The sequence below is a fragment of the Pinus tabuliformis genome, chromosome 3_2, assembly GCF_031772625.1.
Source record: "Pinus tabuliformis cultivar Carrire ecotype Pingquan chromosome 3_2, CPIR1, whole genome shotgun sequence".
Lineage (NCBI taxonomy): Eukaryota > Viridiplantae > Streptophyta > Pinopsida > Pinales > Pinaceae > Pinus > Pinus tabuliformis.
This window is the reverse complement of record NC_142302.1, coordinates 1,076,209,568-1,076,497,925: the sequence shown is the minus strand read 5'-3', so window position 1 is coordinate 1,076,497,925 and position 288,358 is coordinate 1,076,209,568. Positions and strand designations below refer to the sequence as shown.

At 37.1% G+C, this 288,358-nt stretch overlaps 2 protein-coding genes across 2 annotated transcripts; one reads left to right on the top strand and one right to left on the bottom strand.

Moving 5' to 3' along the window:
• Positions 1-8,583: 8,583 nt before the first annotated feature.
• On the bottom strand, positions 8,584-9,636 carry LOC149184399 (uncharacterized). The gene has a single exon (XM_089415323.1). The coding sequence runs from the start codon at positions 9,634-9,636 to the stop codon at positions 8,584-8,586; it is 1,053 nt and encodes a 350-aa protein (XP_089271449.1).
• Positions 9,637-59,459: 49,823 nt separating this feature from the next.
• Positions 59,460-159,342, top strand: LOC149184398 (uncharacterized). The gene is made up of 3 exons (XM_089417461.1): positions 59,460-60,543; positions 154,524-158,245; positions 158,349-159,342. The coding sequence occupies exons 1-3, from the start codon at positions 59,896-59,898 to the stop codon at positions 159,139-159,141; spliced, it is 5,163 nt and encodes a 1,720-aa protein (XP_089273587.1). The 5' UTR covers positions 59,460-59,895; the 3' UTR covers positions 159,142-159,342.
• The last annotated feature ends 129,016 nt before the right edge of the window (positions 159,343-288,358 follow it).

The window sequence follows — 288,358 nt, the reverse complement described above, 5'->3', positions numbered from 1 at the left end:
GCTTCGATGCGAAAGGGGAGAAAAGCCCAAGGCCGTTCCCCCGTGTTGCGATTGCAGGTTACGCATTATATTGATTTTGAAATGCCAGTTATGACGCAGAACCAACCCATTGTTGCTTTCAGTGCACGGAGAGAGGGCTTTCTGTCTGCAAATTTTCAAGAGATTATTGAGTGTTTGGTAGCGTTACTTTTACAAGCCATGCCGCGCAGTCGAGGGGTTCCTAGGCGTGGAGGAAGGTCCAGTACCCGCGTGGTTCTGGAAGACCTATACCCAATTGAGCCAATTGCTGCAGAGCCACCTTCGTCTCCCAGTTCGGAGCAGGAATGTCTTCTTCCTCAGGGCACCTACCAGACTTTTAGATTCAGATTTCCAAGCCGCCTTGTTAGACCTGAAGTGGTAGTCACTTTCACCGTCTTCATCTCTGAAGAAGAGCCTGGCCGGTCAAATTCTAGTTCCCCTGCAGCTGAAATTGTCCAAGACAGCAATATCCTCCTGGGTGATATGGAAGGCTTGGTGTATCGAACTCGTCGACACGCGGTAGCTCCAATTCAACCTGCTCCGGCCCAGCAAGCTATACAGGAAACTTCCGGTTATAAAGCCTCTGTGCAAGAGGTCCTGCTGCCGCCCAATTCCAACGTGGAGATGGAAGTCTTCAGCTCCTGTGCTCCGATACAGGGCAACTCTGGTTACGCTACCTCTGTACAAGAGGTCCTGCCGCCACCCAATTCAAACATGGAGGTGGAGGTCTTCAGCGCACGTGCTCCGCCAGATCAAGGAGATCCGATTCAGAATGAGGACGAGATGGTGATTTGGCTCGACTCGCCAAGCCCAGACAAAGGAAAGCAGGAGGCCTCATCCGACCAGCCAGTCTAGTTCTCGGGTGCTCTGTTTTGTTTTTTTCTTACTGTCATGGTATTGCTAATCGTGTTGTGTCTTTGGGTCCTTTTTTGTGTCCAACTCAGTCCTAGGGCTCGGTTAGGCCACTGCTGCAAGTCTCAGGCTTCAGCAGTTTGTTATTTTTGTTTAATGGTTAATGATGTAAACTGGCTCTGTCTTGCCAGTAGATATGGAGTTTTTGTCAGTTTGAGTCCAGACTATATGACGTCCAGGAACTATAATGGACTGTGTTTTATGAATCACTTAAAGCTTCTTCAGCTTGAGGACTAGCTTCGGTCTCCTCACGGGATGTAAACCTCTGCACATATTTTCTTTTCTTTAATATAGCAGTAGTCTTTACTTAGAAAAAAAAAAAAATTGCCAAATTAATTATATAAATAAAATATGATATGAAATTTATTTTATAATAGAGAAAGTGATCAATATTAAAATGTAATTTGTATACTGTATTCAATTGTGTGCCTGGCATAAAAAAATATTAAAGTTAAAACATTAATTATCAACTTTATTATTATTATTATTTATTATTATTATTAATATATATATATATATATATATATATTATATAAATATATATATATATATATATTAATTATTTAAAATTAAATTTTTAAATTTATAAAATTAAAATAAATAATAGATAAGTAGATTTTCAAAATAAAATAAAAAATAAATATATATTTATAAAATAATTTAGAACATAATAATTCTTTTAATGAGGTTATGTGTTAAAAAGTAATAAAAATGTTAATTTTATATAACATAAACTATTTAAATCACAAATTATTATTTTTCTCATTTGAGATGAATTTGCATCTATGCCATATTCCCATTTTATGAATTGAATATTGATAAAATTCATAAATCTCATTTCAAATGATACAATACATAAAATCATATTTAATTATAAAAATGTTTAATAATTTTATAAATGGAAAGAAAATTCTCAATCTAGAACTCCATACACTCTTCAATGTAAACATGCCAAAATACAATTTTAATTACGGGGTCCATGCCTTCCCTGGACTAAGCAGGCTCTTTTTTGGCAGCACTATCTCTCTGATAGATCAATAAGTTTTATGTTCAAGCTCTATACAGATCATGTAGATCCACAGCTTCTTATGTGCCCCCTACTGGGGTCCCATAATGTGTTTTCTTCCTTATGTTATAGACTATCTGCTATATTACATTCTGATGGCTACATCTGAACTCAATTCGCTCATTTGGGGAACTATGTGTCTTCCCCATTCACAATGATCTGTCTATTTCGGCTGAGGCTTTTGAATCCTTAATATAATCTATATCGCTTTTTCTCTCTGAAAAAAAAAAAAAAACATGCCAAAACACAAAACAATTTTATAAATTTTTATATAATGCTAATTACATTATAATTTTAATGTAAATCTGCCAAAACACAAAAACAATTTTATAATTTTTTATATAATGCTAATTACATTATAATATTATGAATTACAAATAATTAGATTTTTGCGTTAAGGGTTTTGAGAATGAAATATTGTTTTTGAGATTATTAGTATAGGGTAAGACATTAATTTATAATCTATATTTTATAAAGGAGTAGCCTAATTTATATATGAAATGGCTTGGCCTTTTCACCCGTTATGGTTTTTTTGTTGTTTATAATACATTTTTGAATGCATAAATGGATTCAACATCCTTAAAAACTGTGGGGACACTCAAATTCTACAAATTAAACAACTTAAACTCAAATTGTTAAAAATATGTCGGATTTTGATTAAACTTGACTAGAAAATACTCTGAAGAAAAGTATCATTCTGTTTATAAGTTAAACTATACCTTTTATAAGTATTAGTAGCAATTAACCAATTTTTCATGATTTTGAATAGTCCATTTAACAATCATTGCATCAGGTGATGTTCTCAATGTGAAGAAGTGAGATTGACACCAATAATGTGAAGTGCATATAAACAATCATCAAGTCATCCTATAACTAAGACTTTATAGGAGGTTACCTTAACTATGGAGCTTTTCACACAGTCAAGCCTAGTTAACTTGCTACCTCATTTGCAAGACCTCAACAAGCATTGTGCCTTTTGTGCTATTCAAGTAGAGCTCTCTTCACAATTTTTTGAAGTATTGAAGGGTACTCAAAGTCCAACATATAAGGTACATTTTGAGATTATATGCTATTAATATATAACCCATATCCCATGAGTATTAGTTCCAATTAACCAATTTCTCATGTTTCGAATTAGTGAGTGAAATTCATAAACGCCAATAAACAATATTAATATTAACTAAATATAGCATGAGTCGTCCCTTAGAAGCTTACCCCTTGCACTTGATAACCAAAACTTCCCAAATGAATTATTTTATGTAAGTGTAATTTAATTTATTTTCAATTCTTACTTCTTAAACTTATAGAGAAGACTTTCCCACCAACTTTTTACATGCATTCAATAATTAGTTTAATAATTCAAAGAAGATAAACGACTTCATTTAAAACACATAATAAAAAAAATATATATAAAATCTAAACTTAACACTCAACCATAAAAAACTTTCTTTTCCATTGACTCTCTAAAAATCATAACCCCTTTCCTAATTTATATAAACATTTTTTATCTTTATATATTAAATTATGTAAATTAACATTTACATAATTTTCACTACACAACAAACCTACTACAATTTTATATAAATATATTTACATCATTTACATACCTATCTATTTATTAACAAAGTCTTTAAGTCTTAACATTAAACTGTAAAATAAAAATTTATGCTCACATATTTATACATTTACTAAAAGTCCATCTATTTATTAACAGAGTTTTAACATTAAACTGTAAACTAAAAATTTATGCTAACATATTTATACATTTACTAAGAATCCATCTTATTATGTGTATACATTCCATCATTTATTTAAAAATAGTAGAGCTAGATTTCCATTATTATAATGAGATATTCGCCATTTTTATATAATTTAATTTAATATATTTTAAAGAATCATCATTTTGATTACCTAAATATTTACTTAAAAACTATCCATCCACTGACTTGGACTAGAAAACTTTGAACCGCCAAAATCACGTAGAATCCGTGTCGTAAAAGTAATGTACGGAAGCCACCATCTTATAGGTCATGTTCTTCACAGAGAAACAACGGATAACTTTCCGGCATTGCGGAAACAGCTACGAAGGAAGCAACGAATAACTTTCCAGCACTGCTGAAACAAAGAATATACGGGTCTCAATATCTGTGGGGCTACTTTAAATGATTTTAAATAAAATAATATTAAATTTAAATAAAAATATTGTTTAAAATATTTTATTTTTAAAGTTGATTTGTGACCACAATTTTAAACTATGCTATTTGTAGTTTTTTAATTCTATTTAATTCAAAATTAACAGAGTATTGTAATTTTATTATTAGTTTTGTTTAATTCACATAATTATATTATATTTTTCATATGTTTTTTTAAATATATTTTGCTATACAACATTTCAAAGTTTTACCCAAGAAAATATAAAAAATATTTATAACTGGAGTTACTTTTTCTCGAGTTCATTTAAGCTAAGACATAATGAGAATTTTTTCACTTATTCATTTACAAAATGTATATCATTTTAGATATGACTTTAATATCTAGAAATAAAATAACTAGTATAATTATAACGATTAAAAATTAAATTTTGATTAAAAAGTTAGAAGGAAGAAAATAACTCACACCATGACTTCAAAAAAAAAAGTGATAATATCCCAAAATGACAGCGTTTCTATTTTATGTTATTATCCAAGTAATACGTTGCATCTGAATTTTAACTTTAAATAAACCATCATCTTTTTATTTCTATAGTGTGTATAGGCTAAAGAACAAGATGGTTAAGAAACATTCTCAAACCTAGTTTCTTGAAAAAAACTCTCAAACTTTTGGCGTCTTCAAAGAGAACCTAGAAACACATTTTAACATTTTTGTTCATCTTTTATTCATATGAAAACAATGTAAGAATCAACAAACACTTATAAATTATTAAATCTTTTTACATTTTTCAACAACAATATTATTTTTAATGCTATCAATTCTACATAATTATTTGACATATTTCTCTAGTGTGTATAGGCTAAAGAACAAGATGGTTAAGAAACACTCTCAAACCATTATCTTCTTGAAAAAAACTCCCAAACTTTTGGCCTCTTCAAAGATAACTTAGAAACACATTTTAACATTTTTGTTCATTTTTTATTCATATGATAATAATGTAAGAATCAACAAACACTTATAAATTATTAAATCCTTTACCTTTGTTAACAACAATAATATTTTTAGCGCCATCCATTTTACATAATTATTTAACCTTTCTCCAAATCATGCTTTAAACTAATAATGATTATCTTTAAAGAATAGAATAATTCCCCACAAAAAAATTCTTCCCCTTGTCATGCCCCTTCAAAAAAAGTTCTTATTGATTTGTTTTAGAGCCACTATTCTTATGTTGATGCTATACACTTTATCTTTTTTTTCCAAAAATTAAAAGATTCCAAGCCAACCATTTCTTTTAAAATATTATTAATAAAACAATTTTAAAATATTTATTTATAAATTATTTACCTAATACTAAAAATAAATAAATAAATTATATACTACATCTTTAAATTTGCTCACAACTAAACCAACCTTAACATTAGTATTTTCCCTTCCTCTTCCTAAAGCAAATGGGATTTTCCAAACCAAACCATTTTAGATAAACCCTGTCCTTACCATGCCTTTATCTGGTTTTATAAACTGTTCAAGCAGCAACACAGTTTATCTTCGGCCTCTTAAATTTGTCACACTCATTACTGTGAGTGTGCATGAGTGTTTTTTTAGTTTTTTCTAATCCCAAAACAAATAATATTTTTCCAAACCGTCTGAGACAAACTTCGTGCTCTACCCTTTAAATGTTGTCCCACCCGTACTCACAGTTGTAAGGGGCCAGGCTTGAGTGAGACCTGCTTTCATAAACTATTCAAGTAGCAATACAGACTACACACTACAGTTGGTCTGTGTTTTGTTATATATTTAAACTAATTAGGGAGGAGAAACAGTTTATCAGAATGTTCAGCTTTTTAGAAATTCTCAATTGAATTCAGGGATAGATTCGGCTCTGTAAAATCCTAGAGAGTCAATTCCAGGGGAATTTCCATGTCTCAGAAAGGGTATCCACGCAATCCTCATCCAAGGGGCCGAGGCAACAATAGAAACCCCCATGCACCTTCAGGGAGGAATTCCTCAGGCATTTATGGACCTTCACATGGAAATCGTTTCTCCTAGGATTGCGATCTGCAAAAGAAATCGAGAGATGGTTGGAAAATCAGGTTACAATTCCTACAAAATTATGTTGTTCCTCCATTTCCATGCACACCATAAGACAATGATAATTATTGGTCTCCATGACTCTCTCTGCCCACTCCACCATTCAAAAGTTGCGTGCGTAGAAGGATGATAAACAAGAGGAAACCCATATGAAATTGCCAGATCGTGCCATAATTTCTGAAAAGATTGGTATTGGAAGAACATATGATAATTTGTTTCCTCGGCTGCTTCACACATTAAGCATTTGCTCGGCCCATGCCAATTCCTTTTCTTTAGATTTTCCTAGGACAGATTTTTATTGTGGAACACCAGCCATGAAAAGTATATTAATTTGGGAGAGCACCCTGTTTTCCAAAAAACTGATGGAAACATGGGACTAGAGTTCATGGTCCTTTGTCCAATCATATATAAATAAATGTCCTTTACACATACCTGAACATTTACTTTTGGCACCTTCCAGATTAGATAATCTTCCAGCCTAGACCGATGAAAACCGCAGCTTCTCAAAACATCCCTGACAGTGTTCCATAGCCTTGCCAAGAACTCTGACATACCTAGATCAATGGCCTATTTCCATAGAGGAAGTGGGCCTTGCCATGTTGCAATGAGCTTATCCCATGTAAAAAAACCTTTTCAATGGAAGAAAATTAAAAGCCTTTTGGGAATGATTATACTCTCTTGTCCGCACATGATGGGGTCTATTCCAATGAGGATTCTGCTGCCAGATTGTAAGCTCCATTTAGATTCTTTAGAAAATATTGCTCTATTTTGCGAAAACTAAGCCATATAGCTGACCCATACATGGCTCCGATCCTTCCTATTCTGAACCAGTGTTCCATGTCTTTGCCTTTCATATATTTCTTTTTTATAGTAATGCTCCAAGGCCCTTCCCCAAATATTCCTCTCCACAGAGATTTGCACAGGAGTGCTTTCCCAAAAGTCTTCAAATCCAGTAATCCCCAACCTCCTGAAATCTTCGGCATTGAGATCTTCTCCAAACTAATAAGATGATATTTTCTCTGTTCAGATTTGCCTCCCCAAATAAAATTTGCAGTTATCTTGTTCATTTTCTGGATTATACTTGCAGGGAGAAAAAAATGTGTGCCCAATATACGGCAAGTTGCGTTAATACAGCTTGTGTTAGAACAATCCTTCTTGCCAATGATAGACACTTTGTTCCCAAGAAGATATCTTTTTATAGTATCTATCAATTAGCCATTGCCACTCCATTTTAGAGTAACCCTTTGCCTTTAGCTAAAAGCCCAAATATTTTAAACCATCCTTGATAGACCTCATCTCTACCCCAAACAACCCAGAAATCCATACCACTGTTTCCATATTGACGTCATTGTGGAAGAGGATGGATTTAGACTTGTTTATTTGTAATCCAGTAGCACTTTGGAACCTATTTAGAATGTCATTGAGACATATCCACGAGACCCTGCAAAGCATTGCAAAAATGAGCACATCGTCGACAAATAAATTGTGTGAGATGTAGTTGTTCCTGCAGATTTTCACGGGCCTGCACCTGTTTTCAAAAACTGCCCTATTAATATGAATGCTCAAAGAGTTCATTGCCAGGATAAACAGAAGAGGAGAGAGGGGGCATCCTTGGCGCAGCCCCCTTTCCGCCTGAAAAAAAGGAGAAGGAATCCCATTTATGATGACAGCATAGTTTGCGTTCTCTACACATGCCATGATCCAGCTTATGGAATTTGATTTCAGGCCAATCTTAGCTAATAAACATCTAATGAATCCCCAATCTAAGCAATCATATGCTTTTTGTAAATCAATTTTCAGAATGGCAGCTTCAGATTTTTTTGAGAGCATAGTAAACAGGCTTTCTTGAGTATTAGCGACTGCATCCAAAATATTCCTTCCCTTTAAAAAAGCATGCTGATCCTTTGTTAGAAAACAGGCTAAGGTCTCTTTAATCCTCTCCGCAATAATTTTTGTGATGATTTTGAAAGTTATATTGCACAAGGAAATCGGCCTAAAATCTTGAAAGGATTCCGCTTCCATTTTCTTTGGGATAAGAGCTATCTGAGTGGAAGTTATAATTTGGTGTATGCAGCCTGAGATTCTTGCTGCTTCAACCATCCTCAACAAATCTTGTTTAATGATATCAAAGAAGTGAATGAAGAATTCTATTGTCCAGTCGTCTGGGCCAGGACATTTATCCTTCTTAAAAGCCTTCATAACTCCTAAAAGTTCTTCCTCTGTTATGGGCTGGAAAAGGCGTTCATTTTTTCCATCATCAAACATTTGTGGGACCAAATCAATACCCCATAAGATATCCTAAAACCTGCCCTCCTCCCTTCTTTTATATTGGTTTTTAAAATGCCTCACAGCTTCCTTTGTGATTTCTTGTTGTGAGAAGAGAAAGCCCCCCTGACCGTCACTGATTTTCCATATGGAATTTTCTCATGCCTGGAATTTGCATACTTGTGGAAAATTTTTGTGTTCCTGTCACCTTCCTTGAGCCAAATCGCCCTGCTCTTGAGTCTCCATGAAGCTTCTTCCTGCTTCAAAAAATGTTGTTTTTTCCTTTCTAGCTCTTTTATGCGACATCTCATGCTAAAAGGAAGTGAGTTGGTGTCCAAAGCCTTTGATACACTGTTCAACTCTTTCTGAATTTCTTGAAGGGCCAATCTATCCACCTGTCTTTTTTTAATTTTCCATTCTTTGACTACCTTTCTCATGGAGGACAACTTGTATCTGAAAGTCATAAACGGGGGCATCGTATCTTTTGCAGATAAATCCTTCCATGTATTTGTTATGACTTCATTGAAGTCTGGATCTTCTAGCCATAATCTATTGAATTTAAATGGATACCCATTCTTAAAACCCTTTTCCCTCTGGCTGAGATAAATCGGTCTATGGTCGGATATGAATACATTCTCAATGGATGAGTAAGGCATGCCCATTTTATCAATAATGTTGACATGAACAATAAACCGATCAATCCTCTTTGAAATGTACGCCTCTTCTATTCTTCCATTGTCCCATGTAGGCATCATTTTGGATGGAATATCTACCAGATTCTGGTGCAAGAGTTCATATTTAATGCGATCAGCGAGCGGGTCTCTCTTCCTGCGATTCCCCCATCGTTCCTCTAAGCTTAGAGTTACGTTTAGATCGCCTGCAATCATCAATGAATCATTATCAAAATTTTCTGAGGCAAATAATTTTTCCCAGAAAGGAATCATGTTCTTATAAGGGGTGTAGATATTCAAGATGTTAATGGGACAGTATTTTCCTCTAATAGATGCTGAGATGAGAATGCTCGCAAAGCATTTATAAGCTTTGGCTCTAATCCATGTAGTATCCCATAAAACCGCCAGCCCTCCCGAAAGAACCTTTGCTTCCGAAGCTACCAGATGCCATGAGGGAAACATCTTTCTAAAATAGGAAATATACACATGTTTGCTATGCATGGTTTCTTGTATTAAAATAATTTTTGGCTGAGCTGAGTGGAATAGATTCTTTAGCGCCAAAAATTTGAGGTCTGCTCCCAAACCTCTTATATTCATAGATATGACGAAGGTCATTGGAGAGATTTTTCAGCCACGCTTGCTCTAAGAGGCTGTATCTCTGACATATCAATGATGGGAACGTTTACAAGAGACAAGTTTCTCACCCCATTGTCTGCATCATTTGTCCTCCCCCTAAAATGTCTACTACCTCCTTTGATTTTCTTTCTCACCGTTATATTTTTTGCAGAACTCGGGATAATGAGAGGAGGCGTAGGTTTTCTTGGTTTATGGATGGTTAAGGGTTCCAACTCCAAAGATTTCTTGCTTAAAAGAAAATCTAAGTCGCTGTCATACAAATTAGTTGGAGGTGAGACAGGGGAATTTAGAGGGGTGGCAGATACCATCGTTTCTTTGCCTTTTGAGGGTGGGATTTTTCTGGGCGTCGGCGAAGATGATGAAATGAAGATGGTTTGGGAACCCACAGTATAGTCCTTGAAAGGCTGGATGATCTGTGGGGGAGGAGGTATTGGTTTTTCGTCATTCGGTTCCAGGGGAGGCGTACATAGAATAGTTTGAATCTTATTATCAACATTGCATCCAGTCCTAGACGAACTTTCAGGCCTGTTATCGAGGCCTTGAGAAAGGTCTTGAGAGAAATATTGGGGAGATTAATTGAAACTATTTTCCAGTTTTTTAAAATCTTGCATAGCATCAAATTCCGTCGGAGACAAACTCGCTGTGGGAGATAACTTCTCCTTTTCAGAAGACAGGGGAGAGTTCACCCAGAGATTTTCATGAAACAATCTTCTTTTTAGAGACTAGCGCCGAGAGAAATTTTTAATTAGGTGTCCTGTCCTGTGACATGTAGAACATCTGAAGGGGATGCCCCCAAAAATCCAGTGTTTGTTTTATTTTTAAGTCCTGCCATGCAATCTCTATGTGGTCAGGAAACCCTCCCCTATATGCCTTTTCTATAAGAATCCACGCTATTCGCTTGTCTTTCTCCCCAAGACACCTTGGGTCAACATAGACGAATCTTCCAATGGAATTACCTATCTCAGTTAGAGTCTCCTTAGACCACATTTCCAGGGGAAGGTTGGGGAGCTTGACCCAAATTAAATTATTCGATGGGGTGTTTTTCAAAGGGTTGTACCCGATATACCATCTGTGGAGAGCAAGGAAGCTCCTTCTATGAACCCAGGGGTGCATCAGAATGGTTTCTACATCACTGACACTTAAGAAATGAAAGTAGTACCACTCCTTCATGAGATTTGAAACAATGGGAATATATCCAATCAATGGTTTCCACTGAACCTCAAGCCATTTTCTCATTGTGGCATCATCCATATCTGGGAAATGCCATCTGCCCACTAAAGCTAGTTCCTGTAGGCTTTCTATACGCTCAGTCAAGTGGATTTTAATGCAGCAGGTGGTGGGGTGGTTTTGAAAATATTGTGAGCCTTGTTGTAGCGGCTTGTATGTTCATGCATAACCTTATCCTTATGTTGAAAACCACTTTTCTTTTTGCCCCCTCGTAAAGGTTGCTCTCTTTGTAACCCTTCCCTATCCTTGTCAGCATTAGGCATTGATGGCAGGACCACCACGTCGTCCAGAGTAGATTTCCATCCTCCAAATAACGTGGCACCTCCCCATTCCTTCTCAGCCTGTATTGCTGCTAGTACCATGGCCTCCGTGGCCGATGCATCAGACCCACCCTCCATACGCCTCCAAAATCTTCCCCCTGGCTAAACTATAGTACCTTTTGTCCAAGATAGATTTCCGAATCTGTACTTTTTGCCAGAAACTAAATGAGCAGTTGACAGGATTCTGAACATAAAATGCGAATGAGAAAATCCAAATGAGGGCACTTAAGACTCTTCTGACAAAAGGTTCTGGCAACAGGAAGACTCAGGAAGGAAAAAAGCCAGCTGTCTAGGGATAATTGACTAAGGGGTAGATTTACGAATTGGGATTTAGTACCAGAAATAAATAAGCATCGGACCGGTCTCTGAGCATAAGACCTGGGTGATGTAGTGCCAAATGAGGGAAGTTAAGACTCTTCTGACAAAGGATCATGCGACAGGAAGACTCGAGAAGGATGGTCTCACTTTCCGAGAGGGGCGCGGAAACATATAAAGCCAGTTGTCCAGGAATAATAACTAAGGCTTATGACACCTATATAGGCAAGATGACAGAAATGGGATAAGCTTATATTCTTTATTCCGCAGGTACAAAACACGTCACCTTAGGTACCTTCCGCAAATCCCTATGAATTTTGAATAACCATGCTCAACGATTTTTTAGATGCCGATTTTGGACTTTTAGTTTCCGGTCTCGTAAAATGGGTTTCCGGCCTAGAAACACCAGGGATATTGTTTTGGTGGAAAAAAGTTTAGTAGGAAGCTCATGACCTAAGGCAAGAACCAGACCCTATCAAGTATTCTACCAAGGCTTGCAGATAGACTTTCTGCTCCTTGCATGTTGTTAACTAGATGTTTGGTCTTGGCAAACTATGCAGCAACATTAAATTTCAAAGATACACCACCAGGCTCCTATCTTAATTCGAAGATCTGAATAGGGTTTATAAATCACTACGAAACTCTTCAATTTTTGTATGATTACCCACAACATTGCTAAATAAAAACCACACCCTGAACAGAGAAAAACTTAAAACATGCTGAGTAAACCAAACCTTGAGCAAAAGAACTTAAGAAGGCCTATTCATAATTCAGACTCTCTTCCCATTTTAAATTTTTAAGGCAACAGAGCAAAAAGCTTTCAACTTGAAAAATCACTGTGACTGTGCAAACTCTTGTGATTCACCAAAAATAACTACATCCCACAAGCTAAATAGAGACAGAAGATAAACTGAGAAACAGAGAGTCTAACCTTTCTACCGAGCGCATGTCGAGGGGAGAGCGTCTTTTATCCTCCAGCAAAACCGAGACTAACCGAACGAGCCAGAGTAAAAAAACACCAAAAGGAAGAGCGGAAAAGTGAAAACGATAAACAACCAGCTTATGAGTGAAAAACTCAGCCCTGCGCCAGGGCGCGCAGGGGAGAAATGAGAAACTTTTCTCCCCTACTGCAAAAATGGTTTTATAATGGCTTCAAAAGGATGAGAGGCCAGTGAAAAATGGATAGAGCATGTTAGCATAAGGATAGCTTGAATGGTTCTAGACTCAGCTGCTGATAGGTGGCAGTGGAAAGAAGCACGTCGAGTAGTGAAACATGCATGGTCGCTCAGAGAAGGACAACTTTCAACTGGGGTAAAAACGTGGTGTTAATAATGGGCAAGCAAGACATGCATTGGCTTCTGAACATGCTTGCTTAGCATTGATAGGCTATGAAATGGATGTGGCGACCTGGTTGGTTGCTTTCGGCTCGCATCCCCACTCAGCACCTTCAGTCGCTCATTACACCCCTTCTTAAGTTTTCAATCCAGTGAACTGTTTACCACCCATAGACTAAACAATTCTGTAAGAAAAACGACACATAGTTTATAAATGCGACCTTCTCTCTCATATACGGTTTTAAATAATCGTGTTTGATTGGTAAGCTTCTATAATTTATAATTTGCGGTTACAAAGTATGATCCAGTATCTAAGCGCACATTGTGTCTAAATTTTTTCATAATATTGATTGTAAATTTCATGTACGCACTTATCTTTTAAATTTTATTTTGTTATTATTATACATTAAAATGGGGTCTATTTTTGTTATGGATATTATGTGTTTTTTTTTAAGTGTATATGTTTTAGAATTGAATTAATTATATTTAATTTTTTTTTTCAAAATTATTTTTTATTTTAAAAAGAAATTTTTAAAACATTATTTGTTTAGGCAATTTTTCTAAGTTTATGGTATTAGAGTATTATGTTGAGTTTAAGTTTTGATTTAGTTTATGTATTTGTGTAGCACTTAAGTGTATTAAATGACTATGTTGTAGCTACTATGTTAGATGTTCGAACAATTTTAATGTTTGTATATTTTCCACTTTGCACATTATTGCAATTAAGGTTATTTATAAGGTAAGTTTGGTGAAGCTTCATATCACTTCTAGAAATTATTAAGTGATGGTTTATTAACAATTGCAACGTTCACTAAGAATTACCCCAAGATTCTTCTATTCTTAATTTCAAGGATCATGGGTCGATTGTAAAGTTGTCATGACTTTTCCATCATCAACCATTTCTTGGAAGATCGTGAAGATGGATTTATTTACAAGTGAATCACACCGTATTTTAAGAAATATAACATTCATATTAGCATAGCTCTTTAACTCATAGCTAGTGAACATAAATAGGCAATAACTATGGGTTGGGTTAACAAACATGAGGAAATTGTAGGGGCACTTGTGAGAGTGGTGCTGCACTTAAGTGGTGGTGGGAGACTTGAGTGATAAGTCTTAGTTTACATGGAGATTGGATGGTCAAGGTTAAAGGGAGGCACAATAATTGAACTTAGCTTAATTATCTAGTGCTCGACCCTATAGCCAATTTAAGGATGCTTATATATGTAACTATCTTCAATGTTATTACGAATCATTTTTCAAGAAAGTATGATACTATATTCACACCTAATGAACTCAAGAATATGTGAAAAGAAGGTAATTCCATTCATAATTTTGGCTATAATTATAAAACCATACGTAGAATCATGTATGGAATCAAAGCAAATAATGTTAATTAAGTATCTTTTCTTCATTATCATCATATAGAATTTGATCCAAGAAAGGTTGGTCTATTTATTCAATCATTAAACAAAGGATTTTATTTTGTAACTACTTTTCCTAACTTTCTTATGAGCCTCTTTGAACCATGGTTCTCCAAAGCTTGGAAGATTTTAGTTAGAGTTACTAGTATTAACATATGTGATATGTTTAAGTATTTTTTTATAAAAATATGTTCTATATTTAGCATATCCAACAATCTAAGGTGCCTATCATGTATGCTAGATATAGCTTAGTAGAATCATTTAATGACCAATTTGACTCCCAAGGTCCAATCATCTAAGAATTGCATATACTTGAGTAGTAGGAGAAGCCCACGACATCTCCACTAAGTCAACCTTTGTCATAGTTCCGGTATTTGTGGGATATTAAATAATTCCCCTATTATCGCTAGATATTGATAAAAACTTCCCAAAATCTTATTCTTGAACCCCCTTTCCAATTCATATTTCTAATAAAAATAACCCCTATTTTTATGAAATGCCCCTTTTTATATTCCCCAATATGTATAAACCTCTCACCCCCCATACACCCCACATCAACCCCTCCAATACCTATAATAAATTGACTCTATTTTTCACAGTTTTAAAGCCCCCTTTATGAATGAACGTGATAAGATATTAGTTAATGGGGTGAAGCCTACATGGAGAGGCCTAAAGATTGGCAATGAATTTCCTCCATCTTGAAATTGTGGAAATCCTTTAGATAAGTTTCTTTCATGAATAATTTCATTGACGACATCTTGAAGGGTATGAAGAAGTCAATTATAAAGGATAACGAGTCTAGCAGGTGTTGGTTCAATAACATATTATCAATTTATAGTTTACTACAATGGTAAAATAAATCATTTTTATGTTCTTGTTGTCATTATTATTTTTAGGGTGCTTTTAGGTTTATTTCCGTTAAAACCACTAGGGATACAGAGATGACTATCATATTAACTTCTTTTAAACAAAATTTTAATACATAGGCCATCCAAATTTGGATTGTGCATAGAATTCAACAATTGACTTTATAATGTGTGCACCAAATCATGGAATACACAATCAGAATAGGTTTGATGATTTCGGTAAGAACCTTGAAAAGCATTTTACATTACATCATGGTAGTGATAAGATTATATGCTCACATGCAAATAGATTTATATCATATATATGATTCTTGGAACATAAATGACCAGGATCATATTCAAGGATGTAGATGCCCCACTAAAAATAATTCCTCTATAACAAGTCCAAATTCCTAAGGAAAAAATCAGGTGGTGTGCTAACCACATTCATATTGTTGAGACATTTGTAGCCAATGAAAGAGAACAAGATGTCACTATAAGATAAAAAATGGAGTAGGATAATTTTGTAGCAAGCTTCTCTGCCATATCTAAATTTAGAAACTCAACAAGTCAAAGTTCCAATCAGTCCAAAATTATAAATGGTTTTCTAAGCATACAAATCAACTTACAATTGAGAAAAACACTAGGGAAAAGATTTTTCTTGCATGGAACTTGGATAGAGTTGACCATGGCTGAAAATTTGGCCATGTTCAACTTCGTTTTTCCTGAAATTGGGGTCCCTTTTCTACAAGATTAGCTTACTCATAAAATAACTATCTCATCATTCGAATAGACTATGCTAAAATTAATATGGATAATATGAGATATTAGTCAGATGATAATGAAAAGAATCTACAAGTAATTGTTATCTTTGAAGTATCCCATATGAAGACAAAGGAACATTAACAACATAAAAAGAAAAAGGAAAATAAAATTTTGGTTGGAAAATAAGTTCATCTAATTTTCCAAGTGAAGAGCTTGAAGAATGAAAGGAAGCAAAGGTGTAGAATACACTTCCTATACTAATTATTGAAATAATAATGTGTAGAGAGCTAAATAAACACATTTGCAATAAAAAACAATGCATAAAAATTAATGTAAAGGATATGGAGAAATTTTAGTAGTGTAACAAGTTAAAAAACTCTTGCATTATTTTCAAACTAATCACTCAATAAATAGGCATAACAAATCCATAAAACATTTAATATTATTTTTGAAATCTGCACGGTAGAAACCACTAGTAGCTACAAGAAATAACTTTTGAAATAGAATTTGGGAGATTGTTTTAGACCATATAAACACACTTTCATTTTGCAAAACAATTACACTTTACATTTTTTAATATAGGGTTTTGGCCATGTCATACAAATCTCCTCCATTATGTCACCATGTAGAAATGTTGTTTTCACATCCATATGTTCATCTCTAAATGAAAAGTTGTTCCAATGGATAATAGAAACTTGATAGATGCTAAATTAACAACTATGGAAAAAATATCATGAAAGTTTATCCCCTCATCATGGGAAAATCATTTTACAACCAACCTTCCCTTATACTTTTAACACTACGGATATGAACCCATCTTATTTTTGAGCTCCAATTTACATGCAATGGGTTTTTGTTTAAGATGCTAGAAAAAAACACTCCCTCATACTAGTCAAGTTTCTGTATTGAAATGTTGAAACATGATTGAAATGTGTTGAAATGTGGCAACAAGAATATTCCAATTTTAATTTGTCCTTGAATTAAAATTGATAATTAAAATTCGAATTTAGTCTCACCAGTTGCTTGAAAAATAGTTAATTAATTCATCTTGAGTTAATTAGTTGGAGAAATTCAAGCTAGAAGTCTTTGTGAAGTCATGCAACAGTTATCCCTTTGATTGAGGAAGTTATGCCTTAGTTAAGGAGATAAGGATGAGTTGTATTTGAGTTGTAATTAGTTAGCTCAGTTAACTGAGTTAAGTCCAGTTAAATTAGTTCCAAACAGTTTGAGGAGCTAATTGTGAGTTCAGTCAGTTAATGCATGCATGCATGAAACTAGTGCACTCCAGATAACTGAATATTCTCTCATAAATAACTCATGCATGTTAATTCAGACAAAGACCTAGTTGAGATTAAAGGCAGTGACAATGTACTATCAGTTGCAAGAATTTTCCTATAAGAAAATCTCTTGCATGCAGAAGGAATTCATTCCTTGAGATTTGCGTAGTTTTACAGTGTGTTGGAGCAGTGTGTGAGATCAGTGTCACACAAGGTTACAACTGGAGCAGCCAGGGAAAACTGCGCAAGGAAATAGGAGGCTTGGAGGATAGAGGAGAAGGCATATGAGTTGTCTATTATGTTTATGAGCAGCAGTGAGGGATTGTACTAAGAGCTGGATAACTGTGAGAGCTAAAGCTTTGTGTAATCCTTCCAAATTTAACATATGAATTTTAATAAAGTAACACTTGTTTTTAACTATTAAATCCATTTACTATATACTCTAATTTATTTTTACCCACTTAATATGCAAGAACACCTAAATGTTTTCAATACAACTAGGTTAAAAGCACTTGTTTCCTTCCAACATCTCACATTTTGCCTTCATAAACTTTAATAACAAAATCATTACCTAAAAACATAACTTTAAAATTAAAATATTTTTATTTTTATTATTATAATAGATACCACCTAATATCTCAAACAAAAACATTAATCCTATTAATTTCTCAAATACAACTAAAATATGTAAAAGTGTAAATAATTTAAATAAATTATTGTATCTATTCTTTGAACATTGGAAAATTCAACACTTTTAAAAATTTAAACTTTAATTTTACTTTGCAATATCCCTCCCAACTCCAAACCCCCTCTCAACCCCAAACTTTTCACAGTGCGGGAAAATGACATGCCAGAGTTGTGAATCATGGTTTTACTACCATCGGACCCAATATCGAATATTCAGTCCATTGATGGCTACAGACCCAATATCAAATGCTACCTAATCTTTAGTCCATTGATCACCATCGAAAGCCAATATCGAATCTTCGATCCATTGATGGTTGTCGAGCAGATTTAGTTCGAGAAGGAGCGACGGGAGCCATACAAAGGAGACAAAGTGAAAGTGAAAGATAACAAGTAGCTCCCTTGTCTTATTTATCTTCTATAGAAAAAGGATAAACTCTTTAATTTTGTTGTTCTTGGTGTAGCTACCCACCTAGGAAATTGTATTTATCCGTAGATGCAAAATTCCACATAACAAGGGTGTACTTTCATCCTTATGCTCACAGTAGGTTTCCCACCAGTCCTTGACGTGGGGGGCGATTTTGAGAAGATAAAAAGTAATACTTTTCCGACTGGAAAAATCATGAACATAAAAATATCCTTCTAGCAAATTTAACCATTTATCTACGACATCTACATCTATTTGGCCCTCAAATATGGGAATGTCAAAGTTTACTTGTACCTGAAAAGGAGTGGTGCCTCCATAGTGGCTGCTGGATGTGGATGTGCTACCGATGGGCAACTGTTGAAGGATCTGGGAAACATTATCCATCATCACGTTCCTTTGTTTCGCGAGGGCCTCCTCCCATCTCCCATGTAGCTTCTTCAGGCCCAAAGTGCTTCCACTTCACTTTAACTTTCTTTATGGCTTTGTTCCTGAGCATGAGATGTTTCCGATGTAGTATGCACTGAGGCTCTGGCTAGAACTCTCCTTCTTGCTCGACCTGTAATATAGACCAATCAATAACATGATCAACGTCCCTTATATACTTCTTAAGCAATGAAATATGGAAAACATCGTGGACTTTCACTGTTGGAGGTAGTGCAAGTCGATATGCCACTGGTACAATCCTCTAAAGGATCTCAAAAGGCCCACAATACCATGGTGCCAACTTGGCACATGAACCAATCCGCAAAGACCTTTTCTTGGGCTTGATGCACAAATACACATGCTCCCCAACCTGAAACTCTTTGAACACCCTGTGCTAATATGCATAACTCTTCTGTCTATCCTGTGTTGCCTTGAGATTCTTCTTTATAAGTTGCATTTACTGCTCCATGTCCGCCAACATGTCCGATCCAATAAGTACCCTGTTCACTAGATCACTCTAACTAATGGGAGTTTTACAACTTCTTCCATACAATGCCTCGAAAGGACTCATCTCCAAGGACTCCTGATAACCATTATTGTATGTGAACTCAACGAATGGAAGATACTCCTCTCATTTCCTTTGATGGTGCATCATGTACATCCTTAACATATCCTCCAAAGACCTGTTGACCCTCTCTGTCTAACCATCTGTCTATAGGTGATAAGTTGTTCTAAAGGCCAAATCTGTACCCAAGCCTGCAAATAGCTCCTTCCAAAACTTGGAAGTGAACTTTGCATCCCTGTCTGACACAATCTTCTTTGGAACACCATGTAGTCTCGCTCTCTCTCTGATGAACACGTGAGCTACCTCACTAGCTGAATACGTAGTCTTTACCATATTGAAGTGAGATACCTTGCTCAACCTGCTACCCATGACCATAATAAAATCATGCTGCTTCACTGTCCTCAGAAGACCTGTCATGAAATCCATGGAAATGACCTCCCATTTCCATTTTGGAATCACAATAGGTTGTAGTAGACCACCTAGATGCTTGCATTCCACCTTTACCTGTTGACAATCCAAACATCTAGCCACGATCTCAACCACTTCCTTCTTCATATTCGACTAATAGTAAAACTTCTTCACTGCCGTCAATGTCTTCTGATATCCTGGATGACCCAAATATAGTTTCACATGAAATTGCCTTAAGATAAGCTTCTTGGGCTCATTGCAATTTGGCACATAGATCCTGTCTCAAAACCTCACCAAGCCATCTGCCATGAGACGATAGTTTGCATCCTGATCCCCTGTTCTTGTACATGTACCTATACCTGCACCTGTACATGTACCTGCACCTGTACTTGTACCTTCACCTATACCTGTTCTCTGATGTAAGCTATGCATGATCTCCATGTATTTTTCATCCCATTGACTTGCTTGCAAAATCATATCCTGTAACTTTGTCCCATAAGAGCTTATAACTGTTATATGATTTACCTCTACCTTCCTACTAAGAGCATCTGCAGCATGGTTCTACTTCCCTTTGATGTATCTGATCTCGAAGTCAAACTCACTAAGGGTGGCCAACCATCTAGCTTGCCTGACATTTAGATTTGGTTGGTCAAACAAATACCTCAACCCACTATGATTGATCATCAATGTGAACCTAATGCCAAGAAGATAATTTCTCCACATCTTCAATACATGTATAATCGTTGCTAGCTCAAGCTCATGCATTGGATAGTTCTGCTCATGCTCATTCAGTTTTCGTGACTCATAGCACACTACCTGTCCTTCTTGCATGAGAACTCCACCTAGTCCCCTTTTGTAAGAATCTTCACACACAAAAAAATCCCACTCCAGATCCGCAATCTTTAGCATTGGTGCATGTGTCAGCAACTGCTTAAGCTGCTAAAAACTATTTTCACATTCCATCGTCCATTCAAACTTCTTACCTTTCCGCTGCAATGACGTGATAGGATTTGAAATGCGTGAGAAGTTCCTAATGAACCTCCTGTAGTAACCCGCCAATCCCATAAATGATCTCACCTCATCTACATTCTTAGTAGCTTCCCATTCCATGATGGTCCTTATCTTTTCCAGATCTACTGCTTTGCCTTCCTTGGAGACAACATGTCCCAAGTAGGAACTACATTATCTTTCTCACATGCATCCTGAGGTATCCCTCTCTTTGGTGGCCATTTTCCTTTAGCTTTTTCGTTTCTTTTCAAGTCATGTTTAGGCTCAACTTGGCGCTTCGACTGCTCATAACAATGCTTCAACTTTCAAATCGCCTCCTCCAACGATCTAGGATCATCGAACTAAATCTGGTCTCTGTATGCAACTGTAAATCCACTGATGAATCTCTGAACCTTGTCCTTCTCCTCTTTGAGGTAAGGCACATATCTCACCAACTCCAAAAATCTGCTAGTATACTCCTCATTTGTCATAGAACTCATCTGCAACTCATAAAACTCCTTAGCTCTGTCATCATAATACCTCTCAAACAAGTACTTCTTCTTGAATATCCTTTCGAACGCATGCCAAGTCACATCATCCTCATGTATGTCCTTGATATTCTTCACGTCTTCCCACCGAATATTTGCTTTACCTTTGAGATTGAAAAGAGCTATCCTTGCTTTCATGTTTTTTGAGTAATCATGCAATCTAAAGAATTTTCGCATGCCAAGAAACCAAGCCTCGGCATCATGTGATTTCTTCATCTCTCCATCAAAGGTATGTGTATTTTCATTCTTGAACTCATCTGGCAAGTATCCCTTATCATTCCTCCTCTACGAATGATAATAATGATGATCTTGATGTCTGTCAGAACCAGAACTAGAGTAATACCTGTGTCTAGTACCTCTCCTATCGAGAGTGTCCAACAACCTGCCATCTTTGATAGTGTCAGATCTATCTGACCTGTGTCTACTATGATACCTACTACCATATGCCCCATTATTTATATCCTCATGTCCATGGCTAATCTGAAGAGGTCCCTGTTGCTGTAAATATGACAAACTCTGAAGTAATATCATATTCACCTCTGCTTGTTTCTCTTGTGCCTGCATGATTTTTTCATTGTCTGCTTTGCAACTCCTTATTTATTCCTTCAGGCTTCTCAAGGTGTCTTTTAAGTCAGAAGAGTGCCCCACACCACGCTGCCCATTTGATTCATAGGGAGATTCTATGCAGTCTACCACTTTGCTGGTCATATGATCTCTTTCCTGCAAGGCATACTATGTCAGCTAAACCAAATCACCATAAATCAACGTACCTTAGCATAATTCAAGAAGGATACCTTGTCTGCAAGATCATCAAATCAGTGTGATGCATGTACAACATAACCATAATAATGTATAGACATATATCAATAAGTGCATCAACGCATACCCATCATACTAGCTAGATCCAATCATATATGTAAAGCCATATCAACAATGCATGTTATGACCTCATGCATGACAACAACCATTACTCCAGTATACACATTGCCTCATGCAACGATCAACCTGCATAAGAAACTTCTAATCAACTATACATATGCATAACCACATGTAGTCGAGCATAAGCGATCATTTCTTGTAATCAACCTACAAGACTGATGCATGTAATCAAATAACCAAGAATACAACCCAACATACAATAATGTAATCAAGCTGCATATAATTGTATAACCAGCCATATACTCATGACGATGCATTCCATAAAATTGACATCAAGTTACTCATGATAACCTTACTTCTACCATGCTCAATATGATGCAATGCAATAAGCACATGGAACGTCAGTGTAAGAGCCACATACGCAACAGACGTGCATACATGACCAAAACATTCACCATATCTCTAGCACCAAATATGACCCAAAGAGAGTGTAACCATGCTCTGATACCAATCTGTAACACCCCCTCCCAGGTCTACCCAAATTAACCATGCCAACCAGGGTAAACATGCGAAGAGAGGCTACTATGATCCAATTCGACCTCCTATGTCACTTTAAGGAAGTGGAATCGACGAAACATCACATACAATCATCCACCATCATCAACAGATCCCTCAGGAGACAAGTCAGTCACTCAGATAGCCTGTCCCTGGGTCCCACTACTATTCTGCAGTTTTTTGGTCATATTCGCTCTCATGCTATGGCCAAGGGAGCAACCAACAACCCAAAGTCGCTCTCACGGGCCTGCCTGCCAGCGACCCCGAGATTTAAGCCACTTTTCTAGCCCAGAATCCTAGCCTTCTGCCCGGAACTTGTTGTAACTTTCAGAAATCATTAAAAAAATGATAAACTTGCCAATCAATCAAAAATCACCCTTAGGACTAGGCTTGATCATCCCCAACTGGGATTGACATTCTGTAAAACACTTGGCATCAATGAAACCTACAGGTCTAAGATACAAGACAAAGCATAAATGACTGAAACAACTTATGAAACATCATTAGAAGGATCACCTCCTTCTCCATTGAACTACTAGATCATCAATTAAGTCTTGCATCCATCCATTTAATAGTTATAAGTAAATACATGAAATAACCATGACATAAACTAGTCATACAACCATGGTTATAACCATAATTAAACCATGTAAATATCAGAGATATGACAACCATTAAATCCACATGTAAATCAATGCAAAAGTAAGATAACTTAGCTTTATTAATCATAGGCAAATCCAACCAGGTTTGGGAATTCCACGTACCACCCGACCATAGACATGGCTGAACCAAATCTCTCTTTCAGCTAGTCACCCCCATGCCATATTCCAAGCATGAATGTGGGATCTCATAGAACAACTAATCCAAGAAAAACCAAGGGAATCCAAAGGTTAAACCACATCCACCCTCATCAAACCGTGATCACACCAAGACCGGTGCTCTGATCACCACTGAACAGAACTTGGAATGCCATCTGGAATACATCACTATCCTTGAAGAATTTTCCGTCTCCTTGTCTCTCAAGATTTATCGCAATCCAAACCCAGATCAGTAGGCCCTAAACCGAGACTTCTCCCTCAGGCTTTACCATGTATCCCACCAAAACCGGTAAGGGATTCCTAGGCCTTTGGGAATGAACCTTGAGATCACCTCTGCCCTGGATTTCGAAATCCATCCGACAAACCAAAGCTCAAAAACCGAAATAAACATCCCAACATACCATGGAATCCGGAAAAAGGCAAGGCTAGGCTGAAAACCACTGTCATAACCCGGCAAAACCATGCCACTGACAACAATAGAACCATACACCAACATGCAAGGCCATGCATGTCCAAACCAGCTAGGAAAGCACACATGCAAAAGGTCACCTGCAAGTATTCCTCCTGAAGCTGCTTGATCCTGCTTTCCTTTCCTTGATCCTTGCTTGCTTTTCCTTTCCTTGCTCCAAAATAGATTTCTCCCAGAAAACTCTAAGTGACCAAGAGAGTGAGAGAGAGAGAGAATAATGAGAGAGCTCCAAACTTGAACTTGACAAAAAGCTATGAACTAATCCTCAAAAGCCTTTTTATGCATGAGGCCTCTAATTTCTTCATTTTCCATTATTTTCCTTCAATTTCCTCCTCACATGCAACCAGTGACCTTTTACCTCCATTTTCTCTTAAGTTCCTTTATTTTCATAAATAAATGTGCCAAAAATGCCTTTTTTCCTTTTAATATCTTTGCCTTAGCCTGTTCCAATTTTCCTTAGCCAAAACACACATCTAGTGATACCAACTAGGATATCTTTGCCCAACATTCAGATTGGAATAAGTGTCCCTTAACCGTGGTCTTATTTTACCTTTATTAACTTTTATTACATGAAGTTTTCACCAGGGCTGTTACACATGTTGCCTACAAAAAGGAAGAAATTGCATTGCCATTGAAAAAGACCCAGTACAATGCAAATTTATTCAGCAAAGAATTGATGCTCTTCAATTTCTTCCACATGCAATGCAAGAAATTGGGTTGAGAAAAGGGGATTTTAATGAATCACGCGTGGCAAAAAAGGCAAAGGAACCTCAACCACCATTAGATGGAATGATTGGAAAGGCATACATTGGGAGATTCGCAGACATTAAAGATCCATCAGAAGAAGAAAATGAGTAAACTGAAGCAGAAAATATTGTGGAAGAAGACAATGATGAAACTCTAGAAGATGAAGAGTATGGATTACGTGATATTATTGATTAAATTTATGTTATTCTTGGAAATCAAGCTCATTTTTTGTAACTATTAATTAGTTATACTTGTAATGCTTTGACTTTGACATTTTATGAGAAGAATAAATATTCAATTAATGTTGTTATATGTTCAATATTTGTATTATGTGATTTTCAATTTAATTTTTATGTGAATAATTATTTTTTGAAAAAAGAACTGTGATTATTATTATTATTTGACATGAAATTCATAAAAAAAACTATTATTTAACCATTTTTATTAAAATTTTCCAATAAAAATTGTGATTTTGACATGTCATTTCTAGCAAAAAAGCCTCAAAATGTGCAATTTTTTTTGTTATATTTATGTTCAAAATGTTTATTTTTATGTCAATTGTTAAAAATTATTGTTTTTTAGAGACAATTACTTGATGTTCATTGAAAAATTAATTAACGATATATAAATATCTAGAATATCGAAACTTTATCGCCCTTTTTCTTTAACTATGCAAAAAAATAAAGATCTCACTACAAAAAAAAAAGGAAAACAAAAAAATATGAAGAAGAAAACTACTTCAAAAATGGTTAAATTCAGAAAATAATTATTCCCATTTAATATATTAGAATATTTAAAGTCAAAAAATAAGTTTTCTTAAAAAAGGGCTTGAGGCTACATCAACACTTTTTAAAATCAGTCTGCAAATCACTAACATTTTAAAAATAATGTACATAGAAAAATTTAAAGTGTCAAAAACTATGTTCTATATATATATGCTGAATCAACACTTTTCAAAATCGGTTGATTTTTTTGCTACCTCAAAAAAACGGGTAATCGTATCAGTTCCCATTTGAAAGTTTACGTTGTTATTCTTATAATGTTAGTAGAAGATAATATGGATTTGAGTTGATTCTTAGGTTTTGTGAAGTTGTTTTGTGAAGTTGTTTAATGAAAAATAAAATTGCAAATTACAAAACATGTTACATTTTGCATTCATGAATCTTATAATGTTGTAGATGTCTAAAATAACCATAACTTAAAATTGCATTATAAAACATGTTGCATATACATTTTGCATTCATGAATAGATCATCATATTGTACAGAAGAGCTACTATGGATGTGAGTTGATACTTAACTTTTAATATAAAGTTGTTCAAAGAAAACATACTATAAAATTGCATTATAAAACATACATTCTAAAGTACCTTATTTGTCTTAAAGTCTCTTGCTATTATTTTTTCAAGAAATTTGAGAAAGCTTAGAGATTGAGAATTCAAAATTGCAATGTTGAATCAACTGAAGTTGTATTAATCTCAAAAGTTGCATTAATCTCAATGTGGGTCTAATTTTTATCTTAAAGTAAATGAATTTTTCAAATATTAAACACTGTGTGTGGAGCATGCATTGTTAGTTTTAATAGGTTTTGTATGCACTGCATGTATAGGACAAACACAATAAAATGCATTTTTTTGAGCTATCAAGATGTACAAGTGTCATGCGGAAAGAGTCAATTTTGCGGACAAAACCGACCTCCCTAGAAACTAAGGCTTTTCTAGTGACAAACAAAACAATCAAGCACTATCTTTCCCTAAATGTGCATTTAAAATAAAAGCAACCAGGTGTTTAAGTCTTACCTTTAGTCCAACGTTGTTTGTAGCAGCCAAGCCTCTTGGATCCAGATGAGCTCCTCTCCTTGAAGCCTGCATACACAAACAAGCAAACGATTACATAGCACCTGAATAACTCATATAATAAAACATATTCATCATAAAGACCAAGGAGTTTATGAAACAAATTATATATAACAACTTGTTGAGAAAAATGAACTTAATTGTATTAATTGGAAACAAAAGAAACCTTACAACCAATGCCTTGGTGTTGTGCAGGTCCCTCCCAGGGTCCAGCAAGAGTTCTCCTCTACTTTGATCAGCTCACCCACTTCCAAATGAAGCTAAGAAAGGAATGTGATCTCTCCTCTCAAGCTCTATAAGGGAGTCCTAATTTCAGCAGCATCTACCCTTATGAATGTTCAGCTTTCAACCTCCCTTGCCTCTGGCCTAATGCCTGTATTTATAATGCTTTGGAGGAAGTTAAACAGGTCCACCATCAATGGGATAAGCCCCTCTCTCAAAGGGATAGCTCCCCTCTTCATGGGATAAGTTCCTCTTTCATTGGGATGCATGAACCAGGGAAAATTTTAAGAACCCCCCCTAAATTTATAAATATAATAAATGGGCGAATCTCCATGGTATATAGGAAAAATGGAAGGCGATTTTATCAATAATATAATATGTATATATAATTTTTTGGCGAATCTCTCACCAAGCATGGCGAATATTTTACTCAATTATAAAATCTTGTAAGATCTTGGCGAGTCTTTCACTAAATAATAAAACTTTGTATGGATCTAAAATGATAGAATTTCCCCTTTAAATAGACTATGCTCACATGAATACCATGGTATTACCGTGGGTCAATACCATGGGTTATCATAAACCTGGAGCTTAAAAATTACTATTAGTAACTTATAAAAATTAATAAAATTAATAGTTGATTTTTATTTTAACCAAGCTAAAATGTTTAACCTACATTAAATTACAACATCCATTTTTACTCTTGACCAAGCCCCAAGAGGATCAAATATTTTTTCACTCTATGCTAGTTTGCATATCACGATATTTGATACCTCTCGGGGATTAGTAGATCCAGAGTAAAGATGGATGTATGCTAGTTTAATTTCCGCATTTAAATATGCTACATTCCAGGTGAAAACCATGGGTCAATACCATGTGCCATTTTGGTGAATACCATGGGTCAATACCATGTGCCATTTTTATTTTTATTAATTCTAATATTAGGGTTAATAATGGTTTTTTGCATGGTATTAATAACAATCTAGTCCATGGTATTTGTCCCATAGTATTTTGCCCATAGGTTTCACCTAAATATAACCCATTTTTTGAGTGTTTGTAAATATAAGGTGACTTATGGAGTAAATATAAAAAAATGTTTTATTTGTTTACCATACCTCTCGTTTATTTATATTTTTATTAATTTACCATACCTCTGTTACAAATATGGTATTTGGCCCATAGGATTCACTTAAATAAAACCTCTTTCTTGAACCTTCATAAATAGAACGTGGGTTATGGACTAAATATAAAAAGAGGTTTTATTTATTTACCATACGTCTACTTTATTTATATTTTTATTTATTTACCATACCTTTTTGAGTAAGTATAAAAAGATGTTTTATTTATTTACCATACCTCCACTTTACTTATATTTTTATTTGTTTACACCGGGTGACTTATGGAGTAAATATAAAAAATGTTTTATTTATTTACCATACCTCTCATTTATTTATATTTTTATTAATTTACCATACCTCTTTTATAAATATGGTATTTGGCCCATAGGATTCACTTAAATAAAACCTATTCTTGAAAATGGGCGAATGGATTCACTTAAGTAAAACCTATTCTTGAAAATGGGTGAACGGAAGGTTGTAACTCCTAATTTCAAGGGCTAAATTTACCTTTTTTACCCTCTCCCTTAAAATAAGGTGGGCTATTTGAGGTGATTTGTAAAAATGTACTATGATACAAAATATTCGCCCACTAAAAATTTAAAGCCCCTTAATTTCGCCAAAGGGCGAACATTCGCCCCTAAAATTATCCTTGGCATGAACCATCTGGAGGCGCTCAATCCACGTCAAACCTTCTTCTAGAATGCTCTAGAATCGACCGCAAGTAAGTTTTTTGAAGTAAAACTTGCGCCTTTTGACTTTTATAGGGGTATGCACCCACCCCTTTACAGACAGAGCGTACAAGTACGCAGGTATTATGTACTTGAGGTGCGTGCTTGCAGGTAAGAGTAAGAGAAAGTGCGGAACCAGAGTTATATTGATTTTTTAAAGGCTTTCTCTCTTTTTTGGAGTTTGACATGAAGAGCAGAGGTATAAGACTTGCCAAGGAGGATAGTATGGTTATTGATGGAGCCATACTGACTGCAAATAGTCATGATGACAAATTTTAGTGTAACAGTTTGCCCCTTAAAGTGCGAGGTCTGTAGTAGATTAGGGTTTTATATCATCTAGGAAGGGTGAAACACTTTATCATTTCGAGGATTATCTTGTGGAGAGCCCAGTCGGAACCTGCAAATATTCAACACAAAATACATATATGAGATCATATCATCATTGAGGTAGGCATTCCCATACTCAGATCAAAAACTTAACTAACAAACTAACTACTGCTCTGATATAGGAATGATTTCGCAATACATCATAATTATAGACACATGTAGACACAGTATGGACGCAACCATCTGTTTATAATTAGTCTACTGTATAATGAATACAAAACTCCTCGCAGCCTGGATGGCGGAAACTAGATCCAGGGTCTTCATTTCTGCTTCCCGAAATAGTACGATTCTATCCATGCGAATAAATGAGTTGATGTCGAACATGATAGAAACCACTTGATTACCAGTCAATGATGTAAACTGTTAACATGTGTGAGAGAGACCATCAGTGATGTCAATGGTTCTCAAAGTACCCAGTACAATCCATGAGATGTGAATGAACGTGTTGATGTCGAACATGTCACAGAATCCCTTGAGCGAAGGTCATTGATGTAACCTGTCGTCAAAGGCGAGAAACCTGCCATTGAGGCATGCAGATTTCAAGGTACTGATGATTCCTAGATCATCTTTCTAGATAATGTGCTGATGTCGATAGAAAGCGATCCGTCGTAGGCAAGCCCACAACACGAAATCATAGATCAAGTCGAAGAAATGTAGGTGTAAGGACTGACTCAGGGATGGTCAAGATGGATGACAGATATTTTGCAGATGAATGGCTTATTTGCAAGTCTCCTCTTGAACACATAACGACACTACAGATGGTTTGGTGACAATTGACCCAAAGTTAATACCCGAAAACCGGCTGAAGACTTTCAATGTGGTTTGATCAACTGTTAGGCAAAGGATTTCCCAACCCAGGTGAATGAAAAGTGTCGTGTTCAAGAGTGGTGATAAGGTTTTTCCGAGATAGAGTATAACAAATAGGCTCATTTTCCTCTCTTTTCCCCCACCATTTCTGGCAAGTACCTCTTTATTTTTTACAAGCTTGAGGAGGATAACATTTGCTTGATTATAAGCTCATCCTTCGGATGAGTCCAACTTAGTTTAGATTCGAACCCTAAGAAGGAGTGGTTCGTTCCTGTTTGTAATCGAACAGGTCCTTTACTGTGAAATTTTAACAAGTCCACTATAGGAGAAACTCAGCGTTTTTCAATTTTAGAGAGTCTGAAAAACTTAAGAAGACTCCAGGGTTGACCTTTTTCGTAAATTTGTGTCTCCCAAGCCCGAAAAAGTATAAAATAATACTTGAGAGAACCGCTTGATCTTTACGACCAAGGAGTACTTTCATGATTATTGTCTCTGATCTTAAAAGTAGAAAGTGATCAAGGACACGTCATTTTATAACCAATATCGAATTTAAAACGACAAAAATCCGGCAATCTTTTCATGTTTTTACGGTCGGAAAAGCGCTGTAAGTGGACCGTCTTTTTAGTTCCGTTTTAACGAGTTTAAAAAGAAAAACTCGGCAATCTTTTCATATTTTGAGAGTCTGAAAAGGGCTTAAAAGAGAACTCCAAGGATTCATTTTTTCGTAAGTTTTAACGAGTTCGAAAAAATGACAAAAATGTACTCATGGTTTTCACTTTTTCGTAAGTTTTAATGAGTTCGAAAAAATGATAAAAATGTACTCATATGGCTGACTTTCAATTTAATTTACGAGCAGGAAAAGACGGAAAGAACTCGGCATTTTCATTTGTTTTACGAGAATGAAAGATAGCAAAATAATCTCGGTATTTTCATGAGTTTAACGAGTCTTGAAAATAACTGAAATTGACTCGAAATAGGTTTCATTTTTACAAAAGCTTGAAACAGAGAAAAACTATGCTTCAAAGTAGTTTCATTTTTACGCAAGCTTGAAACGGAGAGGAAACTGTGCTTGGAAATAGTTTCATTTTTACACAAGCTTGAAACAGAGATAAAACTGTGCTTGATGCCCCCTAAGCATAACTGCTAGAGCGCATGCCCCCTAGCTTCATTTCATTCAACCAGTTGGATGAAATGAAGGTTGAGTTACGAGATCATTTGAAAGACTCGACCTAAAACTGTAAGAAAATTATGCAAAAAACTGAAATAAATAACCTAAATATACAACTTAACATTTATGAGATCTAGTCAAACTTTCGACTCAATTAGAGGAGGATTTGTTTCATTTTTTAATGAGCTTGACACAGGAAAAGAACTATGCTCAGATTCGGTTTCATGTTTATGCAAGCTTGAAACGAAAAACTATGCTTGTTATAAGTTCGCATGCCCCCAGCATAATGATGCAAATCAAGGTACATGCCCCCCAAGCTTCATTGCATTCAACTAGGTGGATGAAATGAACGTTTACTTTCGAAATATTGGAAATACTAGTGGGAGTTGTTTCATTTTTTAGTGAGGTTGACACAGGAAAAGAACTATCCTCAAAACCCTTGTTTCATTTTTTAAAGGAGCTTGACACAAGATAAGGAACTATGCTCATAACTACTCTCTACAATCTACCTAACAAAAAACTCTACTCTAAAAACCTTGATTCATTTTTTAACGAGCTTGACACAAGACAAGGAACTATGCTCTAACCAACTGATTCATTTTTTTAACGAGGTCGACATAGTAAAAGGAACTTTCCTCGATTAACTGATTCATTTTTTAACGAGGTTGACACAGGAAAAGAACTGTCCTCATACTCACTGATTCATTTTTTAACGAGGTCGACACAGTAAAAGGAACTTTCCTCGTACAACTGATTCATTTTTTAACGAGGTTGACACAGGAAAAGAACTATCCTCATACTCACTGATTCATTTTTTAACGAGGTCGACACAGTAAAAGGAACTTTGCTCGTACAACTGATTCATTTTTTAACGAGGTTGACACAAGAAAAGAACTGTCCTCATACTCACTGATTCATTTTTTAACGAGGTCGACACAGTAAAAGGAACTTTCCTCGTACAACTGATTCATTTTTTAACGAGGTTGACACAGGAAAAGAACTGTCCTCATACTCACTGATTCATTTTTTAACGAGGTCGACACAGTAAAAGGAACTTTCCTCGTACAACTGATTCATTTTTTAACGAGGTTGACACAGGAAAAGGAACTTTCCTCGTAACATTGATCATGGCTTCCAACTGGAAGAAAGACATGTCAATGGACATACCTTGATCATGGCTTCCAAGAGGTCTTCATCAGAAGGAAGAATACTTCTCTGGAAGGAACACATGTCAAGGGACTCAAAAGGGATAAGAACATCGTGTTCAAGTAATCCCATAGAGTTTTCCATGTCAATTACCAGATCTAAATCAAAGGAAGATGAGCAAACAGTGAGAGGCTCACTTACATCGGTAACTGAAAACATGGGACCAGTTGCCACATAATTAACCTGTGGCAGGGTAGATACCACTTTAGAATCAGGAAAATTTAGGGGTGTCATATTATTGGTAGTTGAAACAAGACTAGGGAACGAAAGCTGATCTACAGTCACAATACTGCCATTGTGAGGGAAAGACATCACGCGAAAGAGTGTCGATACGACAGCTTTCATTGCATAAACATAGTCTCGCCCAAGGAGTAAATTGAAATCCAAGGGACCTCGAACTACCATAAGATCAATACAAACAGTTTTACCTTCCAAGGTAATGGAAAAATTAGGAAGGATCCCTAAAGGTTCACTAATGGTTCTGTTAAAAGCTTTCAGATTCTGCGTAATAGGCGCAAGCTGAGGGGAACCCAAAGCTTTCCAAGCAATTGAGGATAAAACACTAACAGAAGCACCTTCATCTACCTGAGTACGATGTATGTCCCTACCACCAGCCTTGACAATGATTTGGAAAGGGATGGAGGAAGGAAGACGAGGTTCTGTCAGTCTATTCCAATCAAAGGAAAAGACCTCAGTACTTGGAGGGGGTTCTGTAGAAACAGGTGAAATGCCCCCTGGCGTAGAAGAATCTGATGTAACAAAAAGAACCTGAGCGGTATGAAGTTCACTCTCTAAAGGGAAAGTGGGATCGACCGAATGTGAAATTGAATCGACCACTTGATCAACTAATGGATCATCAACCTGAGTGATATGAGTTTCACTCTCCAATGGAAGAGTGTGATCGACTGTACTTGAAACTAGATCAATCACTCCATCAGTTGACGGTAGGTTGGGAGAAAGTTTACGGTAACCAGTTGGAAATTCTTGCTGTGGAATAGTAAGGTTTTCCAACAATTTCGAGGCTTCATCCATGTGAGGGCAAATGTGAGTTTGATGACTCCCTTTGCATAACTTACAAGGAAACCTAACTTTACCCTTTTTCCCAGGAACCTGACTATCACTGGTTGATGGATCAATGGAAAGTTGATGTGATTTTTCTGACCATACTTCTACGACCTTTGGAATACCAAGACAATTGATAAGGAAGTGGTCACCCTTACAAAGCCTGCAAGGGTATTTGGGTTTATGATGCATGTCGGAGTTTTCCTCAACACAACTAACACTTACAACCACGGTTGGTTGGTTGACTTCTTTCTTATCTTGCTTCTTCTTCTTCTTCATCTTCTTCCCTTTCTTCTTCTTCTTAGACACCTGGTTACTAGCATCAAGGCTTTTACCAAGCGAAGAGGAAGAAATGGAGGAAGAAAAATTAGGCGAAGAAGGTAAAGGGTCAACAGAAGGTTGGTGATGTTGAGATGGTGAACTCTGTTGAGGTGAAGCATTCGGTTGAGGTGGAACAATTGGAGCATTTGGGGCCATCGAAGTTGAAAATAACCATATCGGTAAACCTATTGTAAATCCAGGTAATGAAAAAGTAGCCATATAAGGAGGACCAACATTTCTAAAGAAAGGAAAAGTACTAGGATCCTCGTTAAGAGGGGTTCCTTGGTCGGTAAATTCTGGAACATTTGCCATTTTATTCAACTTCAGTGAATTTTATTAACAATTTAAAACTAAAATTAACAATTCACAATTCACACCTATGGTCTCTAAAAGTAAAAACCAACAAATTAACACGCGCTATCAAATCTAGGAGTCAAACCACACACAAACAGTAACTTTCCGTATCGAAAACACTAGTTGGTGATGAAATCCAACCTCGCAGAATTCAATACAGAAATGGCGGTTGGAACAGTTACCCCGGCAACCTGCTTAATGAATAGACTAGACCAAGTTCCTCCACTTAACCGTCTCGAGTGAAGTGAACCCCCCAGAAAATCCAAGTGAGTCTAGCCGATGTCTGCTCCAGGTACAGTGGGATCTTCCCACCACTGTCACCTCAGGAAGAGTCCTAAAGAATATGGCCACTAAGGTTACCAACTAAAACAAATATACCTGGGGGAACAGTTTACGATCTGATACGCACGCAAGGGCAGAGTAGCAAGCTCAATCCCCTTGAAGGCTCCTTGACATAATCCAAGGTTTACCAACAAGTGACCCCAGGCTCCTCAACAATGGTTAATCCGAGGTTTACCATTTTTAATACGTGAATATCTGGCGTAGTTCCCAATGAGGAAGGATTGATTCCCACACTGGTTCGGACACGATCTCATGCTTCTCCTTTAAGAGGAGCTTTCCCAGAGCATAAATGCAACAATTGGATTTCTTCCCTACCACAAGATACAACTACTTGTTCGTTTTACTGTCTTGGAGAGTTAATTACTCTCCTACTCCAAGACACTAGCCTAAGCTATGTTGGTGTATCAGAGCCCTAGAAAAGTAAAAATTACTAGATGAATTTTAATTAAGCGTTGTGTTATTTAGGCTGTTATTACTCAAAGGGGTAAATGGATACGAAACAAATGGTGTTATGACCCGACTCAAAACTGAATGCAATCGAATATGATAATGTAACCCTTTCAATTCGATGAATCCTAACTAAAGTAAGGAGAGAGTTTCCATTCACTTCCAACAATGCAAAAAATTGATCACTAAGAGAAAATATAACAAATTCTCTAATGCACTAATTTCATCAAGAAAAACTAATGCAAATCAATTCCAAAATAGTTTTTATTTTTATTTTTATTTTTTATTTATTTTTGTGTAAATTCAAATCAAAGAAAACTGATCTAAATCTACGATTGATTTTTCATAATGTAAACTATGCAATTGTAATCTATGCACAATTCACTTGAAAAGTATGCAAATGTAATCTATGCACATTTTTCATTCATATTCTGAAAATGAGAATTCTAATTATGCAAATGTGATCTATGCAAGAGAATTCTCAAACACAAGATGATTCTAATGTAATCTAAGAACCAATCAAGTGCAAGTCGAGAAAATTGGGCGAGAATTCCAAAGATCAAAAATAAAAACACTCAAAGGCGATTAACACTCATACAAAATTTATCCCCCCCTGGCGAATGAGGGGGAAATTTTTTTGCAAAAACAAAAGCAAAAAGATGCAAAATTGTGAAAAGACTGAGACAAACCTCCAAGTAATGACCAAAGGAAATCAAATTAAGAATTTCTCAAAAAAGAGACTCAAAACACCCAATTGATAAAAGCTTAAAGTAGGAATGCCAATGAAATTAACCAAGGAAAGTTTTTTGACAGGGAATAAGCAGGTCTGGGCAATGGCTAAAACTTATAAACAAATTCTAAACTGATAAAAAAGAGAAAATTTTCAAATTTTCAAATTTTTGACAGGGTACGCAGGCAACCTATTTACACAGGTGCGTCCACGCTCTGTGCATAAAGCAAAAGTGCGTACAGGTACGCACTGTGCTTAACTCAGAGGGTGCGTACCTCTCCCAAAACTATGAAAAATAAAAACTAACTCAAAATTAACTAAATTCACCCAATCCCACAATCATCAAGTCAAAAACAGAAACAGAAAATACAGTTTCTCTGGTCAAAGTATCAATCAAAAGAGAAATCAATCAAATCCATGGATTCCCCAGTATGGTCGCCATTTTGTCATGCGGAAAGAGTCAATTTTGCGGACAAAACCGACCTCCCTAGAAACTAAGGCTTTTCTAGTGACAAACAAAACAATCAAGCACTATCTTTCCCTAAATATGCATTTAAAATAAAAGCAACCAAGTGTTTAAGGCTTACCTTTAGTCCAACGCTGTTTGTAGCAGCCAAGCCTCTTGGATCCAGATGAACTCCTCTCCTTGAAGCCTGCATACACAAACAAGCAAACGATTACATAGCACCTGAATAACTCATATGATAAAACATATTCATCATAAAGACCAAGGAGTTTATGAAACAAATTATATATAACAACTTGTTGAGAAAAAATGAACTTAATTGTATTAATTGGAAACAAAAGAAACCTTACAACCAATGCCTTGGTGTTGTGCAGGTCCCTCCCAGGGTCCAGCAAGAGTTCTCCTCTACTTTGATCAGCTCACCCACTTCCAAATGAAGCTAAGAAAGGAATGTGATCTCTCCTCTCAAGCTCTATAAGGGAGTACTAATTTCAGCAGCATCTACCCTTAGGAATGTTCAGCTTTCAACCTCCCTTGCCTCTAGCCCAATGCCTGTATTTATAATGCTTTGGAGGAAGTTAAACAGGTCCACCATCAATGGGATAAGCCCCTCTCTCAAAGGGATAGCTCCCCTCTTCACGGGATAAGTTCCTCTTTCATTGGGATGCATGAACCATCTGGAGGCGCTCAATCCACGTCAAACCATCTTCTAGAATGCTCTAGAATCGACCGCAAGTAAGTTTTTTGAAGTAAAACTTGCGCCTTTTGACTTTTACAGGGGTACGCACCCACCCCTTTACAGACAGAGCGTACAAGTACGCAGGTATTATGTACTTGAGGTGCGTGCCCGCAGGTAAGAGTAAGAGAAAGTGCGGAACCAGAGTTATATTGATTTTTTAAAGGCTTTCTCTCTTTTTTGGAGTTTGACATGAAGAGCAGAGGTATAAGACTTGCCAAGGAGGACAATATGGTTATTGATGGAGCCATACTGACTGCAAATAGTCATGTTGACAAATTCTAGTGTAACAACAAGAGATACAAAACATTTGAAATTAATGTTAATGCGATTTTAATAAAGTAAATAATGTTACTAAGATAGCGCTAAAAATATTTGAAAAGATAAAATGATGACATAAAAAAGAAAAATGCAGTGCAAATATGATAGGTGTATAATAAAAAACAAAAAAGAAGATTGTGATATGCTACATCCTTACATTATATTAATATTTTGGATCTTTGAATTTCCTTTAACTTAACAACAAATCCACCATATTAATGAAAACAATTTTGTAATACCTAGTACTAGCTAAAATGGACAACTTAAGAGTGCAAAAAGAGAAAGGCTAACAATCGACTTGAACTCTTTCTCAAAGAAGAATACAAGGAGAAGGTATTGTTGGTTAGTTCAATTAAAAAAATTCTAATGGATTTCCATCCTCAATGATCCGCTCATGGTTAGCTTTTGACATTCTCCATTTTTTAAATTTTGATTTTTTTCTTGATTGAATTTTTATCAACTTTATCTGTGCTGCAGACACCAAGTGACTATATTGACAACTTATGGCATCTGGTTGATAGTCTTGAAAGTAAACATGACTCTTGGTTTGATGATTTTCTTGGAAAAAATATCCTTTCAGTATAATAGGCCCTCTTTCATATATAAAATTGTTATCATCATAGTCCTCCAAGAACTTCATCTTTCGTTTAGTGCACCACATCAAATAATAGCTGACATTTTATATATTGTTAATGACTGCAACTACAACAAAAACATCTCCTACACAATAAAAAAATAGTGTAAATTCATATCATATTTAACAAGAAATTAGTTATCAACATGTACTTGATTTTATTAGATTTAGATCTATATTTTAACTATTATCTAGATACTTATACACAATGATTTAAAAAACATAACACACACATCCTTTGAAAGCAATTGAAATGTTACATTCTTTAACAAGATCAAAAATTCGATCACCTTCAGATGACAATATAGTCTCCTCTCATTCCATCTCTTCGAAGCTTGCAAGTGACATTATCCCCTTTGTATTAAGTTTTGTATGTTGCCAAGGTTTCACATACATATCTTTTTCACAAACATCATTGAATTGTGTGTCCTCTATGAAAACAAGACAAAAACACGGTTCTTTTCTTCTACCAAATGCAAATGTATTTCAATACTCTTTTGTTTTAATTGAATGCAATTTTCAAGTCCCTTTTACTGTTTCAGCTTCATATGTAATCGATCTATCTACATCTTGGACTCCAATATGCCAAAAAAACTTGTAGTAAATTAAAACAAGAATTTAAATATGTTATTTAAAATACAATGTATATATCAAAGATAATCATCGATGAGTTATTTAAACTATATAATTTATAAATTTTAAATTTTAAAAATTAATAAAAATTATCATATATATATCAAAAATATATAAAAGTTAATATATATGTACATACATGCGTACCTCCCTTGATGGGTTAGTCTCATGTATTAGTGCAACAATGCACCATTGAACAAATTGTTCAACTGAGACAAGTCGGTTTCTATAGTGGTCCATTTGGTATCTTCGAAGTGCTCGTTTTATACATGCCCATGTGCCATCATGTTCTCCTTTTCCATGACGAGTCTCAAAGAAATTCAAGCAATGTTTAATGTTGGTTTTCATATGAAGACTACACAACCAAAAGAATGATCGTTAATATTTGAATTGACATGCACATCCATCTGACCATATCCAATGTTCATTGAATTTTATTCCACGACCTTTCAATGAGTCATAAATCTTATCAAAGCAATGTTTTGTACAAAATGTGTATCGTGTGTACAATTATCACTGATATAAAAATGATATTCTTTAATAACATATCGATTCTCACTGGTGCTTTCTATATGATCAAAGTTTTGTTCAGCATGTCTCTATAAAACATGGACAAGCGTAGAGACCTGGTCAAAATGATAATATTCACTCGGTATTTCATTTTGTGCAACAAATGTGTAATTTTATGCAAAATCAACTATCGACAAAATGGTCCCTAGTGGAAAAAAATCACAGTGTTTTTTGAATTGCGGTTCTTGCCATCGAACTCTATGAGAATGCTTGGTGTATTTATAAATTTTTGTCTCAAACTTCTTCAAAAACTCTATCACAGAAATTTCTTCTTCTTGTAAATCAATACTTCTAGCACTTGTACTACTACTTGAACCAATCAATGTATGGATATATTCATATCTCTTCCATTCCACTTTTATGTTGGACAATGGTTGCTCATTCATATCAATAGGATTTTTGTTGTGAAACAAAGTCAAATTTCCACAATGATCACATTTTTTACCACCAACACATTTCTTTTGTTAAAATAATTCATGATTTTCTCTTCCACAAAATTTAGGATATGAAATCATGGATAGTGGAAGGAGGAGGTGATTTTTTCCAAAATGTTTTACCAAAATTAAGGAAGGTGTCACAATATAATTGAAATTCCACATGATAACGACAACAAAAAGTGTCACGTACAGTGATAGGTTTAACATACCATGGATTTTGTTGCACAAAAGTACTAATTGAGGCATTAATTCCATGATTCTCTTCTTTGAACTTTTTGAACAACTCTATCTAAGTGGTGTCCAAGATATGCTTTGCATGTTCTTCATATTGATTCCGTGTTATTCTTCGTTGCATCACATCCCTTTCTTTTGGTGAAATACATGAATTTTTGATCCAATATTCATATATCATTTTTTTCACATTTTCTCCAAGTCTCTCTTTGTATGGTTGCCTACAAATAACTGTCCAGCAAGCAAGCTCATCATTTGCACTCTATTTTCAATTGATTTTTCCTATGCCTATGCAATGTTTTCCATGAGGTCCCTAATGATTTTTCTATAGATTTTATCAAACAAATTTCTTTAGTAGTTGATGAAACCACTGTTGTTTGTATTGCTCTACGTGCATCTAGATCACTTTTCTTTCTAGATCTTCCAATTGATTTTTTTTTAATATGTATTATTATTATATTTATATTTGTTAAAAAATCTTCACAAGATTAGGAGTTTCAAGTATAAAAAAAATAAATTAAACAATCTTTAGCTTTTCCGAATGTTCAATTTTTTTTCTTACTTTTTCTATTTCAATTTATTGCCTTTTAATTTTGACTTTTTAAGTTTTTTTTTGAATTTTGAATTTTGAATTTAGTTCTACACTAAACTTCAATTCTATAAATGTTACAAAAATAAAATTTTAATATATAACAAAACAATTTTATCTAATGTTTTACATTAACAAATAAATGAATATTTATGACAACATAATTAATACAAAATCAATACTATAATGTTTACTTTGAACTAATAATAACAATTGAATATTTATTTTTATAAATGAAAATTAAATATATCAAAATATTATCTTATTTAATATTTAGTTACTGTCAGACCTGGTATTGGTAACTCAGATTAATTTCTCTTACGAAGAGTCATTAATATACATTGGAGAGTGAGACTCTTGGAATTCATATTCCAATGTCTCTTCGTCTTCTTATTTTTATCTTTACAATATTTTTCAATCCCTAAAGATTAGGCGTCAACATGTCCCCCCTTTTAATCTGAAGGGATGTTGGTGAGTCCAAGCATCATTTTGAATCTTTTAAACTTTTCTCTTCCAAGTGCTTTGGTGAAGATGTTTGCAATCTTCTCATTTGTGGAACAATGGTGTAGGTGAATAGTCTTGGCCTCAACATGATATCAAATCAAATGATACTTTGTATTGATATGCTTGGTTCGATCATGGGACTTTGGGTTCTTGACCAATTTTATTGCATAAGTATTGTCAATCAAAAGAGGAGTAGAATGCACTTGTTTCTCATGCAAATATTCAAGAATTTTCCCGAGCCATGCAATTTCCTTTGTTGCTTCTACAACTGCCACATATTCTACCTTTGTTGTGGAATCTATTAGAACTAATTGTTTGCATGACTTCTAGGTGATAACTCCTGATCCTAGACTCATAAGAGAACCTAAAGTAGATACTCCATTTTCTTTATCTCCATCAAAATCTGAATCAGAGTATTCAATCAAGCTGAAGTCATCCACCTGTCTATACTTGAGTCCAAATTCTTTAGTTCCCTTCAAGTACCTTAGAACTGTTTTTGCAACAGACTCATGACCCTCAAAAGGTTTTTCATAAATCTGGAAAGGATTCCAACAACAAATGAAATGCTTGGACTGGTAGTAATGAGGTAGTTAATACTTGCTACGAGTTGTCTGTACTTTGTTGCATCCTCAAATTCATTTCCTTATTTGGATGTGAGCTTTAAATTTTGTTCCATTGGAGTGGTCAAAGGATTGCATTCAACCATGCCAAATTTGTTCAACAAATCTCCAATGTACTTCTTTTGAGAGAGGAATATAAACTTCTGCTATTTGGTTACCTCAATACCCAGATAGTAGTGAACATATCCCAAATATGTCATCTCAAAACCTTTCTTTAATTCATTATTTATGGATGCAATATAATTTTGATTGTTCCCTGTCATCAATAGATCATCTACATATACCACAAGATATACAACAATTTTTCCAACTTTCTTGACAAATAATGTTGCATCATCAAGATCATAGTGTTTGAAATTTAGTTTTAGGAGATGCTCAACCAATTTTTCGTACCAGGCTCATGGTGCTTGTTTGAGGCCATACAAGGATTTAATAAGCTTATATACCTTTTTATCCTATCCCTTCACAACAAATCCTTCTGATTGAGACATAAAAACATTTTCTTTCAGATCTCCATTCAAGGAGGTTTTTACATCCATTTCATGGACTTTCCATCCATTCTGAGCTACCAAGGAAAAGAGAATCTAGATGGTAGCCCATTTTTTTGTGGGGGAAAAAGTCTCCTCATAATTGACCCCTTCTTTCTGTGAAAAATCTTTTTCCACGAGCCTTGCTTTATGATTTTCAAGCCATTTGCTTTATACTTGTTCTTGAAGACCCACTTGCAACGAATCGGTTTTGTTCCAAATGGAGGTTCCACCAACTTCCAGGTTGCATTCTTTATAAGAGCATCATACTCTTTCTGCATTGCTTCTTTCCATTCATCATGAGAAGCAACTTATTTAAAGGAAGTTGGTTAACAAATTTAATTCACAATCATAAGAAGCATCCATATCAACAGTTGAATTAGAATCTTCTACATCACCTCCATTATGTCTAGTAGAAATTCTCATTTTTGCCTTTCCAACCTCAATAGTTTCAATTATCTTAGTGAGCCATTTTGGAAGACCTTTCTGAGATGGCCAAGGATGTTCATTTGACTAAGATGAGGCTGAATCAAGATTTAGCCTTCCAATTCTGTCAATCACATCACTCAAAGTGTCTTCTTAATCAATGGTTGGAGCTTCATGAGGGGGAGAGAATGCTTTAGAAGGAGATTCCACAAAGTAATCCATGATAGGGATCCCCCCTTCAAGATATGGAATCTCATTATCAAATTCCTGAAAATATTTTGCATGCCTGAATCTGTCTAAGCGATCAAGTAGTCGCTCAACAACATTGTTAGTCTTGGAAGATTCAAGAAAAAATACATCTCTAGACAGTATAAACTTTGTATTTACTTCATCTTAGAGACGATATGCTTTGGAGATATCTAAGTACCCCAAGAAGATATATTTTCGACTCCTTGAACCAAGTTTGTTTCTATGTTCCTTACGAATCAAGGCACAACGGGTGGAACCAAAAACCCTGAGATGCCTCACCGAAGGAATGGGGGTCATACCACATTTCATAGGGAGTCTTGTTTTTTAGAGCATGGGATTGACATATATTTTTAATATAAACAACACAAAGAACTACATCAACCCAGAAGATCAACGTAACATTTTTGAAAAACATCACTGAATGTACCATATTTAAGATTGTCATGTTCATTCTTTCAGATACACCATTTTGTTGGAGATTATAAGGCACATTTGTTTGATGTTGAATCCCATGTCAGGGAAGATAGTTTTCAAATTCATTTGAAGTGTATTCTTTCCATTATCATTATGAATATAGCCACTATGAGGTTGTGTATTATTTTCAATCCATGCATGAAAGTTTTTGAAAGTTTCAAAAGCTTCAAATTTGTTCTTCAATAGATATACCCAACACATTCTGGTGTAGTCATTAATAAAAGTCATCATGTATTTATTTCCATTTGCAGAAGGAACAAGTATAGGGCCACACAAGTCAGAATGAATCAGTTCAAGCTTTTTATGTGCTATAGAATGAGAATCATGAAATGACTAATTGTTATGTTTTCCTAAGATACAATCATCACATTGCTTAAGTTTCCTAGGAATGGTTGGCAAACCAATAACACCATTTCTCTTCAATAAATGAAGATTGCCATAGTTCAGATGTCCAAATCTAGCATGTCATAAGAGACTGGATGGTAGTGTACCTTCATCATACTGAGAACTGTGTGCAAAGTTTTGTGCATGAGCAGAGGTTCCTTGCAGCTTCAAGAGTCTTTCGTCTTCAATCCTAGTCCTAACAAGTGAGTTGTCTGATGATTTTGTCACCTCAACTTTGCCATCAAACATGTGAATGGAGTGTCCTTGTTGGAATATGTGAACTAAAGACAAAAAGTTTCTCCACAACTCTGGGACGTAGAGAACGTCATGTAGAAGAAAGTAGTGCAGACCAGGTAGTTTGAGCCTTGACGGTGCTAAGTCTGGATGGCTTGAGTTTTAAATTGTCTGCAAAGTGGACTACTCCATCTACATTGTCGCTGAAATCTTCAAATAAATCCTTTTGAAAGGTCATGTGGTAGGTTGCTCCTAGATCAAGCAAACATGCATCTTTCAACGAAGCAAGTGAAGCATTAAAAAAGTCTTTAGTTACTCCAATATTGCAATATGCCACAATATAATTATCAGATTTATGTGTTTTACCTTTTCTTGGGTCTGGTGATTTTCCTTTCTCTTCATCTCTTTCTTGTTTGATTTTGTCCCAAGAGAGCTTGCATGTGGAAGCATCATGTCCATTTATGTTGCAACATATACAATGCATATTAGGTATTCCTCCTTGGTAATGTTTCCCCCCTTGCCTTTGTTATTCTTCTTTCCACGTCCTCTTCTGCCACCTCTTCCTCTAGAAGAATCTTGTGCTTGATCCTTCTCTTTCTATGCAAGACACACAAATTCTTTAGAAGATTGAGCAACTGCCTTCTTATTCCCAAAATCTCTCTCTTTTGTGCAAACTTCTCCATAAGAGATTCAAAGGAAATCTCCTTTAGTTTACCGTTGGCGTGTAATGATTCAAGATAATGAGAATAAGTAGGATATAATGCCTTGGCGAAAGATATGAGATGAACATCCATTTTAACACTGGTGGCTTCTACATAATGTATAATAGCTCTGATTTCAGAGGGTGGGGTAAGGGGATCATCATTTTTCAATTCTAGATTGAAGAGTTTGATCATTAATTGGACTACTTCAAGCTCTAAGTGTGTCATATATGTATTTTAGCTTCTTTAAAGCACTCAAAGCATTTGCGAATGGTGCAATCTGATGACTCACCTCTTCATTTATTGATGTAGCAATCAAGGCATAGGCCTTGTTGATATTGTTCTCCCGTGTGGTGAGCTCTTTCTCTGATGTGGGATTTTCAAGAGGATTGCCACTTTCTCCTTCACAAACACCTTTCCAAAGTTCATTGAAAATGAGGGTATGATTTCTCTTTCTGGACCATTCATGGTAGTTCTCTTTGCTAGAGAGAACTACTCCAACTATAGAGATGAGTCAATGCATTTGAAAAAAGGAAATATTTGCTGACAATTCTTGTAAATGGTAATGGTTTCAAAGAACTTTCAATTTCCAAAGCAATCAAAAACTTACTCTCTTACATTTTGTTTTTGTAATTATTTAAACAACATTCTTGATACCCTTCTATTACAAACTTATTTAATATAATATGTGCAGATCCCAATACTTCAATACAAAATGTGCAAATAACCAATGCATATGAATAGAAACCAACAAATCATATAGTAAGCACAAACCAACACATATAGTATGAGAGTTTCAATACATTGACAGATTGTTCAACGCAGAAATATGCTTCGACATACCAATGCCAATGCATATGACATACCTACCATGAGCAACAAAGATAAAGACAAATAACATCAAAGAGCATGAACCAACACCAATGCATGACATATAACATCAAGCAACATATAATAGGCAACACATCCACAACGTAATCAACGAACCAACACCTGCCTCAATTATATACCAACGCACTTGATATAAGCATCAATTCTATTTAAAGAAGTTTTACGAGAAATTCAAGACTCCATTCCCAATAAATGATGCTCCATTGGCAATCAATGCTTCAAACACTTTGTATTCCTTGACCAATGTATGTTAAGAGCATAGAGAAACAACACATAACTCAATGCAACGCACATATAATCCAGGGTTAAAGTCACTATTCAATATGCAATGCACTCATCCAAGGGACCATCGTACGCACTATGTATCACTGTTTAAAAGCAAATATTGTTCAATGCAAAGAATAATAGTGCAAATATAATATTTTAATGGAAATGAGCGCACAACTTCTGTTGGTTTGCAGAGACATGTTTGAGCGGGTGCAAAGAAAATGGCAGTAGAGAAATGTTAAAATGGGAACTATGCTTTGATACCATGTCAGACAAAATATTGGTAACTCCACGAAATTAATTAATTTCTATTAAAAAAAGTTTCTATTAGAAAAAGTCATTGTATAGAGAAAAACTCTCTGGAATTCATATTCCAATATCTCTTTATCTTTTTATTTTCATATTTACAATATTTCCTTATCCCTAAAAATTTAGTATACACCATTACCATTTTTATTAATAATTACAAAATTTATATTTATTTAATCCTCACCATTTTCATTAATATTTCAACCTATCTGATCATTATACCACCACTACTATTGTTTATAAATCAATGGTTTGTACGTATACAATAAGTCAATATGTCATACATAGAACTACAACACTTATTTGTTCCTTCTCGAGAATCTTAACAAACATTTGATACGTATTCATATTGACAAACTTCTTACATGAAAAACACATTGCTCAAAACATTTTATTGTAAGCAATATAATTACAATGTTTTGTATATAGACACTCAAAGCTTGCTATATAAATGTCATTTTTTTCTTTTCACTTGTATGTTTTCGCGCTAGACCCTTCTTAGCAATGGGGCAGGTAGTCATTGTATAGGGTTTGTAAATTCTAACTTTTAGAGGTTATATCTCCACAATACACCATACCAACTATATAAGTTTGCCTTCAACCTTTTGAGAAGGATCAACATTAAATAAAATGCTTGCATGTGTGACCATTAAAATTAAATGAGTATGGATTCATAAGAATTTGTAGCAATCAAGGTTTATGAATAGATTTAAGCAAATATACAAATTTCCATAACATAAGTTAATAGCTTTGTATATTTTTAAATAATGGTAGTGATTTATTTTTTAAGTAACAGTTATTTCAAGAAATTTATTGTATATGTGTATTTTTCCACTCAATTATAAGTATTTAGTTTAAATGTCCCCCAAAATAGGGTATCTGTGTTTTCTCATGCTCAGTTAATGTGCTTATTTTAGAGCATTCAAGGCATCTCATCTAACTATCAAGGAACCATAACACTTTCTTACAACGTTTCACACAGCACAAGGAAGCTATTCTTATTCTTTAATCAATAGTTCCTAGGGGATATTCTTCCCATTAGTGTTTTTTAATGTGGTAGAAAGAGTTCAATCAAATATATACTTTACTTTCTAGGAATCACTTGTAAGAATAATAATTGGTTCTTAAACACCTTAAGAGTAACAACTACATAATGGATTATGGATTCCTCATTAGCCAAACCTCTATGTTTATCTATACCCCTATATCTTTTGTTCAAGGTTTCCAATTTTAGCTTCATAATATTGATTTGGTCAATTTTCATGTTGGTTCACCGTTATTAATGGAGAATAATGCATGAGCAATTTAAAGCATGAGCGTGAGAATGATAGAATTAATGGAATGAATGGCGGTGAATGGATTAAAGGGAATCATGACTAACATTACTTATGATAAGGAGGAATATGAGACTTTTACACTTAGGTTGTACTTAGGCCAGGTCATGCCCCAATGTTGGATGGAAGAATGATTGGATTAAAGGGAATCATGACTAACATTACTTATGATAAGGAGAAATATGAGACTTTTACACTTAGGTTGTACTTATGTCAGGCCAAACCCCAATGTTGGATGGAAGAATGATTTACCCACTAGTAGGACACTATCACCACGATTGTGTGAAGCTCAATCAAGCTTGGACACCTCTTAAGATAGTTTAATTTCCCCAAAAATGACCCTCAAACCTGTGACCTAATAAACCTAATAATAACTAAACCCCACACAAACTAATTAATTTATACCTCATAAATACTTTTGATTTTAAAATACAAATAAAATAAATAACTTCATTTAAAAAACAAATAATGCCGAAAAAATAAAATCTAACCTTAACACTTAATAATAAAATATTTAGTTGTGCCATGCGAGCCTATGGCACCATCTTATGGTCCCGTATATAGAGTCGCTTCACAACGAAGAAACGAATAACTTTTGTTTAGTACAGGAACGGATGGGAAAGATGAAAGTTAATTATTTCTTAAATACATTTAAAACAATAAAAATTTAAAATATTCTTTTCCAGGCCAGATAGAAAATTGGGTGCTCGGTGTAGATTAAAATTTGGAAAAAATATTAACCCATGTAAGAGGCCATTGCAACAACTGATTTTATATATATATAAATATAATATTTGTTATATAATTTAAGTATTAAAATAATAAAAAACAAATTATAATATAATAAAAACGTGTAATACAAATTAAAATTAATTAATAATTATATATAATTATAGTTATTTTTTATATAACAGATTTGATTAAAATTCATATATTTTTTAAAGAATTAATATTACACATAATTAATTAATCGGTAAGATCAATCCTATCTTTATAAGATCGTGAAACTAAAAGTCTTTTACTACAAAATTGGTCAGCAATATGGGATTTATAAATAATTGAGAGCCTCTGGTCAACGAGAGCGGGTATGCTCCTTTCTGTCTATTATTAGGTCTATACATCAAAAGTGTCACGGGAAGTCGACAAGTGGTATAAATAATTAGGTGGATCTAGTTAATCAAAGTAGTTTCCATATTTTTTCCTTAAGTAAATAAAGAAGAAATATAAGGAAAAGTTGATAAAGAAATGAAGTGGAAAAATGAAAATTAATGGTATGAAAATAAAATAATAATAATTAAATAATTAAATAAAAAATATTTGGTATTAATTATTCTATTTAAATTGATGAGAGTATTGAATAAAGTATACATCAAAATAATTATTTTAAAAGATTAATGTTATTTTTTATTAAATTTAAAATATTTAGCTAATTAAATTAATTTGGCAAAATAATTATATAAATAAAACACGATATGAAATTTATTTTATAATAGAGAAAGTGATCAATATTAAAATGTAATCTGTATATTGTATTCAATTGTGTGCGAGGCACTAAAACTGTTCTTTTTTAAATATTTTTAAATATTTAAAGTTAAAACATTAACTATCAACTTTATTATTTTATAATTAATTTTATATCTATATATATTAATTATTTAAAATTAAATTTATAAAATTTATAAAATTTAAATAAATAATAGATAGTTAGATTTTCAAAATAAAATAAAAAATAAATATATATTTATAAAATAATTTAGAACATAATAATTCTTTTAATGAGGTTTTATGTTAAAAAATAATAAAAAATGTTAATTTATATAACATAAAAATTTAAATTACAAATTATAATTTTTCTCATTTGAGATGAAATTGCATTTATGACATATTTGCATTTCATGAATTGAATATTGATAAAATTCATAAATCTCGTTTTAAATGATACGATACATACAATTATATTTAATTGTAAAAATGTTGGTAAAAATGTTTAATAATTTTATAAATGGAAAGAAAATTCTCAATCTAGAACTCCATACACTCTTCAATGTAAACATGCCAAAACACTACACTAAAACAATTTTATAAGTTTTTATATAATGCTAATTACATTATAATTTTAATGTAAAAGAACAATTTTATAATTTTTTTATATAATGTTAATTACATTATAATATTATGAATTACAAATAATTAGATTTTTGTGTTAGGGGTTTTGGTAATGAAATATTATTTTTGAGATTATTAGTATAGGGTAAGACATTAATTTATAATCTATATTTTTTAACGGAGTAGCCTAACTTATATATGAAATGGCCTGGCCTTTTCACCCATTATGATTTTTTTGTTGTTTATAATACATTTAACTAGAAAATACTCTGAAGAAAAATGTCATTCCGTTTATAAGTTAAATTATACCTTTTATAAGTATTAGTAGCAATTAACCAATTTTTCATGATTTTGAATAGTCCATTTAACAATCATTGCATCAAGTGATGTTCTCAAGGTGAAGAAGTGAGATTGACACCAACAAAGTGAATTGCATATAAACAATCATCAAGTCATCCTATAACTAGGACTTTCTAGGAGGTTACCTTAACTATGGAGCTTTTCACACAGTCAAACCTAGTTAACTTGCTACCTCATTTGCAAGACCTCAACAAGCATTGTGCCTTTTGTGCTATTCAAATAGAGCTCTCTTCACAATTTTTTAAAGTATTGAAAGGTACTCAAAGTCTAACATATAAAGTACATTTTGAGATTATATACTATTAATATATAACCCACATCCCATGAGTATTATTTCCAATTAACCAATTTCTCATGTTTCTAATTAGTCCATTTAACACTCATAAGAGTGAAATTCATAAACGTGAATAAACAATATTGATATTAACTAAATATAGCATGAGTCATCCCTTAGAAGCTTACCCTTTGCACTTGATAACCAAAACTTCCCAAACGAATTATTTTATGTAAGTGTAATTTAATTTATTTTCAATTCTTACTTCTTAAACTTCTATAGAAAACTTTCCCACCAACTTTTTACATGCATTCAATGATTAGTTTAATAATTCAAAGAAGATAAATAACTTCATTTAAGACACATAGTGAAAAAAATTCTAAAATCTAAACTTAACACTCAACAATAAAGAAACTTTCTTTTCCATTGGCTCGCTAAAAATCATAACCTTTTTCCTAATTTTTTTTTTCTCAAAAGGTGGAAAAACCTATCAAACTCAGTTGTCAAACCAACATTGAGGACAACCATCTCTCGCTGCTATCCGCGAGTTGAGGCATCACTGTTATCAAGGAAAACCACGCCACTTGGAATAACCTGTCCGTAAGGGAGCAGGCTTTCACTCCTGCCAGATGTCTCTGGGTCTTGGGCCGTTAACCTGTTTCCTTACCTCCGAGGAAGACCAACTCTTAGCCAAACAGAGGCAGTTTTAAAACACATACTCCAGACCCGAACCTCTTTCCTAATTTATATGATCATTTTTTATCTTTATATATTATATTACCAAATTAATATTTACATAATTTTCACTCACAACAAACTTACTACACTTTTATATAAATATATTTACATCATTGACATACCTATCTATTTATTAACAAAGTCTTAACATTAAACTGTAAACTAAAAATTTATGCTAACATATTTATACATTTACTAAGAATCCATCTTATTATGTGTATACATTCCATCATTTATTTAAAAATAGTAGAGCTAGATTTCCATTATTATAATGAGATATTCACCATTTTATATAATTTAATTTAATATATTTTAAAGAATCATCGTACGAAATTTTGATTTCCTAATTTTTTTTTTTTTTAACTTTATCACACAAGGAAACAAAATTTAGAAAGCAACTAAAAAACTATCTATCAAAGGAGACTTCCACTGACTTGGACTAGAAAACTTTGAACTGTCAAAATCACGTAGAATCCGTGTTGTAAAAGTAATGTACGGAAGCCACCATCTTATAGGGTCATGTTCTTCACAGAGAAACAACGGATAACTTTCCGGCATTGCGGAAACAGCTACGAAGGAAGCAACGAATAACTTTCCAGCACTGCTGAAACAGAGAATATACGGGTCTCAATATCTGTGGGGCTACTTTTAAATTGATTTTAAATAAAATAATATTAAATTTACATAAAATTAAAATATTTTATTTTTAATAATATTTTTTTGGTGTAAATTTTGAGAATTAATTTAGTTGGTAGAGTCAGTATTGTATTGTTACAGTGGATTTGGGACCACATTTCAAACTATGTTATTTGTAGATTTTTAATTCTATTTAATTCAAAATTAAATGAGTACTGTAATTTTATCATTATTTTTGTTTGATTCACAGAATTATATTATATTTTTCATATGTTTTTTTTTAAATATATTTTGTTATACAACATTTCAAAGTTTTATAAAAAAATAAAAAAATATTTATAAGTGGAGTTACTTTTTCTCAAGTATCATTTAAGCTAAGACATAATAAGAATTTTTTCACTTATTCATTTATAAAATGTCTATCATTTTATATGGTAGATATGACTTTAATATCTAGAAATAAAATAATTAGTATAATCATAATGATTTTGATTAAAACGTTAGAAGGAAGAAAATAACTCACACCATGACTTCAAAAAAGAAGTGATAATATCCCAAAATGACCGTGTTTCTATTTTATGTTATTATCCAAGTACTAAGTTGTATCTATTTTATGTTATTATCCAAGTACTACTACGTTGCATCTGAATTTTAACTTTAAATAAACCATCATCGTTCATATTTCTATAGTGTGTATAGGCTAAAGAACAAGATGGTTAAGAAACATTCTCAAACCATTAGCTTCTTGAAAAAAGCTCTCAAACTTTTGGCTTCTTCAAAGAGAACCTAGAAACACATTTTAACATTTTTGTTCATCTTTTATTCATATGATAACAATGTAAGAATCAACAAACACTTATAAATTATTAAATCCTTTTACATTTTTCAACAACAATATTATTTTTAGTGCTATCAATTCTACATAATTATTTGACATATTTCTCTAGTGTGTATAGGCTAAAGAACAAGATGGTTAAGAAACACTCTCAAACCATTAGCTTGTTGAAAAAAACTCCCAAACTTTTAGCCTCTTCAAAGATAACTTAGAAACACATTTTAACATTTTTGTTCATTTTTTATTCATATGATATTAATGTAAGAATCTATCCTTTACCTTTGTCAACAACAATATTATTTTTAGCGCCATTCATTTTACATAATTATTTGACCCTTCCCCAAATCATGCTTTAAACTAATAATGATTATCTTTAAAGAATAGAATACTTCCCCACAATAAAATTCTTCCCCTTGTAATGCCCCGTCAAAAAAAATTCTTATCATTTTGTTTTAGAGCCATTATTCTTATTCTTATGCTGATGCTATAGGCTTTATCTTTTTTTTTTCAAAATTTAAAAAATTCCAAACCAACCATCTCCTTTAAAATATTATTAATAAAACAATTTTAAAATATTTATTTATAAATTATTTACCTAATACTAAAAATAACTAAATAAATTATATACTGCATCTTTAAATTTGTCTCACAACTAAACTAACATTAACATCAGTATTTTCCCTTACTCTTCTCAAAGCAAATGGGATTTTGCAAACCAAACCATTTTAGATAAACCCTGTCCTTACCATGCCTTTATCTGCTTTTATAAACTGTTCAAGCAGCAACACAGTTTATCTTAAGCCTTTTAAATGTGTCACACTCATTACTGTGAGTGTGCATGAGTATTTTTTAGCTTTTTCTAATCCCAAAACAAATAATATTTTTCCAAACCGTATGAGATAAAATTGGTACTCTACCCTTTAAATGTTTCCCACCCGTACTCAAAATTAAAAATTAAAAATTGCTTAAAAAAAATATTTGGTATTAATTATTTATTTAAATGGATGAGAATATTGAATAAAGTATATAAGAAAAATAACTATTTTAAAAAATTAATGTTATTTTTTTGTTAAATTTAAAATATTTAACTAATTAAATTAATTTGCCAAATTAATTATATAAATAAAATATGATATGAAATTTATTTTATTTAAATTGATGAGAATATTGAATAAAGTATATAAAAAAATAATTGTTTTAAAAGATTAATGTTATTTTTTATTAAATTTAAAATATTTAACTAATTAAATTAATTTGCCAAATTAATTATATAAATAAAATATGATATGTAATTTATTTTATAATAGAGAAAGTGATCAATATATTAGAATGTAATGTATTCAATTGTGTGCTAGGCACTAAAATTGATTTCTTTTAAATATTTCATAATATTTAAAGTTAAAATATTAACTATCAATTTTATTATTTCATATTTTTTTTTAATATATATATATATATATAATACTACCTAAGTACTCACGGGGATTTGAACTAGTGACCTATCACAAGGAGTGCTTTAACAATGTACCCATTCACCGTCAATCCAAAGCCCCATGGGATATATATATATATATATATATATATATATATATATATATATATATAACTTAAAATTAAATTTATTAAATTTATAAGATTAAAATAAATAAAAAATTAAATAAATATTAGAGAGTAAGATTCTCAAAATAAAATAAAAAATAAATATATATTTATAAAATAATTTAGAGCTTAATAATTTTTTTAATGAAGTTTTGTGTTAAAAAATAATAAAAAATATTAATTCATATAACATAAACTATTTAAATCACAAATTATTATTTTTCTCATTTGAGATGAAATTGTATTTATGACATATTTATATTTTATGAATTCAATATTGATAAAATTCATAAATCTTGTTTTAAATAATACGATACATGAAATTATATTTAATTAAAAAAAGATTTAATAATTTTATAAATTGAAAAAAAACTCTTCATCTAGAACTACATACACTGTTCAATGTAAACATGACAAAACAAAAAAACAATTTTATAAATTTTTACGAATGCTAATTAATGTAAATCTGCCAAAACACAAAAACATTTTTATAATTTTTTATATAATGCTAATTACATTATAATATTATGAATTACAAATAATTAAATTTTTGTGTTAGGGGTTTTGACAATGAAATATTGTTTTTGAGATTATTAGTATAGGGTAAGACATTAATTTATAATCTATATTTTATAATGGAGTAGCTTAATTTATATATGAAATGGTCTGGCCTTTTCACCCACTATGGTTTTTTTGTTGTTGTTTATAATACATTTTTGAATGCATATATGGATTCAACATCCTTAAAAACTGCGGAGACACTCAAATTCTACAATTAAACAACTTAAATTCAAATTGTTAAAAATATGTCGGATTTTAATTAAACTTAACTAGAAAATACTCTGACCAGGATGCAGGTGATCACAACCGCATTCAATGACAGATCATACCAAGCAGACACCTGGCCTGACGGATGGCAGGCGGAAGGTCTACAAGGTACGCGGCGTAGGAGGTTACTTCAGGTTCAGGGCAAGTGAATTAATGCCTGTTCAGTCTCGAAGCGAGCTTGACTTCAATGCGAGCATGGCTACTCTGCTCACAATTCGGCTCATTAACGTGGAATGGCTCAACACCGCTGTTGCAGTTAATGCTTCCGCTCTTTATGAAGCGATGTCGCCTCAATGCCCTTGTCTGGTCTTTCCTGTCCGCTTAATTGCCCGGCTCTGGAATAGGCAGGATTTTATCAATTCTCCCACCATCTCAGGTTCACTCTGTCTCACTCGTTCCCTCAGGTCTCTTGCTGCTGTTACAATGCCTCGCAGTCGAGGCATTCCGCGTCGTGGAGGTCGGTCAGGGATCAGGGGTCGCTCTCCACCAGCTCCCCAGCAGGTTGCCCCCATTGCCTTAGTCCCTCCCTCATCTCCGCCTTTAGACCAAGATAGGATTATCCCTAATAACTCTTACCAGACCTCCAGGTTCATATTCCAGAGTCGGCTCAACAGGCCTGTGGTGACGGTGAATTTTACAGTTTTTGTCTCAGAGGAGGAAAGCAACCAGCTCAGTTCAACCCCACCCGCTTCCTCACCTTCTCAGGATGACAGCATTCTTCTTGGGGATATGACTGGGTTGGTGTTTCATGCTGACCGCATGCAGGAGGACGCCCCTGTCTCGGCTGCGCCTCAGCAGCCTGTCCCAGCTCAGGAAAATGACATTATTTGCGAGCCATCTCAAAGAGCAGCTGGTTTTTTACATTTGGTTACTGATTCTGATGGAGCACCGGTTCTGGACGAAGAAGGGCTCGTGACCTGGGTCGCTTCACCAAGCCAGGCAAAGAAGGACCTGCCAGCTACTTCAAGTCATGCGGATTAATCTCTGCTCCTTTCTGTCGGTTCGCCTTCTGGTTCACATGCTATGCAATTTTGGTCCTGTGTCTCTGTTTTTGCAGTTAAATGTTCTTGTCTGTTTCATTCTCATGCTTCAGGTAGCAACTTCAGACAACAAAGATTTCAATTTTTGTTTTAAAGATAGCCATGCTAGTTGCTACAGCATTTTTGAGGTCACTGAAGGTTATGTTAATTGTAGTCCTGGTAAATTTTGTCAATCTGTCGGGGATCGAAATCAAATCTCTGAGGTCTGTATTGTAAATCTGGTTGACAGTTTAAACTGTAAAGTCCCTGAATTTTTGGTTGAGGAATGGCCTCGGCCTCCTCTGAGGTCTTGACCTCATTGTACATATTTTTTCACCTTTTTTAATAGAATTAGTATTTACCGAGAAAAAAAAAAAAAACTAGAAAATACTCTGAAGAAAAATATCATTCCGTTTATAAGTTAAACTATACCTTTTATAAGTATTAGTAGCAATTAACAAATTTTTCATGATTCTGAATAGTCCATTTAACAATCATTGCATCAAGTGATATTCTCAAGGTGAAGAAGTGAGATTGACACCAACAAAGTGAACTGCATATAAACAATCATCAAATCGTCCTATAACTAGGACTTTATAGGAGGTTACCTTAACTATGGAGCTTTTCACACAGTCAAGCCTAGTTAACTTGCTACCTCATTTGCAAGAACTCAACAAGCATTGTGCCTTTAGTGCTATTCAAATAGAGATCTCTTCACATTTTTTTGAAGTATTGAAAGGTACTCAAAGTCCAACGTATAAAGTACATTTTGAGATTATATACTATTAATATATAACCCACATCCCATGAATATTAGTTCCAATTAACCAATTTCTCATGTTTCTAATTAATCCATTTAACACTAACAAGAGTGAAATTCATAAATGCGAATAAACAATATTGATATTAACTAAACATAGCATAAGTCATCCCTTAGAAGCTTACCCCTTGCACTGATAACTAAAATTTCCCAAATGATTTTTTTTTTTTTTTTGTAAGCTTGGTAGGAACTCTCCTATTTTCATGTCCATTACATACCCCGCTACGGGAAGGGTAGCCCAAGATTTGAACCCAAGACTTCCGGTTCGGTGAGACTATATTTCACGACCACTGCCACTTGAGCTACTCCATGCGGACTCCCAAATAAATTATTTTATTTAAGTGTAATTTAATTTATTTTTACATGCATTTAATGATTAATTTAGTAATTCAAAAAGAATAAATGACTTCATCGAAGGCACATAATGTAAAAGATATAAAATCTAATCCTAACACTTAGTAATAGGAGACTTTCTTTTCTATTAATCTATATAAACATTTTTATCATTGCATATTATATCATAATACTAATATTTAGATAAGTTTCACTCCACAACAAACCTACTGCAATTTTATATAAATATATTTACATCATTTACATACCTATCTATTTATTTATTTATTAACAAAGTCTCGACATTAAACTGTAAACTAAAAATTTATGCTAACCTATTTATACATTTACTAAGAATCCATCTTATTATGTGTATACATTCCATCATTTATTTAAAAATAATAGACCTAGATTTCCATTATTATGATGAGATATTCACAATTTTTATATAATTTAATTTAATATATTTTAAAGAATCATCGTACGAAATTTTGATTTCCTAAATTTTTTTATATAACTTTATCACACAGGGAAACAAAATTTAAAAAGCAACTAAAAAACTATCCATGAAAGGAGACTTCCACTGAGTTGGGCATAGAAAACTTTGCGCCGTCAAAATCACGTAGAATCCGTGTCGGAAAAGTAAGGTACGGAAACCACCATCTTATGCGCTCATGTTCTTCACAGAGAAGCAACGAATAACTTTCCTGCATTGCGGAAACAGATAGGAAGGAAGCAACGAATAACTTTCCAGCAGTGCGGAAACAAGAGAGGATGTAAGTTAATTATTATTTAAATAAAATAATATTGTTTAAAATATTTTACTTTTATTAATATTTTTTGCGGTAGTTTAATTAGCTGGAGTAATTTTTTGGAAAGTTATTGAAATTCTGGTCATATTTAGAGAAAATCTCGCAAGGATTTTTGTAAATCCAAGTTATAGTTGTTAAATTTCAAAATTTTAGGTGTCCTAAGCATTTTTGGTGGTGCTAAATCCATTTCCACCATCAAAAACACGAATCAAACACTGGCTCTACAAGATTTTTTGAATTTTTTTTGGCCCGAATTCAGGGAACTTTTGGCTGTTCAGGCAATTTATCCGCTTGGGTAGACGACTCTATATTTTTTTGGTGTGAATTTTGAGTGTTAGTTTAGTTGATGGAGTCTTTGTTGTTAAAGCATTTTTTCTATTGAAAGATTATTGGTTCAATTCTCTTCTTTCTTGTAAATTTAATTGACAAACACTGCTCCAGTAGATTTGGGACCACAACTTTAAACTATGTTATTTGTAGATTTTTAATTCTATTTAATTCAAAAATAAATGAGTATTGTAATTTTATTATTATTTTTTTAAATTCACAAAATTATATTGTATTTTTCATATATTTTTTTTTAATATATTTTGCTATACAACGTTTCAAAGTTAAAAAAAATAAAAAGAAATATTTATAAGTGGAGTTACTCTTTCTCAAGCTCATTGAAGCTAATACATAAAGATAATTTTTTCACTTACTCATTTACAAAATGGATATCATTTTATATTGTAGATATGACTTTAATCTTTAGAAATAAAATAACTCACACCATGACTTCAAAACAATTAGTATAATCATAGCGATTAAAGATTAAATTTTGATTAAAATTGTGGATATGACTTTAATCTCTAGAAATAAAATAACTCACACCATGACTTCAAAATGATTAGTATAATCATAATGATTAAAGATTAAATTTTGATTAAAAAGTTAGAAGGAAGAAAATAACTCACACCATGACTTCAAAAAAAAAGTGATAATATCCCAAAATGACCGCATCTCTATTTTATGTTATTATCCAAGTACTAAGTTGCATTTATTTTATGTTATTATCCCAGTACTACGTTACATCTGAATTTTAACTTTAAATAAACCACGATTGCTCATATTTCTATGGTGTGTATAGGCTTAAAAACAAGATGGTTAAGAAACACTCTCAAACCATTAATTTCTTGAAAAAAACTCTCAAACTTTTGACCTCTTCAAAGAGAACCTAGAAACCCGTTTTAACATTTTTGTTTATTTTTTATTCATATGATAACAATGTAAGAATCAACAAACACTGATCAATTATTAAATCCGTTTACATTTTTCAAGAACAATATTATTTTTAGTGCTATCCATTCTACATAATTATTTGACATATTTCTCTAGTGCGTATAGGCTAAAGAACAAGATGGTTAAGAAACACTCTCAAACCATTAGCTTCTTGAAAAAAACTCCTAAACTTTTGGTCTCTTCAAAGATAACTTACAAACACATTTTAACATTTTTGTCATTTTTTATTCATATGATAATAATGTAAGAATCAACAAACACTTGTAAATTATTAAATCCTTTACCTTTGTCAACAACAATATTATTTTTAGCGCCATCCATTTTACATAATTATTTAACGCTTCCCCACCCCACATTATGCTTTAAACTAATAATGATTATCTTTAAAGAATAGAATACTTCCCCACAATAAAATTATTCCCCTTGTAATGCCCGGTCAAAAAAATTCTTATCAATTTGTTTTAAAACACTTTATCTTTGTTTTCAAAAAAATTGAAAGATTCCAAATCAATGATCTCCTTTAAAATATTATTAATAAAACAATTTTAAAATATTTATTTATAAATTATTTACCAACACTAAAAATAAATAAATAAATTATATACTACATCTTTAAATTTGTCTCACAGCAAAACCAACATTAAGATTAGTATTTTCCCTTCCTCTTCTCAAAGCAAATGGGATTTTCCAAACCAAACCATTTTAGATAACCCATGTCCTTACCATGCCTTTATCTGCTTTTATAAACGGTTCAAGCAGCAACACAGTTTATCTTAATCCTTTTAAATTTGTCACACTCATTACTGTGAGTGCGCATGAGTTTTTTTAGCTTTTTCTAATCCCAAAACAAATAATATTTTTCCAAACCGTCTGAGACAAACTTAGTACTCTACCCTTTAAATGTTGTCCCACCCGTACTCACAGCTGTAAGGGCCAGGCTTGAGTGAGACCTTCTTTCATAAGCTATTCAAGCAGCAATACAGACTACACAATACTGTTGGTCTGTGTTCTGTTATAAATTTAAACTAATCAGGGAGGAGAAACAGTTTATCAGAATGTTCAGCTTTTTAGAAATTCTCAATTGAATTGAGGGATAGATTCGGCTCTGTAAAATCCTAGAGAGTCAATTCCAGGGGAATTTCCATGTCTCAGAGAGGGTATCCACGCAATCGTCATCCAAGGGGCCGAGGCAACAACAGAAACCCCCCTGCACCTTCAGGTAGGAATTCCTCAGGCATTTCTGGACCTTCACATGGAAATCGTTTCTCCAGGCTTGGATTTCGATCTGCAGCAGAAATCGAGAGATGGTTGGAAAGTCAGGTTACAATTCCTGCAACCCATCTCATTACTTATCTCAGTTCCCCTGAAGGGATGCATGTTCTGAGGCAGATAGCAGATAACCGTTCTCTGTCGTCTGAAAGTGTCATAAAATTAGCCCAACTTGTGACCCAGGAGGGTATAAGATCCAGCACAGAAAGGTATGATACCAATAAAATATATGGAGTGTTTATGGGGTCGGCTTTTCTCACGCAGATTCAAGCCTATATCGGAGACATGATCGAGGCGAAGCCCAAGGATTTATGGCCGGCCCTTCATTTTTTCGAAGAGATGCAGAATCGAAATTCGGACGGATGGAGGTTCGTTCCAACTGAGGCTCTCAGAGAAGCCATTGATGGGATTCCTGAGAGCGCCGAAAAGATTGAGCTGTCTCAACAGTTCTCGAAGCTCGTTGAATATCGAACTAAAATGAAAAGGCTGCAACAACTTTCAAAGTCTGAAGGGCAATTTCAGGTAGGTAACACTGGATTTGCTCAGATGTTGATTACAGTTCTATGAGAAGATTTACTGAAATTAGATTTATTTTAATTTATAATCTGATTAGAAATATCTTAACTGGTTAGATATTGAGATGAATGGGGGTATTTATTTATTTATTATAATAGAATCATAGTCTGTTTTTTTCTCTCAATAAAACAGTATTAGTGTATGTTTTTAATTTTAATTTAATAGTTAACTGTAACTTACATAAAATACCCAGTTGTACTATAGGCTTGTTTTTGTTTATTTGATTATTTAGTGTTTAATGTGGTTACGGTGGTATTTTAAGGTTATTTAGTGTTTAATGTTGTGGTGGATGGTATATATATATTTTTATTTGAAAGTAATTTTAAGTTGTAATTTAATTATTTGAAACAATTTAACTAATTATATTTTACTAGGCATGACTTCCCAGCCTCCTAGTGTTGGTAGTGGTTGTCTCTTTATGTTGGTGTCTGACTTCAATAGAGTGGTTGTCCCTTTATGTTGGTGTCTGACTTCAATATAGTGGTTGGTGTATGACTTCAATATTGCGGTTGTACTTTTCAGGCACTGTGTTAGGGAGCCAAGGTGATTCTCTGCTTGCCTCAAGCGAATGGTACCACTAGTTGTTACGGACTAGTGGACCTGAGGGGCAGACATGACTCTCAACCTCACTGCTGCATTAGAGGCTGTCCATCATTTGGTTAGGGAGCAAGGCAGCTTACTGAAGCAATAGGTTACCACTGGCTGTAGTGAGCCTATAGGGCTACCAGGCATGACCTCCCAACCTCCTAGTGTTGGTAGTGGTTGTCCCTCTATTTATCCGCTTATCGATCCTGCCTATGTATCTGGCCTACCATCCTCCATTGGTGCCACTAACTTGTTGGTTGTCTAGCTTTATGTTGGTGTCTGACCTCCCAGTGTTGGTAGTCTAGCTTTATTTTGGTGTCTGACCTTCTATCAATTTTATCTCTAAAGGGTGTCTGACCTTCTATCGATTTTATCTCTAAAGGGTGGCCACCACCTTTATATACTTTTTTATGTTTTGGATATTTTTTTTTTAATTGAAGAAGTCCTGGCTAGGGCATATATAGTCTTGTCCAAGTAGCTCTCATACCCATATAGTCCCGCCCAGAATTGGAAGACAAGACTCGTGGGTACCAAACCTCTATACTAAGAGTAAAACCACAACCTTGAACTAAGAATATCTTGGAATTTGACAAAGTCAATTATTTAACTTCACTATTTTCCATCCGATTTTAAAAATACCCTAAAATCTACCATTAAAATAAGTTCAACTTGTCAATCCACTCAATTATCCAATACTCAATATTACAAATGATATACAAACTTTCAAATTTAAAAATAATTTAAATCCGATAAACTATATATCACACGTATACCAAACAAATCTACCATTTATTTATTATATAAAAAACAATACCTAAATATAATTTAAATCCGGTGAACTGTTTACCACCCATAGACTAAACAATTCTATAAGAAAAACGACACATAGTTTATAAATGCGACCTTCTCTCTCATATACGGTTTTAAATAATTGTGTTTGATTGGTAAGCATCTATAATATATAATTTGCGGTCACAAAGTATGATCCAGTATCTAAGCGCACATTGTGTCTAAATTTTTTCATAATATTGATTGTAAATTTCATGTAAGCACTTATCTTTTAAATTTTATTTTGTTATTATTATACATTAAAATGCGGTCTATTTTCGTTATGGATATTTATGTGTTTTTTTTAAGTGTATATGTTTTAGAATTGAATTAATTATATCTAATTTTTTTTTCAAAATTATTGTTTATTTTAAAAAGAAATTTTTGAAACATTATTTGTTTAGGAAATTTTTTTAAGTTTATGGTATTAGAGTATTATGTTGAGTTTAAGTTTTGATTTAGTTTATGTATTTGTGTAGCACTTAAGTGTATTAAATGACTATGTTGTAGCTATTATGTTAGATGTTTGAACAATTTTAATGTTTGTATATTTTCCACTTGCATATATTATTGCAATTAAGGTTATTTATAAAGTAAGTTTGGTGAAGTTTCATATCATTTTTGAAATTATTAAATGATGGTTTACTAACAATTGCAACGTTCACTAAGAATTACCCCAAGATTCCTCTATTCTTAATTTCAAGGTTCATGGGTCAGTTGTGAAGTTGTCATGACTTTTCCATCATCAACCATTTCTTGGAAGATCGTGAAGATGGATTTATTTCTAAGTGAATCACACTGTATTTTAAGAAATATAACATTTATATTAGCATAGCTCTTTAACTCATAGCTAGTGAACATAAATAGGCAATGACTATGGGTTAGCAAACATGAGGAAATTGTAAGGGCACTTGTGAGAGTGGTGCTACACTTAAGTGGTGGTGGGAGACTTGAGTGATAAGTCTTAATTTACATGGAGATTGGATGGTCAAGGTTAAAGGGAGGCACAAAAATTGAACTTAGCTTAATTATCTAGTGCTCGACCCTATAGCCAATTTAAGGATGCTTATATATGTAACTATCTTCAATGTTATTACGAATCATTTTTCAAAAAAGTATGATACTATATTCACACCTAATGAACTCAAGAATATGTGAAAAGAAGGTAATTCCATTCATAATTTTGGCTATAATTATAAAACCATACGTAGAATCATGTATGGAATCAAAGCAAATAATGTTAATTAAGTATCTTTTCTTCATTATCATCATATAGAATTTGATCCAAGAAAGGTTGGTCTATTTATTCAATCATTAAACAAAGGATTTTATTTTGGAACTACTTTTCCTAACTTTCCTATGAGCCTCATTGAACCATGGTTCTCCAAAGCTTGGAAGATTTTAGTTAGAGTCACTAGTATTAACATATGTGATATGTTTAAGCATTTTTTTTTATAAAAATATGTTCTATATTTAGCATATCCAACAATCTAAGGTGCCTATCATGTATGCTAGATATAGTTTAGTAGAATCATTTAATGACCAATTTGACTCCCAAGGTCCAATCATCTAAGAATTGCATATACTTGAGTAGTAGGAGAAGCCCACAATGTCTCCACTAAGTCAACCTTTTTCATAGTGTCTGTATTTGTGGGATATTAAATAATTCCCCTATTCTTGATAGATATTGATAAAAACTTCCCAAAATCTTATTCTTGAGCCCCCTTTCCAATTCATATTTCTAATAAAAATAACCCCTATTTTTATGAAATTCCCCTTTTTATATTCCCCAATATATATAAACCTCTCACCCCCCATACACCCCACATCAATCCCTCCAATACCTATAATATATTGACTCTATTTTTCACAGTTTTAAAACCCCCTTTATGAATGAACATGATAAGATATTAGTTAATGGGGTGAAGCCCACATGGGGAGGCCTAAAGATTGGCAATGAATTTCCTCCATCTTGAAATTGTGGAAATCCTTTAGATAATTTTCTTTCATGAATAATTTCATTGACGACATCTTGAAGGGTATGAAGAAGTCAATTATAAAGGATAATGAGTCTAGGTAGGTGTTGGTTCAACAACATATTATCAATTTCTAGGTTACTACAATGGTAAAATAAATCATTTTTATGTTCTTGTTGTCATTATTATTTTTAGGGTGCTTTTAGGTTTATTTCCATTAAAACCACTAGGGATAGAGAGATGACTATCATATTAACTTCTTTTAAACAAAATTTTAATACATAGGCCATCCAAATTTGGATTGTGCATAGAATTCAACAATTGACTTTATAATGTGTGCACCAAATCATGGAATACACAATCAAAATAGGCTTGATGATTTTGGTAAGAACCTTGAAAAGCCTTTTACATTACATCATGGTAGTGATAAGATTATATGCTCACATGCAAATAGATTCATATCATATATAGGATTCTTGGAACATAAATGACCAGGATCATATTCAAGGATGTAGATGCCCCACTAAAAATAATTCCTCTATAACAAGTCCAAATTCCTAAGGAAAAATTAGGTGGTGTGCTAAGCACATTCATATTGTTGAGACATTTGTAGCCCCAATGAAAGAGAACAAGATGGCACTATAAGATAAAAAATGGAGTAGGACAATTTTGTAGCAAGCTTCTCTGCCATATCTAAATTCAGAAACTCAACAAGTCAAAGTTCGAATCAGTCCAAAATTATAAATGGTTTTTTAAGCATATAGATCAAGTTACAATTGAGAAAAACACTAGTGAAAAGATTTTCCTTGCATGGAACTTGGATAGAGTTGACCATGGCTAAAAATTTGGCCATGTTCAACTTCGTTTTTCCTGAAATTGGGGTCCCTTTTCTACAAGATTAGCTTACTCAAAAAATCACTATCTCGTCATTCGAATAGACTATGCTAAAATTAATATGGATATTATGAGATCTTAGTCAGATGATAATGAAAAGAATCTACAAGTAATTGTTATCTTTGAAGTATCCCATATGAAGACAAAGGAACATTAACAACATAAAAAGAAAAAGGAAAATAAAATTTTGGTTGGAAAATAAGTTCATCTAATTTTCCAAGTGAAGAGCTTGAAGAATGAAAGGAAGCAAAGGTGTAGAATACACTTCCTACACTAATGATTGAAATAATAATGTGTAGAGAGCTAAATAAACACATTTGCAATAAAAACAATGCAAACATTAATGTAAAGGATATCGAGAAATTTTAGTAGTGTAACAAGTTAAAAAACTCTTGCATTATTTTCAACCTAATCACTCAATGAATAGGCATAACAAATCCATAAAACACTTAATATTATTTTTGAAATATGCACGGTAGAAACCACTAGTAGTTACAAGAAATAACTTTTGAAATTAAAATTTGGGAGATTGTTTTAGACCATATAAACACACTTTCATTTTGCAAACCAATTACACTTTACATTTTATAATATAGGGTTTTGGCCATGTCATACAAATCTCCTCCATTATGTCCATGTAGAAATGTTGTTTTCATATCCATATGTTCATCTCTAAATGAAAAGTTGTTCCAATGGATAATAGAAACTTGATAGATGCTAAATTAACAACTAGGGAAAAAATATCATGAAATTTTATCACCTCATCATGGGAAAATCCTTTTACAACCAACCTTCCCTTATACTTTTAACACTACGGATATGAACCCATCCTATTTTTGAGCTCCAATTTACATGCAATGGGTTTTTGTTTAAGTTGCAAGAAAAAAACACTACCTCATAGTAGTCAAGTTTCTGTATTGAAATATTGAAACATGATTGAAACATGTTGAAATGTGGCAACAAGAATATTCAAATTTTAATTTGTCCTTGAATTAAAATTCGAATTTAGTCTCTATTATGAAACCAGCTCACAAAAAGGTAGAAAAGATAGTTGAACGCCTTAGAATTCAACCTCTTCGAGGGGGCAACCTCCTTTACATTACACAAATGAACAATTCTTGGATGATTCAAATGACAAAACCTCCTTTCTATATATAGGAGTTTAAGTGGTCACAATATAACCAAGCCGACCTAACAATAATAATATAAAGGCACAAAAATAACAATAGAGAGATTCTATGGGGCACAGTAATAACAATATGGGGACAATAGGGGCACAACAATATTAATAAAGGATACAACTACAATATTAATGGGGGCATCACTAGTATTATAGGAACTTAACATGCCCCTCTCCTTCAAAAAAGTGTTGTCCTCAATGCTTGAGTAGTTCTAGATGCTTCTGTATAAATTTTTCATCCTCCCATGTGTAATCTTCAGTGGATAAGTTCTTCCACTTGATGAGATACTCTGAAATGGATCGATTTCGTAGTTGTCGAGTTTTTGTTTCTATGACTGTTTCAGGTTCCAATATAATTTTTCCTTCCTCGTCAAGTTCTGGCAATATTGTTTGAACTGGGAGCTTGTCAGTTATAACCTTCTTTAAACATGAAACATGGAAAACTGGGTGCACTCGAGAAGCTACAGGAAGCTCCAATTTGTATGCCATAGTACCAATCTTTTGCAACACCTTGTACGGACCATAATACTTTGGTGACAATTTGTTATCCTTCTTAGCTTGCTTGAGGGACATTTGTTTATATGGTTGTAGCCGTAGGAATACCCAATCACCTACATCAAAACTTCTTTCACTGCGATGTTGATCTGCCTGTTGTTTCATTCTATTTTGCGCCAACACGAGGTTATCCTTTAAGAGTTGGAGAACTTGTTGTTGATGCTCGATGTGATGTTCCACTGCTTGAACCTTAGAATTTTCTCTTAAATATGATGTGATGGATGGTGGTTGATATCCATAAAGTGCCATAAATGGGGTCATTTTTGTTGCAGTATGGAAGGAAGTGTTATACCACCATTCAGCCAGAGGCAACCATTTGACCCATTGTGTCTGTTTATCAAATACAAAGCAACGAAGATATCCTTCCAAACATTTGTTTACTATCTCTGTTTGCCCATCAGATTGCGGATGATAAGATGAGCTATGAGATAACTGAGTACCAAGACAAGAAAATAATTCTGTCCAAAAATTTCCTGTAAAAATGGGATCTTTGTCACTTACAATAATCTTTGGGTTTCCATGTAGCTTTTGAATTGTTTCCATAAATGCCGTAGAAACTGTACTGGCTTTAAATGGATGTGATAATGCACAAAAGTGTGCATACTTGGTAAGTCTGTCAACTACCACCATGATGACATTCTTTCCCTCAGACTTGGGTAAACCTGTGATAAAATCCTTTGAAACCTCCTCCCAATGTTGGCTTGGAATGGATAAAGGTTGTAATAGACCTGGTGTCTTAATTGTTTTAGCTTTATTTGTTGGCATACCAAACATTCCGCCACAAACTTTTGAATATCTGATTTAAGGCCATCCCAAAAAAAATTCCTTCTTAACCCTGTGGTAAGTTTTTAAAAATCCTGAGTTCCCTCCTAAGGGAGAAGCGTGGAATTCTAGAAGAATCTTTTGTTTGAGTTGGGAGTTCTTACAGAGGTATAAGCGATCTTTGTACCATAACGAATCATTTTTCTAGCTAAATGTATCAGATGTACTGGAATCTTGTTGTAACTTTCGAATAAGTTCCCACACTTCTTCGTCATTCTTCCATTCCTCCCTTGCTTCGTTTATCCAATCTGGTTGGATAATAGAAATGGCGCACAACAATGCTTCCACATCCTCATCCTTTCTTGAGAGTGCATCTGCCACAACATTTTGCTTCCCTTTTTTGTATATGATTTCAAAGTCATAACCCAACATCTTTGTGACCCATTTTTGTTGTTCTTCAGAGGATAATCTTTGTTCTAAAAAGTATTTAAGGCTATCATGATCCGTTTTTACCTTGAAGTGTCTTCCCATTAGGTAGTGTCGCCATTTCTTAAGTGCATGTAGTATTGCCAACATTTCCTTCTCATAAATAGCTTTGTGTAAATACTTTCCCTTGATTGGACGACTTTCGAAAGCAATGGGTCTTTCATTTTGCATTAAAACAGCACCAATTCCATTTCCGGAAGCATCACATTCCACAATAAAGGTTTTTGTGAAGTCTGGTGTAGCTAAGACCGGTGCTTGGCACATTGCCTCTTTAAGATATTCGAAGGCCTTTGTTGCTTCTGGAGTCCATGAAAATGCATCTTTCTTCAACAATGTTGTTAGAGGTGCTGCTATTTCCCATAATTCTTAACAAACTTGCGATAATACCCTGTCAACCCGAGAAATCCTCGCAAATGCTTTGTGGATGTGGGGATTTCCCATTCCTTAATGGCTTTAATTTTGCTAGGGTCTACCTTAACTCCTTCATGAGATACAATATGACCCAGATATTCCACCTCTTGTACTCCAAAGAAACATTTGGATCTTTTTGCATATAATTGTTTCTCCTCCAATAGTTGTAGCACCCTGTCAACATGTTCAACATGATCCTTCCAAGACTTGCTGTAGATTAGTATATCATCAAAGAACACCAACACAAATTTTCTAAGGAAGGGTTTGAAAATGGAATTCATCAAACCTTGAAATGTAGAAGATGCATTGGTAAGGCCAAAAGGCATAACCAAAAACTCATAGTGACCCTCATGAGTTCTCAATGCTCTTTTCGGAATGTCTTGAGTCTTCATTCTGATTTGATGATATCCTGAATGAAGATCTAACTTGGTGAAGTAAATTGATCCATGCAATTCATCCAATAATTCATCAAGGACAGGAATGGGAAACTTATCTTTAATAGTGAGCTTGTTGAGCTCCCTATAATCCGGACACATGCGCCATGATCCATCCTTCTTGTGCACCAATACTACTGGAGCAGAGAAAGAACTTTGGCTAGGTTGAATTATACCAGACTCAAGCATTTATGCGACCATACGTTCAATTTCACTCTTTTGGGCATAGGGATATCTGTACGGCCTGATGTTTGGAGGAACACTTCCTGTAGTCAAATGAATAGCATGATCATGATCATGAATAGGTGGGAGACCTTTGGGAGTCTCAAATACCTTGGAATGATTATCCAAGACTTTTTGGAGATCTGGAGAAATAGATGATTTCAATGTGGAAACATCTAGCGAATATAATTGTGCAATTACACCTCGTTGTTCCTTTTTTAGAAGCTTTGTCATACCATTAGAGCCTATTATCTTTCCCGGTTTCCCTGCAATACCTCTTAATTCAACTTCCTTTCCTTCCGCATAAAATTTCATGAAAAGTTCTTGAAAGTTAAAAGGTATTGTACCCAAGGATTGTAGCCATTGGACTCCTAGTACCACATCAGCACCTCCCATTGGAATGGAAAGCATTGGGCTTTTCAATACATATTCTCCCATGGATAGCTTGATATTATGGCACTTTCCAGAGCAATTTATCATTCCTCCATTTGCAACCATCACTTGACACTCTGGTGCTGGATATAGAAAGCAATTCAATTCTTTTGCTATCTTACAATGACTAAAATTGTGGGTACTTCCTGAATCAAACAACACTATTACCTTTTTCTTCTTGATTTGTCCTTCTATCTTGATGGTTTGAGGAGTGGTAATTCCAGCCAATGCATTACAAGATATGGTCGGATTCATTTCTTCTTTATCTAGGCTTTATTCCTGTACTATATCCTCTTCTTTTGACCTTTCTTACTCCTTTTCTTCTTCCTCTTCACAATCATGTAGAATAATTTCTTTTCAACACACTTATGACCTTTAGTGTATTTGCTATCACAACTGTAACAAAGCTCTTTTGCTTTTTTTCTTCCAATTGTTGTGGTGTCAACCTTATAGGTTGTGGAATGGTAGGGGCAACAACACTTCCATCCTTATAGTTGTGAGTGGTATGCTTCTTTGTTGCCATAATTTTGCTTTCCATTTTTCTTGCTAACCTGAATGCCTTCTCTAATGAATCAGGTTCCCAAAGGCAAACATCATGTTGGATATTATCCTTTAAAGTCCCTATGAACACATCAATCCTATGCTCCTCTGGAATATTTTTTACCCTTATGTTCAATTTTTGGAACTCCTCAATGTGCTCCATTATTGACCCCTTTTGTTTGAGACTTATCAATTGGCTAAAAAAAGTGTTGCTTTTTGTATCCTCATAATGTGCTGTCAATTCTTCTATAAAAATTGCCCAAGTGATAATTTGTTTACTAGAGCAAAGTCATTGATACCATACAAACTGATTTGGTTCCAAATATAAAGTTGCAATACGTACCTTTTGTGTGTTTTGCACATTATTGAAATCGAAAAATTGCTCCATCTGTAATATCCATGTTGCGGGATTCTTGCCATCAAACTTCCTCATATCGATTTTTGGAATATGGTGAGTCTTCAATCCAACATTAGAGTCTATGGAATCATGATTAACATTTCTTTTGTTCTCATCATGAGTTTCCTTTACTACCTTTCACCATTAGTGACCATTTCTTGTAGCAACTTATTCAATTTTATCTTCAATTCTTCCATCTTATCATCCATGCCATCTATTTTAGCGTCCATGCCATTCATCTTAGCTTCCATGCCTTTCTTTAAACTATCCATCTTAGCTTCTACACCTTTTTGTGCAAGTGACACTTGCACTTGGTCTCGTAATTTTGATATATCATGTTGCATTTCTTCCTCTTCTTCATAAGTCATGCTAGAGCTTTCAGGTTGCTTACTAGGTGTTTGCATTTTCTTTCCTCAGGGCATCAATTACCGATAATAATGCTTTACTATGCCCTTTGAATTCCTTCAAACTAATTTTTCAAACCAAGCTTATGCAAAAATTAAAAAAAATTACACACCTTTTTTCACTTTGTAGGAGCTTGATATTGAATCTAATGTATCTCTGTAATTTCGGATCATATAGTTATGAAATTGCGACCTGTAGTAGCCTTCTATGTCTTATTTCCAATGCCACTAGTCTGATCCAAATTGGATTCTCCAAGGAAGAGTTATGCACAATCTCCCAAGATGACCTGATTATAGACCTTTCAAGAAGATCGAACTTGTATGAAGTGCCACGTGTCACTGTTTCGACCTTTGGCTCTGAAAAATATATACAAGAAACTACATTCCGTCCTCTTTTTGTACCTTCTTACAGAATTTCAATCTGATGCTCAGAGAGAAATTTATGATGATTTTCCCCAGGTCACTTGTTTGGAATGTAATTCAGGAGTCTACAAAAAGACCAACTTCCTCAGATCATATCTCCGAAAATATAGCGCGAAAAGCTTTGAAAATTGGACCAGAGGTTCAGTGCGATTTTATCTCAAATGGGTTTTTTTTCTCTTTTGAAATGTCGCAGAAAAAAGTTATAGCGAAAATGCCACGATGACCTATTTGGAGCAGCGAAACCCTAGAATCCAAAGCTCTGATACCAAATGTTATGAAACCAGCTCACGAAAAGATAGAAAAGATAGTTGAACGCCTTAGAATTCAGCCTCTTCGAGGGGGCAACCTCCTTTACATTACACAAATGAACAATTCTTGGATGATTCAAATGACAAAACCTCCTTTCTATATATAGGAGTCTAAGTGGTCACAATATAACCAAGCCGACCTAACAATAATAATATAAAGACACAAAAATAACAATAGAGAGATTCTATGGGGCACAGTAATAACAATATGGGGACAATAGGGGCACAACAATATTAATAAGGAATACAACTACAATATTAATGGGGGCATCACTAGTATTATAGGGACCTAACAGTCTCACCAGCTGCTTGAAAAATGGTTAATTAATTCATCTTGAGTTAATTAGTTGGAGAAATTCAAGCTAGAAGTCTTTGTGAAGTCATGCAACAGTTATTCCTTTGATTGAGGAAGTTATCCCTTAATTAAGGAGATAAGGATGAGTTGTATTTGAGATGTAATTAGTTAGCTCAGTTAACTGAGTTAAGTCCAGTTAAATTAGTTCCAAACAGTTTGAGGAACTAATTGTGAGTTCAGTCAGTTAATGCATGCATGCATGAAACTAGTGTACTCGAGATAACTGAATATTCTCTCATAAATAACTCATGCATGTCAGTTCAGACAAAGACCCAGTTGAAATTAAAGGCAGGGACAATGTACTATCAGTTGCAAGAATTTTCCTATAAGAAAATCTCTTGCATGCAGAAGGAATTCATTCTTTGAGATTTGCGTAGTTTTACAGTGTGTTGGAGTAGTGTGTGAGATCAGTGTCACACAAGGTTACAGATGGAGCACCCAAGGAAAACTGCACAAAGAAATAGGAGGCTTGGAGGACATAGGAGAAGGCATATGAGTTGTCTATTCTGTCTATGAGAAGTAGTGAGGGATTGTACTAAGAGCTGGATAGCTGTTAGAGCTAAATCTTTGTGTAATCCTGAGATATTTCCACTTGTATGATAATACAGATAACAGGGTTTTTAGTTGAGGCTTTCCCCAAAGTATTCTTCTATGTTTCATGTGTATTAATTCTTCTTCTCTGTTATATGTGTTATGTTTGATCTTGGTCAAATTGATTAAGCTTCTGCAAGTTTGATTGTAGAAGTAGATTAAGTATTTTGTTTTAGTTATATTGCATAATCAGGTTAATCTACAGTGAGAATTTCTACATGGTATCGGAGCAAAGGTGATCAGAGCTGTGAACAGTATACTGAGAAGGGAAATTCGAAGTTTGAAGTTCTTGATTGCAGGTACAAAATCGAATTCTTATCACACCTCAAAGTTCACCAATGGCGTTCAATGGCTTGAGACTCGAGTATGCTCTGGATGGCAGCTCAAATTACATAGCATGGAAGGATCGCATGGAAGCGGTATTAGAAGACAATGGTTTGAAGGATTTCATTGATCAAGAAATCCCCAAGCCAGCTGTAGCTAATGCACAAGAATTGGCTGAATGGAAGAAGTGTGTGGCGAAGGCGAGAAGGATTCTTCTGGAGGGAGTTCGAGACCATATTGTCTCGAGTCTCCATGGGAAGGAGACTCCATTTTCAATGTGGAAGACATTGAAGGACCTATATCAGAACAATAGCGACCAGAGGAAATTGGCGCTCAAGGATAAGCTTTGGAAAATCAAGTGTGAGAAGGGCGACACTATTTCTACATATTTGAACAAGCTCACCACCTGCAGAGATGAGCTTGGTAGTGTGGGAATAACGACAACCAATGATGATATGGTGAGCCTTGCTCTCCTCGGTCTTCCAAAGAGCTGGAATAACTACCAGGACTCAGTGAATGGAAGAGAGAAACTATCAGATTGGGAACGACTGTGGTCAAATCTGATGCAGGAGGAGATCAGGAGGAGCACTAGAGATGGTTCTTCATCTAAGCATGATGATGAAGAAAATCTAGCCTTAGCAAGTAAGGTAAGGAAAGGGAAAGGGAAGGCTTCCCATTCTAAATCAAATTCTTCTCATAGTGGGAAAAAGATTGACAAATCTAAAGTGAGATGCTTTAATTGTCATGAGGTGGGCCATTATGCAACTAATTGTCCATTGAAGAAATCCAAGAAGGGATCCTCGAAAGGATCAGAAGGTGAGGCACTAGCCTCTCAGTTCGAATTGGATTTTACCCTCATCGCATGCATGGTTTCATCGATGGTGGGTTGTGTTTGGTATCTGGATAGTGGAGCCTCATTCCACATGATCGACGATAAAAGTTTATTCAGTACCTTGGAGGAGAAAGACCTCAGGATGTGCATAGAGATGGGCGATGATGGAAAGTACTGTGTTTCAAGAGAAAGCACGGTTGCTTTTTCAGAGGGAGCATGGAGCTCCTCTCACCCTGACTGATGTAAAGTATGTGCGTGGACTGAAGAAGAATTTGGTATCGGTCGTGATGTTGGAGGACAAAGGCTACGATGTTGTCTTCAGTAAAGGAAAGGCATTCCTGAGACACATAGCCATGAGTCAAACCAAAAGGATTTGGATTCGAGTGAAGAATTTCTATAAGCTAGAGGTAGATGATTGTGCTGCATTGAGTTCAAAAGCATAATTGGTGCAAAGCCAAGACATTGGCTAGTTATGGCATAGGCGGTTGGGCCACTTGCATCATGGGGCCTTGAAGATAATGTAGTAGATTTCTACCGGACTTCCCAAAGGTAACTTGAGCAAGTGGACACATGCAAAGGTTGCACCTTGGGAAAGTACGCCAAGTCTTCCTTTCATGATCGAGACAATCGAGCTGAAGCAATCTTGGAGTGAGTTCATACTAATGTGTGTGGACCATTCTCGACAACATCCACCGTGAAACAAAGGTATTATGTGATTTTCATTGATGATTTTTCTCGTAAATGCTGGATCTATTTCATACAGAAGAAGGATCAAACCTTCTCAAAGTTTTGTGAGTTTAAAGCTTTGGTTGAGAAAGAATCAAGGAAGAAGATCAAGGCCTTGAGAAGCAACAATTTTGGAGAGTATGTCTCTCAAGAGTTTAACGACTTCTATGCAGCGGAAGGAATGAAACGGGAGTTGACGGCACCTCATAACCCACAATAGAATGGGGTGGTCGAGAGGAAGAACAAAACGATTGTGGGGGTAGCTTGGGCAATGCTGCATGACCAAGGCCTACCACTTCATTTGTGGGCTGAGGCATGCAACACAACGGTCTATTTGCAGAATAGAAGCCCACATCACATTCTTGGGATGAAGACACCAGAGGAAGCTTTCTCTGGGAAGAAACCATATGTGGGTCACTTCAAGATCTTTGTCTCATTGGTATATTTCCATGTGACCAAGGATCCCCGGAAGGAACTTGAGTCGACAACTGAGTTGGGAATACTTGTGGGGTACACTGATACACCTCACAACTATCGAGTGTACTTTCCTACCAGTCGGAGGATAGTGGTTCGCAGAGATCTCAAGTTTGATGAGCCATGCATGTTTCCCTTGAGAGGGAGCTCCAACTACAGGCTGTGGAGGAACTTTTGGTTCCTAAGGAGGAGGAGCCTCAGATTGATGCAGAGTAGCCGCATGCAGAGGTTCCAAGAGTGGATACATCCACTCAAGTAGAGTCTTCCAGAGCGGGATAGAAGCGCATAAGAGAAACTGACAGATTGTTGTCGGATGCGAGAGAGAATGTGGGAGAACCATCTTCTTAGCGCAGACAGAGGAGGTTACTTGATAAGTACACTAGATACATGGCCCTTGTTGGGGAATGTGTTGAGATGGAGCCATCTTCCTTTGAGGAAGCAGTGCAACAATCGATTTGGGTTGATGCTATGGTGGAGGAGTATGATTCCATAGTTCGAAGCAGTGTTTGGGATGTGGTTCCAAGACTGGAGAATAAGTCAGTTGTGAGTTCCCGTTGGCTTTACAAGGTAAAGAAAGTTGCTAATGGTAGTGTGGAGAAACATAAGGAAAGATTTGTTGCCTGTGGTTTCTCACAGGTCGAGGGGATCGACTATGATGAGAATTTTGCTCCTGTAGCAAGGTACTCATCTATCAGATCGATGTTGGCACTATCAACACAGATGGGTTGGAAGATCCATTAGATGGATGTGAAGACTGCATTCCTCAATGGCAAGATTGAGGAAGAGGTGTACATAGAGCAGCCGGAAGGTTTTGAGACCTTCGATCGTGAGTCACATGTGTGCTGACTCAAGAGAGCTTTGTACGGGCTGAAGCAAGCACCTCATGCTTGGTACACCAGGATCGACAACTATTTCACTGGGTTGGGCTTCACAAAGAGTGAAGCGGATGCGAACTTGTACCACATCATGGTAGAAGGTAAGCAATTGATCATTTTTCTTTATGTTGATGATCTCATTTTGACAGGTGATGATCAGTTGATCATGTCTTGCAAGGAGGACCTTGCAAAAGAATTTGAGATGAAAGACATGGGTCTCATGCACTACTTCCTTGGCATGGAAATGTGGCAGAAGGATGGGGAGTTGTTTGTGTCTCAAGGCAAGTATGCCAATGAGATACTCAAGAGATTCCACATGGAGAAGTGCAAGCCCATGCAGACTCCTCTAACAGGTAACTAGAGGAAGGAGGATGCTAATTCAGGAGAAGTAGTAGAGGCTACTGTGTATCGACAACTTGTGGGTTCACTGATGTACTTAGTGAACACACGACTAGATTTGTGCTATGCGGTGAACCAGCTGAGTCAAGCTATGGTTCAGCCTACCAAGATGTTTTGGAAGGCAGCTAAGCATGTTTTGAGATACCTCAGAGGCACATCTCAGTATGGATTATGGTACAGATGGACAGAGGGAGTGAAGCTACAAGGCTTCACAGATGCAGATTGGGCAAGGAGTCCATCAGATTGGAAGAGCACATCAGGAGGAATTTTCAACCTTGGGTCAGCTGCAGTTTCTTGGTATAGCAGGAAACAGAGGTCGGTTGCACTCAGCTCAGTAGAGGCTGAATACATGGCTGCAAGTTAGGCAGCATGTGAGGTCATTTGGATGCGGAAAATTCTAGTTGGTTTGTTTGATCAAAGGATGGATCCAACTGTGATCTATTGTGATAATCAGAGTTGTATCAAACTCTCTGAGAATCTAGTATTTCATGACAGGTCCAAGCATATTGACATTCGGTATCATCATCTCAAAGATTGTGTGGTGAGGCGGATCATGTTGTTGCAATATATTTTGACCGAGGAGCAAGATGCTGAGATTTTGACTAAGGCATTGTCAAAGTGTAAATTCGAGTTCCATAGAGACAGGATCGGGGTGGCAGATAATCCCTTTCTTGTTGAGAGGGAGCGTTGAAATGTGGCAACAAGAATATTCCAATTTTAATTTGTCCTTGAATTAAAATTGAGAATTAAAATTTGAATTTAGTCTCATCAGCTGCTTGAAAAATAATTAATTAATTCATCTTGAGTTAAGTAGTTGGAGAAATTCAAGCTAGAAGTCTTTGTGAAGTCATGCAACAGTTATCCCTTTGATTGAGGAAGTTATCCCTTAATTAAGGAGATAAGGATGAGTTGTAATTAGTTAGCTCAGTTAACTGAGTTAAGTCTAGTTAAATTAGTTCCAAACAGTTTGAGGAACTAATTGTGAGTTCAGTCAGTTAATGCATGCATGCATGAAACTAGTGTACTCCAGATAACTGAATATTCTCTCATAAATAACTCATGCATGTCAGTTCAGACAAAGACCCAGTTGAGATTAAAGGCAGGGACAATGTACTATCAGTTGCAAGAATTTTTCTATAAGAAAATCTCTTTCATGCAGAAGGAATTCATTCCTTGAGATTTGTGCAGTTTTACAGTGTGTTGGAGCAATGTGTGAGATCAGTGTCACACAAGGTTACAGCTGGAGCACCCAAGGAAAACTGTGCAAGGAAATAGGAGGCTTGGAGGACAGAGGAGAAGGCATATGAGTTGTCTATTCTATCTATGAGCAGTAGTGAGGGATTGTACTGAGAGCTGGATAGCTATGAGAGCTAAAGCTTTGTGTAATCCTGAGATATTTCCACTTGTATAATAATACAGATAGCGGGGTTTTTAGCTGAGGCTTACCCTAGAGTATTCTTCTGTGTTCCATGTGTATTAATTCTTCTTCTTTGTTATATGTGTTCTGTTTGATCTTGCTCAAATCAATTAAGCTTCCGCAAGTTTGATTGTAGAAGTAGATTAAGTAATTTGCTTTAGTTATATTGCATAATCAGGTTAATCTACAGTGAGAATTTCTACAAAACGTTCTTGAAACACATTTTAATCCATACAAAACACATTTCATATGTAGGAAACATGTTTCATACAAACTGAAATGAAATGCATTTCAACATTCATATAGCATGTTTACAAAACACACTTGTCCAATTTTTCCTTAATTTGATCAGTGGGATCCACAATTTCGGTGTTAATGCCTAATTAGAGGTTAATTATGAATTAATGAGACTTATAGAAATCTATAAGACAAAAAAAATTGTCTCTATCCCCTTAACACGGGAATATCCTTTCACAATCATCCTTGTCTTATACTTTTAACACTACCATAGGAATACATCTTCTTTTTGAACACCCATGTACATGTAATGGGATTTCATATAGTTCCAGGAAGCATTCCTTACACGCTAACCTCCCCCCACTAATGCATGTTTTGTTTCTATATTGAAAAACTACAACACAATTGAAACATGCTTGAAACACATTTCAATTTGTACAAAACACATTTAATGAATGGGAAACATGTTTCATAAGTGCATTTCAACGTTTGTGTAGTGTGTTTCCAAAAAAACTTGTTCACTTTTTACCTTAATTTGAATGTTGTGGCCCACAATTTTGGGTGTAATACATAATTGAAGGTTAACTATGAACTAATGAGACTTCTAGAAGCCTATAAGACTATAATTTTTTTTTCTTTAGAAGAGTGTTTCACTCTTAATTTGCACCAAAATTGTTGGAAATTAATGGTAATGTTAAATTCTTTTTATCTTTCTTTTTCATCCTTTTACTTAAAATTTCAGCATTACCAATTGTTTTATGATGTTTGAGAGTGTTTCTAATCTCATCAAACTTCATATGGAGAAAGTAAAATTTCATATCCCATTCAAAATTCAATAGACTTAACAATTTTAAGGATCGGTAAGATTATAACATTTTCATTAGATTTTATCATGTATGAGGGTATGGGTTGGATTGACATATAGAGCCCCAAGCATGTGACATGTTGAAATCATAATGAGTATTTCTTATAATGGATTCAAGCCTTGTTGTTTGAGCAATCCCTCAAGTACCAAAACATGTGTATTCCTCATATGGAATACAAAGATATTTCTCATGGAATATATATCACCATGGATAAGAGAGAAAAACAACATTTGTATTCCCTGAACAAAGCTTTCTTGTGATTAATGAGTATGAATAAGGCATACCACTTGTAATGTGGGCACCATCAGTATCTTTTAAACAATAAGAATGGGTATTCATGCTCAATGACCATGAGGAAGGCCTTCGACGAGTAACATGGGCGCCCTTAGTAAGTTTTACACAGTATGATTAGATATCAAGACCCCAACCAATGTTATGGAATAAAGGGCCTTAGACTCTAAACAAATCTCCTTAGGTTAGATGGGCATGAACAATGTGCCAAACCACCACATAGATCCACTTTAAGGGATCTATAGCTTTTATGGGATATGTAGTGCCATTAGTATGTTTTGGGTCTAAATGGGGGATCTATGATGTCATTAGTGTGTTTATACAATAAGAATCAGACTCAAGGCCTATTCCATGGATAAGGGAGGAAAACAAGGGCCTTAGATGCAAAACATTGCTTTTGCATGCTGATGGTCATGAACAAAGCCACAAACCATCACATGTATCCTCTTTAAGGGGTATTTGGAAACATTAATACATTTTGGGCCTTATAGAGGACCTTTGGCACCGATAATATGTTTTGCACAAGAAAATTGGGCCTTAGGGCCTTAAGTCCAAAATGAAGCTCCCAAAGCTCAGTGACCATGAACATAGTCTCAAACCACCACATAAGTTCCTCTCTAAGGGATTTATGGCCTCTAGGTGGGATATGAGCACATTTAGGAGTTTTTTCACAACATATATGTGAAAGAAGGCCTATAACATGGCCATGAAAGAAAAAGAACCTTAAGCCCTAGAAAAAGCTTTCTCATTCTCAATGGCCATGAACAATACCTAAAATTAGGTATATAGGAACCATTGGTATTTTTGGCACAATAAGAATGGTCCTAAGGACCTTTATTGATATAGGGCATATGGCCTACAAATCGAAATCATACACTAGAAAATAATGTAGAAACGATAAATCAACAAGTGCATTGATTTGAACTTTAATTCCATACAAATCCTACTACCAAATCAACAATCACATGAAAGTTCATAGAAAATACTTATTAGAACTATCCTTACAACTTTATTTGTGTAATAAGAAATGTTCTTGGATCTCTTTGCATTCACATCGAAAATGCATGTCTTAAGAATCACACATAGCGAAAAACAACAGAAAGCACAAACCATGGAAAACCAAAATGGCCTTTGTTCATTTACAAATTTTATATTTATGCTTGAGGCCATAATTACTCATTTCAAATATATTTCCAATTTATTGGGTATCTTAAACATTTTTCTAATTAATAAAAGGGTAATATTGAATATTTAGCTTCCAAATATAACTCAATTATCAGAGCTTGAATATTGAAAGAGTAAAAATAAACACCAAGAATAAATTTTGCTATGTTTTGTTATACTCTGTAATTGAATCATGTGGATCTATTAAAATATTCAATTTATGATTTTTTTTTGGAAGTTAGAGGAATATGTCCTCTAGATACTATAAAAATTTCATATTGTAATTCCAAGCATTGGCCATGAATAAGACAACTACATTGAACTCCTATTTCTGGAAAATTCTACAGTCTCTAAACTTGGTGCAGTTTGGGAGTGATACTTAAACTCAATATTCATTTTATGTAATTTAGTTATTATGTATATAAATGTGTTTGATACAACATATCCAATTTCATGCCTTAAGTCTAAAGTGTGAGAGCATGTCGACGAAAATATCATGCTTCCATAAATGGCGAAATGAAATATGAAAATGACTTATAGTTGGTTTGGGGCACCTGTATGGGCTCAATTTTTCCAAAAAAATTTAACATGTATATAAATGTGTCTTTGATATTCTCTTCAAACATCAAACCTTGATTCTAAAATATGAGTGTGTGCTAATCAAAATCCCGGGCTATTGTTTGGACATGAATTTCTTGGAATGTTGGTTTTAGAATTGGGCATGGGGTTTAAACACTATATATTATTTTGAAATTTGGTGTAAAGGTAAAGTAATGTATCGTCTAAAACATATTCGTAACTTACCCTTTAATTCCAAAGTATAAGAAAGAACCATTTAAAACACAAGATCATTATTTATGCCCTAAAAGTTTGGAAAAGCTTGAAAAAAATAGCTAGAGATACTTTTGAGTAATGCAAGAGTACCAAAACCCTAAGAATGTTCCTATTTTCCACTCCCTTGGTTGGAAAATTTTGAACATATTTCTCAAAAGGTGATGGATGTCTATTTTTCTTCTTTTCTTGTTTCTTCTAGTGCACACTCATACCATAAATCCTCCCACTTTCTTCACTCATTCTTTTTATTTTTCCTCTTTGTAATCATCACCTATGTAATCTACCACTATAGGTAATTCTTCACATCCACATTCAAAATTTCCATTCTCCTCACTCTTGTGGCTACTTTATACAATTTTTCAAAATAATCCTCTACACATCTATCCTCTTGCTCCAAATTTTCTAATCTACTAAGAATTTCCAAAACATACCCATAAGTTACAAATCAAACTTTTGATTTTTCAACCATCTTCTCCCATTGTTAAATATTGAATTTTCCTCCTTTGTCCATCTTCAACTATCCCCACCATCTATATGCATAACCTTTCAATATTTCACAAACAATCTTCATTTTCTTAAGGTATTCAATCTTATTGCAATCAAAGTATTGGTGCATTTCGTCAATCCATTTCATCAAATATTTTGGTTCTATACTTGCAGAGAATGAAAGCATCTTCATCTTTTGCACTTCCTCTACTTCTTCTCTGGGAACAAACCATTCCTCCTCATCTTCATCATTCTTTTTTTCATGCACTATTCCTTTCTTTGTTAAATTTATGGAATTCATCCTTTCCATAAATTGTCTCACCGTGGATATAAGGTCATCAACATTATCTTCATTTTTTCTTCCATCAATTGTGGAACAGTGTCTTCTTCTTGCCATGTTAGCTTCTTCAAAATTTCCACTATCAACAATACTCTTTTTTTCATATGTTGATTTCTTTAATCACAAATTAATCTAAACATTCATCTCTATTTCCAAATATGATCTTTCCTTGAGGAAAAATTCCTTGGTAATCCTCACTAGTTACCAAATCTTGTTCTATTTTCTACATAACTACTTACTCTGGCAATCCCTTTTACTAGACTCCTTTTTAGAAAGGCCACATGTGACCACTCTTAAATGACATGCCAATACTCCAATAAGAACACAATCGTGCTTTGATACCACTTGATGCATGCAGTTATTGTCAGACAATGGAAGATTTGCTCCACTTGCTGCAAGGATTAATGCATGTATCTCAAAGTCACACAACGGAAAATAATGCAACAATAAGAAATATGTAAATGATTAATTTGAATAGATATTTCACACATAATTTAGTAACCAAGTTAACAATCATGTGAAAATTTACATAAAATAATTTCCAAAACAATATCTACAATTTCATTGATTCAATGGCCAATGTTATGAGGCTTCTTCACATTCACAAATATATGCATAGGTCTTTGGAATGACACACAACCAAAAACAGTAGTAATCCAAAACCATGGAGAGCCAAATGGTCATTTGTTCATTTACAAATCTCATATTTATGCTTGCTACCATAGATGTTTAGTTCCAAGTATTTTCAAAACACCGAGCCATTGTCTTCACTAAAAAATCTTTAGATGCTAGTTCTGGACTCGGGTATAGGATCTAAACTCAATATATTCTTCTAAAAATTGATGTGAAGGTATAATAAGGTATCCTATATAACATATTCAAGATTAATCTCTTGATTTGAAAGTATGAGAAATCACTAATTATAACAGTAGACCACTCCCTCCATGTTGAAAGTTTGGAAAAACATGAAAGAAAATTGGAATTATTTTTGGGTGGTGCAAGATTTGGAAAACCTCGGGGAAGTTCTTACTTTTTCACCATGGTGGTGGTAGGAAAACAAGGTCATTAGGCTCTAAAAACATAATTTAAAGCTTAATGGCCAACAACAATGCCTCAGAACACCACATAGATACTCCCTAAGGGCTCTCTAGCCTTCGAGTGAGATATGGGTGTCATTTTTAGGTTTTGAGAAACACATTTGGATCTTAAGGGCTCTACATCAGCCTACCATTATGAGGTCTTGAGCAACATGAAATGTGCTTATGGCCTTGAACATGTTTAGGAAAGAAACATAATGTGCTAAGGCCATATTTAAATCTTCTTCAAATCAAGCTTCACGTTGTGGTCCTCAAATAGCCACACTAGACCTCTATGGTGAATCTTTGACCCCTATGGGGATGCATGGTGCTATTAGTATATTTTTCACAATGAAAATGGTCTTGGGGATCAAGGTAATTTAGGCACCATTGACACAATTTTCACAATAAAAAATGGTCTTGAGACCTCTACAAACAAATGCCTTTGGCCATAAAAAAGTCTTCCCAAACTCAATGGCTATGCATAATGCCTTGAACCACCACAAATATTCTCTGTAAAGGATATTTGGATTCTAGGAAGGATATGAGTTTCATTCATAGGTTTGAGCACCATAGTTAGGTATTAGGGCCTTTAGGTTGGACCTCGGTGCTCTTAGAAGGTTTTAAAAACCATGTAATGCACTCAAGCCCTTGAATAACATAAGGAAGAAACATATGGTACTAAGGCCCTATTTAAATAGTCTTAAGCTCAAGCTTCATGTAGCAGTCCTCCAATAACCATACAAGACATTTATATGGATCTTTGGCCTCTCTAGGAGATATTTGGCACCATTATTATATTTCACATAATAAAAATGGTTCTAGAGGCCTATACCATGGTTAGGGGAGGAAATAAGGGCCTTAAGATCAAAATAAAGCTTCTTGAGCTCAATAACCATGAATATGTGCTTGAAAGACCACATGGATCCTATTTAAGGGACCTATAATGGGTAGGATATGGGTGCAATTAGGGATTATTTCATAACACATGGAAGTCAAGGGCATTAGGAATTGTTGGCAACACATGGAAGTCATGGCCATTAGGAAATTTTCATAGCCCATGGAAGTCCATGCCTATACCATGGATGTGGAAGGAAAAGAAGGGCCTCAAGTATTAATTAAGATTTCTCATGCTCAATGGCCATGAATAATGCCATTGACGAAGAATATGGGTACCATTAGTATTTTTTGGATAACATTAACGGGTCTTAGGACCCCTGCCATGGTTGTGGGGGGGGGGGGGGGGGAGGGGGGTGATAGAATAAGGGCCTTAAGTGCTAAACAAATCTTCTCAATCTCAATGGCCACGTAAAATGCTTTAAACTACCACACATATCCTCTTTAAGGGATTTCTAGCCTCCAAGTAAGATATGAGCACATCATTCATAGGTTTTGAGCAATATAGCTGAGTCTTAAGGCCTCCAACTTGGACCTCAGTTCCACTATTAGGTTTTGTGCTCTACCCAATGCAATAGAGGTGTTAAACATGATTAGATAAAGAACACAAGGTGCTAAGGATGCATTTGCATCTTCTAGAGATCAAGCTTCATGTAGAAGTGTTCGAACAAGCACATAAGACCTCTATAAGGGATATTTGGCCCTTGTGGTGGTTATAGTATGTTTTTGACAATGAAAATGATTCTTAGGGCCTATAACATGGCCAAGGGAGGAAAACAAGCAACTTAGTCCCAGAAAAAAGCTTCTCAAGCTCAAGGACCATGAAGTAGGACTTAAATAACCATGCAAATAATTTCTAAGGGATCTTCAATTTCCAAGTGGGATATGGGAACCAATAGTAGTTTTCCATAACACATATAGGAAAAAAGGAATATATCATAGCTAAGGGAGGAAAACAACTGCATCATACCATAAACAAAACTTTCTTATGCTCAATAGCCATGGACATGGCCCACATTCATGAATATTGGCAATATTATTATGTTTTGCATAATAAGAATTGATTTCATGAGCCTTGCCATGGCTGGGGAGTAAAACGTGAGTAAAGAAAAGGCCTTAGGTCCTCAAAAAAACTTTTTTAGCTTATTGGAAATAAACAATGTTGTCACATGTATTGAGAATAAAACATATGTTCTATGATACCATGGGAATTTGGAAAAGGGGAAAGAATAATATGATTCTCTATTTCAACATATTCTAAGCTCATCAAAGGTTTTCCCAATTGCGAGACTGTCGAGGCATTTAACGTTATATAGGGGTAGATTATGCAAGAAGGTCGAATGTTCTTACTATTATCAAGATCTAATTATTTCAACATCGTTACAAATCAAATCCAAGGATATTACCAATGATACTCTATGGAAGGATAAGTTACACCTCCCCGCAAGGTTATGGCTTAATTTCACCATTTTAATCAAGAGTTCCACACTTGCTCTTAGACTTGATTGAGCATTGATGTATCTTTAGATAATAAGAAACAAGATGATCACAAAAATATCACATTGAACATTACAAACTAAAATTAAACATCTTGTAATATGCTTCTCATTTTTCTTCTTCGATGACTCAATTTGTTTATTCAAATACATTATCTTTTAAACAACATGATCAAGGTCGATTTCATGATACTTTTTCTAGCATCTAAGTAGAATTAGATTTCAGAGAGAAAGAGACATTATGTAATATAGTTTAGGAGTTATCAACATTCAAAGTTTTTCATGTTCAACCAAGGTGTTAGTGTTGTGATTAAAATGACATATTTATTCCTTTTCTGAAGTTTCACTCATACTAGCATGTGCACATTATATGAATGTGCACATGCCTTAAAAACCACATGTGTTCTTATCTTAGGTGGTTGGGAGAAATGTTGATATCCTCCCCACCTAGGTTCAATTCCCACATGTGACATATTGAGATCATAATGAGTATTTCTTGTAATTGCTTTGAGCCTATTGTCTGAGGAGCCCTCAAGGACCAAATCATATATATTCACCATATGAAATATAAAGATATTTTTCATATAAAAATAAATGCTTGTTGTGTTCTTTAAATTCAAAGTTTCTTCAGTGGGATTGAGAATTCCAAATTTCTTTGGCTTGGTTGGTTTAGATTTAGGTTCAATATTACAATTTTTTGAACAATTGGTTGCTTGAAATTTAGATCCAAAATGATAAACTTGATGACTAGTATTGTAAAAACTACAAAACTTCTATTTTTTGAAAGGCCTTATCTTTTTTTTCATGCTATTTGTAAATAGAATACATAAATACATCATCGATGAAAGACCACACACATATAGAACCCAATTACGTCGAGGTCCTAATGTATAATTTTCTAAAATAATATTGTTTACTATTTTTATTATATATATATATATATATATATATATATATATAGTACAATATATATTTTTGATATATATTGGAATCATACAATATATATTTTGGTCCTTCCATAACTTTAAAATAAATTATTGCACATTGAGATTAACAATTAAAAAAGATTGATTTATATGAAGACCCTCAAAAACTTATCTCATAATTTCAGAGCTTTAATGAATAGTTTGTCACAACATACTTTGCAATATTTTCAAATATTTTAATATGTCGGTTATTTCTTTATATCTTGGATTTATTATTAATAGCTAAGTGCTCAAATTTATGGAAAGTAACTGAAATATGAAAATGAAAGAACAAGAAAATAAACACAATATTTGATTTTGTAAACTTTGTATGGGGGAAAATCCAACTAGAAGTTCAAGCCTATGCTCTGCTCTCTTTTCTACAGTTACGAAATCAAGTAGAAAGAAAGGGGAACTCAATATGGAGTACCCTTCAACATCGTGGCTTGAATGGATTTTGCAAAATACTATATCTCCTCCATTATGCTCAAATCCCATTCCTATATTATTTTCTCAAGTATGAAACAAATACAATGCTAAAAGAATGGAACTCATATTCCTAGTTGCTCATAATTTAACATAGCTTGATACTTGACTAGGATGAGGATTAGGGTTTTTGCATGCATTGAACCTTAATTAATATTCAGGTTTTGGAATTTATAGAATCTTCTTGAAAATCCACATGTTGGTAGCCCCACATATGTGAGTATTGGGGTTGATATGAAATTCACTTGGTACATGGTAGTCATAAAGTAGGTCAACTTGTAGGAGGAATAACTTCCACATACAAACCCTTTTTTGGGTGAGTTTTGAACCACCACTAGAAAGCTCTCAATGTGTATAACAATGTTGAGGGGTTAGGAGGCATTTGTGCAAAACTTTTACCCCCAAAAGTGTTGTTTGATGCCTCAAATTTTCCCTATAAGGTTCTAAACCCCAAATTTCCAAACCAATACAAGCCAACAAAATGGGCCCTACAAGTCATTTCCTTCAAATTTTCCACCCAAAAAATACCAAGATAGCTAACAAATTATATATCTCCATTCTATATCACACCTCCAAATATAAGGGGGATTTTGGCCCCCAAACACTTTATTAAATGAGGTGAGGAAACTATTCCTCCACCTTCTCCCTTGAGTACCATTTCTCCTTTCCTGTAAGTTTTTCTTTGAACCCAATTTGATAGAAGTTATTCTACCCCTATTTAGTAGTTATAGATTAATTCTACAAAAAAATATCTTCTACCAAATTTGTATGAGATTTTGGTGCTAAGACCTCTATTATATGTTGAACTCCTGCTTAGTTTCTTGATCCAACATTAATGGCTCAAAGAGTTTTAGATTTTCCACATTCACTATTTTGAGTAAATGCACATATATGGAGGTGAACTGTTATAGGAATTATCAACCATTTTCTCCAATACTTGAAGAGGATCATAATGCAAATCATTGATCTTCTTACTGAGACCTTCTAGCCTTTCTTTGTTTAAATGCAACCACACTTTATGTCCCTCCTAGAATGTTTCCTTATTTCAATGCTAATCATATTAGGCATTGTAGTTTTCATATGGCTTCTTTGATGTCTCCTATACTTTCAAATGGATTTTCCTGATATTGTCAACAAATTTATCTACTTTCAATGCTTCTCTTGTGATGTCTTCCCTCACTCTTCCTTCTTGTCTACACCAAAGGATATTAAGCAAAATCACATTTCTTAAGGTTAGATGGAGGCTGGTGCTTTTTTAGAGTCTTTAATACCAACATGAGATGTTATATCTCCTCTTCCTAGGTAGCGATATAAACTAATATCTCATCTAAATACACTATTATAAATGAATTTATATAGGGACAGAATAAATTATTCATCAATAAGAACAACTATGATTGGTGCATTACATAAATCGAAAGACATTGCCATCCATTTATGTAGACCTTTCCTTGCATTGAAAGCAACGTTTTAGGTATGTTTTTCCTTAACTCACACCCAGTGGTATTCTAATTTGATATCCAACTCGATGAAGTACTTGACATGCTAAAATGGCTCTAATAAATCATTGATCCTCGACATAGAGTATCAATTCTTGAGGGTTATCTTATTCAAAGCTTTGTAGTTGATATACATTTTCAAATTCCCATCCTTCGTGGGTACTATGATAATGGCCCACAAGGAGAAGTAATTGATTAAATTACTCTTTTTTATAGTAGCTATTGCCACTATTTCTTCACTTCATCTACTTCAAGGAAAAATTGTTTATGCAACCCAATATTTGGTAATGGAGATTCAAGTAATTATTGTGCCTCATGCTCAACCTGATCCAAGATCTTTTGCTTATAGATGTATTAAAGAATTACATGCATAAATTGTAGCTTAAACATAGAAATTTAATGTGCACATGAGAGAAGAGGAGAAACACATAAAGCATGAAAGAAGACAAGAAGCTTGATAACAGAGTTTGTCTGACTTGGACTACATCTCCGGGCCCTGCTTGATCAGTGGGGAGGCATTCATTCATTAAGTGGCACGAGAAAGAAGAGTACAAGCATCAGTTACAAAAAGGAGTCTTATACCTCCATACTGAAAAATGGCCGAAAAATGTAGAACTCTGTTGGATAAATGGACAGTGCCATTGCGTTCGTGGTGTCGAGAAATGATTAAACCATATAAATTTTGTCAAAATCTAACAAAATGAAAATTTGGCCCCCTGGAGAAAATGCTCAAATCATGGTTTTGCCCCTCTCTCTGCACTACTCATGGTTCCGCCTCCTGCAAAATAGCCTGCCTCGAACTATGTGTGTGCTCCCCTCTGCCTGGGCACACTGATGAACTGAGTTTAAATATGAAAAGGTGGGCGGAGTTTACAAACACACCATTTGACAATTTGGTTATGGATCCATTTGTTGTGGAGGAGGTCGGGCGGTCAAACCTCTCCCCCTCCCTTTTTTTACATAACAAAGTTATTAAATGGGAAGGGAGGTCGGGCTGGGCCTGCCTTGGGCGGCCCTCCCACCTCACCTGTCCCTTCTCCTTATGGCGCCGTATCCTTTTAATGGGCGGTGGTTGGAGGTTGGGTCCGTGCCCTAAGGGTCGGCCCACTTAGTACGCTGCGTGTGCACGGTCTTTTCCAAGTACGGGGGGGAGGGGCCGGGGGTAGTGGCCCACCCCTCCATTAACATATATGTTGATAAGTGTTGGGGTGGCGGGGTTGGTGGCCCACCACCCTTTTTTTAATAATTTCTGTTATTAAAAACAATGTGGCCATTTTTGAAAATCCCGATTTTAGGCCAAAGGAGACATTTTAACAAGGTGACAATTTCGCCCAGAATCCGGCTGGAGTTGGCAGGATTCTGTCCACCGGAAAATTCCAAATTGTGTCTCCATTAATCCTGCCCAATCAGCAAAAGTCAACCAGAACTTTGACTACCTCTATCTTCCTCACCCAAACTCGAATTGGAGTGTGTCGTTCGCACCATTGGAATCAGGGTGACGAACACTTCGATCTGATGCCAAGTTAATCGTCTTTCCGCCACTTTGAATTTTGAGCCTTTTCCATGCCACTGGTGTTTGGAGATCCACCTGGATTCCGCATTGAGGAGATTTTGGACTGGCAGAAGCTTTATCAGTCAATTGGCAAGTGAGGGAATTGTTCCCTCACTCTTTCTTTTTCCAACCATTTTGCCTTGCTAGGGTGCATCCCCTTGAAACCAACTCGAAGGTATTCCACATCTCCCCGTCGTGAAGTCCTGGTTCTCCTGTCAAGGATGATGTCTTCAGGTAACTCATCGAGATACTCTAGCGCAAAATCATTAACTGTAGGCATTGTGCCCACCTCTTCGGTGTCCATAATCAATGGTGGCTCATACAGCTTTAAGTTTTCCACATTCACTATGGAGTACATTTGCATATATGCCGGCAAATCAAGACGAAAGGCATTGTTTCCAATCTTCTCCAAGATGGTGAATGGACCATACCGGATTGGTCGCAACTTCTTCCCTTCTCCCTTCATCCTGTCCTTGCTGATATGGAACCACACTTTGTCGCCCATGTGAAATTGATGGTCGACTCGGTGTTTGTCATATCGAGCCTTGTACCGGGCTTGACTTTTCTCCAACTGCTCTTGTACTGCTTGGTGAATCAATGGGATCTGCTGAATGAACCGCTACACTTTTTTCCTGTCATCACGTCCACTAAGTCATCTTCCCTTCCAAAGACCATATCAAAAGGATCTTTTGGTAGCCAAAACATGTATCAAATGGTGAATGATGTGTAGATGAGTGCACTACTTGGTTATAGGAATGATGCACATATGGAAGATGCTCATCCCACAACTTAGGATGTTTCCCACAATAGCCTCGCAGCATGTGTACCACGGTGCGGTTGACAACCTCTGTCTGTCCGTTAGTCTGTGGATGAAATGTCGTGCTTCTTTTCAACTTGGTGTCCATCATTTTCCACAAGCTGGTCCAAAACTCTCCAAGAAAGCGAGAGTCCCGATATGACACAATTGATGTGGGTACCCAAAATGGACCCAAACATGCTAAAAGAAAAGATAAGCAGTCTACTCTGCAGTGATCTGCTTTTTACAAGGCATTAAAATACACATCTTACTAAAACGGTCAACAAAGACATACAAATAGTCGTGAATTTTTCTAGACAAAGGCAAACCTCCTACAAAATCCATCGACACACTTTCCCATGGACGACTCAGAATAGGGAGTGGTGTGTAGAGACCGAGTTTTCTATTAGAGGGCTTTGAAATAGAACACATCACACATCCCTTTACATATCGAGTCACAATGTTCTTCATATGAGGCCAAAAACAAATCTTTATACATGACACGAAGTTTTTTCAACACCAAAATGACCAGACACAAGGGAGGTGTGGGCCTCTCGGATTACATGTACCCTTTCCCCTGTGGGTATGCACAATTTGCCAAGGTGATACAACAATTTCCCCTGCAAGTGATAGTTGTCCACCTGTGAACCATGGGTTAGTTTTGCATAAATCTCTTTAAAGTCATCATCGTTAGCATATTTTTCAGCATAACTTTCAAAAGATAACGAAGCATTATGCAAAATAACAGAAGCAGAAATAGGAGGGCAAGATAGCATATCGACCACTTTGTTGCTAGTTCCATTCTTATACTTTATTACCAGATGAAATTGCTGAAGAAAACCCATCCACCTAAAATGATGAGATTGTTGCAACTTGGTTTGTGACTGAAGATACTACAAGGGCTGATGATCCGTATGGATGATGGTCTCCTTGCCGATCAGGTGTTGTTTCCACTTTTTCACACTCTGGACCAAGGCATATAACTCCTTGTCATAAGTGGGAAAGTTTATCATAGCTTGAGAGAATTTCTCTGAATGGTAACATATCGACTTCTTTTGCTGCACCAGTATAGCTCCCATGGCATATCCGCTGGTGCTTGTCTCGATCTCGAATGGCTGTTGGAGATCTGGTAAGGCCAAGACCGATGCGGTGCTGATCTTTGATTTCAATGTCTTGAAGGACTTCTGCTGCTTTCCTCCCCATTGAAAGACTTGCTTTACACTTGTCAATGTGTGTAAAGGTGCTGCAATAATAGAGAAATTGGCAATAAATCTCCTCCAATACTATACTGCACCCAAAAAGCTGCGAACCTCAGTTACACTAGTAGGCTTAGGCTAATTTACATTTGCTTGAACTTTAGAAGGATCAAATTTTAGCTGACCATGACCAACAATATGACCTAGGTAAACCAAAGAGGTTTTCCCAAACTCACACTTTGACAATTTTACATAGAGTTTTTCTTTTTTTCAATACATCAAGCACTTTCTTCACATGGCATACATGTTCATTCCAACTTTTACTAAAGATAAGAATATCATCTAGATATACAAGAACAAATTCATCAATGAAAGGCCTAAATAGATCATTCATGACCCTCATGAAAGTAGTTGGAGCGTTGCAAAGTCCGAATGGCATCACCATCCATTCGAACAACCCCTGTTTGGTCTTGAAGGTGGCTTTTCACACATCCTGCTCTGCGATTCGGACCTGGTGATAACCACTATGCAAATCCAATTTGGTGAAATAGATAGCATTCTTTAACTGATCTAGTAAGTCATCAATGTGGGGAAGAGGGTAACGATTTTTCACCATGATTTTGTTTAGTGCTCGGTAATCCACGCACATCCTCCATGTGCCATCCTTCTTCGGCACTAAGACAATCGGTGAGCCGCATGGAGAAGTGCTTGGTCTGATGACCCCTTGGTTCAATAGTTTTTGCAACTTCTTTTTGATCTCCTCCATCTCAATGGTCGACATCCTATACATGCCAATATTTGGTAAAGGAGCGTCATGCTGCAAATGGATCTCATGTTGGACTTCCCTCTTTGAAGGTAATCCCCTTGGTTCCTAAAACATCTCATCATAGTTAGAAATTAATTCACATAATTCCTTTTTATGCACATGATCACAACCTAGAAAGCATCGGATAATTCTACATCTTTCCCCCTTACAACCATAAGCATGAAACCCTTACTGGAATTCACCAACCTCTTCATTTGTCCTGCACTTACAAGGCTGGCATTGATTTTAGTTTGATGAGCCCTTACGATATATTCTACCCCATCTTTTGTGATTTGGTATTTGTTTTCATGATAGAAAAAGATTGATTTTCTATCATATAGATATGGACTTCCTAACACCATGCCACAGATATCCAATGGTATCACATCAAGTTTTACCTCATCCACTAACTTAGAAGCGATCACGAATTTAACCTTGCACTACTTAGTTACATTCAATTTTGCTTTATCATGTATCCATCCAAGTGGGTAAGGTTTTCGATGTGGTTTGGCTTCCAAGCCTAGCTTCTTTACCAAGGACTTTGAAATTAAGTTTGCTTGGGATTTGGTATTAAACAGAGTTTCCACTTTTGTATGATTTATGATAACTCTAATATGAAATAGCTCAATTCTCTTTCATTCATTAGGAAGAGACTCATCTATTGAACTAGTGCCTTCATGTGATTCAGAATTAACATGAGGTGTAAGAGTACCTTTTGTTCTTGCTGCTGTGACCAATGCTTCATCTTCGAAATTGGATCCAAGGTCTTGCTGCATAGTTGCCACTGTCTTCTACTTGCCTTTTCCTCCATACTTCTTTGGTCTCTTTTCCGGGTACAGTTTCCAACAATGATCGTCGTCATGACCTTCCTTTTTGCAATGAGTGCAATAAGGCCTTTCTCCTTCATCTTTCTTGATTGATGCCGTCCACTTCTCCTTTCCTTTTCCTTTCACTTTGGGTTTTCCTTTTGGAGGTTTGAAAGGTGGTTTCCTGAAATGATCATTTCTTTCATTTTTGCCCCTGTTCTCACGATGGATGGCCTTTACACTTGCCGAATCAATAGTAGTTGGTTCAAACAATAGTAATGAATGTCTAAGGTAACTATGTAATGATCAATATACTTAGTTACTACTTCAGGTGAGTCAAGTGCAATGCCCAAATTAAGTGCTTGTTTTCTAAACTCCTCTATAAAGCTTTGAACATCCTAACCTCTGCCTTGCCTTAAGTATTGCCAATCCATTAAGGCTTTTTGCTTATAACCCAAGTGATAAAATTATTCCTTTAATGTATAAATGAAACTAGGCTATGAGGAAAGAAGATTACCCACACTCTTACTGCTTCGCAATTTGCTCTCCCACCAGACAAGAGCGGTGCTACTCAACCGAAGAGAGGCTAGCTGAATCTTTGCCTCGTCCTCTTCGATCTGCTGAATCCTGCAATAGATTTCAATATGCCTAATCCAGTTATTAAGCTTTTCTGCATTACTTTCACCATTAAACATGGGAAGATCAAATTTGACATCTAATTTAAAGAAAGGTTTCTTAGATGCATCCCTTGAATTTCTATGATGATGGTGATGAGAGGAAGAAGAACTTTCACTCGTGGAGGGAGAAGGAGGGGGTTCTTCTCCACCATTTCCATGCACTGAACCTTGTTCTTCTAGATTTCTCTCTTTTGCTTTCTCCAGCCTTGAAAGCAACTAACCGACATTTTCTACCATTATATATAAGGTTTTGTGGAAATTGCGCTCCTCTTCATGACGAGCCTCTTCATCTGCCATGTTTCTCCTTCGATGTGCACACCCCGCTTCGGGATCGAAAGACTTTAGTTTCCCTTTGCCTCTTCGGAGCCTGTTTCTTGTTAGCATACAAACATGCAATTCACATCTACAAAGACCCTCTTTGATACCACTTGATCCAAGATCATTTGCTTATAGATGTATTAAAGAATTATATGCATAAATTGTAGCTTAAACATAGAAATTTAATGTGCACATGAGAGAAGAGGAGAAACACATAAAGCATGAAAGAAGACAAGAAACTTGATAACGGAGTTCGTCCAACTTGGACTACGTCTCTGGGCCCTACTCGATCAATGGGGAGGCTTTCATTCATTAAGTGGCATGAGAAAGAAGAGTACAAGCATCAGTAACAAAAAGGAGTCTTATACCTCAATACTGAAAAATGGCCGAAAAATATAGAACTCTGTTGGAGAAACGAACAACTGCATTGCGTTCGTGGCATTGAGAAATGCTGAAACCATATAAAATTTGTCAAAATCTGACAAAATGAAAATCTGGCCCCATGGAGAAAATGCTCAGATCATGGTTCCGCCACCTGCAAAATAGCCTGCCTCGAACTACGTGCACACTCCCCTCTGCCTGGGCGCATTGATGAACTGAGTTTAAATATGAAAAGGTGGGTGGAGTTTACAAACACACCGTTTGGCAAATTGGTTATGGATCCATTTGTTATGGAGGAGGTCAGGCGGTCAAACCCCGCCCCTTACCTTTTTTTACATAACAAAATTATTAAATGGGAAGGGAGGTCGGGCTAGGCCCGCCTTGGGTGGCCCGCCCACCTCACCTATCCCTTCTCCTTATGGCACCGTATCCTTTTAATGGGCGGTGGTTGGAGGTTGGGTCCGTGCCCCAAGGGCTGGCCCACTTAGTATGCCGCGTGTGCACGGTCTTTGCCATGTACGGGGGGGGAGGGGCCGGGGGTAGTGGCCCGCCCCTACATTAACGTATATGTTGATAAGTATTGGGGTGGCAGGGTTGGTGGCCCGCCACCCTTTTTTTAATAATTTCTGTTATTAAAAACAATATGGCCATTTTTGAAAATCCCGATTTTAGGCTGAAGGAGACATTTTAACAAGGCGACATTTTCGCCCAGAACCTAGCCGGAGTTGGCCGGATTCCGTTCGCCGGAAAATTCCAAATTGTGTCTCCATTAATCTGCCCAGTGAGCAAAAGTCAACCAGAACTTTGACTACCTCTATGTTCCTCATTCGGACTCAGTTTGGAGTGCCATTCACACCGTTGGAATCAGGGTGATGAGCACTTCAATATGATGTCAAGTTAATCATATTTCCGCCACTTTGAATTTTGAGCCTTTTCCATGCCAGTGGTGTCTGGAGATCCACTTGGATCACAACCTCCCCCTTAGGTGGTAACCCTTCAGGCTCCTAAAACACTCTTTTGTATGTTTGCAACAGCTCCTCCAACTAACATTTCTACTCTTTAGTACATCCCTATAAGGATGCCTTTACTCTTACTGATTCATCCCTTGTTTGAATTTCTATTAAGAAAAGCATTACAAACTTTCTACCAAAATTGATCAATTTTTTGGCTCAGTTAGCACTTAAAAAAGAAATCTTGGATTTACCTTTGCATTCATTGATGATGAAAGTATTCCCATTCTTGATCAAATGGTACTAGTTTTCTCTCCTCGTGAATATTGTATCCCTTGTATACATGTAGGGGTGTTTCCAAACACTACACCACACACATCAAGGGGCACTATATCTACTTCTACTTCATCAATAAAATATGCACGTAAATAAAATTTTAATTGACATTCTTTAATGACCTTGATGTTTGCATCCTTATTTACCCATACCAATGGATATGGACTAGGATTACAATGCACTTCTAATCAAAGCTTGATGACCAAATTGTTCAATATAGGGTTCTCCTATGAACCAGAATTGAATAGAGCATCCACCTTGGCCTTTTTGACTTAGATCTATATGTGGAAGAGTTTAGTCATATCCATTTCTTCCTCGTGATGGAGGCCACTCAAATTCACCACCTCTTATACTATAGTGCAAACAAACGTTTCATCCACATTTGAGTTTCCCTCTACTAGGTTTCCTAAATCCATTACTAGCATGTTATTCTTCTTTGCATCCTTCTTATAGTTCTTAGGATTCAATTTTGATGTAGCTTCCAACACTTATCTTTAATGTGACCATTGATATTATAATGGTTGTAGTGGTTGTTCAAATCCTTACACTTATGTGCAATGGATGCCACTTTTTTTTCTTCTCCTTTCCACTTCTTCTTCCTTTATTTTGAAGCATATTGGTGGTATTTCTATTTGGAATCACTTGGTTTTCCTTTCTTATGGATTTGATTCTCTAAGTGTTGTGCTTTTGCAAAGGCTTCATCAATAGTCCTAGGTTTGAATAACATTACTTGATTCCATAAATGGTTATGTAGATCCCTTAGATTCTTGAGGATTATTTAAGGGTTCTTGTGAGATATACCCAACATAATTGACAGTTTTCTTAACTAAATGGTGTACTCTTGTACACTTTTCCCTTTCCTTTTCTTGATGTGATGCTAACATATCCATTGATCCTTTGCATAAATCGTAGGATAAAAGTAGGACTTGATGATGATTTAGACACCTCCCACATAGTTACTAGTGGATCACCTTTCATCCTAAGTGCCTTTGTGTGCCTTTCTCACCAAGTTAGTGTATGGCCTTCTAGTCTTATTTGAGAAATAAAACATTATACTTTTAATATATATTATGGACATTGAAATACTCTTCTAGCTATTGTGACCAATAATTTAATTTAATAACATCAGTATCACCTTGGTAGGGTTCGATTCACACTTTTACTTCCATTTTAAATAAAAATACTATGAAGGAGTGGTGGAATTATAACTTGGTTATACTTTCATGAGCTCCTTTTTCAACTATTTTTTTGGGTCTTCATTATCTCCTAATTTGTCATCCAACTCAATTTCTAAGTTAGAGCCTGTTGTCGCTGCGACAAAGACCCTCCAAAATTTTGTCTACACTTGAATTTTGGAGCCTACTGTGGATCTTACAATCAATTGTTCTATAGTCACTTCTTGGTCGGTTGATGCTTTATTAATTCTTTGAGTTCCCTTCTTGGATTGTAAGTGTCAAAGACACCTACTCACACATGCTCGATTTGCAACAAGTTCATGAGCACATCCTTTTACGCAATCTTGAACAGACCAAGCACAGTCCATCAAGACAGTGCATGTGAAATGTTCAACCTATGTCGACATTCAGTGAGCACTCTTAATTCACTGTCTCCCACTTTTGTTTGTGATCGTACTTCTATTTCGATGAGTTTCTCCAACTATTGCTTTTTATGCACTTTCACCCTCGCAAGTGTCGTTTTCATGTTTACGACTGTCGCTTTGTCTTTCTTTTACCTTAATGAGTGTCATTTTCATGTTATCTTCGCTCTAATGTGTATTGCCTTCATCGTCGTTCGCATATCACAAGTGACATTCACACTTTTCTCTTCATATAGAAAATTTCTTCTTTTGGCATGGGAAGTGTTACTTATCATGTAAAGTGGAGTTTTGTCTTGTTTCAAGGGGTAAATTTAATGTTGATGAGTCCTAGTTTTCATGTAAACATGTTTTACACTCATTCCCAGAGTTTCATGCTCTATCGCATAAGTGTCATCACTTTCGTCGCAAAGTGTATCTTTTGTGTCGCACTTGGAGAGGTTTGTTGCACTGTTGTCACATTAAGGGTATCGTGTTGTTCTTGTTTTTTGAGTGATCAATGTTGTTTCATCAACTGTTTTGAGTTTGTGATCATGATATAGTTTTGTATCTGCTCACTTTAGCCTCGTTGACCCCACACTTAGCCTTATCCGGAAAAATTCGTTCCAGGGAAACTTGACTTCACTCAACCTTCCTGAATTGCGCACTGCGCAATATCAACCCTCAAGCCCTAACCTTGCCTTTTGGAACAACGCACTGCGCAGTTTCAGTTCTCAGTCCTAGTCCTTCAGCTCCATAATTGTGCAATCCTTGCCTCCAACCAGCCTTCTGCACACTGCACAGTTTCAAGCATCAAGCCTTAGCCTTGAGCTCTTAAACTGCGCAACAGCACAATCACTTGGCCTCTCTCCCTCCAAAACTATACATTGGGAAAATCCAAGCCTCAAACCTCAAGATTGAGGCCTTGAACCCCTCAACTGTGCAATCTCCCAGCCAGTTATCCTGTCTGGATTGCGCATTGGGAAACTTCAGGCATCAAGATTGACCTCTTGAGTTCCTCAACTGCGCGGTCACTCAACCCAGGCCTTTAGAACTATGAATTGTGAAATCTCAAGCCTCAAGCATCCAACTTGAGCCCTTGAGTCCCTCAACTGCGCAGTCTCTCTGCCCAAGCCTCTAGAACTGCACATTACATAGTCTCAAGGTCCAATCCTTCAGCTTGATCTCTTGAATCCCTCAACTGCACAATCCTTTGACCTTGGCCATCTTGAATTGCGCATTACACAGTATTAAGCCTCAGTCCCAGACCTTGGCCTTTGGAACTTTGCAATCCGTAAGTCAGTCACTCAACCAGTCACTAGTTCCAACCCTAATAAGTGATTTCCTAAAGCATCTTAGGCTAGGAGTTTAGTGGACTGATGTCGTCTTGTCATGGGTGGATTGCAGTGGTAGGTATTCTATTATGTCACGACATGATGATAATGAAGGAGATGGAGAAGGAAACCATGCTAGAAGAAATCTAAGGAGCTGAGGAGATAAGATGATCATCAGGCAAGAAGATGACGGAACACTGGATTATAATAGAAGACCAAAGATCAGGACTGCATGAAGACTCCATTTAATTCACAACCCTTTGGAGGGAAGATATGAAGAACAAAACATGTCTCTCATGAAGACAAAGTATTGGATACATATCTTATTCAAGACAAAGCAACAAGAAGGACAACTTCAAGACAAAGCAACAAGAAGGACAACTTGTCACCTCCACATCATCGTGCAATCCATGTCATCAGTGTCATGTCATGTCTCGTCACAAGTCATGGATTATGTAAATTATATATTGGAAAAATGTAATGTAAAGTGGAAGTCCAAGAGACATCTATGTAATGTGAAAATTCATGTAGGAAGTCGAAAGGTCACAAGAAGTCAAACAATTGTGAGGGTAGTCAAAGAGTCACAAGGAAGGTGATGGATCACCCCATTTGTTATATATACACCCTCATTGTACAAGCAATGGACTTTTACCTTGGTTCATCCTACCAAGCATTGGAGAGGAAGATAGTTGTTTTGGAGGAGCAAGTGACTGCTCTAATGCTCCACTATTGGGGCTAGTGGTGTTCACTGTCTTGATGTATCTTGGAACTTTTACTTAATTCAGAAGCTCATTGAGCCAACATGTGTTCATGCATATGTCATGAATATTGTAAGACTATTTTATGAATGTTTGCAATGTATGTTGTTTTCATCTGTACTAAGCAAATTGAACTATTTTGGTGGTTTTGGTACTTATCTTGTTGAAGGTGTGTTGTATTTGATTTAACAATCATTGCTTCCTTGTGAACTGTTTAACTAGTTGATCATTGATTCATGCATATGTATATGCTCGTGTGCATTTCTAGATTAGTACTATTACTTTTCTTTAAAGGGCCCACTTTTCTCTTCCCTTCGGTAGAAGGACCTTGATATTATCCGTAACTAAACATTTCACAAGGCATATTCACTTGTTGATTTGAGATTACCTATTCATTACTCTCTTGCGCTGAACTTTCTAGCCAAGGGAAATCTATAAGAATATATGGTAGTCGAGCCGATACCTCGGATGGGGCTCCTATTCCAAATGGTGTGAGGTCTAATTGGGACTTCACATCGAGAGACCCCTTGGTTGACAGATTTCCAGCATTCGTTAACAAATCCTCTAGCCTTTGCAAAAGGTCCAAACTATTTTGCTAAATATGAGATGACGAGGATCATGTTGTGATGGATATAAACAACTTGTTGTTCCATCCTCTCAAGTCTCTTTTCTACTATGCCCCAAGAGTTTTTATGACTGCACTCATTCGCCATAGCTAGGGTTCTATGACCTTCTTAAGATAATTTCCAAATCCTAAACTTGCCATAAAAACCTCAAAGAAACCCGCTCTAATACAAATATGATCTATAAATTTTCATGGTTATTCAATTGGAATAGCTCATCACAAAAGATCTTCCAATATTTTGAAATATTTTATTATTCAAGTTATTTCCTTAAATCTCATGTTTATTATTACTGGCTAAGTTCTCAAATTTATGGAAAATAACTAAAATCTAAAAATGAAAGAACAAGAAAATGAACACACCATCCACACAAATGAATACAAGTTGTGAGTTGGTAAACATAACAAGGGAGAAAAACCAGATAGAAAGTAAGGCATATATTGTGCTCTCTTTTCTTTAGTTATGAAATACAATTACAATGAAATGGGCACTCACTATGGAGTTGCATTTGGTACTATAGCTTGAATGGATGCTATATAATTTTCTACCTTATATGTTATGCCCTCAAATCCCATTCATAAACTTTGCTTAACTAAAGTGCAATGTTAAAAGAATGGAATCCGTTCTCTTCCTAGTGCAAAAACATTTGACATACTTTGATAGTAATTCAGGGTTCGGACTATGGGTTTTTCATGTGTTGAACCTCAATTAATGTGAGGTTTTTGGACCTTCTAGAATCTTCTTGAGAGTCTACTCATGGTTAGCCCTACATTTGTGAGTAATGGGGGTTGATGTGACATCCACTTGGTACCATGTTGATCAATAGGGTAGGTTGATTTGTGGGAGGCATAAATTCTACATATGAACTCTAATTGAGGTGATTTTCAAAATTTTGGAAGGTTCCCAATGTGAAAAACAACATTAAGGAGTTGAAAACTAGTTCTGGAAGGTTTTAGGTTACAAATTCTAAGTTGGACCTACCACTAAAATGGTACTCAAAAGAAAGACATACATTATATTTCTATAGTATATTTTGCAATAAAAATAAATTACTTTTCCATGTTTACAAAGCACATCATGAGAGATCATTAACTTGCACTCCCATCTCTCACATAAAGATAAAGGATTTCCAAAATCACCTCAGAGACATCGAATGGAATTATGTCCACCTTGCATTTACATTATTTTCTCACTATCATATCCATACCCTATATCACCCATTCCAAGAGATATGGTTGATGATTATCATGTATATCCAAACAAAGCTTCTTGACTAACTATAGTGGGATTAAGTTTGATTGTGATCCTAGGTAAAATAAGGACTGAAGATTATCATTTGTATCCAAGAGAACATTCTTGACCAAATATCATGAGATTTAGTTTCACTGTGATCCTAGATAGGAACTCAACTTTTCTTTATTTCATTTGGATCTTGATGTGAAATAATTCAGTTATTTCCTTCTCTTCCATAGGGCCACCTCTTTCTATATATAAGTACAATTTACCTTTCTATCAACATCCTAGTTAATGTCCACCTTTCTTTGCATCTATAGCCAACAAATTTTCTTTCTCTTACACTCAATGATTTCCTTCTCTTCCACAAGGCCACTTCCTTCTACACAAAATCAGAATTGACCTTTTTATCAAGAACCTGGTTGATGCCCACAATCTGCTTTACATCTACATTGAACAATTTTTTTTGTCCCATCGGATTTTAAACTATTTAGGTCACTTCTCTAGATTCATTTTCCAACAGTGTTACCATTCCTATCGCAACATTGATAGGGTTTTCTAGGAGGTTTGACTTTCTAAGTAGTTTTAGTGATCTTATTACCATTACACCGCCTCATATATTCCCCTCGTTTTGTTGTCATTAACTCTCTATTTGTTTGGTAATATCTAATGATTGCTTTGACTTGTTTTTTTTCCATGCACTAAGCTTGCATGCAAGCATCATCAATGAATTGTTAGTAAATTATATATTACGGAGCAATGGAACACATAAAATATTGCAAAAATATAAACACAGAAAATGCACAAAACAAGAGAGACACAGATATACGTGGTTCACCCAGTTTGGGCTACGTCCACCCCGAACAGCCAGTCCTTCCTTTCTATTATCCAGCAAAATGAAGAGACACAACCTACAGCAAATCCGCTGTAATATCCTCTGTTTTCTCTCACAGTCTCACCTTTCTGTTTCTCGCTCACACAATACACATCTATTTTACAGCCTCAAATACAATACCCTCATACAAAGAGAGGGGTTGCCTTCTAGGGCAGAAAACCTTAAACTAAACATAATTTCTACCGTCAGATCATCCGCCTAATGAATGGCCTAGATTGACTAGAAATTACTATACTTTTACAAGGCAATTTTACAACTGTTTTTAGCTTCGGGGGCACTGCCCCCAAAACCCCCTACCAGGGGGGGCTCCCAAAGGTCACAGCGGCCCCCCCTGGACCCCCCTGCAGCGAATATTTTACGGGCGGCGTTGCCGCCCCCATTTCGAACTGGGATCCTATGTGGCGACACCTTTGAATATAGAAGATAATCAGGCTCCACACCCAACAATCTCCCACTTGGAGACTGATTGTAGCAACTCCACCGCTGCTCCATTTGCTGGACAATGACTCCTCTTTGGACCTGGCTGTTTCTCATCTTCATCGTCATCCTTGAAGACCAATTGAAACTGAGCATATTCTCAGTTTCTCCCTGGTTACAACTTTTGTTAGCATATCTGCAGGATTCTGGCTAGTGTGTATCTTTTCCAGCTTCAACTCTCCATCTTCCAACACTGATCGTATGAAATGGTACTTGAGCTGTATGTGTTTAGTCCTGGAATGAAATGCTGAGTTCTTTGCAAGATGAATGGCACTTTGGCTATCACTGTATAACGTGCCCATATCATGCTCCTTACCCAATTCACCCATAAACCTTTGTAACCAAATCATTTCTTTACTAGCCTCTGTAGCAGCAACATACTCTGCTTCTGTTGTTGAAAGTGCAACAACACTTTGGATTTTAGAAACCCAACTGACAGCTGTTCCTCCAACAGTAAATACATATCCTGTAGTGCTCCTCCTGTTATCTCTGTCACCTGCCATATCTGCATCAACATATCCTTGTAGGGAGATGTTTGAACCACCAAAGCATAATGCTTGATTTGTGGTACCTTTCAAATATTTGAGAATCCATTTCACTGCCATCCAATGTTCCTTTCCTGGATTGTTCATGTACCTGCTTACAACTCCCACTGCATGTGCAATATCAGGCCTTGTGCAGACCATTGCATACATTAAGCTTCCAACTGCTGATGCATATGGAACTTTAGACATATAATCCATGTCTTCTTGGGTCTTTGGGCACATTTCCTTGCTAAGTTTGAAATGGCTAGCAAAAGGTGTACTAACTGGTTTTGCATTGTGCATGTTAAATCTTTTCAACACCTTTTGTATGTACTCATTCTGAGACAATGTTAATTTACGATTTTTTCTGTCTCTAGTTATTCTCATACCAAGGATTTGTTTTGCAGCTCCCAAATCCTTCATTGCAAATGAATTTGCCAATTTTCTTTTGAGCACATTTATTTCCTGCATGTTAGATCCTGCAACAAGCATGTCATCTACATACAATAACAATATAATATAGCTGCCATCATTTTGCTTTTTCAAATAAACACAATGATCAGAGTGACATCTAGTATAACCTTGTTCAGACATAAACTTGTCAAATTTTAGATACCACTGCCTTGGAGCCTGTTTTAAGCCATACAAGCTCTTCTTCAACCTGCACACTAGTTTCTCCTTCCCTTTCACCTCATATCCTTGTGGCTGTTGCATATATATCTCTTCCTCCAAATCCCCATGGAGAAAGGTTGTCTTTACATCTAACTGCTCAAGATGCAAATCTTCAGCTGCTACAAGACTTAAAATGGTTCTGATTGAAGTCATTTTAACAACAGGAGAAAATATTTCATCAAAATCAATACCTTTCTTCTGTGCAAACCCCTTCACCACAAGTCTAGCTTTATACCTCTGTTTTCCTCCATCTTCTTCCTTCAGCCTGTAAACCCATTTATTCTTCAATGTAGTTTTTCCTACAGGCAACCTGACTAAATCCCAAGTCTGGTTATGCATTAAGGAGTCCATCTCTTCTTCTATGGCTACCTCCCACTTCTTCCTGCTTTCAACCTGCATTGCTTCTTCATAACATTCGGGTTCACCAGAATCAGTCAACAATAAATAATATAATGAAGGAGAGTATCGTTCAGGGGGTCTACTTATCCTGGTAGATCTTCTAACACCACTTTCAGGTGTTTGGGGTGCCTGTTGTTGTTGTGGTGGTTGCTGTTGTTGTGGTTGTTGATTATTATTATTTTCAGGCACCTTTCCTTTTTCAGTGATTTCATCAAGAACTGCGTATTCCTTGTTTTCCTTTTCCTGTTTCTTTTCCTGCAACTGATTCTTATACAAGACCTTTTCATTGAATATTACATCTCTGCTCCTAATGATTTTGTGATTTTCGTAATCATATAAGCGATAACCAAAATCATTAACACCATATCCAATAAAGGTACATTTCTTTGACTTTGCCTCAAGCTTTGTTCTATTTTCTTTATCAATATGGACAAAGGCCTCACAACCAAAAGGCTTTAAAATAGAGTAGTTTACCTTTTTACCTGTCCATGCTTCCTCTGGAACACCACCATCCAAGGAACTTGAAGGCCCTCTGTTTATTAGATAAACAGCAGTATCTACAGCATCTGCCCAAAACTGTAAAGGCAATCCTGCATGCAATCTCATGCACCTTGCACGCTCCATGATTGTTCTGTTCATCCTTTCTGACACACCATTTTCTTGTGGTGTTCTTGGAACTGTCTTCTCTCTGCGAATTCCATGCTCTGAACAGTACCTATCAAACTCTTTGCTGCAATATTCACCTCCATTGTCTAATCTAAGACATTTCAATTTCTTTCCTGTCTCAATCTCAACCAAAGCTTTCCATTTCTTGAAAGTATCAAATACATCAGATTTATTCTTAATACAATAAATCCAAGTTTTTCTAGTTGCATCATCAATAAAAGTAACATAATAACGAGAGCCACCGAGAGATGATACCTGAGCAGGTCCCCATACATCTGTATGCACAAGCTCTAATTTTTCATTCTTCTTTTCTTTCCCAACTCTGAGAAATCTGACTCTCTTCTGTTTTCCATAAATGCAATTCTCACAGAAGTCCAAATCAACATTCTTCAAACCCGGCAACAAATTCCTTGAGTGAAGAATCTTCATCCCCTTTTCACTCATGTGTCCGAGCCTATGATGCCATAATGCTGCATCTGCTCCTTTGGAAGTTAAAGCATTAATAGAGTTAGAAATACCATTGCATAAATACAATGTACCAACCTTTTCGCCTTTTGCTATTACCAGGGCTCCTTTGGTGACCTTCCAAGCTTTATCTGTGAAAGTTGTCACACAACCTTCACCACCTAACTGCCCTGTTGAAATCAGATTTTTCTTTAGATCTGGAACATGCCTTACCTCTTTTAATAGCCATTGGTTTCCGTTCTGTTGTTTTACAAGAACCTTACCCATTCCAACGATTTTACAGGGTTTATCATCACCCAGACGAACTTGTCCAAAATCTCCTTGAACATAGTCATGAAAGTATTTCTTATCAAGTGTGGCATGGAATGAAGCCCCTGAATCTACCACCCAGGAATCAGTAATATTTTCGAAAGAAAGAATCAAAGCATCTTGTAACACCTCACCTGTCACATTTGCTTCATGATTGTTTTCTTGCTGTGCATCTCCTTCTTTTCCCTTCCGAGATCTACAGTCTTTCTTTAGGTGTCCTTTCTTTCCACATTTCCAGCACACTATCCCCGATCTGGACTTGGATCTGCCTTTCCTTGATTTACTGCGATATCCTGAGCTCTTTCCTCTTTCCATTTTTCTTCCTCTAGACTCTGCACTCAAAGCATTTCCTGATGTCTCACTGGAGCTTTTCTGTCGCATTTCCTCACTTGTTTGAGGCCGAGGGTTTTTCATATAGTTTCGAAAACGTCTGCATCAAACCCTCTGTCGTGGTTTCCTTCGAAATGTTGAAGGCGACTGACGCAGCAAGGCACAACCGTATTGTTCCGAGTGCCTTTCTATCGAGAAGGTTCCATTCTTCGTCTTTCATACCCGTCGGCATCTTTGTTTTTCCACCCAATGGTAGGTATAGATCTTTTTGATACAAATAATCTTCCATCTGCATCTTCCACAGCGAGAAGTTTTGGCCGTTAAATTTCTCGACCCTAAACTTACCATCTTCCGCCATTGCTCCCACTCGAACCAGGAACCCTTCTTTCCTGCGAGTTTATCAGCCAAATAGACCTTCGGCTCTGATACCAGTTGTTAGTAAATTATATATTATGGAGCAATGGAACACATAAAATATTGCAGAAATATAAACACAGAAAACGCACAAAACAAGAGAGACACAGATATACGTGGTTCACCCAGTTTGGGCTACGTCCACCCCGAACAGCCAGTCCTTCCTTTCTATTATCCACCAAAATGAAGAGACACAACCTACAGCAAATCCGATGTAATATCCTCTGTTTTCTCTCACAGCCTCATCTCTCTGTTTCTCGCTCACACAATACACATCTATTTTACAGCCTCAAATACAATACCCTCATACAAAGAGAGGGGTTGCCTTCTAGGGCAGAAAACCCTAAACTAAACTTAAGTTCTACCGTCAGATCATCCGCCTAATGAACGGCCCAGATTGACTAGAAATTACTATACTTTTACAAGGCAATTTTACAGCTGTTTTTAGCTTCGGGGCGCTGCCCCCGAAACCCCCTGCCAAGGGGGGGCTCCCAAAGGTCGCAACCGCCCCCCCCTGGACCCCCCCTGCAGCGAATATTTTACGGGCGGCAACGTTCGAACTGGGATCCTATGTGGCGACACCTTTGAATATAGAAGATAATCAGGCTCCACACCCAACATGAATTTGGGTTTGAAAAGAGTTATTATATACTGGTTGAACTATTAAAATATCCTAAGTACTTATTTAGAATATTGGGACCTTTGAAAGAGATCCCAAGCCATATGTCTTTCTTCCAGGTTTGGAACTCGTGTACCCTCTACCCTAGCTTCATTTAAAACAGAGCTACTTAAATTACTAATCCTCCTCACAACCAATTAGATTAACTAATCTTTGATCATGCTCTTGAACATTTAATAATTAGTTACCAATCGTTCATTTTCAAGTCTTCTTTTAGCAACATCACATTCCTACCATGTCAAAGCATGGCCTTTTAGCTTCAAGATAAAAAAAAATACTTTCTTTTCTATAGACTTCATGTACAATAGAGTACATTTCCATCTACTGCAATATTTGGCTCAACTTAAGAGTGTTCTCTTCTCCTACATGAGGCATTATGCCATTTTTTGCCTCCACACAGGTTGCCACTTGTGTCTAGATAGAGTTTCATAATTCTCTAAACTCCATCTTAGTCTTGTTTTCCTTTGTTTTGATTTGTTCCTTATCATCAATGTCCCCTCATGAGCTTGCACCAAAACTATGAGTCTATTGCTTCCCTTTACTCTTCTTCCTGAATCCATTTAGTGATTAAAATTTCCACCTTTTGATTTATTCTATCCGAGGTCTTAATCATGTTTGCTAATTCGAATTTCTTCTCGACAAAGCAATTCTCCAATTAGGATGGTCAAGATTCTCAATTAATTTTTTTGGGAAAATCACCCATGGTTTGGTTTGTAAGCTATGTTTTCTTGCTTCTTGTGCCAATCTTAGGGATGATAGCTACCAACTCTCTATTGTCTAGCATTTATTTCCAATGTATAAACAATCACTATGTAATTCCCTCTAAAATAGGAATCAATGAATTTGATACCAAATGTTCCATAAAATGGTAGGCCTATGTTTTTCTCCTTAGTAGTGAACCATTTTTATTTGTAGAATATTTGTTGGTCCTCAATTATCCCATCAAATTGCATTTTACTATTTTTTCCCAAGTGTGTGCTAGATTAATAATATTTATTATGTGCTTACTTCTAATATCAACAAAATAGCAACAAATCATACATAAAATTCAAGGCCATAGATCAATATCACATAATACAACAATATTTACCATGTAGAATCCCAATGAGAAATATGGCATATAATGGTCATGTGCAACCTCTTATTGATAAGTTTATGCATATTTACAGTGACAATTTCATTCTCAATGCCTAGAAAAAATTTAATCGACTTCAATGGGGCTTACCTCCACGATTCCTCCTCTGGCCACTTGATTAGTGGTGATGCACTCTATTGATCAAATTGATGTCTAATATTTCTTTTTTTATCATTATCAAACCAAGCACTTTGAGGATTAAAATTCCCACAAATTATACAACCCCTTTCTCATTTATTGTGGTTCCCTTTATAAATGGAAATTAGGTTTGTTAATGATAATTAAAAGCTTAGGTGGGAGCGACGACGACTGTGGGGGAAACGCACAGAACTAGGGTTTGCAACAGGGTATCAGTGCTGGTTACCATGGAGGGGCGAGAAGGGGGGAGTTCCACTCCCTCCTACAGTCATGCAGTTTCAAACCGCTTCAAGAAACCAATGGAGGCAAAAACTGGGAGTATCAACATAGAAAAATAGAAAAACATCAGATCACAGGAACAGGAAGAGAATCATGAGGAAGTCAGAAGAGAGAAGAGAATAGGAGGAGGCAGTCAGAGAGTTGAGCACAAGAATATGACAGGACTCTGTAAACCTAGGTCAACCATCACACCCCGGGTTGTATTAAGTGATCCAACGCTATAGGTGCATAGGGATCACATGGCAGCTTATGCAGTAATATGCAAATTTATGGGGATATGGCCAATGGAGAAGGCTTTGCATGCATGGATAAAGAACCACTGGAAACCTAAGGGAGAAATAAATCTTCACCTTGGGTCCAAGGGTTTCTTCACAGTAGTGTTCACAAACTTAGAGGACAAAGACAGAGTGTTCGAAGGAGGACCATATTTTTATGTTGCTGCAGGCCTCTACATGCGACCATGGGTGATGAATTTTGTCCTGGAACGAGAGACATTCACATCAGTGCCGGTATGGATAAGACTCTACTCCCTACCTTTAGATTATTGGCTGCCAGAATCCTTAAAAGCCATAAGCAATAAACTAGGTCATTTTAAAAAAATATCAAATGTGACTCTACGAGGAAAATACACCTCATTTGCCCGAATATGCGTAGAAATGGACCTATCTGGAGCACTTTTGGACGAAATCATTCTAGAAGTATATGATGAAGAATGGGTGCAGGCGGTGGACTATGAACATGTCCCATTCAGATGTCACAAATGTCATGAACATGGGAACCTCTTCAGAGACTGCCCATTAAACAAAATGGAGAGCAATATTAAAACCAACACAGGCAAAGATACTGAAGGCTTTACCAAGGTGGGAGGCAGAGGGAAAGGAGGGAAAAAGAACCAGAAGAAAATCAACGAGGAGAAGCAACCAAGTCATAACAGATTCAAGATATTAGAAGAAGAAGATGGGAACAATGGAACGAACCAGGTATTGGAGGATGTTGGTCACTTTAAATTTTTAATGATAAAACAATCGAGTGCCACATTAATTATCAACCCGGGAAAGTCTGATTATTCCAAAGGTGACTATGTACTGTATGTACTCAATCTTAATGGTATTAAAAGCTGTAGTATAAACAATCTACTATCTTATGAAATCCCTACTCTGTGTTACAGCAGTTACAGCCTATTGCAAAAAATGAAGTAAGAGCAAATAACTTAAAAGAAACAAGTCTGCAAAAAGAAGTGATGGCTGTCCTGCAACAAAGGATCAGGACCCTATCCTCAGAGTAAGGATTTTCAGCACCTGCCTCTGTTGTCCAGTTCACACATACACTCTGTGAATCCTAATCACCGGTGAGGTACTCATATGCAACATCAGTCAGCTAAAAGGAAAACAGAGTTTCAGCAAAAGTAAATATCATTAGAAGCAGTAACTGTAAATTAAATAGAAATCACACACACACACCACACAACAGAAAGTAGATGGGTGAATCTTGTGATGAAGGTGGGCCCTGTCCTTCTCACAAGATTCCCTAGAACACAGGAATTAAAATAAAATACTCAGAACATAATTGTATTCATCTGCCACTAAACCATATTACAGAAAGAGATTCAGTCTCATCACTTCACTACAAGCTCTGTGTTACAAGTTGTTACCCCCTTCTCTAATGTAGATGTCTCCTCTTTATAGAGGAGACATCTATTACAACAGATTTTCATACATTCGGTTTCAACCTTTTTGTACCAAAAATAAGACAGTCAGTTCTTGATAAAAAAATATTGTTACAGCCATGAGGATCATGATCATTACGACCAATATAGTAATCGGTCAGACTCTTTTGCCGATGCAGATTTGTTATGCAAATCCCAACTGTTCCTCAAAGTGCACATGCTGTTCGTGGTGTTTCAACATCGAGGTTCATGTTGTTCTTGCTGTTTCAGCTTCACAGTTTGCGCTGTTTCCATTGTTTCAGCAACGGCAAAATGTGATCCTGCCAGTTAGGCAGTTTCAGCAATTAGTCAACACTTTAATCAACTTCAGGGAATAATTATAAAGATAGCATGATTACGTGTTAAATAATTAAACATGTAGTAATGAGGAAAGTTATTCTGTACCTTTTGGAGTGATTAAACCAAAACACTTAGCAAAGGTTTTCACTTAAGGGTTGAAGAGGGTAATACAATGGCAAAATATACAGTAAAAAATAGACAAAATGGGAACCTAACATCCCCCCCAACTGAAAATGTTGCATGTCCGCATGCAACGCCTAATCTGAATCAGAATCAGAATACTGGGCTGAACAGTGTAGATTGCTTATACAGTAAGTGTAGAAAGTGTTGTCAGCCATGTCTCTGAACCCTTGGGCATTCTGAATGCTTTTCCATGCTGCCAATTCTTCCTTTTTAGTCAATGAAAATTGAGCCTTGTATTGTTCTCCAGGAAGCCATAAGAGAGGGAAATGAAAACGGTACCCAATCCACCGTTCAGCACATTGTCTCATGCATTTTACATAAGCAGGTATCCTTGAGATTGCTGCCTGCAGATTGAGGGGATTGTAGGGATGGTATTCCCTTCTTTCTTTGGGACACTGTTCCCAGAAAAATTCATTTGCTTTTATGGCCAAAGGTCCTTTAGCTTTGACATAATGCTGGCAGTCTTCCAAGACTGCTGCTTGCAGATTCCTAATGTGATTGGTCATGCCTGTCTCTCTTAGATTCCGTTGATGTTCCATGAGGAAGATGGCTGCATTCTGTGGTTCCGGGCGAATCTAGAGAAGACAATTCTCCTCATTGTGTTGTGCAGACATGAAAGCATTCTGCCAAGTGAATTGGTTGGCCAAAAAGAAAATAAAATCTCTTATTTGAATATCACCACAAATAGGAAGTAAATTAATCTTTCTATCTTCAGGCATAGCCTCGTTATGAAGATAGAGTTCGCACAACAAATTCTGATCATTGTTTGGTGCTTCTGCAAAAGTTTCAATGAATTGTTGTGGTGTAGAGACCTGGTGTGGTCTGCCATCCTTTATTGCTTTCAATTGGAGGAACGCCAAGCGTTCTCTCAAGAATACAGAGTAATTAAAAGAAGGCTTTCTTGAAGCCAGTAAGCGCTGGACCAAATCAAGGATAAGGGACAGTCTGGCTTTTAATTGCTTATTTTCTTTGTGCTGTGCACGAGACTGTTCCATTGCTTCCCAATTCCTATAGGCATAGTTAAACCATAATGATTTCTGCTGTTGAAATGCCTTTCCTTGGGAAAGCTCATATTCTGCTTTCCATGTGTAGCTTAATTCTTGAAAAGTAGAAGTCTGTGCATGAGCATCACTAACACAGGGAGGTTCAGTTTGTATATGCACAGTTGTAAAAGATTTTGATTCTGGTTCCTGCTCATCAAAAACTTGGGTAGGCCGGGGTGGTTCCATTTCTTCCTCTGATTTCTGCTCATCAATAACTTGGGTAGGCCGGAGTGGTTCTGCTTCCTCTTCAGATTTCTGCTCATCAATAATTTGGGTAGGCCGGAGTGGTTCTGCTTCCTCCTCTGAAATCCTTGAAGACCCTGCTGGTTCTTGTGGAACAGCAGGGTGTTCCTTTTTAAATATAACAGGGCTGGCTCCAGTCAATGGGACTGCAATTATTTTATATCCTGCTTGAGTATAGATATCCCCACATTCACTGCACATGTATTCACTGTATTGTTCTTTCTCTACACTCTTTTCAGCTTGAGATGCTACTTGAGCTAACATGTACAGGTTGAGTTCTTCTTTATAGGCTTCCCTAGCCATTGCTAATTCTTTCTGATAGGCCTTAATTTCTAATTTTAAAAACTCATTTTCTTCTTGTAGGGAGGCTAGAGTGACTGGGGCTTCTACAGTTACAGATTCCAAAGGAAAAGAAAATTGTTGTTCAGCATTATCTTCCTCATGTGCGTCCCCAACAGGTGGTTCTTGTATTTCCTATTGGGTCTATTTGTGTATCAATTTCACCTAGGGCATCTTCTTCTTGCTCCCCAACAGGTGGTTCTTGTGTTTCACCTATTGGGTCTATGGCTGGTTCTTGTGTAACAGCCACATACAGGTCGTCTTCTTTTTGCTCCCCAATAGGTGGTTCTTGTGTTTCACCTATTGGGTCTGTGGCTGGTTCTTGTGTAACAGCCACATACAGGTCGTCTTCTTTTTGCTCCCCAATAGGTGGTTCTTGTGTTTCAACTATTGGGCCTGTGGCTGGTTCTTGTGTAACAGCCACATGTCCTATATCAGCTTGGATGTCTGGTTTGAATTTGTCGGCAGCTGGTTCTTGTGGAGTAGCTGCCTCTGTTGAGAAAAATGATGTTACAAAATCGTGAACACTTTGAATTTCAGCATCTGAGGGTGAAGGAGGTGAAGGTTCAGGCTATGGGAAATACGGGGTTTTAAAATAATAGGAGGAATAGCCTCGGTTGCTGCAAACAACCTTGTTCATTGCTGAGGTAGGGAACCAGGAGAGACAGTAGTTTTCCTCTTGCGAGGACTTTTACCTAGGGAATCATCAAGAATAGTGCCTGCCTTTACTGAGGCCCTGGTTCTTCTTTTTGACGGGGTTGCAGTTTTCTGTTGCTTTTTCCTTTTTAGGAAAGTGATGAGGGTATCCTCATCTGAATCATCGGTAGGGATGTGAACTATGGGAGTGGACGGTTCGGCTTCATCATGGGGTGAGGAGTGCAACGGATTTTCAGTGCTTAATTGAGGTGTTCCTGCTGCTGGTTGCTGAGTTTCAGCTTCTTGCTGGGAATTTTCTTCATTTTGCTGAGGATTTTCCTCAGCTTGCTGGGGAGGGTTAATGGGGGGAGGCGGGTTATGCAGAGCGAAGCCTCTATTTATCAAGAGTTGGACCAAACGATGGTGTGTGAGACAGAGGAGTTGATGCCTAGCGTTCGCAGTGTAATGTGCCATATTTTTCAGACATCCAAGGAGATAATAAGGCATATTTACTAGACGACCATGCCGCAAATGATTTAATAAGACAAAGTCATGTTGGTAGACTACCTGGTAGCGGCCCTCGCAAGTGAAGTAGTGCTTGACGAATTCTGCAACTTTTGGCCAAGGCGGTGGTAATGACCGAAGCACAACACCCCTGCCTTTTGCTTCCACCTGCTCCCCAGGTAGCAGGAAATCTTGCTGCGCATTGAGGATAAGATGCTTCCTGCTGAACCAGCGAATGCCGTTGGTTGGAAGCCCCGAAACTTGTGCTATGTCTTCTTCTGTTACTGGGATTCTGACCCCTTGGACAGTAGAATACCCCTCCCTCAAGTTGCATGCAAATTCGAGAACTTGCTGCAAATCAAATTCCGGAAGTCTTCTAAAATAGTCCACCCATCCTGCCTGAAGGAAGATTTGGTATGCGTCTGGGTAAAGTTCCAGTAATGCCGTCGAGCCCAGTTCATGTCTAACAGCATCTCCACCCATGGTTACTGTTTTAGGCAGAATACAGAGTGCAGAGCCGAGTTGCCGAAGTCGAAACAGAGCAGAACGTTGCAAAATAAAATTATGACGTGGTCAGGCATAAGCGAGGTGGATTAGACACAACCGGGAGGAATAGGGATGGCGGTGATAGGCGTGTCCTATAATGATTACAATATTTCGGTAATCCCCCCCAACTGCGGCTGAATGATATGGTTGGCAGTACGACGCTTTTAGCGGTCATGTCAACTATCTCCTCATTATCTACAATTTAATATTCACACATAACATGCATACCTTTACAATTACCTTTGGTTGTTGCGCCGAAAAGTGTTACCTCGTCCTTAATAGGTTAATGATCAAAAGTAAGGTGTGAGGGTTTTTATTCACGAGGTTTTTATTATTCACGAGAAGCAGTAGTGAAGGGGTATTATTAACAGGATAAATGGCTGATTTGAATAAAGAATGATATATTTCTTTTTGAAATAATAGTTCATTCTCGAGAGTAAGAATGGGGATATTTAGGAAAAATAGAAAAGATTGGTGTTTAAGCAGTGGGATTTGGTGTATCAGCAACGGAAAATGATGTATCAGTAACAGGAAAATGGTGTATCAGCAACGGGAAATGGTGTATCAGCAATGGGAAATGATGTATCAGCAACGGGAAATGATGTATCAGTAACAGGAAAATGGTGTATCAGCAACGGGAAATGGTGTATCAACAACGGGAAATGATGTATCAGTAACAGGAAAATGGTGTATCAGCAACGGGAAATGGTGTATCAGCAACGGGAAATGGATTATGATCTGGAATGACAATGCTTTTCCAATCTGCAGATTAATTCCTCCTATCCTGGAATCTTTCTTTTTCAGCCACCATCCAAAGCTAAGATCTGCAAAATAATTAATTGTAACATGGCAACCCTTGACAGGGATTATTAGTTAAGAAATCTAATCTAAAAATAAATACATAAACAGGAAATTAAGTGCATTGAGGGATAGCAGATTCCCCCAAAAAGGTATAGTGTATGTCTGTCATGCAAGTAGCTTTGAAATCCTCTTTAGAAATAGGCCGTTGATACAAACGGAGTCGATACCCATTCACTAATAATGGTGTTCTGCTATCATCAATCGTTAGGAGTTTGACTGTTCCATTTGGAAAAACAACATCTACTTCATAAGGTCCTAGCCACCTTGTTCTTAATTTCCCCTAAAAATTTTCAAAATGAGAGTCATACAGTAAGGCCCAATTACCTTTTTGGAACTGCTTGTGCTTAATAGTTTTGTCATGCCACCTGGTTCTTTGTTGTTGTATCATGGTTGTTTGATGGATGGCATCCAACCTTTTTTCATCCAATTCCTGAAGCTGCTGCAACCTAGCTGTCTGTGCATCAGTCAAATCAAGGTTAACAGCTAAAGCAGTCCTTAAGGTTTTGATCTCAAATTCCACAGGAAAAACAACATTTTTACCATAGACTAATTCATAAGGTGAAAAACCCGTAGTGTTCCTCCAAGTAGTTCTGTAAGCCCATAATGCTTCAGGCAACCTTTGAAACCAGTCCCTTCTATTCTCCTTGACTGTCTTTGTTAAAATGGCTTCTATGACTTTATTTGTACTTTCCACTTGCCCATTTGCTTGGGGGTGATAAGGTGTAGTCATCTTATGCTTAATGTGATATTTCTGGAGTATATCTTTGAAGCCATGAGAATTAAAAGGAGGTCCTCCATCTGTGACTAGTTCTCTAGGCAAACCAAACCTAACAAAGATTTCTTCAAATAGAAAAGTTAACACTGATTCTTCATTAGCTTTGATGAGTGCCTTAGCTTCTACCCACTTAGTCATATAATTTGTGCAAACTAGTATATAAACTCTTTGATTGGATGGAGGATTGATGGGACCTATAAAATCTAGTGCCCATCTTTCAAAAGGTTCAAGTATTACCTGGGGGTTAAGTGGCATTTCATCCCTGTGATTAGGCTGGCCCATTCTCTGACAACTATCACAGGCCCTAACATATTTCTTTGCATCCTTAAAAAGTGAGGGCCAATAGTAACCCATTCTGAGAACTTTGTGTGCTGTTCTTTTATCTGCAAAATGCCCTCCACAAGGGCCATCATGGCAAGCCTTCAATATATCATAAACTTCATCTTCTCTGATGCATCTTTGAATTTCCTGATCGAGTCCTGTGTGAAAGAGACACCCACTTATCCAGCTGTACCTAGCACTTTGCTGAACGATCTTTCTTTTCTCTCTGTGCGATAGGTGTGATGGTAGTTTCCCTGCAACTAAGTAATTGGCAATGTCTGCATACCAAGGTGAGTGAGCAGATACTGCAAATAAATATTCATCAGGAAAAGAATCATCTACTGGAATATTTTCATCAGTCTTTAACCGAGAAAGAAAATCAGCAACTACATTTTCTTTACCTGGTCGATCTACAATTGTGATATCAAATTCTTGTAATAATAATAACCATCTGGTAACTCGAGCATTTGTAACTGATTTGTTCATTAAATATTTAATGGCCGAGTGATCAGTATGCACAAAAGTAGTGTAACCAGTAATATAATGCCGAAACTTGTTAATAGCATAAATAACTGCTAAGAATTCTTTCTCGGTGACTGTATAATTAAGTTCAGCAGGGGTCATATTTTTACTAATAAAATAGATAGCATAGGGAAGATTGTTTTCTTCTTGACCCAAGACAGCTCCTATTGCAGTGTCTGAAGCATCAGAGGATATATGAAAGGGGAGTGCCCAATCAGGTCCTCTTAAAATGGGAGCTGTAGACAATTGATGTTTAAGTTCATTAAATGCTTTTTGACAACCATCAGTCCACTTAAATTCAACATTTTTCATAAGTAACACAAACAAAGGAGAAGCTATTTTAGAAAAATCCTTGATAAATCTTCTATAATATCCAGCATGTCCTAAAAAACTTCTTACATCAGTTTGTGTTTTCGGGATAGGCAGAGTCTGAATTACTTGTACCTTAGCTGGATCAACTTGAATTCCTAGGAATGAAATGAAGTGTCCCAAAACAATACCTTGATTCATCATCATATGACATTTTTCAGTACTTAAGGCAAGATGTGCTTCTATACACCGTTTAAGTACTTTTTCAAGATTTTGTAAAGCATCTTCAAAAGTCACACCATAAGGAGTAAAGTCATCCATAAATATTTCTAAGGAATCATTAAGCATATCAGAAAAGATTCCTATCACCCCCTTTGAAATGTTGTTGGGGCATTACTAGTCCAAATGGAAGAACTTTATAGGCAAAAGTCCCCCATGGACTAGTAAAAGTGGTCTTGTCTTGATCTTGGGGTGCAATCTTGATCTGATTATAACCACTAAATCCATCCAAAAAGGAAAAGAATCTCTTACCTGCCAAATTATCTAGCACCTGATCAATAAATGGTAAGGGAAAATGATCTTTCTGAGTAGCCTTATTCAGAGCTCTATAATCCACACACACTCTCCATTTTCCATTTTTCTTAGGTACTATTACTAATGGTGAAACCCATTCACTATCAGATATAGGATATATGAATCCTGCATTCAACAGTTTTTGAAGTTCTTCTTTCACAATTTCCCTTAAATTGGGATTCATTCGTCGTTGGGGTTGGCAGACTGGGCGGGATCCTTCTTTAATATAAATTCGGTGAGTACATAATTCAGAAGAAATTCCCTTCATATCTGTGTAATCCCATGTGAATGCTTGTTTATTCTCGTGGAGTAACTTCATTAACTGTTGTGTTTCAGCATCTGTTAAGTTAGGGTTTATATTTAATGTTTTGCCAGGCTCGATTTCGACTGCTATACTTTTGGAGGGGGTGTCAGCTGATGTCTGAGATAAGTCTTCAGTTTTAAGATTCTGCTGTGATTCAGATTCCAAGATTGAAGTCAAGTGATCATGTATTTCAGAGTTAACCGAAGAAGGTTCAGAAATAAAGCTACTAATTAATTCATCTTCGGTTGAATCTTTAAAAGTTAGGGCTTGTCCGACAGTCAAAATGGGTTGAGTCTCATCATCCTCATAATCTAACCACACTGAATTATCATTGTTAATCATAGGTGTGGCATGAGGGTACAGAGTAAGCTGTTTGGTTTCACATCCATTAGAGATCGTCATTGAACCTGACCTACAGCTAATGAAGACATCTGCTGTAGCCAGCCAAGGTCTCCTTAAAATCAATGGATGACCCCCCAACTTATTTTTGGTCTGTAACACCACAAAATCAGCTGGGTAGTTCCAAGATTCGACTGAAATTATCAGGTCTTCAATGACTCCTTCAGGTTTGATTGTGGAGCGGTCAACCAGCTCTAGTATGGTTGGGGTTTCCCTAATAAAATTTTTTAACTGCAGTAACTGTGCTGTTTCAAGTGTCATGATGTTTATTGCAGCACCCACATCTACCAGAACTCTAGAAACAAAGGTTTTACCAACCTGGACTGTGACTGTAGGGTGACCAGGGTCACCATATTTCACAGGGGGATTTTTTTCTGACATTAGAGCAGCTAGATCACCCATCACATGAACTGTGAGGGGGTCTTTAGCTTTTCTCCCAGGTTTCTTAATACAAATATCTCTAACAGTTCTAGCATAAATCGGTACATCTCTTAGTGCTTGTAAGAGTGGAATTTTAACATATAAATTCTGCAGCTCTCCTAACAGATTAAAAGCAGGTGGCTCAAGTGTTTTGGTAAGAGCCAAACGTTCAGGGAATGGTGGCTCTGCTGCTTCAGCAGTCTTTTTAGAGGATGTTTCAACTGTTTCAGCATTGTTATTAGAAGATGATCCAACTGTTTCAGCATTAGGTGACTTTTCTTTTCTGATTTCTTCTTTATCAGAATCGGAAGTGATGTCATCAATAATGGGTTCAAGTATTCTTCCAGAGCATAAATGAATGTCATTGCATTGCATAGGGGAAACTAGTTGGTTTTGAACATCAATTACTTGCAGAGCTTTATTATTATTCGGGTTGGGGTTAGGTTGTACAGGCAGCTGAGGTCTTATTGTCTGATTATTAGGTGGGGCATTTGATGGTAGGGAGAGAGATTGCTGATACTGAGGTAATTGGTTTGGAAATGGGATCTGTGGAGCTGTCCAATTCGGGTTCCATTGATTAAAATAGGTTTGCTGTAAAGCCCAGGGATTCCACATCGTAGGATCAACAAAAGGAGGGCTTGGTTGCTGCATGGGTGGAAAATTCATTTGATTAAGGTGTGGGTACTGCATTTGGTTGAAGGGTGGGTAATTTGTTTGAAAAGGAGGATGATTATTCCAACGATTAAACGACATGTTAGAATTCGTACCTGGTCCTCGTGGTTGCCATTGTCTTCTTTGTGTGAGGAGGTACATTGCTTCAACTTCTTCTTCAGTTGGCTGCAGTGCTGCCTTTATTCCTGGCAAAGAAGGGCATTGTTGAGTCTCATGGTCCTTTTCACAGATAGTGTAGATTGGTACCTTGTCCAGGGGGCATTCCCTTAGTGGGTGTTTTTCCCTGCATTTAGAGCAGAAAATAGCCAGAGCAGCTTCTGCTTCTGCCTGCTTCTTTTTAACCTGCAAGGTATCAATTTGTGAAGCAAAAGAGCTTAACATTTCAGTTTTAAATTCTTCAAGTAAGTTACCTATTTCGGCCTGTGTTGCTCCTCCACTTGCTGATTTCTGGACTCTTGAGTATGTACTGTCTTTGCTCTTTGGTCTGCTTGCTGCTCCTCTCGAACATCTTTTACAGAGATTGATAATCTCATCATAGGATTCCTTAGATATGTCTCCTTTTCCAAGCATATTTAACATATCTAAACAATCATCTCGTACCCCTCTTAGCAGTATTGACTTGAGAATATCCTTACTCATATCAGGATGATCAGATCGCTGTAAGTTATATTGTAGCCTTTCCACGAAGTCTTCTAGACTTTCGTCCTCCTTCTGAGTCATCTTGAATAATTCCTCCTTCCTTTCTCTTGTTCGACAATAATCTTGGTATTTAGCCAAAAATTTCTCCTTCATCTGGTCCCATGTTGTAATCACATGAGCTCCCAAGCTCATGAACCATCTTAATGCGTTCCCTTTTAATGTGGCTGGAAACAATTTTAATTTCTGAGCAGAATTAACATAGTCATAGCTTCTACACAGTATATCAAATTCAAAAAGAAATTCATCAGGATCTTTTGTGGATAACCCATGGAAATTGGGTAATGCCGAAAGTGGGATATTCTTCATAGGAGTTGCTCCTCTGGGGAGATCTCCAATGGGGAATTCCAGGGTGGAGAGAGAATTTTCTCCCCTTCCCTCTATTCTGCGACCTCCACTGAAAAGTCCTTCATTATTATCCTCCATTGGTTGTTTTCTTGATGCGCTTGCCCGGTCTTCAGAATTTTCTGTTGGAATTTCAATGTCCTGCACTGGTTCCTCCACCTTAACTTCCTCTATTGGTTCTTCCACTGATCGTTCATCTTCTTCCACCGGTTCCTCAGTATATTCTGATGATTCTATAACCCTCTCTGGCCCCACTACTTCCTCTGTCTGAAAATCTGTCTGGGAAGAGTGTTGGGTCTGTGGCCTCCGAGAGCTTAACCTCTGGGATGTCTCAGCTTTTGAAATAATATCGTCAATAAAAGTTTTTCTTCCTCCTCCCTTGCCTTTGCCGCCTGAATGGTTAACCTTCTTGCGTCCTCTCATGCATCCTGCATTTCTAAAGAAAAATGTTAATACCCTTAAAATCTTTAGTCGCCTTCCCCGGCAACGGCGCCAAAATGTTGGTCACTTTAATTGTTTAATGATAAAACAGTCGAGTGCCACATTAATTATCAACCCGGGAAAGTCTGATTATTCCAAAGGTGACTACGTACTGTATGTACTCAATCTTAATGGTATTAAAAGCTGTAGTATAAACAGTCTACTATCTTATGAAATCCCTACTCTGTGTTACAGCAGTTACAGCCTATTGCAGAAAATGAAGTAAGAACAAATAACTTAAAAGAAACAAGTCTGCAAAAGGAAGTGATGGCTGTCCTGCAACAAAGGATCAGGACCCTATCCTCAGAGTAAGGACTTTCAGCACCTGCCTCTGTTGTCCAGTTCACACATACACTCTGTGAATCCTAATCACCGGTGAAGTACTCATATGCAACATCAATCAGCTAAAAGGAAAACATAGTTTCAGCAAAAGTAAATATCATTAGAAGCAATAACTGTAAATTAAATAGAAATCACACACACACACCACACAACAGAAAGAAGATGGGTGAATCTTGTGATGAAGGTGGGCCCTATCCTTCTCACAAGATTCCCCAGAACACAGGAATTAAAATAAAATACTCAAAACAGAATTGTATTCATCTGCCACTAAACCATATTACAGAAAGAGATTCAATCTCATCACTTCACTACAAGCTCTGTGTTACAAGTTGTTACCCCCTTCTCTAATGTAGATGTCTCCTCTTTATAGAGGAGACATCTATTACAACAGATTTTCATACATTCGGTTTCAACCTTTTTGTACCAAAAATAAGACAGTCAGTTCTTGATAACAAAATATTGTTACAGCCATGAGGATCATGATCATTACGACCAATATAGTAATCGGTCAGACTCTTTTGCCGATGCAGATTTGTTACGCAAATCCCAACTGTTCCTCAAAGTGCGCATGCTGTTCGTGGTGTTTCAGCATCGAGGTTCATTCTGTTCTTACTGTTTCAGCTTCATAGTTTGCTTTGTTTCCGTTGTTTCAGCAACGACAAAATGTGATCCTGCCAGTTAGGCAGTTTCAACAATTAGTCAACACTTTAATCAACTTCAGGGAATAATTATAAAGATAGCATGATTATGTGTTAAATAATTAAACATGTAGTAATGAGGAAAGTTATTCTGTACCTTTTGGAGTGATTAAGCCAAAACACTTAGCAAAGGTTTTCACTTAAGGGTTGAAGAGGGTAATACAATGGCAAAATATACAGTCAAAAATAGACAAAATGGGAACCTAACAGAGGATAGTCCTACAGAGAAGGAAAATGATGATAGCATGGAGGATATACCTGAAAACAACAAACTAAAGGAGGATCTGCCAAGCACTATGGAACTTGACAGGGACCATGAGATGACCCCAAGCGAGGTTGGAATGGAGGACCATGATCTGCAAGAAATTCTTGAAAGGGAGAATCTCCATCTAGAAAAGTTCTTGGAGCAGGGAACCGCCAAAGGGGTTGATTCTCTACCACAAGAGGAGTTTGACAGAGTACAACAACTCTTCCTTTGGATATCTCAAGCAAAGGGTTCTGGAGTCAAAAGAAACCATGATAGCCAGGAAAACAGAGGGGTAAAAACGATGGAGGCAACATCGGGACATGCTCCCAAGAACCCAGGCAGGAAAAGAGGAAGAAAAAGACAGAATGAGCTGCTGATAGAGTGTGGGAAACTCATGATCAACTCAAGTAAGATGAAAGACCTTACTAGTTACTCATTTACAAACCTTTCTTAATGAAGCTTACAACCTGGAATATTAGGGGTCTAGGAAGTAAAAGGAAACAAAGAAATCTTAGCAATAGAATAAAAGAAGAAAAACCAGATATGGTGTTTATCCAGGAAACAAAATGTTCAATAGATAAAATAAGAGAGATACATAGCAAATGGCTCATCAAGTATGAATATCTAGAAGTTAAAGCAGACAACACAGCAGGAGGGATTCTCACACTTTGGAACCCCTAGAAACTTGGAATCCTAGATGTTGAAGCATCTAGGAACTACCTATCGATGGTGATCCAACCTTTGGGTGATAAGGAAGTCTATTTGATCACAAATGTCTATGGTCCTCAAAAACTTGAAGACAAACTCAAGCTTCTTATCTCACTGGAGGAGCTAAGAGAAAGATATCCTGTTATCCCCTGGATTCTGGGAGGGGACTTTAATATGATCAGATCTCTTTCAAAAAAAAGGTGGGACCAGAACACTAGGCAGAGACTCCATAGCCTTTCAAAACAGGAATGGGAAGACAAATGCAAGCAAGAGGAGATCTTTTGGAGATAGAAATCGAGAGTGCAATGGATAAAAGAAGGAGAAAGAAACACAAAGTTTTTTCACAAGTCAACCATGGATCACAGGTCTCATAACAGGATTTCAAAACTTAGAGATACTCAAGGAAAACAACTCAGCACCCACAAAGAAATAGAATCTGCTCTGGTACAACATTTCCAAAGCATAGTAGAGGAGCCTCTCATAGACAGATCACAATTTATCAATAACTTCACAAAGCACATTCCTAAGCTTGTAACAAGAGAAGACAATTACAATCTTAACAAGCCAGTGACTAAAGAGGAGGTCAGCGAAGTCATCAAAGAGATGCAAAATGGGAAAGCTCCAGGCCCGGATGGGTTCAATGTAGACTTCTTCAAAGCATGTTGGGAAATAGTCAAACAAGATATCCTTGATGTGGTGGAGGACTCAAGGAAAAACAAAACTGTTTTGAGGGCGCTTAATGCCTCTTTCATAACTTTGATTCCAAAGCAGGAAAAAGCTATGACACCAGATAGATTTAGACCCATAGCTTTATGCAATGTGGTGTACAAAATTATATCCAAAGTAATTGCAAACAAGCTCAAGCCCCTTCTTCCAACTCTTGTGTCTGAGGAGCAAACTGGATATGTGGAAGGAAGGCAAATTCTAAATAACATCATTCAAGCTCACGAGGTGGTACATTCTCTCAAGAGCAATAAGCAAGCAGGTATGATCATACAACTTGACCTAGCGAAAGCTTATGATAAGCTAAGCTGGGCATACATCAGGGAAGTACTAAAAGCGTATGGCTTTGACCACAACTGGATAAGATGGGTAATGGCCCTTGTCACCACAGCTAGTTTTTCAATCCTGCTTAATGGCTCACCATCCAGAACCTTTAGGCCTTTGATAGGCCTGAAACATGGAGATCCGCTCTCCCCCTTCCTCTTCATTCTCATGATGGAAGGTTTAGGCAATGTGATCAAATCAACCAAAGTAGAAGGAAAAATCCAGGGTCTCAAACTCACCCTGAATGGGGATGCCTTGACTCATCAACAATTTGTGGATGACACTATGTTGCAGGGTACACCCACGGTCAAGGAAGCTAAAGCTTTCAAGCAAATCCTGAACAACTTTGCTATGGCTGCTGGTATAGAGGTAAGCCTTACCAAATCAAAGATTTTCTTTTTTAATACTGACATTGCTATTCAGAGAAACCTCACCAGAATTCTCGGCTTTCAAAGAGAACAACTACCCTCCAAATATCTGGGAATACCTCTAACGGACAAACCTCTGAGCAAGGCAGTTTGGGAGCCAGTCACTAATAAACTCCAGGACAAAGTCCGGAAATGGACAAGCAGGTCTTTGAATTTAGCAGGACGACTAGTGCTAACAAAAGCTGTCCTACAAACTGTTCCCATCTTCATGTTTTCAACCCTTCCTGCTCCTAAAGGAGTTGTGCAACACATCAGAAATATCCAAAGAGACTTTCTTTGGGGAAAAGGGGAAAAGAAAAAAGAAATGGGCTTTGGTAGCATGGGATAAGATCTATAAACCTAAGACACATGGATGTTTGGGACTTCATGACCCTGAAACCCTAAGAAAGGTTTTGGGGGCAAAACTATGGTGGAGATGGCTAAAGGAATCGGTAACCCCTTGGGCCAAGGTATGGAAATAGAAGTATGCAAATAATTGGCAAGAAAGGGATCACATTCGAATGTCTGGGCTCATCAAAGGCTCCCACATTTGGAACAAAGCATGGGAGAATAGAGCCATTGTTCAAAAACACAGTTTCTGGGAGATCAAAGATGGAAACCTAGCTTGGTTTTGGGAGGAAAATTGGCAATAGGAACCTAACCTGTTAAGAGAAGAACTAGCCAATCTCAAGAATGACACTGACAACAAAGGTTTACTCAGGGTAAATGACTTCTGGGATCAGGCTAGGAACAAGGGAAAATGGAGAATATGGAAGGACCTGGTATATAGTGAAGAAACCCCTTTGAAGGCCCAGGTAGAAGCTCTTGCAGTGATCTTGGAACAGAGAAAGATTTTGACATCAACATCGTCAGACCAACTGAGATGGGGAAGAAACAACGAAGGCAACTTCAACCTCAAAGAAGCCAAGAGAATGGCCTTAGGGCTTGACTTTCCAAACCTTGATAAGGTATGGAAGGACCTATGGCAGAACCAACACTGGATGAAAATCAAACTATTCATGTGGTTGGTGCAACATAAAATTTTTTTGACTTGGGAAAACCTTCAGAAAAGAGGTGTAGCCGGTCCATCTAGATGCCAGTTATGTGAATTACAAGAAGAAACAATGGAACACCTACTCAACCTCTACCCATTCACCTCCACCTTGTGGAATTGGGTGGCTTCAATCTTTAGACAAACGGATAGGGACAATTTCAGCATTACTGGCACTTTGAAGAATTGGAGGAGAAACTTCTCTGAAAATGAAATAATCAACAAAGCTTGGACTCTGGTTCCAAGCTTTCTAATCTGGGATGTCTGGAAAGAACGCAACAATAGGATTTTCAAGAATAGAATTGGCTCATCCCAGAGCATCATAGCTCAGATCATTAGACAGCTCAAAGAGATTGTAGGCACCCTTCTAAAGAAACCCCCGAGAACCCACCTCAAGACCAGGATGCACAAATACTATTACATTTGGGTCTACAGGTGCCTTTCCCCTAGGGCATAAGCAAGACTGTAAGTCATATAACAACAGATAAGGACTTTTGGCAACCTCCTCCTCATGGTTTTTTGAAATTCAATATAGATGGAGCCTCTAAAGGAAACCCTGGGGTGGCTGGTTATGGCAGAGTCATAAGAGATGAGCATGGATACATAAAATTCATCTTTCTTAGTCATTTGGGGAAGGCCACTAATAATATGGTGGAACTCATGGCCCTAGAGAAATGCCTAGAAATCTTGATTGAATCAAATTTACATAATACCATCATTGAAGTTGACTCTGAATTGATAATTAATTCGGTCAAGAAAATATGCAATGGCACAGCACCAGAAAGAGTGTCGAAACATTGGCGGTTATTACAGGTCTATCAATGTATACAATCCCACCTGAGAGCCCTGAGAACCCTCAATTTTGTTCATGTGCGCAGAACAACCAACAAGTTAGCGGATCGTTTGGTGAATGAAGGAGTACTCTGTTCAAAAAGTAATAGAAGATATGATTGGATGTCGACTCCCCCAGGGAGATTGCACGAAGACTATCACAGACAGGCTACCAAAGACAGGGAGTACTTTCAAAGCATGAGAAATAAGCAGAGAGAAGACTAATGGAAATAGAAGAAAGTGGACCAATCACAAGGAAGTAGCAAGTGGTAAACAGCGGGCAAGATGACAGGCACCTGACTAAAGATTGCCTTGAACTCCATCATCCTATGGATTTCGGGCTGGAAACTGCACGTAGGTTAATTCTACGAATGGACCCGAAAAATATAGAATGGTGGCCTATTTACTCTTCGGGTCCATATGAAAAGATAAAGTGTGGGCAAGTTGCCGAGATCACTTTCATCCTATGGATTTCGGGCGGAAAACTGCATGATCGTTAATTCTCCAAATGGACCCGAAAAACTATAGAGCGGTGGCTTATTTATTCTTTGGGTCCATAAGGGAAGTTAAAGAGCGGGCAAGTTGCCGAGACCTCTATGGATCTCCTTCATCCTGTGGATTTTGGGCGGAAAAACTGCACGATTGTTATTTCTTCAATCGGACCCGAAATAGTTTAGAGAGGTGGCCTATGTTTCTTTTCGGGTCTGTAAGAAGAGATAAAGTGTGGGCAAGGTGTCGGCCTGAAATCACCTCATGACTGTTGGATCAATGAAGGCTGGATCACACGGTCTTCAGGTTAATAAGATTACCGAAGGTTAAGGTTGGTCATTTGATGTAGTTTTGTGGGCCTTTGGAACTGTGGGCCCCGTCATCAAAGGCGTTCATGTTTTTTGATGCATGATAGTTATTTGATGCACAACAGGTTATTTGATGCTTGGCAGTTCGGATAGTAGGTTTCCAGTTCACTGGTTGTCCAGAGTGACGCCTTGAGGGCGGACTGTTCATGGGTGTTCCTTGGTTTCTCTGCACTCTAGGTTGGGCGGATGTTTTGTTTACAACTCCTTTGTAGTCTTGTTCGGGCTTTTCACAGATTTTGGAGTTAGGTTCAGGTTTTTGCCAGGCCAGCTTCCTGTTGAATTTTCATAGAGCTGGTGCTACTCTATGTACATTATGTATATTTTCTAGATTAATAGAAGGTCCCACTCTTACTTGATAAAAAAAAGATAATTAAAAGCTTAGGTGTCCCCTCCTGTGTGTGTGTGTATGTGTGTGTGTGTGTGTGAAGGGCACAATAGAGATTCCAGATGGTTATAAAAATGTTTTAAAATAATATTAGAGATCTTGATATTGACTTCACCTCATGAAATTATCTCACTTGAAGTTGATATACAAGAAGTTCTCTGCTTATGTTTTCATCCAAGTGTCAATTACTTAATGCTAGCTTTCTTCACATTTTTAGCAAGCCCGAAGAAGATTTCATCATTCAAACTTCTCTATCGTAACCGACTTTGCAAGCATAGGGTACAATATTCACATTACTATTAATTTTCTCTAATAGGATCCTACCTTCTTCAACCACCCCTTTTTATAAATTGGTACTTAATAATAATATGTTTCATGTGATCATAAAATTTTGGATTCTTCAATAAGAAAATAGCACTTTGACTATCACGCCGCAAAGTAATATTCCCTTGCATTATCTTGAAGTCAACCAACAATCATTCTATCCAAAATGCCTCTTTGTTAGACTTGGTTCCTGCCACATATTTTGCTTCAGTGGTTGATAAATCCACTATTTGCCGCAAATTAGATATCTAACTTACAACTCTACAAACAAGAGTGGAAGCATATCATACAATGCACATTTTTCCATCTCTGCCCCCACCAAAATAAAAATCTATAAAAACCTTTAATTTGCAAATATATATACCTATTGCAAATAGTAGCATATCAAATGCCCCTTCAATATCTAAATATGTGCTTTGCTATAGTGCAATGCTCCTTACTAGGATTTACCATGAACTAGCTAACAATTCTCACTACTTGGGAAACATCTAGTTTCATGCTCACCATGTTGAACATGAATCTCCCTACTGCTAATGAGTATGGTGCATGAGCCATGTTTTTCTTCTCTACTCTATGTCTTAGGACACTATACATAAGACAAATTGAAGTGTGTAGGAAGGTGGGTACTAACTAGTTTGGATTTTTCATATTAAAGTGCTACAATTTTATTTTATTATTATTATTATTTTTTTTTTTTTTTTTGTGTTTGACTTTGGGCATCTTCATATCTTCCTACCTATTATGTCCATGTCTATATTTATCCCTATAATTTAAAGTTGATGCTCCTATGTCCTTCATTTCAAATTCCCTAGCTAATTAAGCCTCAACACTAGTGATTTTCTTCATGTTAGGGCATCAACTGACATATCATTAATATATAATAGAAATATAATAAGACCTCCATAATCAAACCTCTTATTTCAATCTCAATGGTTAGGTTTACTCCTATTGAAACCTTGGCTTTTCATGAAGGTGCCAATTTTTTTGTACCACATTCTTGGCTCCTATTTCTCCATACAGAGATTTCATGAGTCTACAAACCAAATCGTCTTTACCTTTTTCTTTATATCCCTATGGCTAATCCATGTAAGTATCTTCCTCGAGATCACCATGTAGGAAAACTTTTTTTACATCAAGTTTCTCTAGCTCTAAATCCTACATTGCTACAAGTGTACGTAAAATTATATAGTGGTTAGCTTCACAATTGGAGAGAATATTTCATTGAAGTATATACCTAACTTCTACACATAACCCTTTTCCATCAAGAGAGATTTATATAATTCCAATAACCCACCATTATTTTATTTATTTTATACACCCACTTGTACCAATGACCTTTCTTCTAAGTGATATATCCATAAACTCCCACATGTTATTCATATGTAGTTCTTTTATTTTTTTGTCCATGGATTTCCTACATTTATTTAATATTTCCATTTGTAGATTCTCTAGCTTCCTGGAATAAATTGGGTTCACCGTCATTAGTTAACAAAGCAAAAGAGGACTAGATATTAAGAGAAAAATACCTTTTTGGATACTTTTTAGGATATGTAGACCTTCTAAGTTGAGGTTGTTGAACCTGCTACTTTGCATGCTAATTAGAATCTTCAACATACTTATTTTTATTTTCATCTTTGTTCATTCCTATTTCAATAGGTACAACACTAGTTTTTTGTTGTACCTCCTTCCTTTGAATGGATTTGCATTAAAAATAACATCCCAACTAACACTTACCTTATGGTCAATAAGATCCCATACCATATACCCCTTTTCATATTTCCAAACATATTTCCTTGATTTTGGGTGAAGTTTGGACCTTTTTTTATTTAGGAACATGGGTAAAATGCATTGCAACCAAAGGTATGCAAATGAGAGAAATCAATTGGCTTAGTACATCAAACCTCCTCTAGAATCTATGCATCCAATGTAGCTATGGGTGAATAGTTAATAAGATAAACAACTTTATTTTAAAAAAAATCCCAAAATCCATTATTTAATACATATATGTTGAGTATGCTTCTTGCACATTCCATCAATGAATGATTCATCTGTGTAACTACACCATTTCATTGTGGAGTATCTGGAACAATTTTCTAGTGTTTAGTTCCACACTACATATCAAATTTATCAAACTACTCAGAGCAATATTATACCCATTATCTGACCTAAGACATAAAACAAACTTGCCCAAGGTATTATCTATTCATGCCTTGAAATCATATTTCTCACATACTTCCCCCTCATTTTTGAAAAAAATAACCCACAATCTTCTCGAATAATCATTTATAAAAGTTAAAAATTACCTAGTTCTATTTATAGACTAAGTGGGGATTGTTGCAAATATATAAAAATGAGTAAGTTGCAAAAATCAAACTTTTACTTGACCTTGCAACTACCCAAAATCTCTTATGTTTACCAAAATTATAATGCTCACACAAGTCTAAATTACAAGAGTTAATCCCAAAAGGCTTCCCTTAGTTTTGTAAAATTTTCAAACTTTTTTAACTCATATATCTAAGGCATTGAAGCCATAACATTATTGCATCTTGATAATTTCTTGAATTTTCTACAGTTGCATCATTTGTCACCATATCACTACATGAAGGATATAAGGTCCCTTAAGATTCTCCTTCTCCTACTACTAGGGATCCTTTGGTAAATCTGAAATGATCATTACCAAAGTAGAATACCCTAACTTATCCATCATATTGATAGAGTAAATTCTTTTGTAAATTAGATACGTGTCATACATCACACAAATTCCTTTCTTTACTAAACTAATTATAATGTCACCTCTTCTCGTGATTTCTAAAGGATGATCATCACTCAAGTAGACCAACCTACCACTATAGGGATAGTAATTGAAAAATTGGTTTCTATGTGGAGACATGTGGAAATGTGCCCTTGAGTACAAAAACCAAGTGTATAAAAGAGATCCATTGTTCTTTTGACAGAAGGCCTCACATGTTATCATCTCTACTGAATCTAATTTACTAGCCTCAATGGATCACACATTTTTCTTTTCATTTTTTAGATACAAACATTCTTTCTTTGAATACCTTGGCTTTTGACAATGCCAACACTTCTCTTTTATCTTGCATCCTCTTGACTTGTAGTTGGAGTGTGATCTACCATGTTGTCTCCTCTTGCTAATTGATATCTCACAAATAAGGCTTCATTTCTGGAAGGTTCTCAAGATGTTTTTGTCTCATTTATTCTCCCAACAAAGCAATGACTACATCATCACATTTTAGATTTCCTAATGATGCATTGGTGATGACCATCACCAAATAATACGGGGTATCTAGGAGGGAAGAAAGTAAGGTGATTGTTTTGTCCTCATCCTATATCTTTACATTAATCTAGAAAATTTTATTGATTAGGGTATTATATACCATAGTTGAACCATTTTTCATCCTCGAGCTATAAAGTAATTTATTTAAATTTTAGAAAACCTTATTTGTTGTCGACTTAGTTTGAGTTTTCCCTAAGGTCTTCCATGGTCATTTTTTCAACATCATTGAACAATATAGAAGCTGCTAGGCAAATAAGAATTGTAGAAATTGTCTTCTTACCTAACTTTTTTCTTACTCCTTATCTATCATGTTGTTAGGTCTATGCACAATCCCTTTCTTGGTCATTTAAACTAGCAAATTCTCCATGAGAGAAATTCTTTCTATCAAACTTTTCAATTTCAAGTTTCCCTACATCTTCTATCATTAAAGCCTAAACCAATGAGTTTTTTTAAAGAGCCATAATTTGATCCCAAAATTAGAAAAGTATATATGAAAAACACAAATAAAAAACGATAAATATGTTAGTTACTATTTCCATTTCCATAGAGGAATTCCTATAGGGAAGGTTCTTAGCTGTGGTAATTACTATATCCATCAGTTTATACATGCTCCCATCTACTGTAAAGTCTTAAGATGTCTATGTGATTCCTTCTGTAAAATTTTCATGCATATATTTTATGTGGTTTGTTAATCACTCCGACAACCAAAAATTATTGAAGCAATTAAATATTACATATGGAAACGAATACTTATGACAATGCGTGGATTAGCAAGTATAGGTAACAACACTGCTTTCTCAATGTTGGCTCACCTCTCATCAAAGATCGACCATTGGAATCTTTGGCATGGGTTCTTTTAAAAATTTCTTAGAATATGTTTCTACCTCTCCTCTAGCTTTCTACCCGGAAAAAGGCCCTCATCTCTTCAACTATTTGAATAGTAGAGCCAAAAACTTTATGCACTGATTTTTGAAATGTTCCAGCTGACAAGGAATGAAGAGGCATAAATACACAAAGAAAGAACTCGAAACTGGAATGGAACGAACAACTCCTCTTATCATTCAAAATTAGTTAAATAAAACTACATAGGAGACAAGGAAACAAACAACAATAAATGACTGGAGAAAGTTCCAACTAAACTCAACTAAACTCAAGTGAATCAAAACCGACTATGACACCTAGCAGACAATGAGATTAATTATCTCAACACCCCCTCCTAATCTCAATTGTTACAAGTATTGACACTTACAATGCCCAATTGCTCTCTTTGAAATTAAAATACATTTTTTCCCAATGGCTTTGTGAAAATATATGCAAGTTGATATCTTGAACCACAAAAAGCAAGTAAGATATCTCCATCATTGACAAGATCACAAATGAAATGAAAATGTGTGTCAATATGATTTCTCTTTTTATGAAAGACATGATTTTTTGATAAAGAAATTGCAGAACTGTTATCACAGTAAATAGGAGTTGGCTCCTTTTGAACATTTGAAATATCCTTCAATAGTCTTCTCAACCACACTGCTTGACAAGTTACTGAAGTGGAAGCTACATACTCTACCTCTACAGAATATATTGAAATGATGGGTTGTTTCTTGGATGCCCATGAGATCAGATTGGTTCCAAGGTGAAAAACATACCTTGAGGTGATTTTGTGATCATCTAAACTGCCTGCATAATCACTGTCTATATAACCTGAAAGTGACAAATTTTTTAATGTGTGTAGAACAAGCCATAGTCAATTGTTCCTGCAACATATCTTAAGATCCTTTTTGCGACCTTCCAATGAGAAATCTTGGGTGATTGCATAAACCTGGAGACAAAACTAGCTGCAAACATGATATCAGGTCTAGTTGCTGTGAGATACAATAGAATAGCAATGAAACTTTTATACAATGTGGAATCAACTAGTAGTGCTTCATCTTGTTTACTCAGCTTGGTGCCCAGAGAAATTGGAGTATCAACTGGTTTTCAATTGGTCATTCTAAACTTTTGGAGGATGTCAGTGGCATATTTTTTTTGACAAACAAAAATGCCATTAACAGATTGTTGAATTGCAATGCCTAAGAAGTATTTCATGATCCCTAGATCAGTCATATCAAACTTTGTTTGCATTACTTCTTTGAATTATTCTAACATCATATTGTCTATATAAAGCAAATCGTCAACATAAAGGAAAACAATGAGAATTTTACCTTCATGAGTTTACAAATTTGGCTCATGGTTGCTTCTACAAAAACCACTTTTGATGAGATAAGTGTCAATGCGACTGTACCAAGCTCAAGGAGCTTGTTTCAAGACATACAAGGCTTTCTTCAACCTGTACACCTTATGATTATGTCCTGGAACTTCAAAACTAGGAGGCTTCTCTACATAAACGTTTTCCTAAAATATGCCATTTAAAAAGGAAAATTTTACATCAAGTTGAAAAGCTTTCTATTTGTGTTGAGTTGTTGTGGCCACAATAGTTCTGATAGTGTCTAACCTTGCTACTAGACTAAAGGTTTCACTATAGTCAACCCAAAACTGTTGTGAGAATCCTTTCACAACCAACATTGCCTTATGTTTCTCAATTTCCCCTTTTTCATTCATTTTGGTCTTGTATACCCACTTTACATCGATTATGGTTTTGTCTCTTGGGATATCAACCAATTCCCAAGTCTGGTTCTTATTTATGGAAACAATTTCTTGATTCATTGCATCAACCCAATGTTTTTCTTTTACTGCCTCTTCAAAATGGGTTGGTTGAGATGAAAGAAATGAAAACATATTATGTTGATCAAACTCATGCTCCTGCTCATATATTTCTTTGAGGATTCTAGTTTTCTGATTGTCTTCTAAAGATGATGAATCATTGCTAGAAGATGTACGATTTTCAGAGTGGTATGGATCTTCCTGAACCTGTAATATTGGCAGTTGTGGTGGATGAATAGGTTGATTTAAAGCTTCATCAATTTGATCAGACCAAGATTTATTTTCAAAAAATTTAACATCTTTGCTTAAAACAAACTTCTTGGTGATTGGATTGTAAAGTCTATAGGACTTTTATTGTTCACTATAACCTACAAAGATACATCTTTCACTCATATCATCAAGCTTCTTTCTTAGCTTCTCAGGAACATGTGTAAATGCTTCAAATCCAAAAATTATAAAGTGAGATACATTCACCTTCTTACCTTGAGGTACTGCATCTTGGACACTTGTTGTCGGAGATCTGTTGAGAACATATACTACAGTTGAAACTGCTTCAGCCCAATAGTCATTGGACAACTTCTTCTCACGAAGCATACATCTGGCCATATTCATGATTGATTGGTTTTTCCTTTCTGCTACTCCATTCTGTTGTGGAGTATATCTTGTTGTGTTTTGCATGATGATTCCTTGTTGTTGACAAAAAGATTTGAAGTCATTGGAATTGTATTCTCCTCCTCTATTGGACCTAAGTACTTTCAAAGGCTTTCCACTTTGCTTTTTTGCTTATTATTTGAACTCTTTGAACCTTGAGAAAATATCTGATTTATTTTTAAGAAAATAAACCTGTATCTTCCTGCTAGAATCATCAATGAAGGTCAAAAAATAAAGACTACCACTAATGGATTGTGTTTGCATTGGGCCACATGTATCTATATGGACTAGTTCTAAAGGCTTGTTTTCTCTAGAGGAATATGTGGGAAAGCTATCTCTTTTATGCTTGGATAGAATACAAATTTCACAGCTACAATATTTTTCATTCATAATAGGGAGACCAATGACCATAGAATGTTACTGAAGAAGACTTAGACTCTTTAGGGGAATGTGCCCATACCTAGAATGCCATAATTGTGACTCATCTATTCTTTACACATTGTGTGCAAAAGACTATGAAAGATTTTGACTTCTAAGATTCAATGGAAACATCCTATTCTTGGTTTTTTTAACCTTTGCTTTTAGTCTTCTATTGTGAGGTTTGTCATAGATATAATATGTGTTCCTTGGAATATTACATCATAACCATGTTCCATAAATTGACCTACACTAATGATGTTATGCTGCAGATGTGGAACATAATAAACATCAGGTATGCATTTTTGTTGATTTTGTTTGGTAAGAACATGGAAGGTACCTTTCCCTTCAACATTAATACAAGAACGATTTCCCAGAGTAATTTTAGATGTTATGGAAGCATTAATGTAAGATAGTAGATTTTTGTCACATGTCATATGATTGCTACAACCACTGCCCAACAACCAAAGGTCCTCGCTGTGATTATTTTAAGAAAGATTATAGGAAACAAACATTGTTTCAGAGGATTCTCCTTCATTGTTGGAGAGATGGACACTGCCTCATTGCTGATCAAACTGTTTTTTTCTGCATTCTTGTTCATAATGCCCAAATTTCTTGCACTGATAACATTGGACATTACATTTTCTTAATGTTTTGCTTCTCTATGTTTGGTTTTGTGTAGGTCTTGACTTCTTTGCTGCATGATGATGTTATGATCTACCTCTGCCTCACTTGTTGCTACCTCTATATCCTCTACCTCTGCCTCTGCCAAGAGAGAGTTGTGCTTTGAAAGCTTGCTCCATTGGAATCTTCCACTAGGTTAAGTCTTGTTTCATGTGCTAGAAGTGATCCTGTCCACTGTTCTACTGAGAAAGTTATAAAATCTTTGGATTCCAAAATGGTTGTTACAACCATGTCATATTTATTTGGCAAGCTCCAAAGGACTTTTTAAACTATCTTCTGATCTGTAATGGTTTCACCAATAAGTTTAATCTGATTGACTATGCCCATGACTCTACCCATGAAGTGATCCACATTCTCTATGTCAATCATCTTCAGGGTTTCAAACTAAGCTCTCAATGTTTACAATTTAACATTCTTCACTATATCATTACCCTGGTATGCAGCTTTCAAAATATCCCAAACTTCTTTAGTTGTTGATGCGCCAATTATCTTGTCAAAGATAGAGTCATCGACTGAGTTTTGTATCCAACATTTGGCTCTGTGTTCTTTCTTTCTGAGTTAAATAGTTGTATTTCTCTAATTATTGGTAATGGTTGCCCATACTCTACATAGGCGTTCAAGAGTGTATCCCGACACTCTTGGGCTTGCAAAAATGTCTTCATTTGTAAATACTAGAATTCATAGTTTTTTCCAAACAAAGTGGGCGTTTTATTAAAAATTATATACTATAGAGCAATGACACACATAAAATATTGCAGAAATATAAACATAGAAAACGCATAAAACAAGAGAGACACACATATACGTGGTTCACCTAATTTGGGCTACGTCCACAGAGAAACAGCCAGTCCTTCCTTTTATATTATCCAACAAACTGAAGAGATACAACCTACAACAGATTCGTTGTAATTCCCTCTTCTCTCTCACTCAATCTCCTCTCACTTATCGCTTAGAATACAGATCTACATAGACGCAATACAATTCCCTCATATATAGCAAGGGGTTGCCTTCTAGGGCAAAAAACCCTAAATTAAATATAATTTCTACCATCAGATCTCCGCCTAATGAACGACCCAAATTGACTACAAAATTGCAGCGTATATTTTACGGGCAGCAACGAACTAGGGTCCAATGTGGCGATACCTCTAAATAAAGAATATAATCAGGCTCTACACCCAACAATCTCCCACTTGGAGATTGATTATAGCAACTCCACTGTTGCTTCATTTGTTGGACAATGACTCGACTTTGGACCTCACTGTTTCTCATCTTCTTCATCATACTTGAATACCAATTGAAACTGAGCAAATTCTCAGTTTCACCATTGTTACAACTTTTGTTAACATATTTGCAGGATTTTGGCTAGTGTGTATCTTTTCCAGCTTCAATTGTCCATCTTCCAACGCTGACCGTATGAAATGGTACTTGAGCTGTATATGTTTAGTCTTGGAATGAAATGCAGATTTCTTTACAAGATGTATGGCACTTTGGCTGTCACTGTATAACCTCCCCAACTCCTACTTCTTACCCAATTCATCCAGAAACCTTTGTAACCAAATAATTTGTTTACTAGCCTCTGTAGCAGCAACATACTCTGCTTCCGTTGTTGAGAGTGCAACATCACTTTGCAGTTTTGAGACCCAACTAACAGTTGTTCCGCCTACAGTAAACACATACCTTGTTGTGTTCCTCTTGTTATCTCTATCACCCGCCATATCTGCATCAACATATACCTGTAGAGCAATGTTTGAACCACCGAAGCATAATGCTTGATTTGTGGTACCTCTCAAATACCTGAGAATCCACTTCACCGCATCCAATGTTTTTTTCCTGGATTGTTCATGTACCTGCTTACAACTCCCACAGCATGTGTAATATCAAGCCTTGTGCAGACCATTTCATACATTAAGCTTCCAACTGCTGATGCATATGGAACTTTAGACATATGAGCCATTTCTTCTTGAGTCTTGGGACACTTCTCCTTACTTAATTTGAAATGGCTAGCCAAAGGTATACTAACTGGTTTTGCATTCTCCATATTAAACCTTTTCAACACCTTCTCTATGTACTCACTTTGAGACAATGTTAGTTTGCGATTCTTCCTGTCTATATTTATTCTCATACCAAGGATTTGTTTTGCAGCACCCAAATCCTTCATTGCAAATGAGTTCACCAATTTTCTTTTGAGCACATTTATTTCCTACATGTTAGAACCTGCAACAAGCATATCATCTACATACAATAAAAATATAATATAGTTGCCATAATTTTGCCTTTTGAGATAAACATAATAAGCAGAGTGACATCTAGTATAACTTTGTTCAAACATAAACCTGTCAAATTTTAGATACTATTGCCTTGGAGCCTGTTTTAAGCCATACAAGCTCTTCTTCAACCTGCACACTAATTTTTCCTTCCCTTTTACCTCATATCCATGTGGCTACTGTATATATATCTCTTCCTCCAAATCCCCATGGAGAAAGGCTGTCTTTACATCTAATTGCTCAAGATGCAAATATTCCGCTGCTACTAGACTTAAAATATTTCTAATTGAAGTCATTTTAACAACAGAAAAAAATATCTCATCAAAATCTATACCCTTTTTCTGTGCAAACCCTTTCACCACAAGTCTAGCTTTATACATTTTTCTACCCCCATCTTCTTCCTTCAACTTGTAAACCCATTTATTCTGCAATGCTGTTTTACCTGCAGGTAACCTGACTAAGTCCCAAGTCTGATTATGTGCTAAGGAGTCCATCTCTTCTTTCATGGCTTGCTCCTACTTCTTCCTGATTTCTACCTGCACTGCTTCTTCATAACATTCTAGTTCACTAGAATAATCAACAATACATAATATAATGAAGAAGAGTATCGTTCAGGGGGTTTACTTATCCGGGTAGATCTTCTAACACCACTTTAAGGTGTTTGAGGTGCTTGTTGCTGTTGTGGTTGTTGTTCTGGCCATTGATCATTATGATTTTCAGGCACCATCACTTTTTCTATGATCTCATCAAGCACTTTGTATTGTCTATTTTCTTTTTCTTGTTTCTTTTCCTGCCGCTGATTCTTATACAAAACCTTTTCATGGAATATGACATCTTTGCTCCTAATGATTTTGTGTTTTTCATAATCATAAAATCGATAACCAAAATCATTAACACCATATCCAATAAAAATACATCTCTTTGATTTTCCTCAAGCTTTGTTCTATTTTCTTTATTAATGTGGACAAAGTCTTCACAACCAAAAGTTTTTTAAAATGAGTAGTTTATCTTTTTACTTGTCCATGCCTCATCTGGAATACCACTATCCAAGGACTTGAAGGCCCTTTGTTTATTAGATAAACAGTAATATCTACACTGTACATCTGCCCAAAATTGTAAAGGCAATTCTGCATGCAATCTCATGCACCTTCCACGTTCCATGGTTGTCGTGTTCATCCTTTCTGACACACCATTTTCTTGTAGTGTTCTTAGAACTGTCTTCTCTCTACGAATTCCATTATTCACCTCCATTGTCTGATCTGAGACACTTTAACCTTTTCCTGTCTCATTTTCAACCAAAGCTTTCCATTTCTTGAAAGTATCAAATACATCAGATTTATTTCTAATACAATAAATCCAGGTTTTTCTGGTTGCATCATCAATAAAAGTAACATAATAACGAGAGCCACCAAGAGATGATACCTAAGCAGGTCCCCATACATCTGTATGCACAAGCTCTAATTTTTCGCTCTTCTTTTCTTTTCCAACTCTGAGGAATCTGACTCTCTTCCGTTTTCCATAAACACAATTCTCACAGAATTTTAAATCAATATGCTTCAAACCTGGCAACAAATTTCTTGAGTGAAGAATATGCATCCCCTTCCCACTCATGTGCCCGAGCCTATGATGCCACAATTCCGTATCTTCTCCTGTAGAGGTTAAAGCATTAACATAATTAGAAATACCATTGATAAATACAATGTACCAACCTTTTCTCCTTTTTCTATTACCAGGGATCCTTTAGTGACCTTCCAAGTTTTATCTGTAAAAGTAGTCACACAGCCTTCACCTCCCAACTACCCTATTGAAATAAATTTTTTCTTCAGATATGGAGCATGCCTTACTTCCTTCAATAGCCATTGATTCCCATTCTACTATTTTATGAAAACTGTACCCATTCTAATGATTTTACAGGGTTTATCATCACCCAATCGAAGCTGTCCAAAATCTCCTTGAACATAATCATGAAAATGTTTCCTATCAGGTGTGGCATGGAATGAGGCCCCTGAATCTACCACTCAGGCGTCAATAATATTTTCTAAAGAAAGAATCAAAGCATCTTTCAATACATCACCTGTCACATTCGCTTCATGATTGTTTTCTTGCTGCGCGTCTCCTTCTCTTCCCTTCCGAGACTTGCAGTCTTTCTTTAGGTGTCCTTTCTTCCACATTTCCAGCACACTATCCCTGATCTGGACTTGGATCTGCCTTTCCTTGACTTACTGTGATATACTGGGCACTTTTTTCTTTCCATTTTTCTTCCCCTAGTCTTTGCAATCAAAGCATTACCTGATGTCTCACTGGAGCTTTTCCATCGCATTTCCTCGCTAAGAATTGCACGACAACATCATCAAACTTTAAAGTACTAGATAAAAAAACAGAGTTACTAATGGCAATAACTAAACCATTTTAACTTTTTGGCGATGAGCTCAGAAATAACAGAGCCCTAACTTCATCATCAAAAGTTACCCCTACGGAACTTAACTGACTGGTAACTGTATTAAATTCATTTAAATGATCAGCAACAGATCCACCTTTTGACATTTTCATATTAAATAAACGCTTCATAAGAAATACATTATTTGAGGCTGAGGGTTTTTATATAGTTTGGCAAGTGTCGACATTAAACCCTCTATTGTCGTTTCCTTTGAAATATTAAACGCTACTGACACTGCTAGGCACAACGGTATTGTTCCAAGTGCCTTTCTGTCGAGAATATCCCATTCTGTGTCTGTCATATTCGTGGCTTCTTTGCCTTTCCGCTCAATGGTTGGTACAGATCTCTCTGATACAGATAATCTTCCATCTGCATCTTCCGTAGCTGATAGTTTTGGCTGTTAAATTTTTCGACACTAAACCTACCATCTTCCGCCATTTCTCCCACTCAAACCAGAAACCCTTTTCTCCTACGAATTTATCAACCAAATAGACCTTCGAATCTGATACGAGTTGTTAAAAAATATGTATTACAGAGCAATGGCACACATAAAATATTGCAGAAATATAAATACAGAAAATGCATAAAACAAGATAGACAGATATACGTGGTTCAACCAATTTGGTCTACGTCCACAGAGAAACAGCCAGTCCTCCTTTTTATATTATCCAGCAAACTGAAGAGATACAACCTACAACAGATTCGCTGTAATTTCTTCTTCTCTCTCGCTGAATCTCCTCTCTCTTATCGCTCAGAATATAGATCTACATAGACGCAATACAATTTCCTCATATATAGTGAGAGGTTGCTTTCTAGGGCAAAAAACCCTAAATTAAACATAACTTCTACCGTCAGATCTCCACCTAATGAACAACCATATTGACTATGAAATTGTAGCGTTTATTTTACGGGCGGCAACGAAATGGAGTCCAATGTGACGGTACCTCTAAATAAAGAAGATAATCAGACTCCACACCCAAAACGTTTGTAGCAAAGAGTTAGAAAAAACCATTTCTTCAAATACAAAATTGCACCTCTTTGTTTTTTTTTTTAAATCTCTTTTTTTATGTTTTTTTTTTTTTTTAATAAAACACTACCTCCTTTTTATAATAAAGAATCTCTTTTCTCAATATAGCAAGATATTTTTTTAAAAAACCTTTGAAGATCCTTAAACAAACATATTTTTTAAATCCTTAAAATCCTTTTTTTTCAATAAAATACCTCTCCTTAACAAGCCCTTTCTTTTAAACTCATTTTTTTCTTAAAGAATCCCTTTTTAAAGAATCATTGACCTTTCCTTAACAAAAGAACGACCTTCCTTGTCTTAAAAAAGATGGCTATTTATATTCGAGGTTCGCTTGGAATTTATATTTGAAAGTTTTTCGAATGCCAAAAGGTTTCACGATTCACGGTGATACCTTGAACGAATAGCCGAGACTGCGGTTATCTTGACTTTTCGTTCTTTCAGTCGGCGTGCTGTCATGGAAGTCAGCCAACGCTTATATTGAAACGACTTCAGATTTCAAATACAGTAGTCTTTGACGGTTGAAACATTGTCATAGCATTTGTTAACGCTGGTAGCTGCCCTGGTTTGCAGAAAGTGGCAGTTTCACAAGTCCCCTTTGTTCATCGCATTCATGTAGAGAGAGTGCAATGGTCACTTAATTTGTTTTTAAAACACTGGCTAGCTTGCAATGGATTCTTCACGACTTAGACATTCAGTCCTCGAGCTCCTCTCATCCTCGCTTGTGTTCACAAAAAAAATTCCAATGTTGCTCTCCTTGGAATCTTATGCAACTTTGCGCTCTGATGCCATGATAAGGAATGAAGAGGTCGAAATACACAGAGAGAACTTGAGACTAGAATAGAGGTGGAAATACACAGAGAAAGAACTTGAAACTGGAATGGAGTGAACAAATCTTCTCATCATTCAAAATCAATTAAATAAAATTATATAGGAGACAAGGAAATAAACAACAATAAATGACTAGAGAAAGTTCCAACTAAACTTTTAAAATGATTAGAGTTCAGATACGGATCTAGCTGAAGAATAATGACACAAACTTATAAGAATTGGAAAAGAAAATTGTACTAGAGAATGTATTTGATTATTGAATATTGATTTGAGAATCAATACATAAAGCAACTAAGTTAAGCTTAATTGTATATGCAAATTTGCAATAACTAAGGCTAATTAAAGCTAACTAAAACTAAATGTGCTTTATGTTATGTTAATTTGCACATGCACCACATGCAAGAACTAGAGTTAACTAACTAATGCCAAGTGTACACCACATGTAAGCACTAGATTTAACTAACACTAACTAAGTGCACATCACATGCAAGAACTAGAGTTGAACTGAAGCTAATTATGGCTAACTAGGTGCATGTACAACAACACTCCCCCTTAAGCATAACTTAGGTGAGTATGATGCAAAAATGAATGAGTCCCGCCAACAAGGCCATTTTAGGTACCCATGTACAGTGCATGAAAAGAAGAAAGAGGGCAAACCCAGTGGGAAGAAAACCCCCCCTCAAAATATAATGCAAAAAGTAGAGAAAAAACTGCTAGGCCTCGTGTACTTTACCTCGAGACGATCTCGTAGGAATTAAAACTTCTACTCAGTGAATATCTTGGTGAAGATGTCGGCATTCTGCTCAGAACTTGGACAATACTGCAAATTGATGATACCATCATGAATAATTTATCTAATGAAGTGAATGTGGATCTTGATATGTTTGGTTTGTTGTCGTTGCACTGGATCTTTGTAAAACTTTAGTGTACTTTGATTATCACACTATATGATAGTTGAACGATAGACAATGATACCAAGCTCAAAAAGGAAATGTCATATCCAAATGGTCTGAATAGTGGCATTGATTGCTCCTCTGTACTCGGCCTCTACTGATGAAAAAACAATGGCAACCTGCTTCTTACTTGATCAACAAATTGGGCTAGCTCTCAAACTAAGTACATAATCAGAGGTGGACTTGCAATCAATGTTATCGTCGACCCAATTTGAATCTGTGAACCCATTGAGATCCAAAGAAAAATTTGTTGCATAATTAATCCCATAGGTGATTGTCCCCTAGACATATTGAAGGATGGAATTTGTAGTGTTCCAGTGCAACGCCTATGACATATGAGAGATCAGGATGGGAGTGAGTGAGATAAAGAATAATCCCCACAAGCCGACGATACAATGTGCAATCAACCAATGGCGTGTCTTTGCCATTCTCAAGCTTTATCCCATGTAAGAAAGGTGTGGCTACTCGCTTGTAGTCACTCATGTGAAATCGTGCCAAAATATATCTAGCATACTTTGGTTGATAAATGGTAATCCTAGAACCATTATGATTGATCTCTAGACTAAGGAAGAAATTTAGCAAGCCCATATCTATCATGGAACACTGCTTATGCAATGTAGTTTTGATATCAGCAATGGAAGAAGTTGAACTACCTGTTATCAAAAGATCATCTATGTGGAATTCTATGATCAACAAGGAGTCAATTTTCTTCAACAAATAAACATTGGAATCAAATTTACAGTGAAGAGAATTTTGAGATAACAAATAGGAATCCATCTTTGCATACCAAACTCTAGGTGCCTGCTTGATCTAGGTGGATATTGGTGGCCACCCACCTATTCCACCTGGACCTCTAGTCAGTTTTATCAGTTTCCTTGTTTATAGCAACATTTACTATTTTTAGTAGTTTTTCAGGTTCTAAACTTCAGGAGCAGTTTTGACCCCCTAAATGACCTTTTTTTGAGGTCTACAGCAGGCCCATGGCCATTGGTAGGAGCCTACCACAATTCCTATAATACTGAGAGAGATATTTTCGACAAGGTATCGTACGTGCCAAATAGAGATAATATGACCAAGTTATGACCCCGGGAAGTTGAATGCCCAACTAACCCCAACAAGGCTCACAAACTCTTGGCGTTCCATCTCCTGGGGTTAGGGCTTTGGTTGTTTATGGTTTTCACTTGTTCAATAATAAAAATGCCTTTGAACCTCATTGTAGAACAAGTCAGAGGCATGTAGCTGCCACATCTCTTCTTAGAGATAAGCTACCATTGACCGAGCTATTTTATTTCCATTCTATTTGTAAGCATATTTCAGTTCTTTGATATTAATGAAATGAAGACTTATTTCTACTGCATCTCTAGCTGAAGAATAATGACACAAACTTGCAAGAATTGGAAAAGAAAATTGGACTAGAGAATGTATTTGATTACTGAATATTGATTTGAAAATCAATACATAAAGCAACTAAGTTAAGCTTAATTGTATATGCAAATTTGCAATAACTAAGGCTAATTAAAGCTAACTAAAGCTAAATGTGCTTTATGTTATGTTAATTTTCACATGCACCACATGCAAGATCTAGAGCTAACTAACTAATGCCAAGTGTACACCACATGTAAGCACTAGATTTAACTAACGCTAACTAAGTACACATCACATGCAAGAACTAGAGTTGAACTGAAGCTAATTATGGCTAACTAGGTGCATGTACAACAACACTCCCCCTTGAGCATAACTTAGGTGATTATGATGCAAAAATGAATGAGTCCCACTAACAAGGCCATTTTAGGTACCCATGTACAGTGCATGAAAAGATGAAAGAGAGAAAACCTAGTGGGAAGAAATCCCCCCCTCAAAATATAATGCAAAAATTAGAGAAAAAAAACTGCTAGGCCTCGTGTACTTCACCCCGAGACGGTCTCGTAGAAATTAAAACTTCTACTTAGTGAATATCATGGTGAAGATGTTGGCAGTTTGCTCAGAACTTGGACAGTACTGCAAATTGATGATACCATCATGAATAATTTCTCTAATGAAGTGAATGTGGATCTCGATATGTTTTGTTTGTTGTCGTTGTACTGGATCTTGGTGAAACTTTAGTGTACTTTGATTATCACACTATATGACAGTCGGACGATGGACAATGATAGCAAGCTCAGAAAGGAAATGTCATATCCAAATGGTCTGAATAGTGGCATTGATTCCTCCTCTGTACTCGGCCTCTACTGATGAAAAAACAATGGCAGCCTGCTTCTTACTTGATCAACAAATTGGGCTAGATCTCAAACTAAGTACATAATCAGAGGTGGACTTGCAATCAATGTTATCGCTGACCCAATCTGAATCTGTGAACCCAATGAGATCCAAAGAAAAAATTGTTGCATAATTAATCTCATAAGTGATTGTCCCCTAGACATATCGAAGGATGGAATTTGTAGTGTTCCAGTGTAATGCCTATGACATATGAGAGATCAGGACGGGAGTGAGTGAGATAAAGAAGACTCCCCACAAGCTGACGATACAATGTGCAATCAACCAATGGTGTGTCTTTGCCATTCTCAAGCTTTATCCCATATAAGAAAGGTGTGGCTACTTGCTTGCAGTCACTCATGTGAAATCGTGTCAAAAGATATCTAGCATACTTTGGTTGATAAATTATAAACCCAGAACCATTATGATTGATCTCTAGTCCAAGAAAGAAATTTAGCAAGTCCATATCTATCATGGAAAATCAATTATGCAATGTAGTTTTGATATCAGCAATGGATGAAGTTGAACTACCTGTTATCAAAAGATCATCTATGTGGAGTTCTATGATCAACAAGGAGTCAATTTTCTTCAACAAATAAACATTGGAATCAGATTTGTAGCGTAGAAAATTTTGGGATAACAAATAGGAATCCATCTTTGCATAACAAGCTTTAGGTGCCTGCTTGATCTAGGTGGATATTGGTGGCCACCCACCTATTCCACCTGGACTTCAAGTCGGTTTCATCAGTTTCCTTGTTTATAACAACATTTACTATTTTTAGTAGTTTTTCAGGTTCTAAACTTCTAGAGTAGTTTTGACCCCCCAAATGACGTTTTCTTGGGGTCTAGAGCAGGCCCATGGTGGTAGGAGCCTACTGCAAATCCTGTAGTACTGAGAGAGATATTTATGATGAGGTATTGTATGTGCCAAATAGAGATAATATGACCAAGTTACAACTCTGGGAAGTTAACTACCCAACTAACCCCAACGAGGCCCACAAACTCTTGGCGTTCCATCTCCAGGGGTAAGGGCTTTGGTTGTTTATGGTTTTCACTTGTTGTTCAATAATAAAAAGGCCCTTGAGTCTCATTATAGAACAATTCAGAGGCATGTAGCTGCCACATATCTTCTTAGAGATAAGCTACCATCGCCCGTGCTAGTTTATTTCCATCCTATTTGTAAGCATATTTCAGTTCTTTGATATTAATGAAATGGAGACTTATTTCTATTGCATCTTTGTATTTGTGGTTATATCTGTATTTTGTTGTGTTCTTGTTTGAGTTCGGATCATTGCTTGAGGCCATAGAGAGACTTCTTTAGTTTGCATACCATAGATGAATTTTGCACATATCCCAATGGCTACTTCATGTATATTTCCTCCTTCAGATCACTCTGAAGAAAAACATTCTTCACATCCATATGATGCATCTCCCATCCTCTTGCTACTGCTGTGGAGATATCTAGCCGAATGTAATCCATTTTTACCACTGGAGCAAAAGTCTCATCATAGTCAACACCATGTACCTACTGAAAACCTTTTGCCACCAACCGTGCCTTATATCGACTAACTTGGTCATTTGTTGTTTTCTTGGTCCAGTAAACCCACTTGCAGCTTACTAGTTTATGATTGGAAGGTAGAGGAACTAGGTTCCAAGTCTGGTTCTTAATGAGAGAGTTGTGTTCCTCATCCATCACTGCTTCCCATTTAGGATTCCCAATTTATTATGAATAACTATGTGGATCATATGCATGCATCATAAAAGCGTGCATGGGCAAGCATGGCTCCATAGCTAAGAGTGCTTGTGGAGCTTCCTCAAACTGAGGTATAGTGGCAGGATCATCTAAGAGATCACTCATGTTGTGCCATTTTTGTGCTAAAGGTGGTTGAGAATCTTTCGAACTACATGAGGAAGTATTATCTCAATGTTCAACAACTAGTGGTCCAACATGTGTCACAGGAAAAAGGCTCATCTAGATTTGAATTCCGATCTGAAGTATCATGTGCATACTCATCAATTAGTGGTGAGGGCAACTTTGTAATAGGTTCATCAGGTGGTGCATGCAAAGCATCTTCTTCAAACTTTACACTCCTTTCTATAAAGAACTCTTCAATGTTGATATCAAGCAATCTATACCCTTTGACTTCATCATAATATCCAACAAGCATGCATTCGTTATTCTGAGGCTCCAAATCCTTTCTCTTCTATGTAGGAATGCGGGCCCATGCTCAAGATCTGAAAATGTGGAAATGACTGATTTTAGGTTACATGCCAGTCCAAGCCTCAAAAGGTGTTTTTACAATAACATAATTATGAGGAGATCTATTTTGGATTTATGAGGCACAAATGATAGCTTCAACCCACAATTTTGATGGAAGAGATCTTGAATGCAACATGCAATTGGCCATCTCTTTCTAAGATATATTCTTCCTCTCGACCACCCCATTTTGTTGCAGAGTGTAAGGAACTATATGATGCAACTGTATGTCTGCTTCATTACAAATATTTTGGATATATTTGTTGACATATTCCTTCCCATTATCTGTGGGGAGGATGTTTATGCGCTTTCCAAATTGATTTTGCGCATGCGCTTGGAAAATATTTAGATGCTGAAAAAATTTAGACTTGAGTTTCAAGAAATAAACCCAAGTGAATCTCGTGTAGCCATCTATAAATGATGACAAATATCTTGCTTTTCTCATTGAAGGTATTGAAAATGGACCCATGAGATCACTACATACAAGCTCCAAAGGTGAAGAGGCTCTCCATGCATGCCCCTTCTCGAACTTGCCTTGTGGATGATTTCCAAGAGCACATCCATTACAAACACCATTTGAAAATTCAATGGAAGGAAATCCTTTAACCATCCCTTGCTAGTTAAGTTGCTGCATATATCTGAAATTCAAGTGCTAAAATCTCTCGTGCCAAATCTTACTTTCTTCCTTTGCATGCGTAAGCAACAAAATAGAATCTGACTGAGGAACAAAATCAGAAAATGTATATAGACAAGATTGATCATTTACCTTGCCAAATGAAATCTTCAAGTTGGTTTTCATATCATAAATGCTCACAGAATCTGGGGTAAATTCCACTTTCCTTCCGGTGCCTGTGTGTGTCATCTGATACACTGAAAGAATATTCACAGAAAGGCTTGGAATATGCAAGACATTCTCAAAACTTGCATCCTCAAATTGCACTCTTCCTTGTTTAGTTGCTTCAATTGCAGAATTGTCCCCCATGAGAATAGGAGGTGTCGAGTATGCATGCTGAGAAGAAAAATACTCCTTTGAAGAATACATATGTTGTGAAGCTCCTTAATCGATAATCCATTCTTGTAGTGTAAAATGGAGGGCAATTAAAGAATGACCATTACCCCTTGTTTTTGATGGTTTTTCCTCCATCATCTTCTTGGCACTTTCTAGAATGTGATGACCAAGGTTATTTTTCTAAAGAGTCTTTTCCATCAAATCAAAAGTATTCTACATGCAAGAGGATCCAGTATGATAGCCTTTGTTACAATAAGGACACTTGGAGTTTCCTTTCTTTCCCTTCTTACCCTTGGAGCTGGAAGAGTCATTTGGAGGTTTTGGATTTCCTCCCTTTCTTGGATCTGGATCTCTTGCCTTTCCTTTGCCTTTAGATTGTTGATTTGGTTTCGAGTTGGACTTTCCTTTTTCATGCATGGAAAGTGCATGTGCATTTGAAGACTTTAATGAACCCATCTTGATGAGCTTATCATGCTCATGAATGAGAGACTCAATAAATGCATCAAGTTTGGGCATTTTCCATTTATCTCTAGTTGCAAGTCTAATTGTATGAAATGTAGAAACAAAAACAACATATTTAGGACCTAATTTAGACAAAATAGAAAGGATCAATTGACCTTCCTATTTGGATTTATCGATCCCACAATCCTATAATTGAAGAAGCAATGATTTGAATTTCGTAAAGAAATCTTGAATTTTCTCAAAGTTGTTTGGATCCAAGGAATTTAGCTCATTTTCGACAAAATGAGTCTCCATCTAATCATGTTTTCCAAATAAATTCTCCAAGGTTGTCCAGATCTCATTCAGAGTGCTGCATGTGTCCACATGGAAACACAATGCTAGAGATATGGACAACAATAGAAGACCAAAAGCCTCATCCATCCTGTTGAAGTATTTGGATTTTTCAATGGCAGAATTGGGTTCAGCTTCCATATTCATAACTATCTGATACAAGCCTTTGCCTCTGAGGTGAAGCAAAATCTCTATCTTCCATTGGAAGTAGTTATACGAAGTGAGAATAGATGAATATGGGAACTCCATTCTTTCACCTTGCAGCTATAGAAGCAATTGCAATAGTTCTCCAATATTCTAATATGCAAATCAAATCTCTGAACAATTTCCAATTGGTAATCTTCAAACTTGCAAAATATTGGTCATACACCTTCTCCAAACCCCTGTAGCTCTGATACCATGTAAAATTATTAGAGCACAAATACAAATCTCGCTGAATAATAATGGAACAAACTTGCAAGAATTGAAAAAGAAAATTGGAATAGAGAATGAATTCGATTATTAAATATTGATTTGAGAATCGTACATAAAGAAACTAAGTTAGGCTTAGTTGTACCCATAATAACTAAGGAGAACTAAAGCTAAATTTTCTTTATGTTATGTTAATGTGCACATGGATCACATGCAAGCACTAGATTTAGCTAACTAAAGTCAAGTGCACACCACATGTAAGCACTAGATTTAACTAACGCTAAGTAAGTGCACATTACATGCAAGAAGTAGAGTTTAACTGAAGCTAATTATGGCTAACTAGGTGTATGTATACCAACAAAACTCAACTAAATTCAAGTGACCCAAAACCAACTATGACACCTAGCAGACAGTGAGGTTAATTATCTTAACACCAACCTGTCTGATAATGTGGATATTTCTTAATAAGTACCAAGGTAGCCTTTTTTTCGAAAATAAACGTACCAAGATAGCCTACCCTGGCGATCAATATAACTCCATGTTTAGGTTGTTAATGAAATGTGGTTTTATACACAGATAGATTGTATCCATACGATTGAGGAGTTAGGTTTTATGTTTGATTACAAATATATAAAATAATATTTTATTATTATTACTTTTCTTGAATGTAAAGGAGACTTTTCCTCAATGTAAGGGAGATTTCTTCAACTTCTTCTCGTATGTAACTATTGGATAATTCTCCTACCAATAAGGTTGAATTCATCCATTGTGTGCAAAACTATTGAGAGTTGGGCTCATAAGCCCAAGTTTATGTCATTTCTACTAGTAATAAAAGCACTGATTATTTTTCCTCGTGGTTTTTCTCTAGTACATTGTTGCCAGTTTTTCACTCAAAATTTGTGTTGCTTTCTACTTGATTGTATTTCTTATTTAATTTGTGATCAATATTGTATTAATGAGATCTATATAAGTTATTACTAATCTCATATCTATTGTTGTTAATTTATTGGTTATTGTTTAAAATATAACAACTGGTATTAGAGCAAACTTTTTGTTGGAGATTTAATGTTTGTAGGTTTTATTTACTGTTGGTTCAATGGATTCAAGGATAAACATTGAAAATATTACTTAGTGTAAATTGTACCATATGGAGATCTAAGATGGAAGATATACTCAAACTCAAAGATCCACATTTACCGACTAAGGGAAAACCTAAGAAGCTTAATTGACGATGATTGAGAGAAGTTGCATTGAAAAGCAATTTCTACTATTCAACAATATTTGGCAAACACGTTATACTTTCATGTTTCACAGAAAAAGACCACCGAATATTTATGGAAAAATCTTCATGATTTATATGAAAGAGACACAACAATTAATAAATTCTTCTTGATGAAGAGGTTTTTAATCTCAAAATGAAGGAAGGGAGTTCAGTAGCTAAACATCTAAATGAGTTGAACTAAGTGATGAACCAATTCACTTTGTTGAAGATTACATTTGGTAATGCGGTCAAGGCTTCTTTTACTCCTAAGCTCTATGCCTAATAATTGGAAGAACCTAGCTGTGAGCACAAGTAATGCAACATCAAAAGTTAAGTTAGGCTTTGAAGATGTTTCTAACATTCTATTAAATGAAGAAAGACACATGAAATCTATGGGTGAAGAAATACCAAATATGGACGCAGTAACTCTTGGTGATCATGGAAGAAAAAATTATAGAAGGAAATCAATATCTAGAAGGAGATCAAAGTCTAGGTGTGGAAATATAACCTGGTATTATTGCAGGAAACTTGACCATATCAAAATGTATCGTTGGATATTAAAAAAGGAGCAAAAGGAGCAAACCATAGCTAGCAATAACAACAATAATAAAGAAACTACTGCCATGGAAACATAAGGTGAGGTATTAATTATTGTTTCTTATGATGATGCGTGCCTTTATACATCCAATCAAGATAGTGATTAGATTTTATATTATGAAGCCTCCTACCATGCTACAACAAACAAACAAATTTTTATTTCTGATACATCTAGTAATATGGGTAAGGTTTGCTTGGGAAATAAAAGTATTTGTAATATTGAAGGAATATGAGATGTTCTAATAACAACATAAGATGGTTGTAGTTTATTACTTAAGTGGGTCAAGCACGTATTAGAGCTTGGAATAAATTTGATTTCAATTGGAAAGCTAGATGATGAAGGCCACCATATAGTGTTTTTTGAAAGAGGCCTAACACTTTTTGTTGAGAAAAAGTTTTTGCTTGATATAAAAGATGCATAATTTAAATTTACCGAACATTGTATTATGGATAGACTTAAAAGGGTATCATTTATAAGAGATAGTTGTAACGGGGTTAAACAATTATTATATTTGATACACTTTAATATATGTGGCCCAATTTATATAAAATCAGTAGGAGGAGCTACTTATTTTGTCATTTTTTTGTGATGCATCAAAGGAGGTGTCAATTTTCCCTATTAAGAGTAAAGATCAAGTTCTAGATACTTACTAATCCAAGGCCTTTGAAGAATATTGCAGTAAATATGGCATAAAGCATGAAAAAACAGTTCCTTGCACCCCACAACAAAATGGAACAATTGAGAGAATGAATTAGAAAATAATGGAAAAGGTGATATGTATGCTTTCAAACTCTAGTTTGCCTAAATCTTTTTGGGCATAAGCTATTCACCCAACATGCTACTTAATAAATTTCTCTCCCACAACTTCACTTGATGGTGGGATTTCAGAAAATGTATGGATTGGTAATGATTTACGATATACTCACTTGATTGAAATTTTTTGGTTGTGAAGCATATGTACATATCCCTAAAGAACAAAGGTCCATGTTGGATGAAAATTCATTTAATTGTGTTTTATTAGGATATGTTGATAATGTGTTAGATTACTAGTTATTGGATCTTCTAAAGAGGAGAGTTATCAGAAGTAAGGATGTCATTTTTAATGAATAAAAAATGCTTAAATTTGTTGAAAAAGGTGTGCAGACACATAAATTTGTACAAGAACAACAGGAAAATTAGCCAACACTTTAAAAAGGCATTCACGGAAATAATGAGCAAAAAAATGAAAATGAGGAACAACAACTAGAATGATATGAAGAATAAAGTCAACAACCATTAAGAGAAATCTCAGAACAAAATTTATCAATTCACAGGTCTACCAGGCCACATAACCTTCACATAACCTTCACAAAGGTATTCGAGCCTACTTCTTTCGCAACTCTACCAGACCACATAACCTTCACAAAGGTTTTCGAACCTACTTCTTTGAAAGAAGCATGTGGAAAAGAAAATGATATGTAGTGGAAAAAGGCCATGTAAGAGGAGATACAATCCCTACATGACAATAAAACATGGGATTTGGTTGAAAGACCACAAGGGAGAAAGGTCTTAAAGAATTAGTGGGTACACACAATAAAACATGAAGGAAAGGAAACTAAAAAAAGGTTCAAAGCAACATTAGTGGTGGAAATATTTGGACAAGAAGAAGGTATTGACTTTAACGAATTTTGGTACTTGGTCTTGAAGCTGCTTTGGATTTAGAATTCGAGCAACTAGATGTCAAGACAACCTTCCTACATGCAGATATGGAAGAGGAGATATTTATGGAACAACAAGAAGGTTTTGTTAAAAAGGGTAATAAAATTTTGATCGGAATGTCTATATGAGTTGAAATAAGCTCTCTCTCAATGGTATAAAAGATTAAAGGCATATTCAGTGAGAGTGGTAAGTAGGTTTCTTGCAAATCCAGAAAAAGAACATTGGGATGCATTTAAATGGATTTTGAGATATATTAAAGACTCAATTGATTGTTGTTTGTGCTTTTGAGATATTGATACTTTATTGGAAATATGTGTAGATGTCAATATGAAAGATGACATGGATTCTAGAAGATCCACAACCTATTACATCTGTACATTTACGAGAGTTACAGTTTCCTAGGTATCAAGATTACAAGAAATGATGACTCTTTGTACTACAGACTCACAAAGGATGTATATGACAACTACTAAAGAATGCAAGAAATGATTTAGATAAGAAAGTTCTCTGAAGAACTAAGTTTGCAACCAGAAAAATATATGCTAAACTGCAATAGCCACATTGCTATTCATTTGCCTTTTCTTGCAACTTTCTATTCAAGAAAAGCCCCTAATCTCTTCAGCTGTTTGAAAGGCTGAGCCAAAAAAGGTCTGCATGCTCTGCTTTTTGAAGTGTTCCAACCGTTCTGATAATGTATATATTAATTTTGAATAGAAAAACAATTTGCTTACTGATAAAATGTTATCACCAAGATTGTCTGTTTATTTATTACATAAGATGACTTTTATTATCAACTCTACTAAATTTGAACTTAAAACCTAACAAAACTTAAACCTACATAAAACAAACAAATTTACACTTCATGAATAAACTTAAAACCGTATCCTAATCAATTATCACATATTAATTAAATTAAGACAATAAATAGATTTTTAAATACTTAATCTCTCTTAAAAAATACTCAATGGAGACTGAATGGGCATTGCCTCCAGATTAATAAGTAAATCTCTCTCAAGAATAGTGGACTTTGAGTAACAATTAAGATATATCTATTTACAAACATAGAGTTTATTGTTATAGAATTATTTATTTAAAAATAGAATCTTGAATTATGGAAGTCTTTGTTATATGCAGGGATCAAACGTGGGGAGTTTGCCAATTATCCCAACTGAAGACGAAATATCTTCCCATCGTCCAGAACAACTGCCTATCAACAAAACAAGTTATAACAATGTTGATGAATACTTGTCCACACACTTTCATTTGGTCCGTGAGGACTGCTTCGCCTCTCTAAGGCGTGCTATTCAGGGCTTTCGCAAAAATATTGTCCCAGATGATATAAGAAGATACAAGGAAGTAAAATTAATGTGGATCCAATGCGGAGATCAAGGTCTGGAGCACTGCATTTGTTTCAAAACAACAAAAAAGAATCCAGTGAACTGGAGCTCATCGAAACAAATGATGTCTGGGGCACTGCTGTGTATTTCCTCCGATGGATTTCGGAACTATGTATGGGGAATTGTCAAGGAGCGAGACAGCAAAAGCCTTGAGAAGGGACATGTTGTTTTGCAGCTTATTCCCTGCAATGGAGGTAAGTTTGAAAGTTTAGAAAAAGACAAATTTTATGAAATGATAGAGTCACCTGCAGCCTACTTTGAAGCTTACGCCCATGTTTTGAAATGCCTTCAACGGCCAGAAATGAAAGAGCTTCCTTTCTCGGAACACTTTTTGTCATTGCAGCCTAATGTTATGGAGCCTGGTTATCTGGAAAAGAGGCTAATGAAAGATGTATATAATCTAGAATGTGCTTTTCCGAAGATTCAAAATAGTTTGGGCAGAAGCACAATTAATATCTTGCAAAAATGGCCCAAGTGGAATTCTTCCTTAGACGAAAGTCAGATGGAAGCCGTGAGGCAGGGCCTGACAAAGAAGCTGGCGATTATTCAGGGCCCTCCTGGAACTGGAAAAACCTACGTCGGATTAACCATTGCTAGGATTCTGCTTTCTAATATCCAGTGTGGTCCTATTCTGGTCATTTGTTATACCAACCATGCATTGGATCAGTTCCTGGAATCCATTTATTCAGTAGAAAATAACATTGTTAGACTGGGTGGTAGATCTACAAATGAAACTTTGTTGAAGCGAAGCTTGAAAGAGCTCAAACGTGGTGCTAGTATTTCTGGGGCACTTCGTTCCAGACATGGACAACTAATGGGTACAAAAATGCATCTGGAAGAGCAGATCAGAAGATGTGTATTTCATATGAGAGCACGGCGAATCTCCGGGAGGATGTTACAGGGTATAGCTTCACAACAACAAATTGAGTCCCTCTATAGCAAGTATTCAATTAATGATCAGACAATAGAAGAGGTATGGTTGGAAGGGAAGGAAGATGAACTAGTAGCTGATAAAGACGGTTGGAAACAGAAAGGGAAGCAGAGCATGTTGTCCAACATGCCTGTAACAACATATAATGCATTCTCTTCACTAGACAAAGCTGATGATCATGATGAACCGAATGTTATTAATCCTACGGCTGCTGATGAGGATGGTGAACCAAGAGTTATTCTTACTGCTGATGATGATAATGGTGAGTATAATGCTATTCCTGCTGATGATGATGAAGAAGTTGTGCCTGAAAATCTAGCTAATAAATCTTCTCTAGAAAGAATCCTTGATTCCAAGGATGTATGGCTGTTACCCAGAAAATCAAGGATCAGGCTTCATAATTATTGGTTGCAGAGAGCCATTGAAAATGCTGAAGAGGAACTGCATCAATTGTCGGAGATATACAAAGAAGTCTGTGATGGGTTACTTCAGCTTGATCGTAAGCTATGCCTCCAAATTCTAAGACAAGCAAAAGTTGTGGGAATGACAACCACTGGGGCTGCCAAAAATTATGATATTCTCCAGGAGTTGAGAGCAGAAATAGTGGTCATAGAAGAAGCTGCCGAGGTTCTGGAGGCCCATGTTTTGCCATGCGTTGGATCCTTCACACAACATCTTATTCTTCTTGGCGATCACATTCAGCTGCGTCCTTCTGTTGCAGAGTATGAGTTAGCCACCAAACACAAATTGGAGATCTCAATGTTTGAGCGACTGATAAGCGGAGGGATTGATCACGTCACGTTAAGATGCCAAAGAAGAATGAAGCCTTCAATTTCAAGATTAATATCTGAACTCTATCCTTCCTTGCAGGACCATGTTAACGTCACCAAGTATGAAAACATCAAAGGAATTAGAAATGATGTGTTTTTCTTGGATCATAAAGCTATGGAATCACAAACCAGTGATGCCAACAGCAAAGTTAACATAACTGAAGCGCGGCTCGTTGTGGAACTTTGTGTGTATCTTCTCAGACAAGGATACAACAACAGTGACATTACAATTCTGACAATGTATAAGGGTCAGATGACTCAAATTCAAAAGGACCTGAACGATCGTCTTCAATACAGAAATAGGCAAACCGAGAACGAGAAGGTAGATGATCCCGGTCCAGCTACTCCTCGAGTTTGTTCTGTGGATAACTATCAAGGAGAAGAATGCAATATTATCATATTATCTCTGGTTAGGAGCAATAAAAAGTTGGGAATTGGAGGGTCAAGAGGCAATATTGGTTTTCTCAAGATAGCAAACAGGGTCTGTGTGGCACTGTCGAGAGCCAAGATTGGTTTGTACATCCTTGGCAATGCGGAGCTTCTAGGCTCTAAAAGTAATTTGTGGAACTCAATTATTCAGAAATTATATGTTTCCAATTCCATTGGGCCAGCATTAACACTGGCCTGCCAAAACCATCCACAAACAGAAACAAAAGTCTCTGTAACCGAAGATTTCAGACAAGTGGAGGATGGAGGGTGCAGCAGACCTTGCGAATATCAGTTAAAATGTGGCCATGCTTGTCCAAGGAGGTGCCATCCATCTGACCATGACTCCATTGTCTGCCCCAAGCCTTGTCCACGTAAATTCGAGGCTACATGCGGTCATCAATGCACCAAGATCTGTCATTTTCCCACAGATTGTCCTCCTTGCCAGGTGCCCGTGTCCAACATTCTTCCTGGATGTGGCCACCGTATAACTCTTCCTTGCTCCACTTCTGTTGAGGGAGCCATCTGCAACGAACCGTGTCCTGTTCAACTTGGCTGCGGCCATCCATGTAAACTAAAATGTGGAAGACCTTGCGGACCATGTAATGTAAAGGTTTTCAAAAATTTGCAGTGTGGACATCGGGCAAGGTTGTCATGTTTTGAAGATCCCAATACATTTCCTTGTGATCGGCCCTGTGGTCAGGTTCTGAGACCCGGATGTGAGCATATTTGCAAAGGAACATGTGGGTCATGCAAGCAAGGCACTTCACACATTCCTTGCAAGGAACAATGCTCCAGGGATCTCCCATGTGGTCACCAATGTATGGGCGGTTGCTCTGAGATATGTCCTCCCTGCAAGCATCCTTGCCAGAAACGTTGCCTGCATAGTCGATGCATTCTTATCTGTGGAAGCTTATGCATGCCTTGCATGGAGAAATGTGACTGGAAATGTCGACATCATACTTGTAATCTCCTTTGCCATGAAACTTGCACCAGGCCTCGTTGTGAGAAGCCCTGCCAAGAAACTCTAAGGTGTGGGCATCCTTGTATAGGTCTTTGTGGGGAGCCCTGCCCCAAGATTTGCAGGGCTTGCAATCCACAGTATTTGGATGTCATTACGCAGATGACTTTAGAAGAGTGTGATGATTCTGACAGGTTTGTGGAGCTAGTAGATTGTGGGCATGTATTTGAAGTAAGTGGGCTAGATACTTGGATGAACATGAACGATGCAGTAGCTGAGCCCGGTGCTGCTGCCATCAAGCTAAAACAGTGGTAAGTATAAATATCCCGAGTTCTCATTGTTCTGTAATCTTTTGATTTTGAATAAAGATTGCTAAAATTTTTTATAACCCTTCTGAAATGCTGTGCTACGCAGTCCTGGATGTAGATCACCAATTAGAAGAACGTTGCGATATTCAAACATTGTGAAAATGAAGTTGCAACAAATTGAAGAAGTGAAGAAGCGGGTGATTGGATTCGAAAAAGTGAAAAGAGGGAACAATATGCTGGCGGCGAAAAATTATGAGAAAGCAATGTTGGAATTCAAAACAGCTCTCAGCGGCGATCCAGGATTTCTTGAAGCTCATCTAGGGCAGGCCCGTGCTCTCTGTGGAATGCACATTTATGAACAAGCAATACAACATCTCTCTTTCATCATAGAGCACAGCTCCTACAAGGTGCTTATACTTGAAAAGCTTCCCATACTGAGTCTGAAATCTAGTTTAAGCACTACTATTCTTAACTCCAAATTAGCAGATAATGAGTTGGCCATTGATGCACTTCTCCAATGGGCCTTGGTTTTCTCCGCTCAGAATGACTTCGCCACTGGGTTGGCGATTTGCGACATTATTCTGAAGAGAAACCATCATCATGCAAAGACTGCGGAAATCCGAGAAGAGATGATTGCAGGAAATCGAGTTATGCGAGAGGTTATTGAAGTCGTTACTAAAGATGTGGGAGGAAGAGGGCACTGGTTTCAATGTCCGAATGGCCATTACTACGTGGTGGGGGAGTGCGGAGGACCCATGCAGACATCTCAATGCCCAGATTGCAGGGCCACAGTGGGAGGAGAGTCTCACCGTCCAGCAGAGGGAAATCGCCATGCAGATATTGATGGCAGTTCTCATCCTGCCTGGGGCAATGCCACAGGTTTGGGTGGTGCTCTTTAACGTTTAATATTTACTACATTTCAGATTTCTGTGGGAAGCTTCCATGTTAACTAGATATTGGAGTTTTACCATCCACGGCATTCTCATGTACAGTGCTGTCATTGGGTAGTTCAGTGAGGTTTTTCCACTGAATATTGTGATGTATATGTTTGGTACAAACATCATGTTTCAAATTATACATTGATTGCAGTTATATATATAGCTAATTGTATTTTATGAGATGAAATTTTAAGAAGTGTAGTTTTTAAACAAATGTGATGTTAGGGAACATGGGAGGATAGAAAATATTCTTGGCAATAATTTCACATAAAACTTAAACTTTCTTTTGTGGTATATAATTTAGATGGGAAATAACAATTATTTCTTTCCATAAGTAAAAAAAAAAAATACTATTTTTTTTTATATAAAAAGTTAATATTAATTATAAAAATGATTACATATCTTATTTAAACCTATCTTTTATATTGAATAGTATATTATTAAAACGCCTATTTTTTTTTATATAAAAAGTTAATATTAATTATAAAAATGATTACATATCTTATTTAAACCTATCTTTTATATTGAATAGTATATTATTAAAACGCTTTAATTGAGAAAATCATATATATATATATATAAACATTAAATTATACATCTTTATTATAATATAGCAAAACTTTGCTTTCCACTTTTGAAATAATTAAAACAACAAAGGATAAACCTCTTATCAATAGCCTAGGTTTGATATTTAAGTCCTTGCCTTGATTTATAGACAAGATAGTGTTAGGTAAACTTGAATTGGTAAAAGAATCAAAGTTGTTAGAGCAACAATGGTGATATAATGCACATGACAACAACACACATAATTTACTTAGAAAAACCCCAACTAGGAAAAACAAGTTAATAATAGATCAATTATCGTATAGCTTAAAAGTATCCAATATCTTGGACTTAAACATAGCCAAGCCATGACCAAGTGAACCTTTTGCCCAACTATGGCACACTAAATGGAGAATCTCCAAGCCTTTTAAAGGATTTAATTACATATAATACCATGGGTCACCAATACCAGGTGCTTCAAACCACTACTATTGATCTAACAACTTTGACTCTTTCACGGAGTCAAGTTTACCTAAAAATCCTTCCTTTAAACTTGACTAAGGAAATTCTTTAGATCCGATCTCGAAAACTCACGTGCTTGCCCACCGTATCACCTAGATCTACATCTAGATTTTACTTGCATGCCTAGCCAAGTCTTAATTTGTATGTCCATTTACATGTAGTTTAAACAAAAAAATTCCATCTCCAAAATAATTATTTTGTGTTTTTGTTGTCCCAACACTCAAGCCACCGTCCTCTTCCCTTCACACCAACTCACACCAAGTGGTATGCTCATTTCTCTTCATCGCAACCAACACCTTGATTTGGTTTCCATCTATGTTAGCTATGGTCTTTCCTTTTGCATTTTCCTACTAAACTAGTGACCTTATGTTATCTCCACGCAGGTCATCCATGCACTACTCTCAACCCCTTTGTAACCTGACCAAAATACACTATAGTTATTTCTTCGCCAAGTAGAATCTTCTCCTTTTTTGTGCTTCGTTTGGCTCTCATGCTACTTGTTAATACTTAAAATGGTGCAAGAAGAAAATAATTAGAGGCAATTACACACATGGAAACAATACACATAATTTACTATGGAAAACCCCAACTGGGAAAAAACAAGTAAAAAATATCTATTATCTTATGGCTTAAAAGTCGCTAATATCCTTGACTTTAACACATTCAAGTCGACCAATGCATTGGACCTCACCAAGTGAGTCTTCCATTCAACTTTGGCACATTAAAATGGAGAATATCCAATCCTTTTAAAAGCTTTAACTACATGTAATACCACATGCTACCTATATGAGGTGCCTAAAACCATGATTATTGAGATAAAAGCCTTGATTCTTTCACATAGTCAATTTTATCTAACAATCCCCCCTTTAAACTTGAATAGAGAAGTTCTTTCGATCTAATCTAGAAAACCCAGATGCTCTCCTCCCCTATCACCTGGGCCTATGTTTAGACTATCGTTAGGGGTATGCATCTCCAACGAGGTCTTAAGATCAATGAACGACGTTGAAGGTGATGGGTGACCAAGATTAAGTTGTGCAACATAAGTAAAAGAAATCAACAACGGAGATTAAATCCAAGCACTTACGGAAGGTGAAAGGCGGGAATCAATCTGGACCGTCAGATCGATAGATCTGGTAGATCGGTAGATCTTGTAGAACGACGGTGATTAGCAACCGTAGCAGCGTAGAAGAGTATGTGATGCCTTGATCGCGGTTGAAGGCCCGCAATGGTTATTAGCCTTCAATCGCAAAATTCAGATGCTTACGTCATAGTCAACTATGGGGGTTTAGAGCTTGATAATCTGCGTGCTAGTTGAAGGGCCACAAACTGTAGGATTTGATGGATTCCGTTATCCAATGGATATCGGGTTTTAAGTTGATTGGACTTTAACTTCAAGGGCGGACCCAAACATTTATAGATTAAGGTTGTATAATCCTTATCGGCTCCATAAGGCCAGTTAAATGTCGTGCAAGTGGTTTGTGCGATATCGTTGTGGACTGTCGGATTAAAGGTAAGATCGACGGTGGAGATTGAGCAATAAGGTTTGGGCAGAGCGGACCGGAGAAGGTTATAAGTGCGGTTTTATTTTATTTGAAGTCTGGTTGTGTTATCGCATATCACATGCGAGAGGCGAAGAAGCCACATGTTGGTGTGATGCGATATTGTGACAACCGTTGATCTGGTGGACGAAATCAATGGTGGAAAAGGACCATCGCATATCGCAAGTTGGGAGTTCTGAATACATATTCTATTGAGTACGATGAAACTCCGCGATTGCGATATATGAAGGAGTTGGCTTATAGAGTGGGGTTTGGTTAATATGTGTGGTTATGGAATTAACCATAGTTGTTATAGAGGTTGAAGGGTTGAGATATAAGGTTCCACATCAAAGGATTAACTAAGGGACAGATTGGGGTTAGTTATTAACTCGTTCCACATGAGATTCAATTAAGGGGCCTCAAACCTTAATTTATGAAGGTTTGACTAGGCAGGTCATTGAAATTCCTGGGATAAATAAGATTATGCATTTTATATGCGTACTATTCCTGCGTCAGTGTTCATAGTGTAGGATTGCATTATGTGAATCTAGAAGGAGACAAGATTTTTCTAACACATCGGAAGACCCAATGTTGGCAAGTTTGTGCTTATCTTGGAGTCTCAACACTATGGGGGCAATCAATGCTTATCTTGGAGTCTTAACATTCTAGGTGCCACATAGTTTCATGCTTATATTTTAGTTTTAGCTAGTAGGATTGCTAGCCTCTTTTATTTTTTACAATCCTATTTGGAATAACTTTTATATGAGATATTGAAGTTATATGTGTGTGTGTGTAATTTTTTAGCTCACTCATCAAATTAATAATTAAAAAAAAAACTTTAATGATGATATGCAAATTTTAAAATAACTAATTTTGATTATTGAATAGAGAAAATACAAATAAATACCTAGAAAATCTAACCTTTGATTAGAAAGACCTAAATTGACTAGAAATGGCTAGAGAATGAGAATGATATCATTTCATTGTCATAAACACCATCTTGATCTTTTCATGGCTAGGCCACATGATTCCATGACAATGAAAAATCTCATCTTTATACTCATCATATCGTTATTCTTATTTCATTGTACATAAATACTTCTTATTTGTGGGTACGCATTAGCTCATTGTGATCCCCTTCACTTAGTTTGGGGGATCTATTACACCTTCACACTCGTGAGGGTGAAGCTTCCTAATGGATGGTATGTGCTTGGGAATGAAACTCTTTTATGTGAAAATAATTTTTTTAATATTTAATATAAATATTTTATTGAAATTGTTGGCATTATGGCTAATGTGTTGTCCTTGATGGCAAACTGCTTGATAAAGAATTACTTGATGTCAACATTGATGACTGTGGAACTAATGCTGATTGGTATAGATGCTACAAAGGACATGGACAAAGGAATGACAATCCAGGGACAGTTGGCTGACAAAAGTAAAAGTTCAAGAAAGTATACGCGATTCCTATGAAGAAGGGTTGTGCACATACAAAGGTCCTGTGAGTAAAATCTGCGTACAAAATTTGAACCATGGAATTCTGGATACCAGAGATCATTAACATGGTATTCACCCATAGTAATGGTTGTGACAACATTTATTTGATCCCTCCAAAGAATACGTATGCCATTACCAAGGGATTTACCTAAGGTATTGGATAAGGATAAAATTATATAAGGAAATGGAGATCAAGGTGTTAGGTGTGCAAGTAATGGGTTATACAAATGTAATCTAATCTGGAATAGGTGTGCACCAGGGAACATGGAGATGGCTCATATCTGATAGGAATACATATTTCTTGATCTGTTTATGTTTGTAGCTAACAACGATATATCTATGGTGATGGCATGAATTTGCATATAATGATGTGTGATTGTATGTATGTCGATATTTGGGTTTGATAGATGATGTGTTATGTATCAAAATTATGATTATGTGATTTCATATCTGTATGTTGGTTTGCCTTTGAATGGTCGCATACATACACTAATCTATTTCTATTAGGTCCCGTATATATTATGAGATTCTTTTATTCAATATGTTGAGATCTGTATGTGGGTGTTATGCATGCTAGTCGTGCACGTATGTTGATATGCTTCATTGATGTCCCATATATGTTCTATGGTTTGCAGTGCGGCTTGATGATGACATTTGATGAGTTCTTCTCTGTTTGATGTTGTCTGTCAATGATGTCTCTATCTTGGGGATCTGTGTCTGACAGTGTTAATTGGGCCAAATATGGAATGGTATATCGATTGGTAATGATCCTACAATATGGTGATCTGTGGTTGGTTCAGTGATTCATTCAATGATCTATGTATGGTTCAATGATTTATTCCTGATTCAGTTTTGAGTAGTTTGATATTTGTACACAGGTGTGATATAGAGGAAACACGTATATATGTGGGTATGCTTAAGAACAATAGAGAATACACTCTGAAGTAAATTTGATCATGGTTTATTGAGACAACACTTGGTTTCTGTGTTGACTAACAATGTATCGCTGTGCATTGGTATGATCTGATTATGGTGATTCAGTATTAATTTAGTATTCTAGTATCTTGATTTTTTCAATGAATGGTTGACTGAGATTCATTTTAGTGATTGGCTTGCAGATGTTACGGTGATTCAGTTGGTTCAATGATTGTATTTCAAATTCAGTATTTAGTTTGGTATTGAGCTTGATGATGGGTATGGGTTTAGTTTGAAAATATGATGAAAGGTGGCCTACAATTTTTGACGTTTTGAGTCAGGTGGATCCAGTATGAAATATTATGAAATGTGGTCCACGAAGAGATGCTGAGGGTTGGAGCCTTCAGTAAGGGATTCAAAGTTTCATTCCAGTGGTAGTTAGTAAACTTGTTCAGGGGGTAGGTGCTACCTTCTAGTAGGAGAGTAAACGAGATCAGGGGGTTGTAGCTGCCTTCCAGTAGGTGCTAGAGAACAAGTGGACGTTGTAGCCTCCTACAGGTGGGTGAAAACATGTTGGTAAGAGATTGTGCTAGTACAAGATGTAATGAAGTTTTCTTAATAATAAAAGAAGAAGACAAAGACAATGACAGTGGTGGTTTTCTCCCACATTAGGTTTCCACCTAAAATCTTTGTGTTCATCTGCATTGCTTATGTGTTGTGATTTTTCTGCTCTTTACTACATACTAAATGCATGATGAAATTAATAATACATTGGTGAAAGATAAAAAAACAATGGAAGTCATAATAAAATATGTAATCTAGAAATATGTTGTTTGCATTCAATAGAGTTGTGTATATACGCTGGTTACATGAAGAACAATAGCGTACAAAATTTAGAATATGAAATGAAAAGTTAAAGTGGATTTAAAATACTGATTCAACTCGCCCCTGCCCCCGCCCTCTTAGTGCTTTTTCCAATAATTGGTATTAGAGCAGGTCACTCCAACAAAAGCTTAATTGCTTGAGAGTGGATCAGGGACAATGGGAAGAAAACACAAGAAGAAGGCAACACAAAGGAAGAGGTCAAATCAGGAAAGAAATGACAGTGATGCATTAGATGTAGTGGCAGTGTCTGCATTCATAGGCTAGGAAGAATTTGCAGTAGATCAAACCAAGTCAATAAACATGGACAACAACAGTATGTTTATACTTAATGATACTAACTATCAAGAATGGTAAGAAAATATGAAGGTTAAGTTAATGGAATTTGGATATGATGTTTGGCACTTAGTATGCAATAGTTGCACTAAAACTACCCCATCAGGTGAAGAATTGCAAAATAATAATCAGGCACTAAATGACAGCTTTGGAAACATACCTAATTTAGCACTAGAGAAGGTTATGCATTATGCAACTGCAAAGGAAGTGTGGGATAATTTGTAGGAAATCCATGAAATAAAAATAAAGGGAGATTGTTGTTGCAAATTTGATGGTGTATAGGTGGTTGTGTAAGTGTTGGCATTGATGTTAGACAAGGGTCAACACGATGATTGGGTGTTTGGAAGGAATCCCATGGTTGTTGAGGTGCTTTGTAGAAAATCATCACAGTAGCAGGCTTACTGAAGAAGCCATAAAATGATGATTATAGTGATGGGCCAGATGGAACTCCATGGTAGTTGTAGGCTTCTTGTAGAGAATCATCATCGTAGCAGGCTTACCGAAGAAGACATAAAATGATGATTACAGTGATGAGCTAGATGGAACTCCATGGTAGTTACAGGCTTCTTGTAGAGAATCATCACAATAGCAGGCTTACTGAAGAAGCCATAAAATGATGATTATAGTGATGAGCCAAAAGGATATCCATGATAGCTACAGGCTTCTTGTAGAATCACCATAGTAGCAGGCTTACTGAAGAAGCCATAAAATGCTCATCATGGTAGTTAGTGTCAATTGGCCAAAGAGTCAATGGGAAGAGAAGTTTGTAGTTACCTTCTAACCAACAGAAGGACTCAAATCCTATATCGGAATCTCTACATTGGAAATTGCACTAAATAAGCTTTCCAACGATATGTGGAAGTCCAAAAATGGACTCTTGGGTAAAATGTTATGGCTTGTCAATGTTCAGGGACTTGAAGTCCTAAGAAGGTTGGGATATCAGAGATCAAAATGATATCGTAGATCGGCATGTTGGTGCATCGAATATCAGAGATCGAGATGTCAGCGTATTGGCATAATCGATGATATCAACAATCTGAGGTGTGGTGTACCGGAGATTGGAGGAAATCGGAACCCCAGAGATCGCAGTATCGAAACTTTTTCAAGTGAGAAAAGCACATACAGTTACAATATCGGTAAGTGCTGATAAGCCTTTAAAAGTGACGAGGAATGCCAAGAGAAGAATAAAAAATGATTTTAGTGAAAAACCAAGGTTGACGGATCCTCTTCTCTCTCTCCTTTAGTTGGACACATGGTAGCATCTGATTGGCTCTGATAAGCTACAGTGGCAGCTTACATTAGCATGACATGTCAGTATGACAGGACATGTGGCAGGGATATTTAACCTTATTGGATAGTCTAATGGGGCCAGAATTGAGTGACATGTGTCACCACTAAAGATATGCCACATAGAGTGATGATGTCATATCAGAAGTTGATGATCAGAGAATTAAAGATGTCGGAAATCTATAACACTTGGAGTGTTGAAAAGTTCGAATATAGATGGCATATGATATTGGGTTGGTACATGGTTGTAAGAGCTCAACGAACCAAGGGTGAAAAGTAGTTAACAAAGGGGGAATGGCCCCCGATAGGAGTCTGAAGCCTTAGCACCGTAATGCTCAGCGACAGGTCACAACTAATGGTCCTGTCATGAGAAGCACTATGAGGGCTAAGTAGAAGGAGCTCGACAATCAAAAGATTTTAATATTAGAGAATTGGACCACTGAGAAAGTTGTGATATGGGATTGCTCCGATAAGGAAGTACAAAGCTTTAAAGAATGTATGGGCTGGAAGCTATGATATTGAATGAAGGCACAAAGGATTTGGTAGTTGAAAAGGGCTAATCCTATGGAAGACTCTGTAACAAGGAGTCGAGGACAACATTGGCAGCTGAGAGGAATTTGAGAGCTTGAAGGAAGTGATTGACCGCCTGGCATGCACGAATGGTTGTGGTAAGTAAGAATAGAACGATCACCTCTGTGGACTGTCAATATCTGTAGAATGATAAATAAGCATGGGACTCTTAGAGGAGTGTGCAGGTCATATGAGAATTAATTTCTCAGTATAGGAGCTCTTTGCAGTCAAACTATGAAGAACTGCGAGGACCCTCTCTGTTTTGAGTGTTGTGACAAGAAACTATCAAAAGACGCAAGAGTGGTAAGTGAAGCCATTCCTAAGTACAGATTGGAAGCTATAGGACAACGTGGAGAGACTCCCTTGTGCAGAGTGCCTCAGTGGAACAAAATCATCACCAACAACGAAAAAGATGGGGAAGTGAGCATATGTGTGAGAGAACAATGATGTGAGTGTGAGCATCGAAGTAGAGAGGTTGAAGCCCCTGAGCGGACACAATTTAATACAGCGGTAAGAGAAACATGAGGGCTATGTGAAGAATTACAAGGGTAGTGATGAAGTGTAGTTAGTGAAGAGCCCTTGACAGTGAATATAGAGCGCCGAGGAAGTGTTGTTGTGAGCAGTGAGAGGAGATTTGCTGCAAGTGAGCACATAAGGCAAAGTGAAAAATTCAAATCTATGAACAACCATTGTTTGGTATTTTACTTGTAAAATTGTATTCCTCTGTTTTCAGTTTGAAAATTGTATGATATAGTAGAACAGTGGTAACGGAATGTTGGTGCTTTCTAACCAAATTGGGGTCAGTGCCTCCTATGAGTGGCTGCTCACAAACAAACATATGTAATTAAGTGGGTTCATAATTTACATCATAAACAAACAACAAATTGGTGGTTTTTCCCCTCTGGGTTTCCACGGGAAAAACAATGTGTCAAATGTGGGCTTCTCATGTGATTGTTGCTTGAATACGAGTGTCTAAAATATTGTTGGTTCACTGTTTTGTGAATTAATTCTCTCACAAGTTAAAAAACATAAGAAGGGATTGTAAGCATAATAAGAAAAAGAAAAAAGAGTTTCTTAATTACTGATTCACCCCCCTCTTAGCAATTCCTTATTTGAATAATTGGTATTAGAGCCAAGTTCCTTCAGTAATAGTTTAAACACTAGAAGGTAGATCTATAAGGAATAATTTCTAGGCAAGAGAGTTAAGAGGCCTACTCAAGTAGAATACCAGTCTTTGATGAGACCAACTATGCTTTTTGGAAAGTGAGAATGGAAACATATCTTATGTGATCCAAGGTCTTTTGCTTATAGATGTATGAAAAGAATCACATATAAAAATTTCATCTTAACACACAATTATAATGTGCACACAAGAAAAGAAGAAGTAACACATAACAACATGAAAAGAAGACACCAAGACTTGATAATGAAGTTTGTCCAACTTGGACTACGTCTCTGGGCCCTGCTCGATCAAGGGGGAGGCCTTCTTATATTAAATGGCATGAAAAGAAGAGAATACAATCATTAGTACATCAAAAGAGGCTTACACCTCCATTCTGGACAATGGCTATGAAATGGAGACCTCAGATGGAGAAATGGATAGCACCACAGCATTCCTGGAATTGAGAGGGGCTGAAAGCATCTAAAACTTGTCCAAAACAGACAAAATGCACTATCGGCCACCTAAAAGCTCTCTTGCCTCGAACAATGTGCTAAAAATCCTCTCCCTCGTCCTTTTTCCAATCATTGGGCTTTATATGTGTCATTTAGGACAAAGGTCGCTTAACAATTGGAGGTCAGTTTGTTCAGAATGGAAACCTTTCAGGTAGAAGGGTCGATAGGCACAACAACCCTCTAAAATAGGCCTTTTTTATTCCAAGTGATAATACATAAAAAAACTTGAAAAACATTGAAAAACCCGAAAGGCCGGACCTCAAAATATATCAAATCAGACCTATAAATCCATCGGGTCTGATCCTTATCGCCGATCACTATCGCTGATGTCATTGGCCTTGTCTATTGGGAATCTCTGATCATCGATCGTCGATCCACTGATTCGCTGAGCGCCGATATGCCGATTTAATCCTGGCTGTTGATTTGATCCTTGATCGGATGGCTGAGATTGCATCGCATGTCACTATCACACTGTTCACTGGTCTTGTCGCAGGGAATCGCCGATCGCCGATCTGCCGATCCTCTGATTTAATCCTGATCGTTGATCTGTTTCTTGATCCGACGGCTGAGATTGCCCGTCACTGATCGGAAGATTACAATTGCAACGGCCCGAAGGTCCTGCTCTTGTGCCTTGTGTTTCGCTGACCTGATCTGCCGACACCGATATCGTCGATCGCTACTTCACCAGTTTGAAGCCCTCGATATTGCCGATTGCTTGCTTCTACCTCTGATTTAATCAGAGATCACTGATTGGGGGTTCTACTGCGCCTCCTTAAGTCCGCCCCTTTGGACCCTCTGATTGGGAGGGTGCTGGAACCAGGTTTCGGCGCCCTGGGATGTCTGATATGAGGTTTTTATAGACATTTTTGGGCACTGCAAACCCAATCATACATGTCCATGAACCAAGGGCTCCTAAGTCCCTAAAAGTGTTGCTTCACACCCTAAAAGAACAAGGTTAGCTGATTACATCTTCTCCCAGAAGTTCTCCATGAAAAACTACTCAGAACTGGTCAAAACTAGACCATACAGGTTGCTCAGTGCTAAGGGTGCGATGCATCCCACCTGCTCAGTGTAAAGGGTGCGATGCATACTGGAAAGCCCTTCTGTAGGGTGTGATGAGTGAGAGTGGACAAATGGCAGAGACAGTTTGCAAGGTGGATACTCAGGGAATCTTCCAGAAAATTTTCCAATGACACTTGCCTCTATGAATTCGCCCAGGGATGATTAAGAGATCATGAATCTCCAAGTGGAACCAAGAACTATCAGAGAGAGGACACTAATAAAAAACCCAGCAGCTGACTCACCCCCCTGCAAACATCTATATATGGATCCCTCATCACAGAGATCCAGAGGTTGGAATCTTGTATTTTGTAAGGAAGTGTTGTTGGTTTCTTGGTGCAAATCATAGTGTTGGGTGATCTAAGCTTTTCATGAGGTGAAGAAGGGCTTTCATGCTGAGAGGATGACACTGGGTCAGAACAATTGGTTGTAATCCTCTTTGCTATTCTTGATATTAATAAAGCTATTCAAGTTTTCCTCCACATTCTTGTATGTTTGATGATATATGCATTTGTGTGGTCAATATATATCTGGTCCTATATTGTTTATGATTGTAGATCTTTGTTCTTGGATAGTGTTATGCTGCTTTGATCCTACAGGTGCTCTTTGAAGCTGGGTAGATGAAGGAGGAGCGGCAAAGATTTGTCAGAAGGGAGAGGAACTAAACAAGGAACCAAGCGCAAGACTGAGGTTGGTGTCCTTTGTTCCCCTCTTATCTATTTCTCATAAAGGAAAACGAAAGTAGTTTTAGTTTGTTTGTTTCTAAGATAGCTACCAGTCTTAGTGGGACTAGCAGCTCCGAGTGGACACTAGATTTCCCAAATGGCGACTCCACTGGGGAACAAATAGCTTGTTTGCTTGTTTATATTTATTTGTTTTATAAACTTACAGACGGAGCCTGAAGTCAAGCGAGCTAGCCTTCGAACTGCATTTGCTATGCAAGTGCAAAGTAGATCAATGCTGCTTCAGTCTATCTCCAGGTTTTGTTTATAAACTGAACAATTGATTTGCAAACATCCTAATTGCTCTAGTAACCTCTTTAGATCAGCCCCTGTGATTTATATTCACTGAACATCACTTGCTCGGCCTAAATCCCTGAACTGAGCTGCAAACTGTGACCAAAGACCAAGTAAAAGTCTCGCACTGTACCATCGCACCCTCTCTTCAAGGCAGTCAGTATGCATCGCACCTCCTGTGTGCAGTAGGTGGGATGCATACTGGATTCCCTGTGTAACAGGTGCGATGGTCAGAGAAGGCTAAGTTTGCCTTTAGATTTTTGGTTTTTCTTCACTCTCTCCAGCTCTATTCAGGAGTTTTGCTGTCTGTGATTAGTATACCACTGTGGAAACTTCCTTCCTGTGCATGATTCCACCTCCATTGTGCAAAGAACTGTGAATGTTTTTGTGTATTGTGTGCCATTTTTAGTTCTCTTTTACAAAGAAGTAGCATAATCAAATTGTCGTCTTTTGATTTGGAAGTGTCGCAAGTGTCGTTTTCAGTCAAAGAAAAGAATTCTATTGTTCTGGATGGTTGATTATACAGTTACTCTTGTATTTGATTTGAATTAGTAGTTTTTCAAGTGTCGAAAGCTATTTTCAATTCAAAATAGTAAAGTGTCGTCATTATCTTCCTTTCGTTTTTGAAGAGAAAATTGTTAGTACTGTCGCTTTGAAAAGATAATTCAGATTTGTACTTAGCATTCTTCTTGTCATTCACACATTAAGAAGGCTGAAAACAAATACATGCATGTGCATTTGCATTTAGACTGCTTGTTGGTTTGATTTAGGATAGTGCATCTAGTGTGTGCTCTCTGCTCTATGTTGAAAGAATATCATCTCTCTTTCTTTAGTAGCTAGGATTTTCATTGCAAAAAGAAGATTAAACGATTGTTTATCATATTTAGATTGCATTTTAGGAATTGTATATCTACATCACGCGGTGAACCTGAAAGGAAAATTTCTTAAGAAAGATCAACTGTAAAATAAATTCAATGAACATAAAAACACTTTGGAACATAACGCACAACATCTAGAAGTCTAGGCTAGAGACGTATTCCGGCGTCGTAAAACCTGGTAACTATCGCTTTCATTGTTGGTTGGGTGATTCCTCCTCTTTGAGACGACAAGTGCCAGTACGAACTTGTGCTCCCACGTACCGTTGAGTATATATTGGGAGACCACAATAGGCTATATCCTTTATCCATAGGAAGCCGTGTCTTCCGCCCTATCGATCGCAATGCACTGAACACAACATTCGGGAAGATTGACTGCCGTACCATAAAAAGTATTCTGCAGTTTTGTGATTGGTTTGGTAATCCCTTTGTTTAGATTTCCAGAGTAGTCTCTTTCATTCGTTTTTCAGACTCCTTAAAGGAAAAGGTCCATGTGAGCACTTGTCACTTCAGTATCATTAAAAATCGAAGGCGACTAGAGTCATCTTTTGTTTTTTCTCGACTCTTAAAAATTGAAAAAACAAGTTGCGTTAAAGCATATAAAATTTATTTTAATCGGAATAACATCACCTTTCCCGCGTTGGTCTTAGGTTGAGAAAAATGGAGTCCACCAACCAAGGATTTCCCCTTGGAGGAAATCCTAGTCCTTTCTCCTCTTGGGGAGATGTTGGTGCACCCCATATGGCCACATTGTCACTTCCAGGATTGAAAATCGGCTTGCCCGTATGGGTCTTCTTGACCTCTGTCGTTCAGAACACCGTGATTCTTGAGCAATCAAGTCAGCAATTAGATGATACCAAAGCTAACCCCCAACCTTCTACTTCGTCCGATTCTCCCTCTCTTCCTTCCTCTTCACTTGATGAAACTGGTAAAGCCAAAAATCAAGTAACTAAGAAGGCGAAGAATGGGAAGGAGAAGAAAGAGAAGAAGAAGAAGGAGCCAAAGGTGAAAAGGGGTAACCGGACATCGTCTAGCGAAAATCCACACACTGCATCGTCCAAGCCTAAATATCCATGTGTCATTTGCAAAGGAGACCATTATCATCGAGATTGTCCTTGCATCCCTCGGATCTTAAGGGACTGGTCTCCTCGTTTGCACAATCCGGTGTCATCAACCTCTGAAGATCATGTTGAAAGTACACCGTCAACTAGTGAAAGAGAAGTATCTGGACAGAAAAGGAATTGCAAATTTCCTTGTAAACTGTGTGAAGGCGATCACGCCGTCCACTGTTGTCCCTTCCTAGACGAAGCTAAAAGAGTTTTGGATGACCGTCTTGCTTCACCGCTACGGCTCCCTCCTTGATATAAGAAACTCTTGTCGAGTCCATCACTGGTTGAAAATCCGACTGACACGCCATTGTGGTCGGTCGAAGCATTTATCATTGACGATAAACCCTCTGAATCCATGCCAGACGAAATTCAAAAGGTCGAGGCGGCAGTTGACCCGGTCTTGCCATCAGAAGGTCCATTTTCAGATGATACAGTCACCGGAGAGAATGAGAACGACACTGTTCAAATTCTTTTCTTAAACACAGACTCCGATGAACATGGGGGCAATCTACCCGTTCCTTTACCGCAGGAAGGAAGTTCGTCAAAGTCGTATCCGGCTGTCTATTCGGTCCCACCTTCAAGCAACCTAGTCGTTTCCTTCGATTGGAATCTACTAGGTAGACCCCATTTACCGGTTAGTGTACCATTCCGAATCATTGCACAAATATACAGAATGGTCATGGCCGATACCATCATAGATGAAGGGGCTTCTGTGAGTATCCTTTCCTCGACTGCTTGGAAAGCGCTTGGTTCTCCATTGCTTTTGCCTGAGATGAGAAATCTGATAGGCTTTGACAAAGGAACCAGTCGACTGTTAGGGATCCTTCCTAATGTGCCGATAACATTGAAAAGGAAAACCGTTCACATGAATGTAATGGTAGTCCAAGGACCTCTAGATTATAATATACTCCTTGGGCGTGACTATATTTATTGCATGGGAGTCGTTGTCTCCTCACTCTTTAGAGTAATGTGTTTTTCACATGAAGGACGAGTGGTCAAGCTCGTAGACCAGCTTTCGCTCCCCGGATCACACATAGCTAATAGTCAAATGCCATCCCTAAATGGTCTTTTCACGCAAGGAATGTCTCATCAATCCCCAGTCCGTCCACCTGAAGAGCGCGAGTGATTCGGGAGGACATGACTGAAACCCAGGGGGCATGCACCCTGTCCTGCTTCGACAGGGAAACTTCAAGTATAGGGTAGGTTTCCGTGGAGGATATATGACTGGTCCGACCCCCGTTCGTATAGGAAAGAGGAGTTAGACTGGGATAAGATACCTCTGTCAAGGTAGGCCTTCCCTGATAGAACAAATGTTCTGTTGGTAGAAAGAAGGCTAACCTGGAAACTCTATTTGGGCTATACCTGGGGGCATGCAAACCTTTTGTGAGCAAGTGGAGAGTGACCCCTATAGTTCCGCTAACTTCAACTGCTTAGGTCAGGTGAATGGTCGGGTCAACCGTTCATCTTCGCTGGAGGCCAGATGGCACCGGTAGAGTAAAGGAAGTGTTTTCCTACCTAACCTTAGCAATTGAGAGTAAGCAAGACTGTAGTTGGCCATTCTCAACTTGCATGTGAAAGGATGCGGAGAAAAGCTTCAAAAGATGCAAGCTCCATAAAAATGAAATCTATCGATGAGACATCCTTATTATACGACTGGCACAAGAAGTTTTTATGTGGAGTTCAAGCTCGTTAAAAATTAAACATAAGCACTGAGAAAATGTTTCCCCCAGAGTTTAAGCTCATTAAAAAATGAACCAATCTCCGGTAAATAACCATTGTGAATGTATTATCATCAACTTTTATGCCCTGGTCGTGTTCTCATCATCACCTCTACTCTGTTTTGGCCGATCATTCACCTACATTTGATTGTTTACCCCTTTTGAGGAACAGCTACAAAGAGTGATCTTGTTAGCCATCCTTGTGACACTGCCATGATTAGAAAATTCCAAGCCTTACCTGGAATCAGCTGCTACCCGAAAATATCACTCGTTCCTCAAAAACGAGTCTCCGTTAAGCTCTTTTCACCTAACTCGTAAAATATGAAAATATTGCCGAGCAATTGGCCTCTCCAGCTCGTTAAAGCTACCAGAAGTGCTATCCCTCCTCTAGATTTTAATCTTTTTGGACCTAAGGGATTATTACACAAAAGGATCGAGCGCTTGTCTTGTTCGGCTTGTTAAAACTACCGAAAATTTATCCCTTTCGTATTATTTTATACTTTTTCGGACTTAAGGGATTATATGACGAAAAAGGATTATTGGAGTTTCCTTTACGTCCCTTTCAGACTCTCTAAAATTGAAAAGGATTGAGTTATCTTTGTCGTTAAACTCGTTAAAACCAAATAGTGACAAACTTTTCCATATCGACAAGAACGAGTTTCACTGTCGCTAGACTCGTTAAAACATAGCGACGTGTTTTCCCGAAGGGCAAATTATAGAACAAGCATATGTTATCCTCCTCAAGCTTGATAAAAAATAAAGAGGTACTGGTCAGCAATGACTGGGAAAAAATTGGGAAGAAAACTTGAAGAAACTTTATTGATAGCAAGTCGCTCTTGTACATGACACTTTCACTCCACGTCCGAGTTGGGTTGGGTTATTCCGTTCACCGGTCATATCACCATTGGTCCATTGCACCATCCATATTTGGGGTTAACGCTACCAATCCATGTCAGTGTCGCCGGTATGTTCAAGAGAAGTCGCTGAGAGAATTCACCTGTGTCTCATCCACTGCAATACATTCACGCTCCATTCTTTCATGACCGCCACCCTGAACCTTATATCATCAGATCGTTTTCATCTCCATAAAATCATTTGCTCCATTCCGTGTCGTAGAGGAGGGATTCCTTAAGGCCCTCCTACGACAGGTCACTTCTTGTCGACATCAGCTCATTATCCAAGAAGCTGACCTAGGAACAACCCTTTCAGTACTTTGAAGCTTGCATGCCTCAATGGCAAGTTTCTCACTTCTGGCGACAGGTTTACATCAATGGCCTTCGACCGAGAGATTTTACGTGGTGTTTGACGCCAAGTCCCTTTTTCACACCATGCGAATTGTACTGTAGTACCTTGAGGGTCATCATCATTATCGGTGATTCCTCTTGCGCCTGTTAACAACTTACATCACTGGCTGGTAATTAGGCGATGTCTTTCCATGTTCGACTCCAGAACATCTTTCACATGGATCGACTTGTACTCCGAGTGAAGATTGGACAAGTTTGAAGACCCTGGATCTAGTTTCATCCATCCGGGCTGCGATATATTCAGGGAAATAAAGAAATCAAACGTACATCATTGCTGCACAGATGATCATCCGAATCAAAAGGATGATGGCTCTATCAGAATCACCAGTCTGCCACATCGACGGTTGTCTGTCTTATGTACATGAAAATGAATTTATAAAGCTGAGCATGGGAATGCCCGCCTCAGCTAGATCATGAAAAATATTTATGAAGATAATGTATTGTATTGTATCTTATTACAGGTTGCCTTCCAGCTCGAAAAAACTTCGGATCCTCATGATAAAGCATTTCACCCGACATCAAAAGATTAACGACCTCATGCTTTAGGGGGTAACTATTATAGACATTTTTGGGCACTGCAACCCCAATCATACATGTCCATAAACCAAGGGCTCCTAAGTCCCTAAAAGTGTTGCTTCACACCCTAAAAGAATAAGGTCAGTTGATTACATCTTCTCCCAGAAGTTCTCCATGAAAAACTGCTCAGAACTGGTCAAAACTGGACCATACAGGTTGCTCAGTGCTAAGGGTGCGATGCATCCCACCTGCTCAGTGTAAAGGGTGCGATGCATACTGGAAAGCCCTTCTGTAGGGTGCGATGAGCGAGAGTGGACAAATGGCAGAGACAGTTTGCAAGGTGGATACTCAGGGAATCTTCCAGAAACTTCTCCAATGACACTTGCCTCTCTGAATTCGCCCAGGGATGAGTAAGAGATCATGAATCTCCAAGTGGAACCAAGAACTATCAGAGAGAGGACACTAATAAAAAACCCAGCAGCTGACTCACCCCCCTACAAACATCTATATATGGATCCCTCATCACAGAGATCCAGAGGCTGGAATCTTGTATTTTGTAAGGAAGTGTTGTTGGTTTCTTGGTGAAAATCATAGTGTTGGGTGATCTAAGCTTTTCATGAGGTGAAGAAGGGCTTTCATGCTGAGAGGATGACGCTGGGTCAGAACAATTGGTTGTAATCCTCTTTTCTATTCTTGATATTAATAAAGCTATTCAAGTTTTCCTCCACATTTTTGTATGTTTGATGATATATGCATTTGTGTGGTCAATATATATCTAGTCCTATATTGTTTATGATTGTAGATCTCTGTTCTTGGATAGTCTTATGCTGCTTTGATCCTACAGGTGCTCTTTGAAGCTAGGTAGACGAAGGAGGAGCGGCAAAGATATGTCAGAAGGGAGAGGAACTAAACAAGGAACCAAGCGCAAGACTGAGGTTGGTGTCCTTTGTTCCCCTCTTATCTATTTCGCATAAAGGAAAACGAAAGTAGTTTTAGTTTGTTTGTTTCTAAGATAGCTACCAGTCTTAGTGGGACTAGCAGCTCCGAGTGGAAACTAGATTTCCTGATAACAAAGGTGATTGGTATGTGGTCCAACCTTCACACTTCCTGCGCTACGCGCATCAGTGGGTACCCCGCGCCCTGCAATACTGTCTTCGCGCAGTTCTAGCCGCAGCGCGACTCGTGTTATTTACCCAAGTCTTCCTTAATTAGGCTCTATTAGCTGATTACTTAGATTATTTTCATATATAAGCATTCATATAAGTATTCATCTATTGCGCGCAGTAAATAAACAGAGTAAAAGTAGTGTATAACATCAAAATACAGATTCAAGAACATATTTACAGAGTAAACTTCTCTTTATTAACTTTCAATCCCAAGTAGAGACTCGAATCCGCTCTGCGCACTCAGCTGCAGGGGTCCATGCACTCAGCTGTGGACTCTACTAAGCCTCTGCACACTTAGCTGCAAAGCCTTTCCCTACTACTACTATGAACCAGTACACTTTTGACCCAACTCTATGCTCTAACCATGCGTTCGCATCTTTATTTATTATTGACTTACTTTACAACTTAGAGCCTCGCTCTATTTATACAATCCCATGGTCCGTGGACCATGGGTAGGCTGACTTTACACTAATTTACAATATAATGCTTAGGGCGGACAACCCTATGTCTCAATTGTACACTTCGCATTGCGTGCTCGCAATTCGCTTAGTTCTACACCATCTTTGACCAAAACTTGGGCTTTGAGCCCCAAAATTTGCTGCGGGGGATCCCATGCCCAACAGGCCCCCAACACAATCAACGTGACTGGTCCCGAGTCACTCTGCTGGTGCAGCAATCTTGGCATGGAGCCCCTCCAACTGTGCCTGGGTTGCACGAAGGTTCACAACGCACTGTTCTGCCATCTGTTGGATCTGCTCTACTCTTTCTGCCGAATGCTCGTTGTCAAGGGCAAATCCTTGTCTTAAGGCATGCATCACCTTCATTTGTGCGAGCTTTCCTTCGATATCAATAGTGATGAGGAAGGCCTCATCAATCCAAGGCTAGATGCGCGCTTTAAGTATTGCCTCTTTCTGTCGTGCGACATCCACCTGTTCCTTCAATGCCTTCGCCTGCTGTAGCTTCGCCAGCCGCTGGGTCAGGACAACTGTTTACGTCGTTCCACGCACACTGTCATACTGCACTTGAAGCTCCCGCGCCTCTGTTTCCAGGCACTGTATGGTGGGGTCCTCTTGTAAGGAAGTGAGGACCATGAAGGATTCTTCCAACATAGTAGTACAGGTCTGCACTGCCTATCCTATTTCCTCCAGCCCTTTTTGGACAGTGCCAACGCACTGTTCCCTAACTTTCATGGGCGTGGATGACTACGCCTTTAATCGCAGTTCGAAAATCTGAAGGTTGAGGTCCAATTGTATCCTTGTTGTTTCCTCCTTTGCCTCGTGGAATCCACTGGCCAATTTGTGAATTTGCACTCCTACTGGTAGATTTGTCGAGACAGCCAACTCTGGAACAGTTCCATAAGCATCGTCCACCACCTGCGCCAGTCCTTGAGTTTGCGCAACGAGTTCATCACGCTGTCGGCTGAGTTGTTCTAGATTGATCTTTTGTTCGCTCAATACCTATAGCGCACAACCTTCTCTGGCGCGGAGCTCGGCTATGACCCCATCCTGTAACTGGTACAGGGTTTCTTGCAGAAGGGTAGCCAAGTTTAAGCTCAACCCCTTAATCCTACCCATCGCAGTTCGGTGAAATTCGTTTGCTGCCGCTAACACACCCTAAGGGAACATGAAAGTGTTGGTCACGCGGGTGCGCAACATTTGTTCCACCTCTGATGTATCGGCTGCAACATATGGGGCCATCGTTCCTGTCTGAGGAGGTTGCACCTATAGTCCCTGTAACTGTGTTCGTAGTGCCCCCAACATAGTGTTATGCTCCACCATCACTTCTTGGAGCACGTCCTTAGTGACATCACGAACCGTTTCGCCAATGTCAAAAAGATCACCTTCTATAAGCGTGATTGGGTCCATGGACATCTTGGATGCCTTCGTCTTCTTTCTAGGGACTGGTTTCTTAGGGACGTGTGACTTTTTCAATTGTTGCGAGGTAGTTTCCGGATCTGTGCGCTCTTCATCCAGGTCGATGTCCTCAACCCCCTACCCTGTGGACATTTCATGGCCCCCCTCAGCCTCTTTTATTGGCGTTGTTGTTGTTTCTGTCGTCTGCGCCGTTGCTGCTGCATCGGCCGTCTTCTGCTGTGCAGCTGCTTCTTGTTCATGGCGCCTCTTTTCGGCCAGCTACGCGATGCACAACTTGGTGTCCTTCTTCCTTTGTTGGGCTGCGGCCTTGTCCATTCCTGCCAAGTCCAGGGCGTGCCACTTCGGAGGCCATGTTTCCAATGTTGTGAAGATGGCGTCATCAGTAGCAATAAATGGAAGCTTTGTCCATTCCTTTGTTGGATCCTTCCGCGCCCAGACATGAATGTTGTGCATGTCCGCTTTAAACTCTACAAAGCTCTGCAAAGTGGCATACACTGTGTGAGACAATCGTGGTCTTCTATTGATCCACATCTGGATGTTCACCTCCATCAGCACCCAATAAACCTTGACGCGTGAATCTGCTTTGCATCCTTCGTGGCCCAGAGTGAAGCATACTTCATGGCCCCGGGAATGTCCTGATCAATAGGCAGGAACTGGCTATCTGCCGGTAGTTTCCCTGCTACTAGCATAATGGATAAGGGCAACCACGCGTAGTGGAAGGTATTACCCTACTCTTGGGGCTCCTTGCAGTTTATCAAAAATTCCTCACAGAGGAAAGCTGCTCAATTGAACTGGACCCCCTCTGTGCACTGCTCGGCCAGCGCAATCACAGGTGCTAGTACTTCGTCGGCACAACACTTTCGAATTAATTTGCCGACCAGGAGATGGGTGGCTACGCGCACTCCTTTGTCCTTGATACTCACAATTGCATAACCGTGCTTCTTCTTCTCCAGCTTGTACTTGGTTTTCATGGCTTCCGCAAAAGTCAAATCCCTCCTTTTACCAGCTATTTCCCTGGGGTCCCTTCCCTTACAAGGAAGCCAAGAAATCCTCTGAATAAGTTCCGCCGTGATGGGAATAGGATCCTACAGCCATAGATACCCATCATGCACCAGGCACAATAGCTTCCTAATGACAAAAATGGTGGTGGGTGCATGGTGAAAGTGGGGTATGCATTGTAGATGAAGTAACTCGGCCTTATCCACACCGCGCAGCCATTTTCGTGGCTCCAACGTGATCACTGGCCGCTCCACCTTCTGTTTCATCAAGCTTTCCATCGTCAGGTGCGGGAACTGCTCACTATCTGCAAGGTACCAATCTTCGAACTTCAAGGTAGGCACCCGGCCAAGGGGCAGACCTTCAAAAGTAATGTCGTCGGGGAGGAGTGCCGTCTGGAGCGCACTCTTTGTGGCCTCCAGGTCTTTGGCTGTTTTAACTTTCCCTTTCCATGGAGGGATGTATGTGGGTAACTTTGTTGCGGAAGGAATTGGTGGGAAATCCTCCTCTACATCGTCTTGTGCCTCTATTTGATCAATCAGAGCCTGTAAGTCTTCCTCCTCTTCATATGATTCAATGGTGATGGCTTTGCCTTTTTCTTCCATTGACAACTTGCCGAACCGTGGGTTTCTTGGGGATACATGGACTAGTCCCATAGTCTGCTTAACTTTCTTCGACCGCGGCATCCGTGGAGATTTTGGAACTTCTGGCGCAACAGCTGCATCTCCAGTCTCCTCATGAATCATATGGGGCTCTGCAGCCTCACCAGCGGTATCTTCGACAAATCGCACTCCTGGTCTAGTAGCAGTCATCATGTTTACACAGGATATGTTCTATTGCATACTCAAAGGTGGTAAGAGTGCTCGGCGCTCAATGCTCTGTAACTGCTCAAATCTCAAACAACCAAATGTTGTCTCATGGCTAGCCCTGTGGGTTTTATAGCATATTTTGAATTTGAATTCAACCATTCCCCCTACTTCGGAGTCATTAATGCCTTCCTGGTGGCAGATCGTCCCAAATCTAGCTCTTAATTCGTGTCTTAATTACCCGCCACTTGCTCCTCTTTGTCTTAAATTGGATATCTTGTCATGAACAGTGACACCAACGGTCACTTCCCAGCCTACCTGCGTGGCAGCAAAACCCCCTCTGCGCGGGCACAACCCTTGTGACATGCCGATCCTGCGCGCAACCTCCTTATCACACAGCTCCCTCATAGACTCTTTTATAGTCCCGCGCTCTCTTTCAACTGCTTGGAGCGCTGAGACTGTGCTCCCTACGACTAGTCAGGTGGTCGCACCACCTATGCAAGGCTTCAATCACCTTCCAGCCTAGTCCGCGAGCACTCCTTTATTACCTTTGCGACAGTCAGTGCCGCGCGTTCTTCCTTATGCGGTGCATTCCCCCACTTACTTTGTTTGGTAAGGTGCAGTTGTAGCCATGGTAGCAGAGTCACAAATTCTTGACGATAATCTTCTAATGCAGTAGTATGGCTATCCATATCTGGTCTTGTAATTCTTAGTTTATCAATGAGACATGCTTGCACGATTTCATTTTCTAGTTTTTTGATCTCTGCGTCCATTAACATTCTTTTCTTCCTTAGTCGTACCCGATCTTCTTCGAGTTTGCGAAGTTTAAGGCTCCCTCGTTGAATGGCTTCCTGAAATTGCATATGTTTGCCCTCGCGTAGCTACATAAATCCTTCATCTTGGGCCTCGCATACTGTCCCAAATGTGGGAGCTATTGCACGAGGATTCCTTTCCTCCAAAACTATGGTCTCGACTCTGCTCCTTGGCTTCAGAACCATCTCCGCACTCAGGGCTTTACACATGGCGCTATAGGCCCATTGAACCACTGGCACGCAAAAGTCCCAATTAGTTCGTCTTACCTGCTGAACCATTTTCAGGACTCCGCATACCTTATTGAATTCTTCCACGTACAGCGTTGTGGTGCGCGTCGCCTTTCCTGCTGCTGTGTCCTGTTCCGTTTTTCGATCCTAAGTTTGGGGTGTGCTTGTGTGGGCTGCACAACACATATCTGTATCCATCGAGACAGGTGGGTGCGTAAGTTACTCCGTCCTTGCTGACCGACTCTTGTTCGAAGCTGGGGGCTTCCAAAACGTAGGCACATCATCCTTCTACATCCGTGCCAGTCCTCAAAGTTTCCTTGATGTATACCCCACCATCGTGCAGGTGTTGCACGTAGTGCCCACTTCAACGCATCAAACCACTACTGTTCCAGTACTGCGCTTTCAAATTTTCTCAGGAATTCATCCACTGCTGTTAATCCATCATATGTCGACAGCTCTCTTGCCTCCGTTGTCACGCAACGTAGTGATCTAACCATCCTGTTGCAATTCAGTGTTGTCACTTCATGCAACCGATTCTGTCAGCGCTCTACTTCTTCGTCTGAATCCGAAGTGTAGGAGCTTTCACGCTCCCATGAGATCCTCCCATCTGCAGTCAGATTCACCCAATCCTGGTCTCGCGCAGTTATCTTGTAAATACAATCAAGATCATCGTTGCTATCATCATTGTGCACTGGTTTAGTGTAGCGTGCTCCTTCGGCTGGGTCCAGTGGGACTACTATGCATAGTGGCCTTTTCTCGAAGAGCATTTTGCGCTTCTCCAGGTTGATGACTCCATTCATATCGATGGCCCAATCTATTCCTAATAATGCAGGATAGGGATTGTTGTCATCAACAATATCTATTACTTCAAAATTCGCCTGCGCACTCGCGCCTTCAATATCAACTGTTACCCCTTGCAACCTTCCCATGGGAAAAATATTCTGTTGGTTCGCCATTCATAATTGAATAGGGGACCATTGTAATGTGGGCCTGCCCATGCATTCCCATGTTTGCTTCAGTAATACATTTGCGTCCGAACCTAGATCTAGGATTACCTGATCCATTTCATACTCACCAATCTGTGTAGTCAACCTCATTTCCCTTCTAGTGCACAATGCATGCTTCCCCAATTTCCGGACTACACGTGGTTCTTCTGACCTCGTGCACCTGGTGATCAGTTCCTGTAGTCTTTTAAATGCCTTGCTGTTGCACAACAGTTTCACGCATGTTTCCAGAAAGGTAGTGAGCATTGAAGGATCCATTCATGGCTCTGGTTGATCCTTACTACCTAAAGTGGAGGCCTCCGTGAAGCTCTTTTTAGCTTCCATGAATGTTTCCTTTGCACGTTCTACGTCAAACTTGGGTTCCTTTGCAGGAGCCTTGCAAACCCACGTACTTTCCTCTGGCTGCTTCCTCATATCCTCTCTCGTGGTCGTACCGCTTCTGAGCATCATGTTTACATTCGGGTCCTCTTCGCGTGGCTCAGACCTCATCATTTGTATATTCTGAGTCAGGGGAGGCTGGAATACCCCCTTTTTGTGCATCTTTGTGATCAATGTGGGACAGTCTATTGTTTCATGATCAAACTGAGCACAATACGAACAGGATATCCTGGTCGGGTTGGTACAATCGCGGGCATAGTGCTCTAATCCTCCGCAATTGTAATAGATTAATTGTCTGCGACCCCTTCCTGGTCCCATTCCACCTCGTCCTCGACCTTACCCCTGAAATCTAGCACGCACCATCCCTGCGTCTGGGTCGAGGGCTTGCGTTTGGTCTGTATCCTATAGGCTGGGGTCCGATCCATCATTAGCTCGTAACTGCGGCAAGTGCGCTCATCGTGGCCTACCGACATGTAGAAATTACAAAACAATTGTTGGGGTGTCTGTGTATACTTCTACAACAAATGACTATTATTCATCGTGTGTTTCCCTCCTATTTGACATATCGCGCAACATAAAGCGGGTGCCGCACTCGGCCCTACCTGTGCCTCTGGTATCAATGGCATTGGCCCTCCTCTTGCCAAGTAGTTCATGAACATTGGACAGTGATCCTTGTCATGGCCCTTGCCTTTGCATTCTATGCACCATACTTCTTCATGTGCCTCTGGTTGTGGTGCCCTATCCTGCTTCAAATTTTGCATTTCCAACCACAGATTCTGTAGTTGCGCGTGGATTTGTTGAACTCCCAACCCAGGGTTTTGTATCTGGGTCTCATTTAATCTCATTGCCATTTCCAATGCTTCGGCATGGGTGGAAAGTTTCTGTTGTGACAACGTCATCCTCAAGTGCGGTGTCAGAGATGCGGCAAACTATGCGCGGTGCTGTCCATTTGTCAATGTCATATTGGCTTCGCGGATCGTACTCTTCAGCTGTTGATCTAGATCCCAAGGAGTCTCACCCAAGAGCATCGCGATTTCTTTAAACCCGATGATTGATTGTGTTTCTGACTTTGGCCTGCTAAATTCCCTGTTCAGTGCATTTTGGATCTCTGCTATCCCTGCGTTTGGGTGGTCATTAGAGTGCTTGATGTACCATGTTAATGCGCGATCCTGCAGTGCACTCACCAATGTAGCCTTCTTAATATTATCGCCCATGACACCTTGTACTTCAGATACTGCTCTTACCACAAACCAGAATTGGTATGGATCCTCATTCCCTACCCCTCTGAACATTGGTAGTTTGATCGCGCTCGCCATACTGTACTGTGGAGGTGGTGGAGGTGGAGTGGGTGGAGATGGAGGTGAGGGAGGTGAAGCAGGTGGCGGTGTGGGTGGAGGTGGTAACCACGGAATGCGCTGCCTTATCAAACTGACCGCGCTTCTTGGAGAGACCTTCGCGAACTCTTCCTCTCTCTCTCGTGAGGGTGAAATTAAGGGACTATTTTCTAATTCTTCACTATTTTTGTAGATCTTTCCACTCCACATAGTCTCAAACATTAATGTATTCGCATGACCCTTTTTTCACACAATAGCATCTTAATCCATGTATTCAAAGATTTAATATACTTACCTCGCGGTCCTTTGAGAAAGCTTCATTCTGCCTCGTTGTAGCTTACGGTCGTGTCTACCGCAAACTCAGTAATAAATCCCCCTATTATTTGGTCGAGCCAATGGTCCACAACTCACGTGATCTTATCTTCTGATGCTTCTAGTCTGCGCATTAATTTTGGAGTCCACACTATTGGTTGGTCGAGCCTACACCTTCCCTGGCTGTCAGCTAACTTCGCGATCCACTCTTACAACTCAGAAGGAAGGGATGCAAAGAAAATCTCGTGGATTTCCGTATACACATAGCGCTCCAACCACTTTTCCTTAGATACTTGCGGAGTTCTATTTTCCTCTGTCGCGAACTCGTGAATCTTCTTGTCCAACCACTCTTAAATTTCCTTCTTTGTTGGATTCTAGTGACACGACATCAGACATCCCATATGCAGATCCTGGTCCTGGAAACGGAACCATTTGTTGGCATAGTGGGGCCTAACCCAGGTTCAGAAATGATTTAGCCAAGCAAATCCCGGTACTACTAGCCCTTTTGGCAACAGTCCGTGGAGAGCGGACTGAGGTCTCACTTGAAGCAGTATGGGAGGATGCTGGAGCTAGGTTTCCACACCCTGGGGATGTTTTCTATGAGGTGATTGGTACGCGGTCCAACCTTCGCACTTCCTGTGCTACACGCATCAGTGGGTACCCCGCCCCTACAATACTGTCTTCGTGCAGTTCTAAACACAGCGCGACCCATGTTATTTACCCAAGTCTTCCTTAATTAGGCTCTGTTAGTTGATTACTTAGATTATTTTCATATATAAGCATTCATACAAGTATTCATCTATTATGCATAGTAAATAAACAGAGTAAAAGTAGTGTATAACATCAAAATATGAATTCAAGAACAGATGCACAGAGTAAACTTCTCTTTATTAACTTTCAATCCCAAGTATAGACTTGACTTTGCCCTGCGCACTCAGCTGCAGGGGCCCGCGCACTCAGCTGCGGACTCTACTAGGCCTCTATGCACTCAGCTGTAGAGCCTCTCCCTACTACTACTATGACCCGATACACTTCTAACCCAACTCTATGCTCTAACCATGCCTTCGCATCTCTATTTATTATCGACTTACTTTACAACTTAGAGCCTCTCTCTATTTATACAATCCCATAGTCCGCGGACCATGGGTAGGCCAACTTTAAACTAATTTACAATACAATGCTTAGGGCAGACAACCCTATGACTCAATTGTACACTTTGTGCTCCGCGCCCACAATTCGTGGAGTTCTACACCATCTTTGACCAAAACTTGGGCTTTGACCCCCAAAACCTGTTGCGGGGGATCCCATGCCCAGCAAGTATGATGGAATCTAAAGAGGAGGAAGAAGAAGGAGTAGTAGACCTTGAAGGGGAACTCATCAGTTCCCTTGACATGTTGAAGAAACCAAGGAAGAAAAATAAGCAGCTGAAGGAATAGTTACAACATGTATATGAAGGGATGTATAACTCTAATAATGAAGAGTTTTCCTATAAAAAAGAAAATCTAGAAGAAACTATCAAAAGCAAGGACAATCTAGTCCTTCTACTAAAAGAAATCCAAGGAAACTGTGAGAGACTGGAAGAGGAGAAAAAGCAGTTGAAACATGAGTTTCTCAAGTTAAAAAGAGAAACGATCTCATAGATATGCAAAGATGATATCCTATCTTTGAAAATTGAGTTGGAGGAGGCCAAACGAAAAGAAGAGGTTCTTCAAGACTTGATTCAAGAATGGGAAGAAAAATGTCAGAGTCTTGAAGCAGAGGTTGTCTCTTTGAGAACCGATCTTGAGAAAACAAAGACCAAGAAGGCTCTAAATGAAAAATTTCCTAAAGGAACAAGGAGACTAGATCAAATCTAGAATAGTCAAAGGCCCTTGAGAATAAGAACCGGTATGGGATACTCTAAGACACAAGAATCTTCTATTGGGAAGATAAAGTTCAGTTCCATAGGATTCGTAGAATCACAAAGTCATGAGAAGAAGCATCATGAAAGAAATAATGAAGGCAAAAGAGAAGTTGTGCAGAGAGGAAGTCAATGGAGAACGAATCAATCAATGAGGCAACCAAGGTATTTCCCCGCACAATCTCATAATGCTTCTAACAATAGGCATGGCTATTTATTTTATGGCCACTGCTATAAGTGTCATATCTTTGGACATAAAGCCATTGATTGTAGAAGGATCAAAGTAGAAAGAGATGAGAATCCTAGATACAATAAGCGTTAGATTTATAAGTCTCAAACATTTTCTCTCAGAAATCAGAATGTATTCTCTCCCTTACTAAGTGAAGTAGCATGCTTCAAATGTAATAATTTTGGGCACAAATCCAGTGAATGCAGAAGCAAGTGTGAATACCTATCTAAGTCCCAAAGTATCAAATAGACAACTACCCAAAAGGGTAAAGGGAGTTGGAAACCAAAGACTAAAAAGAGCATGCAATGTGGACTTGCCTTATCAACTCATAATCAAGAATAAAAATGGTATATGGATAGTGGTTGTTCCCAATAGATGACTGGGGATAAAAGAAACTTTATGTCACTTAAGGAAAAGGTTAGAGGAAGCAACATCACTTTTGGAAACAACACTCCAGCAAGAATCAAGGGAAAATGAGTAGTCAGTCTTGATAAAAAAACAAAAGCATAGAATGTGCTGTATGTAGAAGGTCTCAAGCACAATCTGCTCAGTGTTAGCTAGATGTGTGATAACGGTTATGATGTGACCTTTCAATCTAAAGATTGTGAGATCCGTAACATAAAGATTGGAAAATTGGTGGGAAAAGCAATCAGAACCCACAATAATGTATATTTGTTTGACGATTCCAAGGTCAACTTATATTTGAGAAAAACGAGTGAAACATGACTATGGCACAAGAGGCTTGGGCATGTGAATTTTGACAGTTTGATAAAAATAAGCAAGATGGGAGTGGTGAGAGGTTTACCAAGACTGTCAAAGCCTGATAATACAATATGCAAGTCATGTCAATTTGGCAAGAAGACTAGAACTCATTTCAAATCAAAATAGTTTGCCTCATCCAGACCTCTGGAGCTCATTCACACATATATTTGTGGCCCAACTAGAGAAAAAGCCTCAAGAGGAGAGAGGTATTTCATGTTTCTTATTGATGATTTCACCATAGATTCTTGGAATGTTTTATTAAAATAAAAATTGGAAGCATTAAAGCATTTCTAGAAGTTTAAATCTCAAGTAGAAAATGAGAAAGATTTAAAGATAAAATGCTTAAGATTAGACAGAGGGGGAGAGTATACCTCAAGAGAATTTGAGGAATTCTATGAAGAGCATGAAATTAGGAGGAAGTAATAAGTGGTTAGAACTCCTCAAAAAAATGTAGTAGAAAGGAAGAACCGAACAATCCAAGAAATGGCCAGAACAATGTTAGATGAAGCAGACGTGTCTCACAACTTCCGGGGAGAAGTAACCCAAGAAGTAGTATATATGTCAAACAGAACTCAACTCAGGCCTAATAGTGATAAAACTCCCTATGAGTTATGGAAGGGAAGACCTGCATCAGTTAAACATCTCAAGGTGTTTGGGAGAAAGTGCTCCATTAAAAAGAATGAAAAGAACCTTGGGAAGTTTGACTCACGCGATCATGAAGGAATATTCCTCGAATACTCTATTCGAAGAAAAGGATATAAGTGTTACAACGAATGGATAAGAAAGATTGAGGATTGCATCGAAGTAATAGTATATGAAGTAGGTGCACAAACTAAATCCTCTAAAAATAATATGAACTCAGATGATGAAGAAAGCTCAGATTTGAGGTCTGTCGATCTGAATGAAACATATTCAGATAGTGAAGGTGAGGAAGCATGCACATCTTAAAGGCCAAAGACACCCTCCAGGTATGTACATAATGAGCATCTTGAGAGTCAGATTCTTGGATATCAAAGACATGGTGTCCAAACTAGAAGGAAACTTGTGGGCAGTACAAGTTATGCAAATTTGGCTTTGTTATCACAAATAGAACCCAAGAACCTCTGTCAAGCAAGTAAAGACAATTTTGGGTGAAAGGTATGAATGAAGAACTTGACAAGATACATGGGAACTTGTTCCAAGTCCGAGAGAGAAAAATGTTACTAGAACCAAATGGGTTTTTTTTTGGTCAATTTAGTGTCCTAAATTGCTCTACATAAATTATCAATCCGGGTATCGTAAACTGATGAAGTGTAGTGCACTGTTTTTGCTAGATGACCCTTCTTACTTCTTTGTTTTTGTGTTTTATATTGTTTTGGGGTTTTTTGGTCCTTTAATCCCTAATGATTTACAAGGCAACTAACAAAATCTTAAATCTAACTTCTGTGAAGATTGCTAAGAACCTAAAGAAATGAGAATTAAAAGAGCTTAAGTAAGATTTGGAAGCAAAGTTTAATCAAGAAATGAAAAAAAGTTTCTATTTCTACTCTTATCATTATTTCCAAATCATGAACTAAAAACTAAAAAGTAAAATTGCAACTACCGTCTAATCAATTATAGAAATAAAACTAAATGAAATACAAAAAACTGAAAATGAAATTGCAACTAATGTCTAATCTATTACAAAAACAAAACTAAATGAAATACTAAAACTGAAAGTGAAATTGCAACTAATGTCTAATCTATTACAAAAAAAAAACTAAATGAAATACTAAAACTGAAAGTGAAATTGCAACTAATGTCTAATCTATTACAAAAAAAAAAGAAAACTAAATGAAATACTTAGTTACTCAGCCTCTCAATTTTGGGAGAAAAATCCCCTTATGATGACATTTTGATGAATTCTGTACTTCATTATTCTAAGAGAAGATAAATGCAAAAATGCAGAAAAGACTCATTGCATGAATAAAGTATTCAACCACTTAGTTTAAGATGAGTTATCAACCAGAAGGGCTCTTCAGAAACATTCATTAACACCATGAGTCGATAAACTAGTAATAAAATGGCAAGAACTGTAATGGCACTGATCAGTCTATTTGAAAATTTAAAGACTAGTGAAATAGTAAATGAAACAAACTACACTACACTATTGAATCTCAACTTCTAACTATTGATAAAAACTATAAAGAAATTAAACAAAAAGAATCTATTCTGCATTAGTAAGGAAATGATAAAGATTGCATTATAAACAAGGTTAGTATGAAAATGGTTATGAATACTATGGAAGGAAATGATGAATTTACAATTTAACTAGAAAAACAAAAAAAATGAAATAAAACCTCAGTCAGTGCAAGGGCCCTCTGCAACTGATCAGGTTATGCGTGCTTAATCAATCTCCAAGAAACTCTTTCATATATCCATAAAACATGCGGTCTTCATATTAAAAACAGGAAAATGAGTTTCAAAATTACAGAATAGTAAGTCTGAGGTTAATACATGAGGAAATTCGAACTTCTTCCGAGTTCTTTACACAGGTATTTATAAGAAAATCATGCAACTATTTGTGGAGAGAAATAAGCTACAGCCAAAAACACGTAGAAGACAGGCACACGGAATTTTCTTCCTCTGCTGCTGGAGACATAAATCCAAGATGGTGGCTGTTGGATTCGGTTGCACAGATGGCTATTTGAGTATGTGGGTTTAGGAAGTTGTTTCGTATAACACTTCTCATCACTCTGAAACGTGTTGATTATCCACGAAACAAAGTCCTATTGCCTTCGGTTTCTACGTTTGACTTCTCCATTGACCGTAATCTTGTACCATCTTCCTTGTCGACCTGAGCTAGGTGAATAGGATATGGTCCATGTCATGATGATTTCCAAGCTGCCTATGTAGTTAGTTTCTCCTTCTGACACCTGGAACCTGTTAAAGCATGGAGGTAGCTGCGGAACAGTCGATTAGCTGTAGAATAGGTTGCGTTCCGTAGCTAAAAGACAAAAATTTATTCAAATAGCAGAACATAAAATCATAACATGTAGATCACTAAATGTCCTCCTTAAGGCAATATATACTGGTCATTGATGATAAGAATGCATTTTCTTCATGAAAAACAAAGAAAAGGGATGAGAAGAGTTGCTAGGGAAAGAGCAGTTTTGAGGCTCAACATACCCCCACTGCAAAACCATTGCATGTCCCCATGCAATCAAAATTGTGAACTTCTTCCTCCTATTGCATTTGTTCTAACACTTCTGCCAACACATCCAACTTCCTCTTCTTGCTTTTCTTTGCACTGACTGCCATCCTTGGCTTCCTCATAAGAAGTCTGTATTTGAGGTTAATAAGTGTTCTACTCAGCTTCTTATTTTTCCTTTTCAGCTTCATGTTCTTCTTGTACCATAATCCCAAGTGTAGCATTGTGTTGTCATGAATAGCTCTATCCAGCTTATTTTGTTCCCTCAAGGTTTCATTTTCTTTTTGGATGTGCTTGTTCAGAATTTCTAGCTCAAATATCTCTTGTTTGAGAGAGCTAGTTAGAGTTTCTTGTGGGGTGACAGGTTGCTCTGGATTAGCTGAAGTTCTTGGATCTATCAAGGTATTCTTTTTCTCTAATGACTCTATGTAGTCATAGATTTACTATTATATTGGATCTATGCTAGGAGAAGCTCTACTTGGGCTGCCTTCAAAATTCTGTGGAGGAGAGTTCTGTGGACTTTGTTCAGATGGAATACTGTGAGGGGACTGAACTAGGGTTTCTTCATCTAAGTTTATAAATTGGGCCTCTTTTGATTTTACCCTCTTCACCTTACCTCGGAGTCTAGAGCTCCTCCTTAAGTTTTGGAAGCTTATGGTTTCTTCTTTTGTGTCCTTTTTCCTCTTTCCTTTCTCCTTATTTTTCTTGATTTGCTCCTTGATCTTGGTTAGTCTTTCAGAGAGCAGCTGTTCATCTTCCTATGGTGATGAAGGTTCAGGAATGTCTTTATTGATTTCTTCAACCCTATCTTTCTCTTCTGTTTAGTCTGCTTCCTAATCTCTGGTTTAAGAGCTATCTCTGCATCATCTTTTTGTGAGGAGATTTTAATGTTGATATTCATCCTTCTAGTTCTTTTGACATGACTTCCCTCAGATAAATCTGGAGCATCCTGGAAGAAATTCCTTACCAAGAAGTCCTCCCATGTGTCCCCTATACTTCTTAAATGGAATTCAACTAGAATCTTCACTAATCCATGATGATAAAGGGTTGTTTCTATTTATTCAATTTTCTTTTGAACATTTGTTGCCATTCTTCTCAGACTATTCAAAAGGAAAAAGGGAAGATTGATGGTTCCATTCTCTAGAAAATTCATTAACAAACACATATGATAAACATACATAGACCTAAACCTTCATTCACATGTAATGAATTTTTGCAATATTAATAACATGTTACTCTATTTATTCTTAAGGACTGAAATTGGAATCCCCTTTCTAAATACTGTGACATCCATACCTGGGTTTTTAAGGATCACCTTCCAAGATTCATCATGATTTTTTGTTTTTAAACCATCTTTCTCCTAGTCTCAGGAGTTCTGTTGCTTCTGCTATGAAGGATTCTGTGACTGCAAATTTGATATCCCCTATTTCCACTTCCGTGCCATCAAATGACCTTGCAAAGGATTTAGTGATTTCCTTGTGGTAGCCGTCAATTTTTTCAATAAAACATAACCATTCGGCCTTCTGTAACATCCCCTTAAGCTGCGGATATCCCTCCATATATTTTACCCCTACGGGCTCAGTTCTGACAATAAGCCCCATATCATCTGTTCTCGGTTACCCTTCAAAACTACTCTCACTGTCTAAGAAATGGAATGACTGCGTATATGGAAATGGAGTGATTGGGTATATGGAAACAGAACGGCTATGGATATGGAAATAGGATGACTGGGTATATGGAAACAAAATGACTATGGATATGGAAACAGAATGACTGTATACATGAAATGGCTGTGTAAATATGAAAGAAAAACTTAAGAGTTGGCATGTAATAAATAAACAGTCAGGGTTTTAGAGAGTCGTAGATAGGTAGGTCATGTCATTAACCTGACTGTTAACAGCTGTAGCTGTGGATGACTGTTTAAGTACAAGTTATGGAGTTTTAAGAGAAGATCAGTTATGAAGGAATCATTGGATCGTTTTTCATTGAAGGTAGAAGATATGGTGAGACATCGTGGCGGTCAAATCACATGATGGTTAATTAAGGAGACATGTGATCATACATGTTATACAAGCTTATGTTTTCAAATTGCTTTTTGAAATAAATTTTTGCATTTACCTTTGGAACCTTTACCTTCTGCTTGCTAATATTTTGATGTTTGATCCACAGGTACTTTAGGCATGATTGGTCTTCAAAGTTGATTTTTCTTCAATTACCTGCATACATGATTTTATTATGAACTGGTCACTTGTTCCTGAACTGATAAACAAATTGTTGCTGCAGAATCATATTAGCTGTAGAACAGAATTAGTTGTAGAACAGAATTAGCTGTAGAATGTGAAAAAATGCAGAATGTGAAACAAAGAGTAAAATATGGCTTATGAATGAATGCAATGGAAATGGATGTGTAAGTGAAAATGAGACAAGATGATAAATGAAAAATGGAGATGAAAGAAATACTGGGAAAGAAAAAAATTATTGGTGAAATATGGCAATGGAAAGAAGTGAAACTCTAAAAGTAAAATAGAGTAAAGTGAGATGAGATAATGAATTTTTCAGAATGCAGAGTGACTGTGGCTTTTTGTCACCACTTATTACAGAAAGGAAATGGAAAATATAGAGTGTCAGAAACTTCTGATTTTCACCCTGTATTTTCTGTATAAGCATGCCAATCAATGATTGGTTTTCAACCTTATACAATTTATCTTTTTATTATATATATATATATATATATATATATATATTAGATAGGAAAAATAAAGACTAAGTTGGTGGAGAAGAAGGATTCTTCTTCACTAACTTCATCTCAGAATTGTTTTGGAAGATCTTGATAAACTCCTCCTTTGAAATTGGTTTTTGATATATTTTCAATCCATGACCATTCACAAGAAGAGGAGTTTGACTTTCATCTATTGTTATGATCCTCACTGCTCGATTACTAAAGATTTTTTCAATCTCATATGGCCCAAGACCGTGAGTTTGAAACTTCCCTTGAAAATCTTTAAACTTTGAATCAAATAACAGTGCCCAATCTCCCTCTTGAAACCTCTTGTCCTTGATGTATTTATCATGCCATTTAGCCCTCTGTTGTTGGAATATACCAGTCCTTTGAACTGCCTATTGCCTGATTTCATCAAGTTCATTTAATTGCTCCAGTCCATGCTTTTGAACCTTTGATAAATCCAAACCCAATTGGACTGTCATCCTGAAAGTTCTGATTTGGAACTCTATAGGGAACAGGACTTGTTTCCAATAAACAATTTCATAGGGTGTTTGTCCTATTGTGTTCCTCCATGTAGTTCTATAGGCCCATAAGGCTTCAGGAAGCCTTTCTGCCCAATCTCTTCTATGTAGATGCACAGTGTTGGTGAGGATTCCTTCAATCACTTTATTTGTAGACTCCATTTGACCATTTTCTTGTGGATGATAGGGAGTAGATTTCCTATGCTTGATCTTGTATTCCTCCACAAGTCTTTCCATCATGTTGGATGTAAATTGAGATCCCTAATCTGTCACAATTTCTCTTGGAACACCAAAACGAGTGAAGATGTCCTCAAAAAGAAAATTAACTACAAATTTTTCATTATCAAAAGGTAATGCTTTGGCTTCTACCCACTTGGTGACATAATCAGTGCATACAAATATATAATTTTTCTGCTTAGATGGAATATTAATTGGTCCAATAAAGTCTAAAGCCCACTTTTCAAAGGGTTCAATAAGTACCTGAGTTTGTAATGGCATTTCATTTGAGGGAGCATGTTTCCCTACCCTTTGGCAGCTGTCACACCTCTTGACATATTCTTTAACATCTTTGAAGATGGATGGCCAATAATATACTAAAGAAAGGATTTTATAGGTTGTCCTCTTGTCTGAAAAGTGTCCACCACATGGTTCATCATGACATGCTTTGAGAATATCAGGAATTTCATCTTCCCTGACACACCTTCTGATCATAAGATCTGGCCTTGTTTTATACAATTCGTTAGTGATCCATGAATATCTTGCACTTTCTTGAATAATGTTTCTTTTCTCTCTAGGAAACAAATGTGAAGGTAACTTCCCTGTAACCAATTAATTAGCAACATCTGCAAACCAAGGATTTTTAGTAATTGCTGCAAAAAGATATTCATCAGGAAACTTATCTTCAACTGGAGAGTCTTCTTTGATATTCTAAATTCTGGACAAGAAATCAGCAGTTGTGTTTTGTTTTCCAGGTTTATCTAGCACAGTAATGTTGAATTCTTGCAAAAGTAAAAGCCATCTTGTAACTCTGCCATTAGTAATAGGTTTATTCATCAAATATCTAATTGCAAAGTGATCTGTATGAACAAAGGTTTCATAGCCTATTATACAGTGTCTGAACTTATTAATTGCATGAACAACAGCCAAAAATTCCTTTTCAGTCACGGTATAATTCAACTCAGTGGGAGTCAAATTCTTACTTGTATAGTAAATGGCAAAAGGAATCAAATCTTTTTGTCCTAATACAGCTCCCAAAGCTGTATCTGAAGCATCTGTGGAAATATGGAAATGAAGTTTCCAATTTGGACCTCTTAAAATAGGTGCTTCAGAAATTTTTGCTTTCAAGGTTTCAAATGCTAGTTGGCAATCAGGATTCCAATTGAATTCACAATCTTTTGTAAGAAATTTGAAGAGTGGAGATGCTATTTTAGTGAAGTTTTCTATACACCTTCTATAGTATCCTGTCAATCCTAGAAAACTTCTAACATCCTTTTGGCAATTTGGAATTGATAACTTAGAGATGACTTCAACTTTAGATTTGTCAACTTTAATCCCATCTCCTGAAATGTGATGTCCTAAAACAATACCTTCTGTAAACATCATAAAACATTTTTCATGGCTTAGTGAAAGGTTTGTTTCTTTACATTTTTTAAGAACTCTTTCCAAAATTTCCAAAGCTTCTTCAAATGTGATTCCATAGTCTGTAAAATCATCCATATATACCTCTACACAATCATGTATTAGATCAAAAAAAACTCCTAGTACTGCTCTTTGGAATGTTGCAGGTGCATTACATAACCCAAAAGGAAGTACTCGGTAGGAAAAAGTTCCCCATGGACAAGTAAATGTGGTTTTATCCTGATCCTCAGGTGCTACCTAAATTTGATTATAACCACTAAAACCATCCAAGAATGAGAAATACTTCTTACCTGCTAATGTATCTAACACTTGATCTATAAAGGGCAAAGGAAAGTGATATTTAAGGGTTTCTTTATTCAATTCTTGGTAGTCAATGTACACCCTCCATTTACCATTCTTTTTATGCACAATTACCAAAGGAGAAACCCATTGGCTATCTGAAATTGGGTAAATGAAGTTTACATTTAGTAATTTTTGGAGCTCTTCTTTTACAATTTCCCTAAGATTTGGATTCATTCTTCTTTGAGGTTGTTTGATCGGTCTACTATTTTCCTCAATATAGATATGATGGATACATGTCATGGGATCAATGCCTTTCATGTTGGTGTATTCCCATGAAAATGCAGCAAAATGTTTTTGTAATGTTTTGGTTAGCTCTTCTTGTTGTAGTTTCTCCAAGTTTTTGTTTATGTTCAATGTCATATCTAGAAAAATTTCAATTGTTGAGCTACCAAACTCTTCCATAGAATAGAGAGACATCTGCCTAGATGACAAGTATTCAACATTAGATTTTTCTTGAAATTGTGAGTGATTATATTCTGAAGATGTTTCAAAATTTTCCAATGTATTCAAAATTTGACTATCTTCACTAATTTCTAACATAGTAAAGAGAGGTTGAATGTCATCCTCATCATCAATCCATTCCTTGTCATCTATTTCTATGATTTCTTTTGCTGGAGGATACAGAGTAAACTTCTTTGTTGAATTACCATCAGAAATATACATATCACTAGATCTACAACTAATAAAAGCATCAGCTGTGGCCAGCCAAGGTCTTCCTAATATGAGTGGGTGTCCTCCTAGATTATTCTTGGGAGTTAAGATCATCAAATCAACAGGATATTCCCAATAATCTAAAGATACTGAAATATCTTCTAGCACACCATCTGGTTTGATTATTGATCTATCTACAAGTTGCAGTAAGGTAGGTGAATAAAGAAGAGTGGGAAGTTTAAGCTGCTCCATAGTTTGTCTACTCATGATGTTTATTGCTTACCCTAAGTCAATCAATGTATTTGGAATTTCAATTCCATTTATATGTGTCTTGACAATTGGACTCCCTGGATCCACATATTTCTGTATGGCAATTTTTCCCATCATTATGTCTGCTATCTTTCCTACCAGGTGAATTCTTTTTGTTTCTTTGCTTTTCCTAGTATTTTTATGCTTAACTCCTTTTTTGTTTTGGCTAGAATTGGAATTTCTCTAAAGATACTGAAATATCTTCTAGCACACCATCTGGTTTGATTATTGATCTATCTACAAGTTGCAGTAAGGTAGGTGAATAAAGAAGATTGGGAAGTTTAAGCTGCTCCATAGTTTGTCTACTCATGATGTTTATTGCTTACCCTAAGTCAATCAATGTATTTGGAATTTCAATTCCATTTATATGTGTCTTGACAATTGGACTCCCTGGATCCACATATTTCTGTATGGCAATTTTTCCCATCATTATGTCTGCTATCTTTCCTACCAGGTGAATTCTTTTTGTTTCTTTGCTTTGCCTGGTATTTTTATGCTTAACTCCTTTTTTGTTTTGGCTAGAATTGGAATTTCTCTAATGGCTTGTAGCAAAGGAATTTTGATACAGACATTCTTCAATTCATCTAGAAATTCATAATTGGGCAACAAGAGCTGTTTTTCTACCCCTCTATCAATTTGTAGTCTTTCAAGAAAAGGAGGTGTAGAAGTAGATACTGGTTACTCAATGATAGGAGTTGTGTTTATTGATTCATTTTGTTTTTCTTTTTCAATGTTTTGGTTTTGGAGAGATGTTTCCTCAGAAGTTTTATTGACTTTTAGAGAATCTTCCTCAGAAGTGTCTTGTTCTTGAATAACTACAGAAGGTCTTTCCTTTTCTAATATCCTACCAGATCTTAGTTGAACATCATTAAGATCTAGAGGAGTAATCATGTAAGTTGGAAATTGTTGTCCTTCTACCATGTAAGAATTATGAGGGTTTTTATTGTTTGGGTTTGGTAATGGTTGGGTAGGTAGCTGATTTGGTTTTTGCTGAAACGGTAGCAAGAGTTGAGGATTTCGACTTTGTTGTGGGGGTTGTTATGGAAATGACAATGAAAGTTGAGGGTTCTGACTTTGAAGTTGTGGATGCTGATTTTGTTGCTGATTATGTGGGGGAGGATAATTCAGATAGGATGGAGGATATTGATAATATTGAGAAAATTTTGTACCCCTTGTGCCCATGGTTGAGATTGATACTAAGATTGAGGTTGAAGTTGAGGCCAAGGTTGCTGCCAAGAATTCCAGTTTGGTGGGGGTTGAAGATACATTTGATTGTTAAATCCCTGATTTTGTGGCCCCAACCAAGGTCTTCTTGTAAAAAAAAAAAGAGATTCTACAGAATTTGGGACTTCTGTCTCTTGAAAGACAGCCTTAAGACATGGGATTGAAGGACAACCCTTGGTTTCATGGCTTTCCGAACAGATCATACAAGTTTCTACAAATTTTGCATCTAAAGGGCATTCCCTTAGAGGATGTTTCTTTCTGTTTTTTGGACAAAAAATGGCTAAAGCATCAGCCTCTGTTTTCTGCTTGTTTTGAATTTTAAGGGTGTCTAGTTGCTCACTAAGGCTCCCTAGAATGTCAGTTTTAAACTCATCAAGCAGATTGCCAATTTACGCTCTGCTTACAGATCCAGTTGCAGATTTGTTTGCTCTAACAAGAGAAGGATCTCTCGACCCTTTCCCTGTTTTATATTTCCTTCTTGAGAGATGAACACACAGTTATCCTATATCACTCAATGGAAGTTGAGAGATATCTCCCTTCCCCATGATGTTAAGGATATCTATCCACTCATCTCTAATGGCCTTTAACAAAAGAGCTTTCAAAGTTTCTTCATCTTTTCTCTTTTCAAATTATAGTTGAATATCTCAATCAAATCTTCTAAGTTTTCATCCTCTCTTTGCATCATTTTGAACACCTCATCTTTATGATTAGTAGGCATACAATAATCCAAATATCTATCCAAAAATGCCTTTGTCATGTCATTTCATGTTCTAATGGATTGAGTGACTAACCCCATGAACCATTTCAAAGCAGCTCCTTTCAATGTTCAAGGAAATAATTTAAGTTTTTGAGATTCCTCTATATAGTCATAAGTTCTGCACAAGACTTCAAACTCAAACAAAAATGTTTCAGGGTCCTCACTTCTTAACCCATAGAAGTTTGGGAGGACAGACGGTGAGATATTTTTCATTGTGGCATGTGTTTCCTCATCCACTATAAGGAATCCAAAAGAGTTATCTACTTCCCTATTTCCTCTGCTTCCTTCATTATTACCTCTACCTCTTCCTCTACCCCCTCCAAATAGTGAGAATTCTCCATCTTGTTCTTCCTCTGCCATTATAGTTTCTTCAGAGTCAGTATAGGGTTAAACCTGTAAGGTTATTCCCTCCTCCTTTGGTTCTTCTATTAATGGACTATGGGCGAGAGGTTCTACTTCTTCTTCCTCACCAGGTATTCCTAATTCTTCAACTACAATGGGCTCTCCTGTGGAGGTGAAAAAGGCTATCCCTGCTGTTGGAGATTCGAAATTTTTCTCTCCTAGGACTATCTTGGTAGATGAAGTAGGATATTCTTCTGATTGGGTTTCTGCCCCTTGAATTCCAGGAATCCTATGGCTGGGAGTATGAGTCTGGAATGGAGGTGTGTCTTTCCTTACTCTTGGTGGAGTAGGTGGTGTTGTAGGAATCGAACTTCTGCCCCTAGCTATAAATCTTCCCCTACAGTCTCTTTCTCTATGCATGTCATTGTTTTTTTTTTTGAATGTAAGAGATAAGGCTACCTAGTTACACTTCCTCGGCAATGGCACCAAAATGTTTGGTCAATTTAGTGTCCTAAATTGCTCTACATAAATTATCCATCTGGGTATCGTAAACTGATGAAGTGTAGTGCACTGTTTGTGCTAGATGATCCTTCTTACTTTGTTGTTTTTGTGTTTTATATTGTTTTGGGGGTTTTTGGTCGTTTAATCCCTAATGATTTACAAGGAAACTAACAAAATCTTAAATCTAACTTCTGTAAAGACTTCTAAGAACATAAAGAAATGAGAATTAAAAGAGCTTAAGTAAGATTTGGAAGCAAACTTTAATGAAGAAATGAAAATAGAGTTTCTATTTCTGCTGTTATCATTATTTCCAAATCATGAACTAAAAACTAAAAAGTAAAATTGCAACCACTGTCTAAGTAATTACAGAAAAAAAACTAAATGAAATACTAAAAATGAAAGTGAAATTGCAACTAATGTCTAATCTATTACAAAAACAGAACAAAATGAAATACTAAAACTAAAAGTGAAATTGCAACTAATGTCTAATCTATTACAAAAAAAACAAAACAAAATGAAATACTTAGTTACTCTGCCTCTCAATTTGGGAGAAAAATCTCCTTGTGATGACATTTTGAGGAATTTTGTACTTCATTATTCTAAGAGAAGATAAATGCAAAAATGCAGAAAAGAATCATTGCATGAATGAAGTATTCAACCACTTAGTTTAAGATGAGTTATCAACCAGAAGGGCTCTTCAGAAACATTCATTAACACCATGAGTCGATAAACTAGTAATAAAATGGCAAGAATTGTAATGTCACTGATCAGTGTATTTGAAAATTTAAAGACTAGTGAAACATTAAATGAAACAAACTACACTACAGTACTGAATTTCAACTTCTAACTACTAATAAAAACTAGAAAGAAATTAAACAAAAAGAAGCTATTTTGCACTAAAAGAAGCTATTCTGCATTAGTAAGGAAATGATAAAGATTGCATTATAAACAAGGTTAGTATGAAAATGGTTATGAATACTATGGAAGGAAATGATGAATTTACAATTTAACTAGAAAAACAAAACAAAATGAAATAAAACTTCAGTTAGCGCACGGACCCTCTGCAACTGATCAGGTTATGTGTGCTTAATCAATCTCCAAGAAACTCTTTCATATACCATAAAACATGTAGTCTTCATATTAAAAACAAGAAAATGAGTTTTAAAAATTACAGAACAACAAGTTTGAGCTTAATACATGAGTAAATTCGAACTTCTTCCGAGTTCTTTACACATGTATTTATAAGAAAATCATGCAACTATTTGTGGAGAAAAATAAGCTACAGCCAAAAACACGTAGAAGACAAGCACATGGAATTTTCTTCCTCGGCTGCTAGAGACATAAATCCAAGATGGTGGCTGTTGGATTTGGTTGCACAGATGGCTATTGGAGTCTGTGGGTTCAGGAAGTTGTTTCGGATAGGGCTTCTCCTCACTGTGAAACGTGTTGATTATCCACGAAACAGAGTCCTGTTGCCTTTGGTCTCTATGTTTGACTTCTCCATTGACCGTAGTCTTGTATCATCTTCCTTGTCGACCTGGGCTAGGTGAATAGGACACGGTCCATGTCATGATGATTTCCAAGCTGCCCATGTAGTTAGTTTCTCCTTTTGACACCTGGAACCTATTAAAGCATGGAGGTAGTTGCGGAACAGCCGATTAGCTGCAGAATAGGATGTGTTCCATAGCTAAAAGACAAAAATTTATTCAAATAGTAGAACATAAAAGAATAACATGTAGATCACTAAATGTTCTCCTTAAGGCAATATATACTGGTCATTGATGATAAGAATGCATTTTCTTCATGAAAAACAAAGAAAAGGGATGAGAAGAGTTGCTAGGGAAAGAGCAGTTTTGAGGCTCAACAGTTTTCAAGAACAAACTAAAAGAACATGGTCAAGTGATCAGGAACAAAGATCGATTGGTCTGCAAAGGGAATGCCCAAATAAAAGGGGTAAATTTCAAAGAAACATTTGCACTAGTAGATCGATTGGAAGCTATAGGGATATTTCTTACTCTTGCCATCCATAAGAATATCAAGGTATATCAGATGGATGTAAAGTCTGCATTTCTCAATGGAGATTTAGAAGAAGAAGTGTACATTGAGAAACCAGAAGGATTTCTACTCTCCACCAATGAAGGGCTCGTATGCAAACTAAAGAAGGCCCTGTATGGATTAAAACAGGCCCCCAGAGCTTGGTATGAAAGGATGGATAGGTATCTTTAGCAACAAGGGTTTAAGAAAGGCACAATTGACAATAACCTTTATGTAAAATTTGAAGGCGACCATCTACTAATAGTAATTGTGTATGTGGATGATATAATATTTGGTAGCGATATGGAATAGTTGGGGCATCAATTTGAAAAATGTATGCAAACTGAGTTTGAAATGTCCATGATTGGAGAACTTTCCTTCTTTCTGGGTCTGTAAATTACTCAGTCTCCATAAGGAGTGTTTATATCCCAATTCAAATATCTTCAAGGTACAACATAGTATGGACTGCGGTATGCTATGAGCAAAGATTTCAATTTGAAGGCCTACATAGATGGAGATTGGGTTGAACTTATTGATGACAGGAAGAGTACTTCTTGTGCAACTTTCTTCCTGGGTGAAAGCTTGGTGTTGTGCGTCAGCAAGAAACATGGCTCTATCTCTTTGTCGACTGCTGAAGCAGAGTATATTGTTGCTGCTACCTGTTATACACAAATTATATAGATGAAGCAAGCCTTGAAAGATATAAAGGTAGAGTTGTCTGATCCCATACCAATAATGTGTGACAAATCTCTAAAAATCCAGTCATGCATTCAAAGACTAAGCATATTCATATCAAGTATCATTTCTCGAGGGAACAGGTTGCTGTCAACATTGTAAAACTTGAATATGTACCCACTAAAGAGAAATTGGTAGATATCTTTACCAAGCCACTGAAAAGGAAACCGTTTGAGTATCTCAGGCAACAGATAGGAGTTGTGACTCCTCCCTCTAAATGACTTCATTTTGGTAGGTGGTGGCAACTATTCAACATGTGGAACTCATGGGAGAGTAGGCTGCATTGGTTCAGGGGGAGTGTTTGTGAAATATTCTTTGCCACTAATGTAAAAGGGGGAGAAGAGGAATGCAAAGAATATTCAATACCAAGCACCGAGGAATGTAAGAATAAGAATAACAAAGGAATCCACAATCCATACTCATAGTCACCTATATACCACCGAGGAATGCAAGAAGAAGAATAACAAAGGACTTTGGTGCAAAACCAAGGTTGATGGGTCCTCTTCTCTCTCCTCTAGCCGGACACATGGCATCATATGATTGGATCCGATAAGCTACATTGGCAGTTGACGTCATCATGATGTGGCAGTATGGTAGGACACGTGGCAGGCATATTTAATCTTAGTGGGTAGTCTAATGGGGCTAGAATCAAGTGACACATGTCACCACTAAAGAGATTCCACATGGAGTGATGACATCATATGAGAAGTTGATGATTGGAGGATTCAAGATGTTGAAACTCTATAACAGTTGGAGTGTTGAAAAGTTATGATATAGAGGGCTTTCGATATTGGGATAGCACATGGTCATAAGAGCCTAAAGAACCAAGGGCGTATAGTAGTTAACAAAGGGAGAATGGCCCCTGAGAGGAGTTTGAAGGCTTAGCACCTTAATGCTAAGCGGTAGGTCACAACTAGTGGTCCTATGATGAGAAGCACTGTGAGGGCTAAGCAGAAGGAGCTCGGAAATCAGAAGATTAGAATATCATAACACTGCACCACTGAGAAAGTTGCGATATGGGATTGCTCTGATAAGGAAGTACATAGATTTAAATAATGTATGGGCTGGCAACTGCAATATTGAATGAAGGCACATAGGAGTTGGTAGTTGAAAAGAGATAATATTATGGAAGACTTTGCAACAAGGAACTGAGGACAACATTGGCCGCAGAGATGAATTTGAGAGCTTGAAGGAAGCAATCGACTGCCTCACGTGCACAAATGGTTGTGGTAAGTAAGAACATAACAGACACCTCTATGGACTGTCAAGATCTATAGAACAATAAATAAGCATGGGAATCTCAGAGGAGTGTACAAGTCATCTGAGAATTAATTTCTTAGTACAAGAGCTTTGTGCAGTCAGACTACGAAGAACTGCGAGGACCCTCTTTGTTTTGAGCACCGTGACAAGAAACTATCAGAAGACACAATAGTGGTAAGTGAAGCATTGCCTAAGTATAGATTGGCAGCTACAGGACAATGTGGAGAGACTTCCTTACGCAGAGTGCCTCAGCGGAACAAAACCATCACCATCAATGAAAAATATGGGGAAGTGAGCATATGTGTGAGAGAGAAATGTTGTGAGTGTGAGCATCGAAGTAGAGAGGTTGAAGCTCCTATTGGGCGCGACCCAACTTGGTTTAGTTTTGGTAAAAAACTCCACATTTTGAGGAGCATAGCGTGTAGAGTCTGCGAAGTTTCATTCACCCCGCAATGTCTAGGGGCTTTGGGGTGGGTCAAAGGCCCTCATTTTGTAACAGGTATCGAGGTTTTAGCTCATTTTTTTTTCAAACCCATAGTATGTGGACCATGGTTTTGTAGTAATGAAATATATATAAGGAGATGTAATTCTTTATTGAAGAGTAATATATAGGTAAATTGATCATACTTTCTGTATTTGGTATATATTTTGGGCCTTAAGGAAAGGCTCCGGAGCTAAGTGCGTGGAGGACTTGGAAGAGTCTATAGCTGAGTGCGTAGACCACCTACAGTTGGGTGCATAGGTCAAAGAAGTTGTATGTACTGAAAGATCTATCTTAATAAAGAAGAAGAAGAAGTTTTGGAAAAGTCCTGTGTATCTGTATCCATAATCTGTGTTCATATGTACTGATGTGCATGCTTTTTACTTATTTATGCAAAACAATACATGTTATATTATTCTTTGATATGTTTTTATAATAAGTTAAAATCTGTAAAGTAAAGCATCAGGACAAAGTCTTTTAGGTATGCAAAGTTGTATATTAGCATAGAACATAAGAAAACACACGGGCGCCATAGCGCAATATCCCTTTGGATGGAGAAACCTAGTTCTACAACCTCCCATAATCACTTTAGGTGAGACTCCGATCTACTTGTAGGTCATTGTCAAAAGGGCTAGTGGTTGAGGGTTTTGTTGGTGTGCAATTCAATTTGAACCTCGGTCCAAGCCCTTTAAGTAAAAAAATGGTTTCGTTGCCAGGACCAGGATCTGTTTGAGGGATATGTTTTGGCGTTCATCGAAGAAGGAGATCTAGGAGTGGGTTGAACAACCAGAGTGAGAATTTTCAGTTCAGGAATACATAAATCCGTGATTTTCGACTGAAGGCTGGTTGCAAAAGTATCTCTTTATAGAACATCACGAGATATTCTTCACAACGTTTGCTAATGAACTATATGAATGGGTATGAAATTTGCCCGAGCATAAGATTTGTTTCAAAAACAATGAGCCTACCACGTGGAGACCTTAATTAATATAGCGACTCAAGAATACTAGCAACAATATCTCAAGAGTGGCTGATTTTTGGATTGATAGTATCATGGGAGGATTTATTACTGAGTTCATAATAGACATGATTGTATCTTACAGTGAAACTGAGCGAACATTTTTCAAGTTCTGCGAGCTAAGTACCTAAATTCTTTGAAGCTGTGGATTAAAATGATTTTGTGTGAAAAGGGTGTACTAGGAATGCAGTTAGATTAATGTTTGGACAAAGAGGGAATAATTCTGAACAAGGATCGAGATCTACGTGAAGTGGGAAGTGATATAGAGTAGATAGTGAACCAAAGAACTTCATTGAAACTAACTATAGTCCCTTGTTAGGTGGGTCTAAGAGTGAAGAAGAAGGAAGTAACCCCGCAACCCCGCGGTATTCCCCCTCCCATCTTGAAGGTGCGTCGAAGTTACGAGTTGAGAAAAATCAGGGCATATTTGGGATTCCCCATCCATATAATCCCCTTACCCCCCATCCCCCTCCCCATAATTCCCCTATGCCCCCTCTCCTCCCCCTCTCTGTAACCCCCCAATAAGAAAAAATGGGTGATGATATTAAGCTGCCTATCTTTAGAGGACATAGATCAAAATATACTGACTAGTTTTGGTTTGTAGTTGACGCAGTATGGAAAGCAAGACAGATCACTGATGAAGATGTAAAGAAGGCACAACTCATCACGAAGTTGTGAGAAAGAGAACTGACATGGTACATGAAGTATTCTACGACCAATCAAGTTGCTTCATTGGATGATATTAAGAAAGTACTGGTATGAGAATTCAAGAAGTTGAAATCAGAATCATAGTGCATTACAAAGCTGAAGGAAATAAAAAAGATGACTACTGAGTCTGTGTGGGATTTGGATCAACGATTCAAGGTGTTAATGGGATAAGTAATCTCTAACATAACCCCAGAACAACATAAATAGTGGTTTATCGCTGCACTATTGCAACATATCAGGTTACCATTGACGGAACAAAAGATTGTGACTTAAGCCGAAGCATTAGAGATTGCAATGAAGATGGAAGCCTTGCCGATTGGAGATACTCATGTAGGAGTACAACAAATTTATAGTCAACTAGAAAATTTGACCTTGGAATTACAAGATATCAAGAAAGGAAAACAAACCAGATCAAAAGCGTGGTGTACACAATGCAAAGCAGAGGGCCATTATAATGATCAATGCCATGTGTTTAGATATTACTTGGAAAGTGGAGCACCTAATCGAGTAAACCCAGGATCAAGTTTGTGGTGCAAGATTTGTAGAACGAGAGGCCAACATTGCTCTGAATATTTCTATTTATTACAGAAGTACGTGCAGACCCCAAAGCAACTATTTTGTGACTTTTGTAAGTCAGTGGGCCATGATGAGAGAAATTGTTGAAGTTATTCTTGCTGATGGAGCGCACTACTGATGCTTATAGAATGAAAGCTAAAGGACATACACATGAGGAGTCATGCCAACATGTTGGTTGAGGATGCTTCCAAGGAAGAGGGCAAGGAGGAGGAGGAGGAGGAGTTGGTCGAGGGCGCAGCTAGATCATCTATTATAATTATGGACATGAATGACACTTTGCAAGAGATTGTGAGAACCCTACTACAACCTAAAGCTACTGCAAATCATTTGATCACATGATAGAAGTATGTCCCATCCTAATCGCGAAGATGCAGGAGAAAATGAACCAACAGCCCACAACAAATATTCAAATGATGACCACTAAGCCAAGGGACGATGACCTGCACATCAACATCGTAACAAGGAGTGGAGCTATGATGAGAGACGATAAAGGTAAGAAGAAATATGGTGGGGTATCCATAAAAGAAATATAGAAAATTAGCAGTAGTTTCAAAGATTAATGTGGATCATATTTGGCTTAATCGACACAGAAATAGAAGTAAAGTATGATGGTAAGGTTGATCCCTAGGAGCATATTCATCGCTACACTTCGGTTTGGAAAGAAATTCCAGAACAAGAGTGGGTACATGGGTTTATCCACACATTAGAAATGATTCCTATGAATTGGTATCTTGAAACAAAACTACAACATGGAAATACGAACTAGATAGATTTGGTTGAAGGATTCATGCTAAAATTTAGCTTTGAAGATGATTTTCCATGTATAGACTCAACTCTTAAGGTAATAAGAGAAATTTGAGAATGAAGCTCCATTAACTTGGCAGCATGATTGGGTTGCACAGTTACAAAATGCATTGGAATGTTATAATATCACTGTCGAAGAAGATAAAGATCTACAAAATATTGATATACCAAAATCAGAAGGACATCGCGAAGTTATTGTACTAGAACAAGAAATAGCAGATATAACACAACCATTAAAAACATAGAAAGTGAATATTGGAATAGAGGAAGATCCGAAGTTCGCTACGATTGGAGACTATTAGGATGCAGATATAGTTAATAAAATCACAAAGTTGCTACATGAATACTATGAGCTATTTCCTATGAAATTTTCAGAAATGAAGGGCATATTAGGGGACCTAGGAGTTATGAGGATCCCTCTGAAACCTGACGTGAAGCCTGTGAAGCAAATACCCTATAGGTTGAATCCGAAATAAAAGGAACAAGTGAAGGAAGAACTGGATAAAATTCTAGTAGCAGGGGTCATCAAACTTGTCGAAGAGTCTGAATGGGTAAGTCCTATGATAGTTCAGGAAAAGAAGACTAAGGGAGAGATCATAATTTGTGCTGACTTGAGGAAACTAAATGATGCATGACCTCTTTCCTACACCAATTATAGACGAAGTATTGGACAATGAAGGAGGTCGCAAGGTCTATTATTTCACATATGGTTTTTCAGGTTACCATCAGATCAGAATTGCACCAGAACTTTTGCAACGGAGTGGGGATCATTTCAGTACATGGTGATTTCTTTTGGCTTGAATAACGCGCCTGACATATTTTCTAGATTTTTAGCCGTAGCATTTAAGGAGTACATATACCAATTCTTGGAAGTTTACTTTTATTATTGGACAATCTTGGGCTATTAAAGAAGCATATTGTGATCTTAAGGCTTATGTTGGATACATGTTGGCAACATTAGATTTCACTTAACTTGAAGAAATGTATATTTTGTGTGCCTTGTGGCATACTCTTGGGGCATATTGTGTGCAAACAGGTTTTGCTAGTGGATCCCACGAAGATAGCAGTCATTGTGAATTTTCCAGCACCGAAAATAGTGAGACAACTACACATGACACTTGGACACACTGGCTATTATAGAAAGTTTATAAAGGGTTATGCACAGATAACTGTGCCAATGGAGAAGTTATTGAAGAAAGATGTCACTTTTAAATGGGACAAAGAATGTCAGAAGAGTCTAGATATACTGAAGGAGAAGATGGTAACTACACCGATCTTAGTTTTTCCAGATTGGAATAAGGAATTTCATGTACATGTCGATGCATCTTGCATAGCATTGGGTATAGTGCTGGCACAACCAGGAGCGGTGAAGTTGATCATCCCATAGCTTTTGCAAGCAGAAAATTGTCCAAGGCAGAAAATAACTATACTACAATAGAAAAAGAAGGGTTAGCCATGGTTTATGCATTACAGAAGTTTAGGAACTACTTGTTGGGAGCACATTTCAAGATGTTCACTGATCACTCCATGCTGAAATATTTAGTGAATAAGCCTATTTTAGGAGGAAAGATATGTCGATGGTTGTTGTTGTCCCAGGAGTATGATTTTGAGGTTGTAGTCAAGCCAACAAGATTGAATGTTGGGCCTAATCATCTGTCAAGCTTGGAGATAGGAGAAGAACCCACTAGTATCAAAGATAACCTACTTGACACCCAATTGTTTGCAATTAGGGTCGCGATTGACGCATATTATTTAGTTTTTGGCCACAGGAATGGCGCCCATGGAGTACACGACACAAAATAAGGAGTTGGTGGTAAAAGAAGTTGATTTCACGTTGATTACAGGACACTTTTACAAAATGGGACCAGAGGAAATACTATGAAGATACGTCCGAGAACATGAAAGGCATAGTCTTCTAGCAGAAGCTCATGGAGGAGTCACAGGTGGACATTATGCAGGAAAGGACACTGTGTAGAAATCCTGAGGGCTGGGTTATGGTGGCCCAAAGTGCATAAGGGTGCAAGAGAGTTTTGTCGAGCATGTGATATCTGTCAAAGAACAAAAAGGCCATCTAGAAGAGATGAAATGGCATTAAATCTGCAGGTGATGTTGCAAGCTTTTGACAAATGGGCTATTCACTTTGTTGGACCTATTAACCCACTAGGAAAGGAGATCGACGCAAGATACATAATCACTGCAACTATTTTTTTTGACAAGGTGGGCCAAGGCACAACCAATGAAGGATTCCAACGTAGATATCACTGTGAAGTTCAATTTTGAATACATTCTGTCCAGATTTGGGTGTCCAAGGATATTGATGAGTGATCAAGGTCACACTTCTTGAATAAGACCATTGAAGCATTAAATGAGGAATTTCAAATACACCATCAGAAAATCACCCCATATCACCCTCAAGCAAATGGGACAGTTGAAGCTTTCAACAAAATTCTGGAGAATGCACTCACAAATGTGTGCAATGTGAACATTAATGATTGAGATCTAAGGATTTGAGTGGTGTTGTTGGAATGTAAGACAACATGCAAGAAATTGGTAGGACATACACCTTTTAGGTTGTTATATGGACAAGAATCAGTCATGCCTATGGAGTACATTATGGTAACTTTTAGAATTACAACTGTAAAAAATATGGTAGAATCTGATATAATGGAGGAGAGGATGGTGCAATTGCTTTCTTTGGAAGAGGACATGTTTATAACAAGTTTTCATCATCAAGTCCAAAAAGAAAGGGAGAAAACCTGGCATGAAAGATACATTAGGCAAAAGATATTCCTAGAAGGAGATCTTGTACTCTTATATGATAGTATCTTAGCGAAGTTCCCAGAAGAATTTAAGACACAATGGCTAGGACCGTATATCATCAAACATATCTATGATGGTGGTGCAGTTCAACTTGCAAATTTAAAAGATTATCTAATTCCAAGACGAGTGAATGGAAGTAGATTGAAGGCATACAAGGAGTCAGGATGACTTTGTCCCTGGAGCTTCGAGGGGACTTCACTCAAGAAGGCTACTGCGCAATATTTAGGGTTATGTTGAAGCCCGAGAAAAGTGTGCCAAAGGAGGATTACTTCACACTATTTAGAAGTATGTCACAGTTTAGAAGGACTGTGACGGAGGGTAGATTACTACGCGATTTTTGAAGATAATCGGAAAAGTATGATCGTTGGAAGGAAAAAGCTACTGTTAAAATAAAACTGTTGTTAAAAGGCGTGGGAGAAACACATATATGTGCACAACTGGCCGAATCTAGTTGCATAATTACATTAAATGAGAAAAATCTAAGCCAATCATGGGGTTTGAAATTCAAATTCACTATAAAGACCATGTCCCGTGCCACATTTTACACTTTGCTGTTTGGAGAATTCAGCTTGTGAAATTGCAACTAAGTGTGAGAGAAGTGAGTTGTTGTATGTCTGAGAGAAGATTTGAAAAAATTTCTAGAGAACTTGCAAAGAAAGGGTTAGAAGGTCTCATGGAAGCACAAATTGGAAAAAACGCAGTAGAGAGTTTAACCATGTCCCCAAGGGGCGTGAGGTCACTGAGAAAACAAGTAATTACAGAAGAATAATCCAAGAAAATACCTTAAAAGAGGCCAGCTAAAGGAGTAGAGATAAGGACTTCCCCAAGGAAGAAAACAAAAAAATAGTAGTAGACAAAGACCAAATAAGATAAGAAACCTAAGGACAAGGCGAAGAAGCAAGTAAACAGGAAGAACTAGAGGAAATCCACGATAGCGAGGAGGAAGTCGAGATACCCTAGATAGAGATAGAGGGCACAAAAATTCCCTCTGTACTGCCACCATATTTTCCATCGATAAAATTGAGTTTCAAACCGGTCAAAGATCCAAAAGATACAAATTTCAGCACATTCACACTATTGCTACCAGGGAAAGTGTCATTTGAAGGCGAAGTGTTGGGGAAAATGATACAATTAAAAATGGAGGATTGGGAATTTAATGATAGAAGTAAATATCCGCAGTTCAAGCTGAGCAAGTACCTATACCAGGTCTATTATCCAGAAAGCAGAGTTAAGAGGTTGGACTTGCATCGGTGGGCTGCAAGATTGTAGAGATCAGGCTTGTAAAACATGCTATATGTTCCACACTTCGGTAGAAGCACATTCAACATAGCCTGTGTGCAATAGTTACTAGCATTAGTTCTTGATGGATGCCTCTAGTTTGGGATGAGGATCACGATTGATGAAATTTTAATACGAAGGATTACAGGACTTCCTCACCAAGGAAAGGACCTCATCAAAGATTTCGTCGGAAAAAACTAAGACGAGGCAATGCCACAAAACATGAAGGAGAAGATTAGGAGTATCAAGAATTCACACAGTTACAATATCAACTCTATCAATGACCAAGAAGTGTGCTTCGCTGCACACATTTTAGCAGGGAAAATAATGAGGAAATGTCGAGCAAACAAAGTCCCCACATTCGTGGTTTCTTTGGCTGCGCAGTGCAGTGATGGCATTCTATTCAACTAGGTCGGGAACTTATGCAGGGCGTTTTTGGAGGATTGTTGGGAAGCGAAGGAGGAAGGAAAAAAATTTCATTATGCATGGTTGATCTTGATCATCGCGCTAATCGCATGGAAGGAACCAAAGGACTCACAATTTCCTCCCATTGAAACAAATGTATGTGAAGTCGCGTGGTATGCCTCCCTGTGGCATACCAAGGAGTCGTTGTGTGCACAGAAGAACATAATTTTCTTCGTGCTATTGAGCATGGATTTGCACATGCTGGTGAACCACTATCCCAGGTTATCACCTAGTTTGTATGATCAATACTGCAACATCACAACATTCAAGGATGATTTTCACAGAGTCTACATCATACACAGAAGGATCTAATGGAGATATGGCACCCTATGCCATATTTGGTCACTAAAGATGACCTGCTCACAATACTACAGTAGTGGCCAGCTGAATGGATGAACCCAACCGTAGACGAAATTGAAGCAGCAGGGGGGATCGCGCATCATGCAGCTCCAAGTGGGATAGACAAAGGAAAATAAGCAAAAGAACCAGAGCGAGAGACAGATCCAGAGAGAGAACAATTTATCCAGGTCCCTCTTAGCGACGTAGATCCAACAGAGGAATCACCATTCATCATCAAAAAGAGGGTACCTACAGTAATTATTTTGGGCCCAAGGAAGAAACATAAGGCAAGAAAATCAATGGGCATAATGCCGCTTATCCTCACTGGTGGGGATATCGATGAGATTGGGGAGAAAGTCTATGAAATAACGGTTGACACTTGGGAAAAGGTTGATGATCACTATAAAACGATCTTGATAGAGGTCCAACAAGGCATCATAGAGTTAAAATTACTGGCATAGACATCCAAACAACCAACACAGATAAGTCAGCTACTGCAGCCAGAGCGACGAATAGAAACAACATTCGGAGTAAGGATTTTGCAGGTACTAGCTGGAGCGTTGCAGTTTGAATCACCAGAGGATAGAGAATGAGAAAAATCCTAGGACAACGTCAACATGAACATTGCTACGCTATCGATTCAGGTATTACATGAGCTCCATCAAAGTATTGCAGATGAACTGAAGGAGCGAGAACAACGCACTTCACTGTTAAGCATTCAGGTGGAAAAGAATAGAGCTTTGCTCAAGAAGGAGCTTAGTCAATTGATCAAGGGATGGAGCACATCAACAACAAAAACAACTGAAAAAATTCATTACATATACTTGTAGAACAGTTCTAGATGTGAAGGTTTGCGAAGAGGAGTCACTAGCAGAGAAGGTCATGAAGATTTCCCTCACGATAAGAGACTCAAAGAATAAGCTTGGAGAGATGAAGTTTGAGTATGAAGTAAATATTATTGAGCTACAAATGAGGCTGCAACTAGTCACACCACCAAAAGTATGTGAGCAGAGGGAAAAGGATTTGAAATCTTCACTGAAACGCATCTCTGACACAGTGGCGGATTGTGCCAAACTACTAGATGAAACCATGCAGATTTGGACCTCATTGCAGGAGGATCCAAACATTCAGAGGATTGATGAGGAGCTCTAGATGAAGCAGAATCATTTGGATGAAATCTGGGAAACTACGAAGACCTTACCAGTCTCGTAGAGGCTCACAAGGATCATTGAAGGAAAGAGTCTTCAAAAGCCGATTGAAGACCTTCGGTGAAAGGAGAAGATTTTGACAGAAATGAATCAATCATGGAAGGATGAGGCCTTCCATCTTTCACAGGTAGTCGACAGTAAGCTCACAGAGCTATGACAAAGGGAGAAATAAATGCTACAAAAGACTACCGGACCAACCATAGAGGCATTGCTGGAAGAAGTGCACTGATAGGAGACACAGGTAGCAAAAATATTTTAGAAGTATAATTCTGCCTACATTAGCATCGTAGCAAAGATTCGGGCCACAAAAGCTAAGTGACTCAGGATGAGTCACATGTGAGTGTTGGGGGCCTATTGCATCCAACCCAACTTGGTCCAGTTTTGGTTAAAAACTCCACATTTTGAGGAGCGGAGCGTGCAGAGTCCATGGAGTTCTATTCACTACACAATGTCTAGGGGATTTGGGGTGAGTCAAAGCCCCTCATTTTGTAATGGGTATCAAGGTTTTAGCTCATTTTTTTGTCAAACCCATAGTACTTGGACCATGGTTTTGTAATAATGAAATATATATAAGGAGATGTAATGGTTTGTCGAAGAGTAAGATATAGGTGAATTGATCATACTTTCTGTCTTTAGTTTGTATTTTGGGCCTTAGGGAAAGGCTCCATCGGTGAGTGCACAGAGGCCTCGGAAGAGTCTAAAACTGAGTGCGTAGATCACTTACAGCTGGGTGCACAAGTGGAAGAAGTTTTATGTACTAAATTTTTGATCTAAATAAAGAAGAATAAGTTTTGGCGAACTCCTGTGTATCTATAGGGCCATAATCGGTGTTCATATGTATGGATATGCAGGTTTTTTACTCATTTATGTGAAAGAATACATGTTATATTGTTCTTTGATATGTTTATATAATAAGTGAAAATATGTGAATTAAAGCATCAACTTGAAGTATTTTATGTGTGTGAAGTTGTAGACCAACATAGAACATAAGAAAACACATGGGTGCTACAACGCAATATTCCTCTGGTTGCAAGAACCTGGTTCTGCAACCTCCCATAACCGCTTCGGGTGAGAATGTGATCTTCTTGCAGGTCATTGCCAAAAGGGCCAATGGTTGAGGTTTTTGTTGGTGTGCAATTCACTTTGAACTTGGGTCCCAGCCCCATAAGCCAACATCTCTTGAGAGGACACAATGTAATACATCAGCAAGAGCAACGTGAGGAATGTGTGAAGAATTGCAAGGGTAGTCTTGAAGTTTAGTTAGTGAAGATCCCTTGACAATGAAGACAGAGCATAGAGGAAGTGTTTTTGTGAGCAACAAGAGGAGATCTGCTACAAATGAGCACATAAGGTATAGTGCAAAAGTCAAATCTGTGAACAACCATTGTTTTGTATTTTACTTGTAAAATTGCATACCTTTGTTTTTAGTTTGAAAATTGTATGAAATAGTAGAACAGTGGAAAGGGCAGGTTGGTGCCTACAAACAAAAGTAGTTGGTACATCTTGGCATGTTAGTGCTTGCTAAACAAAGGGGGCCAGTGCCTCCTGTGAGTGGTGTTGGCCATTTGATACAGGTGTTTTCCTTGATGAAAACTCACTCACATGTCAGTTTAGATTTGATAAAAGGAAACTCGCAGTGTAATAGGTCAATTCAGAGGTAATAGGGTAGTGGTACAGAAGAACAAGAAGTTGGAACAAAGGTCTACCGAGTCAGAATGAGGAAGTTGAAGGAAAAGGATGGTGTAAAGTAGTTTAAGCTGTATATGCAGGTCCACTTTGTCAAAGGAGAGTATACACATAGGTTGGGTTCAGTAAAGTAGCGTATACATTCTGATGTATGATTTTTGAGGTTACAGCTGGTTCTAAATGATGATGTAGGTTTCTGGGTTCAGCACAGTGTTTTGGTGGCAGTGATCTGACTGTTCAGATTAACTGATTGTTGGTTGATTCAGCTTGAAAGTTCTGATGGGTCTAGTGTGAAAATTTGATGAAATGAGACCTTCATTTTGTATTGTTGTGTACGAGGAGCATCCAATCTGAAAATTAATGAATGTGGTCCCTGGAGGAAGAGAGAAGGTCACAGCCTCTTGTAGGATGATACCTACATACTAGTAAACATATCGGCTAGTACAAGAGCTAGAGGGTTGTAGCTCCGTTCCAATAGAAGCTGGAAAACGAGAGAAGGTTGTACCCTCCTGCAAGTGGGTGCCTGTGTATTGGTATGAGTCTGCACTAGTACAAGATTGTAAACAGATTTTTTTTATATTAAAAGAAGACAGAGACGATAACAACATGTGGTTTTTCTCCTGCATTGGGTTTCCACCTTAAATCTTGGTGTTCATGTGTGTTTTTTATGTGTGATGGTTTATTATGTTATTAATGAACATAGTTACTGTATAATAAGTTACTGATGCACTGATTAAACATCAACACATGATGAATTGACTAAATCATAAGTTCTCTGGGTATACGCTGGTTTCTCTAATCATAGTAGCGTGGACATGCAAGTTCACTTCACTGAAGTAGCATATATAAATCTGTTTGGGAAATGAAAAATTATTGAATTGTAAACATTGATTCACCCCCCCTCTTAGTATTATTTCCAACAATTGGCATCAAAGCAGGTCCTTCAGAAGAGGCTTGCTTGCTTGAAGGGAGATCTTTCAAGATGAACAATCACGAAGGCATGGGATCTATCAGACCACCAATATTCAAGGGGAACAACTTGGTATATTGGAAAAAAAGAACTAGAGCCTATATTCAGTTGCTTGGAGCCGATGTTTGGGAATTTGTGGAAGGAGGATATCAATTTCTAGCAGCAATACCTACAGATACAGCAAGTAAGAAGTTATACAAAACCAATGCCAAAGTATTCAATACTTTATTGGGAAGTCTGTCATAATCAAAATTCATCAAAGTCATGCAGTTCAAGACAACCAAAGAGATATGGGACAAAATCATTCACAGCTACGAAGGAGACTCCCAGGTAAAACGTGCTAAGCTCCAAACACTCAGAATTCAATATGAAACCCTTAAGATGAATAGTGATGAAAGTATTGCTAGTTAATTTTTACGTGTAGATGAGATTGTTAATTGTATGAAGAATCTGGGTGAAGAGATAAGGAGGCTATTTACTAGAGAAAATTTTGAGATCTTTGTCTTCTAAATTTGAGTCAAAAGTATCTGTCATAGAAGAAAAACAGGATATTCAATATATTACCGTTCAAATTCATGGAATTCTAATTGCCCTTGAAATGAGGTCCATCAGATATGAGAGAAGCCGCTTTCAAAGCTTCAACAAAGGGAAAAGAAAAGGAAGAGCACAATGAATTAGGATATATTTCAGAAGAAGAAGATGAGGTAAACTTTGTCAAGAAGCTTCAATGGGATTATGAAAGATTTAGAGGTAAGCTACCATTCAAATGCTTTGCTTGTGGTAGAGTTGGTCATTATGCTGAAAAATTTCCTCATAAAGATAATCATGAAAAGGAAAGGAATATGCAAAAGGCAATAGAAAACAGGTTGTTCATAGAAGAAATTACTATACGCATAAAGACAGTGATGGATTATCTAATAGTGATGAAGATGAAACTGAACAAGATTATAAACTACTCATGGCCTATGACAATGATGATTTTTTGGACCTTAGAAGAGGAAGACTTTCTTGAAGAAATCACAAAACTCAAAATCTATTTGGAAGAAAAGAATATGATCATAGATATGTTGACACATCAACTCACTGAAAAAGAAAAGCACAATGAAAAACTAGAATGTGAAGTTGTGGGTCTAAGAAAAGAACTAGAGAAGACAAAATCTCTTAATCCTAGATTTGCTAAAGGATCAGAAACTTTAAATGAATCATCAAGGTTCAATGTTCTCTGCTTATAAAGACAGGTCTTGGATATACTGAAGAATCATCCCAATCACAAAGTCCGTCAGCCTCCACCATAAGCTATCATGATGCAGGAAAGACCAATGAACAGTATGTCAATCATCAGCAAAAGCCTAAAAGTACTCATTAGTTAAATCATGCTCAATTTACTCCAAGGATGAACATCAATACAAGCATCAATCAAAAGGTAAACAATTCCAAAAGATTCTATGATCACAAAAACTTCTTTAATGGACAATTCTTTTCTTGCCATAACTTTGGGCATAAGGCTGCTCAATGTGTTTCTTACAAAACTATCGTGACAGGAGAAGCACGAAATCAAAGGAGCGTAACAGGAATCAATAAAAGTTCCTATAATAACTTCTCTCCTCATGAAGATGAAATTGAATGTTTGCTTTGTAATAACTTTGGTCGTGAAGAATCTGAATGCAGGAGAAAATTTCGGCCAACACTTCAAAAGGAGCAATAATCATTAAATTCCAAGGTATGGAGAAAGAATGAAGTTTAATCAGAAAGATGTGGCATAGCTGTGTTTGCAGAAGGACAAGAAAATCAGTGGTACATTGACAACGGATTCTCCAAACACATGACAGGTGATCAAGAGAAACTTCATTCATAAAATTCTTTGGAAAAGGAAAAGAATGTATTTTTGGAAATGACACACCAGCTGTCATTAAAGGTAAAGGTTCTATTTATTTGAAAGAAAAGGTTAAAGCTGGAAATGTCGTGTATGTAGATGGTTTAAAGCATAACCTGTTGAGTGTCAGTCAAATGTGTGATCAAGGAAATGAAGTTGTGTTTCGATCAAACAGATGTGTGGTTCGTGAGGTTGATACAGGAAAGACCATAATCAAAGGTACAAGAACTCCAAACAATTTATACATACTCAAAGGAGGACAAAAACAATGCTATCTAAGCAAAACAAATGAAAACTGGTTATGGCACAAAAGATTGGGGCATATAAGCTTTTCTCAAATAAGAAAAGTATGCAGGCTCAAGGCGGTTCGTGATCTTCCAGATATCAGCATTCCAGAAAATACCATATGCAAACCATGTCAAGTCGGTAAGAAAACCAGATTTCATTTCATTGAAAAAGAAGGATCAACAAGTAAGCCTCTTGAACTCATCCATACTGATTTATGTGGACCAACAAGGAAAAAGTCACCTCGTGGAGAAGAATGCTTTATTTTATTCACTGATGATTTTTCTAGAATGTGTTGGATAGTTCTACTAAACCATAAAGATGAAGCATTTGAAATGTTTAAAACCTTCAAAGCTTTAGTTGAAAATGAATCAAATCGAAAAATCAAATGTCTCAAATCTGATCGAGGGGGAGAATTCATATCAGATGAATTCTTTGATTTTTGTGAACAACATGGAATAAAAAGGCAGTTCTTAGTCGCCAGAACTCCTCAACAAAATGGCATAGTGGAAAGAATGAACAAAACAGTTCAAAAAATGGCTCTAGCTATGCTTGATGAATCTGGAACTCTTGCAACCTTTTGGGGCGAAGCTGAATTTGCTGTCGTGACTATTCTCAACAAAGCTAATGTTTGGGTAAATAGTGATCAAACTCCATATGAACTCTGGTATGGTAAGCCTCCTACTGTAAAACACTTTAGAGTTTTTGGAAGTAAATCTTTCATCAAAAGGACTGATGAAAAACTTGGTAAGTTTGAACCCAAAGCGGAAGAAGGAATTCTTCTTGGTTATTCATCAAGAAGTAAAGGATAAAAATGTTATAATAGAAGACTTCGGAAAATTTTTGAATGCATTGATGTAGTAATTGACGAAGCATACAAAAACCCGAAACAGATGAAATCAACAAAGGAATATGACAATGAGGAAGACGATGAATGCTTTCTCGTATCAAATCAATATGATATAGAGGAAGAAACCAATGAAGCATCAGAAGAAGATACAACAGACAGGGAAAAGACTCCATCCAGGTATGTTCAAAAGAATCATCCAAACTCTCAAATTCTAGGAGAAAAAGGGTCTAGAGTACAAACAAGAAGAACTCTTATAGGAAGCTCCAGTTATCTAGCATTACTATCCTCCATAAAACCACATAATGTAAATGAAGCTAGCAAAGATAAATGTTGGGTTAAGGCCATGGATGAAGAACTTGACAAAATTGAAAAGAATGATACTTGGGAATTAGTTCCTAGAGTTCATGATAAAAATGTTATAGGAACAAAATGGATATTTAAGAATAAGTTGAATGAAAATGGAGAGGTTATTAGAAACGAAGAAATACTTGCTTGTAAAGGGTATGCTCAACAAGAAGGTATAAACTTTGAAGAAACTATTGCACCTATTGCCAGAATTGAAGCCATAAGAATATTTCTTACTCTTTCAAGTTTTAGAAAATTCAAAGTATATCAAATGGATGTAAAATCAACTTTTCATAATGGAGATTTAGAAGAAGTTTATATTGAGCAACCAGAAGGATTCATTCTAGGAATGATGCAAAACTTGTATGCAAGCTCAAAAAGGATCTATATGGTTTGAAACAAGCTCCAAGGGCCTAGTATTATCATCTTGACAAATATCTACAACAACAAGGTTTCACAAAAGGTTATGCAGACATCAACTTATATACAAAGATTGAAAATGATAAATTGCTAATTATTGTTGTTTATGTTGATGATATCATTTTTGGTAGCAATGAAGAATCTATGAGTTAGAACTTTGCTTTAGTTATGGAATAAGAATTTGAAAGGTCCTTACTTGGTGAACTTACTTATTTTCTTGGTCTACAAGTACAACAAACAAAAGATGGTATTTTTTTTTCACAAACTAAATATTTCAAGAAGATTATGAAGAAGTATGGAATGGAATATTCTAAACCAGTATGTACTCCAATGGTAACAAGATGTAGTCTCAGTTCTAACATTGAATCACCTGCAGTAAACCGAATAACATACATATCTATGATTGGAAGTCTGCTTTATCTAACAGGTACTAGAACTGATATCATGCATGTTGTAGGAATTGTTGGAAGGTTCCAAGCAAATCCAAAGGAATCACATCTTCAAGAAGTAAAAAGAATATTCAAATATCTTCAAGGAACTCAAGACTTTGCTCTATGGTATCCTAAAGATACAAATATTACTCTTCATGGATATACAGATGTAGATTGGGCTGGAAATGTTGACGATCAAAAAATCACTAGTGGAGGTGCATTTTATATGGGATCACGGTTAGTGTCTTGGTTCACCAAGAAACAAAGTTCGATTTCCTTATCTACAACTGAACAATAATATTTTGCTGTTGCATCTTGCTACACATAACTACTTTGGATGATGCAAACATTGCAAGACATTCAAATCACATGTACTCCACCCATCTCCATTCTATGTGATAATACAAGTGCCATCACTATTTCGAAAAATACAGTCATGCACTCAAAGACCAAGCACATACCCATTAAGTATCATTTTCTATGAGAGCAGGTGCTTGGACAAAAGGTTAAATTGGAGTATGTTCCCTCCAAAGATCAAGTTGTTGATATATTCACCAAACCGCTTCCCAGAGAAACATTTGAATATCTTAGACAAAAGTTGGGAGTAGTTTCTGCATCATTCTATTGTTAAATCCAGTTTTTCAGAAGAAGTTTCCTATACGCAAGTTTCATGAAGGATAGTCGCATATATATGCAAGTTTCTGTGGCTATAGGAGCATATATGTTTTTCTGATAGAAAAATAGTGGATCAGACTTTGATATGGGTGCCCAGTCTGATATTGAAGATTACCGTCTGCTGATATGCTTTGTTCATAGATTTTTATCTGACTAATGAAGATCCCTTGATGAATGATTTGTTGACAATGCACATGTAGCACAGGTTCAGGGGGATCATTAGCCTTATCAAACATTCTGCATTGTTGGTATTATGGTTGTTGATTTCAACTATGGTTTTAGATACTCATATCAATTGTTGCATAGGTCATGTAAAGATCTAAGGTGTAATTTGTCTCGTTTTGTCATAGTCTATTTTTGAATAAGTCCTATTGGACATATGATGTAATTTGTATCCCCAATATGCATGGGAAGGATGATGTAATAATTGCTATTTTAGTCATGTAAAAAAAATTGGGATATCCCCACTAGGTTGGGTGGATGAGTCAAATTTGGTGTATCTCCACTTAGTTGGGTGATTGATGTATGTATGAGTCATTGGTCTTAGGGAGGTCATACTCACTTGGTTGAGTTATAGAGTCATTTTATCTCTACAGACTCTACATATACTCAGGGGGAGCATGGACATCATAGTGCATCTCAAAGAGGGAGAATATCTTGGTTCGTCCTTTTCCTTTGATGTCAAAGGGGGAGAGTATTTTGGTGTTTCTTGATATCTCTAACTGTTTCTACAACTTGCAGTAATCAACACCAATATGGTTTCCATCAATTCCAAAGGGGGAGATTGTTGGAATTATGATACAGGTGTTGTCCTTGATGGAAACTCACTCACAGGTTAGTTCAGGTTTGATAAAAGGCAACTCACAGTGTAACAAGTCAATTCAGAGTTAACAGGGCAGTGGTACAGAAGAACAAGAAGTTGGAACAAAGGTCTACTGATCAGAATGAAGAAGTTGAAGGAAAAGGTAAATTAGTTTAAGCTGTATACGCAGGTCCACTTTGTCAAAGGAGTGTATACATGCATGTCCACAGAACAAAAAAAGCGTATATGTATGCACACACTTTCATAAGAGGAAAAGCGTGTATGGGTTGGAAAATCAAGGAAATTCAAGAGTAAAGAATACCAAGGGTCAATGCCATGGTATTAGCCCACAATATTGAGTGGAGTAATGAATATTTGATCCCGTCCAATAATACAACAGGTCCTAAGTGTTGTTTTGGTCTGAGGTATTGAGAAAGGCCAAAAACTATATAAGGAGGAGAAGATCTGAGGGCCAAGTGTGCAAGTGAAAGGGTTTCTCAGGAATATTTCTATCTAAAGTATATTTTATGTTGTAAGGGATATGATTGTGATATGATCTGAAATATTTTGTGCACCTTGAATTCAATGTTGGATCAGGATCATGAGACCTAAAATGACTTATCATTGAATTATCTGATATTGGTTGGGCTAGATCTGATTTCTTACACTTTGTATTCTTTAAATGTCATGATCTAGGTATGTCTGAATTCTGGAACAACAACGATGTTATGAGTTAATATTTACAGATTTATTTGTTGGTTAGCCTTAGTAAAGGTGCATATACATGCAGGTTCAACTCTTCCAAGTAGCGTATGCAAAGGAAAAGCCTATTGTTCAGAAATCACTGATCTATCTAATAAGTGTTGTTGTTTTACTGTTGTCTTTCAATAAGTCTTCTTAGATCAAAAAGTAAAACTGAATGCATAAGGAGTTTTTGTCTCATTGATTTATTGATTAAGTGTGAAGGGTTATCTCTGCTATTGACTATCCAGATCTCTGTAAATTTACAGTATATGTTCAGAATGTTACTAGTTGGTACAGATTTGATTTAGAAGTTTCTATGATTCAGTAGTTTTGAAGGTATACACAAGTTTTGTTAAAGGAAGTAGCGTATACACGTAGGTTGGGTTTAGTAAAGTAGCATATATAGTCAGATGCATGATTTTTGAGGCTGCAGTTAGTTCTGAAAGATGATGCAGGTTTTTGGGTTCAACTTAGTGTTTTGGTGACAATGATCTCATTGTTAAATTAAATGATTGTTGGTTGATGCAGTTTGAAAGTTCTGATGGGTTCAGTGTGAAAATTTGATGAAACAAGGCCTTCATTTTGTATTGTTGTGTACCAGGATCATCTAGTCTAAAAATTAATGAAACGTGGTCTCTGGAGGAAGAGAGAAGGTCGTAGCCTTCTATAGGCCGGTGCCTACATACTAGTAAACATATCGGCTAGTACAAGAGCTAGGGGGTTGTAGCTCCCTTCCACTAGAAGCTGGAAAACAAGAGAAGGTTGTAGCCTTCTGCAGGTGGGTACATGCGTACTGGTATGAGTTTGCACTAGTACAATATTGTAAACAGATTTTCTTTATATTAAAAGAAGACATAGATGACAACAGTTGGTGTTTTTTCTCCCGCATTGGGTTTCCACCTTAAATATTGGTGTTCATGGGTGTTTCTTATGTGTGATGGTTTATTATGTTATTAATGCACATAGTTACTACATAATAAGTTACTGATGCACTGATTAAATATCAACACATGATAAATTGACTAAATCATAAGTTCTCTGGGTATACACTGGTTTCCCTAATCATAGTAGCGTGCACATGCAAGTTCACTTCACTGAAGTAGCGTATATAAATCTGTTTGGGAAATGAAAAATTATTGAATTGTAAATACTGATTCACCCCCCTCTCAGTATTATTTCCAACAAGTGGGTGCTCACAAATAAACATATGTAATTAAGTGGGTTCTTAATTTACATCATAAATAAAAAACAAATTGGTGTTTTTTTCCCTCTGGGTTTCCACGTGAAAAAGATTGTATCAAATGTGTGATGCTCATGTGATTGTTGCTTGAATATGTGTGTCTGAAATATTTTTTGTTCAATGTTTTGGGAATGAATTGTCTCACAAGTTAAAGAACATAAGAAGGGTATGTAAGCATAATAAGAAAGAGAAAAAAGAGTTTGTTAATTACTGATTCTACCCCCCTCTCAGTAATTCCTTATTTCAATGATTGTTCATCAGGAAAACCAACAAGTAACCTTGTTTCAGAAGATGAGTATGATAATAAAAAAAACATTTGTTATGTTAGGTGGAGTTACTAATTCAGAAGAAGATTGGTTAGAAAGAAACACTTAATCTTAGAAGAAAACTTTTTTTTCTTTAAAGAGTATTAACAATCATAAGAATAAGTCGCAAGCATATGATAATAGGGATCATGTGAAATCGGTAAATGTTGCAAAAGAATATAAACAATATTGTGAAGGACTTGAAGTTGAGATTTGAGATTGTGTCTCTAATATCAGATCTTGAAAAGTCAAACAAGCAAGAGATTATCCAATTAAAAGAGCAAGTGGTAGAAGGAAGAAAGGTTGAAGAAGGAATTAAGAAGCAATATCTCGAAAAGGAAGAACAATATCAAAGGCTGAAGGTTGAGGGAAGTATTATAAAAGGCAAATTAGAAGAAAAAGATAAACATTTGAGATTTCAAGATAGTACTAAGATCTTGGATAACATTCTTAGTTGTCAAAGATCTCCCTCCATTAGATCTGGTCTTGGTTTTCATGAAATTGTAAAAGGAGAATCTAGTTCACATACTTGTGAAAGGAACTTGAAGGATAACAATGCAAAATATAAAATTCTTGATATAAAGATAAGAAGAGAACCTGATCAACACCCAAGGAAGATGAATTTTAAAAGGAAATCATTTACTCCCAAAAATAGAAACATTAATCGATTCTATCCTCTGAACAATGATTTTGAATATTTTATCTATTTATCTTTAGACACTTTGCAGCCAGTTGAAGAAGTAGATTCACAGGAATATCATTAGCGCGTGTTGGCATTATGATACAAGTGTTTTCCTTGATGGCAACTATACAGGTCAATTTAGTTTTGATAAAAGGAAACTCACAGTATAAAAGGTATATTTAGAGGTAATAGGGAAGTGGTACAAAATAACAAGAAGATGGAACTAAGATCTATTGATTAGAATAAAGAAGTTGAAGGAAGAGGATGATGTAAGAGTAATATAAGAAGTATACACAGGTCCACTTAGTCAAAACGACATATACACGCTGGTCCACATAACAAAAAGAGTGTATATGTATACATGCACTCTCACAAGAGGGAAAGTGCGTACTGGTTGGAAAAACAAGGAATTTCAAGAGTAGAAAATACTAGGGGTCAATACCATGGTATTAGCCCACAATATTGAGTGGAGTAACGAATATTTGATCCTGCCCAAGAATAACATGGGCCACTAAGTGGTTTTGGTTCGAGGTATTGAGAAAGGCCAAAAACTATATAAGAAGGGGAAGGTCATAAGGCCAATTGTGTAAGTGAATGGGTTACTAAGGAATACTTCTATCTGAAGTATATTTTATGTTGCAGGGGATATGTTTGTGATTTGAGCTCAAATATTTTGTGCCACTTGAATTCAATGTTGGATCAGGATCATGAGACCTGAAATGACTTATCATTGAATTATCTGATATTGGTTGGGCTAGATCTGATCATGTACACCTAATTTATTCTTTAAATGCCATGATCTAGGTTTGTGAGAAGTCCAAAATTGCAGCGAAGTTATGAGTTAATATTTGCAGATTTCTATGCTGGTTCATCTTGACAAAAGCACGTGTACATGCAGGTTATACTCTTCCAAGTAGCATATACAAAAGAAAAGGCCATTTCTTCAGACCTGAGTGATCTTTCTGATCAATTCTGTGTTGTTTACTACTGTCTGTCAATGAAGTCTTCTTAAATCTGAATGTAAAACTGAATGCATAAGGAGTTTGTTATCTGATTGATTGATTGTATAAGTGAGAAGGGTGATCTATGCTACTACCTGTATAAAACTCTGTAAATTGATAGTAGATGTTCTGTATGTCACTGATTGGTACAGTTTGTGGTTCAAAGATTTTATGATTCAATATCTTTAGAAGTGTACGTAGGTTGGGAAAGCAGAAGCAGCGTATACATGCATGTTTGCTTCATTGAAGTAGCATACAAATTCTGACACATGCCTTTTGAGGTTACAGTTAGTTCTGGTTGTTGATGCGGTGTTCTGCGTTCAGATCTATGTACTGGTTATAGTGATCTGTCTGTTCTAGTTGATTGGTTGAATTTGATTAAGTTTGAATGAATGATTGATTCAATTGTGTCAGAGGTTCAATGATTGCTTTATTCAGTTGTGTCAGAGGTTTCAGTGATTGATTATTTCAGTTATATCAGAGATTGATGATTGGGTTTCAGTGAGTGGTTGATGCAAATGTATTTGATGGTTATATTGCAGTGGTGATTGATTTTGAGCTTCAATGTTTCTAATGGGTGTAGTGTAAATATTTGATGAAATGTGGCCTTCATATTGTAGTAATGTGGTCCAGGAGCATCCAGTTTGAAAATTTATGAAACTTGGTTCCTGGAAGAAGAAATAAGGTCGTAACCGTCTGTAGGCCGACACCTATGTACTAGTAAACACATTGTCTAGTACAAGAGCTATGGGGTTGCAGCTCCCTTCCAGTAGAATCTGGAAAACAAGAGAAGGTTGTAGCCTTCTGCAGGTGGGTGCCTGCATATTGGTATGAGACTGCACCAGTACACGATTGTAAACAGATTTTCTTATTATTAAAAGAAGACAGAGACGACAGCAGCAAGTGGTTTTCACCCACATTGGGTTTCCACCTTAAATCTTGGTGTTCATGTGTGTTTCTTATGTGTGATGGTTTATTCTATTTTTACTACTCTGTTTAATAAGTTACTGATGCACTGGTTGAAGGTCAACACATGATAAATTGTCTAAATCACAAGTTTTATGGGTGTACGCTAGTTTCTCTAATCATAGTTGCATGTACACGCTAGTTCACTTCTCAGAAGTAGCGTATATAAATCTGTTTGAGAAATGAAAAATGATTGATATGATAATATTGATTCACCCCCCTCTCAGTATTATTTCCAACAATTGGTATCAGAGCAGGTCCTTTAGAAGAAGCTTGATCTCTTGAAGGAAGATCTTTCAATATGATAATCACGAAGGAATGGGAACCATCAGACCACCAATCTTTAATGGGAGCAGCTTAGTATATTGGAAAATAAGAACCATAGCCTATCTACAATCGCTTGGAGCAGATGTTTGGGAAATTGTGGAAGGAGGATATCAATTTCTAGCAGCAATTCCTACAAACTTTGCAGGTAAGAAGCTATACGAAACCAATGCCAAAGATATCAATACAATATTGGGAAGTATGTCAGAATCAGAATTTGTCAAAGTCATGCAGCTCAAGACAACCAAAGAGATACGGGACAAAATCATTCAGAGCTACGAAGGCGACTCTCAGGTAAAACGTGCTAAGCTTCAAACTCTTAGAATCCAGTATGAAACTCTTAAGATGCATAGTGATGGGAGTGTAGCTAGTTACTTTTTACGTCTAGATGAGATTGCTAATTGTATGAAGAATCTAGGTGAAGAAATAAAGGAAGTTACATTGGTTGAGAAAATTTTGAGATCTTTGTCTTCTAAATTTGAGTCAAAAGTGTCTGCCATAGAAGAAAGATAATATCTTCAAAATATTACAATGACTCAACTCTATGGAATCCTAACTGCCTTTGAAATGAGAAAAGGAGGTCCATTAGATATGAGAGAAGTCATTTTTAAAGCATCACCAAAGGGAAAAGGAAAGGAAGAGCACAATGAATCAAGACACATTTTAGAAGAAGATGATGAGGTAAATTTTGTCAAGAAGCTTCAATGGGGTTCCAGAAGATTCAGAGGTAAGATACCTTTCAAATGCTTTGCTTGTGGTAGAGTCAGTCACTATGCTGCCAAATGTCCTCATAAAGATAAATATGAAAAGAAAAAGGAATATGCTAGAAGCAATAGAAAACAGGTTGAGAATAGAAGGAGTTACTATACACATGAAGATAGTGATGGTCTATCTAATAATGATGAAGATGAAATTGAACAAGATTATAGACTACTCATGGCTTATGACAATGATAATTTTTTTCATGCATTAGAAGAGGAATATTTTCTTGAAGAAATCACTAAACTCAAAATCTGTTTAGAAGAAAAGAATATGATCATAGATACTTTGATACACAAACTTGCTGAAAGAGAAAAACACAATGAAAATCTAGAATGTGAAATTGTGGGTCTAAGAAAGGAACTTAAGAAGACAAAATCTCTCAATCTTAGATTTGCTAAAGGATTGGAAACTTTAAATGAAATTATCAAAGTTCAGTGTTCTCCTCTGATAAATACAGGTCTTGGATATACTAAAGAATCATCTCAATCACATAACCTGTCAACCTCCACCAGAAGCTATCTTGATGCAGCAAACACCAATGAACAATATGTCAATCGTCAACAAAGGCCTAAAACTACTCATCTGGTAAATCATACTCAATTTACTCCAAGTATGAATATCAGTAGAAGCCATAACCAACAGGTAAACAATGTCAAAAGATTCTATGATCGCAAAAACTTCTTTAATGGGCAATGTTTTTCATGTCATAACTTTGGGCACAAGGTTGCTCAATGTGTTGCTTACAAAACCATCATGACTAGAGAAGCACGAAATCAAAGGAGTGTAACAGGAATCAAGAAAAGTTCCTATAATAACTTTTCTCCTCTTGAAAATGGAATAGAATGCTCGATTTGTAACAACTTTGGTCATGAAGAATTTGAATGCATAAGCAAATTTTGTACAACACTTCAAAAGGAGCAAACACCATTAAATACCAAGATATGGAGAAGGAAGGAATCTCAATAAAAAATATGTGGTATAGCTTTATATGCAGAAGGACAAGCAAATCAGTGGTACATCGACAGTGGATGCTCCAAACACATGACAGGTGATAATGTTAGGTCCCTATACTACTGGTGTAACCCCTTATTGTTATTAGTACAACCTCCTTATTATATTTTTGTGCCCATGTAGTCCCCATATTACTATTATTGCGCCCCATAGAAGCCCACTATTGTTATTAGTGTGCCCTTAGATTATTATTGTTATGCCGGCTCTGATTATATTATGACCCCTTAGACTCCTATATATAGAAAGGAGGTCTTGTCATTTGTATCATCCAAGAATTGTTCATTTGTGTAATGTAAAGGAGGTTTCCCCCTCGAAGAGGCTGATTTCTAAGGCGTTCATCTATTTTTTCTATCTTTTTGTGAGCTGGTTTCATAACATTTGGTATCAGAGCTGTGGATTCTAAGGTTTCGCTGCTTCAAATAGGTCATCGTGGAATTTTCACTATAACTTTTTCGCTACAAATTTTAAGAAGCTAAAAAAAAACCCATTTGAGAAGAAATCGGTCTGAACCGTGCATCCGAATTTGAGATCTTGTCTCACTATATTTTTGGAGATATGATCTGAGGAAGTTAGGGTTTTTGCAAGCTCCAGAATTTCATCTCAAACAGGTCATCGTGAATGTTTAGCTATAATATTTGTTCTACAAAGGTTCAGACTTTGAAATTAAAACCCATTTGAACCGAAATATTGGTGAAGCTCGGGTCCGAATTTCAGATCTTGTCTCACTATATTTTCAGAGATATAATCTGAGACATTTAGGGTTTCTGCAGGCTCTTGAATTACATCCTAAACAAGTGACCTTGGGAAAATCGTCATAACTTTCTCTCTGAGCATCAAATTGAAATTTCGTAAGAAGTTGCAAAAAGAGGATGGATAGTAGTTTTCTGTGTATCGGTTTTAGGTCCTAATATTGAAACAATGACACGGGGAACTTAGTACAAGTTTGATCTACTGAACTAGTCTATAATCGGGCCATCGTGGGAGATTTGACATAACGCTTCCTTACAAAATCCAATATTGATCAGACTTTTGGGGTTAGAAAGAGGACTCAGAGGGCTACTACAGGATGAAATTTCAGAACTTGGAGATTTGAAATTACAAAGTTACAGTCATTTCAAGATTGAGCTCCTAAAATCAAGAAAAGGAATATGAGAAAGTTTGATGGCAAGGATTCGATACATTGGATACTACAGATGGAGCAATATTTTGATCTACATGAGGTGCAACTGTTACAAAAGGTATGTATTGCATCTTCATATTTAGAACCAGATCAGTTTTTATGGTATAAAGGGCCGTGTTCTTGTAGAGCACTTGTCACTTGTCGATTTTCATGCAAGAAATGATATCACATTATGAGGATACAAAGAGCAACACCTTCTTTAGCCAATTGATAAATCTCAAACAAAAGGGTTTAATGGTAGAGCACATTGAGGATTTCAAAAAATTGAATATAAGGATAAATGATATTCCAAAGAAGAAAATGATTGATGTCTTCATAGGGACTTTAAAGGATAACATTCAACATGAGGTTCGTCTTTGGGAACTTGATTCATTGGAGAAGGCATTCAGGTTGGAAAGAAAAATTGAAAGTGAAATTATGGAAACAAGTAATCCCACCACTCATGACTATAATTATGGAAGTGTTTTTTCTCCTAGCCTTCCACAACCTACAAGGTTTACACCGCAACAATTGGAAGAAAAAAGAGAAAAAGGGCTTTGTTACAATTGTGATAGAAAATACACTAAAGGTCATAAGTGTGCTGAGAAGAAATTATTTTAATTATGAAGAAGAGGAAGAAAAGGATCAATAAACATCAAAAGAAGAGGATATACACCAGGAACCTGCCCCAGATAAAGAAGAAATGAATTCGATCATATCTTGTAAATAACTGGAAATAATTACCACTCCTCAAACTCTCAAGATAGAAGGACATATCAGGAAGAAAAAGGTTCAAGAAGTGAAAGATCACATCGAGAAAGAAGAAATGAATCCTAGCATATCTTGTAATGCATTGGTCAGAATTACCACTCAAACTATCAAGATAGAAGGACATATCAAGAAGAAAAATGTTCAAGAAGTGAAAGATCACATCAAGCATCAAGAAATGAATCCGACTATATCTTGTAATGCATTGGAAGAAATTACCACTCAAACTCTCAAGATAGAAGGACATATCAAGAAGAAAAAGGTTCAAGCAGTGAAATATCAAATCAAGCATCAACAACAAGTTCTCCAACTTTTAAAGGATAACGCCACTTTGGTGCAGAATCGAATGAAACAAGAGGCAAATCAACATCGCAGTGAAAGAAGTTTTGATGTAGGCGATTGGGTATTTTTATGGCTACGTTTCAAGCAAGATTTTTATGAGAAGGAAATGTTGGCAATACTACATGCACTTAAGAAATGGCGACCTTACCTAATGGGAAGACACTTCAAGGTAAAATTGGATCACGATAGTCTGAAATACCTTTTAGAACAAAGATTATCTTTAGAAGAAAAGAAAAATTGGGTCACAAATATGTTGGGTTATGATTTTGAAATCATCTACAAAAACGGGAAGCCAAATGTTGTTGCAGATGCACTCTCAAGAAGGGATGAGGATGTGGAAGCATTGTTTTGTGTTATTTCTATTATCCAACCAGATTGGATAAACGACGCAAGGAATGAATGGAAGAAGGATGAAGAAGTGTTGCCACTCATTCAAAAGTTATTGAAGATCCCAGTTCAAACAATATTGCCAGAACTTGACGAGGAAGGAAAAATCATATTGGAACTTGGAGCAGTCACAGAAGAAAGAACCCAACAGCTACGAAATCGATCAATTTCAGAGTATCTCATCAAGTGGAAGAACTTAATCGCTGAAGATTCCACATGGGAGGACAAGAATTTTACACAGAAGCATCAAGAACTACTCAAGTGTTGAGGACAACACCTTTTGAAGGAGAGGGCATGTTAGGTCCCTATACTACTAGTGTAACCCCTTATTTTTATTAGTACAATCCCCTTATTATATTGTTGTGCCCATGTAGTCCCCATATTATTATTATTGTGCCCCATAGAAGCCTGTTGTTGTTATTAGTGTGCCCTTAGATTATTATTGTTATGTCAGCTCTGATTATATTATGACCCCTTAGACTCTTATATAAAGAAAGGAGGTCTTGTCATTTGTATCATCCAAGAATTGTTCATTTGTGTAATGTAAAGGAGGTTGCCCCCTCGAAGAGGTTGATTTCTAAGGCGTTCATCTATTTTTTCTATATTTTTGTGGGTTGGTTTCATAACATATAAAGAGAAACTTCATTCATATAGTGCTTTAGAAAAGGAAAAGAATGTCTCATTTGGAAATGACACTCCAACTATCATTAAAGGTAAAGGTTTTGTTTTCTTGAAATAAAATGTTAATGCTGGAAATGTCATGTATGTAGATGGTTTAAAGCATAACCTGTTGAGTGTCAGTCAAATGTGTGATCAAGGAAATGAAGTGGTGTTTCGATCAAATATATGTGTTGTCTGTGAGCTTGATACAGGAAAGACCATGATCAAAGGTGAAAGAAATCCAAAGAACTTATACATACTCAAAGGAGGACAACACCAATGCTATCTAAGCAAAACAGATGAAAACTGGTTGTGGCATTGAAGATTGGGACATCTAAGCTTTTCTCAAATAAGAAAAGCATGCAGGCTCAAGGCAATTCGTGATCTTCTAGATATTAGCATCCCAGAAAATACCATATACAAACCATGTCAAATCAGTAAGCAAACCAGAGTTCACTTCATTGAAAAGGAAGGGTCAGCAAGTAAGCCTCTTGAGCTCATCCATACTGATTTATCTGGACCAACAAGGAAAAAGTCACCTCGTGGAGAAGAATACTTCATTTTGTTTATTGATTATTTTTCTAAGAATGTGTTGGATAGTTCTACTAAACCATAAAGATGAAGCATTTGAAAAGTTTAAAGCATTCAAAGCTTTAGTTGAAAATGAATCAGATCAAAAAATCAAATGTCTCAGATATGATCGAGGGGGAGAATTCATATCAGATGAATTCTTTGATTTTTGTGAACAACATGGAATAAAAAGGCAATTCTCCACCGCAAGAACTCCTCAGCAAAATGGTGTGGTAGAAAGGATGAACATAACAGTTCAACAAATGGCTCGAGCTATGCTAGATGAATCTGGAACTCCTGCAACCTTCTGGGGTGAAGCTGCATTTGCTGCCATGACTATTCTCAACAAAGCGAATGTTCGGGTAAATAACAATCAAACTCCACATGAACTTTGGTATGGTAAGCCTCCTACTGTAAAAAACTTTAGAGTTTTTGGAAGCAAATGTTTTATCAAAAGGAATGATGAAAAACTTGGTAAGTTTGAACCCAGAGCGGACGAAGGTATTCTTCTTGGTTATTCTTCTAGAAGTAAAGGATACAAATGTTATAATAAAAGACTTCGGAAAATTGTTGAAAGAATTGATGTTATAGTTGATGAAGCATGCAGAAATCTAGAACAGATGAAATCAACAAAGGAATATGACAATGAGGAAGATGGGGAATGCTTTCCTGGATCAAACCAAATGATATTGAAGAATAATCCAATGAAGCACCAGAAGAAGATACAACAAACAAGGAAAAGCCTCCATCCAGGTATGTTCATAAGAATCATCCAGAATCTCAAATTCTAGGAGAAAAAGGTTCTAGAGTATAGACAAGAAGAACTCTTACAGGGACCTCAAGTTATCTAGCATCACTATCCTCCATACAACCTCAGAATGTAAATGAATGTTGGGTCAAGGCCATGGATGAAGAATTAGGTCAGATTGAAAAGAATGATACTCGGGAGTTAGTTCCTAGACCTCATGATAAAAATGTTATAGGAACAAAATGGATATTTAAGAATAAGCTGAATGAAAATGGAGAAGTTATTAGAAACAAGGAAAGACTTGTTTGCAAAGGGTATGCTCAGTAAGAGGGTATATATTTTGAATAAACTTTTGCACCTATTGCCAGACTTGAAGCCATAAGGATGTTTCTTGCTCTTTCTAGTTTTTGAAAATTCAAAGTATATCAAATGGATGTAAAATCAACCTTTCTTAATGGAGATTTAGAAGAAGAAGTTTATATTGAACAACCATAAGGATTCATTCTCGGAAATGATGCAAAACTTGTATGCAAACTCAAAAAGACTCGCTATGGTCTGAAACAGGCTCCAGGGGCTTGGTATTACCTCCTTGACAAATATCTACAACAACAGGGTTTTACAAAAGGTTCTGCAGATAACAATTTATACACAAAGATTGAAAATGATAAACTACTAATTACTAGTGTTTATGTTGATGATATCATTTTTGGTAGCAATGAAGAATCCATGAGTCAGAATTTTGCTTCAGTAATGCAATAAAAATTTGAAATTTACTTACTTGGTGAACTTACTTATTTTCTTGGTCTACAAGTTCAACAAACAAAATATGGTATCTTTCTTTCACAAACCAAATATTTCAGGCAGATCTTGAAGAAGTACGGAATGGAAGATTCTAAACTAGTATGTACTCCAATGGTAACAGGATGCAGTCTCATCTCCAACGATGAATCACCAACACTAAACCAACCAACTTACAGATCTATGATTGGAAGTCTTCTTTATCTAACAGGTACCAGACCTAACATCGTGCATGCAGTAGGAATTGTTGGGAGGCTCCAAGAAAATCCAAAGTAATCACATCTCGAGGCAGTCAAAAGAATCTTCAAATATCTTCAAGGAACTCAAGACTTTGGACTATGGCATCCTAAAGATAGAGACGTTACTTTTCATGCATATATAGATTCAGATTGGGCAAGAAGTGTTGATGATAGAAAGAGCACTAGTGGAGGTGCATTCTATATGGGTTCTTTATTAATGTCTTAATTCAGCAAGAAACAAAGTTCTATTGATTTATCTACAGCTGAAGCAGAATATGTGGCTGTTGCATCTTTCTGTACACAACTACTTTGGATGATGCAAACTTTTCAAGACATTAAGATCACATGTACTCCACCCATCTCCATTCTATGTGATAATACACGTGCCATTAGTATTTCAAAAATTCCAGTCATGCACTCCAAGACCAAGCACATACCCATCAAGTACCATTTTCCATGAGAGCAAGTGCTTGAACAAAAGGTCAAATTGGAGTATGTTGCCTCCAAAGAACAGGTTGCTAATATATTCACTAAACCACTGCCCAAAGAAACATTTGAATATCTCAGACAAAAGATGGGAGTAGTTACTGCATCATCCTGCTGTTAAATCCAATTTTCAGAAGAAGGTTATATGAGGGTTTCATGAAGTATAGTCGCACGTGGGTTTATGTGGCTAAAGGAGCATACATATTTTTCTAACAGAAAATTAGTGGTTCAGACTTTGATATGGGTGCTCTGTCAGGAATTGATGACTACAGTTTGATGATATACTTTTTTCATTGATTTTATCTGACTAACAAAGATGCCTCGATGAATAACTTGTTGAAAATGCACAGGTAGCACAGGTTCAGGGGGAGCATTAGCCTTCACACACATTCTACATTGTTGACATCATGGTTGCTGAGCTCTGCTATGGCTTCAGATACTTATATCATTTGTTACATAAGTCATGAGTGTGATATGACTTCTTCTGTCATGGTCTATATTTGAATGAATCCTATTGGACATATAATGTAATTTGTATCCCCTCTTTGCATAGGGATAGATGATGTAATATTTTCTATATCTTTGTCATGTATAAACAATTGGTATATCTCCACTTGGTTGGACAGATGAGTCAAATGTGGTGTATCCCCACTTGGTTGGGTGATTGATGTATGTATGAATAATTGGTTATAGGGAGGTCATACTCACTTAGTTGAGTTATAGAGTCATGTTGTTCATTTGAATCATATCTCTACAGACTCGGCATGTACTCAGGGGGAGCATGGACAACATAATGTATATCAAAGGGGGATAGTAGCTTGATCCACCCTTACCTTTGATGTCAAAGGGGGGAATATAGTATTTTGGTGTTGCATGATTATCTATAACAGTTTCTACAGGTTGCAGTAATCAACACCATCATGGTTGCCATCAAGTCCAAAGGGGGAGATTGTTGGCATTATGATACACATGTTGTCCTTTATGGCAACTCTACAGGTTAGTTTATTTTTAATAAAAGGAAACTCACAATATAATAGGTATATTTAGAGGTAACAGGGTAGTGGTACAGAAGAACAGGAAGATGGAACTAAGGTCTACTGATCAAAATAAAGAAGTTCAAGGAAGAGGATGATGTAAGAGCAATTTAAGAAGTATACACAGGTCCACTTAGTCAAAATGGCATATACATGCTGGTCCATAAAACAAAAAGAGCGTAAATGTTTACACGCACTCTCACAAGAGGGAAAGCGCGTTCAGATTGGAAAAACAAGGAATTTCAAGAGTAGAAAATACCAGGGGTCAATACCATGGTATTAGCCCACAATATTGAGAGGAGTAACGACTATTTGATCCCACCCAAGAATACCATAGGTCACTAAGTGGTTTTCATCCGAGGTATTGAGAAAGGCCAAAAACTATATAAGGAGGAGAAGATCATAAGGCCAATTGTGTAAGTGAATGGGTTACTAAGGAAAACTTCTATCTAAAGTATATTTTATGTTGCAGGGGCTATGCTTGTGATTTGATCTGAAATATTTTGTGCGCCTTGAATTCAATGTTGGATTAGGATCATGAGACCTGAAATGACTTATCATTGAATGATCTGATATTGGTTGGGATAGATCTGATCATGTACACCTGCTTTATTATTTAAATTCCATGATCTGGGTTTGTCTGAAGTCTGAAATTGTAGCAAAGTTATGATTTAATATTTGTAGATCTGTATGCTGGTTTGTCTTGACAAAAGCACGTGTACATGTAGGTTATACTCTTCGAAGTAGCATATACAAAAGAAAAGGCCATTTCTTTAGACCTGAGCGATCTATCTGATTAGTTCTATTGTTTTACTGTTGTCTGTCAATGAAGTCCTGTTAGATCTGAATGTAAAATTGATTGCATAAGGAGTTTGGTATCTGATTGAATAATTGTATAAGTGAGAAGGGTGATCTTTGCTACTACCTGTATATTGCTCTGTAAATTGACAGTAGATGTTCTGTATGTCACTGATTGGTACAGTTTGTGGTTCAGAGTTTTTAGGATTCAGTATCTTTAGAACTGTATGCAGGTTGGGCAAACGGAAGCAACGTATACATGCAAGTTTGCTTCATTGAAGTAGCGTACACATTCTGACACATGCATTTTGAGGTTACAGTTAGTTCTAGTTGTTGATGCAGTGTTCTAGGTTCAGATTTGTGTACTGGTTACAGTGATCTATCTGTTCCAGTTGATTGGTTGAATTTGATTAAGTTTGAATGAATGATTGATTCAGTTGTGTTAGAGGTTCAGTGATTGTTTGATTCAGTGGTGTCAGAAGTTCAGAGGTTTCAGTGATTGATTGTTTCAGTTATATTAGAGATTGATGATTGGGTTTCACTGAGTGGTTGATGCGGATGTATTTTATGGTTATATTGCAGTGGTGATTGATTTTGAGCTTCAATGTTACTAATGGGTCCAGTGTGAAAATTTGATGAAATGTGGCCTTCATATTGTAGTAAGGTGGTCCAAGAGCATCCAACTAGAAGAAGAAAGAAGGTCATAGCCTTCTGTAGGTCGGCGCCTACATACTAGTAAACACATTGACTAGTACAAGAGCTAGGGGGTTGCAGCTCCCTTCGAGTAGAAGCTAGAAAACGAGAGAAGGTTGTAGTCTTTTGTAGGTGGGTGCCTGCGTACTGGTATGAGTCTGCACCAGTACAAGATTGTAAATAGATTTTATTATTATTAAAAGAAGACAGAGACGACAATGGCAGGTGGTTTTCACCCACATTGGGTTTCCACCTTAAATCTTGGTGTTCATGTGTGTTGCTTATGTGTGATGGCTTATTCTTTTTTTAATCCTCTATTTAATAAGTTATTGATGCACTGGTTAAAGATCAACACATGATAAATTGTCTAAATCACAAGTTTTCTTGGTGTTTGCTGGTTTCTCTAATCATAGTTGCAAGTACACGCTAGTTCACTTCTCAGAAGTAGCGTATGTAAATCTGTTTGAGAAATGAAAAATTATTGATCTGATAATATTGATTCACCCCCCTCTCAGTATTATTTCCAACAGCTCACAGGTACTCATGTTTCTTTAAGGGATATTGTTTTTCTTGTAGCATATTTGGTCACAAAGCTATTGATTGCAATAAGGGGAATATGAAACTGAAATATTATGGTTCCTCTGCTCGATTTTCTGGTCATGTGAGATGTTATATGTGTAAAAAGTTTGGTCATGTAGGAAAAGAATCTAGGAACAAGTCAATGAATTTTCATAGACAAAAAGGCACACAACCAAACAAGAATATTGTTACAAAATGACTTGAGAAAGATGGATCCACCAACAATTCTCATATTAAGCAAAAGTAAGAAGAACAAATAAGGCGTGTCCTTTCCCTTTGCTCATTTGAAGACAAAGATGAATTGTAGATATAAAATGGATGCTCTAATCACATGAGTGGAGATAAGAACAATTTTGAGTCTCTCAAGAAAAAAAAATATGGTAAGGTTATTGTTGCAAATAGTGCTCCAACAAAATATCTAGGAATAGGTAGAGCCAAAGATCCATGGATATCTTGCTTATAGATGTATCAAAAGAATCACATGTAGAAATTGCAGCTTAACATAGAAATTTAATGTGCACATGAGGAAAGAAGAAGAAACACATAAAGGCATGAAAAGAAGACAACAAGACTTGATAACAGAGTTCGTCCAACTTGGACTATGTCTCCAGGCCCTGCTAGGTCAATGGGGAGGCCTTCATTCATTAAATGGCATGAAAAGAAGAGAATACAATCATCAGTTACATAAAAGGAGTCTTATACCTCCATTCTGGAAAATGGCTGAGAAATGGAGAACTCATATGGAGAAATGGATAGCACCACTGCATCCGTGGCGTCGAGAGGGGCTGAAAACATATAATATTTGTCCAATTCAGACAAAATGCACTTTCGCCCTTTCCTACAATCTCTGCCTTGAACTGCATGCCAAAAATCCTCTCCCCCGCCTTTCTGTGTTCATCGGGCTTTATAATATTTATTTTGGTTACAGGAACACTTAAATTGGGGGTCGATTGTTCAGAATAGAAACCGTTTAGATGGAAGGATCGACGGGCGCAACAAAACCCCGAAAATAGGCCTTTTTCGTTCAAAACCATAATACACAAAACATTGAAAATTCCAACCACAAGGCTTAAAATCCGGACTTCAAATTTATCAAATCCACTTTAATCTCCTGCTGGGTCTGACCCCTTTATTGCAAATCGCTATCACGCTATTCAATGGCCCTGTCGCAGGGATTGCCGATCATTGATCGCCGATTGCCATAGGCAGATCGCATCGACATATTGCACCTATAATGGCCTAGGGGTTCTTTCCTTTGGATCTGCTGATTGCCGATATTTTGATCCACCAATCACTGATATGCCAATTTGCCAATCAAAAATGTGCCAATTCGCCGATCGCTAATGTGCCGATTCGCTGATCTCCGATTGTCGATCCGCTAATTCGATTGTTCCTCCGATCGTCGATCGCAATCACTAATCGCATGCCTTAAGTCCCAATATCGGCCATCTCATGCCCCTGATTGCGATTAGTCAGAGATCGCTAATCGGGGGTTCCATTGCCCTGGCCTTAAGCCTGCCTTTTGACTTCTCTGATTGCGATTTGCCTTCTAAAGGCTTTAAGTCCATTTTTTGAAGAAATGCCTCCTTTTTCAAAGGAACAAAGGCAGACTCTTTTGGTGATAACTTCATCATCCGGACTTGGATTGGAGTGTCGTTCACACTGTTGGAATCAAGGCAACGAGCACTTCGATCTGATGTCAAGATACTTGCTTTTCTACCACTCTGAATTTTGAGCTTTTCCATGCAATTGTGTCTGAAGATCCTCCTCGATCAATCCTCCCCATTGAGGAGCTTTTGGACTGCCAAAAGCTTTATTAGTGAATTGGCAAGTGAGGGAAAAGCATTTTGCTTGTGGGGGATCCCCTTGAAACCAACTCGAAGGTATTCCACATCTCCTCGCTGTGAAGTCTTGGTTCTTCTATCAAGGATGATGTCTTCAGGTAACTCATCGAGATACTCTAGTGCAAACAAAGGGAATCCTCCTACAAAGTCCATCGACACACTTTCCCATGGACGACTCAGAATAGGGATTGGTGTGTAGGGCCCGAGTTTTCTATTAGAGGGCTTTGAAACAGTACACATCACACAACCCTTTACATAGTGAGTCACAATGTTCTTCATATGAGGAAAAAAACAAAATCTTTGTACATGACATAAAGTATTTTCGACACCAAAGTGTCCAGACACAAGAGAGGTGTGGGCCTCTCGAATTACATATACTTGTTCCCCTGTGGGAATACACAATTTACCAAGGTGATACAACAGTTTCCCCTGCGAGTGATAGTTGTCTACCTGTGAACCATGGGTTAGTTTTGCATAAATCTCCTTAAAGCCATCATCATTAGCATATTGTTTAGCATAACTCTCAAAAGACAACAAAGCATTATGCAAAATAACAGAAGCATAAATAGGAGGGCGAGATAGCATATCAGCCACTTTATTGCTAGTGCCCTTCTTATACTTTATTACCTGATCTGATAATCACCCTATGCGTGACCTCAGTTTGAAGATTTATTAAACAAAAGGTATTACAGACTCATGTGCTGGTGTGTGTTCTGTGTTATTGAAACAACGGATCGATACACAGAAATAATTGGAAAGACAGCAGAGAAATACAGTAAGCAACACAAAGACACAAGAATTTTTAATAAGGAGTTCACCCTATTCTCTAGGGCTACGTCTCTGGTCCAACTTTCAATGGTGGCCTTATTTTATTGTGTCTCTTAGCAGAGGAATTACAATACAGGGACTCAATGCGAGTTCTCCTGAAGTAGGTTTGTTTGGTAGGGTGGTTCTTGGATTCCCCAAGCCACTCGGAGTACACAGACTCTTATTCTTCCTACCAGCTCTATGACCCTCAGTCTACAGTGGAAAGAGCCAAATATGATGCTCAATCCAGACAGATTCCTCTTTGGGAAGGCTTGAATCTTTAAGCTCTCTGGTGCTCGATGCTGCCTGTGGTCAGCTCGGCCCTCTGTCGCCTCTGTTTGGCTTTACTGCCTCTGCGTTCAGTCCTCCTCTCGGGGTTCACTATTCACTGTCTCTCTTCTCTCTTTTTTCCCCTTCGTATTTTGACTGTCTCTGTTCATGGCTTTAGCCATTCGATCCCTATGCTTGTTCGGTTCCTCTCTCACCTGCGTCGATTCACCTTCTGCAGCTGCACTTGGAGTTCCCTGTTTGGCGTCAGCATGAACGCTCGGGAAGTGGCCATGTGTCTCCATCTAATTGGTGCCAGCATGCTTCGTCGGTTTGATTCTTCCGTTACACCGTGTATGCGTTCTTTTTCCACTGTGGCAGTCAAACGGACTCCAAATCCCTTTAGAACGCGGCTTAATCTCCTGTCGATTCTGCTTCCTCCATTGGGCGCAATCTCAATCGTCCGATCTGGGCTCCTCCAGATCCAACATCATACGCACGTCGAGCGCGGTTGACTTGCTCGACCGATAGCGCGCGATCACGACAGCTTTTCTCTCACCTCTGCTGCCACGCATCGATCGTTGAGTGGGATTGCTCCGCTCTTCCCGAAAACCTCTTACCATTCAAGGGCCCCCCGATCAATACCACCGGTTTTCCAGAGAGCAGGTCTCGCCTTTGTCCTTTAGCACTTTTTGCTTCTCCGCTCGCGGTTCTTCGGCTCCCAACGTGACTGAGTGCTTAAGGTTTTTCCACTTTAGCCCTTTTTGCCCAACGATGCACGATTAGCGCTAAGCACTAATCGCGCATCAAAATCGCCTCCTTTTCCCGATCCAGGGCTCCCAGGGGCTGTTTTGACCTCCTGCATAGTCTCCATGGGCCTCGGTCAGCGTGCTTTGACCGAGGTCCTCGTCGTTCCACGTTGGGAGCCATTGCCATTGGTTTAAGGTGTTTTTTGATCACTGTTTTCGAATTTTCAAGGATTTGTTCAACTCGATACAGTCAAGGTTCTTGACAGTCTTCTTGTGGATCTGATTTGGATCACAACCTCCCTAATGAAAAAGCTTTTGAACCACCAAAAGTTGGTTTTCTTCAAGCATCGACTAAGTGAGTAAACTGTTGTCTCACTTGTCCAATCTCAATCCACTTCGCACTGCTCGACTTCGAACCCTTAAGCCCAATCCTGAGGTATTCCACTTGTCCATTGCATGTCGTCCTTACCTTCCTATCCAGCACTGTATCTTCCTGCAACTCATTAAGATATTCAGGTAGCAGGTCGTCAACAGAAGGTAATTGACTCTACTCTTCAGGGTCCTCAATCATTGACGGTTCAAACAACCTCAAGCAGTCTGCATTTACGACTGAGTAGATGTGCATGTAAGCTGGTAGCTCAAGGCGGAAGGAATTTTCACCAATCTTCTCAAGTATCCTGAAGGGTCCATACCTGATAGGTTTTAGATTTTTACCTTCACCTTGCATCCTGTCCTTGCTGATATACAGCCAGACTTGGTCTCCAACTTGAAAACTATGCTCCATCCGATGCTTATCATGCCTAGCCTTGTACTTGGCCTGACTCTTTTCCAGTTGTTCCTGTACCGCCTGGTGGATCTCCTAGATCTGTTCAATGAACCTAGTTGCCTTGTCCACATCACCATGTCTATCAACCATGGTATCTTTACCAAAGACAAAATCCAAAGGAGACCTTGGTATGAAACCAAAATAGGTCTCAAAAGGAGATCTCTGTGTAGAAGAGTGTTTAGCTTTATTGTAAGCATGCTGCACATAACACAAGTGTTCATCCCAAAGCTTAGGATGTTTGCTGCAATATCCTCTCAGTAACTGGATCACCGTCCTGTTAACTACTTTTGTCTGGCCATCTGTTTGTGGATGAAAAGCTGTGCTTTTCTTTAACTTGGTGTCCATTAGTTCCCACAGAATTGACCAAAACTTCCCCACAAATCGCGTGCCTCGATCAGATATAATAGAAGTGGGTAATCCAAAATGAACCCATACATGTTCAAAGAATAATTTTGCAGTTTGTTCAGCTGTAATCTGTTTACTACAGGGTATCAAAATACACATTTTGCTGAACCTATCCACAACAACATACAGATAATCATGACCTTTCCTAGATTTGGGCAATCCTCCAACAAAATCCATGGAAATGCTTTCCCAAGGGTGAGAAGGAACTGGTAATGGAGTGTATAATCCTAGTTTTCTGTTACTGGGCTTGCTTTTAGCACACATAGCACATCCCTTCACATATCTAGAAACTGTCTCATTCATTTTCAGCCAATAGCAGAACCTTTGCAGCTGTGCAACTGTTTTACTTACCCCAAAGTGACCTGATATCAGAGAAGTGTGTGCTTCCCTAATTATCTTTACTCTCTCAGTTTATGGAATGCAGAGTTTCCCACAATGATATAAGAGTCGGTCCTTCGCATGATAGTCTAATTCTTCTACTCTTTTGCCTTGACTCAAAGTCGCATATACATCTTTAAAATCCACGTCCTGAGCATACTGTTCTATGTAGCTTTCATGCAGCACATAATTATGCTTAAGTATGGTAGATGCATTTATAATGGGTCTAGATAACATATCTGCAATCTTGTTATGTATGCCCTTTTTATATCTGATGACTAAATGAAACTGTTGTAGAAAACCCATCCATCTGTAATGTCCCATCCATCTGTAATGTCTTGATTGTTGCAACTTAGTTTGGGAGTGTAGATATTGAAGTGGCTGATGATCAGTGTGTATTACTGTCTCTTTGCCCATTAACTAATGTTTCCACTTTTTCACACTCTGAACTAATGCATATAATTCTTTATCATAGGTAGGATAGTTAACTACTGCAGGATTAAAAGTCTCAGAATGATAACATATGGGTTTACTGTGCTGTGTCAACACTGCTCCCATGGCATAGTCACTGGCATCAGTTTGGATCTCAAATGGTCTTTGTAGATCTGGCAGTGCTAGTACAGGTGCTGTACTAATTTTTTCTTTCAAGGTGTCGAAGGCTTTCTGTTGTTTGCCTTCCCACTGAAACACCTTGTTCAATCCTGTCAAAGCATGTAAGGGAGCTTCAATTGAGGAAAAGTTTGAAATGAACTTCCTCGAGTATTGTGCTGCTTCTAATAAGCTTCTCACTTCTGTAGCAGACTTGGGTTTAAGGCAGTTTACAATGACTGCCACTTTAGAGGGATCTATTTTCAATTCACCTCTCCCTACTATATGACCCAAATAATTTAGAGAGGTTTTGCCAAATTCACATTTGGAGAGTTTAACATAAAGTTTTTCTCTTCTCAAAACATCTAATGTCTGCTTAACATGCTTTAAATGTTCTTCCCACGTTTTAGTAAAAATCAGAATGTCATCCAGATACACAATAACAAAATCATCAAGAAACGGTCTAAGTACATCATTCATTAATCTCATGAAAGTAGCAGGAGCATTAGTTAGTCCAAAAGGCATAACCAGCCATTCATACAATCCCTGCTTTGTTTTGAAAGCAGTCTTCCATGCATCTTGCTCTGCAACTCTGACCTGATGGTATCCACTATGCAAATCCAGCTTGGTGAAATAAACAACTTCCTTCAATTGCTCTAAAAGATCATGTATGCGAGGAAGGGGATAACGATTTTTTATTGTTATCTTATTCAGTGCTCGGTAGTCAATGCACATTCTCTTCTTTCTCACCAAGACGATGGATGACCCACATGGTGATGTGCTAGACCTGATGAATCCTTTCTCGAGAAACTCCTGCACCTGCTTCTTGATTTCAACATTCTCTAAAGCAGACAACATCCCAATGTTACGCAAAGGAACATCTTGCTGCAAAATAATATCATGTACTATTCCCTTTTTGGGTGGCAGACCTTTAGGTTCTTGAAATAAGACATCATATTCTGAAACAATCTTTTCTATATCAGCTTGCTGATCAGCATTACAACCCTCAAATACATTGGTCTTATCAGATTTCTTTTCCTTTATAACCATTAGTAAGAACTGTTTGCATGAATTTATCATTCTTTTCATCTGTCCTGAGTTTATGAGAGTATAATTATTTTGGAGCTTATGAGCCCTTACAAAGTATTCGATTCCATCTTTAACAAGTAGATACTTGTTCTCGGCTCTATAGAAAATAGCTTTTCTATCATACAAGTAGGGACTTCCTAAAACAATTCCACATATATCTAGGGGAATTACATCTAACTCAACCTCATCCACAAATGCTGACCCAAAAGAAAACTTGAGTTTGCACTGTCTAGTCACTTGTAGTTGTGCTTTATCATTCAACCATCCTAATGGATATGGCTTCATATGAGGTGTAGTTGCTAATCCCAATTTCTTTACAATTGCTTCAGAAATCAGATTTACTTGTGAGCAACTATCAAACAAAGTATCAATCTTTTGATTTTTGGAAATAACTCGAATATGGAAAAGCTCATGCCTTTTTCTCTCATGCTCTTCATCAATAACAGATTGAGCATAATTACTAGTAGATGCTTTAGAATTATTACCTTTTATACCTGTGGCTGTAATGATTGTTTCATCTCCCGAGTCTGACCCCAAATATTTCTGAATAGTTGCAGCAATCTTCTTCTTCTTGCCCTCGGACTTCTTAGGTCTCAGCTCTGGATGCAGAATCCAACAATGCTCATCATCATGCCCCTCCTTTTTACAGTGAGTGCATGAAGCTTGGCCTTTTTGTGCAGTGTTAGCCTTCCTTGCTTTCCACTTCTGCTTCCTTTTCTCCTTGCTCTTGCTTACAGTGGGTTGGGATGGTCCCCCAACTTCTGGATTTCCATTCTTTCCTCTAGCTTCTAGATGAGTAGCTTGTAAAAATACCTCATCTATACTAGTGGGATTAAACATGAGGATGGTATGCCTCATTTAGCTGTGTAGACCACCAATGTACTTCAAAAGAGTCTCTGATGAGTCTAATGAGATACCCAACGTCAATGCTCTCTTTCTGAACTCTTGAGTATACCCTTGTACACTTTTCCCTTTCAATTGCCGAAGAGTTTGCCAACTCATCATGGCTTGTTGCATGTAGGCTAATGGATAGAACTGCTTTTTGATTGCAGAAACAAATTCACTCCAGACAGAGATGGTCTTACCATGTCTTTTCATATCATCTTGGGTTCTAGCTTCCCACCAAACCAAGGCAGTGCCTCCTAGGCATAGGCTTGCCAACTAAATCTTACTCTTGTCTGAGTCTATGTTCTGTGCCCTGCAATACACATCAATTTGTCTAATCCAATTGTCCAAATTTTCAGCATTTAGCTCTCCATCATATATAGGAAAATCAAATTTAACATCTAACTTAATCAAAGATGCTTTCTTATTATGCACAGGGCTATTAGGAGGTGTGAGAAAGCTTTCATCTTTCCCCTTTCCTTTGGAGTGGTCATGGGAATGAGATTCATCTTCTTCTTTATCTTGTTTAGAGCCTGATGAATCTTTCCCCTTATGCTTTCTAAAGTCCCTATACATTTCTTCTACCATAGACTTTATAGCTAGGAAACTTTCTATAAATTGAGGGTCTGGCCCTATAGAACCTTCTTCTGACATTGTCTTCCGAGAATAGACTCTCCCAATTTTAGGATTAGTTTCCACCAACTCTCCTTCTCCTAATTTGAGCTTTGATCTAGTGAGCATTCACAGCTAAACCAACACAAGCTTGTCTAACCTTACAACCTAAAGCTCTGGTACCACTTGATCTGATAATCACCCTATGGGTGACCTCAGTTTGAAGATTTATTAAACAAAAGGTATTATAGACTCATGTGCTGGTGTGTGTGTTCTGTGTTATTGAAACAACGGATTGATTAGATTGCCAATACACAAATAAATGGAAAGACAACAGAGAAATACAGTAAGCAACACAAAGACACAATAATTTTTAATAGGAGTTCACCCTATTCTCCAGGGCTACGTCTCCGGTCCAGTTTTCAGTGGTGGCCTTGTTTTATTGTGTCTCTCAGCAAAGGAATTACAATACAGGGACTCAATGCGAGTTCTCCTAAGCAAGTTTGCTTGGCAGGGTGGTTCTTGGATTCCCCAAGCCACTCGGAGTACACAGACTCTTATTCTTCCTCCCAGCTCTATGACCCTCGGTCTACAGTGGAAAGAGCCAACTGTGATGCTCAATCTAGATAGATTCCTCTTTGGCAAGGCTTGAATCTTCAAGCTCTCTGGTGCTCGATGCTGCCTGTGGTTAGCTCAGCCCTATATCGCTTCTGCTTGGCTTTACTGCTCTCTGTGTTCAGTCCTCCTCTCAGGGTTCACTGTTCACTGTCTCTCTTCTCTCTTTTTTCCCCTCGTAGTTCGATTGTCTATGTTCATGGCTTTAGCCATTCAATCCCTATGCCTATTCGGTTCCTCTCCCACCCGTGTTGATTCACCTTCTGTAGCTGCACTTGGAGTTCCCTATTTGGCGTCAGCATGAATGCTCAGGAAGTGGCCACATGTCTCCATCTAATTGGTGCCAGCATGCTTCTTCGGTTCGTTTCTTCTGTTACACTGTGTATGCGTTCTTTTTCCATCATGGCGGTCAAACGGACTCCAAATCCCTTTAGAACGCGGCTTAATCTCTTGTCGATTCCGCTTCCTCCATCGGGCGCAATCTCAGCCGTCCGATCTGGGCTCCTCCAGATCCAACGTCATACGCACGTCGAGCGCAGTTGACTTGCTCGACTGATAGCACGCGATCACAACGGTTTTTCTCTCACCTTCGCTGCCACGCGTCGATCGCTGAGTGGGATCGCTCCGCTCTCCCTCAAAACCTCTTACCGTTCAAGGGTGCCCCAATCAATACCGCTGGTTTTCCATAGCGCGGGTTCCGCCTTTGTCCTTTAGCGTTTTTTGCTTCTCCGCTCGCGGTTCTTCGACTCCCAATGTGACCGAGTGCTTAAGGCTTTTCCACTTTAGCCCTTTTTGCCTGGCGCACATCAAAATCGCGTCCTTTTCCCGATCCGGGGCTCCTAGGGGCTGTTTTGACCTCCTGCGCAGTCTCCATGGGCCTCGGTCAGTGCGCTTTGACCAAGGTCCTTGTCGTTCCACGTTGGTGGCCATTGCCACTGGTTCAAGGCATTTTTTGATCGCTGTTTTGGAATTTTCAAGGATTTGTTCAACCCGATACAGTCAAGGTTCTTGACAGCCTTCTTGTGGATCTGATTCGGATCATTACCAGATGAAACTATTGAAGAAAACCCATCCACCTGAAATGACGAGATTGCTGCAACTTGGTTTGTGACCGAAGGTACTACAAGGGCTGATGATCCGTATGGATGATGGTCTCCTTGCCGATCAGGTAGTGTTTCCAATTTTTCACGCTCTACACCAAGGCATAAAGCTCCTTGTCATAAGTGGTATAGTTTATCACAGCTTGAGAGAACTTCTCAGAATGGTAACATATCTCCTTCTTTTGCTGCATTAGTACAACTCCCATGGCATAACTGCTGGCATCTATTTCAATCTCGATGGCTGTTGGAGATTTGGTAAGGCTAAGACTGGCGCGGTGCTGATCTTTTCCTTCAATGTTTCAAAGGACTTCTGTTGTCTTCCTCCCTATTGGAAGACCTGTTTCACACTTGTCAATGTGTGCAAAGGTGCTACAATAACAGAGAAATTGGCAATAAATCTCCTCCAATATTGGACTGCACCTAAAAAGTTGTAGACCTCGGTTACACTAGTAGGCTTAGGCCAACTTACAATTGCTTCAACTTTAGAAGGATCAATTTTTAACTGACCATGACCAACAATATGACCTAGGTAACCCAAAGAGGTTTTCCCAAACTCACACTTTGACAATTTTACATAGAGTTCTTCTTTTTTCAATACATCAAGCACTTTCTTTACATGACACACATGTTCAACCGAGCTTTTACTAAAGACAAGTATATTATCTAAATATACAAGAACAAATTCATCAATGAAATGCCTAAAGAGATCATTCATGACCCTCATGAAAGTGGTTGGAGCGTTGCAAAGTCCGAATGGCATCACCATCCATTCGAACAACCCCTGTTTGCTCTTGAAGGCAGTTTTCCATACGTCCTGCTCTGCAATTTGGACCTAGTGATAACCACTGCGCAAATCCAATTTGGTGAAATAAACAACATTCTTTAACTGATCTAATAAGTCATCAATGCATGGAAGGGGGTAGCGATTTTTCACAGTGATTTTGTTTATTGCACGGTAATCCACACACATCCTCCATGTGCCGTCTTTCTTTGGGACTAAGACAATCGATGAGCCACACAGAGAAGTGCTTGGCCTGATGACCCCTTGGTCCAAGAATTCCTGCACCTGTTTCTTAATTTCCTCCATCTTAATGGTCGACATCCTATACATGCCAATATTTGGCAAGGGAGCATCATGTTGCAAGTGGATCTCATGTTGGATTTCCCTCCTCGGAGGTAATCCCTTCGGTTCCTGAAACAGCTCAACATAATTAGAAATTAATTCAGATAATTCTTGTTTATGTTCCTGATCACAACCCTAGAAATCATAAGCTAATTCTACATTTTCTTCCCTTACAACCATCAGCATGCAACCCTTACTGGAATTCACTAGACTTTTCCTTTGTCTTGCGCTTACAAGGCTGGCATTGATTTTAGTTTGATGAGCCCTTACTATATATTCTACCCCATCTTTTGTGATTTGGTATTTGATTTCATGACAAAAGAAGAGTGCCTTTCTATCATACAGATATGGGCTCCCTAACACCATGCCACAGATATCCAATGGGATCACATCCAGTTCTACTTCATCCACTAACTTAGAAGTGATTACAAAATTGACTTTACACTGCTTGGTTACATTCAGTTTTGCTTTATCATGTATCCATCCAAGCGGGTAAGGTTTCGGATGTGGTTTTGTTTCTAAGCCAAGTTTATTTACCAAGAATTCTGCGATTAAGTTTGCTTAGGATCTAGTATCAAACAAAGTTTCAACTTTAGTATGATTTACAACAACTCTAATATGAAACAGTTCAATTCTCTTTCGATCATTAGGAAGGGACTCATTCACAGAACTAGTGCCTTCATGCGATTCAGAATTAACATGAGGTGTAAGAGTACCTTTTGTTCCTGCGGCTGTGATTAATGCTTCATCTCCGGAATACAATCCAAGGTCTTGCTGTGCAGTTTCCACTGTCTTCTACTTCCCTTTTCCTCCATACTTCTTTGGATGCTTTTCTGGGTGCTGTTTCCAACAATGATTGTCATCGTGGCCTTCCTTTTTGCAGTGATTGCAATACGACCTTTCTCCTTCTTTGGTTGCTGTCGTCTTCTTCTCCTTTCCTTTCCATTTCACTTTGGATTTGCCATTGGGAGGTTTGAACGGTGGTTTTTTGGAATGATCATCTCTTTCGATTTTGCCCCTATTCTCAATATGAATTGCCTTCACACTGGTTGAGTCAATAGTGGTTGGTTCAAACAACAACAATGAATGCCTAATGTAGCTATGCAATGAGCCAATATACTTAGTTACTACTTCAGGTGTATCAAATGCAATACCCAAATTAACTGCTTGCTTTCTAAACTGCTCTGTAAAGCTCTAAACATCCTGACCTTTGCCTTGCCTTAAATACTGCCAATTCATCAAAGCTTTTCGCTTGTATCCCAAGGGATAAAACTGTTCCTTTAACACAGAAATAAAATCAGGCCATGAGGAAAAGAGGTTACCCAGATTCTTACTTCTTTGCAATTTTCTCTCCCACCAAACGAGAGTGGTGCTGCTCAGCTGTAGAGAGGCCAACTGAATCTTCGCCTCATCCTCCACGATCTTCTAAATCCCGTAGTAGACCTCAATATGCCTAATCCAATTATTAAGATTTTCTGCATTACTTTCACCATTAAACATGGGAATATCAAATTTGACATCTAATTTAAAGAAAGGTTTCTTAGATGCATCCCTTGAATTTCTACGATTATGGTGGTGAGAGAAAGAAGAACTTTCACTCATGGAAGGAGAAGGAGGGGGTTCTTCTCCACCATTTCCATGCGCTAAACCTTGTTATTCTAGATTTCTCTCCTCTACTTTCTCCAGCCTTGAAAGCAACTGACCAACATTCTCTGCCATTGAATAGAAGGTTTTACGGAAATTGTGCACCTCCTCAATACGAGCCTCTTCATCCATGTTTATCCTTCGATGTGCACGCCCCGCTTCAGGATCGAAATGCTCTAGTTCCCCTTCGCCTCTTTAGAGCTTGTTTCTTGTTAGCATACAAACGTGAAATTCACATTTAAAAATCCCTGCTATGATATCACTTGATCCAGGGATATTTTTCTTATAGATGTATCAAAAGAATCACATGTAGAAATTGCAGCTTAAGATAGAAATTTAATGTGCACATGAGGAAAGAAGAAGAAACACATAAAGGCATGAAAATAAGACAAAAAGACTTGATAACGGAGTTTGTCAAACTTGGACTATGTCTTTGGGCCTTGCTCGGTCAATGGGGAGGCCTTCATTCATTAAATGGCATGAAAAGAAGAGAATACAATCATCAGTTACATAAAGGGAGTCTTATACCTCCATTCTGGAAAATGGATGAGAAATGGAGAACTCAAATGGAGAAATGGATAGCAGCATTGTGTCCGTGGCGTCGAGAGGGACTAAAAACATAACAGATTTGTCCAATTCACACAAAATGCACTTTCACCCTTTCCTACAATCTTTACCTCGAACTGCGTGCCAAAAATCCTCTTCCCTGCCTTTCTGTGTTCATCTGGATTTATAATATTTATTTTGGTTACAGGTATGCTTAAATCGGGGGTCGATTTTTTCAGAATAGAAGGCATTTAGATGGAAGGATTGGCGGGTGCAACAAAACCCCGAAAATAGGCCTTTTTCATTTAAAACCATAATACACATAAACATTAAAAATTCTCACCAAAAGGCTTAAAAGTTGTTCTTCAAATTTATCAAATCCACTTTAATCTCCTGTTGGGTTCGGCCCCTTTATCTAAAATCGCTATCGTGCTATTCAATGGCCTTGTCGCAGGGATTGCCAATCGCTGATCACCGATCGTTGATCATTGTCAGTAGATCGCATCAGCATATTGCACCTATAATGGCCCAAGGATTCTTTCATTTGGATCCGTCGATTGCCAATATTCCAATCTGCTGATCGCCGATATGCCGATTCGCCGATCGCCGATCGCCGATATGCCAATTCACCGATTTCCGATGTGTCGATTCGCTGATCGCCGACTGCCGATCCGCCGATCCGATCGCTCCTCCGATCACTGATCGCAATCGCTAATCGCATGTATTAAGTCCCGATATCAGCCATTGCTTGCCCCTGATTGTGATTAGTCGGGGATCACTAGTTAGGGGTTCCGCTGCCCTGGCCTTAAGTCCGCCTTTTGACTTCTTCGATTGCGATTTTCCTTCTAAAGGCTTTAAGTCCATTTTTTGAATAAATGCCTCCTTTTTCAAAGGAACAAAGTTAGACTCTTTTAGTGATAACTTTATCATCTGGACTCGGATTGGAGTGCCGTTCGTATCGTTGGAATCAAGGCAACGAGCACTTCGATTTGATGTCAAGATACTTGCTTTTCTACCACTTCTAATTTTGAGATTTTCCCATGCCATTGTGTCTGAAGATCCTCCTGGATCACAAGTGTAGGTCAAATGGATGAAAAAGGATGTATAATTGTATTTACATCAACTAAATGCAAAGTTTTAGATGGAAAAACTGGAAAGGTTATAACAATAGGATACATAAATCATGACAAATTGTATGTGCTAGTAAAGAAGAATTCATGTGGAAATGAGAAGCATAAATCCTCTTCTTTGATTCAGAGTAAAAAAAGTCATGCTCTATTGTAGTCTATTAAATTTAAAACATACTTCTAACAATGACCGCAGATGTAAATGTGGGGTACATAGCCTCATGAAGATAAGGTCCACAGGATTAGTGATGTATGATCTCAGGGGGAGCTATACATGTGTATCCTTATGATTCCCTATGTTTTTTTGAATTTCTTTTGATGATGTGTATTAGCGACATTACATATGATAAAGTAATAGTGAACAAGAACATACATGACATGTTCAAGAGGAGTTGTGACTATAAAGAATCAACAATTTATATTATGTACGCGAATATTTTGAAATATAGTTGCGTATATATGCGATATTTGATCTATACAATCGCGTATATTTCTTAGTGATGAATAAACAATGACACAAACTCAGGAGGAGTCTCTCATATGTTTTTATCAGTTATTGTTTTCTTTCTGGTTCTGATATTGGCTTGCTGTAGACTGTTAATGATGTCCTTATGCTGCTTAGGAATGATGATTGATTTATGATGTTTTTGCAAAATGTTATTGTTGCTATTGGAATAGTTCCTTGATGCATTTGTTGGTTGATATGATGGATATAATGTGATCAAAATTGATGATGAAGAATTGGCACAGGTTAAGGGGGAGCATCTTCTATGCTTCTAGTAATTCATTATTGGCATTATGGTCTCTTGTTAGGTCCTGCTTACCTGACATCGATTGATGATGATGAGTTCATAATTTTCTCACTAATTGTTGGCATCTCTCATTGACATTTTTATGTTATTGTCATTATGTCATGGCTTATCAATGATTCATGGGTTGCATGTGGTGAAGTTATGGATGATGCATATATGTTGCTTGAGCTACATTTGAAAAAGTTGTTGTTGTGATGATGTTATGTTCATTGAAGATGTTGGTTGATGATGTTGCTGACCATTTTTATGTCTTGTGATGTTGGAGGTACTATTGGTTCCCACATATGTTGTTAGTATTGTTATCACTTACTGCAAAATTGTTCGAATGGTGTCAAATGATGTCAAAAGAATGAAAAATAGCAAAGAAGTTTGTAGTCATCTTCCAAGCCACAAAAGGACTCAATGCCTACATCAGACCCTCTCCATTGGAAATTTCTCTCAAGATTTCAAACAATATGTGGAAGTCCAAAAATGGGCTCCTCAAGCAAAAGATATGGTCTACCAAAGTTTCAAGGATTTGAAGCCTTAGGAAAGAAGGAATATCGAAGATCACAATATTGGAGGTCCAGAATATCAGAGATCACATATCGACACATCGCAATATCAGACATCTGGCATATTAGCGTATCGCAATATCAGAGATCACATATCGGAGAACTGACATATCGGCGCATTGCAATATTGGAGGTTGGAGGAGCATCGACACATTAGAATATTGGTGTATCGTATGATCAAAACTTCTTACAGTGAGATCCTTTAAAAAGTTGTGATATCATAAAGTGTCGATAGTATTAGAAAGCATCGAGGAATACCGATAAAGGATTAACAAAGGATTTCATTGCAGAACCAAGGGTTTATAGGCCCTTTTCTCTCTCCTTTAGCAGGAAACATGGTAGCATACGATTGGATTTGATAAAGACACACGACAACATATGATTGGTTTCGATTGTAACATCCTCCTCCCGCATCTACTCAAGCAATCAGCTAGCCGGGCTAAATATGTGATGAGAGGCCAATATAATATGATTCGACCTCATAAGTCACGCTAAGGAAGTGGAACCAACAAAAACACACCATATAATCATTAATCATTAGCTACAAGACCCTCAGGAACCAATCCAATACTTTAAAAAACTTACCTTGGGGTCCCACTGAACTTTTGGACAACTTAAGCCTTATTTTCTCCCATGCTATAGGCATGAGTGCGACCAGAAACCCAAATTCACTCTCACAGGCTTTTGTGCTAGTCACTAGAGACCAAAACTATCCATACTATGCCAAAAAATTTGGGATTTGGGCCACTTTTTCATGCCTAAAGCCTAGGTCACTGCCAATAATTGAACCATCTCTTTAGATCAGTAAATTAACATGGAAATGACAGTACTAAAGCAAATACTCATTCAAGACCTTGACTGGACCCCTACTAGCCATGACAGGAATTTCATCAAACGTATTGCAAATGTGTAATCTATAGGTGTAATTAACATTTCTGAGCATAGGATTCTCATGCTTAGCTGAAAATCACTAAGATCCATTGATGCCTCAACACATCAACTGCCATTCCATCCATTAAGTCATAGATACATTGATCATTCAATTAAAAGTAAAAACATGATGAGAGCCACACATGGCTTCCATCACAAAACACATACATAACCAACATAATAGCAACAAAAAATACTCATGAAAGTAAATTCATATAGACCACATATAATCCATAAAAATTCTCATCGATATACAAGGAGAAACAACCTTTCATTAATGATGCAAAATCCAAACCTGGGTTGGGACTTCCATGTTCCACCCGACCATAGAATGGCTGAGCCAAATCTCTCTTTAGTTATTCACCCCCATGCCATATTCCAAGAATGAATGTGGGATCTCATAGAACACATCAGTCAAAAACCATCCGGGGCTTCCGAGGCCATCCACCTCAACCCATCAAAAAATGATTCAACCTCACAATTGGACATCACAAAACCATCATTAGATCGGTTTATTTCCCAACCATCAAGGTCTCCAAAGTGTTTGTTCCAGCCAAGGCTCCAAGACTAGTAAATCAACCCACCAAAGGCTCTAGAGCATTTGTCCAACCAAGGCTACAGGACTAGTATCTCAACCCAAGATGTTACAGGGCTCCAAAGCATTTGTCCAATCAAGGCTATGTCAACTAGTAACTCAACCCTGGCTACGGAAACATGAGAACCAACCAAAAACAAAAAATGAAAGTAAACCCACAATCACCATGGGTATCAAGGAAATGGCAAGGCTAGGCTATCCACTATCAATCCAGGAAATCCTCCATACCAATGACAGATCACAACTAAGAAACCACATGCATGTGCCATGCATGCCAAAACTAGTGAAGTTAACATACATGCAACTCTGTATCAACAAGAAAATATGATGTAGCTGCTAATCCCAATGCCTTTGCACTTTCATGCTCTTCCTTTTCCTTCTTGCTACAAGAATCCAAGTATGCCACGCCCACCAAGAGTGCCCCAAGAAAAATCTAAGTCTCCAAGAGTATGAGAGAGAGAGAGAATAATGAGAGAGCTCCAAAACTGTACTGACAAAAGGTTATGAATTGATCCTCAAAATCCTTTTTATGAATGAGGCCTCCATTTTCTTCATTTTTCATTATTTTCCTTCATTTTCCTCCTCACATGCAACCCGTGACCTTTCACCTCCTTTTCCTCCTAATTTCCATAATTTTCATAAATAATTGTGCCAAAACTACCAATTTTCCTTTCCAAAGCCTTAGCCATTGCCTTTGCCAATTTCCTTAGCCATAAACAATCATAAGTGATCCCCATTACTAGGAACTTTCCCAACATTCAACTTGGAATAAGTGTCCCATCATCCATGGTTATTATTTTTCCTTTATTTACTTTTATTACATGGAATTTTCACTGGGGCTATTACAAACCCCCCCCTGGGGGAACCTCGTCCTCAGTGTTCAAAAAACACCTATCACCAAAAAAATGATGTAAGAAAAATATATACTACAAATGGAGCTTTATAACTTAGCTCGATGTAGTATTTACAATGATCAACCTATTGAAAGAAAACCAACATAATAACATAATATTATGACATCGTAATAGCATACCGCATAGTGGAGCTTTATAACAAATCTCGTGGCAGTATTTACGTCCATACACATATGTACACAAACCAAAATCATCAAAACATATACTAACACATATAACAAAGCATATACCAAAATACCAAGCCAAAAGGACTTTGCATCAACTGTTAAACAAGGAAGGATACATAGCCTACATTTGATCTTCCATCTCCCATGTAGCTTCATCGGGCCAAAATTCCTTCCATTGCACCTTAACTTTCTCGATTGCTCGATTCGAGAGCATGAGCACCTTTTTCTGCAATATACACTGAGGCTCCAGTTGGAATTCTGCATTTGGCTCCACCTGCAATATAGACTAGTCAATCACATGATCGAAATCCTTAACATACTTATTAATCAAAGATAGATGGAATACATCATGGACTTTCACTATCAGGGGCAGTGCAAGTCAATAGGCTACTAACCTAATCCTCTCAATGATACTAAAGGGTCCACAAAACCGCGGTGCTAGCTTGGCATAAGATCCAATCCGCAAGGAGCTCTTCTTTGGTTTGATGCACAAGTACACCTGTTCCCCAACCTGGAACTCCTTGAACAACTTATTATGATTGTCATAGCTTTTCTTCCTATCTTGTGTTTCCTTTATATTCCTCTTTATAACTTGCATTTCTTGTTCCATGTCTACCAACATATCTGGTCCAATCAACACCCTGCTAACTGGATCACTCCAACTGATGGGAGCATTACAACTCCACCCATAAAATGCCTCAAAAGGAATCATTCTCAATGATTCATGATACCCATTGTTGTGTGAAAACTCTACCAAGGGGAGATACTCTTCCCATTTCCACTGCCGATGCATCATGTACATCCTCAATATGTCCTCCAATATTCCTATTGACCCTCTCTGTCTATCCATATGTCTGCGGATGATAAGTCGTAATGAAGGCCAACTCTATGCCCAAAATTGCAAACAATTCTTTCCAAATATTGGAAGTGAACTTTGCATCCCTGTCTGACACAATCTTCTTTGGAACACCATGCAATCTGACCACATCTCTGATGAATATGTGTGCTACATCGCTAGTTGAAAATGTAGATGTCACCAGAATGAAATTTGAAACCTTTTTCAACATGTCCACAATAACCATGATGGAATCATGTTGTCTCACTATCTTTGGCAACCTTGTGATGAAGTCCATGGAAATGACCTCCCATTTCCATTTTGGAATCACAATCAGCTATAACATTCCACATGGGTGCTTAAATTATGCTTTCACTCGCTAAAAATAAAAACATCTAGCCATAAAATCTGCTACATCCCTCTTCAAATTCAACCAATAATAAAATTTCTTCACTGCTATTAGTGTATTTTGATACCCTAGGTGACCCGAAAATGGTTTTGCATGAAACTCCCTCAAGATCACCTTCCTGAGCTCACTTCTATTTGGTACATATATCCTGTCTCGGAACCTGACCAATCCATCTGTTGTAAGACAATAATCCATATCCTGTGCACTTGCTCCTGTACCATCACCTATACCTATACCATCATCTATACCTGTACCTGTGCTCTGATGCAACCTATGCATGATATCCATATATTTGACATCTTGTTGACCTGCTTGCAAGATTCTATCCTGTAAATTTGTCCCATAGGAGCTCATAACTACTAAGTGATGTACCTGTATCTGCCTGCTAAGAGAATCAACCATCTTATTCTCTTTACCTTTGATATATCAGATCTCAAAATCAAACTCACTGATCGTGGCCAACTATCTAGCCTGTCTGGCTTTCAGATTCGATTGGTCAAACAAATACCTCAATCCAATATGATCACTCATAAGTACGAATCTCCTGCTAAGAAGATAGTGTCCCCACATCTTTAATGCATGTATGATCGCTGCTAACTCCAAATCATGTTTGGGATAGTTATTCTCATGCTCGTTTAGTTTCTAGGACTCATAACGTACCACTTGTCCATCCTGCATAAGGAATCCACCAAGCCCTCTCTTGCAAGCATATGTGCATACCAAAAATTCTTTTTCTGGATATGCATTCTATAGCACTGGTGCATGTGTCAACAAATTCTTAAGTTGCTCAAAGCTAGCCTCACACTCCTCAGTCCATTCGAACTTCTTACCTTTCCTCTGCAATGATGTGATAGGATAAAAAATTTGTGAGAAGTTCTTGATGAACCTCCTATAGTAGCCTTCCAAACCCATGAAATATCTCACCTCATCTACATTCTTAGGAGCTACCCACTCCATGATGGCCCTAATATTCTCTGGATCTACTGAAATTCCCTCCTTGGAGACAACATGCCCCAAGTAGCGTACCTCAGTCTGAAAGAAACTACACTTGGTGAGCTTAGAATACAATTGATGCTCTCTCAACGACCTCAACACTGCTGCTAAATGTTTGGCACATTATTCCTCATTTTTAGAATATATCAATATATCATCAATGAACACAATAACAAACTTATCCAAATATGGATGCAACACATTATTCATCAAACACATAAATGTAGCTGGAGCATTAGTTAAGCCAAATGGAACAACGAAAAATTCATAATTCCCGTACCTGGTCTGGAAAGAGGTCTTGTAAATGTCTTCCTCTTTGATGCATACCTGCTGATATCCAAATCTCAAGTCAATCTTGGAGAACATTGCTTCTCCCTTTGGCTGATCAAAAAAATCATCAATCCTTGACAACAGGTATTTGTTCTTGATGGTCACTTTGTTCAACTGTCTTTAGTCAATGCATAATCTGAGTGTTCCATCTTTCTTATTCACAAACAATACTAGTGAGCCCCATGGTGATACACTGGCCTAATGTACCCCTTGTCCAACATTTCCTTCAGTTGCAACTTTAACTCAACCAACTCAGGTGTGCTCATCCTGTAAGGTGCTTTTTATGCTAGAGCTACCCCTGGCACTCACTCAATAGAAAAGTGTACCTCCCTGTGAGGTGGAAACTCTATAATGTCCTAAGGAAATACATCCTTGAATTGTTAAAAAACTGGGTACCTTTTCAATACATCTATATTATCAACTTCCTTACCCTTATCACTAGAAATGTGCACTACAAATAACTTACACCCTTTCTTGCGGCTACGCTTTGCTTGCATAGCTGTCACCATCCTAACTGAAGTAGATTTCTTCTTACCCTGTAAGACTCTTGGTTCCACATTGTCATCAACACAATTAATGGATTTATCATAACATAACACCTTGGTTCTATGAATATACAACCTGTCCATGCCCAATAACATACTGTATGAGCCCAATGGTAATACATTCAAATGTGTTACGTTAGGCATACCACTCAAGTCAAATGCACAAGCTCTAACCCAATTATGAACTCACTTCTTTGTACCTATAGCCAACTACACTAACCAAGATTCTGCATGCAATTCCTTACTCAAACCACACTTATCGACCAGGTCAGGACCAACATAGCTATAATAAGATCCAAAGTCAATCAAAACAGGAATAACTTGATCACAAAGCTTACTGTCCATTTCAATGATATCTGCCTAATGCTCTACCTATTTGTTATCCAATGTTTCACAGATACGTAGAATACTATGACCAATATCTCCAACAACCTGTGCCTCATGCACACTTTATATCTTAGGCCTACCAATCTGGTACTGCAGACAGTCTCTCCTACGATGATCTCCTCCACAAGTCTAACACCGAACAGGCTCCTTATTCTATTCCTCATATCTGTGTCCCTTTCCTCTGCCTAATGCATTAAACCTCTTAGGTGGCGCGACATTCTCCTTGTTACCTGTATCCTGAGGCCTTGCTCTCTTTCTGCCCCATTTTCCTTTATTCTTTGCATTACCTCTCCAGTCTAGCTTTGTCTTGGTTCTGCGCTTCGATTGTTCATAGGAATGTCTTAGCTTCCTAATGGCCTCCTCCAATTATCTAGGTTCATATAACTCAATTCTATCTTTAAATGCAACCATTAACCCACTAATGAACCTTTGAATCTTGGCCTTTTCCTCTATGAGATAAGTCACATACCTCAGTAACTCCAAGAACTTGCTAGTGTACTCATCATCTGTCATAGATCCAATCTTTAGCTCATAAAACCCCTTCGCCTTGTTATCAAAGTATCTTACTGACAAATAATTCTTCTTGAATAGTCACTCAAACTCACTGCAAGTCAAATATTCCTCATGAATACATCTGACATTCTTCACATCTTCTCATCAAATGTTTACTTTACCTTTGAGACTGAATGTGACCACTCTATCTTTCATGTTCTCTGAATAGTCATGCAACCTGAAGAATTTCCTCATGCCAAGAAACCATGCCTCTGCATCCTGTGGTTTCTTCAACTCTCCATCAAATGTTGTTGGCTTTGTTTTCTTAAACTCATCCGGAAAATATCCCCTATCACTCCTATAAGGATGATGACAACGATGATCATGATGCCTATCTAAATCAGAACTAGAATCATACCCGTATCTATTCCCTCTTCTATCTGAAGTGTCCAACAATATGTCATCTCTCATTGTCTCATCTCTATCCGATATGTGAACACCATGCGACCAACTACCATATGCCCCATTAGTTCTATCCTCCTTCTCATAGCTGATCCGATGTGGTCCCTATCACTGTAAATCTAACAAACTCTGAAGTATTACTGCATTTACCTCTACTTGTTTCTGTTGTACCTGCATGATTCTATCATTAGCTGCCTTACAAATCCTTATTCCTTTAAGCTTCTCAGTGAAATTTCCAAATCGAAATAATTCCCAATAGCATACTGCTCTTCGGATTCATAGGGAGATTCTTTGTAGTCAACCATCTTGCTAGCCATTTGATATTTCTTCCTGCAAGGTGTATCGTGTCAACTAAACCAAGTCACAATAAACCAACATACCTTAGTATAGCTCGGGGAGGATACCTTCTCTACAAAATCAACAAATTAGCGTGATAAATGTATAACATAATCATAACAACATATAGAAACATAAAACATAACCATATGACCATGCAACCATCATTCTAGCTAGGGTCCAGTCATCAATGCATGACCTCAACAACAATACACACCACGACCTCATGCATGACAACCACCATCATTATTTCACTATACACTTGATCACATGCAAACATGAACATGCATAAGTGATGCATAACCATCCACACATATGCATAAACACGTATGATCAAGCATGAGTGAACAATATTTGAAATCAAAGCTGCAAGAATGGTACATGCAACCAAGCACACAAGAATGTAACCAATAAAGCAAGAATGTAACCAAGCATACTACAATGATACATGTAAGTGACATAAATCAACATGTAACCATTCATACACTCACGACGATGCATTCCTCAACAAAATATCAAGTTTCACCTGACGACATCACTACAACCATGAACAACATCATGCAAATGCAACAAGCACATGGAATGCAAGGGTGAGAGACACACATGCAACTTAAATGCATTCATGACCAACACATAGCCCATCCAGTTCAAGGTCTGAACCATGCTCTGATACCACTCTGTAATACCCTCCTCTCACATCTACCCAAGCAACCGGCCAGCTGGGTAAACATGCAATGAGAGGCCACTATGATATGATTCAACCTCGTAAGTCACGTTAAGGAAGTGGAACCGATAGAAACACACCATACAAACATTAATCATTAGCTATAGGACCCTCTGGAACCAATCCAATACTTTAGAAAACTTACGTTGGGTCCCACTAAACTTTTGGACAACTTAAGCCTCAGTCACTCCCATGCTATAGGCACGAGTGCGACCTAAAACCCAAAGTCACTCTCACGGGCTTGCCTACCAGTGACCAGAGAACAAAACAGTCAGTGCTACGCCAACGACTCCAGGATTTGAGCCACTATTTTAGACCTAGATCCCAGGTTAGTGGCCATAATTGAACCATCTCTCCAGATCAGTAAAATAACATGGAAATGAAAATACTAAAGCAAATACTTGTTCAAGACCTTGAATCAACCCCTACTAGCCATGAAAGGCATTTCATCAAAATATTGCAAATGTGTAATCTACAGGTGTAATTAATAGTTCTGAGCATAGGGGTATCATACTTAGCTGAAAATCGTTAAGAGCCATTGATGCCTCCACACATCAACTACCATTCCATCCATTAAGTCATAGATACATTGATCATTCAACTACAAGTAAAAACATGATGAGAGCCACACATGGATGCTGTCATAAAACACATACATAACCAACATAATAGCAACAGAAAATACCCATGAAATTACAGTCATATAGACCACATGTAATCCATCAAAATTATCATCAAAATACAAGGAGAAAGAACCTTTAATTAATGATGCAAAATCCAAACCTGGGATGTGACTTCCGCGTTCCACCTGACTGTAGAATGGCTGAGCCAAATCTCTCTTCAACCATTCACCCCCGTGCCATATTTCAAGAATGAATGTGTGATCTCATAGAACACATCAATAAAAAACCATCTAGTGCTTCGAGAGGCCATCCATCCCAACCCATCAAATAGTGATTCCACCTCACATCCGGACATAAAAAACCATCATCAAATCAGTCTCTATCCTAGCCATCCAGGGCTCAAGAGCATTTGTTCCAACCAAGGCTCTAAGACTAGTAACTCAACACACTATTTCCACCGGGCTCAAGAGCGTTTCTCCAACCAAGGCTCCAGGACTAGTAACTCAACCCACTAAGTGCTCCAGATTGGTTTTTCAACCAAGGCTATGGGACTAGTAACTCAACCCAAGTTGTTACAGGGCTCTAGGGCGTTTGTCCAACCAAGGCTACGGGAACTAGTAACTCAACCCAGGCTAAGGAAATATGAGAACCAACTAAAAACAAACAATGAAAGGTTAGGAAATCCACTATCAATCCAAGCAATGCTCCATGCCAATGACAGATCACAACCAAGAAACCAATTGCATGTGTCATGCATGCAAAAAATAGTGAAGGAAACATACATGAAACTCAGTACCTGCAAGAAAATATGATGTAGCCATTGATCCCAATGCCTTCTTGTGCTTTCCTGCTCTTTCCTTGCCTTCTTTCTCCAAGAATCCAAGTATGCCACAACCACCAAGAGTGCTCCAAGAAAACTCTAAGTCTCCAAGAGTATGTGTGAGAGAGAGAGAATAATGAGAGAGCTTCAAAACTGAACTGACAAAAGGTTACCAACTGATCCTCAAAATCCTTTTTATTGAATGAGGCCCCGATTTTCTTCATTTTCCATTATTTTCCTTCATTTTCCTCCTCACATGCAACCCGTGACCTTTCACCTCCTTTTCCTTCTAATTTCCATTATTTTCATAAATAATTGTGCAAAAAATGCCATTTTGCCTTTCCAAAGCCTTAGCCATTTCCTTTGCCAATTTCTGACGCAGCCCAGGCCGCTCCTAGGCCACTTCTACCAGGATCTCTGACAACCAAACATATAAAGGCTTGGTTCATGGCGATTTATAATCTCATGATTTATAACAGCGCCCTTAAAAGACACATATTGAAATTGCCTTGCGCACACTTATACACTACCTTATATATATCCACAGCAAACTATATTCCCCTGGAGTTGAATGTTCTTTACCTTCTATTACCTGGCGATGGTTATAGGCTGGGTTTTGTCCCGGACAAGGTTCTGATCAAAGCTGAGAGACATATATATCTCCGCCCTTGAATTGTGTTCACCGGTGTATAATCTAATCAGCGATTGCTCGGCATAGCCTTCTCCCTCCGGACCCGATGCTCTCATATGCACTGTTTAATATTTTCGTGGTCCCGCTATTCGGCTAGCAACTGCTCCATGGTCCATATATGTTACAATTTATATCAAATCGTTCCCAAATTCCTTCAACCGGGTTTGAAAGGTTTGATTAACGTGGGTTTGTCTATGGAATGCAATGTCCCGATGAAATGGTTCAATCGCCTGCTCTTGCTCTTTCTCCCGAACCTTTATACACAACGACATTCAAAATTGTATCGTAATCCAGACCTGTTGATACATAGTAACAACACAATTAACAAGCAACCACACAACCATATCTGCAACAATCATAATGATCACTTGACAATGTTATGCTGAATCGATCGTAATACGGCAAACAAATTCCTAGCCAGAGGTAAACGACATATTGATACTGCTGCTTAATCTCCGGAACTCAGCTCTGGTTCCATATAGCTCCCATCGAACTGCAAGTATTCGCAATCTGAGCATACAACGGCCGTTCTTATATTTCTGTCAACGCAATTTTCAACTCGGCGACTGATCAATCCAATTGGATACAAATTTATGCAGCCTTCGCACACGTGGTTCAACGATCCACCTCCGCAATACCTTGGGTAAAGCGCAACGCTTTAAACCTGTCATCAATTAAAATCGAACTGCAGTTATCATTAAAAATACAGCGTGTGATCGCTGTTTACACCTCCAGTCATTCCACAATCCACGCGTACGTGCACACATAGGACAGCTCCACTCATAACAAAGATCCGCAATATATATACAGCGATATATATATTTCCGCCTTGTTACGTTGTGGATTTAGTCCAGCTTTGCACTGGCTTCAAACTTCGACCTTAACGCGGAAGATACCCATCGTAACATCCAGATCTGCATGAGTGCCGAACTATGGTCCTTTTGCCATGAACTTATGGTAATATCATGATTTAAAATCTCTTACAACCGTTTCAAAGTCTCTGCGCCGGATAGTCTCAACCAGGAAGGATAAACCTGCGTGACTGGAACGTCCAAGGCGATGAAAGCCAAGCGGATCAACAGTTGACACTAATTTCTCGTTGAAAACAACGATATCCACCATTAAATCAAAGAATCATGCAAATACAGTGGTTAGAATTCGCTGTCTGCCACTAAGTCAATACAGAGTTAAATGAATATCAAAGGAAAATCAAAGGCGCCATGTGGAGACTGCGGAAGTTCTCAATCGTTACATAGACTTTCCTTTAAATAACATTACCATTATATTTGCACAAAACAGAGGAATTTAATCTGATTGTAATGAAATCAAATCTGAATGCCGGTTTAATGCGCACAATCAAATAGTAAGTGGAGAAATAAAAAGACCATTCACGCCTTCCAATCCACAGTTAAAATCAGCTATTGGATACATGCATAGTATCATCTCTCAGAATTCATTAAACACAAACATGCTAGAACTGAATTCAACATACTCATATTTACATAAAACAAGCATACAACAGTTATATTCATGGCCAGATATGCAAATCCATGGCCCTTTTACAAACTGCCCGAAGGCTCCCAAGGAGAACCTTGCTCACTTCTCACTCCCTCACGCTCACTCTTTTTTTCAATGCTTTTGAGGCTTGATAATTTATACAAATTAATTAAACCAATTTAGACTCAAATCTCCTTAAATAACTCAACACCCCTAAAATCTAGATCTTATCCCTAAAGGTTTGCAACTAAATCTAATTTAAATAGATTTTAGGTGTGGACTCAACTAAGTCCTGTACATAGCATTTCTACTTCCTAGAATTTCTATCTAACTCTATTTTCTCTCATATTCCTTAAAAGAATATTTACAAAATCCTCACTTTCTCCTATTTTATTAAAAATAACAAATTAATTAATAAAATATTAAAAATTCTCACACCCCCTTTAATCACATATTTACAATGAAAAAGTGGTCCTGATGCTCCTGCATCAGACTCCCAACGTTAAAACTAAACATGATCGCCTGATCATGTGTTCGGATCTGTGTATGCCTGGATCCCATATCTTGTGTTGTAACTTTCCACTTGCTGCACTTTCACAATCTGTCTCTATTTTCATTTTGTTGCTGCTTCTGCTGCTTCTCTTCCTTGCTACTGCTGGTTTCTTCCGGGATTCTTTTGTCATCAGTCTTCTGATACTTTCAATCTCTCGGTCTAATAAATCTCCCGGCTGCTGAATTTTTGCTGCCTGCTGAGCTAAGACGGCTTGCTCAGTTCTTACTTCTATGATTGTTTCTGTTCTTACCTTCTCATTTCTTACTGCCACCCAATCATCCCTGCCCTCTTGTCTTCTACAACGGAAAACTTCTTCTTCCTTCATTTGACTTCTCAATTGAGTCAAATGTTCTGCAACAATACCTGCATTCACAAAACACTTGTTAGAATAAAAATCAGAAGGTATTAGTGCCTTGTCCTCCTTTGCCAGCACTTCAGTATGCTTCTCCTCCACTATCAGCACATCAGTATGCTGATTCTCTTTGCCCAAAGAATCCTCTGAAGAATTCTCAAGACTGTCAACCAGTCTTTCTCCCACATCATCTGCTTCCATGATATCTTTCTGCACTCGTTCACTGTACTGAACTATTTCATCTGCCATCTCTCTGTCATACTCCGAATTCTTCAACAAATATTCTAGCAATGCAATTTCTCTATGACATTGCTGAAGCATAACATCACCATCACTTACAGTCCCTGCATTCATACACAACTTGTCAGTTTGAAAACTACAAGTCTCAACAACTTTAATCGTCGGTTCATATAACAGCTCTTCCAGCTGATCCTCTTCTTCATTCACATGAACTTCCTCTTCAACAAAACCTGTAATCACATCACAACTGTCAGCTATAAAAACACAAGAGTTCACATTATTCAGCTGATCTGGATCTGCCCAATAATTCAAGAAATCATCAATGATTTCCTCCTCCTCTTCCAACTCAGCGGCTCTGAGTTCTTCACGTCTCAATTGTACATCCATCATCTGCTCGAGCTTTCTCAGCTCTTCTGTTAACTGCATTTTTATCTGTCGATCTCTTTTCTGTTGTAACCTCTGCCACTTCACTTTCTTTCCCTTCAGTGGAAAGATCCATCCTCTATTCTCGTTTTCCTGCTCTTGCAGCCATTCCTCTAGTACCTGCAATTGCACTTTCATTACTGTAATCTCTCTGTCTCTGACTTCTGCTGTCATCTCATCGCTGTGGCATTTCTCTGAACCTCTTCTTTGATCCTCCATGATCATCGTCTCCATGAGTTGTTCACTCACTGTGAGTTGTACTAGCCTCTACGACAACAATCTCTTCTGCTGCCACTTACCTCACCAAGCCCTCCTCACTCAGTCTTTTGGTAAGTACTGGTTCACTGTCTCTGGAACCTCTTTGAGCACTCTCCTCTGCTCACTCTTCAGGCTATCTCTTCAACTCACCTTCTTCTTCAGGACACTACAATTGTCCTCCTTATTCAGCCTTTAGCTGAATGCCAGGTTCAATGCCATGTCTTCTCTGCAACCATAAACTCTCATCACAAATTTAAAATCAGAAAAAAAAAATCATTTCATCTCTTAAGATCTTGCATGATCTTTTCCTCTCTGCAATCCTGTTCACTTGTGTAGTTTGCATATCAAATTTAAAACTCTAATCTTCCTTCATCATTCATCATACAGTCAAAAATACATTTCAGTTCTCATTCAAAAAATAAATATTTCAACAGAACCTTCAAAATAAACATTCCACAGAGCCAGGCTCTGATACCACTCGATGATGCAGCCCAGGCCGCTCCCAGGCCACTTCTACCAGGATCTATGACAACCAAACATATAAAGGCTTGGTTCATGGTGATTTATAATCTCATGATTTATAACAGCGCCCTTAAAAGACACATATTGGAATTGCCTTGCGCACACTTAAACACTACCTTATATATATCCACAGCAAACTATATTCCCCTGGAGTTGAATGTTCTTTACCTTCTATTACCTGGCGATGGTTATAGCTGGGTTTTGTCCCGGACAAGGTTCTGATAAAAGCTGAGAGACATATATATCTCCGCCCTTGAATTGTGTTCACCAGTGTATAATCTAATCAACGATTGCTCGGCATAGCCTTCTCTCTCCGGACCCGATGCTCTCATATGCATTGTTTAATATTTCTGTGGTCCCGCTATTCGGCTAGCAACTGCTCCACGGTCCATATATGTTACAATTTATATCAAATCGTTCCCAAATTCCTTCAACCGGGTTTGAAAGGTTTGATTAACGCGGGTTTGTCTATGGAATGCAATGTCCTGATGAAATGGTTCAATCGCCTGCTCTTGCTCTTTCTCCCGAACCTTTATACACAATGACATTCAAAATTGTATCGTAATCCAGACCTGTTGATACATAGTAACAACACAATTAACAAGCAACCACGCAACCATATCTGCAACAATCATAACGATCACTTGACAATGTTATGCTGAATCGATCGTAATACGGCAAACAAATTCCTAGCCAGAGGTAAACGACATATTGATACTGCTGCTTAATCTCCGGAACTCAGCTCTGGTTCCATATAGCTCCCATCGAACTGCAAGTATTCGCAATCTGAGCATACAACGGCCGTTCTTATATTTCTGTCAACGCAATTTTCAACTCGGCAACTGATCAATCCAATTGGATACAATTTATGCAGCCTTCGCACACGTCGTTCAACGATCCACCTCCGCAATACCTTGGGTAAAGCGCAACGCTTTAAACCTGTCATCAATTAAAATCGAACTGCAGTTATCATTAAAAATACAGCGTGTGATCGCTGTTTACACCTCCAGTCATTCACAATCGATGCGTACGTGCACACATCGGACAGCTCCACTCATAACAAAGATCCGCAATATATATACAGCGATATATATATTTCCGCCTTGTTACGCTGTGGATTTAGTCCAGCTTTGCACGGGCTTCAAACTTCGACCTTAACGCAGAAGATACCCATCGAACATCCAGATCTGCATGAGTACCGAACTGTGGTCCTTTTGCCACGAACTTATGGTAATATCATGATTTAAAATCTCTTACAACCGTTTCAAAGTCTCTGCGCCGGATAGTCTCAACCAGGAAGGATAAACCTGCGTGACTGGAACGTCCAAGGTGATGAAAGCCAAGCGGATCAACAGTTGACACTAATTGCGCGTTGAAAACAATGATATCCACCATTAAATCAAAGAATCATGCAAATACAGCGGTTAGAATTCGCTGTCTACCACTAAGTCAATACAGAGTTAAATGAATATCAAAGGAAAATCAAAGGCGCCATGTGGAGACTGCGGAAGTTCTCAATCGTTACATAGACTTTCCTTTAAATAACATTACCATTATATTTGCGCAAAATAGAGGAATTTAATCTGATTGTAATGAAATCAAATCTGAATGCCGGTTTAATGCGCACAATCAAATAGTAAGCGGAGAAATAAAAAGACCATTCACGCCTTCCAATCCACAGTTAAAATCAGCTATTGGATACATGCATAGTATCATCTCTCAGAATTCATTAAACACAAACATGCTAGAACTGAATTCAACATACTCATATTTACATAAAACAAGCATACAACAGTTATATTCATGGCCAGATATGCAAATCCATGGCCCTTTTACAAACTGCCCGAAGGCTCCCAAGGAGAACCTTGCTCACTTCTCACTCCCTCACGCTCACTCTTTTTTCAATGCTTTTGAGTCTTGATAATTTATACAAATTAATTAAACCAATTTAGACTCAAATCTCCTTAAATAACTCAACACCCCTAAAATATAGATCTTATCCCTAAAGGTTTGCAACTAAATCTAATTTAAATAGATTTTAGGTGTGGACTCAACTAAGTCCCGTACATAGCATTTCTACTTCCTAGAATTTCTATCTAACTCTATTTTCTCTCATATTCCTTAAAAGAATATTTACAAAATCCTCACTTTCTCCTATTTTATTAAAAATAACAAATTAATTAATAAAATATTAAAAATTCTCACACCCCCTTTAATCACATATTTATAATGAAAAAGTGGTCCTGATGCTCCTGCATCAATTTCCTTAGCCATAAACAATCATAAGTGATCCCCATAACTATGATTTTCCCCAACATTCAGTTTGGAATAAGCAACCCATTATCCGTGGTTATTATTTTGCCTTTATTTACTTTTATTACATGGAATTTTCTCAAGGGCTATTACAATGATAAAACTACAGTGGCATCTGTCATCAGCATGGTGTTGTGGTATGACAAGACACGTGGTAGGAAGTTTTTACATTTTGAGGGGCCTAAGGGGAAAAATCTGGGTGACACCTGTCACCACTCACGAGGTGCCACGTGGAGTGATGACGTTGTTGGCCCTCAATTTTGGTCATTTTTGTTTATCATAAACCCACTCACTTACCGTCATATTCCACCCTATTACACTCACATATGCTTCATTTTACCCTTATTTTTCATATTTAGGTAATTAGATTAAGTTTTTCAATTTTTACAAATTTTTACAAATTTTTGTAAAAATTGGGTTTTAAAATTAATTTTGGACTGCATTAAAAATTCCTGTAATTGCTCCATTAAAGTGATATGTGCAGGACACCTGGGCACAAGATAAATACATATTTGGAAAGCTTAGGAACCACGGATGGATGAACATCTATTGGTTCGGTCAAAATGAGCAAATACAGGCCCGGTCAACGCTGGTCAAACTTGACCTGTCACCCAGAAATCCCTATTAAAAAGGGGGAAGTTTTAGGATTTTTTGGAATTCTTCCATATTTCTTGTAACTAATGGATGGCTTCAACCTAATGAAGTGGGATAACATTAATGATAGTTGTTTTAAATTTTTTAACTTATATGGTTATTATTTTTCCTATTTAAAGAGAGACATTCATAGTTAGAACATGTAGAAAAACTTGAAGATTATTATTTTGAGATAATTGAAGACAGAGCTTTTGTTTCATGATTTTTTTTTGTTTTCTGGAGTGAATGATCTGTTGTAGCTGAGTATTTTAACAGTGTACTAGCAAGGTTGGAGGGCCCCCATACCAAGCTAAGTACACTTTGTTGTATGATGTTCATATTTGTGCATATGTTAGTTTAATTTTTCATGTTTATTATATTCATTTGCTGTAAATATTTTTAATGTGAATTTATTTTATGGCCATGTGTTAAGTGAAGATTGCTTCCTTTTAGTGATTTTCTTGAATGTGGAATGACAACAAGGTATCTTAGAAAAGAGCCTCTTCTCCATGAGCTAAGACTAAGATTGAACACGATTCACTTATTTGAAAGCTTTCCTAGATTAAATTCTTATGCTTTCATTACATTCTCTTATGCTTACTTAGATATTGGCAATGTCATTATAGAAATATTGAGGAAGGACAACCAGGTCTCTTTGAAAAGAGCCTCTTCCTTGTTTTTCTAAAATAGTCTAATTTCATTGACCAATCATGTATGCTTTTATGAAATAGACTTAAATGTTTTTGCTTAGTTGTGTAGAATGATTTATATTTGTAATATGCACTTCTGTTCTCATAACTACTTTCTATATTAGTTCTTATCCAAAAATCCATAAATTGTGGTTTGCTTCTAAGATTACCAACCTGGATTGATAGTAAAATACATGCCTTAATTTACACAATAAATTGAGCTGACATTTTTGGCGTCGTTGCCAGGGAAGCATATTTTGGATATAAATAATTAGGAAGATCATTTGAAAAATATATATATATATATATATATATATATATATATATATATATAAACAAAAACATAAAAAATAAATAGGATTTTTCATTATGGTCATTTATGCCTAGATATAGAGATGAAAAGGGTAGATACATAAAACAAGACCCCCCAACTACTAAACCATTGGTAGAAGCAGGTCTACCTCCATTAGAATTAACCACACCAGTTGTTGGAAAACCAACTTTGGAACAATTAGAGGAAAAAAAACTTTCAGGACAAAGGTTAACTCTTGCTGAAAGACAAACTTTGTTAGCTTATGAAGTAAAAGAAGACAAAAACAAACAGAAATAGCTTCCATAAGAAAACAAAGAGAAACAAGAAAACCAATTGGTCAGCCTATTCTTGAACAAATAGATCAATCTATCTTTGAAAAAATAAAACAAGATGAATCTCAAATTGATACTGAAACATTTGAAACTATTGAAAAAGATATAGCAGAAGAAGGGCAAGGATCTACCATCCTCACTCTAGAACAAAAGTTACAATATTAAAAGCAACAAAAAGAATGGAAAAGAAGAAGAGAAGAAGAGGCACGAAGAGAAGCAGAAAGGAAAAGAGAAGAAGATGTCAAAAGAGAATATGATCATAAGAGAAGACAAAATCAAGAAAATGATGAAGAATCTACTTTTGGATTTCCGATTGTAGATACTAGAGCAATCCTAGGAGAAGAAGTAAAAATGAAGAATATTCCACCTTCAGTTTTACCAAATTTTGATGGAATGTCTTTTGAAGATCTTGATTCATTCATGTTCGAATTTGATATCTTGTGTAGAACTTATGGTTACACTGATGATACACATAAGATTCATCTTTTTCCTGCTACTCTTAAAGCGGTTGCATTAAAATGGTTTATGGTATTACGAGAACACTCTATTACTTCTTGGGAAGAAATGAAGAAAAATTTTCTTAAAAATTATCAAGCCTATTGTAGGCCTAGAGATTCAAAAGAAGATATTTTTAGAATGTCTCAACAAGGAGATGAGAATTTGGAAGAATATTTAGAACGATTTCTTTACAACCTGCAAAAATCCAAACAACATTCTCTAGATCCTAATACCATTAAAACAATTTTTTTCAAAGGAATACAGGATGAATATCTAGACATTTTCAATGTGATAGGTAAAGGATACATTCCGTACTTACCATTTGATGATATTGTTGAATTATGTCAAAAGTACTCCACAGGTAGAACCAAAACATGAAAAAGAGATATAACTTATAGAGCTTCTAAATCAGCAACAGGAGGAGTGACAAGAGTAGAAATAGGGAGTTCGTTAGAAAAATTTAAAACAAATCTTTTGAGTACCTTAGGAACACAAGTTGATGTGTTAAAAGCAAAGAAGAAACAACAAAAAGAATAACAAACAATGTCAATCTTTTGTCCTAAGTGTAGGAAGAAGTATCTTTTATGAGAATGTCCTTTGGATAATATACATGTTTGTGGAATATGTACAGAAAATCATGTTACACATGATTGTCCAACATTAAAAGAGTTGCAAGCAGTTCAATTAGAAGAAACTCAAGGATTTTATTATATGGCACCAAGAAGAGCTTGGCAACCACATTTTGCAGGTACATCTCAACAGTTTCCTCAACAAATTCCCCAAAATTTTCAATATCAGAATTCATGGAATACTCCTATGCCATGGCAGGTTTTGCCTCCTCATCAAAACTAAAACCAACCTTCACAAAGTTGGTGAGGATATGCTTATGGAACCCAACCTCCTCAACAATTTTACCCTCAACAATATCAATCTTATCAATCATATCAACAACCATATCCTCAACAATCATTCCTATATCATCAATTCCAGTAATCCACTCAATCAAATCCATTTACACAACAATCAATGCCTACACTAACTCAACCTCAATAGCTTCAGCTACCTTCTAATCTACCACTGCCCAGACTATTAAGAAACTAGCTCACAAAAAGATAGAAAAGATAGATCAACGCCTTAGAATTCAGCCTCTTCGAGGGGGCAACCTCCTCTACATTACACAAATGAACAATTATTGGATGATACAAATGACTAAACCTGGCTTCTCGATATAGGAGTCTAAGGGGTAACAATATAATCAAGCCGACATAATAGTAATAACATAAGGGCACAAAAATAACAATAGTGGGTTTCTATGGGGCATACTAATAACAATATGGGGATAATAGGGGCACAATAATAACAATAAGGGATACAATGACAATAGTAATGGGGGAATCACTAGTATTATAGGGGCCTAACATGCCCCTCTCCTTCCAAAAAGCGTTGTCCTCAATGCTTGAGTAGTTCTGCATGCTTTTGTATAAAATTCTCATCCTCCCATGTGGAATCTTCAGCGGATAAGTTCTTCCACTTGATGAGATACTCTGAAATTGATCGATTTCGTAGCTATCGAGTTCTTGTTTCTGTGACTGCTTCTGGTTCCAATATGATTTTTCCTTCCTTGTCAACTTCTGGCAATATCGTTTGAACTAGGAGCTTGTCACCTATAACCTTATTTAAACATGAAACATGGAAAACTGGGTGCACTCGTGAAGCTACAGGAAGTTCCAATTTGTATGCCATAGTACCAATCTTTTGCAACACCTTGTACGGACGATAATACTTTGGTGAAGGATAACAATGGAGGGACATTTGTTTATATGGTTGTAGCCATAGGAATACCCAGTCACCTACATCAAAACTTCTTTCACTGTGATGTTGATCTTCATGTTGTTTCATTCTATTCTTTGTGAACATGAGGTTATCCTTTAAGAGCTGGAGAACTTGTTGTTGATGCTCAATGTGATGTTCCACTGCTTGAACCTTAGGATTTTCTCTTAAATATGATGTGATGAATGGTGGATGATATCCATAAAGTGCCATAAATGGGGTCATTTTTGCTGCAATATGGAAGGAAGTGTTATACCATCATTCAGCCACAGGCAACCATTTGACCCATTGTGTCTGTTTATTAGATACAAAGCAACGAAGATATCCTTTCAAACATTTGTTTACTATATCATTTTTCCCATCATATTGAGGATGATAAGATGAGCTATGAGCTAACTGAGTATCGAGACAAGAAAATAATTCTATCCAAAAATTTCCAGTGAAAATGGGATCTCTGTCGCTTACAATAATCTTTGGGTTTCCATGTAGCTTTTGAATTGTTTCCATAAATGCAGTAGAAACTATACTGGCTTTAAATGGATGTGATAATGCACAAAAGTGTGCATACTTGGTAAGTCTGTCGACTACCACCATGATGACACTCTTTCCTTCGGACTTAGGTAAACCTGTGATAAAATCCATTGAAACCTCTTCCCAACATTGGCTTGGAATGGATAAAGGTTGTAATAGACCTGGGGTCTTAATTGTTTCAACTTTATTTTGTTAGCAAACCAAAAATTCCACCACAAACTTTTGAATATCCAATTTAAGGCCATCCCAAAAAAATTCCTTCTTAACCCTGTGGTAAGCTTTTAAAAATCCCGAGTGCCCTCCTAAGGGAGAAGTGTGTAATTCCATAAGAATATTTTGTTAGAGTTGGGAATTCTTACATAGGTATAAATGATCTTTGTACCATAACGAATCATTTTTCCAACTAAATGTATCAGATGTACTAGGATCTTATTGTAACTTTCGAATGAGTGTCCACACTTCTTCGTCATTCTTCCATTCCTCCCTTGCTTCATTTATCCAATCTGGTTGGATAATAGAAATGGCACATAAAAATGCTTCTCCACATCCTCATCCTTTCTTGAGAGTGCATCTGCCACAACATTTTGCTTCCCTTTTTTGTAGATGATTTCAAAGTCATAACCCAACATCTTTGTGACCCAATTTTGTTGCTCTTCAGAGGATAATCTTTGTTCTAAAAAGTATTTAAGACTATCATGATCTGTTTTTACCTTGAAGTGTCTTCCCATTAGGTAGGGTCGCCATTTCTTAAGTGCACGTAGTATTGCCAACATTTCCTTCTCATAAATAGCTTTGTGTAAATACTTTCCCTTGATTGGACGAATTTCGAAATCAATGGGTCTTTCATCTTGCATTAAAACAACCCCAATTCCATTTTCTGAAGCATCACATTTCACAATAAAGGTTTTTGTGAAGTCCGACGTAGCTAAGACTGGTTCTTGGAACATTGCCTCTTTAAGATGTTCGAAGAACTTTGTTGCTTCTAGAGTCCATGAAAATGCATCTTTCTTCAATAATGTTGTTAGAGGTGCTGCTATTCTCCCATAATTCTTAACAAACTTGCGATAATACCCTGTCAACCCGAGAAATCCTCACAGATGCTTTATGGATGTGGGAATTTTCCATTCCTTAATGGCTTTAATTTTTCTAGGGTCTACCTTAACACCTTCATGAGATACAATATGACCCAGATATTCCACCTCTTGTACTCCAAAGAAACATTTGGAGCCTTTTGCATGTAATTGTTTCTCCTCCAATAGTTTGAGCACCCTATCAACATGTTCAACACAATCCTTCCAAGACTTGCTATAGATCATTATATCATAAAAAAATACTAACACAAATTTTCTAAGGAAGGGTTTGAAAATGGAATTCATCAAACCTTGAAATGTAGAAGGTGCATTGGTAAGGCCAAAAGGCATGACCAAAAATTCATAATGACTCTCATGAATTCTAAATGTTGTTTTTGGAATGTCTTTAGTCTTCATTCTAATTTGACGATATCCTGAACGAAGATCCAACTTAGTGAAGTAAATTGATCCATGCAGTTTATCCAATAATTCATTAATGAAAGGAATGGGAAATCTATCTTTAATAGTGAGCTTGTTGAGCTCCCTATAATACGGACACATGTGCCATGATCCATCCTTCTTGTGCACCAATACTACTGGAGAAGAGAAAGAACTTTGAGTAGGTTGAATTATACCATCCCCTAGCATTTCTGCAACCATACGTTCAATTTCACGCTTTTGCACATAGGGATATCTGTACGACCTGATGTTTGGAGGAACACTTCCTGGAATCAAATGAATAGAATGATCATAATCATGAATAGGTGGGAGACCTTTGGGAGTCTCAAATAACTTGGAATGATTGTCCAAGACTTTTTGGAGATCTGGAGAAATAGATGATTTCGATGTGGGAACCTGTAGCGAACATAATTGTGCAATTACACCTCGTTGTTCCTTATTTAGAAGCATTGTCATACCGTTAGAGCCGATTATCTTTCCCGGTTTCCCTGCAATACCCCTTAATTCAACTTCCTTTCCTTCCAAACAAAATTTCATGAAAAGTTCTTGAAAACTAAAAGCCCTTATACCCAAGGATTGTAGCCATTAGGCTCCTAGTACAACATCAACACCACCCATTGTAATGGAAAGAATTGGGCTATTCAATACATATTCTCCCATGGATAGCTTGATATTATGGCACTTTTCCGAGCAATTTAGGGTTCCTCTAGTTGCAACCATCACTTGACACTCTGGTGCTGGATATAGGAAGCAATTCAATTCCTTTGCTATCTTACAATGAATAAAATTATGGGTACTTCTGGAATCAATCAACACTATTACTTTTTTCTTCTTGATATGTCCTTCTATCTTGATAGTTTGAGTAGTGGTAATTCCAGCCAATGCATTACAAGATATGGTCAGATTCATTTCTTCTTTATCTAGGGTTTGTTCCTGGAGTATATCCTCTTCTTTTTACATTTCTTGTTCCTTTTCTTCCTCCTCTTCACAATCTATGTAGAATAATTTCTTCTCAGCACACTTATGACCTTTAGTCTATTTTCTATCACAACTATAACAAAGCCCTTTTTCTCTTTTTTCTTCCAATTGTTGTGGTGTCAAACTTGTAGGTTGTGGAAGGCTAGTGGCAACAACACTTCCATGTTTATAGTTGTGAGTGGTAGGCTTCCTGGTTGCCATAATTTTTCTTTCCATTTTTCTTGCTAACTTGAATGCCTTCTCCAATGAATCGGGTTCCCAAAGGCGAACCTCATGTTAGATATTATCCTTTAAAGTCCCTATGAACACATCAATCCTATTCTCCTTTGGAATATCTTTTACCCTTATGTTCAATTTTTGGAAGTCCTCAATATGCTCCATCATTGAACCCTTTTGTTTGAGATTTATCAATTGGCTAAAAATGGTGTTGCTTTTTGTATCCTCATAATGTGTTATCATTTCTTCCGTAAAAATTGCCCAAGTGACAATTTGTTTATGAGAGTAAAGCCATTGAAACCATACAAACTGATTTTATTCCAAATATAAAGTTGCAATAAGTACCTTTTGTGTGTTTTGCACATTATGGAGATCTAAAAATTGCTCCATCTGTAGTATCCATGTTCCGGGATCCTTGCCATCAAACTTCCTCATATCAATTTTTGGAACATGGTGGGTCTTCAATACAACATTAGAGTCTATGAAATCATGATTAACATTTCTTTTGTTCTGATCATGAGTTTCCTTTACTACCCTTTCACCATTAGTGACCATTTCTTGTAGCAACTTATTCAAATTTAGCTCTAATTCTTCCATCTTATTGTCCATGCCATTCATCTTAGCATCCATGTCATTCATCTTAGCTTCCACGCCATCCATATTAACTTGCATGCCATTCATATTATCTTCCACGCCATTCATATTGGTTTCATTTACCTTTAATGAGAGTAAAATTTGTTGTACTTGGTCTTGTAATTTTGATATATCATGTTGCATTTCTTCCTCTTCTTCACGAGTCATGCTAGAGCTTTCAGGCTGCTTACTATGTGTTTCCATTTTCTTTCTCCAGGGTATTAATTAATGCTAATAATTATTCACTATTCCCTTTTAGTTCCTTCGAACTAATTTTTCAAACCAATCTTATGCAAAATTAAAAAAAAAACTACACACCTTTTTTTTCCACTTTGTAAGAGCTAGATATTGAATCTGTTGTCTCTCTGTAATGACGGATCTCAAATGTATGAAATATCATCCTACAGTAGCACTTTGAGTCCTCTTTCTAACCCCCACAAGTTTGATCAAGATTGGATTCTCCAAGAAAGAGTTATGCCAAATCTCCCACGGTGACCTGATTATTGACTAGTTCAGTAGAGAGAACTTGTACGATGTGCCACGTGTCACTGTTTCGACCTTAGTACCTGAAACTGATACACAGAAAACTACAGGCCGTCCTATTTCTAGAAATTCTTATGAAATTTCAATCTAATTCTCAAAACAAAAATTACGATGATTTTCCCTAAGTCACCTGTTTTGAATGTAATTCGGGAGTCTGCAAAAACCCTAAGTTCCTCAGATCATATCTCCATAAATGTAGTGAGAAAAGATCTGAAATTAAGACCCGAAGTTCAGAATGATTTCAACTCAATTTTTTTTTTTCTAGTAGCTTCTGAAACGTCGCAGAAAAAAGTTATAGCGAAAATTCCACGATGACGTATTTGGAGCAACGAAACCCTAAAATCCAAAGCTCTAATACCAAATGTTAGGAAACCAGCTCACAAAAAGATAGAAAAGATAGATCAACACCTTAGAATTCAGCCTCTTCGAGGGGGCAACCTCCTTTACATTACACAAATGAACAATTCTTGGATGATACAAATGACTAAACCTCCCTTCTCTATATAGGAGTCTAAGGGGTCACAATATAATCAAGCTGACATAACAATAATAACATAAGGGCACAAAAATAACAATAGTGGGTTTCTATGGGGCATACTAATAACAATATGGGGACAATAGGGGCACAATAATAAAAATAAGGGATACAATGACAATAGTAATGGGGGAATCACAAGTATTATAGGGGCTTAACACAGACCAACTCAATTACCAGCTCAGCTAATAGCAAATCCGAGTAATAGAGTAGAATGGCCCGCATATAATAAGGAATAAACAACATTATTTCCTACATATTCTATTCTTCCTATTCAATATATCCACTTGAGGTCTAAAAAAGTACAACAAAAAGAATCTCCACCAATCATAGAAGAACAAATTGAAGAAGGAGAACAATCTGAAAAATCTAATCCAAGGAATCAAATTCAGAAAAGTAAAACTATTATGACTCAAACACAACCTTTCCCAGAAAAGTTAGTGGATCATAAACCTTCAATTTCTCTTCTTGAATTTGATATTATAGATCAGTTAAATAATGTTGATGTCAAAATTCCTTTGTTGCAAGCTATTAAAGAAATTCCAATTTATACAAAAACAATAAAGGAATTATGCATTAAGCAAACTGGCAGAAAGAAAAGAGATCCACCCACAATCCAAGTCATTGGAAAATTAGCTAGTCTCATGTCTACAAAAACAACAATTGAAAAATATATTGATCCTGAGATACCTATGGTTACTATTTCAATTAATAACTTTTCAATTCCTAAAACTTTAATTGATATAGGAGCTACAATAAATGTCATGACAACATAAACTATGAAGTATTTAAAATTGCCAAATATCTGATCTACTACTACAATTTTATAACTAGCACATAGATCTAAAGTTGTACCAGAAGGAATACTTGAGGCCATCATTGTTTCTTTGGATTCAAGGGAGTACCCTATAGACTTTTTGATCTTGCAACCAAAAACAAATCTAGGAGGCCATCCTTTAATTCTTGGCAGACCATGGTTAGCTACAACATATGCATTCATTGGATGCAGATCAGGAAGCATGATTATAGAACATGGAGATGAAAGGAAACATATTACACTCTATCCTCCTTCTCAATCTCCTTCTTTACTAACATGGCTTGATGATGAACAAGAAAATGTTTAACCTATTTTAAGCATTAATCAAGCCTTTAATTTTAGAGAAGAGGAAGAAAATGAGGATTTAATAGACCTTTTTATCTCAGAACCTGATATTTCTGAACAATTATGAATAACACAATATGAAGTTGCAAATCATCTTTTAAACCAATGTTTTCAGGAAAATTGTACTATTCAATCATTGCAGAATCCATTTGAAAACATTTTTCCTCTCAACTCAATTACCAATTCTGAGAGAAAAATTGTTGAAATCAATCTAGGAAAGAATCTAAATATTAGTAATAATCTACAATCATCACAAGAACAACAGGCAATTGCACTATTACAGAAATATTCTAAATATTTTTCCTGGGACTATACAGATATGCAAGGAATCCATCCAAAAACATGTATCCATCACATTTACACATATGAAATAATCAAGCTAGTAAGACAACCACAAAGAAGAATGAATCAAATGATGAAAGAGATAGTGAAAGAAGAATTGCATAAACTATTACAGGTAGGATTTATCTACCCTATATCTGATAGTCAATGGGTTTCTGCTTTAGTTGTGTTACCAAAGAAAAATGGCAAATGGAGAATATGTGTAAACTATAGGGAACTGAACAAAGAAACATTGAAAGATCATTTCCCAGTACCATTTATTGATCAAGTAGTAGACTCATTAGCGGGGAAAAAGTTATTTTCCTTTCTTAATGGATTTAGTGGATACAATCAGATCAAGATAGAATTAGAAAATCAGGATAAAACCACATTTACTTTTCCATGGGGTACATATGCCTACAATGTTTTTCCTTTTGGACTATGTAATGCACCTACTACATTTCAAAGAGAAGTCTTAGCTATATTTGCAAATCTTATACATGAATGCGTTGAAGTTTACATGGATGATTTTACTGTTTATGGAAATGCATTTGATGATTGTTTAAATAATCTTGAAAAAGTTCTAAAAATATGTATAGAGATAAACTTATCCCTCAGCAATGAAAAGTGTTTTATGATGCTAACTGAAGGGATAGTGTTGGGACACCACATTTCTTCTTCTGGAATTAAGGTAGACCCAACAAAGATACAAGTCATTGTAAATTTAATGCCACCAAAAGCACAGAGAGAAGTAAGAAGTTTCTTGGGATATGAAGGCTACTATAGAATATTCATTGAAAACCTCAGTAAGATAGCTTTATCCTTGTTTAAACTACTTGCAAAAGACATTGAATTTCAATGGACTACAAATTATCAAAATGAATTTGAAAAATTAAAAGAAAAATTGTCTATAGCACCCATTCTTATAGGGCCAAATTGGTCATTTCCATTGCATATATCTACTGATGCATCTGATAAAACTATAGGAGCATCTCTAGGACAAAAAGAAAATCAGTTTAACTATGCCATTTATTTCATAAGCAATAATTTAACTCCGATAGAATTAAACTACAAAATAATTGAGAAAGAAATGCTAGTTGTTGTCCATGCATTCAATAAATTTAGGCATTATATAACAGGTTATCAATTATTTTTCCATACACATCATTCAACCATTAAATATTTAATGAAAAAACAATTACTAATGGAAGAATTACTACATGGCTATTATTAATGCAAGAATTTAATATCATTGTTTTAGATCGACTAGGGAGAGAAAACCAAGTAGCATATTTTCTATCAAGACTTCATTCTCCTGACGATCTTATACCTGTGTCAGATAAATTTCCTGGTGAGAATCTATTTTCAATAACAAGTAAAACCGCATGGTTTGCAGATATAGCTAATTATATATCATCTGGAATATTACCATCTCATTTCACTAGCAAGCTAAAAAAAAAATAGAGACAACACAAGATACACTTGGATTAATGGAGATATTTTCTATACTGGACCTGATCTTTTAATTAGGAAATGTATAATATAAGACGAAATTATTGATATTCTAAAAGCATGTCATGAAGAACCATGTGGTGGTCATTTTGCAGGAAAGAGGACAACATACAAGGTCTTAAATCAGGGCTACTATTGGCCATCACTATTTAGAGATTCAAAGACTTATGCTAAAAGATGTGATAGTTGCCAAAGAATAGGTAGACCTATAGTTTTAGATGAAATGCCATTGAAGCCGCAAGTACTCATAGAGCCATTTGAATAATGGGCTCTTGACTTTGTGGGTCCTATCAACCCACCATCAAATGGTAAGAAGTACATCCTAGTATGTACTGACTATGTAACAAAATGGGCGGAGGCTAAAGAAATGAGAAAAGCAACAAAAACTACAATAGTTTCTTTTATTTATCAAGAAATATTTGTAAGATATGGATTTCCAAGGCAGATTGTCACAGATCAAGGAACACAGAACACCTCCAAGCTTGTTCGAGACTTAACAGAGAAATACAAGATCAAGCATAGGAAATCAACTCCATACCACCCACAGGCGAATGGACAAGTTGAATCAACAAACAAAGTACTTGAGAACATCATGACAAAGACAATGAACATGCATAGAAAATATTGGTCATAGAAGTTGAATGAGGCACTATGGGCTTATAGGATATCATGGAAAAATACTACTGGATTTAGCCCCTATCAACTTGTTTATGGAAAATAAGTCTTGTTGCGAATCCCTACGTATAAACTTGCACCAGAATTGAGACTGGACCTGAGGGAAGCACACCAACCTAGATTAATACAACTCAATGAACTAGACGAGATCAAAAAACAAGCTATAGAACATACATCTCTAGTTCAACAACAGAGAATCAAATGGCATGGTAAATTCATTAAAAATAAAATCTTTCATAAAAGAGTTTGGGCACTACTTTTTGACTCTAAGTTCAAATATTTCAAAGCAAAGTTTACTACTCATTGGCTTGGGCCATATGAAATAGAATAAATCTTTGACAATCGAGCAGTAAAGATAAAGACAATTGATGAAGAAACAAATTCTTTTCTGGTTAATGGTCATAGACTAAAATTTTATCATAAGCCTATAAACAGAAAAGATTTTTTGAAAACAGTTTCAGAAGACAATGATATAGAAGTACTGGAAAAGCATTGCAATATTCCTTCCCTACTTCCAGAAAAATAAAAAAAGAAGGTTAAAAAAAAAATAAAAGAGTTTGGTTGTGAAAATCCAGGATACTGGCACAATAAAAACTCGAATTCATATCGGAAAACCAACATGTTTGGCCAATATGAATTCTCTTTCATGTTTTTCTTTCCATTTTTATTTTTACAGGATCATTCTCCAAAATTTAAAAGACTTGAGGACAAGTCTCAAGATCAACAAGGGGGGAAGATTCATAATAAATCAAAAAACCATGCAATGGTTTGATATCAAGCAATTTTTCTTCAGAAGGGGCCTGAAACATCATCATGAACAAGTATCAGTAAGGGAACTGAACAAAATCAATATTATATACAAAAGGGACCTGCATCAACATTTATCAGTAAGGGACCTGAATAAAATTAACATCAAAGGGACCTGAAGCAACTACAAACATCTATCTACAGTCCAATATTGACAAGAATTCATTTTGAAAATTCAAGTGATGACAAAAGAGTAATGAGCTATCAAATCAAAGGAAAGTACTGTAAGTTTAATTTTTTTTTAAAGCCTTTGATTTTGAAATTTTTTCCTAAGATTGATAATTTAGTTTAAAAACTTGAATATGCAAATTCCTAGCCATATACATTATATCATTACCCTACACATTTATTCATTCATTATTCCACCATACATTCACATCTCAACCATATCATTTACAAATTTTGACTAATCTTGTTGACCACATCTCCTTCCTTTTGATTTGTCTATACCACCAAGAAAGATTAGGTTATGTATCTACAAAATCATGAAAAAAAGTTTTATCATTTAAAAAAAATGATTTAAAATGACCTAAAACTATGGTCATTTTTAAATCAAATACATGAGCGCATATGATAAACAAAGGACAAAAGACAATGATAAAAACACAACAATAAAAAGTGCACATAATGGATAATGGTATGGTATGAGTATACAAAATGTGTTGAAGACATGTGTTGAAGGTACGAGTATAGTGCATAAAACAAAAATCATAACCTAAGGTCCTAATTAAAAAAATGTCAAAAGAGTACAAAATTATAAATCATGTTGTGGCAGCATTGGAAGTCGACATCTAAGGGACAATTTAAAAACGGTCAAATTTTCATAGGTATGCTCTGCGGTCATCATAGCTCATTCATCTCAGAAACATAGTGAATTCACGCATTCCTGAGACGTGGAGGAATACTCTGAGCCATAGAGGAATACTCATGAGACATAGAGGAATACATTGAACTGTAGAGAATAGACTGTAAAAATTTAAATAAATTATGATCAGAGAAATCATTGAGCCGTGGAAATTGCGAAAAGAAGCAGCGTAAGACCCTGTGCTGCGTAGAAAACAAGGGAATCACGGAGAAATAAGAGAGGCACGGAGAAATAAGAGAAGCACCGAGTAGCGTGGAGAGTTAAAGAAGAATTTAACGATGTTTTGAAGAAGGTTTTGCACCAAACTCCAACCTAAGCCACAAATTACTCAGAGAATCCCTTGAATTACGTAATGAACTCCCAATGAAGGTAAGCATCGGTCCCTTCAACGATTAAACAAAAACGATTTGGATAATTGAACTTCAGATTTTGTTGAAATGTGTCACATGAGACTTCAGTTTTGGAATTGTTTTGCTATTGTTGTCTTCAAAATCCTCTGCCACCTGTAAGAGTCAACAATTTCTCGAAATGCTAGGGAAGTAGTTTTAATTGAACTATATTAATAAAAGGAAGAGTAATCATTAACACGGAGTTCTCAACAAGTTCCTTTTCCAGTTTAGGTATCAAACAACGATTTCTTCATGCAAAATTCGTCAAACATTTTGCACAGTGAATGTTTACAACATGCATATTTTAGAATAGAGGAGTTATTTTTCCTTTCTTTCTCGTACTTTGCGTGAGTAAACTTTGCAAAATGAAGATATTTAAAAAAAACACAAATTGCAGAACAGTGAGGAAATTTACAATGAAGATTTTTCTTGTGTGTTTTGGGTCTTTACACAGCCAGTTTTTTCCTTCATTCAGAGAGCACAAAAATTGAAGTAGAAGACAGAATACAAAGAAATCCAGTAGTTTCATTTGTTTTAGAGCTAAATAGGATTGGTAAGTAAATTTACCAAAATTCTTGTTGCATATTTTGTTGTCATATATTTTTATGAGGTTTTTATGGGACAAGGATATATTAATTGGTATACATAGCACATGGTAACAAAAATGGAACCTATAGAGTTCAAACTAGAAAATTGGAGCAAAGATGCAGTGAAAAATTGTTTCAAGCAGTATTACTTGAATTCCTTAGGAAATTTAATGGCCATGATGAAAATATTACACAAGAATTCATAATTTTTTTTGAAAATGGGCAAACCAAGGTGGGTGAACTTCCCATATCAATAAACCCAACATTTATATCTCAAGCTTTAGAACTCCCTTTAGAAGGGGAAGAATATCACAAAGGGTTGCATTTTAAGGAGAAATGATGGACCTTTTTCCTAGAAAAATGGAGGAAAGGCACCTTTGATAGATCAAAAGGAATTCAAAGAGACTGGTTCAAGGAGCCTTGGTCAGAATTAGTTCTAATCATCCAGAAATATTTCACTTGTAACAATAGGCACAACATAGTCTACCTCTATCATATAATATTTCTACAACATATTAAAGGAGATTGCAAAATCAACATCCCTTACTTCTTTTCGAAGAGCTTGACTAAAATGATAGAAGGAGCCAAAAAAAATAGAAGCTCAATACCATTGTGGGTTGATTAAAATACCTTTTCAATATCAAGTGAGAAACAAAGGGACACCCTGGAAGAATTTCTTGGCAAAAATTAACTTTGAAGAATAGGAAATAGGGAATGAAGAAAGGCTTGAGCAGCTACATATTACAAAAAGCATTATGAATTCCCCTTCATATCCTAGGACAAGATATAAAAATAAACAAGATAGTGTCATGGTGGAAAAATAAAAATAATTTTTGTCCATTCCAAGGAAACCAAGAAGGAGATCACAAGAAGGACCAAGTAACCAAGAGAAAGACCCGGAACTTGAGATTGTTGAGAAAGAACATCTACAAACATCGAAACAAATCGGTGAAATCATACAAAGATTAGAGGAGGAAGCTCGGGAAGAGCCTATAGAAAAATTCTCTTATTTTGAGGATCCTTGGACAGAAGCCACTTTATCACATTCATATGCTAAAGAGGTAAGGGAAGAAATTCACGACAAGGAAGAGCTAAAGAAAATAATAGAGTTGATTGATGAGATAAGGGATATTAAAATCATGGTAAGACACTTGAAGAAGGAAAACAAGATGTACAGGGAAAACAACAACAACATGGCCAAAGAAAACAAGAAATTGGAAAAGCAAGTCAAAAAGCTTGAAACTCAGAACATGCTCATTTCAAAACAAGCTTATAGATGGCTAAAAGAGAAGAAACTATGGAAATACAAATATGAAAAACAAAAAGTAAAAGTTGCCATCTACAAAGCAGGGGAACATGAGGGCATTGATATTCTACTTCAAGTTGCACAAGAGGAGGCTACAGGCACAGGTACAGGTACAACAAGGACATCAACACTCAGAAGGTCCAAGCAAAGGAAGCAAGCATGAGGACATGCTTCAACATCAGCAAGGGGGAGATGTTGGCCCTCAATTTTGGTCA

Coding starts and splice junctions, on each gene's coding strand:
- LOC149184399 (XM_089415323.1), bottom strand. CDS start 9,636: ATGTTTCCCTCATGGCATCTGGTAGCTTCGGAAGCAAAGGTTCTTTCG.
- LOC149184398 (XM_089417461.1), top strand. CDS start 59,896: ATGTCTCAGAGAGGGTATCCACGCAATCGTCATCCAAGGGGCCGAGGC. Junction 60,544..154,523: donor AGTCTGAAGGGCAATTTCAG/GTAGGTAACACT, acceptor TGTTATATGCAG/GGATCAAACGTGGGGAGTTT. Junction 158,246..158,348: donor GCCATCAAGCTAAAACAGTG/GTAAGTATAAAT, acceptor TGTGCTACGCAG/TCCTGGATGTAGATCACCAA.